The sequence below is a fragment of the Choloepus didactylus genome, chromosome 7 (assembly GCF_015220235.1).
Source record: "Choloepus didactylus isolate mChoDid1 chromosome 7, mChoDid1.pri, whole genome shotgun sequence".
NCBI classification, from domain to species: Eukaryota; Metazoa; Chordata; class Mammalia; order Pilosa; family Megalonychidae; genus Choloepus; species Choloepus didactylus.
In genome coordinates this window covers 154,791,561-155,079,918 of record NC_051313.1, presented here as the reverse complement: position 1 = coordinate 155,079,918, position 288,358 = coordinate 154,791,561, and the positions used below count along the sequence as shown (strand labels likewise).

General features: G+C 38.3%; 1 protein-coding gene, 1 non-coding gene and 2 pseudogenes across 3 annotated transcripts; 1 reads left to right on the top strand and 3 right to left on the bottom strand.

The window, feature by feature from the left end:
• Positions 1-85,884: 85,884 nt before the first annotated feature.
• Positions 85,885-179,659, bottom strand: LOC119539557 (zinc finger protein OZF-like). 2 transcript variants are annotated; one of them, XM_037843253.1, is made up of 6 exons: positions 179,549-179,659; positions 91,685-91,770; positions 90,457-90,583; positions 89,588-89,683; positions 88,991-89,082; positions 85,885-88,669 (listed from the first exon to the last, which is right to left on the bottom strand). In XM_037843253.1, the coding sequence occupies exons 2-6, from the start codon at positions 91,694-91,696 to the stop codon at positions 87,401-87,403; spliced, it is 1,596 nt and encodes a 531-aa protein (XP_037699181.1). In that variant the 5' UTR covers positions 91,697-91,770; positions 179,549-179,659; the 3' UTR covers positions 85,885-87,400. The 2 variants fall into 2 exon arrangements, with proteins under 2 accessions (XP_037699181.1, XP_037699182.1); XM_037843254.1 differs by lacking the exon at positions 179,549-179,659 and adding an exon at positions 177,257-177,414.
• Positions 179,660-185,694: 6,035 nt separating this feature from the next.
• Positions 185,695-211,019, top strand: LOC119540863 (annotated as a pseudogene).
• Positions 201,551-201,683, bottom strand: LOC119541017. Its single transcript, XR_005218154.1, has one exon. It is a non-coding gene; the product is annotated as a small nucleolar RNA SNORA70 (small nucleolar RNA).
• A 20,997-nt stretch (positions 211,020-232,016) lies between the features above and the next one.
• LOC119541078 lies at positions 232,017-232,116 on the bottom strand (annotated as a pseudogene).
• Between the last annotated feature and the right edge of the window lie 56,242 nt (positions 232,117-288,358).

Below are 288,358 nucleotides of genomic sequence, written 5' to 3'. Positions count from 1 at the left end.
GACTGTTTAATGGTTCAGCCACTCTGGAAGTCAGTGTGGTAGTTCCTTAGAAAACTAGATATAGAGATACCCTTCGATACAGCAATTGCACTTCTTGGTATATATACGGAAGATCGGAAAGCAGTGACACGAACAGATATATGCACACCAATGTTCATAGCAGCATTATTCACAATTGCCAAGAGATGGAAACAACCCTAATGTCCTTCAACAGATGAATGGATAAATAAAATGTGGTATATACACATGATGGAATACTACATGGCAGCAAGAAGGAACAATGTTGTGAAACATATGACAACATGGATGAACCTTGAAGACATTATGCTGAGCGAAATAAGCCAGGCACAAAAAGAGAAATATTATATGCTACCACTATTGTGAACTTTGAAAAATGTAAAACAAATGGTTTATAATGTAGAATGTAGGGAAACTAGCAATAGAGAGCAATTAAGGAAGGGGGAACAATAATCCAAGAAGAACAGATTAGCTATCGTGGGTAAATTTAACACTCTGGGAATGCCCAGGAATGACTATGGTCTGTTAATTTCTGATGGGTATAGTATGAACAAGTTCACAGAAATGTTGCTATATTAGGTTACTTTCTTGGGGTCGAGTAGGAACATGTTGGAAGTAAAGTAGTTATCTTAGATTAGTTGTCTTTTTCTTACTCCCTTGTTATGGTCTCTTTGAAATGTTCTTTTATTGTATGGTTTTTTTTTTAATTTTTTTTTTAATTTTTTTATTTTTCATACAGTTGATTTAGGAAAAAAAAAAGTTTAAATAAATAAAAAATAAACAAGGAAAAAAATATGCAGAGCCCCCTTGAGGAGTAGTGGAGAATGCAGGGGTATTGGCCTGCCCTACCTCGATGGTTGCTAACAGGCCCACAGACATAAGGGACTGGTGGTTTGATGTATTGAGCCCTCTACCACGGGATTTTCCCTTGGGAAGACTGTTGCTGCAAAGGAGAGACTAGGCCTCCCTATGGTTGTGCCTAAGAGCCTCCTCCCGAATGCCTCTTTGTTGCTCAGATGTGGCCCTCTCTCTCTAGCTAAGCCAACTTGGCAGGTGAAATCACTGCCCTCCCCCCTACATGGGATCAGACACCCAGGGGAGTAAATCTCTCTGGCAATGTGGAATATGACTCGCGGGGAGGAATGTAGACCTGGCATCGTGGGATGGAGAACATCTTCTTGACCAAAAGGGGGATGTGAAAGGAAATGAAATAAGCTTCAGTGGCAGAGAGATTCCAAAAGGACCTGAGAGGTCACTCTGGTGGGCACTCTTACGCACAATATAGACAAGCCTTTTTAGGTTCTAATGAATTGGGGTAGCTGGTGGTGGATACCTGAAACTATCAAACTACAACCCAGAACTCATGAATCTGGAAGACAATTGTATAAAAATGTGGCTTATGAGGGGGGACAGTAGGATGGGGGGGCCATGGGGATCACACTCCCCTTTGTCTAGTTTGTGGACGGATGAGTGGAAAGATGGGGGAAGGAAACAAACAAACAGACAGACAGACAAGGGCGCCCAGTGTTCTTTTTTACTTTAGTTGTTCTTTTTCACTTTAATTATTATTCTGGTTATTTTTGTGTGTGTGGTAATGAAGGTGTCAGGGATTGATTTAGGTGATGAATGTACAACTATGTAATGGTACTGTGAACAATCGAATGTACGATTTGTTTTGTATGGCTGTGTGGTATGTGAATATATCTCAATAAAATGAATATTAAAAAAAAGAAAGCAGGGGTAGCAACACTAATAGCAGACAAAATAGACTTTAAAAACAAAGATGTTACAAGATACAAAGAAGGACACTATATATTAATAAAAGGGACAATTCACCAAGGAGAAATAACAATCACAAATATTTATGTACCCAATCAGTGTGCTTCAAAGTACATGAGACAAACATTGGCAAAGTTGAAGGAGGCAATAGACAGTTCTACAATAATAGTGAGACATTTCAATACACCACTCTCTCCTATAGATAGAACAGTCAGGCAGAGGACCAATAAAGAAATTGAGAACCTAAACAATATGATAAATGAATTAGAGTTAAAAGACGTATATAGAGCATCACATCCCAGATTACCAGGATATACATTCTTCTCTAGTGCTCATGGAACATTCTCCAGGATAGATCATATTCTGGAGCATAAAAAAGCCTCAATAAATTTTAAAGTTTGAAATTATTCAATGCACAGACTCTGAACATAGCAGAATGCAACTACAAATCAATAACCATCAAAGAACCAGAACATTCACAAATATGTGGAGATTAATCTACACACAGCTAATCAATCAGTTGGTCAAAGAAGAACTTCCAAGAGAAATTGCTAAATATCTAGAGATGAAGGGAAATGAGAGCACAACATACCAAAACCTATGAGATGCAATGAAGGTGGTGCTGGGGGAAATTTATAGCTCTAAATGCATACATTGAAAAGAAAGAAAAAGCTAAAATCAAAGAAGTAATGAAACAACTGAGGAAGCCAGAGAATGATAAGCAAACTAACCCTAAAGCAAGTATAAGAAAAGAAAGAACCAGGATTAAAGCAGAAATAAATAACATGGAGAACAAAAAAAAAAAAAAAAAAAAAAAAAGAGAGAGAGAGAGGACAAATAAAACCAAAAGTTGGTTCTTTGAGAAGATCAACAAGATTGGCAAACCAATAACTAAACAAGGCAAAAAAAAAAAAAAAAAAAAATAGAAGTCCCAAAAAACAATATCTGAAATGAGAGGGGGTACATTACTGTGGATTCCAAAGAAATTTAAAAGCAAATAAGTGGGCACTGTTAAACAACTGCATGCCAACCAATTAAACAATTTAGAGGAAATGGATAATTTTCAGGAAATGCATGAACAGCCTAGACTGACCCAAAATGAAACAGAAGACCTCAACAAACCAATCAAAGTAAAGAGATCCAATAAGACATCAAAACTTCCTACAAATAAAAGTCCAGGACCAGATGGCTTCACAAGGGAATTTTACCAAACTTTCCAAAAAGAACTGACACCATTCCTGGTCAAACCCTTTCACAAAATTAAAGAAAAAGGAAGAAGGAACGCCTAAATCATTTTATGAAGTTAACATACCTTTAATAACAAAACCAGATAAAGATTCTACAAGAAAGGAAAACTAAAGGCCAATCTCCCTAATGAATATAGATGCAAAAATTCTCAACCAAATACTTGGAAACCAAATCCAAAGACACATTAAAAGGATCATACAACATGACCAAGTGGTGTTCATTCTGAGTATGTAAGGGTTGCTTCAGCATAAGAAAATCAATCGATGTAATACAACACATTAACAAATTGAAAGGGAAAAATCAAATGATCATATCAATAGATGCAGGAAAAGCATTCAACAAAATTCAGAATCCTTTTTTGAAAAAAATCACTTCAAAAGGTAAGAATTGAAGGAAACTTCCTCAATATGATAAAGGACATATATGAAAAACCCACAGCCAGTATAGTACTTAAAGGTGAGGGAGTGAAGCCTTCACCCAAAGATTGGGAATGAGACATGGATGCCAGCTGTCACCACTATTATTCAACATTGTGCTAGAATTTGTAGCTGGAGCAATCTGGCAAGACAAAGAAATAAAAGGCATCCAAATTGAAAAGGAAGACATAAAACTGCCATTATTTGCAGGTGATATGATTATATATTTGGAAAATCCTGAGAAATCAGTGGCACAACTACTTGAGCAAAAATATTCATCAAAGTGGTGGGATAAAAGATTCATGAACATAAATCAGTAATGTCCCTATAAACCAGAACCCCAACTGAAGAGACACTCAAGAAGAAATTCCATTCACAATAGCAAGTAAAAAAATCACACACCTAGTAATAAAATTAGCCAAGGATGTAAAAGACCTCTACACAGAAAATTACATAACTTTACTAAAAGAAATCAAAAGGGGGACCTATATAGGTGAGAAGATACTATGTGTTCATGAATAAGAAGGCTAAACATCATTAAGATGTCAATTCTACCCAAAGTAATCTACAGATTCAATGTAATTCCCATAAAAATTCCAACAACTTTCTTTACAGACTTGAAAAATGGAAAGGGGTCTCAAGTTGTCAAAGACATTCTAAAAAAGAAGAACAAGGTTGGAGGATTTACACTTCCTGAATTTAAAGCCTATTATAAAGCCACAGTAATCAAAACAGCATGCTATTCGCACAAAGATAGATATGTTGATCAATGAAACTGAATCAAGAGTTCAGAAATAGATCCCAGATCTATGGTCAACTGATTTTTTATAAGGCCCCCAAATCCACTGGTCTTGATCAGAACAAGTCACTTCAAAAAATAGGGCTGGAAGAACTGGATATCCACAGAAAGAGGACCCCTATCTCACACTCTATAGAAAAATTAACTCAGAGTGGATCAAAGACCTCAATATAAGTGGCAGTACCATAAAACTCCTAGAAGATAATGTAGGGGATCGTATTCAAGATCTAGTATCAAGAGGTAGCTTCTTAGACCTTAAACCCAAAACCCAGTAATGAAAGAAAAAATAGGTAAATGGAAACTTCTTGAAATCAAAAGCTTCTGTGACTCAAAGGACTTAGTCAAATAGGTGAAGAGGTGATCAATGCAATGGGAGTAAATATTTGGAAATCCCATTTATCTTGTAAGAGAATAATATCCTGCATATATAAAGAAATCCTACAACTCAATGACAATAGTACAAACAGCCCAATTATAAAATGGGCAAAAGATATGAAAAGACATTTTTCCAAAGAGGAACTACCAATGACATAAAAAAAAAAAAAAACATGGAAACAATATTCATCCTTACTAGCTATGAGGGAAATGTAAATCAAAACCAAAATGAGGTAACATCTCACACCAATAAGCATGGCTACTATTAAACAAACAGGAAACTACAAATGCTGGGGATGATGTGGAGAAATTGGAACTCTATTCGTTGTCAGTGGGAATGTATAATGGTACAGCTGCTGTGGAAGACAGTTTAGTGGTTCCTCAGAAAACTAGATATCAAGTTATTCTATGATCTGCCAATTTCACTTCTTGGTATATACCCAGAAGATCTGAAAGAAGTGACACAAACAGACATTTGCACATTGGTGTTCATAGTAGCATTGTTCACAGTTGCCAACAGATGGAAACAATCCAACTGTTCTTCAACAGACAAGTGGATAAACAAAATGTGATATATACATCCTGTGGAATATTATGCAGCAGTAAGAAGCAATGATGTCCTGAAACATATGACAACATGGATGAACTCTAAAGAAATAATGTTGAGTGAAAGAAGCCAGACACAAAAGGAGATATGTTGTATGTTGCCACTAATGTGAACTCCCTGAACAATGTAACTGTTCTAGTTTGATAATGCTGCCAGAATGCAAAACACAAGAAATGGATTGGCTTTTATAAAAGAGGGTTTATTTGGTTACACAGGTACAGTCTTAAGGGCATACTGTAGGATGGCCAATGGTGTCTGGAAAACCTCTGTTAGCTGGGAAGGCATGTGGCTGGCATTCGCTCCAAAGTTCTGGTTTCAAAATGGCTTTTTCCCAGGATGTTCCTCCCTAGGCTTCAGCTCCTCAAAAATGTCACTCTTAGTTGCTCTTGGGGCATTTGTCCTCTCTTAGCTTCTCTGGAGCAAAAGTCTGCTTTTAAAGTCCATCTCCAAAATGTCTCGTAAGCTGAAGCTCCTGTGCTTTCTTCAAAGTGTCCCTCTTGACTGTAGCTCCTCTTCAAAATGTCACTCTCAGCGGCACTGAGTTCCTTCTGTTTGTCAGCTCATTTATATGGCTCCAATGATTTAATTTAGACCCACCCTAAATGGGTGGGGTAACACCTCCATGGAAATTATCCAATTAGAGTCATCACCCACAGTTGGGTGGAGCACATTTCCATGCAAACAACCTAATCCAAACATTCCAACTTAATCCCCACTAATATGTCTGCACCACAAGATTGCATCAAAGAATATGGCTTTTTCTGGGGGACATAATACATTCAAATCGGCACAGAGACCTAGAGATAGACAGAAGCTAGTGAAGTGGGAATGACAATTGAATTTGTAAAGACATGATAATGTGAGTGAACTTAAAGGTATGGGAATGGACAAGGGTCATGATGGTTCATTAACAGGATTATAATATCAGTATGCTTTGAAGGTTAACTTGATCAAAAGTGGTTGTAACACACAGAGTTGTACTACAAGTATAAATGTTTGCATGATATACTTCTAAGGTAGGAGGACATTGGTACAAAAAGTTAACAACAAAGTGGTTTATGGAAAAACTTCCCATTACATATTATAGAGTATATTTAATAGGAATACCATACCAGCATGACACTATTACCAATGATGAATAATTAGTGGCTGAAAAGAGCTCAGGGATGTTTTGTGTTATGATAATTGTTTAAAATTGGGAATGATGATGATTGTACAACTAAGTGTAGATAATGTGAGGCCCTGATTTTTTATCTTGGACAGAGTATATTCTATGTGAAATTAGGAACCCCTACTTAATAAGTCAAGCTCTCAATATTGAGGCTTGCTCTTGTGAAACTTAGGGCCTTATATGGGAGGCTAAGTCTTTCTATAATTATGCCTAAGAGACCCCTCCAGAGAACTTCCTTTGTTGCTCAGTTGTGACCTTTCTCTCTATAAGCCCAACTCGGCAAATAAATTCATTAATTTCTCCCCTCCTTGGGACATGAGTGCCAGGGGATTGAATCTCCCTGTCGACATGGGACATGACTCCAAGGAATAAGCCTGGCCCTGGCATTGAGAGATTGAAAATGCCTTCCTGACAAAAATGGGGAAAAGAAAAGTAACAAAATAAGGTTACAGTGGCTAAGAGATTTCGAATAGTCTAGAGGCTACCCTGGAGGTTTCTCTTATGCAGGCTCAAATTAGATATCACAAATGGCCACTCAATGCCAAGCCCTAACCAACAGTAGTCCTGAAATACCTAGGTCCCTATCTGAGATTCTATAAAAGTTTCACTCACTAAGTTTATCTCTCAGAAACTTAAATCCACCAGAGTGCCTCTATGCCAGACAAACCCTAAAACCCAGAGGTAACAGCCTCTTTAAGAACAACAGCCAGATGCAGCCCCCTTCCCCACAATGTTGCGATATGAAAAATTTAAGGTGGCCACTGCCTAGGCACTCTGAAGATAGAGAAAGTGATTAAAAGAGTGGTAGTGTTAGCAACAGACAAACAGGATTTAACAAAGGATTACAATTACTGAATCTTTATGTAAGTTTTTTAGATGCTAGGGTATTAGAATAACTAGAAGGAAATAACTGAAATGGTGGAACTGTAACCCATGACATTCTTTGAAATTTACTTTATAGCTACTTGTTAAATTGTACTTTGAAAGTTATCACATTTCTGTATATATCTTATATTTCACAATCAGGAAATAACTGAAATTGTGGAACTGTAACCCATAACATTCTTTGAAATTTGCTCACTAACTACTTATTAAATTGTACTCTGCAAATTATCACTGTTATGAATATATGTTACATTTCACAATAAAAATGTATTAAAAAATGAACTGCATTCGTATAACAAATATTAGCCTTACAATATATTGTGGAGTAAACCCCATTTACAATAGGAACAAAGAATGATAAAATGAACTTACCAAGAACTGACCAAAACTCATATGAACAGAAATATAAAACATCTTGAGAGAAATTATATTAACACAAATGGGGACAGAATGATGCTGACCCACTTCTCCCTGCTCCTCTCTTCTATGTACAACTGTGAACCCTGGAAATAATATGAGACAACCAAAGAACTGAAAGTTGGTACAAAGGAAAACTTGTTTGGGACTCCAGGACTGGAGAAATAATGCTGGCACCAAATATCAACACCCCTCCATTCAACTGAAGAAGGAAACCCAAACCCAGACTCAGTATTTTCTGAGCCCTAACCTAGAAACAGAATGAAGCCTAAGTAGGCTAATCCTCCCAGAATCTAATGAGAATCTTAAAAACCAGACAAGTTTATTGCAGCTCCATTGACTTTGGGGATATATTGAAAGTATCACCAAAAATAAATAGCCAAGGGAGGCATTCTCCTTTCCTGTCATAATTAAGACTCCCATCCATCCCCTATCTAGAAAGTACTAAGGTTGCTGGGAAGCATTAGCAAGTGGGACCTCACAACAGAAACAACTTTTTAGGAAAAGTCTCTTTCCCCTCATCGACTCAAAAACACCAGACTGGCCAGGAGCCACCATCAAATGGGACACAACAAGCCACAAGATCAGGGAAGCCTCTTCATGCTTGTAGGTTTGAGACTTCTCTTCCTGACAAGAGGGTATATCACAACTTTAAAAAACAATAATATGAAGAATTTTATTGTGCATATTTGGCAACTTAGGAAAAAAGCGGAACAATTATTAAAAACTACAAACTACAGAAACTCAATCAAAATGAAATAGAAATATGAATAGTCCCATAACCATTGATAAAATTCAATTCACTATTAAAAGCTTCCTGATACTTATCCATCCATACACTGGATAAAAGGAGTGTGATCCACAAGGTTTTCACAATCACACTGTCACCCATTCTAAGCTACATTGTTATACAATTGTCTTCAACAGTCAAGGCTACTGAACTAAGATGGCGGCATAGAGAGGAGTGGAAGACTGTTAGTCCCCCCGGAACAATCCATAAATGACCAAAACACTAGGAAATAACCTGGAATAACTGTGGGGAGACAAACATGACTGTCCACTTATCATTCACCCACCTGAATTGGGAGGAATGCCCGAGATCGCAGCATAAAATCTGTAAGTAAAACTGCAGTCCCACACTGAGAGCTGAGAGCCCCTCCCTCACAGAAGCCTCGTGGTACTAGAAAGCAGCACTCTCTCAGCCCAGCTCCCACTGGGGCTTTAATGTTAACTGCTCAGTACAGACAGTGAATCCTCAACAAGCAGACAGAGGCTTTTGGTGACAACTGACCTTGGGAGAGTTGGACATATCTGTCTCAGGACAGGGAGCCCAGAGGATTGGGTGCTATCTCTGGCTAATAGATGAACCTGGGAGCTTTTCTGTCCCTTTCTCTCTCTGTGGAGAAAACCTCAGCCATTTTCAGCCCACAGCACTTTGCAGTAAAGACAGCCTCAGCCATTTTAAAATCAAAACACTTTGATCAGCAGAGTCAGAGAAACAAAGAACTTATTGATATTCAGATGACATCTCTGGAGGGGGCATAGCTTCCCAAGAGGAAAGGGAGGGGCCCAGCTCTACTGCCTGCCTTTCTGGAACCAGACCGGAGGAGAGCCACAGGCCACACCCCCTTACACCAGCCACTGACAGGCTGACAGGCGCACCTGCTGGGCAGAAAAGCACAGGTGTATCAATCCTCTAAGAAAAACCATCAGGGAAACCAGATACTGAATATTTCCTCCTTCTGTGACCTGAGCCTATTCTGGTCTGGGAAACCTGATTGAGGGGGCCTAGGAGGTCAGATGCCTAGACAACAGAAAACTACAACCTACAGTAAGAAAAACAAAGCTATGGCCCAGTCAAAGGAACAAATGTACACTTCAACTGAGATACAGAAATTTAAACAACTAATGCTAAGTTAGTTCAAAAAGTTTAGAGAATATTTCACAAAAGAGGTAGAGGCTGTAAAGAAAACACTGGGCATATATATGGCAGAAATCAAAAGTTCAAAAAAACAACTAGTAGAATCTATGGAAATGAAAGGCACAACACAAGAGATGAAAGACACAATGGAAACATACAACAGCAGATCTCAAGAGGCAGAAGAAAACACTCAGGAACTGGAGAACAAAGCACCTGAAAGCCTACACACAAAGGAGCAGATGGAGAAAAGAATGAAAAAATATGAGCAACATCTCTGAGAACTTAAGGATGAAACAAAGTACAAGAATGTATGTATTATTGGTGTCCCAGAAGGAGAAGAGAAGGGAAAAGGGGCAGAAGCAATAATAGAAGAAATAATCAATGAAAATTTCCCATCTCTTATGAAAGACAAAATTACAGATCCAAGAAGTGCAGCATACTATAAACAGAATAGATCTGAATAGGCCTACACCAAGATACTTAATATCAGATTATCAAATGTCAAAGATAAAGAGAGAATCCTGAAAGCAGCAAGAGAAAAGCAATCCGTCACATACCAAGGAAGCTTAATAAGACTATGTGCAGATCTCTCAGCAGAAACCATGGAGGCAAGAAGGAAGTGGTGTGATATGTTTAAGATACTGAAAGAGAAAAACTGCCAACCAAGAATCCTATATCCAGCAAAGGTGTTCTTCAGATATGAGGGAGACCACAGACATAGGGGATTGGTGGTTTGATGGACTGAGCCCTTGTGCCTAAGAGCCTCCTCCCGAATGCCTCTTTGTTGCTCAGACGTGGCCCTCTCTCTCTAGCTAAGCTAACTTGGCAGGTGAAATCACTGCCCTCCCCCCTATGTGGGATCAGACACCCAGGGGAGTGAATCTCCCTGGCAACGTGGAATATGACTCCTGGGGAGGAATGTAGACCCAGCATCATGGGATGGAGAACATCTTCTTGACCAAAAGGGGGATGTGAAAGGAAATGAAATAAGCTTCAGTGGCAGAGAGATTCCAAAAGGAGCCGAGAGGTCACTCTGGTGGGCACTCTTACGCACACTTTAGACAACCCTTTTTAGGTTCTAAAGAATTGAGGTAGCTGGTGGTGGGTACCTGAAACTATCAAACTACAACCCAGAACCCATGAATCTCGAAGATAATTGTATAAAAATGTGGCTTATGAGGGGGGACAGTGAGATTGGGGTGGGGCATAGGGATCACACTCCCATTTGTCTAGTTTGTGGATGGATGAGTGGAAACATTGGGGAAGGAAACAAACAAACAGACAAGGGCACTCAGTGTTCTTTCTTACTTTAGTTTCTCCTTTTCACTTTAATTATTATTCTGTTTATTTTTGTGTGTGTGGTAATGAGTGTGTCGGGGATTGATTTTGGTAATGAATGTACAACTATGTAATGGTACTGTGAACAATCAAATGTACAATTTGTTTTGCATGACTGCGTGGTATGTGAATATATCTCAATAAAATGAATAATAAAAAAAAATACGAGGGAGACCTCAAAATATTTTCTGACAAACAGACAATGAGAGACTTTGTGAACAAGACACCTGCCCTACAGGAAATACTAAAGGGAGCACTACAGGGTGATAGAAGACAGGAGTGCGTGGTTTGGAACACAATTTTGGGAGGGGGTAGCACATCAATGTAAGTAAGCTGAACAAAGGTAACTATGAATACGGTTGAGAGAGGAAGATTGGGAGCATGTGAGACACCAGAAGAAAGGAGAAAAGATAAAGAATGGGACTGTGTACCTTGGTGAAATCTAGAGTCTTCAACAATTGTGATGAAATGCACAAATATATTCTTTTGTGAGGGAGGACAAGCAAATGTCAACCTTGCAAGGTGTTAAAAATGGGGAGGCATTGGGGGAGGGATGCAATCAATGTAAACTAGAGACTGTAACTAACAGAATCATTGTATTATGCTTCCTTTAATGTAACAAAGGTGATATACCATGGTAAATGCAGATAACAGAGGGGGATGGGGAGGCATATTAGACACTTGACATTGGTGTGTTGTCTGACTCTCTACTCTACTTTAAGATTATTTTTCCTTTTGCTACTTCCTAGCTGTCATTTTTTTCCTCTTTCTTTTGCCTCTCTACCTTCTTTTGACTCTCCCTCCTGCCTTGTGGAAGAAATGTAGATGCCCTTATATAGATAGCGGTGAACGTGGTGAACACATAAATATGTAACCATACAGAGAACCCTCAATTGTTTACTTAGGATGGAATATATGGTGTGTGAACAAAACCATCGTAAAAAAAAAAAAATGGGTTGATGACAAAACCTTGCGGGCAATATACTGAGTGAAATAAGCCAGACACATAAGGACAAATATTGCAGGGTCTCACTGATAAGAACTAATTATAATATGTAAACTCATAGACATGAAATATAAGGTACCAAAATACAGGACGAGGCTTAAGAATGGGGAGCAGTTGCTTAGTACGAGCAGAATGTTCAAATAGAATGAACTTAAATGTTTGGAAATGAACAGAGGTGTGGGTAGCAAGATATGAGAATAACTAACAGTGCTGAATAGTGTGTGAATGAGGTGGAAAGGGGAAGCTCAGAGTCATATATGTCACCAGAAGGAAAGTTGGAGGTCAAAAGATGGGAATGTATAAAACTGAATCCTATGGTGGGCAAGGTCCATGATTAACTGTACAAATATTAGAAAACTCTTCCATGAACCAGAACAAATGTATGACACTACAACTAGAAGTTAATAATAGAGGGGCATATAGGGAATAAATTAATACCTATTGCAAACTATATACTACAGTTAGTAGTATTTCAACTTTCTTTCATAAACAGTAACAAATGTACTATACCAACACTACAAGTCAACAATTGAGGGGGGTTGGTTAGGTTTATGGGAGGATTTGAGTTTCCTTTTCTTTTTTTTTTTTTTCACTTTTCACTTTATTTCTTGTCTGGAGTAATGAGAAGTTTCTAAAAATTGAACAAAAATTAAGTGTGGTGATGGATGCACAACTGTATGAGGGTACCAGGGGCAACTGATTGTACACTTTGGATCTTTGGATAATTGTATGGTATCTGAACAATCCCAATAAAAATTAAAAAGAAAAAAAAAGAGTCAAGGCTACTGGGTTGGAGTTTGACAGTTTCATGTATTTACTTCTAGCTATTCCAATACATTAAAACCTAAAAACTGTTGTCTATATAGTGCATAAGAATGTAGAAAAATGGGAACACAAACTAAATGAAAAATAGGTTGGGATGGGGGGATGATTTCAGTGTTCTTTTTTACTTTTATTTTTTATTCTTTTTATCATTCTTTCTGATGTAAGGAAAATGTTCAAAAATAGATTGGGGTGATGAGTACAAAACTATATGATGGCACTATGAACAGCTGATTGTACACCATGGATGATGTATGGCATGTGAATATATCTCAATAAAACTGAATTTAATTCATCAAAAGCTTCCTGATAAAGAAATTTCCAGGAGCTGATGGTTTGCAGAATTTTACCAAACTTTCAAATAAGAACTAATACAGACTTTACACAATATCTTACAAAAAATAGAAACATTTTATTAGGTCAGTACTAAACTTGCTACCAAAACCTGAAAAAGCAAAAAAAAAAAAAAAAAAAAAAAAAAAGCAAAAAAAAAAAAATTTAAAAGAAAGTACAATATTTCCTATGACCCAAAACTCTCTTATCTAACCAATAGTCTAATAATGTATAAAACACATAATTTCCAAGAGGATTTGCTGCAGGTATGCAAAGCTGATTCAAAATATGGAAAACAATCAATGTAGTCTATATTCTTAACAAGCTAAATAAGAAAAAATCATATTATCATATCAATTGATACAAAAAGCATTTGGCAAAATACAATACCTGTTTACGTTAAAGTTTTTTATCGAATTAGGAAGGGGGAAATTAAGCAGCTGAATGTTCACCAAAAAAAAAAAAAATTACAGGTGAGATCATACTTAGTGAAAATCTGAATGCTTTTCCCCACAGTATAGAATAAGGCAAGAAAGCCCACTTTCACCATTCTTATTCAACATAATATTGGAAATACTAGCTACTGAAATAAAGGAAGAAAAATAAATAAAAGGCATTCATATTGGAAAGGAAGCTATAAAACTGCCCCTACTTGCTGATGACATGATGGCTTTTATGTAAAACTCCATAGACGTCTACATTAAAATCTTAGAATAAACAACTGGAGGAACATCCAAAATGAGGAAACCATTTTCAGATAACTTAAATGTGAATCTGAAAATTGATCAAGCATATTTACAGGAATGTAATAGATCCAATATGAAAAAGGTAAAATCCAAAATGTCTGGCATCCAATCAAGGATTATCAAGTACAAGTACAAACAAACAAACAAACAAAAAACAAAAAGCAGGAAAATCCAGCACATGCTGAGGGTAACAACCAATTAGGAAAAATCAACCAGACCTGAGGCATATGTTAGAATAGGCATAGAAGTAAATTTAAAAGTTATTATAACTTTTTACCATAGGTTAAAAAGTTTAGTGACATAAAAGATAAAAAGAGATGCAAATTAAACTTCTGGAGATAAAAAGTGCAACATATGAGATGAAAATTACATGGGATAGGATTAATTAAATTAGTCATTTAAGAAGAAAAAAAAAATGAACTTAAAAAAATTGCATTTGAAAGTATCCAAAATGAAACTCAGAAATTAAAAGGATATAAAAAAATGTTGAGAACATGAGTGTTTTAAGGCATCTTCAAATAGATTTTAATATATGCATTTGGTGTATCTGGAAGAAAAAAAAGACTGTGGAATGAAAATTATTGAAGAAAACATGGCTGAAAATTTTCCAACTGTAATAGAAATATATAAAGCCACAGATAAAAAATGCTAAGGGAAGCCCAAGAACAAGAAAAATGAAGGTAGCTACAGCAAAGCACATCAAACTTGGTTCCTTAAAATCAGTGATAAAGAGAAAGTAACACAGATTGCCAGGAAGGGGAAATCATTATGGACAGAGTAACAAAAATAATGATGACAATAGATTTCTCAATGGGAACAATGAAAAAGAAAAGACAATGGAGCAACATCTTTGATTAACTGAAAGAAAACAGTCAACAAAAATGACATACTATTGGAAGGTTCTAATATTATACCTGAAGTTGCATAATATCAAGTGAAGTTAAACTGTGATGTGTTATGCATGTATATGATAAACCATTAAACAAAAATAAACATTTGATAGCAAAGAACTTTAGCTAACAAACCAAAAATGGAGGTATACTTAATCAATAAAAATGAAGACCTAAAAGGGGAGATGGGGAACAAGGAATAGATGGAACAAAACCAATAGCAATATGATATAATTATACCTAAACATATCAATATATATATTTAAATAGTCAAACACCATAATTAAAAAGCAGAGATTCTCTCATAAGACCTAACTCTATGATGCCTTCAAAAAATGCAATTTAAACATTAAGATACATATATGTTCAAAATAAAAAGATAAATAAAAATGTAAGTGCTGACAGTAATATAAAATACATTTCAAGCAAAGATTATTTTCAGGGATAAAGAAGGTCATTCCATAGCAATTAATGGGTCAGTCAAACCAAATAACATAAAAATCTTAAATGTTTATATAACCAAAAACATAGCTTCCAAATACATGAAGGAAACTGATAAGAACTGCAAGGAGAAATCGATGTATGAACAATTATAGTAAGAGATTTTGATTCCTCTTTTCTCTCTGTTAATTCCTGAGGTCAAAGGTCAAAGATCATATTCTGAATGGGTTCAGAATATAATCTTTTGAATACTGAGGAAACTTTACTTTTATCTCACTCTATGGTCTATTTGATAAATGTTCAATGTACATTTGAAAACAATGTTTAGTCAAAAAATTTGTGGTATAGTGTTCTACAATATCAATTACATCAACATTGATAAAGTGTGTCATTCTAACATGATATGTACCCTTAATTTTTATCTTATTGTTGTATCTGTTTTTGTGAGCCATCTCTTAAACTGTTTAAATATGGTACCATTTTTCCATTTCTCCATTCATTCTCTTAATTTTTGCTTCACATATTGTCATGCTATGTTTTTATGTGTATAAAATTGTCATACCATCTTGTTCAATGAATATTTTAAATGGCATATTAAATTTTAAAGATAAAGATGTTTGTGTCAGGACATTGGCCTTCAAATTAGATTATGTATAACCAGGGACATACATTGTTTAGGATGCAAATTTTTTTTTTTTTAAATATATGAGAACTTGTATTTAAATTTATTTTGTTGTTGTTATTTTAAATTATATTAATGTTTACACACTACTAGAAACACAATGCATTTCTACAGTTACAAACATAGATACTGGATAAATGTATACTCATATATGTGGGGACATAAAATCATTTTACTGCAAATGTTCTACAATTAAAAAAACACAGAACATCATAGTTTGCAAAGCATATATTTTCTCAATTAACAGTCACATCAATACACTGTAATGATAGCAATCTTAGAATTAAGAAGAGTGGAATTGCTGTTTTTAATTAGTGTAACAATGTTCCCAATTTACAGGTCAAGAAGCTTAATGTTGCAATATAAAATATTGTATAAGTTTAGGATATATTTATGATATATGGCTAATTATTTTTTCACTCACTAGAGATTGCTGTGCTTATATCAAGCATTAATGTGGGATTTGGGGTCCTCATATATGATAAACCTATATGAAGCTCTTCTTAAATTCATATTTGCATCATATTATTTTCTTAATATATTGAGACAATGGATCAGAAGCTTTATAACTGAAATGTAAATAAATTTACCCTATTTTTTGTATTCTTGTCATGATGATTTGAATACTTAATGACATCATTTTAATCCTAAATTTTCTAAATATACAAATGAAAAATGGTTTGTAAATATTATTTTTTGCTTTGAGCAAAATGTTTTCTTGAAAATCTATTCTTTCCTATTATTAAAAACAGGATGAAATATTATTGATCTATTCTTACCAACCACACTTTCAACAGATGCTTCTGTTTAATTAAGATAAAAGATATAATTGTTTACATTTTAGGTATAACTTTAAATCATGAATGAGTAAATGGTTCGGTTTTATAATTGCATAAATAGAACAGGCAAGGTTAATATAACTGTCATATAACTGTTCTATTATAAGATTCTCTAGATGTACAGGAAAATATTTGGAAAGAAAGCAATTTAGCATATACTCTCTTGCAAATAGCCTTAAGCAGTGATGCTTCAGGCATCAGCATACATGCAAGTTTTGGAGAGGAACCCTCAAAATGAAATATGTTTATGTTATTTCTATGTGGACACATAATATAATGCGTATCCTTTAGAACTCATGTTAGGGTCCCCAAAATTGGGAATAGGCAATAAAATTGATTTTGAAGCATTTTGCAACTCATCACATCAAAAAGAGAGTCTCAAAATAATTCTCCTATAGCTTTTCTGAATAAACCTTTTTTGTTTATAATTCTCTTTACAGCCTCCTTTACCTGCTTGTTTCTAAAACTATTGCTAATAGGATTCAAGAATGGAGGGCCTACAGAGTAGAACACAGAGGTGATCATGTTCCAAATTGTGAGAGGGTTAGAGGTTGCCTTCATATTATACAGCGGCGATTGAGCTGACAAATACAGTCACCACAGTGGTGTGAAGGGCACAGGTCAAAAAGGCTTTTCCCTGCTCTCCCCTGGTTGGAAACTTGAGCACAGTAGAAAATATGTGAATATAAGACCTAGTGACTAAGGTAAAGCAGCCACCAGCAATCAACACTGCACAGATAAAACTTGTTTAAAGTGTCAGAACAGGAGAGTTTCAGTAGAGGGTGGATGTCACAGAAGAACTGCTGTACCACATTTGACCAACAGAAGGGCAGCCGGAATGTGTTTCCAGTGTGAAATCCAGAGTAGACCACACAACTGAATACAGATGACAGTGTCATCTGGCACAGACATGAGGGTTCATGATCACAGGGTAGTGCAGGGCCTTGCAGATGGCCACATAGTGGTCATGGGCCATGATGCTGAGGAACAACAGCTCTAGTGTAGCAAATAAAATCATGAGGAAGACCTGAGCTGCACATCCAACCTTGGAGATCACCCTATTTTCAAGCAGGAAGATGACACAGGCCTTGGGTACAGTGACAGAAAAGTACCACACATCCAAGATAGACAGATTCCTAAGGAAAAAGTACATGGGGTATGAAGTTTCCTATCAAAGGTGATTACGGTGACGATGAGAAATTTCCCCATCAGGGTTGCCAAGTAAAGCAGTAGGAACATCATGGAGTGTAAGACTCTGAGCTCCCACACATTGGAAAATCTCATGAGCAGGAATTCAACACCATAGTGGAGTTGGGTATCTTTGAGGAATGTGCTTTGGACATGGAGAGACAAAGTCAGATAATCCCTAAACAACATGGAGAATCAACATGAGGGAAAAAATAGCGTGAGTATATTTATCAACCAACATCTATCCAATTTTATTCTTTGTAGTTCATATTGATTAATAGCAAGTAACAGTACTGTCTTAAGCTCCTTTAGTCTTGCTGCTTCTATATCATACTTCCAAGGTAGGGGTGGCAATAAAGCAAATTTCATAGAGATTCATAGTAGATTACAGATTGCCAGCGCCTAGGGGGGCAGGAAGGGTGGGACAAAGGGGACAATTTATTGCTTAATGAATGCAGAGTTTCTGTTTCAGATGATGAAATAGTTGGGGTAATGGATATTTGTAATGGTAGTACAATATTTTGAATGTAACTAATGTCAGTGAATTGTACATTTGGAAGAGGTTAATATGGGAATTTTTTACTTGTATCTATGTTACTACAATGAAAAGGAAAATAATGGAATCATTTAGAGCCAGTACTCATGTTTCATTAATTTTCATCACATATTAGTAGTACAATGTGAGTCATATTCTATATTTCCTATCCTTTCCCTTCAGTTCATGATGGTTTCAACTCAAGATAATTTATTATCTGTTTTCAATCCATCTAGTATGGGATAATATCTGTTTCCCAGGATTTTCCAAATAACAACATAGTTTTATATCCATTTAAAATTCCTAAGATATCTTCTCCTATTAAATATTTTAATAAAAACAATTGCTATATATTTTCATTCACTTTTCTCCCTTGTCTGCTGTTTTAGAATGAATGGAATCATCCATTTCTAAGATTAATTCATCACTTGGGTCTTCATTGTTTAGATGCTATGATAGTAGGTACACGCTAGTTTGGAATTATTATGTCTTCCTATTATATACATTTCACAACTTCCTGAACCCACATATTTATCCCCTAAGTACTCTTCATTCCTTCTTGCGTCTAGTGTGTCCTTCTGGTATGTTATTTCCACAGCATGAAAAACTTCTATTAACATTTCTTGTACCATCAGAATGATGGCATTGAATTTTCCCTCCTTCTGTTTGTCATATCTTTATTTTTGTCATGATTCAATACTTTCAGAACTACCTATTATTTTGACTTCTGACATTGATTAGTATGACTACTCAAACTCCATAAAAATAGAATATTAGGATATGTGTTCTTTTGTGGCTGGGTTTTTTGCTCATCATAAATTCTATCAGGTTGTTCCATGTACAGTAGTTTTCTTTGTCATTTCAGGGACTATTTCATCTTATTTACAGTCCACATTTTACCCATTCATTCACATAATAATGGATATTTTGGTTGCCAGAATATAATGATTATAACAAATATGTAAATAAATAGGCTTTGAAATACATGAAGCAAAAATTGACATAATTGCAATGAGAAATAGACAGTTCTACAACAATAGTTGGAGACTTTCACACCATTCTTTCAACAGTCGTCAAGTTCAATAAGGAAATAGAAGACTCAAACTAAACTATGTATCTCACAGGCATATACAGAACACTTTACCTGGAACTGCAGAATACACATTTCTTTTAAGTGCACATAGTATATTTTCAAGTAGACCAATGATAAGTCCCAAAACAAGTCTCACTAAGTTTGAAAAGGTTAAACATATACAAATTGTCTTCTCTGACCACAATAGAATCAAATTAGAAATCAACAACAAAAGTAAAACTAGAAAATGCAAAACTATATTGGAATTAAGCAACACTGTTAAAAACCAGTGGGTCAAAGAAATGATAATAAGGGGAACTGGAAAAATTTTGAGATGCATAAGATAATGCAACAAAGTTTCCTTTCCTTTCAACATGAAGGACTCCCTTTAACATTTCCTGTATGCTAGGTTTATTGCTGATGAAATCCCTCTTTCACTCATTTTTAAAGGAAAGCTTTGTTAGGAATATTATCTTCAGTAAAAAGTTTATTTTTTTTCTTTCAGCACTTTCAGCACCACCTTCGGACCTCCATGCCTACTATTGAGAAAATGGATGCTAATCTTAATAAGGATCCCTTATATGTTATGTGTTGCTTTCCTTATTGTTTTTAAGATTCTGTCTTTGTCTTTGGCATCCAGAAGTTTTATTATAATGTGCCTCAGTATAGATGTATTTGGGTTCATCCTGCTTTACATGTGTTGGGCAATTTGGATTTGTATATAAATATCTTTCACCAGATTTGAAAATTTTCAAATATTATTTATACAAATATTTTTTCTGGCCCTTTATATCTCTCTTCTTCTGTGGCTCATATGATGCAGATATTGGTACACTTGATGGTGTCCCAAAGGTTTCTCAGGCTCTGTTTTTTTTCCATTCTTTGTTCTTTGTTTTCCTCCTTCTGGACAATTTCAATACTGGCAATCAGACAAAATAACCTCAAAAACAAAACAAATCAAACAAGAAAAATAAATGGAGAAGGCTTTCTCTCCAATCTCTTGTTACATGCTGGTAGAAAGATGTAGCTAGTGCTGTCAAGGCTGAAACATATGCCAGCATCCCCACTTGTCCCAAAGGGATCCACCAGACCCAAAACAATGGAACAGGGAAGGTAAATGCAACAACAAAAAAAAAAAAAAAAGAAAAGAAAAGAAAAGAGAAAGAAAAAGAAAAAACACAGAGGCATTTGGAGTTGGCTGAGTGCAGAGTACTAGAAAAGGGCTGAACCCCAAGAAAGGGGCAAATAGATCTGGGTACCAACTCCAGCCCTTGATTGGAAAACTAAGGGACTTCAGACTGGCTATGAAAACAAATTTCTTTTTATTCTTTTTAGTGTAAAGAAAGAAGCTGGATTTTTCAGTTGTCAGCACTGCTTCAGGCAAGGAAAGAGTTAAGGACTATCTGAGAGATGAAGAAACTAGTTGGGTGAGGGAGATAATTCCCTGAAGGCTGTATCTTCCCCAAGAAATGGAGGGTAAGCAGGGCCCAGCACAAGGGGCAGCTCTCATTCAGAGCATGAGGACCACAGGGGCTGAGAAACAGAAACAGTTAAGCCTGCCCTCTGCCACAGCCTCAGTCTCAACCACGCCCCTGGCAGGAACAGGGCCTGCTAAGAGTTAAGGCACTGTAACACAGTACACCAGTGGGAAGCTGTGGGCTAAGTGGAAACTGCTGGGCAGGATAGAGAAAGCACAGAATCATGAGGCATTACAGGAACTACTGGTACCCTGCTGAGTCTCATTCCAGTGAACCTTGATACTGATTACACCTGCTTCCTAAGTCCTGGGCCTATCTCGACTGGGAAAATCTAATTGAGTTGGAACCTATCTGGATAGAACCTTATAAAAACATTCCATATAGGCGCAACAAGAACCAGGAAAACAAGAGCTAAAAAATTCTGACCAGTTAAACAGGAGCTGTGCTAGAGATCTAGATTAAGTTGAATTGAATCTCAAGGAAGAGATAGAGAACAAAGCAAGCCAACCAGAAAACCCAAGGTAAAAGAGAGAAAATGACCCCTAGTATAAACAAATCAAGGAAATCAAATGCCAAAATCATGATTCATACCAAGAAGCTGAAAGTAAAAACACTCCAAATAAGATACAGGCATTGAAATATCTAATTAAAGATGTGCAAAGAAATTTTCTCAACCAAATCTGAGTTTATGAAAAATGTGGTAAAAGAGAAGGATATAAAGAACACATTGAGACATCAGATAGAAGAAATCAAAAGTTTGAAAAAACAAATAGCAGAACTTATGGAAATGAAAGGCACAACAAAAGAGCTGAAAAACACAATGGAGACATACAGCAGCAGAATTGAGGAGGAAGAAGAAAGTATTAGTGAACTAAAGGACAAGACATCTGAAACCCTGCACACAAAAGAGCCCCTATAGCTTTATAATATGCTTAAACAAACGTCAGATATTATGACATCTCCCACTTCATTCCTCTTTCTCAAGATATTTTTGTCTATTCAGGGCACCCTACCCTTCCAAATAAATTTGGTTATTGGTTTTTCTATTTCTGCCAAATAAGTTGTTAGGATTTTAATTGGTGTTGCATTGAATCTATAAATCAGTTTAGGTAGAACTGACATCTTAACTATATTTAGTCTTCCAGTTCATGAACATGATACATTCTTCCACATTTTTAGGCCCTTTTTGATTTCTTTTAGCAGTTTCTAAGTCCTGTGGATAGGACTTTTGTGATCTTGGTTAAGTTTATTTCTAAATACTTGATTCTCTTGGTTGCTATTGTAAATGGAACTTTTTCTTGCTATTCCCCTCCTGGCTTATTATTTGGGTGTAGGAACCCTACTGGTCTTTGCATGTTGATCTTGTAGCCTGCCACTTTACTGTATTCACTGGTGAGCTCTGAAAAATTTGCTGTAGATTTTTCTAGGTTTTCTATATAGGAACATGTCATCTGCAAAATATTATTCTTCCTCTCCAATTTGGATGCCTTTTATTTCTTTTTTTTGCCTAATTTCTCTAGCTAGAACTTCATGCACAATGTTGGATAATAATGGTGACAGTAGGCATCCCTGTATTGTTCCTGATCATAGAGGGAAAGCTTTCAGTCTTTTCTCATGGAGTATGATGTTACCTGTGGGTTTTTCATACACTTCTTTTATTATATTGAGAAAATTCACTCCTATTCTGATCCTCTGACATGTTTTCATAAAAAAAAAAAGACGACTTTAGTCAAATGACTTTTATTCATTGATTGAGATGATCATGTGTTTCTTCACTTTGATTTATTGATGTGGTGTATTTTATTCATTGATTTTGCTGTGTTGAACCAGACTTGCACGCCTGGAATAATATTCACCTGGTCATTTTTTGTGTATACTTCCTTTAATGTGCTGCTGGATTCAATTTGCAAGCATTTCGTTGAGGATTTAAGCATCTATATTCATTAATGAGAATGGTCTGTAATTTTCTTGTTTTGTAATATCTTTGCCTGACTTTGGTATTAGGGTGATGTTGGCTTCATAGAATGAGTAAGGCAGCTTTCCCTCCTTTTCAATTTTTTGAAGATTTTGAGCAGGATTGTTACTAACACTTTCTTGAATGCTTACTAAAATTCATATGTGAGGAGCTGGTGGAGAATGCAGGGGTATTGGCCTGCCCCACCTTGATGGTTGCTAATGTGCTCACAGACATAGGGGACTGGTGGTTTCATGGGCTGAGCCCTCTACCACAGGACTTGCCCTTGGGAAGACTGTTGCTGTAAAGGAGAAGCTAGGCCTCCCTATAATTGTGCCTAATAGCCTCCTCCCGAATGCCTCTTTGTTGCTCATATGTGGCCCTCTCTCTCTAGCTAAGCCAACCTGAAAGGTGAAATCACTGACATCCCCCCTACATGGGATCAGACACCCAGGGGAGTGAATCTCCCTGGCAACGTGGAATATGACTCCCAGGGAGGAATCTAGACCCGGCATCATGGAATGGAGAACATCTTCTTGACCAAAAGGGGGAAATGAAAGGAAATGAAATAAGCTTCAGTGGCAGAGAGGTTCCAAAATGAGCCGAGAGGTCACTCTGGTAGGCACTCTTATGCACAATATAGACAACCCTTTTTAGGTTCTAATGAATTGGGGTAGCTGGCGGTAGATATCAGAAACTATCAAACTACAACCCAGAACCCATGAATCTTGAAGATGATTGTATAAAAGTGTAGCTTATAAGGGGTGACAATTGGATTGGGAAAGCCATAGGACCACACTCCCCTTTGTCTAATTGCTCTTTTTCACTTTAATTATTATTCTCGTTATTTTTGTGTGTGTGGTAATGAAGGTGTCAGGGATTGATTTTGGTGATGAATGCACAACTATGTAATGGTACTGTGAACAATCAAATGTACAATTTGTTTTGTATGACTGCGTGGTATGTGAATATACCTCAATAAAATGAATATTCAGAATAAGATGAATAGATACCTGACAAAGAATACAATATATGATATGAATCTAGACTGGTTATAGGTGTTTAAAAAAAACAAATTTGTGAAGCCATTTGGTCCTGAGTTTTTCTTTCTTGGGAACTTTTTGATGTCTACCTCAGTCTCCTTATTTGTGATTTGTTTGTTGAGGTGGTCTATTTCTTCTTGAGTCAATGTTAGTTGTTTGTGCTTTTCTAGAAGTTGTCTATTTCATCTAAGTTGTCTAGTTTATTAACATGTACTGGATCATAATATCCTGTCATTATTTCCTTAATTTATGCAGGGTCAGTAGTTGTGTCCCCTTTCCCAATTCTGATTGTATGTATTTGCATCCCCTGTCTTGTTTTTTCTCAGGTTCTATCGATTGTATTGATTTCCTCAAAAAAACAATTTCTGGTTTCATTGATTATCTCTATTGTTTTCCTGTTCCCTATTTCATTTGTTTTTGCTCTAATCTTTGTTATTTCTTTCCTTCTGTTTGCTTTGTGGTTATATTGCTTTTATGCCTCTAGTTTCTCCAGGTGAACAGTTAATTCTTCAATTTTGGCTCTTTCTTCTTTTTTAATATAGGTTTTTAGGGCAGTAAAATTCCCTCCCAACACTGCCATTGCTGCATCCCATAATTTTTGATATTTTGTGTTTTCATTGTTATTTGCCTCAAGGTATTATCTAATTTCTTTTGTAATTTCTTCCTCTACCCATTGGTTGTTTAAGAGTGTGCTGTTTAGCCTCCATACATTTATGAATTTTCTGATCTGCCTGTTATTGGTTTCCAATTTCATTCCATTATGATCCAATAAGTTGTTCCTTATAATATCAACATTTTTAAATTTGTTGAGACTTTCTTTGTGACCCAGCATGTAGTCTATCCTAGAGAATGATCCATGAGCACTTGAGAAAAATCTGTATCCTGCTGTTGTGGGATGTAGTGTTCTATAAATATCTATCTAGTCTAGTTCATTTGTTGTACAGTTCAACATCTGTTTCTTTATTGATTCTCTGTCTAGATGTTCTAGTGATTGAGGAGAGTGGAGTATTGAAGTCTCCAACTATTATTGTAGTGGTATCTACTTCTCCTTTCAGGGTTGTCAGTGTTTGTCTCACGTATTTTGGGGCACTCTGGCTTCATGCATTAATATTTATGATTGTTATGTTTTCTTGAAGAATTGTCCCCTATATTAATATACAGTGTCCTTCTTTGTCTATTTTAACTGTTTTACATTTAAAGTCTAATTTGTCTAACATTAATATAGCTACTCCCTCTTTTCCTCATTGCTGTTTGTGTGAAATATCTTTTTCCACACATTCACTTATAGCCTGTTTTTGTCCTTGTGTTTAAAGTGAGTTTCTTGTAAACACCATATAGATGGTCCTATTTTTTTAATCCATTCTGCCAGTCTATGTCTTTTTCTTGGAGCATTTAATCCATTAACCTTTAAGGTTATTACCGAAAGGGCAGTACTTTCTTCTACCATTCTATCTTTGGATTTTATATGTCATATCTTATTTTCTTCACTCTCTCCTTTAACCCTTCCTGATAGTCTTCATTTCTACACTCTTCTCTAAATCTCTCGCCTGTCTTTTCCTATCAGCCTGTAGTGCTCCCTTTAGATTTCTTGTAGTCCAGGTCTCTTATTCACAAACTCTTTCAGTGACTGTTTGCCTGAAAATATTTTAATCTCTTCCTCATTTTTGAAGGACAGTTTTGTCAGACAAAGAATTCTTGGTTGGAAGTTTTTCTCTTTCAGTATCTTAAGTATATCATACCACTGCATTCTCACTTCCATGGTTTCTGCAGAGAAATCTGTCCATAGGCTTATTGAGCTTCCCTTGTATTTGATGGATCACTTGTCTCTTGCTGCTTTCAGAATTCTCTTTGTCTTTGTCATTGGACAATCTGATCAGTAAGTGTCTTGGAGTAGTTCTATTAGGATCAAGTCTGTTTGGGGTACACTGCACTTCTTGGATCTATAATTTTCTGTCTTTCTTAAGAATTGGAGAGATTTCAGTGATTATTTCTTTACTTATTCTTTCTACCCCTTGTACTTTCTCTCTCCTTCTGGGACACTCATAACATGTATATTTGTGTGCTTCATGTCATTCACTTCTTTAAGAACCTTTTCATATTTTTCAGTACTTTTCCCTCTCTGTTCTTTTGTGTTATTTCACTTGCCCTGTCTTCCAGTTCACTGATCCTTCCTTCTGTCTTTTCAAATCTAATGTATGTTTCCATTGTGTTTTTCATCTCTTCTATTGTGCCTTTCATTCCCATAAATTCTGCCATTTCTTTATATATATATATGTGTGTATATATATATATATATATATATATATATATATATATATAGAGAGAGAGAGAGAGAGAGAGAGAGAGAGAGAGATTGCTCACATACCATACAACTATCCAAAGATCCAAAGTGTACAGTCAATTGCCCATGGTACCATCATACAGCCATGCATCCATCAACATAATTAATTTCTTTTTCAATTTTTAGAACATTTTCATTACTCCAGAAAAGAAATAAAGACAAAATAAAAGGAAACTCAGATCCTCCCATACCCTTAACCACACGCCCTCCATTATTGATTCATAGTTTTGGTATAGTACATTTGTTGCTGTTGAAGAAAGAATGTTAAAATACTACTAACTGTAGTATATAGTATGCAATAGGCATATATATTTTTTCCCTATATGACTCTCTATTATTAACTTTTAGTTATAGTGTCATACATTAGTTCTAGTGGATGAGAAAGATTCTAATATTTGCATAGTTAATCATGGACATTGTCCACCACAAGATCCACTGTTTTATATATCCCCATCTTTTAACCTCCAAATTTCCTTCTGATGACATGCATGACTCTGAGCTTACCCTTTCCACCACCTTCACACACCTTTCAGCACTGTTACTTATTCTCATATCATGCTACTATCACCCCTGTCCATTTCCAAACATTTAAGTTCACCCTAATTGAACATTCTGCTCATAATAAACAACCACTCCCCATTCTTTAGCCTCATTCTACATCTTGGTAACTTATATTTCATGTCTATGAGTTTACATGTTATAATTAGTTCATATCAGTGAGACCCTGCAATAGTTGCCTTTATGTGTCTGTTTCATTTCATTCAGTATGGTGCCCTCAAGTTTTCTTTATCAACCCATTTCTTTTAAGATGGTTTTGTTCACACATCATATATTCCATCCTAAATAAACAATCATTGGTTCCATGTATAGTCATGTATTTATGTATTCAGCACCATTGGCACTATCTATATAAGGACAGCTCTATTTCTTCCACAAAGATGGAGGAAGAGTCAGAGAAGGCAGAGAGGCAAAAGAAAAAGAAAAGAGAAAGAGAGAAAATAAACAAAAAACAAAACAAAACTTTATAGCTAGAAAGCAACAAAAGGAAAGATAGTATTAACCTAAAGTAGAATAAAGAGGCAGACAACATCAACAATGCCAGGAGTCCCATACTCACCCCCTATTCCCCACCCCCCATATGCATTTAGCTTTGGTATATTGGCTTTGTTATATTAAAGGAAGCATAATACAATGTTTCTGTTAATTATAGTCTCCAGTTTGCATTGACTGTAATTTCCCCCCAATCCCACCCTATTTTTAACACCTTGCAATGTTGACATTCATTTGTTCTACCTCATGTAAAAACATATTTGTACCTTTTATTACAATCATTGAGCACTCTAGGGGTCCCTGCACAGCCCCAGTCTTTATCAATCATCTTTTGTTCTGGTGTCCCACATGGTCCCAGCCTTCCTCTTTCAACCATATTCAGTCATCTTTGTTCAGTGTACTTACATTGCTGTGCTACTATCTCCCAAAATTGTTTTCCAAACTTCTCACTCTTGTCTTTTCCTTTCTGTCTGCAGTGCTTCCTTTAGTGTTTCCTGTAAAGCAGGTAACTTGTTCACAAACTCTGTCATTGTCTGTTTGTGAGCAAATACTTTAAGCTCTCCTTCACATTTGAAGGATAGTTTTACTGGATATAGGATTCTTGGTTGGTGGTTTTTCTCTTTCAGTATCTTAAATATATCACCCCACTTCCTTCTTGCCTCCATGGTGTCTATTGAGAAATCTGCACATACTCTTATCAAGCTTCCTTTGTATGTGATGGATCACTTTTCTCTTGCTGTTTTCAGGATCCTCTCTTTATCTTTCATGTCTGATAATCTGATTATTGTCTTGGCATAGGTCTATTCAGATCTATTCTGTTTGGGGTACACTGCATTTCTTGGATCCATACTTTTATGTCTTTCATAAGAGAGGGGAAATTTTCATTGATTATTTCCTCTATTATTGCGTCTGCCCCCTTTTCCTTCTCTTCTCCTTCTGGGACACCAATGACATGTACATTCTTGCCTTTCATTTTGTCCTTAAGTTCCCAGAGACATTGCACATATTTTTCCATTCTTTTCTGTATCTGTTCTTTTGTGTGTAGGCTTTCAGGTGGCTTGTTCTCCAGTTCCTGAGTGTTTTCTTCTGCCTTTTGAGATCTGCTGTTGTATGTTTCCAGCGTGTCTTTCATCTCTTTTGTTGCGCCTTTCATTTCCATAGATTCTGCCAGTTGGTTTTTCAAACTTTCAATTTCTACCTAATGTACACCCAGTGTTTTCATTATATGGTTCAGCTCTTTCACCATATCTTCTCTAAACTTTTTGAATTGACTTATTAGCTGTTTAAATTCCTGTATCTCAGTTGAAGTGTAAGTTTGTTCCTTTAACTGGGTCATAACTTCATTTTTCTTAGTGTAGGTTGTAGTTTTCTGTTGTTTATTCATGGTTTCCTTGGTTACCCCAATCAGGTTTTCCCAGACCAGAATGGGCTCAGGTCCCAGAAGGAAGAAATGTTCAATATCCTATTTCCCTGAGAGTGTGCCTTAGAAAGTTGGTGCACGCTGTGAGCCTCGGATCACTGTGTTTTTCTACCCAGCAGGTGGCACCTGTCAGCCTGTAATTCCAGACTGGTGTAAGGAGGTGGGGCCCATGGCTGTTTTTCCCTAGGCTCTGGGGTCTGGTTCTGAATGGAAAGCAGGTAGTAGAGCTGGGCCCCACCCCTTTCCTCTTAGAGAAGATAGACCCCCTAGGGAGAGGTCATTAGCATTTCAATGGTCTCTCTGCCTGTGCTAACTCCACCTTTGCCTGGGTCAGAGAACTGGGAACTGAAAACAGCTAAGGCTTTCTCCAGTGAACCAAAACAGGGACAGAAACTCCCCTTCAGGGCTAGTCCATGGTGACCCTCTAACTCTCCAAGGTCAGTCATCACCCAAAGCCTCTGTCTGCTTGTTGGGGATTCATAGCTCATAGTCAGCAATTCACAATCTCTAATTAAAACCCCAGTTGGAGCTCAGATGAGCTGTATTCACTTGCTGGGAGAGAGTTTCTCTCTAGCATCATGAGGCTTTGCAGCTTGGGCTGTGGGGGGAGGGGGCTCCTGGCTTGAATCTGCAGTTTTTACTTACAAATTTTATGCTGTGATCTTGAGCATTCTTCCCAATTCAGGTTGGTGTATGATGAGTGGATGGTCATGTTTGTCCCCCCACAGTTATTCCGGATTATTTACTAGTTTTTCCTGGTGTTTCCTGGGGACTAACTAGCTTCCACTCCTCTCTATGCCACAATCTTAGATCCTCCACATTTGATTTTTCCAGCTTATGAATTCTTCTTTATGGTCAACCAGTGTCTTCTTTATGTCCTCCATCTGTTTTGCCACATTTTCCTTCAGCTTGTTGATTTGATTTAGGAGATTTGTTTGAACATATTTAATTAGTTGATTCAATTCCTATATCTCAATTTTAGTGCTGTTTTTTTTTTTCTTTGGCTGATCCATATTTTCATGTTTCCTGGTATGGCTCATTATTTTTAGCTGTCTATGCATCTGATTTTCTTGATTATTTTATTCTGGAGCTCTCTTTCACTCTTTTACTTGGGGTTTTCTTGTGGTTTGGCTTTGTTCTCTATCTTTTCTTTGACACTGAGTTCAACTTATTCTAGATCTCTAACATACCTTCTGTTTAGTTCAGAATTTTTCTCCTCATTTTTTCTGGTTCTTGCCCTACCTCTATGTAAACTTTTTGTGAGAAGATCTCCCCAGATATGATCAACCCCAATCAGATTATCCCTGTCCGGATATGCCCTGTTGTCTTGAGGAAGCTGTACTCTCCATCATGTTTCCCTGAGAATGAGATCCCTTAGGTTTTTGGAACCTCCTGTGAAGACTCTAAACTCCATGCTACAGTCTATGAACTCTAGTTCATATCATTTCATTAATAACATTCCATTCCATTCAATAATATTCCATTTCGTTCCATAACATTCCATTTCATTCCATAACATTCCATCCCAAAATATTCTATTCCATTTCATAGCATCCCATTCCATAGCATTCTATCTCATTCCATAATATTCTATCCCATCCCATTGCATAACATTTCATCAAATGCATTCCATTCCATAATGTTCCATTCCATTCCATAGCTTTCCATTCAACTCCATAACATTCCATTCCATAACATTCCATTCCATTCCATATCATTCCTTTCCAGTCCATTCCATTCCATTCCATAACATTTCATTCAAAAACATTATATTCCATTCAATATTATTCCATTCAGTTCCATGACATTCCATTCCATTCTGTAACATTCCATTCCATTCCATAACATTCCATTCCATTCCATATCATTGTATTCATAACATTCTTTCCCTGGCATAGAGTTAATTTCATTTTCTCCACTACACTCTTCATAGTCTTCAATACTGGTAAATAAATACTAACATCAGAGTCTTGGATTGTAGATTCTTGTAAATTTTTCCACAGTTTTCTCAGAATAAACTTTATGGGGATATCATGTGTCACAATGCAACTAGTGCTTGATACAGATATCAATTCTACAGAGACTGTGAGGCAGGGAAAGTGTTTGTTGGTCAGCTTGATTGTCATAAGAGTTGGGAAAATTTTTGCCATTATTTCCTTGAAGATTCTTTCTGCCTCTTTCCCCTTCTCTTTTCCTTTAGGGACATCCATGACATATATGTTTGTGAGCTCCATGTTATCATTCAACTCTCTGAGATCCTGCTCAAATTTTTCCATTCTTTTCTCTATCTGTTCTTTGGTCAGTTTGAATGTCCTGTCTTCTAGGTTGCTAATCCTTTCTTCTTCCTGTTCAAATCTGCTGTTTATGCCTCTAGCATATTTTTAATCTCATTTATTGTGTTTTTGTTACTTTTCTTTGCATACTTTCAAATTCTTCATTATCACCCGCCGTCTTATTAATATCACTATATAATACTTTCCTTATCTTCTTGAATTGGTTTAGGATATTTTTGTGAATATCTTTGAGTAGTTGTTCCAACTTCTGTATTTCTCCAACCTTTTAATTTGCTCATTTGGCCAGTTCATATGTTCTCATTTCTTAATACGGCTTGCACTTTTTTGCTTGTTTGCTGGGTCTCTGGTTATGCTGATACAATTATTTTGAAGTCTAATTTCCCTATCTTCTGTGAGATTTTTGTTGTTTATAGGGTTCCCATGAATACCCTTCTTTGGCACTGGGTTTGTAAGTATTTGTAAGCCAAAATTGGGCCAGGGCCCCATGCAGGTGGTGCAGAATATTTCTGAAGGGCCCTGGGGAGAGGATCAGGAAAGCAGTTCCCCAAGATGGAATATTCCCAGCCTGACCAACAGATAGTGCTCTTTGGCAACATATTCCTCAGAGGCCCTACAAGGGCAAGTTATTTTTATCCCTATGTGCTGTGCTTCTGAGACATGTGGTAACAATGGCATCTCAGGCATCTGTCCAGAAAGAGCCAAGGCTGAGGGACTCAGAAATCCCATTTTGCCAGCCAACAGCTGGACTAGGACTGTGCTGCATCCCCCCTGTGTTCATGGGGGTAGGGATTCCCCAAATCTTCCAGTCTGCAGTAGCCCAATGGGCAGGAACTGGGTCTGTCAGAAGCTGCTGGCCTCAAGGGTAAGGGATGGTGCCATGAGCCAAGGATGACTGAGCCATTCATTGCAGTTTCTCCATTGGTGGAAACAATGGTACCATAGGTGCCATGGATGCCTTTCTGGAAAGAACCAAGTCTGTGGGACCCAGATGTCCAATTTTTGTTGGGCAACAGTTGAATGAGAACTGTGACTCATCCCCCTGTTCCCAGGAAAGAGGGCTTTCCTGAGTCTCTCAGTCCACAGCAGTCTTCTGGGTAGGAACTGGGCTGACCAGAAGCTGCTAGACTCTAGGGTGGGCGGTAGGTACTAGGAGGCACAGCCAAATGAGTCAATAATTATAGTTTCTCCATCTCTTCATCCAGCATGGTACTCCCTTGGTCTCCTGAGCCCTGGAATGGCTGCTTTGGACAGTTTCTGCCTGTCATCTAGGTGTTTTTGGTGAAGGAGGGAGCTCTGCCACTCCTTATTCCACCATCTTCCACTTTAGAGATTATTAGTGCAAGTTTATGGGACCATCACCAGTTGATGTACTTTCAGCTTACATGATTATTTAGTTTTGTCTCTGCCTGAAAAATTCCTAATATGCCTGTAGCTATACAGACTTCCCCATATCAGCAGGATCTGACCCTGTGCTCCCCATGACAAGACTTGAGACCTGACTCCTAGTTTCATGACTAAGTACTGATTTCTCTGAAGAAGCTCTTGATATTGTGTATTACTGATGTACCAAGTAGAGTCCAGGACAAATCACAACACAGATTTAGATAAATTACCCCCTGCCAAAGATCTGATTCTCAGCACTCCATTCTGAGCACTATGTCCGCCAATCTCCTTTTTGCTCTATTTGCAACTATATCTTTTTCTATGACTTAACTTTTCCTTTTTCTTTCTGTAAAAGGACATCCTTTAATGAATTGTCATATAATGTAAATTCAATCAAGGAATATCTTAGGACTGGTATGAGGAGAATACAGCAAATGGAAAAGCAACCCCTAGAACATCAATCCAAGGTAATCTGAAATATATTTAGCATGATCTCACAGTGTCCTTAAGATACAAAACAATTTTCTGTTAATTATAATAATTGCATAAGCTAAGCTGTAAAAAAATCTGTGCATGTATGAGCATTCTCTTCCATTGTACTTTGTAATTCCTCAGTGGAGAGGGAGAGATTTGTGAATGATTAAGGAGAAAAATGGCAAATTAGAAAATAAGGAGAGATTTTATATTTGATGACTAATTGGATGGACTAATCATTTCATATACCTTCTAATTGAAATTTATTAATCTTCAAGTTTCCTAAAGGCATGGTGGGTGTTTTCAGAGAGGGTAGCAGAATAATATTGATCAGGATTTTTTAGTGTTCTATAAAGTTGGATGTGGACAATGATATAGACAATCTTAGGATACATTCCCATAAATTCCCATTTCATTACAATGGGAAAACAATTTTTGCTTGTGTTGAGACACCAGGGGAAAGTTCTCCCAGTTTTGAAGTTGGCATCACCAGGGTGGGAGAGGGTGGATTTCAGGTCCCTCCTGATGGGATGTACTCAGGAAAGGACAGCATCAGACTGGGAGTTTCCTGTTGGAATGCAGGCCTGAGTCTGTTCAGGAGGAGGCAGTGGGTAGATTCATGTTGGAGTCATCTGTTCCTGCCAAATCTGTCAAGGACATGGAGGAATGCTCAGGAACAGTTCCAATTTGATGGAGCATGGACTGAAGTGGACAAGGAAACATTCTTCCACTGTAGGGAAAATTGGTAAAATTTGAAAATGACCTGTGGATTGGATCATAATATGGAAACTATGTCATTTCCTGATTTGGGTTTGTATGGTTAGCTAGAAGAGTGTTCCTGTTTTGAGGAAACATACACTGGAATATTTTGTGTTAAGGGGTAAATGTGGTGAAGCTATAACAATTGGGAATCTGAGGGGATCAAGAGTTCTTTACATTGTTATTGCAATTTTTATATATAAGACCTATACATTCTATACTTATTTCAAACTAAAATATTTTTCCAATTCCCATATCCTTACCATGTATTAAGGGGGAACAAAATTAAACCCCATTATAGAGATTAAACTGCACATAAATCCATGTCAGCCAAAGTTGTGAAACTACCCCTCTCTTAAGAGTTTGAATTTAATTAGGGAGGCAATGTGTGAATATTATATGAATGGCCACAATGCCTTTGATTTTACAAATGATTTGGGGATGCTGTGGAAAAAGCTGCATGTTTGGATTCCATTTTTGCCTATGAGCTCCTTCTTCACCAGGGCACTCTGAAGACTGACTGCCCTTTACTCAAGGCTGAATGTTACAGAGAAAGACATTTACTTGTGTAGCTTCTTTCTCAAACCTAGCTGCATGACTCTCTATATTCTGTGCTTCATTTCTCTCTCCCTGATTTCCAAAGGCTGATCAGGTCTCACTTTTGATTTTCTGTTTTTGTTTGTTTGTTTGTTTCTACACTGCTTTGAATCTGTTCCACACATGTGTGATTCAGGGTTCAGACAAGAAGATGCTTGGGCAGAGTCTGGTGACCCCCTCCCTGACTCTTCCCACATCAGTTTCCTACTGGAGGTCTTAGTGTTTATGAGGGCAGAAAGCATTGATTTATGATAGTCATGTACCAGCTGACAATGTGCTTGAGGTTTGTCAGATGCTGGCATTTCCCCCATTTGTGTCAAGTAAACAGAACCTGTGTGGCCTGTACGGGCAGCTCATTTGGAGCATCCTTCAGGACTGGCTTAGAAAAGGGTGTGGGGTACTCACAGGTGAACTTGTGCCTTCCTGTGGCCTATCTCAGAAGGAGAAATGTGGAGAATTGGCATGGTGTCCCTGAGACTGTCTCCATGACTGGGTGTAAAGTCCTTGGGGAGAGGTCAGGGAAGGCAGATGGAAGGGATTGATAAGGTCAGGATAACTGGGCCAGGCCAGGCACGCCAGGGCAACTACAGAGGGATACCGATCCAAGGTGATGGAGAAAGGAGAGGGGAGCAGCACCAAACAGAGGGAAGGCCCCAGAGTCCTTGGGAACCAGAAGGAGCCAGAAGGAGAAGCCAGGGGAGGCAGTGAGAAGAGAGTTTGGTACTGCCTACCCTGGTGACTGGTAACGATTGGAAGGTACAAAGGTGAGGGAGCACTAGGGCCAGGATGGAGAACTGAAGGGTGGAAGAGTACGATAAAATCTCCTGAGAGATGAGGCATTATGAAATGTAATGAGGCCCATGCAGACCATGATGTAAACTGACATGGTCCTATGGGTTCCTAAGGTGAGGGCTGGGCGGAGCAAACGTGACCTGGAGGAAAGAATAAAGAATTGGGGGTAAAATAAGGGGTGCATCAGTGTGGGGTGCATTGAGGCATGCAGCAGGGAGACAAGTCACAGCATTCCAGAAAGATGAGAGGCCTAATAGCCTTCCTATATGAGGTGAGCCTGTTGGAGGGAGAGCTGGGGTGAACTGAGGCATGGGGACCTGGATTAATTGGGGAAGGGGAAACAGGCAGAAGGAGAAATGAGCCCAAGTGAGGATAGGGGATTCTTTGACTCTTGTGGCAAGGGAAGTGGGTTCATAGACCCATGCTGGAGCTGGGAAAGGTCAGTGGCTGAAGGGTGGATGAGCTAAATGAGGCAGGAGCAGAAAGGTTTGAAAGCCTGGGAAGAAAAGGCAATTTAATGGGGGGTTGGGGAACTGACTGAGGTGAAGTGAATGGGGGTCTAGAGGTGTGGTCAAGGCCATAGAGGAGGGAACATTCAACAGGTGACCTGAGGTAAGGGAGGAACAGGGTCCTGGAGCAGGAGCAGGGATGAGGGTGCTGAGTGAAGGCAGAAACTAAGGGAGGCAGGCCAGGCCTAGGGAACCTTGTGGGATGGATCTGAGTTGAGGGTTCCCTGAAAGGCAGAGGGACAGGGGATAGTCAGATTGGGAAGGAGGGGACAATGAAACTGGTGGATGAGGGGACAAACCAAGGTACCGAAGGTGAACTGAGGCAAGTGTTGGGGGAGGGAGAAAGGAGAGAGTGAGCAGGGGCCAGTAGAATTGGTACAAGGTGAGGCCACGATTGACTGGAGCAATTTCGGCACACCAAAACTGAGGCCAGGTTCATGGATGTGAAGAGGCCAAGAGAGAAGAGGAGAGCAGAGCCTAGACCAGAGAAAAGAAACAAACAAAGTAAAATTATAACATTCCAAAATTGTGGAAAACATTTTATTTCCATTTGAATTTATGAAGAGATATTTGTGGCATATTGCATATAAATAACCAAGTGATTTTCCATTAATATTCCTTAGTAAATATCAGACTGAAGAAATTAATAGTTTTAATTTACATTTTTAAGAGATTTGTCTCTCAAATTCTCACTGTCTATATCTAATCCAAATAAAAAATATCAATCAACAGAGAAATAGAATGAGTATATTACAAATTCAGATAGTATGGAAAGTAAAACATAATGTGGAAAGGGACAGTCTGACTGGTCTACCCCTCTTCCAAGTAATGCACAAATACACCCTGTGCTTAGTAGTAGTTATGTTAGTCTGACTTCTGGCATGGGGTGATAATTATGGTTTCACTTCTCAGGAGTGCCTGGGGATAAAAGACATTCCCAGCAGATGGAAGCCTTCTAGAACATTCTTTTCCTTTTTGTTCAAAGAATTGTATGAACATTCACTGGAGACTCCCTGGTCATGTATGTGCATAAATTTTTAGCTCCTGGCCCAACCCTGTGGTTACCTGTGTTTATGATGGGAACAGAGCCAGATCCCTCACCTACAGTACATGAGTGTGGTGTATGTGGACCGTCTCCCTGCATCAGCTATGGAGTAGGACCCACTGGTCATGGGGAACCAAATCCCACCAGTGAAATTGACCTTGCTTTTTCTTTTCTCTTTGTGAGTAAATGTTCTGTCCGGTACCTGTGTAAGTTGAGTGTTTTCTTGCTGACAACAACACCTGCATGGACTCTTTGCTATCCTCCATGTGGTGAGACTCCTTCCTTATATAAGTATCCTGTCCTAAGTGTCTGTGTGCCAACAAGGCACTCTACGGCTTGGTGGATGCATAAGGTTTCATCAGTTCAGTCATCCGAGGGTGGTGCCACTTTTCTGGGGGTTATAGAGCTGACTGAGGTGCTGCCCTCTCTCAAGCCACATGAGCACAAGTGAGATGCAAGCAATCTCCATATGAACAGTGACACCATGGTGTGGTGGAATGGGGCAGAGAGAGGCAGGAAGTGGATCTTAAGAAAAGTAGATAAATTATACCCTGTCTGCTGGCCACCTGCATACTCCAATGCCACCTGCCGACTCCCAAGATTTCAAGGGACCCTGTTCAGGGAGCTCCACTGAGTCAGAGCTGTTTTCAGATCCAAAATTAGACTTACTCAAGACTTACTCAACACAGAACCACCCCAACATTGCTTAATTTGGAATTTTTGAAATTAAATATTTTCTTGAAAGTGAAATGCATTCATTAAAAAAACAGATATGGGAAAAGACAAGGGAGTTTCATATGGCTTGGTTAGTACATTTCTTTGTGGAATTGCAGGCTCATTTGTCTCCTGGGGAATCTAACCACTGACTCCCTGCTGCAATGTATTTTTGCCTGAATGGAATAGGACAACCAACAGGACAGGGACAGAGACAAATCCATGCCAGTTTAGTCTAGGAGGTTAGGAGCATGAGATCAATATTCCCAAAAGTGGGGGACTTCCCAGAAAGTAAAATCACCTAGAAAACTGTTCAGGAGGCCATAACTGCCTTTCAGGTAAAGGAAAGACACTGGCTGCATCATCCCACACCTGGTCAGGATGTGAATGAGTCAGTCCTGCTTTGGATGTCATTAGAGGCATTAATTAAATGGGAAGACCTCCATATCTTTCCTATTGTCCTTAATTACCATACTGTGTGATGTGGTAGGAAAGATCCCCCACAATGTCCTACTTTGAGGTGGAATCAGCAGCATAGCATTAGCTATTTTCACTGAAGTATCCTAGAATGATAGAATCCCATCAATGGGAAGCCATGTCAGAAGGGCCATAAAGGGAACATTCTTTGTTTTCTACCAAGAAAAGACAAAGGAAGGGCAGCAACTACCCACAAAGCAATGTGGCTTTGGTTACTAAGCCAGCAGACAGACAAAGCAGAAATTGATGGGATCCTTTCAGAAAAACTGCCAATGTTATGGGACAGAAGCTGGTCCCTATAAGTAAGAGATTAAGGCCCTGTTACAAGCCATAAAAGAGCAGGATGAAGAAGGCTTACAGAACTGGAAACATTTAGAATTCTACAGATTAGACCAATGAGCCACAGATGCAACCCAGAAAAGGGGAGCAGAGGGTTGCTAAGGCTTCCTTCTGTATGCACCAGGATGGCAAGGAGGATAATTCTTACTGTGAGTGTGATGAGTCAGTTAGGAAGGATGCCTCTATTGCTTGTACCCTGAACTTATGCCCTTTAAAAAGAATATTTAGGGATGGAGTCAAGGACTCTGGGTCCCTACTGGGGATTATGAATTCTATGTCCCCATAAAGGTGAATGGGGAAAAGGGGAATAAAAACCTTGATGGGTCTCTTAGATACAGTAGCATAAATCTCAAGCCTTTGCAGAGAAATCAATACAGTGGATAATAAAAGACATTTCTATCAATAGTTTGGATTAGTTCATGGAGAAAACTGGAAAATCCAACAGAGATGAGTTTTGTCATACACATACTATGGATATGGGGCAGAAATTTTTGTGTATAAGTGGGAGCTGGAACCACTGTTGTGTAGACAACTTAAGTTCTGTCTACAAAAAAGGCCATCAGGAAGAAGTACTTCCTGGGTGGAGACTCCATCTAAAGGTATTTGGGAACTGAACACTGCAATGTAAGGAAAACAAGGTGCTGTAATATATATTGGGAAATATTGAACCTTGAGGGAGTGGACAACCAGGAAGTTCCCTATTTAGCCCACAACTGTGAAATCCCAATTTCAATACACCCAACCATTCTAGTTTCTCACTGGAATGCATTCACCATGGGTGGATTGAAGTGGTATTACCAGAAAGGCCCCTTGATTCCAAATTGGAAGTGATGGTGATGCAGACGCTTTCCTCTTGAAATTGGACACTCTGAACATTGGCATTCTGAAAATTGCTTATAACAGCAATACAATTTTTTGTCCTTGATTGGTGAGATTAGAGTATGTTCTTGCTGGCGAAAGCATTTTTGCAATAAAATACTAACGTGTGGAATGAAACACTGACAGATTGGCAGATTCTGGGGAATTTTCTGGCCAATAAAACCACAAGTTTTCATGTTTTTTGTGTTAAATTGTTATATTTTTAATTCCTTTCTAAATTTTTATGGTAATATTAAATGGTATTTTAAAAGTATTTATGAATCATAATACCCTACTTCTAAAGTGTTTTTATTTATCCACATTTGTGTTCATCCTTGCCATGAATGTGTACATTATAATACTAAGATAATAGTCAAGAATCATAATTTTGGGTTTTAGATGTTTGAGTTGATTCAAAATTATTTTCTGATAGTATCAAGTCTTTGTGTTTAGAACTGCATAAAAAGAAAACTAGAATGTGGCCAACATATTATATATTTTTTTTATTATTAAATTCAGTTTTATTGAAATACATTCACACACCATACAATCATCCATGGTACACAATCCACTGTCCACAGTATGATAACATAGTTATGCGTTCATCACCACAGTCTATCTCTGAACATTTTCCTTACATCAGAAAGAACAAGAACAAGAATAAAAAATGAAAGTGAAAAAAAGAACACCCAAATCATCCCCCCATCCCACCCCACCTGTCCTTTAGTTTTTATCCCCATTTCTCCACTCATCCATACACTAGATAAAGGGGGTGTGATCCACAAGGTCTTCACAATCACACTGTCACCCCTTGTAATCTACATTATTATACAATTGTCTTCAGGAGTCCAGACTGCTGGGTTGGAGTTTGGTAGTTTCAGGTTTTTACTTCTAGCTATTCCAATACATTAAAACCTAAGAGGTGTTATCTATATAATGTATAAGAGTGTCCATCAGAGTGACCTCTCAACTCCATTTGAAATCTCTCAGCCACTGAAACTATTTTGTCTCATTTTGCATCCCCCTTTTGGTCAAGAAGATACTCTCCGTCCCACGATGCTGGGTCCACATTCATCCCCAGGAGTCATATTCTGCATTGCCAGGGAGATTTACAACCCTGGGAGTCGGATCCCACGTGGGGGGGGGGGGCAGCGAGTTCACCTGTCGAGATGGCTCAGTTTGAGAGAGAGAGGGCCACATCTGAGCAACAAAGAGGTACTCAGGGGGAGACTCTTAGGCACAATTACAGACAAGTTTAGACTGCAGGGTCAGTAGTTATATTTCCTTTCCCATTTCTGATTGCATTTATTTGCATCCACTCTGTCTTTTTTTTTTTTGTTAGCCTAGCCAGTTGTCCATCGATTTTATTGATTTTCTCAAGGAACCAACTTCTGCTTTTGTTGATTCCCTCTATTGTTTTCCTGTTCTCAATTTCATTTATTTCTGTTCTAATCTTTGTTATTTCTTCCCTTCTGCTTGCTTTGGGGTTGGTTTGCTGTTCTTTCTCTAATTCCTCCAGATGAGCCATTAACTCTTCAATTTTTGCTCTCTCTTCTCTTTTAATATAGGCATTTAGGGCAATAAATTTCCCTCTCAGCACCGCCTTTGCTGCATCCCATAAGTTTTGATAAATTGTGTTTTCATTGTCATTTGCCTCAAGGTTTTTACTAATTTCTCTTGTAATTTCTTCCTTTACCCACTGGTTTTCTAAGAGGGTGTTGTTTAGCCTCCAAATGTTTGTGAATTTTATAACCTTCTGCCTTTTATTTATTTCCAACTTCATTCCATTGTGGTCTGAGAAAGTGTTTTGTATAATAACAATATTTTTATATTTGTTGAGACTTGCTTTGTGACCCAACATGTGGTCTATCCTAGAGAATGTTCGATGAGCAATTGAGAAAAAAGTGTATCCTGCTGTTGTTGGATGTAGTGTTCTATAAATATCTGTCAAGTCCAGTTCATTTATCATACAATTCAACATCTGTTTCTTTAGTGATCCTAAATGGATAGATGTTCTATCCATTAATGAGAGTGGTGTATTGAAGTCTCCAACTATTATTGTAGAGGTATCTATTTCTCCTTTCAGTGATTGCAGTGTTTGACTCATGAATTTTGGGGCATTCTGGCTTGGTGCATAAATATTTATGATTGTTATGTTTTCTTGATGAATTGACCCTTTTATTAATATATAGTGTCCTTCTTTGTCTTTTTTAATTGTTTTGCTTTTGAAGTCTAACTTGTCTGATATTAATATAGCTACTCCCACTTTTTTCTGGTTGTTGTTTGCATGAAATATCTTTTTCCAACCTTTCACTTTCAGTCTATGTTTGCCCTTGTGTCTAAAGTGAGTTTCTCGTAGACAGTATATAGGTGGGTCCTGTTTTTTAATCCATTCTGCCAGTCTGTGTCTTTTTATTGGGGAGTTTAATCCATTTACATTTAGTGTTATTACTGTAAGGGCAGTACTTTCTACTACTATTTTGTTTTTTTTTGGAATTTATATGTCATATCTTATTTTTTCCTCTCCTTTTACCTTTCCTGATAATCTTCATTTCTGCACTCTTCTCCAACTCTCTCTCTCCTGTCTTTTCCTGTCAGCCTGTAGCACTCCCTTTAGTGTTTCTTGTAGTGCCAGTCTCTTATTCACAAACTCTCTCAGTGTCTGTTTGTCTGAAAATGTTTTAATCTCTCCCTCATTTTTGAAGGAAAGTTTTGCTGGATATAGAATTCTTGGTTGGCAGTTTTTCTCTTTCAGTATCTTAAATATATCATGCCACTCTCTTCTTGCCTCCATGGTTTCTGCAGAGAAATCTGTACATAGTCTTTTTGACCTTCCCTTGTATGTGATGGATTGCTTTTCTCTTGCTGCTTTCAGAATCCTCTCTTTGTCTTTGACATTGGACAATCTGACCAGTAAGTGTCTTGGAGTAGGTCTATTGGGATCTATTCTATTTGGGGTACGTTGTACTTCTTGAATCTCTAATTTTCTGTCTTTTATAAGAGTTGGGAAATTTTCAGTGATTATGTCTTCTATTACTCTTTCTGCCCCCTTTTCCCTCTCTTCTCCTTCAGGGATACCCATAACATGTATATTTGTGCGTTTCATGTTGTCACTCAGCTCCCTAAGACCCTGCTCATATTTTTCCATTTTTTCACCATCTGTTCTTTTGTGTGTATGAATTCGAATGACCTGTCTTCCAGTTCACTGATCCTTTCTTCTGCCTGTTCAAATCTACTGTTGTGTCCCTCCATTGTGTTTTTCATCTCCTCCATTGTGGCCTTCATTCCCATGAGTTCTGCCATTTGTTTTTTTAAGTTTATGATTCTTCTTTATGGTCATCCAGTGTCTTCTTTATATCCTTCAGCTCTTTTCATATATCTTCCTTCATTTCATCAAATTTATTTAGCATTAGTTGCCTCCCCTCCTGTGTCTCAGCTGAGCTATTAGTTTGTTCCTTTGGCTGGTCCATGTTTTCGTGTTTCCTGGTATGGCTTGTTATCTTAAGTTGTCTAGGCATCTGATTTTCTTGATTAGTTTATTTTGGAGCTTGTTTTCTGTCTTTTACCTAGTGGTTTTCTTGTTGGTTAGCTTTGTTCTCTGGCCTCTGTTATTCAGTTCAACTTATTCTAGACCTCTAACTTAGGTTCTATTTAGTTGATCAGAAATTTTCCCCACTTGTTTTTTCTGTTTCTTGCTCTGCCTCTATGTAACCTTTTTGTAAGTGCGTCTCCTCAGATATGGTCGACCCTAGTCAGATTTTCCCAGTCTAGAGAGGCCCACGTCTCACTGGGAGGGTATGGAATTTTCCTGGGAATGAGACCCTCCTATGGGGCCTTTAGAATTGGTGCTTTTCCTCTCCTGTCCAGCAGGTGGCGCTTGCCAGCCCACAGCTCCCCCACCAGTGTAAGGAGGTATGTAGACTTTAGTTCTCCTGGAGACTCTGATCCTGTTGGGGGCATGGCTGACTGAAGCCGGAATCTGATTTCCAGCCCCTGGGGTCTGAGTTCCCAAAAGGACTGCCAGTTGAACTGGACCTCCCTCCACTCTCCCAATCCTTGGAACTCCAGTTGTCTCTCAGGTGCACTATTCCCGTCTCCCCTCTCCTCTTTGGGGCCTCTCCAGGTAGATTCCTTGGTCAGCAATGTTCGCTGCAATCTCTGCTTTTCCTCCAATTCCAAACTTGTGTCCAATATGTGACTGGTTACTGGAGACCCCGAAAACACTGTTTCATGTAGTTCTTGGGTAACTGCCAGCTGCTCTAGGGGAGAGACGAAATTCTGCTCCTCACCACTCCACCATCTTGCCCCACCAATATATTATATTTTTAACAGTATTGCTTATGTCTATACAAGTATTGATCTATTGAATTAATCTTGCTTATTATTTCTTACAAAATTCATCATTCAGTATACCCATGTCACATCACACTTCTACATTATCCTACATAATTTCAATAGTAAGTCTTATTCAAAATCTTGAGTCTGCTGAATTTTGTCCTAAAGGGTCCATGTAAAGTATTTCATTTTCCACTATGAATTTTCTGATGTGAAATCAAGCTGCAGATGATTCTAAATTGACTTTAGGATTGCTGTTTCTTTAGCATAAGAATATTAACTCTAAAGGAATGAGTGATTACTGAAGACATACCTTCATTCATGACTCTGATAAGAGTTCTATGTGGTGTGATTTCTCACTTGCCCTACAAGTGTTACTGTATGAATAAATGTTTTGTGTGATTTTTCATGAATAAAACCTCCAAACCTCCAGCATGAATTATCTGGCACATTCTTAAGGGGCTTCATCTTTGGTAAAGACACGTCTCTCTATTGGTTGGAGCAGTGGATGAAGACTCTCACCTTCATTAAATGTACACCATGAGTTCCTTCACATTGTATATGAAAAGATCGTCTTACTAAAGGCTTTGCTACACAGGTGACACTGACATTGATTTTCTCTAGCATGAATTGCCTTACATTGGTAAAGTAGTTAGGATGACTAAAAACTCTACCAGATTGATTACAAATGGTGGTTCTTCAGTGTGTGAGTTCTGTAGTATGTTAAAAGGATAGCTCAAGGACTGAAATCTCTTCCATATTCAAAACATTTATAGCATGAGTTCTCTAAAGTAACCTAATGTCTGAACACTGAAGCCATTCACAAATATAGCATTCAGTTTCACTTCAGTTTAAGTTCTCATGTTGTCTAAGGTTACAAAAATAAACTAACTTTTCCCCACATAGATGATATTCTCATGTTATCTCTCCCCTGTGAGTTTTCTTATGTTTTCTCAAGAAATAACACTGTGTGAAAGCTTTCCAAAATAGAAGACATTTATAGGGTTTCTCTCCAGTGTAAATTCTCTCTTGTTTACTGAGGGCAGAACAGTGAGTGAACACTTCCTCACAGAAATGGCATTCATAAGGTTTCTCTCCAATGTGAGTTCCATTGTAATGTGTAAGGCCAGAGTTTGAATAAAGGATTTACCAGTTAGTTGACATTCATATGATTTACTTCTAGTATGAAAATACTTTTGTTGATTAAAAGATGGCTGGCAATGAGGGTTTTTCTAGATAGAATGCTGAAGTAGGGTTTGTTTCCCATGTGAGTTAACACATGTTGAGTCATTCTAGAACTGTGAATAAAGTCTTCTGGCAATTCACTACATATAATGCCATTCTTCTGAGGGTGAGAATTCTGCTTCTGGGAAGTAGATGAGAGACTATAAAAGGTTTGTCCATAAAAGTTCATTCATATACATATGAATTCTAGACTAATAATTCAGTGAATGTCTCCAAATAAAATCTCTCCCATGTTATTTACATACCATCTTATTTTGCATACACAGAGATCTTCTTGTTTGTAGTATCTCAATTGCAAAACTATCTCATTAATTTTGCATATTAATAATATTTCAAATATTTGGTATATGAGCCATGTTTATACAATTATCTTTTATAAAAACCCAGGTTACAATTTTATAAAAAATGTTTCCGTAAATTAAAACTATCACAAACTTTTTCTGGATTAACACAAACCAACTTACAGTTAAGTTATTTTATGGAATTCCTAATTTGTTACACTCCCAGGTATCTATTTGGAAGAACAGGGTTCACACCCATGATGCTTACCAATGACACGATGGTAGATGCGTCTTTCCTGCAAATATGTTGCATGGGTACCATTTCTATTTTTAAGACCAGTTTCTATGCCTGAAACAATTGAAAAAGCAATTAATTGCTAGAGTAACATTACAGAAATGAAAATGTTGAAAAGCCCCACATGGCCCTATAATTGTTTCAAATATGACACTTACCTGGGAAAGAATATCAAATTAGGGAATATTTTAGGCAGTAGAAAACTTCATATGATATAGGCAATTAGAAAAGCTTTTCAATATTGAAGTATAGGAAAAATTATTTTAAAAATAGTATGTTGGGGAGGTAAAGAGAAGGAAAACCATTGAAGAGAAGGACCAGGAAAAGGGCCATTAAGTGAAAATTTAAATCCTATAGTACATAAATATTCATTTCCCCATACCCACACACTTGAATACAAGTTAATAGAGTAAACAAAATAATGACCACACATGAGGAAATTTTCTCCAATATTTACACCTACATTTCAGAAAATGTAACTTACTTAAGGAAATCTGAGGCAATATTTTGTGGAACCTACTCACTCACTGTGATGGCTCCTCCTTGCCATGAAGCACAGTTCCCCAGAGCTAACCTGAATTCTGACTTTGGAAAAATCCAATTCCTTCTTTCTGCAGTTGCTTTCCTCGATACAAATTGGAAGCTATATCTGATTTGCATACCTGATGTCTGGTTGTGGGGAAAAAAATAATGGAATTTTGAGTTCTGTGCACTTAACAGTGTATTATCATCAAGTCCAGGGAAGGTGACTGCTATAGTTTCCTGGGCTGCTTAAGCATATGCCATGAAAGGGGTTGGCTTAAAAAATGGAAACTTATTAGCTCATGATTTTGAGACAGAAAAATATCCAAGTCAAGGAATCGTCTATGCAATGCTGTTTCCCCAAGGCTGTGGCATTCTGGGGTTAGCAGCTGGTGATCCTTGGTCCTTAGCCTGTCACATGGCACGGCACATGGCAGTGATTCCTGGTCTCTTCCTTCCTTTCTGGGTTTCACTGATTTCAGCTTCTTCAGATGGCTTTCTCTGTGTCTGGATTTTATGCTCTTATAAAAGAACCCAGTAATAGGATTAAGACCCATCCTGATAGAGGTAGGACACACCATAACTGAAGGAACCTCATCAAAACATACTTATGGTGGGTAAACACAGGAATGGATTAGATTTAAAAAAACATTTTTCTCAGGTATATACAGCTTCAAACCACCACATCCAACCTTCTGGACCCCATAAATACATGTTCTTTCCATAGGCAAAATACATTTATTCCACCATAATATCCCAAAAGCCTTAAGTCATTTCAGAAGCAATTCTTAGTACAAAGTCTAGTCAAAATCAGTTATGGGTGTGGTCTGTTCTGGGGCACAGTTCCCCTCTGTGGACCTATGAAATCTGGAGAACAAGTTATCTGCTTCCAATGTACAATGGAGGGACAGGCATAGAATAAACATTTCCATTGGTTCATGGTTCCAAAACCCTGCAAGTCATACTCCATTACATTTCAGGTTTTGAGAGTCATGCATGGAATGATATTTTGTCCTCCAATACTGATGAAGTGGTAGCCCCACCCCTTCCAAGTGTTTGTGCAGAAAGCATGGCCTCTGTAAACATTGGAGTGAAGCTTCCACCATCTGAGAAACAGTGGGGTGGCAGCCAGATTCCAATCTCTGAAAACAGTGGGGTGGCAGCACTCTTCCTTAACCAGAGGGAAGGAAGCCAATCTGTTCCAAGCCCCAGAGCAGTCACAACCTTTCCACACACGTGGGTAGACAAACTCTCTTGGTCTGAGAAGGTGTCTTCAGTCAATACCTCGCCTTCTATGGCTCTTCCCTTGAAGTGATTTTTCCTTCAAACTGTCCATTTTCTGTCCCTTTTAGTCCAAGCTGTCAGTGGTTCCATTCATGCAGATCTTGCACAAAAATTATCAGCTGTGCATGCAGTACACAGAGGTCAAAACCATCAAACAGATATTCCACAGATCCTTCCTGGATAACTGCACCTCCAATCCTGAACAGAAATTGCTGATTGGTTCCAAGTTCAATTAAACCCTCATATGGAACACTATTCTCTGGAGACTCAATTTCCAGAAGCTCAGAATTTTCCAAACTCTCAATTTCTGGTTTCTTGATGCCCAGAACTTCAGTTCTCAGCTTATTCCATTCCTCTAGCATTTTACTATAAGCTACAAGGAGACACTAGACTACACTTTCCACACTTACCTTGGAAATTTCCTCAACTAAATATCTAAGTGCATTACTCAATTTCTGCCTTCCATGCAACATCAGAACTCAATTTTGCCAAGTTCTCTGCCATTTAGAAAACAAGGATCACCTTTCCTCCTGTTTTCAATAACATATCATCATTTTCTTCTAAGTCCTCACTGATAGTGCCTTTAACATCCATATTTCTACCAACAGTCTCTTCAAAGTAATGTGGACCTTTTCTATAAAGCAACTCACAATTCTTCCAGCCTTAACCAATTACCCCATTCCAAAGCTGTTTCCACATTTTTGGTATATGCAGCAGAAGCACCCCACTTGCCTGGTACCAAAATTTATTTTTAAGCAAACAGCATGAAATGGATTGGCTGAAATAATGGAAATTTATTAACTTTTGGTTTTGAGTCTGGGAAAAGGTCCAAATCCAGCATCAAGGCAAAACTATCTCCCTAAGACTGTGGCATTCTGGGGCTCACAGATGGAAACCCTTGGTCCTTAGCTTGACACATGACAAAGTACATTGTGGTCCCCTGGTCTCTTTCTTCTTTTCCAGTTTTCATTGATTTCAGCTTCTTACTTCTTATGGCTTTCTTTCACTATTTCTGAATTATATTCTCTTATAAAGGACTCCAGTAAGAGAATAAAGACCCATGCTGATTGAGGTGGGACACATCTGAACTGAAGCAACCTCATTAATAGACCCTATGTACAATGGGCTTTCATGTGCAGGGATGGATTAGATTTAAGAACATGTTTTTTTCTGTGGTATATACAGCCTCAAATCACTATAGTGACCAAGGAAGAATAAGGTACACATTGAGGGTCAGCCAAGGGAACACCAAATATTGACAATTTTTCACCATCAAAGGATTAAGTTTTGACCTTGTGCCCAAATACAGTGAGAAACTTTGGTTGCTGTTGCCCAAGTTCAAAGACAGACTGCAGATACCCTCCATATTTTCAGACAAGGAGAAATTCTAGTTTTCACAATAGTTGATTATTATTTTCAGAAAGAATCCAATAACATAAGTTCCCACAGAATGGTCTATGTGGATAAGGATATGACTATTGTTTTTATTACTAGAGTCTGAATCCACACCAAATCCCTAGAGCAAAATAATTATTTAGGACATATTTAATCCACTTATTTATCCTCTCAGAAAATATTTATTGAATTCCTAGCACTGCTTTGAGTGTCGGACATTGAATAGAAGAAAAAACATGAAATTTGTGTCCCTAAAGATTACATTCTGGTGGGGAAAGGGGCTAGATGTAATAAGTACAGAAACAAATTTCTTTTAGGTAGTTTTTCATATTATAAAGTAATATAAAATATGTATATAAAGTATAAAAATAAAATATGTAACAATATAGACAATTTGTTCTACGCATTTCTTGAAAGGATTAGAAAGATAGGTAAGTTTGAGAGACTCACCCACTGAGAGCAGATGACTGATATTCTCCAGCATCACATCTCTGAATTGCTTTCTCTGGGATGTGTCCAGAAGGGCCCTTTCTTCCTGGGTGAAGTCTGTAACTACATCTTTCAAGTTCACAAAACCCTTAAAACATCAGAGACATTGGGGCTCAGAAAGGGCCATCTGCTAATGTCCAAATTAGGATGTCACCTTTTCTAAAAGTTTTTAAAAGATAAAAGAGAGGGGATCCAAGATGGTGGATTAGGAGAGACAGAGAAAAAATTTCCATGAAAAACACTAGATAAAGACAGAAAGTACTCCAGAACAGTGGCTCCAGTGTTCCACTGGCTGGGTAGGGAATTCTACACCAGTAGTGACTGTGTACTTGGAGAAAATGAGAGGCAGCATTCAGAGATGGGTGGTTGGCACAGAAAGCCACTGGACAATGGGCAGCTGGAGCTGCAGATGAGCATGGTGGGGAGTACCCTTCCACACCCTAGGCACCCTTCTCAGTACCTGGCATGGGTGGTAACCATTTTCAGACTTGCAGTCAAGAGCCCCATGCCAGGAATTGATCTTTGGCACAGCCAGACATTTGCAGAAGGGGGTCATTTCCATGCCCTGAATAGCCATCTTTGCAGCTGGCTGGGAGACATCCCTTCATAGCACCAAAGCAAAGTGCTTACTTGAGGGAAAATGGAATTCAGCAGGCTTGTGACAGCACCCTCTCTGCCTCCATGGAAGCTCACAGTATGCACAGCCCAGAGGCAGGGATTCCACATGGAAGTGCAGTGAGCCCTTCCTCAATCCCAGGGACTCATAGGCCCATGGCAGAGGGGGACTATGGGGGATCTGAGCTGGAGGGTGAGACACACAGTTCTGCAGCCCCAATGTGCTCCACCCACAGCCCTGGGAATGGTCAGGACCACTGTGTTCTAGAGTGGACTCCCTGCAAAACTGCACAGGGTATGCCCCCCCAACCACAGAGCTGGTATTCCCCATTACACATGGAAAATTGGTGCACAGATTGGACCTCCACATGGTCTGGGCCCCACTCAATGCACAGATGAAGTTGGGGAGAACTGGTTTGAGGGTAAGAAGTGGTTTAGGAGCATCACCTGCCAGTAGGTCAGGGAAAGTGCACTCTAACAAGCCGTAGCTCTGTCAAATTATAGATAAACATTCAAAATAGCCTGAATATACTAAAAGAACTCTATCAAGATAAGCAAATGCCAAGAGGCCAAAACAACAGAAAATTATAAAGCATATGAAGAAACCAGAAGATATGGCTAACACAAATGCCCAAATTAAAATTTAGAGGAGATACAGAACTTGGAGCAATTAATCAAAGCAGTACTCATAAACATCAATAGCACGGCTCAGGATGCAAAGGACATGAAGAAGACCCTAGAAGAGCATAAAGAATTTTCAAGAGTAAATTAAAAAATAGTGGATCCTTCTTAGGTTTTAATGTATTGGAATAGCTAGAAGTAAATACCTGAAACTACCAAACTCCAACCCAGCAGTCTGGACTCCTGAAGACAATTATCTAATAATGTAGATTACAAGGGGTGACAGTGTGATTGTGAAGACCTTGTGGATCACACCCCTTTTATCTAGTGTATGGATGAGTGGAGGAATGGGGATAAAAACTAAAGGACAAATGGGGTGGGATGGGGGGATGATTTGGGTGTTCTTTTTCCACTTTTATTTTTTATTGTTGTTCTGGTTCTTTCTGATGTAAGGAAAATGTTCAGAGATAGATTGTGGTGATGAACTCATAACTATGTTGTCATACTGTGGACAGTGGATTGTATACCATGGATGATTGTATGCTGTGGGAATGTATTTCAATAAAACTGAATTTAATAAAAAGCAATAATGGATCTTTATGGAAATAAAAGAAACTGTTGATCAAATTAAAAGGATTCTTGAGACATATAACACCAGATTTGAAGAAGTAGAGGAGCAAATTAGTGAACTTGAAGATAGTGTGATGGAAAGTAAATCACAGAAGAATGAATGGTGAAAAAAATTGAAAATTTTGAAATGGATCTCAGGAAAGTGATGAACAGCATGAAGCACAAAAATATAAGAAACATTGGTGTTCCAGAAGGGGAAGAGAAGGGTAAAGGACTAGGAAGGATATTCAAAGAAATTATTGGGGAAAATTTCCAAACACTACTAAATGACATACATATGCAAATCAAAAGCGTCCAACAAAGTTCAAACAGAATAAATCCAAATAAACACACTCTGAGATATATTCTGATCAGATTGTCAAATGCTGAAGAGAAGGAGAAAGTTCTGAAAGCAATGAGAAGCAATTCACCACATACAAAGGAAAAAACATAAGACTAAGTAGTGACTACTCAGCTGGCACCATGGAGGTGAGAAGGCAGTGGTATGACATATTTAAAATTCTGAAAGAGAAAAATTGCCAGCCAAGAATTCTTTATCCAGCAAAGCTCTCCTTCAAACTTGATGGAGAGCTTAAAATTTCCATAAAGAAGTGCTGAGAGAATTTGCTAACAAGAGACATGCCCTATAAGAAATACTAAAGGGAACTCTACCAGCTGAAAAAAAAAAAAAAAAGAAATGAGAGAGAGTTCTGGGGAAGGGCACAGAACTGAAAAGATTTAGTAAGGGTATATTAAAGGAAATAGAGAGAGAGGGGAAAATCCATCTGACAAATAAAAACCAAAGGATCAGATGACTGATTCAAGAACTGCCATCACAGTAATAACATTGAATGTAAATGGATTAAACTCCCCAATTAAAAGATATAGATTGGCAGAATGAACTAAAAAATATGAACCATCAGTATGTTGCTTACAAGAGGCTCATCTTAGAACCAGCAATGAAATAAACTGAAAGTGAAAGGATGGAAAAATATTCCATTCAAGCTACAGCCAAAAGAAAGCAGGGGTAGCAATATTAATTTCAGATGAAATGACTTTAAATGCCAGAATGTCATAAGAGACAAAGAAGGTCATTTTATACTAACAAAAGAGACAATTTACCAAGAAGAAATAACAATCATAAATATTTATGCACCAAATAAAGGTGCATAGATGTTTCCACAATAATTGTGGGAGACTTCAATACATCACTCTCTCCTGTAGATAGATCAATCAGACAGAAGACCAATAAGGAAACTGAGAACTTAAACAATGTAATAAATGAATTAGACTTAAAAGACATATATAGAGCACTACATCTCAAATCATCAGGATATACATTCTTCTCTAGTGCTCATGGAATCTTCTCCAGGATAGATCATATTCTGGGGCATAAAACAAGCCTCAATAAATTTAAAAAGTTTGAAATTATTCAAAGCACATTCTCTGATCATAGTGGAATACAACTAAAAGTCAATAACCATCAAAGAACTAGAACATTCACAAATATCTAGAGATTAAACAACAAACTTCTAAACAATCAATGGGTCAAAGAAGAAATTGCCAGAGAAGTTTCTAAATATCTAGAGATGAATGAAAATGAGAACACAATATATCAAAACTTATGGGATGCAGCAAAGGCAGTATTGAGGGGACAATTTATAGCTCTAACTACAAACATTAAAAGGGAAGAAAGTGCTAAAGTCAAAGAACTAATGGAACATCTGAAGGAGCTAGAAAATGAACAGCAAACTAATCTTAAATCAAGTAGAAAAAAGAAATAACAAGGATTAAAGCAGAAATAAATGATATAGAGAACAACAACAACAAAAAAATACAGAGAATGAATAAACCCAAAAGTTGGTTCTTTGAAAAGATCAACAAGATTGACAAGCCCTTTGCTAGAATGACAAAGTCAAAAAAGAGAAGAACCAAATTAAAAAAATAATAAATGAGAGAGGGGACATTACTGTGGATCACAAGGAAATTTTAAAAAAAGTCATAAGTGGATACTATGAACAACTGTATGCCAACTAACTAGATAATTTAGAGGAAATGGATAATTTCCTGGAAACACATGAACAACCTAGACTGACCAGAGAAGAAATAGAAGACCTCAACAAACCAATCGCAAGCAAATAGCTCCAATCAGTCACCAAAAAGCTTCTCACAAATAAAATCCCAGGGTCAGATGGCTTCAGAGGTGAATTCTGTCAAACTTCCCAAAAAGAACTGACACCAATCTTACTTAAACTCCTTCAAAAAATTGAGGAAAATGGAACAGTACCTAACTCATTTTATGAAGCCAACTTCACTCTAATAAAACCAGATAAAGATGCTACAAGAAAGGAAAACTACAGGCCAATCTCCCTGATGAATATAGATGCAAAAATTCTCAACAAAATGTTTGCAAATCAAATCCAAAGACACATTAAAACATCATAAACCATGACCAGTTGGGGTTCATTCTACTTATGCAAGGATGGTTCAACATAAAATCAATGTAATACAACACATTAACAAATCAAAAGGGAAAAATCAAATGATCATCTCAGTAGGTACTGAAAAAGCATTTAACAAAATTAAGCAACTTTTTTTGATAAAAACACTTCAAAATTTAGGAATTGAAGGAAACTTCCTTAATATAATAAAGGGCATGTATGAAAAACCCACAGCCAGCATAGTACTCAATGGCAAGAGACTGAAAGCCTTCACTCTAAGATCAGGACTGAGACAAGGATGCCCGCTGTCACCACTATTATTCAACACATGCTAGAAGTGCTAGCCAGAGCAATCCAGCAAGACAAAGAAATAAAAGTCATCTAAATTGGAAACGAAGAAGTAAAACTGTCGCTATTTACAGTTTATATGATATATTTGGAAAACCCTGAGAAATTGGTGACACAGCTACTTGAGCTAATAAAGAAATTTAGCAAAGTGGTGTCAAACAAGGTTAATGCACAAAAGTCAGTAATGTTCCTGTACACTAGAAATGACCAAACTGAAGGGTCACTCAAGAAAAAGATTCCATTCTCAATAGCAACTAAAATAATCACATACATAGGAATAAACTTGACCAAGGATGTAAAAGACCTTTACATAAAAAATTACATAAAATTACTAAAAGAAATAGATGGGGACTTAAAGAGATGGAAAAATATTCCATGATCACGGATAGGAAGGCTAAACATTGTTAAGATGTCAATCCTACCCAAACTGATCTACAGATTCAATGCAATTCCAATCAAAATTCCAACAATGGACTTTGCAGAATTGGAAAAGCTAGTTATCAAATTCACTTGGAAGGGAAAGATGCCTTGAATTGCTAAATGCATTATAAAAAGGATAAATGAAGCAGGAGGACTTACACATCCTGACTTTGAAGCTTACTATAAAGCCACAGTAGTGAAACCAGTATGGTATTGTCACAAATATAGACATATTGATCAATGGAATTGAATTGAGAATTTGGAAATAGACCCCCAGATCTATGGTTGATGGATTTTTGATAAGGCCCCCAAATCCACTGAACTGGGACATAACTCTTCAACAAGTGGGGCTGGAAGAACTGGATATCCATATCCAGAAGAATGAACAAGGACCCTACTCACATCCTACACAAAAATTAACTCAAAGAGGATCAAAGATGTAAATGTAAAACACAATACCATAAAAATCCTAGAAGATAATATAGGGAAACATCTTCAAGCTCAAACTTAAAACTTCTGTACCTCAAAAGAATTTGTCAAAAAAGGTAAAGAGGCAGCCAACTCAATGGGAAAAGGTATTTGGGAACCATGTGTCTAATAAGAGACTGATATCTTGCATATATAAAGATATCCTACAACTCAGTGACAATAGTACAAACAGCCCAATTATAAAATGGGCAGAATATGTGAAAAGTTGTTTCTCTGAAGAGGAAATACAAATGACTAAAAAACACATGAATATAACTGTTTGGCTTCACTAGCTATTAGGGAGATGCAAATCAAGGCCACAATGGGATATCATGTCACACGAATTAGATGGCTGCCATTAAACACACAGGAAGCTACAAATGCTGGAGAGGATGTGGAGAAATTGGAACTCTTATTCATTGCTGGTGGGACTGTATAATGGCACAACTACTGTGGAGGACACTTTGGCAGTTCCTTAGAAAACTACATATTGACTTACCCTATGATCCAGCAATTTCATTTCTCAGTATATAACCAGAAGATCTGAAAACGGTGACACAGATATTTGCACACCAATGTTCATAGCAGCATTGTTCACAATTGCCAAGAGATGGAAACAATCCAAATGTCCTTCAACAGATGAGTGGATAAACAGAATGTGGTATATACACCAGTGGAATATTATGTGGCAGTAAGAAGGAACAAAGATGTGAATCATATGACAACATGGATGAACCTTGAAGACGTAATGCTGACTGAAATAAGCCAGACACCAAAGGAGAGATATTGTATGTTACCACTAATGAGAACGCTGTGAAAAATGTAAAATAAGTGTCTTAAAATGTAGAATATAGGGACATAGAGATAGAACCTAGTGAAGGGAGAACAATAACCTAATATATACAGATGTGATAATGAGAGTGATCTTAATGGTATGGGAGTGGTCAGGAGTAACTAGTGTTCCTTAATGGAATTATAAGTATCAGTGACACATTGAAGGTGAACATACTCATAAATGGTTGTTTAAAGGTGAGTAACCCACAGAATAGGACTACAAATCTAAATAAGGGTTAGGATGATATACTTATAAAGTATGACATTGCTGTAGAGGGTTAACAACAGAGTGATATGGAAAAACTTCTGATTACATATTAATGACTACATTTAACAGGAATATCTTATCAATTCCACACTAATACTAAGGATGAATAACTAGCAGCTGATAAGAGCTCTGGGATGTATTATGTTATGATAATTGTTTAAAGTTGAGTGTGATGATGATTGTACAACTAAGTGAATAAATGTAAGAAACTGACCATTTATCTTGAGGTAGATTACATATTAAGTCAATTTAGGAGCCCACTACTTAACAAATCAAGCCCTTGTCTTGAGACTTGCTCTTGTGAAAATTAGGGTTGTAAATAAAAGGCTGAGCCCCCCTATAATTATGCTTAAGAGGTGCCTCCATGCAACCTCTTTGTTGTTCAGATGTGGCCTTTCTCTCTGTAAGCCCAACTAGGCAAATAAATTCATTAACACCCCCAACAAGGGACATGACTCCCAGGGAATGAATCTCCCTGGTGACATGGGACATAATTCCCAGGAATGAGCTTGGCCCTGGCAGTGAGAGATTGAAAATGGCTACTTGACCAAACGGGGGAAAGAAAGTTTACAAGCTGAGGTCACAGTGGCTGACAGATCCCAAATAAAGTTGAGAGGCTATCCTGGAGGTTTCTCTTATGCAAGCTCCAGCTAGACATCCCAAATGGCCACAATATGCCATGCCCTTACCAACAGTAGTCCCCAAATACCTAGGTCCTTACATAATATTGCATAAAAGATGCACTTACTAAGTTTTATCTTTCAGAAATTTAAATCCACTAGACTGTTCCTATACCAGACAAGTCCTAAAACACAGAGGCAGCAGCCTCTTTATGATCAACTATCAGGTGCAGCCCACTTCCCCACACTGTTGATACCCTCTTTGAATATGATCAAGTTAGTGTGCTCACTACCTAGACACCCCTGAAGATGGAGAAAGAGATTGAGAGGAAGGAGTAGCAACAAACAAGATAAGATTGAAGAAAGTTCTATCAATACTGAAACTTTATATAATTATATGTGTATTTTTGGATGCTGGGGTGTTGGTATGACTGGAGGGAAGTAAATGACATGGTGGAACTCTAGCCTATAGCCTCCCTTGGGATTTGCTCTGTAGCTGCTTGTTGAATTGTTCTTTGAAGTTCTTCACCTTTCTGTATACACCTTGTATTGCAAAAGGAAAGAAATGTTCATATTTTCAGGATCACATAACCACAGAATATATTCTTTTATGTTAAATTATGATCTTCATATTAATCTTGAAAATTTGTGATGTGCCTTTTTCCTTTTTTTCCCCACAGTTTTAATAATTATTCTTCAAAGACATTTTTGGAACTACACTTTTTTGGTTATTTTATTTTTAAAAAATGAAAAATTAATTTAGAAATGCAAAAAAATTGTTGGGTTATTTATTTTAGAAATTCCCCCCTTTGTGTTGGACTGCAAGTTGAATTTCTTTTTCTTTAGGCCTTTCACAGCTAGGACTGAGGATGTATCTAAAAGTTCTGTGACAGTGTAGAAGGAGAACAACTTCTTTTTATGCATATTTTCTAAAAGGGAAAAAAAAAGAGACAACTTTTGATTTCCATGGGCTCATCTCAAGACATTCCAATCACAGTTTGATGTTCTGGATTCCAGATTTGGAGTTTTCCAATGTTAAAGTAAACAGAACTGGCACACACACACACATCTGAAAATGAATGCAATTATTTTTCCTCTTGCTGTTCACTACCATTGCTTTCTATTTCTTTTTTCTTTGTGTGAATTTATTTAAAAGAAAAAAAAACTTTTTGTAATGACTATTTGCAGTTTAAAAATCAATAAACTCCCAGTCTTTTCAAGAAAAAAAAATGAATTCCATCTGTCATAGTCAATGCTGCTCTCAAGCTGCTCTTATTTAAAAGTTATAAAAATAGGTTTTCTTAACCATTTTAGTACTATCTCGAATACAAAATTTGTATATCATGTCAATATAATATCCTCATTAATGTTTATGTTAAACTTATCTTCCTTTATTTCAGAAGAAAATTCTTCTCACTTTTAAGGGAAAACTGTTACAAAGGATTTGTTCTTTTACGTTGTAAAAGTGAATGGTAAAAATAGTTTAACGTATTATGTAAAAAGTGTTTAGGATTCTTCTGTTAAACTAAAATTAGTGAGGTTTTAAAATTGTATTAAATTTCTAAAAAATTAACAATGTTCTCACTGTCTATCTTATATCCTAATACTGATCTGTGTGATGTGAGTTGTTGTTAGTCATGATTTTAGTTCTTAAAAAAAGTCACAGATAATAAAAACAACCTAATTCATCTTTATTTAACATGGAACTTAGGCTAAAGAATAAAATATTAATCAGAAAATAAAAAGTATTTGCAAAGTCCCTTAAAGGACCAGAGAAAAATGTGAAACCATTAAACTTCCCCACCTGGGTAATTCCTATTATTCTCTTAAGCAATAAGGGATCACAATTTAATAAGCCATGCCCTTAATCTTAAAGCTTGCCCTTATGAAACTTATTTCTTTTATAGCAAAACTAAGCCTACCTGTAATTAATGCCTAACAGTCACCCCCAGAAAACTTCCTCTGTTGCTCAAATGTGCTTTCTATTTCTAAGTGAAACTCTACAAATAAACTAATTACTTTTCTCCCTATGTGGTATTTGACTTACACGGATGTAAGCCTCCCTAGCAATATGAAGCATAACTCTCAAGGTTGAGCCTGATCCTTGCATTGTAGGATGCCAAGCCCAATCCAGTAGCGTTCCTGAAAACTCAAAGGAATACCTTGAGTTCCACCTTGCTCCTGCTTCTGTTCAGACGGTATACAATTTCTCACCCAGTTTGTTTCTTCCAGATTAAAGCCTTTTACAACAAACTTCTCCTCACCAGAGGCTACACTCCTGTCTCCCACACTTAACTAGCCACCCTCAATAGCATAGCCAGAGATTTCAATGCTACCCCAGATGGGGCCTGTTACTCCACTGACAGCTTGAAGCAATTAAAGTAGATGGACCATCAGCCCAAATTCCTTTAAGGTTAAGGGGAGTTAGAAGTCTCTGAAAGGGAAATGAGATAAGGTTAAAATTAGGGTACTGGCTTGGCTGAGCAAAGGGCAAATTCCCAAAAGCAGTCAAGGTCTCATGGAGCAATATATCACCTGGACACAAATGACTCCCACCTGGCTTAGTCATCTATGGAGAAGGGTGGAGCCAACCAACCCACCCACCCAAATGCACTAGCTACTACCAGGCACCATCCTGGTGAGATGGGAGTGTAGGAGAAAACCTTGAACAAGGAAAGGGGAGGGGCAGTAAGTAAAGCTAACCTGTAAAACAAATGACCCCATATTGCTGGGGCCTCTCACCTTTCTTGCCTCTCTTTGTGAAAGTGCCCACAAGTTCCTTCCACATGCATACCTAATAAATTTTCTACCTGCTTACTCTAAAAACAAACAAACAAAATTTATGAGGAAGTGTTTTGTGCCATAATATATGGTCCATCCACGTAAATTTAAGAAGTTAGAGTATGCTGTTGTTGGATAGTGGTCTATATATGCCTGTTAAGTTTAGTTGTCTTATAGTGTTGTTCAAGTCCTCTATTTCTATTTTACCTATTGACTGTCTGTCTAGATGTTCTATCCATTATTGCAAGTAATGTGTTGAAATATAGCTATAACTATTACTGTAGAAATATCTATTTCTCCATTCAGTTCTGCCAATATTTTGTTCATATATTTTGGGGCCTGTTGTTAGGTGTTAAGTGCTTTAAATTGTTATATCTTCTTGATGAATTGGCCCTTTAATCAATATATAATGTTCTTTGTCATGGTAACAGTTTTTGACATAAAGTTTTTTTTTTTCTGATATTAGTCCAGCCACCCAATCTCTCTTTTAGTAATTTTTATACATATTTTTTACAATCACTCCCTCTACCCCTCTTCCTTCATCCCCTGCTATTCTCTAATCTATTTTCTATCTCTGCAACTTTGCTACTTCTAGTCATCTCTTTTAAGTGATATAATATATTTATGCTTATGTGTCTTGCTTGTTTCACAGAGCATAATGTTTTCAAGTTTCCTCCATGTTGCAGTATGTCTCATAACTTCATTCTTTCTTATGGCCAATTAATTTTCCTTTGTGTGTATGTACTATATACTTGTTTTTGCATGGAGCAAATGTACAGAATATTTTTTTTCCATCCTTTCACTTTGAAACTATTTATCTTTGAATCTACATTGAGCCTCTTATAGACAACGTACAATTGGGTCATGCTCTTTTATCATTCTGTCAGTCTCTTTTTAACAGTGATTTTTCACTTATTTACATTTAAGGTAATTATATGATTTACTTCTGTCATTTTGTTATTTTTGAACACCTTGTACCATTTTTGCCTTATTCCTTCCATTACTGCTTTTTATGTTTTAGCTTTTATCTTTTTTAATCAACAATTTTGAATAATTTCTCATTTCCTTTTGTATACATTTTTTTTTGATATTTTATTTGTGATTTCCACAGAGATTGCTTTTAACATACTAAATCTATGACCATCTAGTGCATTTTGATACCAACTTAAATTCAGTAGCACCCACAAACTCTACTCTTATATCCATTAGCCCTGCCTTATGTTATTATTGTCACAAATTACATCTTTATACATTGTATGTCACAGATTTATACTTGTTTTTATGCATTTATATTTTAAACCACATAAAGAGTGTAGTTGCACACCAAAAATATAATAGCATTGGCATTTATATTTATTCATGTATTTATCATTACCAGAGATCATTATTTCTTCATGTGGTTTCAAGTTACTGTCCATTGTCCTTTCCTTTCAGCTTATAGGACTCTTTTAGCATTTCCCATAAGCCCAGGTATAGAGGGAGTGAACTCCTTAAGCTTACATTTTTCTTCAAATATCTTGATTTTGCCTACATTTTTTCAAACACAGTTTTGATGAATATAGTATTTTTGAGATTTTTAAAAATGTTTATTGTGGTGTAATTTACATGTCTAATATTCACCCACTTTAAGTATACATGTAATTGATTTTTATACATGTACAGAGTTGTGCAATCATAATGACTCAATTTTAAAAACATACCTATCACTCCAAAATTATGCTTTGCAGCCCTCTAACTTTACTAGCTACATTTGACACAAACAGCCCCTCCTTTTAGAAATGCTTCCATCACTTAATTTCCAGTTCACCATATTCTTGTTTGGTTTTAAATGTGACCTCATGTCATTTCATTCTTTGTTAGTTTCTGTTTTTCTCCAAAACTTCTACACCTTAGATTTGACACAGGAATCAATCCTAGGACAAATTTCCTTCCTTGTCAACACATTCCCTTGTTGATCTCATCTAGTCTTTTGACTTAAAAAATCCTCTATACTGCCATGCATTCTAAATTTATATTTCCATCCCAAAACTTTTCATTCAGTCCAGAGGACTACATGACATCTCCATGTGGGACCTAACATGTCATAACCAACACTAGATTTCTGTCCAAAGCTCACTCTCCCTCAATATGCCCTATTCCATGTATAAATGCTGCATCCTGACAAGTTTCCAGGTCATACCTTTGCAGTCTTTCTTTACTTCCCAACCCTGGCTTCAGAATATGTTCACAACTGACTACATCTCTGCCCCCCCCCCAATCTACACTAGTCAGAACCACCATTATCTCTTGACAGGATAATTGAGATTGCCTCATAAACTATGCTCCTTCTCCCACACTCACACTTGCAGTCTGATTTTTATCAAACATCAGAGATGTCATGTCAGATCACTCCTTGACTCAAACCTGATATATTTCCAGCTCATCAAAGTAGAAGCAGAAATGCACAGATTATCCAAGAATGATCTGATGCTCCTTGACCTCTCTGACCTCTTTCCACTCCTCACACTAACTCATTCTATTTCAGGCTCATGGCCTTTGTGCTGTTCGTTAAATCTTTCAACTTGTCTCCTGCCTCTTTTTTATTCCCTTTGCATTTTCTGCTCCCTTTGTCTTAAATCCCTGCCCCCTGATCTCCATGTATGCTCTCACTCTCTTCTGTTCTCTCTCAAAATTTCCAACACCGGCAAGAAAAATTTAGAAGGGGTCTAAGGGTAGTTTCTCTCTGTGGTTTCAGACAGTGCCATGCAGAGCCCCATGAGAACTAGCAAGGGAGGGGCAGTGTATTAGGGAGATAGGTTGTTACCTGACTGTCACAGCCCACAAAGCCCTTCACTCCCTGAGGTTTGAAAGGGTGAAGAATGCTGTGGACTTCTGGGGGCCTAGAACTTGGCATGACTTCCTCACTGGGGATACCAGCCTGAAACAGGGAGCCTGACTGAGCAGTCTCATTACATGTTGCTGATGAAGAAAATACTGTGCTGTTGAATGTACCCTAAAGTAAACATAACCTGGTATGTCAGGGATGCATATTTTTATCTTAAAAATAGACAGATCAGACCTATTTTTAAAAACAATACTTTTCCTCAAAAGTTCCAGATTCAAGTGTCTGAACCAGGTAGAGGTATACAAAGCTTGGACATAAGTAGGGATGTTGATAAATGAGAACCTCAGGAGCCAGGGATTGCATTTACTTTCTATAAATATATGTCAGGAAAGTTTGGGGAGCACAGGTCACACAGGAAGTTCCTGGAAGCTACTGCTATTGTTGGAGGAAAAGAGAAGAAAAAGGATGAAATGAAAATAGGAGGATTGTTGGGGGCTGGAACAATCCAATGAAAATTAACCAAAGCAGTTAATTTACTGAAACAATCCGATGAAAATTAACTGAAGAAAATTAACTGCTAATGAAAATTAACTGAAGCAGAAAATCTAATATTATTCCCTGCAAAATCACAGCCCATAATTTGCAGTTCATTTTTTTTTTAACATAGTGGAAATAAGAATTACAGTGGGTTTTTAGAGAGTACAGGTGTCATGATTTTATTAAAAACATGCTACATTGTTATACTGGTTAGGAAAAGACATTAGATGTCAAGTAATATTCAGCAAATACACATAGAAAATAGAATATGCTCCAGTGTACAGAACCTTGAATTAACCATGCACTACACATTTAGAAACTATGTTTTTTTTTTCAGTTTTACCAGCAAAATTTATTTATTTTGGTACATAGGGAAGATGACAGGGATTTAACTTGATTTTTCCTGATTAGCCCTTTGTCCTATAATCTAGTGTTATTTGTAATCCAGCTATATTATTTAGGGTTCTCTAGGGAAACAGAATCAATGAGAGATATCTATAAATATAAGATTTATAAAAGTGTCTCATGCAACTGTGGGTACGCAGGAGTCCAAATGCCATAGGGAAGGCAGGAAACTGGCAACTCCAATGAAGATATTGATGAACTCCTCAGGAAACAAACTGGCAACTTTGATGAACTCCTCAGGAAATGCTTCACTGTTCAGCAGAAGAAGTGAAGGTCCTCTATCTGTCTCACTTAAAAGTCTTCAACTGGGAGAACCTAAGATGGCAGCTAGGAGAGACAGGGCAAAAAAACACCTCCATGGAAAATATTAGATAAAAGCCAGAAAGTGACCCAGAATACCAATTCCAGTGATGCACCAGCTGGACAAGTTTTGCTAAATCCATAGGGACCATGCACTTGGTGAAACTGGGAGTCTGTGATCTGAAATGAGGAGTAAGCCAGCTGAATATCTGGCAGCCATGCTGTGGTGTGGGGAAACTGTGGCTTGGCATTTGGAGATGTACTAGTTCTTTCTTAAAAAAACCCAAAAGTGTCTGCAGATATGGCAGCGAGAACCAGACCATGAAGTGAGGCAGGAACAGGCTGTGTGAATGCCTCAATATCTGGTGTGGAAGATAGCCTTTCACACACTTGCTGTTAATTGTCTCAGAGTGAGGAAGGCAGAGGTGAGCCAAAAGGGGAAAAAACCATGCCCCTTGCAGCCATATTCCCAGTGGGATGGGACTGCCCCTGCCTGGCACAGGCAGCACAGCCCAGACCTGTGCCAAAAACCCAGTGTGACAGGAAGTGTTTCCAGCAACACATACTCACACCACAATATTGGACATAGAAAATAGCCTTTTGTGTACCCACAGTTAATTGTTCCAGAGCTGGGAAGGTGGAGCTGTGTGAAAAGGGGGAAATTAACATGCCCCATTCAGCCATCCTTACAGCAGGCTGGGAATGCCCCTACATGACTTGGTGGCCCATAACTTACATTGAGGGACAGGGTGCACTTGTGATGCAGCACAACTTTCCCTCAGCAGAAGCCCTAGAAGGGCACAGCTTGGAAGAGGGACCCACGTGGAAATCCCAGGGACCATATGCCAATACTGAGGACTTGTGTGTCAGCAGCAGAGACAATCTGTGGTGAGACTGAACTGAAGATTTAGACTCTTGCAACAGCCTTAAATCTCCAGAAACACATGGGAGGTTTGATTATTAAAGCTGCCCTCCCTCCCTAAATGCTCAGTCACATGCCACACATTCAGGGCAGACAGCACCAACAACACACACAAATTTGGTACACCAACTGGACCCCACAAGAATCAGACCCCCACATGCCACAAAGACAAAGTTGGGGAGAACTGACTTGAGGGGAATAGGTGACTTGCAGATGCCATCTGCTGTTTAGTTAGAGACAGTGTACACCACCAAGCTGTAGATCTGACAAATAAGAGATTAGTATTTGAATAATTCTACACATCCTAAAAGAACCCTATCAAGTAAAGCAAATGCCAAGAGCCCAAAAACAACAGAAAACTTTAAAGCATATAAAAAAACAGATGATATGGATAACCCAAACCCAAACAACCAAATCAAAAGATCAGAGGAGACACAGTACTTGGAGCAATTAATCAAAGAATTAAAGACAAACAATGAGACCATGGCACAGGATATAAAGGACATGAAGAAGAGCATGGCACAGGATATAAATGACATGAAGAAGAACTTATAAGAGCATGAAGAAGAAATTGCAAGAGTAAATAAAAAAAAAGATGATCTTATGGAAATAAAAGAAACTGTTGACCAAATTAAAAAGATTCCGGATACTCATAGTACAAGACTAGAGGAAGCTGAACAACAAATCAGTGACTTCGAGGACCATAGAATGGAAAATGAAAGAACAAAAGAAAGAATGGGGAAAAAAATAAAAAAAAAATTGAAACGGATCTCAGGGATATACTAGATAAAATAAAACATTCAAATATAAGACTCATGGGTGCCCCAGAAAGAGAAGAGAAGGGTAAAGGTCTAGAAAGAGTATTCAAAGAAATTGTTGGGGAAATCTTCCCAAACATCCTATACAATATAAATACACAAAGCATAAATGCCCAAAGAACTCCAAATAGAATAAATCCAAATAAAACCACTCCAAGATATATTCTGCTTAGACTGTCAAACACTGAAGAAAAGGAGCAAGTCCTGAAAGCAGCAATAGAAAAGCAACTCACCACATACAAAGAAAACAACATAAGACTAAGCAGTGACTACTCAGTGGCCACCATGGAGGTAAGAAGGCAGTGGCATGACATATTTAAAATTCTGAGGAGAAAAATTTCCAACCAAGAATACTTTATCTAGCAAAGCTCACCTTAAAATTTGAGGGAAAGTATAAATTTTTCACAGACAAACAAATGCTGAGAGATTTTGCTAATAAAAGACCTGTCCTACTTCAGATACTAAAGGGAGCCCTAACAACAGAGAAAGAAAGGAGAAAGAGATATAGAGAAATGTTCAGTACTAAAGAGATTCAATATCGGTTCATTAAAGGACAACAAGAGAGAGAGGGGAAAAATATATCTGACAAACATAAACCAAAGGAAAGGATAGCTGATTCAAGAAATGCCTTCACAGTAGTAACACTGAATGTAAATGGATTAAGCTCCCCAATTAAAAGACACAGATTGGCAGAATGTATCAAAAAAATATGAACTATCAATGTGTTGCATGCAAGAGACTCAGACACAGATACACAAAGAAATTGAAAGTGAAAGGATGGAAAAAATATTTCATGCAAGTTACAGCCAAAACAAAGCAGAAGTAGAAATATTAATCTCAGATAAAATAGATTTAAATGCAAGAAAGTTACAAGAGTCAAAGAAGGCCACTACATACTCATAAAAGGGGCAATTCAACAAGAAGAAATAACAATCATAAATGTTTATGCACCCAAGCATGGTGCCACAAAATACATGAGACAAACACTGGCAAAACTAAAGGAAGCAATTGATGTTTCCACAATAATTGTGGGAGACTTCAACACATCACTCTCTCCTATATATAGATCAACGAGACAGAAGACCAATTAGGAAATTGATAACCTAAACAATCTGATAAATGAATTGGATTTAACAGACATATATAGAACATTACATCCCAAATCACCAGGATACACATACTTTTCTAGTGCTCAGGGAACTTTCTCCAGAATAGATCATATGCTGGGACATAAAACAAGCCTCAATAAATTTTTTAAAAATTGAAATTATTCAAAGCACATTATCTGACCACAATGGAATACAAGTAGAAGTCGACAACCATCAGAGACAGAAAATTTACAAACATATGGAGGTTAAAAATGAGGGGGAGATGAAAACATTCCTGGATAATCAAAAGCTGAGGGACTTCGTCACCAGTAAATCAGTCCTATAAGAAATGCTAAAGGGAATTGTGCAAGCTGAAAGGAAGGGACACTAAATGACTGACTAAAACCACATGAAGAAGTAAAGGTTTACAGTAAGGATTACATGATAAATATAAATACCAATACTATGGTATTTTTGATTTGTAACTCCACTTTTTACTTCCTACAGGATCTAAAATACATAAAGTGTAATTATAAATCAGTGGTTTTGGACTCAATGTAAAATATGTAATTTTTGACAAGAACTACATAAAGGTGGGGGAATGGAGGAGTATAGGAACATAGTTTATGTCTCCTGTTGAAGTTAAGTTGGTATCAAAGAAAACAAGATTGTGATAGATTTAGGATGTTAAATTTATGCCCCATGGTAAACACAAAGAAAGCATCAGAGAATATGATCATAGAGATGAAAAGTAGAGTATGGGTTATGAGAAGTGGGGGAAGGGGCAATGGGGAGTTAATAAGAAATGAGTGTAGGGTTTCTGTTTGGGGTGAAGGGAAATTTCTAGTAATGGATGGTGGGAAGGTGATGGCATTGCAACATTCTAAATGTGATTAATCCCACTAAGTGGAATGCTTGGGTGGGGTTGGTATGGGAAGATTTAGGCTGTATATATGTTTCCACAATTGAAAAAAAAGTCTAGATAATGACAATTAAATGCCATAAATGATCCTGGATGACATCTAAGAATAGAGGAGAAACGGCGCAAAAGGACACAATTGGAACATAAGAAAAAAATGAGATATAGAATGTAAGCTTTATAACAATGTTAAATTTCTTGAATTTCTTAACTACACTTAATGTGATTACATAAATGAATATTCTTGTCCATAGGAAATGTATGTGAATTATATTATTTGTTCAAGGATGTGTGCAACTTGCTCTTATATGTTCAGAAGACAGCAATACATGATGGATGATAGGGAGGGAGGGAGGGAGAGAAAGAAAAATGGTAAAGTGACAAAATATTAAAGTTGGTATATCTGGGTATCACTGGAAGTTGGTTGGGGTAGGCTGGACTTCTGTGTATGGGGTTTGTATTATTTTTGCAACTGTCCTATAAGTTTGAATTTATTTCAAAATAAAAAGTAAAAAAAAAAAAGTCTTCAACTGATTGGATTAAATCCAGCTGGCTGCATTCTTTCATTGTTGAAAACACACCCTTCATTGGTGTCATTAGTCACAGCTGAGCCAATTAAGTGATGACTTAATAAACCAGCCTTCTGGTTTACCAAGCAGCCACAAATGTCCTTGCAGCAATGGTTAGGCCAGTGCTTGCTTGACCAGACACCTGGATACCATCACCTGGCCAAATTGACACATGAACCTAACCATCACAGTCTACCCCTTGTCAACTTGGCAGTTATACACATCACCTAAAACCATACTTTATCTCTAAGTAGAGAACAATAACAGACATATATTTCACCTAACAATACTCCACTTTGCAGCATACAACCAGAAATGAACTAAATCTCTCCAGAATAGGGTGCAAGTCCTTGGGTGACATTAACTCTTAAAATTGATTTCCTTTAGCTTAAATACAGCAAAATGAACAATACAGATTATGTCATATGATGTTTGCTTTACAGACAAATACAAACATACTCATAACAAAACAAGGAGGAAATATTATTCATGTCATCATAGTCCTTGTTTCTGTAACTGGTCACATGGCCATAGTTAATATTTATCACTGCCTTCTTCCACTACACATTCCATGTTCCCCTAACCCTCAGCAAGCACTTCAGCTGGCTGTGGTTCTTTGCCTGGTGGGGTGACACAAACCTTCATTCCTGAAGTTTCTTGGCCTTTGATATTACTCCCTGGGTTGGGTTGTTGCAGTTTTCCATTGACTTCAATCACAGGGGATGGTAGTACTAAGAGACGCCCTAGGGGATCTCCTGTATTCCAGGGAAACTCTTCTTTATTTCCATTGTGTAGTTGCAGTGCTATTTCCCCTTGATAGTCAGGATCAATCATCCCAGCCAGTACAGTAATCCCCTTCCTTGCCTGTTGATTAAGAGGCATAAGAAGCCCAAAATAGCCACATGACAGTCTTAACTTCTAATTCAATGGGATTATTGTTGTGCTTCCTGGTGAAAGCACTCCTCCTTTTGGAACAAAGACTTATAGAACAGCAGAGCTTAAGCTTGCAGGGACAGGAAGCAAAAAATTACATAGCGGATCACTAAGAGTGATAGTGAGTGGTGCCACTCCAATTTCCACCCCTTGATTCCTAGACCCATGAATCCTGGCTATGGGAGAAACAGCACCATAGAGTGGATGCTGATTCAGAGCAACCACAGCCACCTAGAAAACACTGCCCCAGTCCTGCAAGGTATTGCCACCTAGTTGGTGCCATAATTGAGTCTTCAATAGGCCATTCCACCATCCTATCATCCTCACTGCCTCTGGATGATGGGGAACATGGTAATACCAGAGAATTCCATGAGCATGTGCCCATTCCCTCACTTATTTGCTGTGAAGGCATTTTGTAAGTCCACGGATGGTAGTTTTCGCAGAAGCATTTCATGCAGGGAAGGCAAACCCATATCTGGAGTATGTGTCTATTCCAGTAAGAACAAATCACTGCCCCTTACATGATGGAAGTGGTCCAATTAATCAACCTGCCATGAGGTAGCAAGCTGATCACCTCAGGAAATGGTGCCATATGGGGGACTGAGTGTGGGTCTCTACTGCTGGCAGATTGAGCAATCTACAGTGGCTGTGGCAAGGTCAGTCTTGGTGAGTGGAAGTCCATGTTGCTGAGCCCATGCATAACCTCCATCCCTACCACCATGACCAATTTGTTCATGATGCCATTGGGCAATGACAGGAGTTGCTGGGGAAAGAGGCTGATTTGTGTCCACCAAACAGGTCATTTTATCCACTTGGTTATTAAAATATTCTGCTGAAGTCATCCTCTGGTGAGCATTCACATAGGAGACAAATATCTTCATGTTTTTTGCCCACTCAGAAAGGCCTACCCACATACCCCTTCCCCAGACTTCTTTGTCACCAATCTTCCAATCATGTTCCTTCCAAGTCCCTGACCATCCAGCCAAGCCATTAGCAACAGCTCTTGAAGACTATACAAACACACCTCTAGCCAGTTCTCTTCCAAGTGAAGTGAACAACCAGGAGCACTGCTTGAAGTTCTGCCCACTGGGAGGATTTCCCCTACCACTGTCCTTCAGAGACATCCCAGAAAGGGGCAGCAATGCTGCAGCTTTCCACTTTCATGTGGTGCCTCCATTTCATGCAGAACCATCTGTAAACCAGGCCCAATTTTTCTCTTCCTCAGTCAATTGATTCTAAGGAACTCCACAAGATGCCATAGCTATGGGCTGGGAAGGAGAAGGTAATGTGGCAGGAGTGGGGGCCATGGGCATTTGGACCACTTCCTCATGTAATGTACTTATTCCTTCAGGACCCACTCAAGCTTTATCTTGTACACAGCATTTACATTTTATGATGGAGTGCTGCTGTGTATGCCCAACTTTATGGCTTGGTGAGTCAGACAATACCCAGCTCATTATAGGTAACTCAGGTCTCATGGTAACTTGGTCGCCCATGGTTAAGCATTCTGTCTCTCCTGAGGCCCAGTAGCAGGCCAACAACTGTTTCCAAAATGGAGAGTAGTTATCTGCAGAGGATGGTAAAGCTTTCCTCCAAAATCCTATGGGCCTGCATCGTGATTCTCCTATAGAAGCCTACTGAAGGCTCTAAACAGCATCTCCTTTTGCCACTGACACTTCAAGCACCACTGGTCAGCTGGATCATATGGTCCAAGTGGCAGAGCAGCTTGCACACCAGCCTGGACCTGTCACAGAGCCTCATCTTCTTCTGGTTCCCAATCAAAACTAGAAAATTTCTGGTCACTCAGTAAATGGCCTGGAATAGTACACCCAAATGAGGAATATGTTGTCTCCAAAATCCAAAGAGGCCAACTAAGGGTTGTGCCTCTTTTTTGGTCATAGGAGTGGCCAGATGCAACAGCTTATCCTTCACCTTAGAAGGGATATCTCAACAGTCCCCACACCACTGGTCCCCTAGAAAGTTTACTGAGGTGGAAGGCCCCTGTATTTTTGTTGGATTTATCTCCCATCCTCTGAAATGCAAATATCTTACCAACAAATCTAGTGTAGTTGCTACTCCTTGCTCACTAGGTCCAATCAACATGATATCATCAATACAATGAACCAGTGTGATGTCTTGTGGGAGGGAGAAACGATCAAGATCCTTGCAGACAATATTATGAGATAGGGCTGGAGAGTTGATGTAACTCTGAGGTAGCACAGTGAATGTAAACTGCTGTCCTTGCCAGCTGAATGCAAACTGTTTCTGGTGGTCCTTACTAACAGCTATTGATGAAAAAGCATTTGCCAGATCAATAGCTGCATACCAGGTATCAGGGGATGTGTTGATTTGCTCAAGCAATGATACCACATCTGGAACAGCAGCTGCAATTGGGGTCACCACCTGGTTAAGCTTACAATAATCCACAGTCATCCTCCAAGACCCATCTGTTTTCTGCACAGGCCAAATAGGAGAGTTGAATGGGGATGTGGTGGGAATCACCACCCCTGCATCCTTTAAGTCCTTATGAGTGGCATTAATCTTTGCAATCCCTCCAGGAATTCAGTATTGCTTCTGGTTCACTATTTTGCTAGGCAGGGGCAGTTCTAGTGGCTTCCACTTGGCCTTTCCCACCATAATAGCCCTCACTGCAGGAGTCAGGGAACTAATGTGAGGATTCTGTCAGTTGCTGAGTATGTCTATTCCAATTATGCATCCTGGCACTGGGGAAATAACCACATAGTGGGTCTGGGGACCCACTGGACCCACTGTGAGATTGACCTGAGCTAAAACTCCATCAATCACCTGATCTCCATAAGGCCCAACTCTGACTGGTGGACCAGAGTGACGTTTTGGGTCTCTGGGAATTAATGTCACTTCTGAACCAGTGTCTAATAATCCATGAAATATCTGATCATTTCCTTTTCCTCAATGCACAGTTACCCTGGTAAAAGGCTGTAGGTCCCCCTGGGGAAGGCTGGGAGGAAGATTAACAGAATAAATTTTTGGCAGTTTAACAGGGTCCTTCCCCAAGGGTACCTGGCCTTCCCTTCATTCAAGGGGCTCTGGATCTGTAAACTGTCTCAAGTCTGGGAATTGATTAAGGGGTGTGACTCTCTGATTTTGTATTTCAGGGGAGACTTTTGTTCATGTGACCTAGAATTCTTCTGCCTATATAGTTCAAACAAGAATTTAGTCAATTGCCCATCTATTTTACTATTTGGTACTCCATGATCCACTAGCCAATGCCATAAGTCTCTGCAAGTCATATTATTTTGATTGCTGCTTTGAGCCTGTTTCAATTATTGTAGCCATGCCCACCTTGTCTGTGGCGATTAACTACCGACTCGGGACCCGATTATCCCCATTGTGTTTAAGGATTCCAGCTCAGTGACAGCAGTTCCCACAGTAATATCTGACCTACAGAGAAGGGCGACTAAAGAGCTCTTCAGGGATGATGGAGCTAGTCTCACAAATTTATTCCTTACAGTCCTGGTAAAAGGTGTGTCCTCTGGACATTCCAGGGCTGTGTAAGCAGGTCTTCCATGATAAATCCACTCTTAACATTCCAATCTCTCTAAGCCTTTGAATCCCCTTCTCCACATTGTACCAGGGCAGTTCTGGCATTTCAACCTCTGGTAATGCTGGGCACCTTTTGATCCATGTTTCAGCCAGCCACCCAAACTGTTAACACCATTTCTAACCCCTTGAGCTACAACACTGAATGCAGAATCTCTGCTTAGTGGACTCATATCAGTAAATTGAGCCTGATTCAACCTTATATACCTTCCACCATTATCCCACACTCTTAATATCCATTCCCAACATATTCCCCTGGTTTCTGTCTGTATAAGTTGGAAAACTCATACAGTTCCTTTGGAATATAGTGTACCTCTTCATGGGTCACACTTTGTATCTCACCCTTTGGGGCTTGTTGGGACTTGAGCCTAGTTATAGGTCTTGAAGCAAAAACTGGTAGTGGGGGTGAGTCATGAAAAGAGTTAGAATTATCCCTCAAGCCATTCACCTCAGGACATTCTGTTGCATTTTCATCTCTTAAAACAGGATTAATCTCTCCAAAGGAGTGAGGGCTGCTTCCTAAGGGGAGGTGATTGCAGGATTGTCAGGTACTGAAGGGTTAATCTCCTTAGGTGGGGGTTGGATGGCAGTCTCCTTAGGGCAGACTGGAGGTGGGGAAGCTGTTTCCCCAGGACAGCCCTCTACAGGTAAATCTAACAATGACCCAGCAGAATCCAGGGTCCCAATGTCCTCACTGCCATTATTATCAATCCATATGTCCCCATCCCAAGTTTCCAGATCCCATTCTTTTCCAATCAATGCCTTTACTTTAACAGCAGACACCTTGAGAGGTTGAGATTTTAGTTTATGTTGTAAATCTGCTACTCACACAATCAGAGACTGCATCTGGTTTTCAGAAACTTCCAGTCTGCGGGCACAGGAAATAAGATTTTCTTTCAGGGCACACATAGAAACCTTTACATCTGTCATACGGTGTTTAAGTTTTGAATTTGAAGCCTTTAGCTCATCCCTTTCTCTTACAACTTTATCCAAAGTATCTAAGAGCAGCCAGCCAACATCACTATACCTCTTAATACAGCAAAACTCTGTGAAGGTGTCAAAAACACTGTCACCTAGAGCCTTGCTTCATACTAGAGTATGATTAGGAGAATCTAATGGTGTTATTTTGGGTATTTCCTTTGCCAACTCATGCCATGGACTGTCAGTGCCCTCTTGATTATTGGAAATAGAGTCATTAGTACCTCTGAATCTAATCAGAGTAGAAAACAAATTGCAAAAGCCCATTTTAAGATTCTGTTTCTCAAGAACCACTCCCGGTACCAAGTTGTATTAGTTAGGGTTCTCTAGGGAAACAGAATCAATGAGAGGTGTCTCTGACAATCAAATTGTAAAAGCGACTCACACAATTGTGGGTATGCATGAGTCCAAATTCTGTAGAGCAGTCAACAAACTGTCAACTCCAAGGAAGATGTCCAATGAACGTCTCAGGAAACGAACCAGCAACTTCGACGAACTCCTCAGGAAATGAACTGGGATCTTCGATGAACGTATTCGATGAACTCCTCAGGAAATGCTTCACTGGGCAGCCAAAGAAGAAGTGAAGGTCCTCTATCTGTCTTGCTTATAAGTCTTCAACTGATTAACTGGATTAAATCCAGCCAATTGCATTCTCTCATTGTGGAAGGTATGACCTTTGGTAAGTCATCAGTTACAGCTGCAGTCAATTGACTGATGATTTAATAAACCAGCCTGTTGGTTTATTAGCCAGCCTCAAACATCCTCACAGCAATTATTAGGCCAGTGTTTGCTTGACCAGAAAGCTGGGTACTATCACCTGGCCAAGTTGACACATGAACCTAACCATCACAATATGCCTCAGTTTATGAAAATTGATATGATTACCACAAAGATGTAAGGAACTTCTATGATAGAACAGTAAAAACAAACCACTACTTACAATATATCTAATAAGTGCATACCATAACAGAAACACTGCTTTAGTACTTATCATATTTTTTAATCTTTTTACAGAACATTTGCCAATCCAGGTTCATAGACTGCTATAATTCAAACAGCAAACAGGCAAATATTTAAAATGGCTTTCTCCAAAATGTCTCTGGACTCCTGTCTTTCTTATCTTCGTTCAGCTCTCTGCTTGGTTTTCCCTGGGTATTTTTCTCTAAGCATATATGAGTCCTCTCTTAGCTTCTCTAGGGCAAACTCTGGGCTTCATCTCTTAGCTGAGCATTTCCAAATGTCCTTCTGCCACGATCTCCAAGCATCTCCAAGCATTTGGTCTGTGTTGTCTCCTAGCTTATCCCAGGGACAGACTCTGGATTACATATCTTACCTTCTCTCCAAAATGTCTCTCTCAACTTCTGTGAGGTCCTTGTTTCTGTGAGCTCTCATAAGGACTCCATTATCTAAATAAGACCAACTCAGAATGAGTGGGGTTACATCTCCATGAAAATAATCTAATCAAAAGGTCTAACCTACAATAGGGTGGGCCATGTTTCCATGCAAACATCCAATCAAAAGATTCTACCCTAATCAAAAGACTAATAAGTCTGCCCCAACAAGATTTCATTAAAAAGCATGGCTTTTTTTGGGTTGATATAATAGACACAAACCAGCAAATTATACCCCCCCCGGACCTCAAAAAAGACATGTTCTTTCCAAATGCAAAAAAATATATTCATTCCATTACAATTTCATAAAAGCTTAAATCATTTCAGTAACAACAGATAGTAGTCTTATCAGATCAGTTACAGGCATGGTTTGTCCTAAGGGAAAGTTCTCCTCTGGCTGTGAAATTTAGAACAAGTTATCTGCTTCCAATATACAAAGAAGGGAAAATCATAGGATAAACATTCTCATTGCTCTCAGGAGAGAATGAAAGGAAAACAGGTGTCACTGGACCAAACAGTTCCCAAAACCTGCAGGGCAAACTCCATTAAATTTCAAAGTCTGAGAGTCATTTATACTTTGGTGTTTTATCCTTGGAGCTTGAGAGAGTGGCAGTCCCACACTTTCCAAAGGAGTATGCAGAGGTCTTGCTCTCTCCAAATGCTGGGGTTATTGCTCCTACATACCCAAGCATTGGGAAGCCACCTTCTCAGCCCCACCCTCCTCAACCATTGGGGGACCACCCAGAATCTGCATCTCTGAGGCAAAGGCTGTCTCCTCTCTGGACAATGGTGTGGTGGCCAGGCTCTCCCCTATCTCTGGGGAATGTGCTCCACCCTCTCTGAGGCCTGGAGTGGCAGCAGTCTTCCTGACATCTAGGCAGAAGTCCTGTCCTCTGCCTCCAGGGCAAACTCACCTTTTCATGTGCGTGGGTAGGTCTCCTCTCCTGGCCTAGGATTTCTTGGCTCCAGAATTTAGCTTCCATGTTTCTGCCTTAGAAGTCATTTTTCACTCAATTTGTTCCTTTTCTGTCCCTTTTAGTCCAGACTAGAAGTAGTTATACAGATCTTGCAAAAAATTTATTGGCTTCACATGCAGCATACAGGGGTCAAAACTGCCAGAAAATAGGACTATCCATAAATACTTTCTAGATAAATCCATCCCCAATCCTGGCTTGTACTGAAATCACTTCCTAGTTCCAGGATTTGTAAAGTCCTCACATGGTGCACTCTCCTTTAGAGTCTTACTTTCTTAAGGCCCAGATTTTTCTAGACCTTAAATTTCTGGTTTCTTTGTACCCAACAGTTCATTTCTCATCTTATCTCTTTCCTCTTGCATTTTACTATAAGCTGCAAGGAGAAGCCAAGCTGCATTTTCCATATTTAGTTTGGAGATCTCATCAGCTAAGTATCCCAACATTTTGCTTTCAAATTCTGGCTTCCATCCAACACCAGTACTCAGTTTTGCCAAATTCTCCACAATTTTAAAACAAGGATCACCCTTTTTCCAACTTTCAATGACACATTCATCATTTCTGTCTAAGGCCTCACTGGAATTATCTTTAGAGTCTATATTTCTATCAACAGTCTCTTAAAAGCAATCTAGGCCTTTTCTATCAAGCTCCTCACAAAACTTTCAGAATCTTCCCCTTATCCATTTAAAAACCCACTCCATGTATGGTATTTGCAATCTCAGAAGTTCCCCACTCAGTACCAAAATCTCTCTGATTTGCTAAAGCTGCCATTATTCAAAATACCTGAAATGGATTGGCTTTTATAAAGGGGATTTATTTGTTAAGACATTTACAGTTCTAAGGCCATAAAGTGTCCAAAAATTGTCATCAACATGAGGATACCTTCACTGAGGAAAGGCTGATGGCATCTGGAAGACCTCTGTCAGCTGGGAAGTCACATAGCTGGCACCTGCTGGTACTTTACTCCTGGGTTGCATTTTTAAATGACTTTCTCTGAAATGTCTCTGGACTCCTGTCTTTCTTAGCTTGTCTCAGGTCTCTGCTTGGTCTTCCTGGGGTATTTCTTCCTAAGCATATGGGAGTCCTCTCTTAGCTTCTCTGGGACAAACTCTGGGTTTCATCTTTTCGCTTAGCATCACCAAACTTCTATCTGTATCTCCAAGTGTCTCCAAGCATCTTAGTCTGTGTAAATCTTAGCTTCTCTTGGGGGCAAACTCTGGATTACATGTCTTATCTTCTCTCCAAAATGTCTCTTTCAGCTTCTGTGAGCTTCTTGCTTCTGTGATCTAATTAAGATGCACTCAGATTTGGCAGGGTCACACCTTCATGGAAATGATCTAATTGAAAGGTCTCACCTATAGTTGGGTAAGTCACATCTCCATGCAAATATTCAATCAAAAGTTTGCACCATAATCAAAAGACTAAAAAATCTGCCCCCACAAGATTGCATTAAAGAACATGGCTTTTGTTGGAGACCTAATAGATTCAAAGAAGCAAAACATTCATGTGCTATAGTAATATTATACACAAACTGATGGTTTCAAACACCATTTTTAAACAAGAACATCCAAGTTTCCAAATCTTAATTTGATTTTGTCAATAAATTAAAATGTGTTTAATATGAATATGTGTGTAAATTATTATAAGAATATATATTCTTATCTATCTATCTATCTATCTATCTATCTATCTATCTATCTATACACTTACCTACACACACATACATACACACATCCCTGAAAAGGATTCAAAATTCTCTCTCAAATTTAGTGGTCATTTCTGGCTTCAAAATTACATTCAACACCACTATGATTTCCCTTCTTGTTATCAGGAACTTTTGCTACACTTACATTGAGTGCTATGAGAATCATAAATTAATAAATTACACAGTAGTCCCTAACCCCAAATATGCTAAATAGTCCAATTTAGTATGTCCTGGATACTTATAATAGCACTGTGTGAAATTTAAAAATGAAGTCAATTTTAGGAGATTTCTCAAAGAAAAATCCTCCCTCCTTACCCAATCTATTAAAAAATTTATTTCATAAGTGAAAATAAAAATCTAGATAAATGATTACACCATGTCTGTTCAGCCAATACTCAATGAACCCATTGCAAAAGTCTCAATTTAGTGTCCTCCTTCCTATTCTTCCAACTAACTTGTGTGAATCCTGCTTTGAAGAATGTACATCTTTTTCAGCCTCCAAATTGTTATAACATTTCTTTTGTAAGAATCTCATGTGTTCAAATTAATGGCCAAAATATAGCAGAGACTGAGATGTTGTTTTAAAAGTTGAGATGAGACACTTTGAAAAATCTCAAAGGGGGTGAACAAAAATGATTCTTTGACAAATTCTGATGCTAAAAAATATAATCAAGCATTGGAGAAATAATTTTTAAAAGGAAAAGTTTCTTTTTTAAAAGAATCAGATTTCCATTAAAAAATTACCAAGACAACATTAAAATGTAACCTAACATTTAACCCCCAAATATGTGTGTGCAGTCAGTAATGAAGTCATATTAACAAAAAAGAGCAAAGTTTCAGGTATTTCAGTTTCAGGTATTTCCCTCTAGCAATTCTAGTACACTAAAAACTAAAAAGGGATATCTATATAATGCATAAGAATAACCTCCAGAATGACCTCTTGACTCCATTTGTGATCTCTCAGCCAATGAAACTTTATTTTGTTTAATTTCTCTTCCCCATTTTGGTCAGGAAGACTTTGTCAATACATGATGCTGGATCCAGGCTCATCTGCAGGAGTCATGTCCCATGTTGCCAGGGAGATTTAAACCACTGGGAGTCTTGTCCAAGATAGGGGAGAAGGCAGTGAGTTTACCTGCCAAGTGGGCTTAGAGAGAGATGGGTCACATCTGAGCAATAAAAGAGGTTCCCTGGGGGTGACCATTTGGCCCCATTAAAAGTAGGTTTAGCCACTTCTTTGCACTAACAAGCTTCATAAGGGTAAACCCCAAGGTCAAGGACTTGGCTTACTATAATGGTAGTTCCCAATGCTTAGAAGAATATCAAGAATGGTCCAGGTGGGGAAGTTTAATGTTTCCACAGTTTTCCTGAGGCCCTCAAGTGGGCAAAGCAAATACTCCTTATTCTGTCCAAATTACTCTGGGATATAATGGGGTTTCACACTAACTTGTACATACCAACCAGCTCTCTCCCCATATTTGAAGTACCATGTAATTATGGTGTTTAAATAAACTGAATATACAAGTTAAATTATATAGCATCCTAGAGAAAGTATAGATTTTGCACCAAATGAACATCTCTTCCTTTGGTTTCACACAGAAACTGATGTTTTAAAACAGTCAATACCATCCTTTACCCTTCAGTTTGGTTTACCTTAGTTCTAATCAAGTCCATTTCATTCATATCTCTAATTGAAGTCTGATCTCTTTTTCAGCTTTTGTTAACATTTTCTGTATGGGGTAATGCAGACATTCATAGTTTCTGAACTCTGGCTCTGAGTCTCAGATGTCACACAGATACATGAAGTTACAGGGACTGATAAGGTTATACACAAACAGCTCAGTATCTCAGAATTTAGAGAGGACTAAAACTCATGAATGGGATGTGACTGCTGTAAGAGCTTACAATCTCAAAATCTTTACCATAAGCCTTCTGCTGATAACTTACATTCTCAGATTCAATTCTCAGAATTGTCACATTATAGTTAGTCCATATTAGTGAGGTATTATAATGTTTGTCTTTTGCATGCTGGTTTATTTCACTTAACAAACTGTTCTGAGGATCCATTCACCTGGGTGCATCCCTCACAATTTCATTTCTTCTTGTCACCACTTGGTATTCCATTGTATTATACACCAGAGTTCACCATACTGATTATCACTTACCCTTAGGCCACCTTCATCCATTGTGAATCATGAATTTAGCTGTCATAAACACCAGTGTGCAATGTCCAATCATGTCCCTGCTCTAAGTTCTTCCAAGTATATACCCAATAATGGGGTTGCAGGACCATATGGCAACCCCATAGTTAGCTTCTTGTGGAACAACCACACTGCCCTCCAGGAGAGCAGCACCTATTTCCCTACCAAAAGGGAATAGGTATATGTCTCTCTCCACATTTTCTCCAGCACTTGTATCCCTCTGTTTATTCTTAACAGTTTTATTCATACACCATACAATCCACCCTAAGTAAACAGTCAATGATTCCCAGTGTAATCAAATTATGCATTCACCACCACAATCTATATGAGGACATTTCCATCTCCTCCACTACAAAAGAGGATAAGGAGAAAGAAATGAAGAATAAAACTACAAAAGATAGAAGAAAAGTGAAATACAATTAAAAGGTCAGACAGCATCATCACCACCAAGAATCTCAAATCACTCCCTTATATCCCCCTCTTATATAGCTTTGGTATATTGCCTTTGTTAAAATTAACGGAAGTTTCTTACAATGTTACCATTAACTATAGACTCTAGATTACATTGATTGTATTTTTCCACTATATCATCCAATTTTCAATACCTTGCAATGTTGCCATTCATTTGTTCTCCCTCATTTAAAAACATTCTTATATTTGTACATTTAATCAACATCATTGACCACTCTAGGTTTCATTAAGTTATACAATCCCAGTCTTTATCTTCTCTTTACTTCTGGTGTCATACATGCCCTTAGCCTTCCTCTTTAATCTGTACTCACACTCATCTTTGTTCCAAGAAGTTACAATATTGTGCTACTACTACACACTATTATGCTATCCATTCCATTTCTGGATCCATACAATCAAACCTGTTGAAACTTCTGTACTCCTTCAGCATCAAATGCCTGATCTCTACCCTCTTTCTCTTGATAGCCTGTGTTCTCAACTCTCAATTTTCACTCATCCATGTTAGTTCATATTAGTGAGACCACACAGTGTACATCCTTATCCTTCTGGCTAATTTCACTAAATGTAATGTCTACTGTCTACCACTTTTTTGGGATTTTACATCTTTTTTTTAATTTTTTGCTCTCTCCTTTTTTACCCTTACTGATAGTCTTCATTTGTACACTCTTCTCCAAACCTCTCTCTCCTGTCTTTTCCTATCTGCCAGTAGTGCTCCCCTTACTATTTCTTGTAGAGTAGGTTTCTTGTTCACAAACCCTCTCAGTGTCTGACTGAAAATATTTTAACTACCTCATTTTTGAAGGACAGTTTTGCTGGATATAGAATTCTTGGTTGGCAGTTTTTCTCTTTCAGTATCTTTTATATATCATAACATTGCCTTCTTTTCTCCATGGTTTCTACTGAGAAATCCACACATAGTCTTACCAAGCTTTCTTTGTATGTGATGGATCACTTTTGCTGCTTTCAGAATTCTTTTTTTCTTTGACATTTGATAATCTGATTAATGTCTTGGAGTTGGTCTACTTGGATCTATTCTATTTGGGGTATGCTGCATTTCTTGGATCTGTAATTTTATGTCTTTCATAACAGATTGTTTCCTCCATTATTGTTTCTGCCCCTTTCCCTTCTCTTCTCCTTCTGGGACACCCATGATATATGTATTCATGTTCATACTGTCATTCAGTTCCTTGAGACCCTGCTCATATTTTTCCATTTTTCCCTATTTTTTCGTGTGTATAGGATTTCAGACATCCTCTCTCCACATCATGAGTCCTTTCTTCTGCCTCTTCAGATTTGCTGTTGTTTGTCCTATTGTTTTTCATCACTTCTATTCATTCCCTTAAGTTCTGCCAATTGATTTTTCAAACTTCTGAGTTCTTCCTTATGTGTGCCCAATGTCTCATTGATAGCTTCCCTCAAATGTTAGATTTGATCTTTGGATTTAGATTTGTTTGATTAAAATTTTGTTGTTTCAATTTCTGCATCCCAGTTGAAAAAGTTTGTTCCTTCGACTGTGCCATATCTTTGCTTTTCCTACTGTAATTTGTAGATTTTTGTTGTCTAGGCATCTGGTTTCCTTGATTACCCAGACTTTCCCAGAGCAGACAGGCCCAGGTCTCAGGAGGAGGCTTTATTCAGTATTAGGTTTCCCTGAGGGTGAGACCCAGCAGTTTGTCAGACTTTCCTGTGAAGCTTGTAGACTCTGTGCTTTTCCTATCCTGCCCAAGAGATGGCACTTAGCTAGGATCTCCCCACCAGTGTAATGAGGTGCAGCATATTTAATTCTCAGTGAACTCTGTCCTGCCCAGGGACCAAAGGTGTCAGAAACTAAGGTTAAGCTGTTTCTTTTTTGTCTCCTAGGCCTGTGGCCTGAATTCTCTGAGGTAGGGCCATCACTTAAGCTGGGCCCTGGCCCCTTTTCTTACGCAAGGTAAGCCTCTTGGGGAATTGTTTCCTACACTTGAGTTTTTCTTTGAATATCGTAACTTCACCCTTCCCTGTATCAATGCTAACAACTGAAAATGCCTGAGGCTTTCTCTAATGAGCTACTTAGAATATGACAAAAAAAGGAAAAAGCAAGAAGACCCCTTTTCAGAGCCAGTACCAGCCCACCAGGTGAGAAAGAGTTGGCACCTGGTTCTGTGTGCCCCTTTACTTGGGACACAGCCCTTTTCCAGTATTCTGAGCTCAGCTGGCTCCAAAAGCTTCTGTTTTTATTTATGTTTTTTTTTAAATCGGCCCTGCCTCCTCTCTGCCAGGGTAAACCCCTTGGCTCCTTTCCTGCTTGCTCTGGGTTTATCTGTGCTTGTAGCATGTATTCAGTAGTCCAAATTTCTTAATTAGAACTGCAATTGGAGATTGGCTGGGACTGCTTTTTCCCACAGCAAAGCTTTGCAACTCAGCCTACTGTGCCAGTGGGGGAGGGGCATGAACTCTGCTGTTTGGGGTGCTTTACTTGCAATTGTATGCTGCAACCTCAGCCACTCCACTCATTCCTGACTGGTGTATGATGTCATTATGGTTGACCCCCATCAGTTTTTCCAGAGTATTTTCTAGTTGTTCCTGGCTATTTACTAGTTGCTGTAGGGGACAAACTAAATTCCACTTCTCCCTATGCCACCATCTTACCTGGCCTCATGTCCTTTTACTTTTTAAAATATTTATTCTACATTTATAATGAAATTCTTATAGGCAGCATAAAGCTGGGGTCTGCTTTTTTATCCAATCATAAAATCTCAATCTCCTAACTGGGACATTTCCACCATTTAAATATAATGTTATCATTCAAGTAGTTGGGTTTTTGTATACTATTTTGTCATCTGTTTTCTACTAGTTCTATCTGCATTCTCTCCCTTTTCTTCTTTTCCTGCCTTCCTTTGGGTTGCATATTTCTATTACCCCATTATATTATTTTTGTTGACTTCATAAATGCAGTTCTTTCCATTTAAGTGATTGCTTTAGGATTTAAAATATATTCCTTTAGCTCATTGAACTATCTTTGTAGACTAAACAAATAGGAAAATTGCAAAAGCATTCTCTTATTCCCCTTTCCAAGTCTTCATACAAAGGTCATTCTATATTTTAGTTCTATATTTTAGTCAGATTTCCATAAAACATTATTAATTTTATTTTAAGCAACAAACTTTTGTTTTGATTTCTACATGTCACTTCAAATATTGTTACTTTTGCTTCAGTCAGTTATTGTTTTGTTTTTGTTTGTTTTGAAATTAGGGTGCAACTCCTGGGGAGCTTTCATTTTTCCTTCATTATGGAAAAATAATTACATATATAAACATAAAATTTTCTATTTTAATGACTTTTCAGTATACAATTCAGTGGTATCAATTATATTCACGTTGTTCTACCACCACCAGATTACCAAAAAGTTTCCATCACCCAAGCAGACTCTAACCATTAGGAATTAACTCCCTATTACCCTTCTCCCTCATCCCTGATAACCTGTAATCTAATTTCTTCCACTATGAACTTGTATATACTAGTTATTTCATGTAAGTGAAATCATACAATATGGTCCTTTTGTCTGTCTTATTACACCCAACATGTCCACAAGGATAACCTATGATTTAACATATAATAGAACTTTATTACTTTTTATGACTGAATACTTCATTGTATGAATATACCACAATTTGTTTATTGACTCACTAGTTGATGGACACTTGGATTGTTTCCAAATTCTGGCTTTCAACATTAGTGTACAGATATCTGAGTCCAGATTTTAATCCCATTTGGGTAAATACCTAGAAGTGAGAATGCTGGGTCATATGGTAGCTCTCTGTAAAACTTTTTGAGGAAATGCAAACTGTTTTCTACAGTGGCTGTACTATTTCACATTGCTATAAATTTTCTTATTTCTCCACTTATTGCCCAAAATGTTATTTTCTGTTTTATTTTCCTTTGTAATAGCCATTCTAGTGGGTGTGAATTGGTATCTCATTTTTGATTTGCATTTCCCTAATGGGTAAAGATGTTCATATCCATATTGGCCCTTCTTTGGAAAAGTATCTACTAAGAGTGTTATGCTTTTAGCTCATATATTTAGTCCCTTGATCCATTTGAGTTAATTTTTGTTTATACTGTGAGATGTGTGTCCACTTTCATTCATTTGAATATATATATATATCAAAATTTCCCAGCATCATCTGTTGAAGAGACTGTTCTTTACCATTGAGTGGACTTGTAACCCTTGTCAAAAATCAATTTGTCACAGTCCCTGCCCCAATCAAGATGACATAATGAGAAACTTCAGGGCTGAGTCATCTAGTAAAAGCTTTGAACAACCAGCAAGAATTGGCAGAAACACCTTTTTCAAAGCTCCAGAATACAGTTAAAGGATTGCAGTAACAGGGTGAGTGCTAACTTAGGAAAAGGCATATTGAAAATGGTAGGATCTCATGGCACCCTGGATGGTTCCACCCCATCCCCTCACCAGTTTAGCATGAAGCAGGCCCATACTCCCAGCATGAGTCTCTGGTCCTGGTAAGAGAGGAAGCAGTGTAACACTCATGCACCTACTGGGAGCATTTATGTCTAGCCTAATCACTTTGATGGTGGCCTAAGGGATGCAATCAGGATGCACACAGTGGACAAGCCATCCAAACTCAGTTATAGATTCAGAATGTTAAATTTAAGCCTATGGTAATTACAAAGAAAATATCAGAGAACACACAATCTCATCCAGAGAGATAAAAAGAGTATATGTTGCCAGGGTAGAGAATGGGGAGTTTCTATAAAATGTGTATGGTGTTTTTCTTTCAGAAGATGAGAAAGTTTAATGGATGTTGATGAGGGTACCACAACATTATGAATGTGATTCATCCCACCCAATGTTATGCCTGGAAGTGGTTGATGTGGGAAAGTTTATGTTGTGTATATATTCCCACAAGTAAAACAAAAGCAGGAACTAAAGAGATGGTGAAAAATGTGATTTTTGATGTGATCTAACAAGGGAGGAGAAAAGGTAACAAAGGAAATTATTTGGACAAATGAAAAAATTGGAATATAGACTTAAACATTATCATCATTGTTAAATTTCTTGAGTTTGATAACTGTCCTTAAGAAGGTTACATAAGTGAATAACCTATTTCCTAGGAAATTTACATGACAGTATTAAGACATGAAGGCTCATGATTTATACAATCTATTCTCAATTTTGTAGGAAGTGTATTGATAATCAAATATTCAGATACATATATGTATATATATATACACATAGAGAGAGATGGATGGATTGATACACAGATAGATGAATAGATATAGAATGATATCGTAAATGTGGAACACTTAAATTGGCAGATGTGTGGATCTGAGGAGGAAAAGAGTTTGTTGGAGTTTTCTCTATCAGGCTTGCATTATTTGCAAGTCACACAGACACCCAAAGTTCCAGGGACTGACCAGGTTATATGCAAAGAGTTCAGTATCTTAGAATTTAGAAATAGCCTTTACAACTCAGGAATAGATGTAGCTGCTGTAAATAGCTTACAATCTAGGAACTTTTACCATAAGCCTTCCCTGATAACATATGCTCTCAGATTCAATTCTCAGAGTTTGCACATTATAGTTGGTCCATATTAGGCATAATGTTTTTCTTTTCATTTCTGGTTTACTTCACTGAATGTATTGTCCTCAATGTCTGTTCACCTAGTTGCATATCTCACAACTTCATTTCTTCTTGTAGCAGCTCAAATTTCCATTGTATGTATATACCACAGTTTGCCATTACATTGCTCAGTCAGTGTACCCTTAGGCCACCTCCATCCACTGTGAATCATGAACACTGTCACCATAAACCCCACTGTGCAAATGTCCATTCATGTCCCTGTTTTCAGTTATTCCAAGTATATACCCAATAACAGGGATGCATGACCATATGGAGCTTCCTGTGGAATCTCCACACTGCCCTTTGGATGGGTTGCACCTTTCTACTATCCCACCAACAGTGATTAGGTACACCCCTCTGTCTACATTTTCTTAAGCAACACTTGTATCCCTGTTTATTTTTTAAACAGTTTTATTCACACACCATATATTCCCTCCTAAGTAAACAATCAAAGTTTCCCTGTATAATCACATAGTTATTTATGCATTCACTACCACTATCCATATGAGGACATTTTGAAACCCTCCACAAAGTAAGAGGAAGAAGTGAAAAAGAGAATAAGAAAAAAAATCATGACTAAAAAATGCAAAAGAAAAAATAAAATAAAATACAATAAAAAGGTCAGACAACCCTGATACCAAGAATTCCATATACCTCCCTTATATCCCCCTCTTATAGACTTTTAGTTTGGTATATTGCCTTTGTTACAATCAATGGAAATGTATTACAACATTACTTTTAACTATAGACTCTAGTTTGTATTGATTGAATTTTCCCCCAGTGCCATCCCATTCTCAACACCTTACAAAGTTGACATTCATTTGTTCTCCCTCATGTAAAAACATTCTTATATATTGTCCACTTATCACAATCATTGCCCACTCTAGGTTTCACTAAGCCATACTGTCCCAGTCTTTATATCTTTCCTTCTCATGTCTTACATGCCTGTTACAGTTTGCTAATTCTGCCATTATGCAAAATACCAGAAATGGGTTTGCTTTTATAAAGGGGGTTTAATAGATTACAAATTTACAGTTCTACAGCCATGAGAGTATCCAAACAAAGGTATCAACGAGAGGAAACCTTCACTGAAGGATGGCTGGTGGCATCCAGAAAACCTCTGTTAGCTAGGAAGTCACATGGCTGGTGTCTGCTGATCCCAGGTTGTGTTTCAGTTCCTCTCTCAACTTCTATGCATTTTTGGTTCTTTCTCCCAGGATGATTCTAAGTGCCTGGGGATCCTGTCTTAGCATATCCCAGGGTAAAATTTGGGCTTCATCTTCCAGCCCAACATCTCCAAAATCCTTCTGTCAGCATCTCCAAGCATCTCCAGTTCTCAGCCAGCAGCTCTCCAAAAGCCTCCTTCGGCTGCTCTTCCAAATGTCCTGCTCAGCTGCTCCGAGCTTCTTCTATTTGTGAGCTTTTTATAGACCCCAGTACTTAAATCAAGACCCCCCATGAATGGGCAGGGTCCATATCTCCATGGAAATAATTTAATCAAATGTCTCACCCACAGTTGATTGAGTCACAGCTCCATGGATACACTCAATCAAAAAATTCCAACCTAATTAACACTAATACATGTGCCCCCACAAGATTACATTAAAGAATATGGCTTTTGTGGGGACGTAATATATCCAACTGGCACAATGCCCCTAAACTTTCTTTCTCAACCATACTCAGTCATCTTTCAGTGTCCTCTAGCTCACTAATCCTTTCTTTGGCCTCTCCAACTCTGGTGTTGCATGCCTCCATGTTGTTTTACATCTCTTCTATTGTGCCTTTCATTTGCATAAATTCAGCCGTTTGTTTTTTGAAGCTTACTACCTCTTCCTTATGGTCACCCAGTGACTTCTTTATAACCTTCATCTGTTTTGTCAAATTTTCTTTCAACTTGATTTGATTTAGAAGATTTGTTTGAATATTTTTAATTAGTTGTTTGAACTCTAGAGTCTCAGTTGAGGTGTTAGCGTCTTCCTTTGGCCCAAATCTTCACATTTCCTGTTGTGGCTTGTGATTTTTTGCTGTCTAGGCATCTGATTTTCTTGATTAGTTTATTCTGGAGGTTGTTTTCTCTCTTTTGCCTAGGGTTTTCTTGTTGGTTTTCTTTGATCTCTATCTTTTCTGTTTCCCTCACTGGCCAGTGGTCAGATTGGCTCTGTCCCCCACTCTTACACCAAAATCAGATACCCATAATGGCCTGCCACAGGGATGGGAGGTAGGCACAGGGCACCCCAACAAGTTTACTGTTTGTGGTAATACAGATCTGCTGGCTCCCAGTGGTGCTCCGTTTTCTGCCAACTAGCAAGACCTGTGTTTGTTTCAGAGCTCTCTTGAACTGCTGGGTTGTCCATATATCTCAGCCAAAACAGGGCTGGGTTTCTGTGCAGGGCATGCCGACCAGCTCCTGTGTGTGTTCTTTCATGTCGTCTAAGAGAAGAATTTTGACTGAAGGCTTTCCCACATACATGACATTTATGGGGTTTCTCTCCAGTGTGAGCTTTCTCATGTTCTCTTAGATGAGAACCACGTATGAAGGCTTTCCCACAGGTATGGCATTCATAGGGTTTCTCCCCAGAGTGTGTTCTCTTATGTAGTCTAAGATAACAATATTGACTGAAGGTTTTCCCACAGGTATGGCATTCATAGGGTTTCTCATTAGTGTGGGTTCTCTCATGTCGTATGAGATGAAAATGTTGACGGAAGGCTTTCTCACATATATGACATTTATGGGGTTTTTCTCCAGTGTGAGTTCTCTCATGTTGTCTGAGATAAGAATTTTGACTGAAGGTTTTCCCACAGGTATGGCATTCATAGGGTTTCTCTCCAGTGTGGGTTCTCTCATGTCGTCTAAGAGAAGAATTTTGACTGAAGGTTTTCCCACAGGTATGACATTCATAGGGTTTCTCTTCAGTGTGGGTTCTCTCATGTCGTATGAGATGATAATATTGACGAAAGGCTTTCTGACATAAAAGGCATTTATGGGGTTTCTCTCCAGTGTGAGTTCTCTCATGTTGTCTGAGATAAGAATATTGATTGAAGGCTTTTGCACATAGGTGACATGTATAGGGTTTCTCTCCAGTGTGAGTTCTCTCATGTTGCCTGAGATAAGAATTTTGACTGAAGGTTTTCCCACAGGTATGGCATTCATAGGGTTTCTCTTCAGTGTGTATTCTTTCATGTCTTCTAAGTTTATAAAAACTAATGAAAGTTTTCCCACATAGAAGGCATTCATATGGTTGATTTCCTGTTTGACTTCCTTTGTACCGTCTGTGGCCAGAGCTTTTAGTAAAGGTTTTAACACTTTGATGGCCTTCATATGATTTACTACTAGTGTGAATCTGCTTATGTTGATTAAAAGGTGAATCATCACTGAGGTCTTCTCCAAGTGGTTTGCTTAAATATGGCTTCTTTCTCATGGGAATTAATGCATGTAGAGTCACTGTGGGTCTGAGAGTGGAATCCTCTTGCAAGTAATTACATTGAAAGGAATTCTTTTGAGTATGAGGTATCTGTTGTGGGGATTAGATAAGAGATTGTAAAACATTTGTCCATATACATACAATTCTTCATTTCCCAACATATTTCTCAACTAATCCCTCAGTGATTAAAATTGTTTCCATGTTAGTTTCATATACACATCATTCAATCAGGTTTTCATAAGAATTCAGTCTAGATATTTGTGTTCAGTTTAATTTGTCTCTAAATTCCAACTATAACAGATTTTTGTTGGATTAGCATTTAACCCTAACATTAATTAAAGCTAAATTCCTAATTTATTCAATCCCCAGGTATCTATTGGGAAAACTAGGGTTCACACCAATGAAGCTTACCAATGACATGATGTTAGAATTGTCTTTCCCACTGGTAGGTTGCATGAATATTATTTCTTGCTTTTTACAGTCACTTTTCCTGCCTATAGTTACTGGGGAAAAAAGCAAAGTAAGTTTAGAGTAGCATTATGGGAATGAAAATGTTGGAATGTCCCAAATATCCCTGTCAGTATGTTCAAACACTGACATTTGGCTTGGAAAGAATATCAAATTAAGGAATACTCTAGGCAGAAGAAAACATTATATGACATTATAAATCAGAGAAGATTTTCAGGATGGAAATGAGAGAAAAATAAAAAGAAGTTGGGATTTCAGAGAAGTAAAAAGGGAGCATATCTTACAAGAGTAAGACCAGGACAAGGCTCATTGTGTACTATTAATTCTAATAGTACATGAATATCTCTTTCCCAAAGTCAGACATGTGAATAGAGCTTGATAAAGTGTATAGAATGACCACATATGAAGAAAATCCCCCCTTATGCCTGACTATGCTTCAGAAATCACATCTTGCTTAAAGAAACCTTAAGTTGATATTTCCAAGGACATACTAACTGATGAGACCTCTCCACTATTGATGCACACATTCCTAGAGCTCACCTGGACTCTGGTTTTGGAGAAATCTCATTCCTTCTCTCAACACTTCCTCTTCTTGTGCCAACCGGGAAACCACATGTGATGTGCAGACCTGATATCCTGTTTGTAGGGAAAAAGATAACTGGATTTTGAGTTAAGTCTTAATAGTGCATTATCAAGTCCATGGCAAGCTACCAAAGAAAAAGGTACACACTGAAAGTCAGCAAGGCAAAAGTACTTTGAACACACAAAACACTGATAATATTTCACCATCAAAAGGGTAACTCTTGACCTGTTCCCATTAAAGTGGGGACCTCTGTTGCTGTCGATGTACAAGTTCAGAGCGAGACTGCAGAATCTGCCATATTATAAATGGGGAGAAATTGTTTCCACAGTTGGTTATTTTAAAAAATAATCCAATAAGCATAGACTCTACCAAAACAATCTAAATTCTACATGGAAAATTATATTTATGGTCTTTTTAGAATTGTGTTCTGAAGCCTCAGCATAGCCCTTAGAGCAGAAAATGTTTTTCAAAATGTCTAGTCACCTATTTATCCATTCAAAAATTATTCATTGACTTATCAGCACTGCACTGAGTGCTAGAGATTGAGATTTAAGAATCACACTAAGTTTTGGTCAAGAAGATTAAATGCTATGGAGGTGAAGATGTAAGTAAACAATTAGAAAACATTTCATTTGAGTGGTTGTATGTGTTTAAATGTATATATAATATAAAACATAAAAGTAAAAACATATAAAATCATACAATATTGAGAAGCTGATCTAGATACTGTAAATAAATGACATATGGGATATGATAGATATATAGGTAGATAGATTAGATAGATGATAGATACATATCAAGGAAAGATAAATTTTCAGAGACTCACCTACTGAGACAAGATGATTGATATTCTCCAGCATCACTTCTTTGAACAGGTTTCTTTGAGATGTGTCTAGCAATGCCCATTCTTCCTGGTTGAAGTCTATGGCTACATCTTTGAAGGTCAGTAACTCCTTAAAACATCATAGAAATTTGGGTTCACACAAAAACATTCTTTACCAAAGTCCTGATGCTAAAAGTGATGAAGCAAAGACTTGTGTTTCTAAAGCTGAAAATCTGTTTGGAATTCAAGTAAGATCACTCTCAATGCTGAACTACCATATGCTTTTCAGATACACTCACAGTCACACAGATATTCTGAATAGTTACAACTCCAGTGTAAAGAATACCATCTGATATGTGGTGTGATATACACCTGGAAATTTCCCAATAGACTTCGAAGTATGACATCTTGATGCTGATTTTAATACTTGTTCTAGAGCATCCATAATTAAAATATTCTTCTACTAATTTCAAGTAATCTACAGACTCATCATAAGGTAAGAAATATCCATGATACATCACTTTAAAAATATGACTATGGTTAGATTATTCTTGAGTATGGATGACCTCATTTTCCTCTCATTTCCAGAATTGTTCGATTGTCATGCATTTATACAGATCCAGTGTGCTAATGAATGAAGCACTTCAAACTAAATTCAATTCACTGGTCTATTATTCATTAAAATGGCAGGGGACTTTGAAGCAATATCTAGAATTCTGGAGAAATGAACAGGTTTCATACCGAACTCTGGGTTAGTAAGCACTGCCTCCCTCAATTCTATATAACTCAGGTGCTTGTGATACAGCTGGTTCAGGATCACAAGTCAGAGACCCTTGAGATGGTTGTGCTGAAAAATGGCCCTGGTCTGACCATTCCTGTGGTAGAACACCCATTCTCAAGATTTTCTGGAGCCTATAACACCAGCTCACTTTTCCTCTTATATTTTCATTTCCTCTGCCTGTTCAAGGCTTGTGGTCTCTTGAAATCTTCAAAAATTTTCAGAGCCATAAATTTTATTCTACCTAAGGGAACAATACTGCTACACATTCCATCTGTTGATAAAATTTGAATACAATTGATTTAAAAAAATTGAAGTTGGGAAATTGGGAACAACAAATTAAGGAAAACTGCAGGTTTTTTTTTTTTTTTTTGACTATTGCAAAATGTACAAACCTCCCCATCTGCTGGTAAAAATGGTGTAACTTCAGTTAAAGAATAATTCCCTACTCACCTGTGGTTGCATTGTCAATAGCTCAGCTGACAACTGTCTTTCTCTGGAATTTCACTCAAAATGAGACAAGCAGTAGGTGAGCAAAGCTGAAAAAGGAGAGAGAAGCCTTCAAACTCAAGTTTTGACCACAATTTCCAGACTTGCATGTCATGAATTCCAAACCCTTCATCTAGGAGTAAATCCAATCTTACTATCAGGAACATTAAGTGTGCTTCAGGAGAAATAGAGGAAGGTCTGCCCCAGGGTCAAGACATAGGAGTTCCTGACTTCTCTAGAACATAATGAAGATACGAATACCTTAATTTTATAGATAAGAACATGAAAATCACTGAATTGTATGTGTGAATTATACCAGAGTGTTCACAGACTTTTAATTTCCTTCCTGATTTCAAAACACGGGAACTCCTGACCTACGTCTCATATGGAATTAGGTCTCCACCATCAGAGAAGGCAGTCTGGAATTTCTCATAGTTATGATTGGCTGATGAATTAGCACTGGTTCTCCAACATCCATCCCTGTCCTGTGAACTCTCCCTCCCTGCTCTAAACTTCACGTACCATTCTGGGTACACTTGTCCTAAATCATCTTAGTTCTTTCACATGTGATGTAAAACAATGTAACACCCTCAATATTCAATTCTAGATCTCAGCCCAATGGATTCAGACATTGTTCATTTGTTAATGTTGCTGTTATACAAAATACCAGAAATAGATTGGCTTTTATAAAGGGAGTTTCTTTGGTTACAAATTTACAGTTCTAAGGCCATAAAGGTGTCCATACTAAGGCATGAACACCAGGATACCTTCACTGAAGAATGGCCGATGGCATCCAGAACATGTCTGTCATCTGGGAAGGCACATGGCTCACATCTGCTGTTCCTTTAGCTACTGTAGGGAAAACTCTGGTTTTCATCACTTAGCATTTCCAAGTGTCCTTCTGCCTGCATCTCTGAGCATGCCCCAGCATTATCAAGCATCTAGGTCTGCTCCTACCATCTCTGTCAGCCCCCAAGTGTCTCTTAAAGGACTCCAGTCATCCAAGATGCACACTGAATGTGTGGGGCCATACCTTCATGGAAATATCTAATCAAAATGTTTTGCATACAGTTGGGTGAGTCATATCTCCATGGAAACAACCTAATTCAAATACCCCACAATATTGGATTAAAATTGGCTTCTGGGGGACATAATGTATCCAAGCCAGCCCAGATATGAATCAAGAAACTGAATATGGGATTGAACTACTCAATGTTCTGATCAATTTGGATCCCATCAGGCAAATATAATCATGAAAATCTTCTGCATCAGAAAAAGCAGAATTATACATCATTGTCAAGTCCCACAGTCCTCATAGGATAAAGAGGCACAGAATATATAGAATGAAGAGATTTGGGAGAAAATCTATCTGCTTTGTTTGACATTTTTGGGAAGTGGTAGCTGAAATGTTTTCCTATATTAATCATCAGCTGTAACATCCCACAGTTCATGATATATGTGAATGAAGGTGTATAAGGTAAATTCTCCTCTAAAATATTAACAATTACATATATTTCAGGCAAAGTGATAATGTGTCATAAACAAAAGTAGGATTAACTTACCCATTCATACCTGAAGTCCAGAGAAAATATGGTTGTATTAAATATACTTGGAGAATTACATATTTTTTAAGTTTAATCCTCATACTAACTCTGATGATAAAGGTTAATTTACTTTATATACTTCCTGAGAACAATATTTCTGATGTCTCTGTATTTACCCAATCAATAAATATCTGAACACTTACAGATCTGCTGCCATGGAAGGTGACTCTAATTATTGGTCTTGTCCATTACTGCATCTGACACAGCACAACAGTAAGCTATTGCTTTAGGTTGAAATGTAGTCACAATTCCTAGAGCTTTCAGATATACTTTGATAATTGAATCAATCTTCCACATTCTATAATCACTTCAAGTCCTATAGTTTTTGAATCTCACATATTCTCATATTTCACATTTCCTTCAGTGGATATATTAAACTCTTAATAATCAAATTAATGATGTAATTTGACAAATCATCCCAGTTTAGCACCAAAATCTCTACAATTATTCCTGCAATTATATCCACTTTCTCTCATTGAAGGGGCAAGTTATTCCTGATTGATTGTCCCCAATTGAATTCCTGCCTTCCCTATTTCAGAAACCATATTAATGATTAAAATTGAAATCTTTACCAGCAACCTCTACTATAATCGTACTCAATCCTCTAAAGATTTCAATTCATTTTGTCTTCTATTTTAGAACAAAATGTTCCTGTATGAATTTCCTCTTGTATGCCTGATATACTGTTCCTCCTTTCACTAACAAACCCCATGAGCACTTTTAACCTTTCCTGTCACTGCTTGAAATGGTGACTTACTAGTATCACTGAAGATTCCTCTTAAATACATCATGCTACCAGCTCTAATGAGCTCCCCATAAATAAATCCAGTCTGTGGGTCTAAATATATACCTAGGTAACAAAGAGTTGGAACATAACCTCCTTTTGGTAACTTGCTTTTGCCTAGACTTCCCTGACATCTCAGTTCCCTGAGTGTATTCAACCTATTCTAGTCATGCCTAACTCTTGTATTCTGCAAGGTACTCCTCAAGCAATATTAACATATCTCAAGACACAATGTTATCCTCTCCTTTCTCCCATTTCTAAAGTTTCAGAACCCAAGGAAGTAAAAACTCACGTACAATAAAATTTAAATATTTAATGGTACTAATTTGATAGAACAATATATGGAATTAACAGTATTTATAAAATGGAAATGGGTAAGGCCAGCTCACATCTCATTGTTTGGAAAATTCCCAGAATTCAAAAATTAAGAGGGGATATTGAAGTCAACTCAATTCTGAGGCAAGTTCCACAGAATAGTACTTTTCTCTCCTCCCAAAGTTCTGAACTATTCAGATTATTTGTCTATGGAAGAATTCAACCTGTATTTGTATTCCCTTTATATAGGGAAAAACACTTAATAAATCCGAGTGATGCATTCCAGGGAAAAAACCCTGATTGCATAGATACCGAACCTAATCAGGGATTCATATCATGGGGAACATACTGTTCACCTTGATTGGATTTACAAGATAAATGTGATGGCTTGGTTCATGTGTCAACTTGGCCAGGTGATGGTGTCCAGGTGTCTGGTCAAGCAAGCATTGGTCTAGCTGTTACTGCAAGGACACTTGTGGCTGGTTAATAAACCAAAAGGTTGGTTTATTAAATCATCAGTCAGTTGGCTGCAGCTGTGACTGATTAAATCAACAAAGAGCATGTCTTCTGCAATGAGAGTGCTCAATTGGCTCAATTTAATCCAATCAGTTGAAGACTTTTAAGTGAGAAAAGTAGAGTACCTTCACTTCTTTGGCCAGCCAGTGAAGCGTCTCTTGAGTAGTTCATCAAACACCTTCACTGGAGTAGCCAGTTTGCTGCCAGAGGAGTTCATAGAACACCTTCATCAGAGTTGCCATTCACTGCCTGCCCTATAGAATTTGGACTGGTGTATCCCCACAGTTGTGCGAGACACTTTTACAAAATCTTTTATTTATATATATATATATCTCTTGTTGATTCTGTTTCCCAAGAGAACCCTAACTAATACAACTTGGTACCAAGAGTGGTTCTTGATTTTGGTACAAGAGAAGTGGGATACTGCTGAGTTGCAAATATGAAACATGTTGGAACAACTTTTTAAATGGATGAGGGGAAGATTCGGGAAGAATTGTAAGGAAGTTGATAGAAAAGGCCTAGATTGCTTTGAAGAGACTCTTCATAAAGATACTTCTGATGAGGTCTTGAACAGAAATGTTGAATGTGTCATTGCAAACTGGAAGGAAGGTGACCCTTGTTTTCAAGTGGCAGAGAATTTGGCAAAATTGAGTCCTGGTGTCAGATGGAAGAAGAATTTGAGAGTGATGAGCTGGGATACTTAGCTGATGAGATTATGAAACTAAAAGTTGAACATGTAGCCTGGCGTCTTCTTGAAGCTTATAGGAAAATCCAAGTGGAGAAAGAGAAACTGAGAAATGAACTCTTGGGTAAAAAGAAACCAAAAACTGATGGTATCAAAGATTCTGGGTTTGCAGAAAGTAAAACCCAAGAGGCTACAGCCCCACATGAGGATTTAACAAAACATGGAACCTGACTGCCATTTTAGTACAAGCCAGGATTGGAGATGGAGTTATCCAGAAAGGATTGGTGGAAAGTCCTATTGTCTGACAGTCTTTTTTTAAATTAAATTTTATTGAGCTATATTCACATACCATGCAGTCATACAAAGTATACAGTCAGTTGCTCACAGTACCATTATATAGTTGCGCGTTCATCATCAAAATTAATTTTTGAACATTTTCATTACCACACACACAAAAGCAATAAGAATAAAAATTGAAGGGAAAAAGAAAAATTAAAGTAAAAAAGAACACTGGGTGCCTTTTTTTTTTTGCCCCCGTTTTTCTACTCATCCATCCATACACTGGACAAAGGTGAGTGTGGTCCATATGGCAATCCCAATCACATCATCACCCCACATAAGCTACATTGTAACACAAATGTCTTCAAGATTCAAGGGTTCTCGACTGTACTTTGTTAGTTTCAGGTATTTAATTCTAGCTATTCCAATTCATTAGAACCTTAAAAGGGTTATCTATATTGTGCACAGGAGTGCCCACCTGAGTGACCTCTCAGCTCCTTTTGGAAACTCTCAGCCACTGAAACTTACTTCATTTCATTTCACATCCCCCTTTTGGTTAAGATGCTCTCCATTCCATGATGCCAGGTCCAGATTCCTCCCAGGGAGTCATATTCCATATTGCTGGGGGTATTTACACCCCTGGGTGTCAGATCTCATGTGGGGGGAGGGCAGTGACTTCATCTGCCAAGTTCGCTTAGCTAGAGAGAGAGGGCCACTTCTGAGCAACAAAGAGGCATTCAGGAGAAGACAGGCACAATTATAAGCAGGCATAGCCTCTCCTTTGCAGTAACAGTTTTCTCAAGGGCAAGTCCTGTGATTGAGGGTTCAGCCCATCAAACCACTAGACCCAATGTCTGTGAGCACACAAGCAACCATCAAGGTGGGAAAGCCCAACAGCCCTGCATTCTCCCCCAACAACTCAGGGGGGCACTGCATATTTTTTCAATGTTTTTTTTTTTTAATTAACTATTAACTATATCAAAAAATTTTTTAAACATACAATAAAAAAAATTTCAAACAAACCAAAACAAGGGAATAAGAAAAAGACAACTAACCTAAAATAACTACTTTACTTCCAACATGTTCCTACTCTACCCTAACAAAGTAACCTACTACAGCAACATTTCTGTGAACTTGTACCTATCATACCCAGCAGAAACTAACAAACCATAGCCATTACTCAGCATTCCCAGAACATTAAATTAACCCATGATAGCTTATCTGTTCTTATTGGGTTATCAATCCCCCTTCACTAACTGCTCTCTGTCACTGGGTTCCCTACTTTCTACATTATAAACCATTTACTTTACAGTTTTCAATGTTGACATTAGTGGTAGCATATAATACTTCTCTTTTAGTGCCTGGCATATTTTGCTCAGCATTACATCTTCAAAGTTCATCCAAGTTGTCATATGTTTCATGACATCATTCCTTTTGACTGCTGCATAGTATTCCATTGTGGGTATATACCATATTTTATTTATCCACTCATCTGTTGAAGGACATTTGGATTGTTTCTGTCTCTTGGCAATTGTGAATAATGCTGCTATTGAACATTGGTGTGGAGATATCTGTTCATGTCACTGCTTTCAAATCTTCCGGGTATATACTGAGAAGTGCAATTGTTGGATCAAAGGGTAACTCTATATCTAGTTTTCTAAGGAACTGCCAGACTGTTTTCCAGAGTGGCTGACCCATTATACAGTCCCAGCAGCAATGAATAAGAGTTCCAATTTCTCCACATCCTCTCCAACATTTGTAGTTCCCTGTTTGTTTAATGGCAGCAATTCTATTGGTGTGAGAGGGTATCTCTTTGTGGTCTTAATTTGCATCTCTCTAATAGCTAGTGATGTTGAACATTTTTTCATGTGTTTCTTGGCCATTTGTATTTCCCCTTCAGAGAACTGTCTCTACATATCTTTTGCCGATTTTATAATTGGGTTGTCTGTACTACTGTAATTGAGTTGTAGGATTTCTTTATATATGCAAGATATCAGTCTTTGGTCAGATACATGGTTTCCAAAAATTTTTTCCCATTGATTTTGCTGCCTCTTCAGCCTTTTTGAGGCACAGAAACTTCTGAGTTTGAGGAGTTCCCATTTATATATTTTTTCTTTTGTTGCTTGTGCTTTGGGTGTAAGGTCTAGGAAGGGACCCCCTAATACAAGGTCTGGAAGATGTCTACCTATATTATCTTCTAGGAGTTTTATGGTAGTATCTTTTATATAGAGATCTTTGATCCACTTTGAGTTAATTTTTTGTAGGGTGTGAGGTAGGGGCCCTCTTTCATTCTTTTGGATATGGATATCCAAATCTCTCAGCCCCATTTGTTGAAAGGACTGTTATGTCCCAGTTCAGTGGTTTTGGGGGCCTTATCAAATATCAGTCAGCTCTAGATCTGGGGGTCTATCTCCAAATTCTCAATTCAATTCCATTGATCAATATATCTATCTCTGTGCCAGTACCATGCTGTTTTGACAACTGTGGCTTTAAAATAAGCTTCAAAGTCGTTTTTCTTTTTTAGAGTGTCTTTAGCAATTCAAGGCATCTTCCCTTTCCAAATAAATTTGATAACTAGCTTTCCAAGTCTACAAAGTAGGTTGTTGGAATTTTGATTGGGATTGCATTGAATCTGTAGATGAGTTTGGGTAGAAATGACATCTTAATGACATTTAGCATTCCAACCCATGAACATGGAATATTTTTCCATCTTTTAAGTTCCCTTTCTTTTAGTAGAGTTATGTAGTTTTCTTTGTATAGGTCTTTTACATCTTTGGTTAAGTTTATTCCTAGGTACTTGATTTTTTAATTGCTACTGAAAATGGTATTTTTTTTGAGTGTGCTGGTTTCAATGAATTATGTCCCCCAAAATGCCATTATCTTTGATGTAATCTTGTGTGGGTGGACATATTAGTGTTGATTAGATTGCAATTCTTTGGGTGTTTCCATGGAGATGTGACTCACTCAACTGTGGGTGATGACTCTAATTGGATAGTTTCCATGGAAGCATGGGCCTGCCCATTAAGCATTGGCCTTGATTAGTTTACTAGAGCACTATATCATCTCAGACAGAAAGAGCAAGCTTGCTGCAGCTAAGAGGGGCACGCTGAAGAACACACAAGAACTGAGAGAGGAGCTGCAGATGAAAGACAGTTTGAAGATGGCTGTTGAAAACAGACTTTTGCTCTGGAGAAGCTAAGAGAGGACAAATGTCCCAAGAGCAACTGAGAGTGACATTTTGGAGAGAAGCTAAAGCATAGAGAGGAACATCCTGGGAGAAAGCCATTTTGAAACCAGAACTTGGAGCAGATGCCAGCCATGTGCCTTCCCAGATAACAGGTTTTCTGGACACCATTGGCCATCCTCCAGTGAAGGTATCCAATTGTTGATGAATTACCTTGGACACTTTATGGCCTTAAGACTGTAACTTTGTAACCAAATAAACCACTTTATAAAAGCCAATCCATTTCTGGTGTTTTGCATCCTGGCAGCATTAGCAAACTAGAATATATTTTGGTACCAGAGAAGTGGGGTGCTGCTGAATTTCCAAATACCACACATGCTGGAATGGCTTTTTAAATGGGTAAGGGGATGATTCTGGAAGAATTCTGAGGATCTTGATAGAAAAGATGTAAACTGCTTTGAAGAGACTGTTGGTAGAAACGTGGACTCTAAAGATACTTCTAAAGAGGCCTTGAACATAAATGATGAATGTGTCATTGCCCACTGGAAGAAAGGTGATCCTTGTTTTAAAGTGGCAGAGAATGTGGCAAAATTGAGTCCTGGTGTTGATGGAGTGGAGAAGTTGAAAACAATGAGCTGGGATACTTAGTTGATGAAATTTCAAAACTAAAAGTTGTGGATCTAGCATGGCTTCTCCTTGAAGCTTACAATAAAATGAGAGCAGAGAGAGATAAACTTAGAACTGAACCCTTGGGTTCAAAGAAACAAGAAACTGATGGTTTGGAAAATTCCAGGCTTCCAGAAGGTAGAAGCCCAGAAGTTACAGCCCAATGTGAGAATTTAACCAAACATGGAACCCAACCACCATTCCACTACAAGCCAAAAATTGGAGATGGAGTTATCCAGAAAGGATTTGTGGAATGTCCTATTGTCTGATGGCTTTGACCCCCGTGTGCTTCATGTGAAGCCAATGGAATTTTTGTGAGATCTTTATAGACAGAGCCACTGCTGGTCTGGAGTGGAGGAAACAGAGAAGGAATATATTGAAGGAAAAATTTCTTCAAAGAAAGAGCCATGGAGGTTGAGGTCTGGAGTCAAGAGGTCTCAGGTTGGGAGAGCAGAGTGGTCCACATGCATGGAAAGGATGAGTTTGCCCTGGAGGTTGGGGGTGTGCCTTCCAACTTGATGTTCAGGAAATGTGTTGCCACCTCAGGCCTCAAAGAGGGTGAAGAACATTCCCAGGATTCTGGGGAGAGCTGGGCCACCACCCCACTCTTCTGAAGGGGTTGACATGTGCCCAAGAGTTGGAAGAGAATCCAGATGCTGCCCCAATATTTGAGGAGGATGGGGCCAAAAAGGTGGTCTCCCCAATGTGTGGATATGTTGGAGCACCCACCCCAGCTTTTGGAGATGAAAGGGCTGCCAAAAATACCCTTATGAAGGATTAGACTCCCACTCTCAAGCCCCAAGGATGAAATGTCATTCTGTAAATATCTAATACTTTGAAACCTAATGGAATTTGCCCTGTGGGTTTGAGGAACTGTTTTGGTCCTGTTAATCCTGTTTTCCTTTCAGTTTCTCCTTATGGCAATGGGAATGTTTACCCAATAATTGCCCCTCCTTTGTATATTGGTGGTAAAAAAGTTGTTCTAAGTTCACAGATCCACAGCTAGAAGGGGCATTATGCCTTAGGACTAACCACACCTGTTGATTTTTATGGGATCTTGTACTTACCTATTGTTACTGAAACGATTTAAGTTTTTATGATATTGCAATGGGATGAATTATTTGTATATTGAAAGATCATATCATTTTGGGGTCCAGAGGATGGCATGTGCTGGTTTGAATGTATTATGTCCCCCAAAATGCCAATATCTTTGATGTAATCTTGTGTGGGCAGACATATTAGTGTTGACTAGATTGTAATTCTTTGAGTGTTTCCATGGAGATGCGACCCACCCAACTGTGGGTGATGACTCTAACTGGATAGTTTCCATGGAGATGTGTCCCCACCCATTCCTCATGGGACTTTATTAGTTCACTAGAACACTTGATAAGCTCAGACAGAAGTGAGCTTGCTACAGCTAAGAGGGACACTTTGAAGAATTCATGGGAGCTGAAAGAGGAACTACAGTTTACAGAGACATTCTGGAGATGGCTTTTGAAAGCAGATTTTTTCTCTGATGAAGCTAACAGAGGACAAATGCCCCAAGAGCAACTGAGAGTGACATTTTGGAGAGAAGCTAAAGCATAGAGAGGAACACCCTGGGAGAAAGCCGTTTTGAAACCAGAACTTGGAGCAGATGCCAGCCATGTGCCTTCCCAGCTAACAGAAGTTTTCTGGACACCATTGGTCATCCTCCAGGGAAGGTACCGATTGTTGATGCATTACCTTGGATACTTTATGGCCTTAAGACTGTAACTTTGTAACCAAATAAACCCCCTTTGTAAAAGCCAATCCATTTCTGGTGTTTTGCATCCCAGCAGCATTAGCAAACTACAACATTGAGTTTCTCTTCACTTTGTTCATTTCTAGCATATAGAAACATTACTGACTTGTACCCTGCTACTTTGTTAAATTAGTTTATTAGCTGTAGTAGCTCTATCATCAATTTCTGAGGGTTTTCCAGATATAAGATCATATCATCATCAGTTTTACATCTTCATTTCTAATTAGGATGCCTTTTATTTCTTTGCCTTGCTGGATTATCCAGGCTAGCATTTCTAGCACAATGTTGAATAACAGTGGTGACAACGGGCATCCTTGTCTTTTTCCTGATCTTAGAGGGAAGGCTTTGGGTCTCTCACCATTGAGTACTATGCTGGCTGTGGGTTTTTTCATATATGCTTTTATCATATTGAGGAAGTTTCCTTCAATTTCTCCCTTTTGAAGTGTTTTTATCAAAAAGGGATGTTGGATTTTGTCAATTGCTTTTTCAATGTCTACTGAGACGATCATTTGATTTTTCTCTTTTGACTTGTTAATGTGTTGTAATACATTGATTGATTTTGTTATGTTGAACCATCCTTGCATCCCTGGAATGAACCCCACTTAGTCATGGTGTATGATTTTTTAAATGTGTCTTTGGATTCGATTTGCAAGTATTTGGTTGAGAATTTTTCCATCTATATTCATTAGGGAGACTGGACTGTAGTTTTCCTTTTCTGTGGCATCTTTGCCTGGTTTTTGGTATTAGAGTGATGTTAGCTTCATAAAATATGTTAGGTAGTGTAACATTTTCTTCAATGTTTTGAAAGAGTTTAAGTAAGATTGGTGTCAGTTCTTTTTGGAAAGATTGTTAGAATTCTCTGTGAAGCCATCTGGCCCTGGGCATTTATCTGTGGGAAGTTTTTTGATGACTGCTTGGATCTCTTTGCTTGTGATGGGTTGGTTGAGGTCTTCTATTTCTTCTCTGGTCAGTCTAGGTTGTTCATATGTTTCCAGGAAATTGTCCATTTCTTCTACATTATCCAGTTTGTTGGCATACATTTGTCCATAGTATACTCATAATATTTTTAATTTCTTTGGAGTCCACAGTAATGTCAACTTTCTCATTCATTATTTTGTTTATATGGGTCTTCTCTCCTTTTGATTTTGTCATTCTAGCTAGGGGCTTGTCAATCTTATTGATCTTCTCAAAGAATCAACTTTTGGTGTCACTTATTCTATTGTTTTTTTCCTTCTCTATATCATTTCTTTCTGTTTGAATCCTTGTCATTTCTTCTCTTCTGCTTCATTTATGATTAGTTTGCTGTTCATTTTCTAGCTTCTTCAGTTGCTCCATTAGTTCTTTGATTTTAGCTATTTCTTCCTTTTTGATGTATGCATTTAGTGCTATAAATCTCCCCATCAGTACTGCTTTTGCTGCATCCCACAGGTTTTGGTATGTTGTGTTATCATTTTCATTCTTCTCTATATATTTAGCAATTTCTCTTGCTATTTCTTCTTTAGCCCACTGATTGTTTAGGAGTGTGTTGTTTAACCTCCAGGTATTCGTGAATTTTCTAGGTCTCTGATAGTTATTGACTACTGATTGCATTCCATTGTGGTCAGAGAATGTACTTTGAATAATTTCATTCTTTTTAATTTATTCAGGCTTGTTTTATGTCCCAACATATGATCTATTTTGGAGAAAGTTCCATGAGCACTAGAGAAGAATGTGTGTCCTGGTGATTTGGGATGTAGTGTTCTATATATGTCTGTTTAATCAAATTCATTTATCAGATTGTTTAGGTTTTCAATTTCCTTATTGGTTTTCTGTCTGGTTGATCTATCTATAGGAGAGAGTGATGGGTTGAAGACTCCCACAATTATTGTGGAACCATCCATTGCTTCCTTTAGCTTTGCCAGCGTTTGTCTCATGTATTTTGTGGCACCATGATTGGGTGCATAAACATATATGATTGTTATTTCTTCTTGTTGAATTGCCCCTTTTATGAGCATGTAGTGGCATTCTTTGTTTCTCATAACTTCCTTGCATTTAAAGTCTATTTTACCTGCGATTAATATTGTTACTCCTGCTTTCTTTCAGCAGTAGCTTGCATGAAATATTTTTTCCATCCTTTCACTTTCAATTTCTTTGTGTCCCTGTGTCTAAGATGAGTCTCTTGTATGCAACATATTGATGGTTCATATTTTTTGATCCATTCTGCCAATCTATTTCTTTTAATTGGAGAGTTTAATCCATTTACATTCAACGTCATTACTGTGAAGGCATTTCTTGAATCAGCCATCCTATCCTTTGGTTTATGTTTGTCAAATCAGATATATTTTTTCCCTCTGTCTCTTATTGTCCTTTAATGAACCAATACTTAATCTCTTTAGTACTGAACCTTTCTCCATTATCTCTCTCTTGTTTCTCTGTTGGTAGGACTCCCTTTAGTATCTCAAGTAGGGCAGGTCTCTTGTTAGCAAAATCTTTCAGCATTTCTTTGTCCATGAAAAATTTAAGCTTTCCCTCAAATTTGAAGGACAGCTTTGCTGGATAAAGAATTCTTGGTTGGCAATTTTTCTCTCTCAGAATCTTAAATGTCATGCCACTGCCTTCTTGACTCCATGGTGGCAGCTGAGTAGTCACTACTTAGTCTTATGTTGTTTCCTTTGTGAGTGGTGAGTTGCTTTTCTCTTGCTGCTTTCAGAATTTGCTCCCTCTCTTCACTATTTGACAGTCTGATCAGAATATGTCTCAGAGTGGGTTTATTTGGATTTATTCTATTTGGAGTTTGCTGGGCATTTATGATTTGTGTATTTATGTTGTGTAAAAGGTTTGGGAAGTTTTCCCCAACAATTTCTTTGAATACTCTTTCTAGACCTTTACCTTTCTCTTCCCCTTCTGGAACACCAATGAGTCTTATATTTAGATGTTTTATATTATCTATCATATCCCTGAAGTCCATTTCAATTTGTTTTTTTCCCCATCCTTTCTTTGTTCTTTCATTTTCCATTCTGTCATCCTATAGGTCACTGATTTGTTGTTCAGCTTCCTTTAGTCTTGTACTATGAGTATCCAGAATCTTTTTAATTTGGTTGACAGTTTATTTCCATAAGATCATTTATTTTTTTATTTACTCTTGCAATTTCTTCTTTATGTTCTTCTAGGGTCTTCTTCACGCCCTTTATATCCTGTGCCATGCTCTCATTGTCTTCAGTTCTTTGACTAACTGCTCCAGTACTGTGTTTCCTCTCATCTTTTGATTTTGGTGTTTGTGTTCGGGTTATCCATATTGTCTGGTTTTTTCATGTGCTTTAAAAGTTTCTGTTGTTTTTGTCCTCTTGGCATTTGCTTAACTTGATAGGGTTCTCTTAGGATACGTAGGCTAATTCCAAGACTTATCTCTAATTTGTCAGTTAATTTGTTAACTAACCAGCATGTGGCATCTGCAATCCACCTATTCCCCTCAAGCCACTTTTCCCCAACTTTGTCTTTGTGGAGTGTGGAGTGTGATTCTTGTGGGGTCCAATTGGTTTACCAAGTTTGTATGCGTAGTTGTGCTGTCTGCCCTGAATGTGGGGTGTGTGTCTGAGTGGTTACAGAGGGAAGGTGGCTTTAATAATCAAACCTGCCAGGTGTTCCTTGAGATTTAAAACTGTTTCAAGAGTTTAAGCCTTCAGCTCAGTCTCACCACAGTTTCTCTCTGCCACTGACCCACACATACTTGTTATTGGTGTGTGGTCCCTGGGACTTCTAAGTGGGTCCTTCTTTCAAGCCATGCCCTCCTTGGGCCTCTGCTGAGGGAAGACTGTGCTACATCACAAGTGCACACCATCCCTCAAGGGAAGTTCTGGTCCACAGGACCATGTAGGGGAATTTCAAGCCTGCTGAAATGATGGTCATATGGGGTGTGTTAATTTCCCCCTTTTTGCACAGCACCACCTTCTTAGCTCTGGGACAATTAGCTGTGGGGTGTGCAAAAGGCTATTGTCCATGCCTGATATTGTGGTGTGTGCATGCATCGCTGGAAACACTTCCCATCACACTGGGTTTTTTGGCATGGCTCTGGGCTGTGGCACCGGCACCAGGCAGGAGCGTTCCCAGCATGCAGGGAAAATGGCTGTAAGGGACGTGGTTTTTTTCCCCTTTAGGCTAACCGCTGTCTTCTTTGCTCTGACACAATTAGTAGCGGTGGCACGAAAGGCTATTGTCCGCACCAGATATTGAGGTGTGCACACAGGTTGTGGAGATGCCATTCCCACCATGCTTCACCATTTGGCTCTCACTGCTGTATCCACAGCTGCTTTTGGGTTTAAAAAAAAAAAACTAGTCCAACTCCAAATGCAACCCATGGTTTCCCACACCACAGTGTGGCTGCCAGGTATTCAGCAGGCTTACTCGTTTCAGAATGCAGACTCCCAGTTTCACCATGTGCACAGTCCCTGTGGATTTAGCAGAACTGGTCCAGCTGGTGCATTGCTGGAATTGGTGTTCTGGGTCACTTCCTGTGTTTTACCTAGTATTTTTCATGGCAGTTTTTTTTTGCCCTGTCTCTCTTAACTGTCATCTTCTAATATCAATGTCTGACAGTTTTGACCTCTGTGTGCTTCATGCCCAGCCAACAAGATTTTTGTGAGTTCTTTTTAGATGGAGCCACTGCTGGTCTGGACTGGAGGGGACAGACAAGGAACAAATAGAAGGAAAAATTTCTTCAAGGACAGAATCATGGAGTTTGAGGTCTGGAGTCAAGAGTTCCTGGGATGGGAGAGTGGAGCAGCCCATGCACATGAAAAGGGTGAGTTTGCCCTGGAGCCAGAGCATGGGCCTTCCTACTCAATGCTCAGGAAGAGTGCTGCCACCCCAGGCCTCTGAGAGGGTGGAGCACATTCCCAGGGGATTGGGTATAGCCTGGCCACCACCACACTGTTTGAAGAGGGGAGAGCCTTTGCTCAGGAGAGGCAGAGTCTGGGTGAAACCATGATGCTTGAGGAGGGTGGGGCCAAGAAGGTGTTCTCCCCAGTGTGCAGATATGTTGGAGCACTCACCCCAGCATTTAGAAAGACAAGGGCTGCAGTGTAAGCCTTTGGGAAGTGCTGGATGGCTGCTCTCTCAAGCCTTGAGGATAAATGACTCTCAGACTTTGAAATCTAATGGAGTTTGCCTTACAGGTTTTAGGAAATATTTTGGTCTTGTGAACCCTGTTTTCCTTTCAGTTTCTCTCTATGGCAATGGAATGTTAATCCTATGAGTGTCCTCCCTTTCTATACTGGCAGCAGATTACTTGCTCTAAGTTTCACAGGTCTACAGTCAGAGGGAAATTTTGCTTTAAGACAAGACAGACCATGCCTGTAACTGATCTTGATGGGATCATGTACTTACCTATTGTCACTGAAATGATTTTTGTTTTTATGGTATTGTGATGGGATGAATGTATTTTGAATATAGAAAGATCATGCAATTTTGGGGTCCAAGGGGTGGAATGTGATGGTTTGGATATATTATGTCACCCAAAACTCCATGTTCTTCAATGCAATCCTGTGGGCGTATACATATTAGTATTAGGTTGGAACCTTCTGATTGAGTGTTTCCATGGAGATGTGACCCACCCATGAGTGACCCTTTGGATTAGGGTGTGACCTCTTGATTGAAGGTTTCCATGGAAATGTGGCCCCACTCATTCAGGGTGGGTCTTGATTACTTCACTGGAGCTCTACACAAAGAGCTCACAAACAGAAGGACTTCAGAGCAGCTGTGGCTGAGAGACACATTTTAAAGATGGTCATTGGAAGCTGACACTGATATTTTGGAGAATGCCATTTTGAAATGCAACCTGGGGGCAAGCAGACACCAACCACATGCCTTCCCAGCTAACAGAGGTTTTCCAGATGCCACTGGCCATCTTTCAGCAAAGGTACCCTATTGTTGATGACTTAGCTTGGACATTATTATGGCAAGATTGTAACTTTGTAACCAAATAACCCCCCTTTATAAAAGCCAATCCATTTCTGGTGTTTTGCAAAATGGCAGCATTATGAAAGATTTCAAATGGAGTCGAGAGGTCACTCTGGTGGACATTCTTATGCACTATATAGATAACGCCCCTTAGGTTTTAATGTATTGGAATAGCTAGATGTAAATACCTGAAACTACCAAACTCCAACCCAGCAGTCTGGACTCCTGAAGACAATTATATAAGAATGTAGATTACAAGGGGTGACAGTGTGATTGTGAAGACCTTGTGGATCACACCCCCTTTATCTAGTGTATGGATGAGTAGAAAAATGGGGATAAAAACTAAAGGACAAATGGGGTGGGATGGAGGGATGATTTGGGTATTCTTTTTTCACTTTTATTTTTTATTCTTGTTCTGGTGCTTTCTGATGTAAGGAAAATGTTCAGAGATAGATTGTGGTGATGAATGCATAACTATGTTATCATACTGTGGACAGTGGATTGTATACCATGGATGATTGTATGGTGTGTGAATGTATTTCAATAAAACTGAATTTAATAAAATAAATAAATAAATAAATAAATAAATAATGGCAGCATTAGCAAACTGGAACAATAAATAAAAATTGAATCCTTATACAATGTTGGAACACAAACTATGATTTTAAAAGCTAATTAAATAAATTGCAGCTCATTTTTTATAACAGGAAATATACAAGTCCTGGAGATGCAACAGGGAACTAGATATACTAGGTCTATATGGACAAAGAACTAGAATTCCCTGAAGGAAGGTTGGGATTAAAATTAAAGGGAAGATGAAGATACATGAAAATTTGTAGTGGACATAAATGTGACAAATGTGAAGCAGGTTACTGAGATGGAAGATGGGGAGGAAAGTGGTGGGGCAAAGGCCATAAAGTACCTGCTAGGACTTGTTAAAGATGTTTACTAACTCCCTCAAGATACAGTGGGAGGTCCACTTCATAAATTTTTTCGCAGAGGGAAAAATTAAAATTTAAGTACCTACCACAGTGTACTACTACATACTTCGTTTTCTTACTAAGGACTTGAATTTATATTTGAGTGGAATTCAAGGGCTCAATTTTATTCCCTATTATAAGCAGATTTTAAAATCTGAACATGGTAGAAAATATCACTAGAAAAACACTGAAATACATAAGCCTATGCTGATGTACATATGAAAGTAATTTTCCTTTTATCAAAAAAGGCAATTGTTTTCTTATGACTATTTGCATATTTAATATAGAATTTTCCCATATTACATTGCATATTCTAAGGAAATGGACTTCAAAACCCACCTGCACAATGAAAACTTCTGGGAGCTTTAACAAATTCTAATGCCTGGATCCTTTAATCAGGAATTCTGATTTAATTGTTCCTGGGTGTGGCCTGAGTGTTCAGAAGGTGAAAATTCCAGTTATGTATCCAATAAGAATCAAAGTTTGAGAACAATTTCTCTAAGGAACCTGAGACCCCAAACAGTGCTTTGGTACTCATAGTGTATGGTAAGTGGATCAATAGCGTTAGCATGTCAGTGAGCTTGGTAGAAAAGCAGAATCAAAGTCCTGATCCTAGACCAAGGTTATCAGGATCTGCATTTTTACAAGAGTCCAGGAGATTCATAAATACAATGAAGAACGGCTAGCAGTGGTTCACAATTCGTTTCTGTCCCAGAAGTGTACGGGAATCCTGTATTTTATGAACGATTTTTCTTTAAACCCATAAAACAAAATAAAATACATTTAAAAACTAATATAGACAAAAAATGAAGGGCAATTGAGAAATCCCTACATTAATAAAAGCTCAGAGAGTTTGTCAGCAGCATAGCCACCCTACAAGAAATGCCAAAGGAAGTTCTTCAGGTTGAAAAGGATGGACTGTAGACAACAGACTGAACTTGCATGGAGAAATAAAGATCCCTAGTAAATGAAATATCATGGGAAATATAATGCCAAGGCTATGGCTTTTTGGGGGGTGACAATCCCACTTTTAACATATTACAGGATCTAAAATACAAATGCATGAAAACTAATGATTAATCAATGGTTTTGGAATATATAAATAGGTAATTTGTGAAAATAACTCCATAATCATGAGAGGATGGGGGTGCATAGGAATATATTGTATGTAAGATATGGAAGTAAAGTTGATATAAAAACAAATGAAATTGTTATGAAATGTATTAAAGTCCATGGTAATGCAAAAGAAAATAGGTCAAACATATGCACAGAAGAAATAAGAAGTGTTTATAAAGTGGTCAATATATAAACGGGCAAAGAATTTGAACAGATATTTATCCAAGGAGGAGGTATAGATGGCCAATGAGAATATAAAATGACATTCAATATCATTGGCCACTAGGGAGATGCAAAACAAAGCCACAGTGAGATACTAACTCACACTCAGTAGGAACACAATTATTTAAAAAATGGAAAGTTACAGAGGTGCTGGTGAGGATACAGATAAACGGGAATCTTAATACATTCATGGTGGGACTCAGATGACACAGCTGTGTGTGAGAAAATTTTCATGGTTCCTATGGAAATTGGGTATAGAAATACTATTTGTGCTAGTTTGGATATATTATGTCCCGCCAAAAGCCATATTCTTTGATGCAATCTTGTGGGGGCAGATGTATCAGTGATTAGGTTGAAACTTTTGGATTAGATTGTTTCCATGGAGATGTGACCCACCCAACTGTGAGTGACACCTTTGGTTAGGGTGTGACCTATGATTGAATGTATACATGGAAGTGTGGCCATGCCCATTCAGTCTGGGCCTTGATTAGTTCACTGGAGTCTTACGAAAGCTCATAAATAGAAGGACCACAGAACTGCAGCTGAGAGACACATTTTGAAGATGGCCCTTTGAAGCTGACACATTTTGGAGACAGCCATTTTGAAACCAGAATTCTGGAGCAGACACCAGCCACATGCCTTCCCAGCTAACAGGTTTTCCGGACTCTATCAGCCATCTTTCAGTGAGGGAACCCAATTGTTGAAGCCTTATCTTGGACACTTTATGGCCTTAAGACTGTAACTTTGTAACAAGACAAACCCCCTTTATAAAAGCCAATCCATTTCTGGTGTTTTGCGAAATGCAGCATTATCAAACTGGAACACTATTTGACCCAGCATTCCCAATTCAAGGTACATACCAAAAGAATTGAAAAGTAGGGACTCACACAGATATTTATACTTCAAAATTAGTAGTATTGTTTAAGTAGCCAGGGGGTGGAAGCAACCCAAATGTCCAAAGCATATGAATGCATAAACAGAAAGTTGTGTATACATTCATTGGAATACTGTTCAGCCTAGAGAGGAGAGAGGTTATGATGCATTCTGCCACAAGGATGAATATTGAAGACCAGAGGGACAGATATTGCATTATTCCACAATTGTGTATGACACAGCTACAATAAGCAAATTCATAGACACAGAAGGTAGAATACAGGTTGCAGGGGTTAGGAAGAAGGGAGAGAGGAATAAATTCATGATGGGTGTAGAGTTTTTGAGGTAATGTGAAATTTGGGGTAATACATGGTGATATGGGGAGCAAGTCATTTTGATTTTGGTACCCAGAGTGTGGTGCTGCTATTGTAAATACCAAAATGGCAAAAATAGTTTTGGAGTTGAGTAATGTGCAGAGGCTACAATTGATTCTGTTTGATAAATCAGATAAATTAGATTGCTTTGAAGAGAATGCTCATAGAAATATGGCACCACAGGTGTGACTATGGCTCATTAATGGATTATAAGTATCAGTGATACACTGAAGGTGAACATGTTTGTAAATGGTTGTTTAAAGGTATGTAACCCACAGAGTAGCACCATAAACCTAAATAAGCATTAGCACAATATATTTATAAAGTATGACACTGGTGGAGAGGGTTAACAACAGAGCGGTATGGGAAAACTACCCATTAACTATTAACAACTATATTTAATAGGAATATCTTACCAACTCTACACTAATACTAGGGATGAATAATTAGCAGCTGATAAGACCTCTGGGATGTATTATGTTATGATAATTTTTTTAAGTTGAGAGTGATGATGATGGTACAACTAAGTGAAGATAAAGTAAGAAACCGACTTTATCTTGGGATAGAATATATATTAAGTGAGATTGGCAACACAACAATTAAGAAATCAAGCCCTCGACTTGAGGTTTGCTCTTGTGAAATCTAGATTTGTAAATAGGAGGCTGAGCCCTCTTATAATTATGCCTAAGAGGCACCTCCAGGGAACTTCTTTTGTTGCTTAGATGTGGCCTTTCTCTCTCTAAGCCCAACTTGGCAAATTAATTCATTAACTATACCCCCCCCCATGAGGGAATTGATTCCCAGGGGAATGAATCTCCCTGGTGACATGAGAAATGATTCTCAAGAATGAGCCTGGTCCTGGCAGTGAGGGATTGATAATGTCTACTTGACCAAAAGGGGGAAAAAAAGAAAGGTAACAAGTTGAGGTCACAGTGGCTGAGAGATCCCAAATACAGTCAATAAGCTACCCTAGATGTTTCTCTTATGCAAGCTCCAGCTAGACATTGCAAATGGCCGCAGTATGCCATACCCATACCAAAACTAGTCCCCAAATACATAGGTCCCTACCTGAGACTCTAGAAAAGATGCCCTCAATAAGTTTTATCTTTCAGAAACTTAAATCCACCAGTTTTCCTATACCAGAAAAGACCTAAAACCCAGAGGAAACAGCCTCTTTAAGATCAACTATCAGATGCAGCCCCTTCCGCATGCTGTTGATACCCCCTTTCAGTATGAACAGGTTAGGGTGCTCACTGCCAAGTCACCTCTGAAGATGGAGAAAGAGATTGAGAGGAAGGGGTAGCAACAAACAAGATAAGATTTAGCAAAGGTCTATGAACACTGAAACTTTACATAATTATATATATTTTTTGGATGTTGGGGTGTTGGAATGGCTGGAGGGATGTAAATGAGATGGTGGAACTGTAGCCTATAGCACTCTTTGGGATTTGCTCTATAGCTGCTTGTTGAATTGTGCCTTGAATGTCTTCACCTTTCTGTAAATATACTGTATTGCATAATTAGGAATGAACTGAAACTGTGGAACTGTAAGCCATAACAATTTTTGAAACTACCTATATGACTGCTTGTTGAACTGTATATTGAGAGATGACATCTTTCTGTATGTATGTTATATTTTACAATAATGGAAATGGCTGAAGTTGTGGAACTGTGACCCATGATATTCTTTGAAATTTGCTAACTACTTGTGAAATCGTACTTTGTAAGGTATATATGTTAAAGTTCACAATTTAAAAAATGCTAATAATAAAAGGGATTTAGAGCCTACCCCACACAACAGCCCCTCAGAAATCTGAGGATGGTGCTCATGTTCTACGTTCCCTGAAACTTGAATCTCTCTTTTCCAGACTTGAATGTGTGACAACCTGAAGAATAATATTGGGCAATGCCAAGATGCAGGGCAGACCAGAAGCTCTGGAAGGATTTTTAAAAGTGAGATTGTCATGAGATGGAATTGTCATAAGTGGTCATCTCCCAGATGGAGAAACCATGCCAGCTGGGCTTTCAAGAGAGAGTTTTCCTGAGGGAGAGGAAATGGCATCCTAGGACAGAGGCACAGCTCAGACAAAGACATTTCTTTTAGAGACCTTGATTTTTCTTAATACAAACAACCCTCAGGAGCAGGGCTCTTTGATCCACCTGCATCCAGAGTCCAGGCTTCTTCAACTTCTCTCAGGTCAAGTGAGAACCGCTAGCTCCAAACACCCATTCTGGTGACTTCATGTTAACCTTTCTAGATGAAGTGCTACACAGCAGATTGAAGGTTTGACTGAGCAATTAAAATCTTCATGGTACCACCCCCACCCCTACAAAAAGAAATATGGATGCTCAAGTTACTTCTGATGAGGCTTTAGATGGGAATGATGCATGCATTATTGAAAACTGGAGGAAAGGTGATCCTTAGTTTAAAATGGCTGAGAATTTATCAAAATTGAGTTCTGATATCAGAAGAAGGCAGAACTTAAAAGTGATAAGCTTGTACATTTAGCTGATATTTCCAAGCTAAGTATGGGAAGTACAGCCTGATTTCTCATTCCAACTTATAGTAAAATGCAAGAGCAAAGGGATGAGCTGAGAACTGAACTACTGGGAACAAAGAAATGAGAAATGGATTGAAAAATCAATGTCAGCAAGGCAAGACCCCAGAGAATAGTGCTCAGTATGAGGGTTTCATTGAACATTGATCCAGTCAGCCACTACAGTGTAAATCAGGAATGGAGGTGCAGTTATCCAGAAAGTACTTGTGGAAAATCCTACTGACTGATGGATTGGACCATGTGTACAACACACAAAACCAACAAGTTTTAAGTGAGTTCTTCATGAATGGAACCACTGACAACCTGGGCTGCCAGCCTGTACTAAAAGGGACAGAAAAGGACAGATTGAAGGAAAAATCACTTCAATGGCAAAAGCATGGAAGCTGAGGTCTGCGCCGAAGACATCTTTTCAAGCCAAGATTAAAAGATGTTAATCCTGTTACTGGAATCCTTTATAAATGGAATGAATACAGAGAGAAACGTAAAACCCTAGAAGAAGCCAAAAGCAATGACTCCTGGAAAATAAGGGACAGACCAACAGACATTGCTATCTGCCTTGTCATGTGGCAGAGGAGAAAAGGATTGCAGGCAGGTGGTCTTAGGAAGAAAGCACTGCCTTGATGATGCCTTGATTTTGACATTTACATAACCTCAATACTGCAAGCACATAAAATATTAAATTCCCACTGTTTAAGCTGAAGTGTTTTATGATATCCGCTTTGAGAAGCTTAAGAAACAAACATAGACACCAAATATACCAATATATGCATTCTGGAAGTCACAGAAGGAGAAGAAACAGCAGAGAGAATATTCAGAAAAATAATGGCTGAAAACTTCCCAAATTTAATGAAAAACTTGTATATACACAGAGATACTCAATGAATGCCAAATGAGATGATACCAAATAGAATCACATTGTGACATGTTATAGTCAAACTATTGGATGCAAAGATAAAAAGAAAGTTACCAGAAAAAAAGTTAAAAAGAAAAAAACACATAAAACTTTACAACACAGTGAGCCATAATGTAAACTACTGACTACAGATAATATAATTATCTATCTATCTCTATATATTTTATTGTAGCATCTCTCCTATCGTACTATAAGTTTGGGAAGGAGGGACTGGAAAACACTTTAAAAAGCCAGGTACAAATGCCCACAGGGAGGTGTTAAAAAAAAGTGGTCTACCCATCTAAGTCCCTTAGAAGATGTTATGGTATATTGGTTATAGGGAGAGAAGTAAAAAATAGCAGGTGGTAATCAAGCATTCCTTGCTGCCTCTTTTGGTGGTTGGGGAATGGAGAGGGACTGAGAAATGATAAAATGCCAAATAAAAGCAAATGATTTTACACTTCCAAACAGAAGTGAACAGAGGCAGAACTGATGTAAATCTGTAAAAACTGTGGGAACTGGAAGCAAATTAAAACTCTTAATCATATAGGCTGAAACAGCTTGAGCTGTCATTTGTTCAGCTGTCATTAACAATGAAGAAATACACAAATTGACTTATAGTCTCCAGTTAAAGGTGTCATCTAATGATCTCCCCAATCCCAAAATAAAAAATGTTGATACGGCTGCAATGTTTTCAGATGTCCTAACAGTACATGCAGAATTGGTAATTTAAAATGGAAAAACCACTAGAAAGTGATGTAACAATATCACTTCATCAATTTTAATAGAAAAACAATACCTGTATTAATAGGGCAATCTGCATGTGTAGGGAGGTGGTACAGTATGCAAACTACTTTCTGCATGATTTTTCTCTAAACCTATGACTTCTATATTTAAAAATGCCAACTAAATATCCTATATCTGGCAAAACTGTCTTACATGCACAGATAAACACATGCTGAGGGAGTCTGCAACCCAAAACTGGCCCTATAAGTGATGCTAAAGAATAGATAATAGATAGCATCCACATGAAGAAATAAAGATCTGCAGTCAGGAAAACAATATGGATAAATGTAAATGACAGTATATTGTACTTTGGTTTGTAGACTCACTTATTCCTACCTGACCTAAAAGACAAATGCAAAAAATGTAATGAAAAATCAGTGGTGGTGTTCACATAATGTATAAACCTTTAAATTGTGACAATAACTACATAAAAGTAGAGGGATTCAGGGGTATAGGGAAAAGTTTGCACACAATATTGAAGTTAATTTAGCATAACAGAAAATCGAGATTTAGGATGTTAAATTTCAGCCCCATGGTAACTACAGAGAAAATATGAGAATGCACAAGCTCATAAAAAAAGAAGACTATATGTAGTCAGGTGTGGGAAGACTGAGAATATGAGAAAGTTTTAGTAATGGAAGGTAATGAGGGCACTGCAACATTGTGAATGTGATTCACCCCATCCAATGTTATGGTTGGGAAAGGCTGACATAGGAAATTTATGTTGTATATATGTTCCTACAATTAAAAAATAAATAAAAGAGTACACAGATGATAACAATTAAATGCACTTGGATGTGATCTAACAAGGGATGAGAAAAAGCTAAAAAGGAAATTATTAGGCCATAAAAATGGACTACAGACTGTAACCTTTACTATCAATGTTAAATTACTTGAATTTGACAACTACACTTAAGGTTATTTAAGTGAATATCCTGTTTCTTAGGAAATGTACATGGCAGAATTAAGTCTTCAAGGAGCATGATGTATACAACCTATAGTTGATTGTTCAGAAATGTATTGATAAATAGATATATAGACAAATGGAAGGTAGATGGATTGATAGATCGATATAGAATATGGCAAAGTTGACAAAGTCTTAAATTAGTGGATCTGGAGACCTAGGGTGAAAAGGGTGTGTTGGAGTTCTAGTAGATTTGTATTATTTTTGCATCTGTGCTGTAAGTTTGAAAGTATTTCAAAAGAAAAAGGTTTTAAAAAATACATCAGAGGACCTAAGATGGCGGCTATGATAGGGCAAAAAAACACCTCCATGAAGAATACTAGATAAAAGCCAAAAAGTGACCCAGAACACCAATTCCAGCAATGCACCAGCTGGACAAGGTCTGCTAAATACAGAGGGACCATGCACTTGGTGAAACCGGGAGTCTGCACACCAAAAGGAGTGAGTAAGCTTGCTAAATATCCGGCAGCCACACTATGGTGTAGGGAAACTGTGGGTTGGCATTTGGAGGTGGACTAGTTCTTTTTTAAAAAACCCAAAAGCGGCTGCAGATACGGCAGCGAGAACTGCACAGTGAAGCACAGCAGGAACAGGTTGTGTGAATGCCTCAATATCTGGTGTGGAAGAAACACTTTTGCACACCCGCTGCTAATTGTCTTGGAGCGAGGAAGGCAGAGGTGAGCCAAAAGAGGAAAAAACCCACGCCCCTTGCAGCCATCTCCTGGTGGCCTGGGAACGCTCTTGCCGGCACAGGTGCCACAGCCCAGGGCCGAGCCAAAATACTCAGTGTGACAGGAAGTGTTTCCAGCAACATACACACATGTCACAATATCGGGCATGGAAAATAGGCCTTCTCACACCAACAACTAACTGTCCTGGAGCTGGGAAGCTGGAGCTGTGCAAAAAGGGGGAAATTAACACTCCTCATTTAGCCATCTTAACAGCATGCAGGGAATGCCCCTACACGGCCCAGCAGCGCAGAACTTCCCTTGATGGATGGTTTACACTGGTGATGTAGCACAACCTTCCCTCAGTAGAGGCCCTAGAAGGGCATGGCTTGGAAGAGGGACTCACTTGGAAATCCCAGGGTCCATACACAATACCAAGGACTGTGGGTCACCAGCAGAGTCAATCTGTGGTGTGACTGAAATGAAGATTTACACTCTCACAACAGCCTTAAATCTCCAGGAACACATGGGAGGTCTGATTATTAAAGCCACCCTCACTCCCTAACCATTCAGACACATGCCCCACATTCAGGGCAGACAGCACCAACAACACACCAAAACTTGGTGCACCAATTGGACCCTACAAGAATCAGTCCCCCAAACACAACAAAGACAAAGTTGGGGCAAACTGACTTGAGGGGAATAGATGAATCACAGACGCCATCTGCTGGTTACAGAAAGTGTATGCCATCAAGCTGTAGACCTGACAAATAACAGATTAGCCTTTGAATAATTCTACATATCCTAAAAGTACCCTATAAAGTAAAGCAAATGCCAAGAGGACAAAAACAACAGAAAATTTTAAAGCATATGAAAAAAAAATTTTAAAGCAGATGATATGGATAACCAAAACCCAAACATTCAAATCAAAAGATCAGAGGAGACAAAGTACTTGGAGTAATTAATCAAAGAACTAAAGACAAACAATGAGAGCATGGCACAGGATATAAAGTACATGAGGACCTTGGAAGACCATAAAGAAGAAATTGCAAGAGTAAATTAAAAAAATAGATGATCTTTTGGAAATAAAAGAAACTGTTGACCAAATTAAAAAGATTCTGGATACTCATAGTACAAGACTAGAGGAAGCCGTACAGCGACCTAGAGGACTACAGAATGGAAACTGAAAGAACAAAAGAAAGAATGGGGAAAAAATCAAAAAAATCAAAATGGACCTCAGGGATATCATAGATAAAATAAAATGTCCAAATATAAGACTCATTGATGTCCCAGAAGGGGAAGAGAAGGGTAAACATCTAGAAAGAGTATTCAAAGAAATTGTTGGGGAAAAATTCCCAAACCTACACAATATAAATACACAAAGCATAAATGCCCAGTGAACTCCAAATAGAATAAATCCAAATAAACCCACTCCAAGACATATTTTGATCAGACTCTCAAATACTGAAGAGAAGGAGCAAGTTCTGAAAGCAGCAAGAGAAAAGCAACTCACCACATACAAAGGAAACAACATAAGACTAAGTAGTAACTTCTCAGCAGCCACCACAGAGGCAAGAAAGCAGCGGCATGACATATTTAAAATTCTGATAGAGAAAAATTTCCAACCAAGAATACTTTACCCAGCAAAGCTCTCCTTCAAATTTAAGGGAGAGCTTAAATTTTTCACAAATGCTGAGAGATTTTGCTAATAAAAGACCTGCCCTACTTCAGATACTAAAGGGAGCCCTACTGACAGAGAAACAAAGAAAAGAGAGAGAGATATAGAGAAAGGTTCAGTGCTCAAGAGTTTCACTATTGGTTCATCAAAGGGCAATAAGAGAGAGAGGGAAAAGATATATCTCACAAACATAAACCAAAGGATTGGATGGCTGATTCAAGAAATGCCTTCACAGTAATAACATTGAATGTAAATGGATTAAACTCCCCAATTAAAAGATATAGATTGGCAGAATGTATCAAAAAACATGAAACATCAATATGCTGCATACAAGAGACTCATTGTAGACACAGGGACATAAAGAAATTGAAAGTGAAGGGATGGAAAAAATATTTCATGCAAGCTACAGCCAAAAGAAAGCAGAGTAGCAATATTACTCTCAGATAAAACAGACTTTAAATGCAAGGATGTAATGAGAGACAAAGAAGGCCACTACATATTATTAAAATGGGCAAGTCAACAAGAGGAAATAACAATCATAAATGTTCATGCACCCAATCATGGTGCCACCAAATACATGAGACAAACACTGGCAAAACTAAAGGAAGCAATGGATGGTTCCACAATTGTGGGAGACTTCAACATATCACTCTCTCCTATAGATAGATCAACCAGACAGAAGACCAATCAGGAAACTGATAATCTAAACAATCTGATAAATGAATTGGATTTAACAGATATATATAGAACATCACATCCCAAATCACCAGGACACACATTCTTCTCTAGTGATCATGGAACTTTCTCCAGAACAGACCATATGCTGGGACATAAAAGAAGCCTCAATAAATTTAAAAAAAAATTGAAATTTTTCAAAGCACATTCTCTGACCACAATGGAATACAATTATAAGTCAATAACCATCAGAGAGTTAGAAAATTCACAAACACCTGGAGGTTAAAAATGAGGGGAGATGAAAATATTCTCAGATAATCAAAAGCTGAGGGACTTCATTACCAGTAGATCAGTCCTATAAGAAATTTTAAAGGGAATTGTGCAGGCTGAAAGGAAGGGACACTAAACAATTGACTGAAACCACATGAAGAAATAAAGATTTCCAGTAAAGATCACCTGGTAAATATAAATACCAATACTATTGTATTTTTGATTTGTAACTCCACTATTTACTTCCTACAGGATCTAAAATACATAAAGTCTAATGATAAATCAGTGGCTTTGGACTCAATGTAAAATATGTAATTTTTGACAAGAACTACATAAAAGTGGTGGAATGGAGGAGTATAGGAACATAGATTATGTGTCCTATTGAAGTTAAGTTGGTATCAAAGAAAACAAGATTGTTATAGACTTAGGATGTTAAATTTAAGCCCCACAGTAAACACAAAGTATCAGAGAACATGATCATAGAGATGAAAAGTAGAGTATGGGTTATGAGAAGGGAAGGGACAATGGGGAATTAATAAGAAATGAGTGTAGGGTTTCTGTTCGGGGTGAAGGGAAATTTCTAGTAATGGATGGTGGGAAGTTGATGGCATTGCAACATTGTGAATGTGATTAATCCCACTAAATGGAATGCTTGGGAGGGGTTGGAATGGGAAGATTTATGCTGTATATATGTTTCTACAATTGAAAAAAAAGTCTCAAATAGATAATGACAATTAAATGCCATAGATGATCCTGGATGAGATCTAAGAATAGAGGAGAAAAGGCTCAAAAGGACACAACTGGGATATAAGAAAAAATGAAATATAGAATGTGAGCTTTATATCAATGTTAAATTTCTTAAATCTCTTAACTACACTTAACGTGATTACATAAATGAATATTCTTGCTCATAGGAAATGTATATGTGAATTGTATTATTTGCTCAAGGATGTGTGCAGCTAGCTCTCATATGTTCAGAAGACAGAGCAATAGATGACGGATGATAGGGAGGGAGGGAGGGAAAGAGGGAAGGAAAGAAAGAAATGGTAAAGTGACAAAATTAAAGTTGGTAGATCTGGGTATCTGTGGAGGGGGGTTGGGGTAGGCTTGAGTTCTGCATATGGGGTTTTCATTATTTTTGCAACTGTCTTTTAAGTTTGAATTTATTCCAAAATAAAATGTAAAAAAGAAAAAAAATATCACTTGGTCACAGATGTGAGGGTTCATTTCTGAACTCTCAATTCCATTCCAGTTAGTCTATATTTCTCTACTTGTGCCAGTACCAAATTGTTTTAATTGCTGAAGCATTGAGATAGAATTTGAAATCCAGAAATGTGAGTCCCTCAACTTGGTTCTTCTTTTACAAGAGAGTTCTCCAGTTTCAATAGCAATATACTAACTGCATATAATGATGAGGGACTTCAAATACATAATTAAAATATTAAATGGATATATAAATATGCTAACCGTGCTACCTATTCTAGACTAATGGGGATGCCAGACATTTTAGAGAATTATTTTTCTTTCAGTTTTTAATATACTTTTACTGTGAAATTTAACATATATACATAACAGTGACCACTTTCAAAGTAAGATTTAACAAGCAGAGAACAAATTTCAAAGAATACCATGGGCCACAGTTCCACAATTTCAGCCATCTTCCTATTGTGAAATATAACATATACAGAGAGAGTATAACTTTCAAAGTATGATTTAACAAGCAATTATATAGGTAATTTCAAAGTATGTTTTGGTTTTCAGTTCCAGTTTCAGTTCTTTCCTTACTGTGAAATATGAGATATATACAGAAAGGTTTATAACCCTCAAAGTACATTTTAACAGACAGCTACAGAGCACACTCCAAAGAATGCTTTGGGCTACAGCTCCACCATCTCAGCCACTTCCTTCTAGCTATTCTAACACCCAAACATCCAAAAAAAAAATACTTTGTATAGAGATTCAGTATTAATAATCCTTTGTTAAATCCTATCTTGTCTGTTCCCAGCCCTTCCTCTTGCTTAATCACTTTCTCAATATTCACAGGTGTCTAGGCAGTGACCACACTAACTTGTTCATACTGAAAAGGAGTGTCGACATGGGGAAGGGGGCTGCATCTGGTTGTTCTCAAAGATGCTTTGCCTCTGGGCTTCAGGACTTGTCTGGCAGAGGAACACTGGTGGATTTAAGTTGCTGAGATAAACTTATTGAGTGAAACCTTTTTACAGAGTCTCAGATAGGGACCTAGGTATTTCAGGACTACTGTTGGTTAGGGCTTGGCATACCATGGCCATTTGGGATATCTATCTGGAGCTTGTATAAGAATAACATCCAGGATAGCCTCTTAATTCTATTTGAAATCTCTGCCACTGTAAACTCATTTTGTTACCTTTGTTTCCCCCATTTTGGTCAAGAAGGCATTTCAATCCTTCCATGCCAGGGCCAGACTCATTCCTGGGAGTTGTGTCCCATGTTGCCAGGGAGATTCACTCCCCTGGGAGTCATGTACCATGCAGGGGAGGAGTTTAATGAATTTATTTGCTGAATTGAGCTAAGAGACAGAAAGGCCACATCTGGGCAACAAAAGAGGATCTCTGGGGGTTCCTAGGAATAATAATAGGAAGGCTTAGGCTCCCATTTACAACTCTAAGTTTCCAAAAGTTTGTTTTTCTTGAGATGTCTTCTACTGACTTTAGTATTATAATGATGCTGGCCTCATAGATTTAGAAAAAGTTATTTATTCCTCAAATTTTCAAGGTTTTCAGAATGATGTCAGTTTTTCTTAGAATATTTAGTAAAATTCCTCATTGAATCCATATGATGCCAGATTGTTCTTTCATAACAGGTTTTATTTCTCTATTAGGAACCTGTGTTTTCAGAACAATCATACATTACAGGATTCCCATATATTGCCTTATTATTAACACCTTGCACTGGTGTGGTACCCTTGTTACAACTGATTGTAACATATTTTTATAACTGGACTATTAACTATAGACCATGGGGTGAGTTTGAGCTCATTGTGTAGTGTAGTGTAGTTCCATGGCCCTTTTATTTTTTTTTAATTTTTTATTAGAGAAGTTGTGGGTTTACAGAACAATCAAGCAAAAAATACAGGATTCCCATACACCATCCCACCACCAACACTTGCATTGCTATGGAAAATTTCTTACAATCAATAACTGTACAAGTTTGGATATATTATGGTCCCCAGAAAAAGCCATGATCTTTTAATCCAATCTCGTAGGGGCAGACATATTAGTGTTGATTAGGTTGGAACATTTGGATTAGGTTTTTTTTCATGGAGATGTGATCCACACAATTGTAGGTGATAACTTTACTTAGATAATTTCCACAGAAGTGTGGCCCCACCCATTCAGCCTGGGCCTTGATTAGTTTACTAGAGCCCTATATAAGAGATCAGACAGGAGCCTGCTGCTGCAGCCATGAGGGACACTTTAAAGAGGACACAGAAGCTGAGAGAGGAGCTGAAACACAACCTAGGAGCAAGCAGACACCAGCCACATGCCTTACCAGCTAACAGAGGTTTTCCAGATGGCAATAGCCTTTCTCCAGTGAAGGTACCTGATTGTTGATGCCTTACCTTGGACACGTTATGGCCTTAAGACTGTAGCTGTGTAACCAAATAACCCCCCTTTATAAAAGCCAATCCATTTCTGGTGTTCTGCAAAATGGTAGCATTAGCAAACCAGAACAAATTTTCATGTCAAAGAAGCGGGGTGTTGGTGCTGCTGAGCTTGCAAATACCAAACATGTTGGAAGGGCTTTTTAAATGGATAAGGGGAAGATTCTGGAAGAACTGTGATGAGCTTGATAGAAAAGGCCTAAATTGCTTTGAAGAGACTGTTGAAGTACAGACTGTAAAGATACTTCCAATGACGAAATGTTGAACATGTCATTGCAAACTGGAAGAAAGTTGATCCATGTTTTAAAGTGGCAAAGATATCTGGCAAAATTCAGTCCTGGTGTTGGATGGAAGGCAGAATTTGAAAGCAATGAGCTGGGATACTTAGCTGAGGAGAGCTCCAGACTACATGTAGAAGATATAGTCTGGCTTCTTGCAGCTTACAGTAAAATGCAACAAGACAGATGAACTCTTGAGTTCAAAGAATTGAGAAAATGATAGTTTGGAAAATTCTGGGCTTCCAAAAAGTGAGACCCCAGATACTACAGCCCCACATGAGAATTTAACCAAACATGGAAACTGCCATTTCAGTACAAGCCAAGACTGGAGATGGAGTTATCCGGGAAGGATTTGTGGAAAGTCCTATTGTCTGATGGTTGTGACCCTTGTAAACTGCATGCCAAGCCTACAGAATTTTTGTGCAATCTACATAAACAGAACCACTGCTGGTCTGGACTGGAGGAGATGAAGGAACAAACTGAAGGAAAAACTTCAAAGACAGAGCCATGGAGGTTGAGGTCTGGAGTCATGAAATCTTGGGCAGGGAAACTGGATTGGCCCATGCACATGGAAAGGATGAGTTTACCCTGGAGACAGAGCACAGGCCTTCTGCCTGGATGCTCAGGAAAGAGTGCTGTCACCCGAGGCCTCAGGGTGAAGCACATTCCCTGGGGATTGGGGAGAGTCTGGCCACCACCCCACTGTTCAGAGAGGGGTAAGCCTTTGCCCCAGAGAGACAGAGTCCAGGTGGCACCCCCATGTTTTAGGATGGTGGGGCCAAGAAGGTGGTCTCCCCAGTGTGTGAATATGTTGGCACACTCACTCCAGCATTTGGGTTAGAATCCTGCTCTCTCAAGCCCTATGGATGCAACCTCACTCTATAAATGACTCTCAGACTTTGAAATCTAATAAAGTTTGCCCTACAGGTTTTAGGAATTGTTTTGGTCCCTTGAACCATTTTCTTTTCAGTTTCACCCTGTGGCAATGGGAACGCTTATCCAATGACTGTCCCTCCTTTGAATATTGACAGCAGATAACTTTTTCTGAGTTTCACAGATCCACAGTTAAAGAATTTTGCCTTTGGACAGACCACACTTGTAACTGATTTTGATGGGATCTTGTACTTACCTACTGTTACTGAAAGGATTTAGGATTCTGTGATATTGTGATGGGATGAATGTATTTTGTATATGGAAAGATCATGGTTTTCTGCAGTCCAAGGGGTAGAATGTACCAGTTTGCATATATTATTTCCCCTAGAAAAAGCCATGATCTTTTAATCCAATCTTGTGGGGGCAGACATATTAGTGTTGATTAGGTTGGAACATTTGGATTAGGTTTTTTCCATGGAGATGTGACCCACACAACTGTAGGTGATAACTCTAGTTAGATAATTTCCATGGAAGTGTGGCCCTGCCCATTCAGCATGGGCCCTGATTAGATTACTAGAGCCCTATATAAGAGCTCAGACAGGAGCTTGCTGCTGCAGCCATGAGGGACACTTTGAAGAATGCACATGAGCTGAGAGGAGTTGAAACAAAACCTAGGAGCAAGCAGATGCCAGCCACATGCCTTCCCAGCTAACAAAGGTTTTCCAGATGCCAACAGCCTTTCTCCAGTGAAGGTACCTGACTGTCAATGACTTACCTAGGATACTTCATGGCCTGTAACTGTGTAACCAAATAAACCCCCTTTATAAAAGCCAATCCATTTCTGGTGTTTGCAAAATGGCAGGATAGCAAACCAGAAAAATAACACTTTTTCTTCGTAGTTTTACTAATTTTTTTAGACAGTAATTAATTTGGTACAATTTATGGAATATTATTTTAGTACTACTACTATTTTCCATAGTGTACATGTAGGGGTATTTTTCCCTACATTACCTACCTATTATTATTTTTTATGTATGTTTTCATTTTATTACTCATATACTCATACACTGGATAAATGGAGTGTCAGTCGGAAGGTTTTTACAATCACATGGTCACATGAAAAATCTATATAGTCATGAAATCATTATCAATGATCAAGTCTACTGAATTACAGTTTAATAATTTCAGGTATTTCCTTTTGACTATTATGATACACTAGAAACTAAAAAGAAATATGTATATAATGAGTCAGTATTCAGTCATTTGTCAAGTCCTAATTTCTCAGTTACACCTCTTGCCTCATATTTGATCATTTAATCTTCAGGGACATCTGTACAATGGCCATTTTAGGTTCTTTGAGCTGGAGAGGGGTGTTGAACTTATGTGGTAGAGGAATGGAACTGATTCATGTTCTTGGAGAGACTGGTACCTCTAGTTGTCAGTGCTCATTGGACACTGGAAAAATCTAGAGGCCTTAAGTTTCTGAAAAAATAAACTTACAAGGTAATACATATAGAGTCTTAGAGTTCAGGATATTCTTTTGGGTTTTTAGGAATACTGTTGGTTGGGGCTTGGCATACTGTGGCAACTTGCATTATATGGTTGAAACTTCATAAGAGTAACATCCAGAAGGACCTCCAGACCTATTTGAAATTTCTTAGCCACTGAAACTTTGTTTCATTTTTTTTCCCCCATTTGGTCAAGAAGGCATTCTCAATTCCATAATGCCAGGGCCAGGTTCATCCCTGGTAGTTCTCTGGGGTGACTCTTAGGCATAATTATAAGTTGACTTGGGGTGATTTAGCCATAATTATAAGTAGGCTTAGCATTGACATTGAAGAAATAAGTTTCATATGGGCAAGCCTCAAGACAGAGGGCTTGGCTTATTAGATTGGGAATCCCTAGTGCTTGAGAAAATATCAAGAAGTTTATTAGTTCCACAATTTTTTTCCAGTTCCTCAAGGGGACTTTGCAAATACATTTTTGTTATCTTCCCAAAATACCTACGAATGTATCAGGGTGTTATATTAACCTGTATAAAGCAACAAGACCTCATTCCCTACTCTAGTTAGTTTTATAATAGACCATACAATATTTGTCCTTTTGCTTCTCGCTTATTTCACTCAACATAATCTCAACGTTCATTCACCTAGTTTCATGCCACAAGATTTCATTCCTTTCTGCACTTTCACAATATTCCATCATATGTATAAACTATAATTTGTCCTTCAGTTCATCAGTGTACCCTTAGGCCACCTCCATCCACTGGCAATCAAGAATAATGCCACCATAAACAGCAGTGTGCAAATGAGTCCCTGCTTTCAGTCCTCCCAAGTATACACCTAATAATGGGCTTGTAGGATCATATGACAAAACTACACTTAGCCTCCTGTGGAACCATCACACTGCCTTCTAGAGGACGGTACCTCCTTCCAGAGGAGCTGCACCATTCTACTTTGTTACTCACAGTGAATAGGTGTATCTCTCCATATTTTCTCCAGCACTTGTATCTTTCTGTTTGTTTTTTTAAACAGTTTTATTCACACACCACACAATCCATCCTAAGTGTACAATCAATGGCTCCTGGTGTAATCACATAGCTATACATCAACTACAATTTATACATGAATATTTCCATTTTGTCTGCAAAGAAAAAGGAAAAAAAAAGGAGAAACAACAAAAATTCCATACCCTTCCCTTATATACCACTCTTACAGATATTTAGTTTTGGTACACTGCCTTTGTTACATGTAATCAAATAACATTAAAATGCTTTTGCTGACTATAGACTCTAGTTTTATAACTGAACTATTGACTATAGTCCATGGTTTAACTTTGGGTCCACTGTTCGTGTAGTGTAGTTCATGGAATTTTTAAGCATTTTTATTCTGCTACCATATATACAATCTAACATTTTCCCCTTTTAATTTTCATATATGTATTTTCATATATGTATGTATGTACATATATACATATATATTTCAGTGATGTTAATTGCATTCATAGTGTGCTACCATCACCACCATTCATTATGAAAATATTTGCATCATTCCTAACAGGAACCCTGTAAATTTTAAGCCTTAATTTTCCATTCCCTTTCACTACTGCTTCCTGTGGTAACCTTATTCTAGATTGTGACACCATGAGTATCCTTATACTAATTGTTTCAATTCAGAGAGAAAATAAAATATTTGTCCTTTTTTTGTCTGGCTTATTTACTCAATCAATCTTCAAGGTTCATCTATGTCATCACAGGTAATAGCATAGAGATCTGAATATTTAATCTTCCAACCCATAAACATGGAATGTCCTTCCATTTATTTTGGTCTTTGATTTCTTTTAGCAATATATTGTAGTTTCCTGTGTACAAATCCTTTACATCTTTGGTAAGATTTATTCCTAGGTATTTGGTTATTTTAGTTGCTATTCTGAATGGATTTTTTTCTTTTGATTTCTTTGTCCAATTGTTCACTGCTTGTATACAAAAACAGTATTAATGTTTGGGTGTTGATCTTGTACCCCACCAATTTGTTGAATCCATTTATTACCTTCAGGAGCAATGTTAAGGATGTTTCAGGAATTTCTGTATATAGAATAACATAAAATGCAAATAGGGAAAGTCTTGCTTCCTCCTTTCCAATTTGGATGTTATTTCCTTTTCTTGCCTAACTGCCCTCCTATTATCATGATTTCCTTCCTTCTGCTCCCTTTCTGCTTAGTTTGCACTTCTTTTTCTAGTTCTTCCACTTTTGAGGTTACGTCTCTGACTTGAAGTCTTTCTTCCATTTTATTGTTAAGCATTTATAGATATAAACTTGCACTTCAGCAGTGCCTTTGCTACATAAGTTTTGTATGTTCTATTTTCATTTTCATCAGCTTCAAGGTATTTCTTAATTTCCCTTACGACTTCCTCTTTAACAAATTCCCACATATTTATGAGTTTTCCCTTTTTCTGTTATTGATTTCTAGCTTCTGCTGTGGTCAGAGAATATAGATTGTAATATTTTTGAAATACTTGAGACTTGTTTATAAAAATAACATAAGGTCTAACCTGGAGAATGATCTGTGAGCACTACAGAAAAATGTATATTCTGTTGTTGGGTGTAGTGTTCTATGTATCTGTTAAGTCTAGTTGGTTTAGAGTATCATTCTGGTCTCATACTTCCTTATTGATGTGTCTGGATGTTCAATGCATTGTTGAAAGTGGTGTATTAAAGTCTCCTACCCAAATTCTACAGATTCAATACAATATCAATCAAAATTCCAGCAGCATACTCTGCAGAAATGGAAAAGCTAATTAACAAATTTACTTGGAAGGATAAGGGGCCTTGAAAAGGTAAAAAAAAAAAAAAACATATTGAAAAGGAAGTGGAAGGACTCATGCTTCCCAACTTTAAAGAATATTATAAAGCAACAGTAGTCAAAATAGCTTGGTACTAGCATAAAGATAGATGCAGTGATAAATGAAATTGAGTTGAGAGTTCAGAAATAGACCCTCATGTCTATGGTCAATTGATTTTTGACAAGGCTCCAAAGTCCACTCAACTGGGACAGAACAGTCTCTTCAATAAATGATGCTGGGAGAACTGGAAACCCATATCCACAAGAATGAAAGAGGACTCCTATCTCACTCCCTATACAAAAACTAATTCAAAATGGATAAAGAGATAAATATAAGAGGAAGTCCAGTAAAACTCCTAGTAGAAAATAGAGGGAAACATCTACAAGAATTAGTGACAAGAGGTAGCTTATTAGAACTTATACCCAAAGCACAAACAACAAAATTTAAAAAAAAGCTAAATGAGACCTCCTCAAAATTGAATATTTCTGTGCTTCAAAGGTTTCTGTCAAAAGGGTGAAAAGAAAGCCAACTCAATGTGATAAAATATTTGGCAACTACATATCTGATAAGGGTTTGATATCCAGAAAATATAAAGAAATCCTACAGCTTGACAAAAAAGAGAAATGACTCAATTAAAAACTGGGCAAAAGACATGAATGGACACTTTTTCAAAAGGAAACTGAAATGTTTTAAAAGCGTGTCCACAAACTAGTAGGGAAAGGCAAAACAAAACCACAATGAAGTATCATGTCACACCCACTAGAATCCCCACTACCAAACAGGAAACTAAAAGTATTGGAGAGGATAGTTTGGCAGTTGCTCAGAAAAGCTAAGAATAGAGTTCCCTATAATCTAGTAATCCTGCTACTCAGTATACACAGATCTTAAAGAAGGGTCACAAACAAATCACTTGCACACTGATGCTCATAGAGGCATTATGCACAACTGCCAAAAGAATGGAAACAACCCACGGGTCCATCAACAAATGAACGGATAAACAAAATGTGGTATATAACTATGATGGAATACTATTCAGCAGCAAGAAGGAATCAAGTCCTGAAGCATGCTACAACATGAACTTTGAGGACATTATCCTGATTGAAATAAGTCAGACAGAAAAGGACATATATCTTTGAACTCACTAATATGAACTAATTATATGTAAACTCATAGTCATAAAACCCAGAACATATGTTACCAGGAGATAGAATGAGGGTAGAGAATGGGGAGCAGTTGCTTAATATGTGTGGTATTTTTGACTATGTTGAACTTAAACATCTGGAAATGATTAGAGGTGACAGCAGCATGCTATTATGAGTATAATAAATAGTGCTGAATTTTACATGAATGTGGTTGAAAGGAGTTATTTATAGTCATATATGTCACCAGAAAGATAAGAGGTTAAAATATGGGAATATACAACACACTGAACCTTGTGGTAGATGATGATTATGATTAAAAGTACAAATGTAAATAAGTTCTTTCATAAACCAGAACAAATGTATGACGTGTTTAGATGGAGTTAACAGAGTGGTACATGAGAAAAAAAAACCACCCATAGAAAACTATGGACAATGGTTAACAGTAATATCTTAATATTCTTTCATAATAATTAACAAATGTAACATCAATATTTGGGATAAATAACATGGGGGAGTTAGGGGGTATGGCACGTGTTCCAGTTTGCTAATACTGCCGGAATGCAAAATACCAGAAATGGATTAGCTTTTATAAAAGAGGTTTATTTGGTTACAAACACAATCTTAAGGCCATAAAAATGTCCAAAGTAAGGCATCAACAAGTGTACCTTTACTGAAGGATGATCACTGGTGTCCAGAAAACCTCTGTTAGCTCAGAAGGCATGTGGCCAGCATCTGCTTGCTCCCAGGTTGCATTTCAAAATGGCATTCTCCAAAATGTTGCTCTTGGGATGTTTTGTCCTCTCTTATCTGCAGCAACTCTTCAAAATGTCACTCACAGCTGCTCTGTGTCTGGGTCTGTGTGGCTCTTTTGAAAGTACTCCAGTGATCAAATAAAGACCCACCCTGAATGGGTGGGGCAACAATTCCATAGAAATAATCCAATGAAAGTTCTCCCTCAGAGTTGAAGTCACATCTCCATGGAAACACTGAACCAAAAGGTTCTAACCTAATCAACACTAATGTGTCTGTCCCCACAAGATTGCATCAAAGAAGATGATGTTTTGGGGGAAACAATACATCCAAAATGGCACAGCATGTTTGAGGTTTTCTTTTATAATTTTATTTTTTATTTTTCTCTTTGGAGTAATGCAAACACTCTAAAATTGATTGTGGTGATGAATGTACAACTATGTGATGATACTGTGAGCCACAGATTGTATACTTTGGATGGATTATATGGTGTCTGAATATATCTCAATAAAATTGCATTAAAAATGATTAAAAAAATCAAAGAAAAAAGGGCACATACTTTAAATAAAAGGACAAAGAGGTTGAAATAGAAGGATGGCACATTCAAATCATGAATACACTAACCTAAAGAAAGCTTTTTTTAAAATACAGTCAATATCATCCTTTACCCTGTATTCAAATTTATCTTAGTCCTAACCAAGTGTGTTTCACTCACATCTCTAGTTGTAGTTTGATCTTTTTTGGCTTCTTACACAGTTGCTGTATGGAGAAATGCTGACTTTCAGAGCTGCAGAACTCTAACTCTGAGTATCAGGTGGCACACAGATATGCATATTTTCTCAGAACTACTAGGTTATACACAGAGATCAGCATCTCAGAATTTAGAAATAACAAAACTCAGGAATAAATGGGGCTTCTATAAGAGCTTACAATCTAGGAATCCTTACAGTGACCCTTATTGAACATTCTGCACTCCTTAATCATTGCCCAATCTCTGCTACTTTCCATCTCCTGTTAACCTATGCCTAGAAGTAACACACAGAGAACCTCTTTGTTGTTCACATGTGGTCAATCTCTCAGCCAACAGCCACACTGTAATGTGCTTCCATTAAATGTAACAAAGGCAATACATAAAAGCTAAATGTATATAAGAGGGGGATATAAGGGAGGGATATGGGATTTTTGGTAGCAATGTTGTCTGTCCTTACTATTATATTGTATTGTATTAAATTTCTTAAATTCAATGTTGCCTTTTTGCCCACATTTTTGTATTACATTTTATTTTTCTTTGTATTATCTTTTTTATTATTTGCCAAAAAAAACTTTTTCATAGTTAATATGTTCAAGTGCTGACTGTGGTGATAAATGTACAACTATATGATGATACTGTGAACTGACTGTACATTGTGGATAATCATATGATATGTGAATATATTATTGTAATGGTCTCTGGATTGTAAGCTCTTACAGTAGTCAGATCTACTCCTGAATTGTAATGGCTATCTCCAAACTCTGAGACGCTGATCCCTTCGTGTATAACCTGATCAGTCTCTGGAATGCTGGGGGAAAATGCGGAAGTGTTGGGCTTCCTCACCTGGATTGCTGCTGATGTTCCCACAAACACTGACGACTGATAGTTTGGTATGCAGAGCCCTCTATCTTGGGTCTTGCCCTTTGGAAATTGTTACTGCAAAGGAGAGGCTAAACCTGCTTGTAAGTGTGCCTAAGAGTCTCCCTCTGAGGACCTCTTTGTTGCTCAGATGTGGCCCCTCTCTCTCTCTCTAGCTAAGCCAACTTGGCAGGTGAACTCACTGTCCTCCCCCTACATGGGAACTGACTCCCAGGGTTGTAAACCTTTCAAGCAATGCAGGATATGACTCCTGGGGATGAATCTGGATCCAGCATCATGGGATTGAGAACATCTTGATCAAAGGGGGATGTGAAATGAAACAAAAGTTTCTCTGGCTGAGAGATTGCAAATGGAGCTGAGAGGTCACTCTGGTGGACATTCTGATGCAGTATATAGATAACCCTTTTTAGGATTTAATGTACTGGAATAGCTAGAAGTAAATACCTGAAACTGTCAAACTCCAACCCAGTAGACTTGACTCTGAGTTTAGAGACTCTGGTAACCTCCACCTGTAAACATGTGTGACCTTGACCTCATTATTGCATATTGTTGTATTGTCATTTTGTAATTAAGCAAGGAAATAAATTGTATTGACTATCCAGACTATAGTAATACTAAATCTGCTGTCAATTTGTGATCAATGCTCAGGTCATTTTATGACAATTTTATGACACACTAATTGTGAAGTCTAGAAAACAAGTTATCTGCTTCCAATATACAATGGTAGGACAGGTATGGGATGAATATATCCATTTCAGAGGGGAGAAACTGGGAGGAAGACAGGGACCATGTGTCCCAAACAAGTCTGAAACCAGCAATTGATGATAGGAAAATTCTTAGCTTACCGAGATAATGGACTCTGAGAAGTGGCTCTATCAGGAACATTCCTCAGCTTTCAGGAAGTAAGACCCCAAAGGACAGGGCTCCATGTGAGGATTTAACTGAACACTTTGCTAAATAGTATATGGCTGAACATGGATCCACTCAGCCATATCAATGAAAGTCAAGATTGTAAATAAAACTGCTCAGAAAGGATCTGTGGAAAGTTATTTTGTCTGATTTTTTCTGTTTGTTTTTTATTTTTTTTTTCTGACAGCATTTTGTATGTCCTGAAACTGCATTCAAAGCATAGAAGGAGTGGGGTTGCTGCTCCATCAGGCCTGGAGAATGATTATCAAGCAGCCACAGATGGCTCTCAGGCCTTGTGATCTATTTGGAGCTTGTCCTGCTGGGTTTAGGACTTGTTTGTGAACTTTGACCCAAGTGTTCCTTCCAGTTTCTCCCTTCTGAAATGGGAATGCTTGTCTTATGCCTGCCCCACCACTGTAAGTTGGAAACAGATTTTTTTTTTTATTTCACAGGTCATCAGAGGAATTTTGCCCCAAGATGAACCACACTCATAAACAATGTAGTTACCATTGTTCTAAAATGGTTTAAGGACTTCGGGATATTGTAATGGAATGAATTAATTTTGTACCCTGGTCCAGTGGATGTGAACACATTCATTAATAGAACCTTGAAGATGTTATTAGTTAAGATGTGCCCAAACTGAATGAGGGTGGGCTTTAATCCAATACGGCTGAAGTCCTTATGAGTAAAGGAAATTGGGAACAGAAGTCATGGAGAGCAGCCTGAAGCTGGAAGTCAATGGAACCTGGAAGAAGGAAAATATGCCACCAATATGCATTGCTACGTTAAGGAAAAACCTAAGAACTCCAAATATCAGTGACCATCAGAAGATACAGACTCTGGGATGATGTAAGACTTCTAGCTTCTGAAACTGTGAGCCAATACATTCCTGGTGTTAAGTCATCTCCATGTATGATATTTATTTTAGCAGCTGAAGAATTTTCCATTTATTCCTGAAGCAGGTGAACTTTGCACACACTCTGAACTATAAAGCTCTAGATTATGTTTGTACCTTCTGCTTATTAATGGAGTCACCTTTTAAAGACATTTCCTGGGAAGTAACCCTCCAAGCAGAAGCTATGAGAACCAGGAAACTCAAATCTTCATAAATAGTCAATGAATGCTCCCTATATTTTCAATTGCAAAACAAGAATAAAATATTCTCTGCAAATAAAAAAAAAATTCAATCCCCTCCCTCATATGTGGGACATGACTCCCAGGGGTATACATCTCCCTGGCAATAAGGGACATGATTCCAAGGGATGAGCCTGGCCCTGGCATTGTGGGATGGAGAATACCTTCTTGGCCAAAAACAGAAAAGAAATGTAACAAAATAAAATTTCAGTGGCTAAGACATTTCAAATAGAGTTGAGATGTCATTCTGGAGGTTATTCTTATGCATCATACAAGTATTTCTTTTTAGTTTCTAGGGTATTTGAACAGCTAAAAGGAAATATCTGAAAGTGCTGAACTGTAGTGCAGTAGCCTTGATTCTCAAACACTATAACTATATAGCTTGAATCATATGACTGTGTGATTGTGAAACTATTGTGACTGACTCCCCAGATCCAGTGTATGGGCAGATGCGTAATAAAATAAAGACAAAAAGTATATATATGAAAATGGGGGGAAGGGTGTGGGGTGTTTGGGGTGTTCTTTTTTAGTTTTATTTATTTTTTATGTTTACTTTTATTATTTTGGGGGAGAGTAATGAAAATATTCTAAAATTGACTGTGGTAATGAATGCACAACAATATGATGATACTCTGAGCCACTGATTTTATACTTTGGAGGGATGATATGGTGAATGAATATATCTCAATAAAATTTCAGTTAAAAAAGAGCAAACATCTGTCTTGAGGGTGGCAAGGAATTTGAACAGAATCATAAAACACAGTTTGTACAAGAAGGAACATACAGGCTGATAATCACAATTAAAAGTATAAATCCAAAACAAAGAAAGCTTGTGCTGCAATATTAATTTCAACATAGACTTTACATTAAGAAGTTTTATTAGAATAAATCATGAAATAACAATAAAAGAGTAATTTCAACAGGAAGATACAACAGTCCTAATTTTATCTACACCTACTAACAGAGCTTCAAATATGAAAAGTAAAAGATGACAGAAGTAAAAAGAGAAATAGGCCTATTTCACTAGGAGATTTTAACACAATTGTCTCAACTTATTAGTAAAAATTTTGAAGATTTAATTACATGGTTAATCAACTTGATCTAAGTGAGTTATGTAGAGCTCTATATTGAATGACTGTAGAAAAAAATTCTTTTTAAGGGTACATAAAACATTTACCCCAAAAAAGTCATATGCCAGGCTATAAAGCAAGTACCAAAATTCTAAAAGATTGAAATCATACTGAGTATGTTATCTGACCTCATGAAATTCAACTAGAATTCCAAAGAAAAAGATAATCAGATTCCCAAATATTTGGCAAGCAACAAGCTTCTAAATAACCTATAGGTAAAAGATGAAATAATGGAAATTAGAAAACATTGTTAAAATAATTATCAAAGCAAGATATGTCAAAATTCATGCGAAGCAGCTAAAGCAAGGTCCAGAGGGAAAGCCTGTACCTCCAAGTGCATATTTTAGGAAAGAAGAAATGTTGGAAAGTCAGTGATAGTCATCTAAGTTTCAATGTCAAGAATCTGGAAAAAGAACACCAAATTAAATTCCAAGAAAGTAGAAAGAAAGAAATAGTAAAGAGCACAAATTGATAACTAGAAAATAAACATGCAAATAGAGAAAATAATTCCCTAAACAATATTTTTGAAAACTGTAATAAAATCATTATACCCCTCATAAGACTGAAAGAAAGAGAGTGAAAAGGAGTCAGAGAAAGAAGAAGGGAGAGAAAAAAAATTACCAAGGACAGGAATGAAAATAAGAGGATATATGAACAAATTTATGCCAATAAATTTGATGTGGCTGCAATGGACAAATCTCGAAAAGGATTAATTACCAGAATTACCAGAAGTGTCACACAAAAAAGTAAAATCAGAATTATCCTATGCCTATTAAAGGAATTAAATCTGTAACTAAAAACCTTTACAAAACACATATCTAAGCACAGATAGCTCCGCAGTTGAATTCTCCTAATCATTAAAGGAAAAATAATACCATTCTATACAAATTATCCTAACGAAGAGAGAGGGTACAGTTGCCAACATGTTTTATGAGGATAACATAAGCAATCTATTAACAGATTCTTCCAAGAATGAAGGGAGTTTAACACATGAAAATCAATCAGTGAAATTCAGTACATGAACAGAATAAGAGGGAAAAACATAGAATTATCTCAATAAAGGGAGAGAAAATTGACAAAAATCAACACTCTTCAAACAAGCATACCAGGGAGCTCCCTTAATCTGATAAGAGGGATTTTAAAACACCTTAAGAGTTAAAACTGTGAATACATTCTTTCTGAGATCAGGAACAAGTCAAAGGATATCCACTAACATCACATCACTACTTCTAGTCTACATTATACTAGATGTCCTAGAAAGTGAAATAAGGCAAGAAAAAGAAATAAAAGGTATAAAGGTATGAAGGGAAGACATAAAACTGTCAATTAGTTTAGGCTGTAGGATCATACATGAAGAAAATTGAAAGAATCTACAAACTACTAAAATCAATAAATTTAGCATTGATACAAAGGTCAATATGACCTGGATACAAGGTCAATATGTGAAAATCAATGTGCTTCTACATAATAGCAACAAATGGTTAGAAAATTAAATTTTTTAAAATACCACTCAAAATAGAAAAAAAGAATCACCAAATAACTAGGAATAAATCTTAACAAAGATTTCAATACCTCTACACAGAACACTATAAAACATTACTGAGAAGAATTAAAGAATACCTAAAGAATTGGAAAGACATTCTGTGTTCATGGATTGGAAGTCAATATTGTAAAGATGTCTATTCTTTCCAGATTTATCTATAGATTCAATTCAACCTCAATCAGAATCTCAGTAAATTTTTTTATGGAAATTTTTTAACTGATTCTAAAATTTACATGGAAATGCAAAGGATACATAAGAGCCAAAGTGATTATGAAAAAGAAAATAGGAAGTTTTACACTTTCTGATTTCAAGGCTGCCTATCAAAGTACAGTAATCAAGACAGTATGCTATTGGGGTAAGGACAGACATTGATCTCAATGGAACAGAACAGAGGGTCCAGAATTGATCACAGTTATGAGGTCAACTGATTTTATTTCAGTGTTCATACAACATGTTTATGAAACTTTATCTCCTAATATTCAAAACAGTTAAATCAGTGATTGTAGTTTTCATATATTTTTTAAAAAAGAAAAAACAGTTGATTTATCTTAATAAAAATTATATAAAAACAAAAAATACAAAAAACTATTTCTGAAATAAATTAGTTTTACCTTAAACACTTAAATTTTGTTTTGTTTTCTACATTGTCATTTCATACTCCATTGTTATTTTTGCTTTAAACAGTTAATTAACATTTGGCTTTGTTTTATATTTTATTTTTATTTTTTACCCAAATACAATATTATTGATATATTCATACACCATATAATCCATCCAAAGTATACAATCAATGGCTCACAGTGTCATCATATAGTTATGTTATTAATCACCAAAATCAATTTTAGAACATTTTCATTAGTAACACAAAAATAATAATGTATATATAAAAAATTAAGACAGAACACACAAAACATCCCATACCTCTTGTGCTGGTTTGAATCTATTTTGTCCCCCCACAAAAGTCAGGTTCTTTAACGCAATCTTGTGGGGGCAGACTTACTCTTTTCATTAGGGGGGAATATTTTGATTTTTTCCATGGAGATATGACTATCCCAAATGTGGATGAGAGCTTTGATGAAATTATTTCAATGGAGGTGTGGACCCTGCCCATTCAGGGTGGGTCTTGATTAGTTCATCGCAGTACTTAAGAGAGCCCAAGAGTCAACACAGAGGCTGATGCTTGAAGATGTTTGGAGATGCTGGGAGATGCTGACAGAAGGATGTTTGGAGATGCTAAGCTAAGAGATGAAACACAGAGTTGGCCCCAGAGAAGCTAAAAGAGGACTCCTGCAGGCTTAGAGGGAGAAATGCCCCAGGAGAACCAAGCAGAGCTCAGAAGCTAAGAGGGACAGAAGCCAGAGACATTTTGGAGAAAGCCAAGGACAAGCAGATGCCAGGCATGAGCTTTCCCAGCTGACAGAGGTGTTCCGGATACCATTGGATGTCCTTCAGTAAAGGTATCCTCTTGTTGATACCTTAGTTTGGACATTTTTTATGGCTTTAGAATTGTAAACTTATAAACTAATAATCCCTCTTATCCAATCCAATTCTTATGTTTTGCATAATGGTAGATTAGCAAACTGGAACACGTCTTATCCCCACTGTACTTTATATGTATATATACACACACACATATATATACATATACACATATATATATATATTCATTTTTTTATTACTCATCTGCCCATACACTGGATCCAGGGAATGTCAGTCACAAGGTTTTCACAATCACATGATCACATGATAAAAACTGTATAGTTGTAGTCATCAAGAATGAAAGCTACTGCATTATTATTCAACAGTTTCAACTATTTACTTATTGATATTCTAATACCCAAGAAACTAAAAAGGAATATCTATACAATGCATAAGAATAATCTCCAGAATGCCCTCTGATTCTATTTGAAATCTCTTAGCCACTGAAACTTTATTTTGTTACATTTCTATTTCCCCTTTGGTCAAGAAGGCATTCTTAATTCCACAATGCCAGGGCCTGATTCATCCCTGGGAGTCATGTCCCATATCCAGGGTAGGGTAGTGAGTTAATCTGCAGAGTTGGCTTAGAGATACAGGCCACACCAGAGCAACAAAAGAGGTTTTCTGCATATGGAAAAATTTTTATTTTTAATCTGTTTTTTTAAAACATTTTAGTCTGATATATTCACATACCAGATAGTCATCCAAAGTGTACAATCAGTGGTTCATGGTATCATCATATAGTTGTTCATTCATCACCACGATCAATTTTTGAACATTTTCATTACTCCAAAAAAGTAAATAAAAATAAGAATAAAAATTAAATGAAAAAAGAAAACCCAAAACATCCCATAAACCTTGTCCCCCGTATTATTTATTTTTAGTCTGTTTTCTTACTCATCTGTCTACACATTGGATAAAGGGAATATCAGTCACAAGAACTTTTCAATTACAGTCAAACTGTAAAAGTTTTATAGTTATACAATCATCTTCCAAAATCAAGGCTATTGGATCACAGTTCAACAGATTAGGGTTGAACATATCTGGGTAGACTGTCCTCAAAAAAAAAACAAAATTCCATTTATGCAGGGCAAGACCCAGAATAATAATAGCTGAATAATTATGATCAATTATACAGAAACTATGCTAGGGGTCCAGAAAAAAATGAATTCAATACCAAAGAACAGATAGAAGACAAAGCCAACCAACAAGAAAACCCTAGGTTTCTTGTAGGGAATAAGAATAAACATATGAACAAAAAGTTCACCTTCACTAGCTCTTAGGGAAATGCAAATCAAAACCACAATGAGATACCACCTCACACCAGTAAGAATGGCTGCCATTAAACAGGAAACAGTAAATGCTGCAGAGGATGTGGACAAATTGGAACTCTTATTCATTGCTCATGGGAATGTATAATGGTACAGCTGCTGTGGAAGACAGTTTCTCAGAAAACTAGATAGCAAATTACCCTATGAAGCAACAATTCCACTTCTCAGTATATACCCAGATGTGAAAGCAGTGACAGAGACATTTGCACACTGATGTTCATAGCAGCATTGTTCACAATTGCCAAGAGACGGAAACAATCCAAGTGTCCTTCAACAGATGAGTGGATAAACAAAATATGGTATACACATATGATGAAATACTACGCAACACTAAGAAGAAACAAGGTGCTGAAACATGGCAACATGGATGAACCTTGAAGATATAATGCTGAGTGAAATAAGTCAGACACAAAAGGAGAGAGATTGTGTGTTACCACTTCTATGAACTCCCTGAACAATTAAAATCAATGTCTTATAATGTGGAATATTGGGGACATAGTGATAGAAACCAGTGGAGGGGTAATGACTATTATAATCAGATATGTTAATGATGTTGAATTCAAAGGTATGGGATTGGATAGGGATGATGATTGCTGGTGGGATTATAAGTATCAGCACTGTATTGAAGGTGATATGATTGAAAGGAATTGTATAAAAGTATATATCCCACAGATCAGCACTATTAGGTATGACACTAGTACAGAGTGTTGACAACAGAATGGTATATGGGAAAGAAAGAAAACCCTAGGTAAAAGAGTGAAAACAACCTCTAGAATTATGAGTTACAGTGGGAAAAACAAAGATATAACTCAGTCAGAGGAACAAACTAACACTTCAAATGAGATACAGGAGTTGAAACAACTAAGTAAAGATGTTCAAACAAAAATGCTAGATCAATTCAAAAATCAAATAAACGAGTTGAGGGAAGAAATGGCAAAAGAAATGAAATATATAAGGAAGACATTCGGTGAACATAAGGAAGAACTGAAAAGTTTAAAAACTAAACGGCATAACTTATAGAAATGAAAGGCAAAATGGAAAAGAGGAAAAACAATGGAAATATACAAAGTAGATTTGAAGAGGCAGAAGAAAGGATCAGTGAAATAGATGACAGGATATCTGAAATTCTACACACAAAAGAACAGATAGGGAAAAGAATGGGAAAATATAAGCAGGTTCTCAGTGAATTAAATAACATGAAGTACATTAATATATATGTCATGGGTGCACCAGTTTGTATATATTATGTCCCCCAGAAAATGCCATGTTCTTTGATGCAATCTTTTGGGGGCAGACCTATTAATGTTATTAGATCATAATTCTCTGAGTGTTTCCATGGAGATGCGATCCACCCAACTGAAGGCGATAACTCTGATGCGATGATTTCCATGGAGGTGTGGCCCTGTCCATCCAGCATGGGCCTTGATTAGTTTACTGGAGCACTATATAAACTCAGACAGGAGCGAGCTTGCTACATCCAATGAGGGACACTTGAAGAACACACAGAGAGCTGAGAGCAACTGAGAGTAACATTTTGAAGAGCAGCTCAGCTAAGAGAGGACAAAACACCCCAAGATCAACATTTTGGAGAATGCCATTCTGAAATGCCACTTGGGAGCAAGCAGATGCCAGCCATGTGCCTTCTGAGCTAATAGAGGTTTTCCAGACACCAATGCCATTCTTCAGTGAAAGTACTTGATTGTTGAGACTGTAAATTTGTTGAGACTGTAAATTTGTAACCAAATAAACCCCCTTTATAAAAGCCAATCCATTTATGGTTTTTTGCATTCTGGCAGCATTAGTAACTAGAACAGATTTTGGTACCAGAGAAGTGGGGTGATGCTGAGATTGCAAATACCAAACATGTTGGAATGGCTTTTGAAATGGATAAAGGGAAGATTCTGGAAGAACTGTGAGGAGCTTGAAATAATAGGCCTAAACTGTTTTGAAGAGGCTGCTGTGGAAATATGGACTCTAAAGACAACTTTGATGAGGCCTCGAGCAGAAATGACGAATGTGTTGTGGCGAACTGGAAGAAAGGCAATCCTTGTTTTAAAATGGCAGAGAATTTGCCAAAAATTGAGTCCTGGTGTTGGATGGAAGGAAGAATTTGAGAGTGATGAGCTAAGATACTTGGCTGATAACATTTCAAAACTAAAGGTTGTGGCTATAGTATGGCTTCTCCTTGCAGCTTATAATAAAAATGCAAGCAGAGAGAGATAAACTTAGAACTGAACTCGGGTTCAAAGAAACCAGAAACTAATGGTTTGAAAAACTCTGGGCTTCCAGGGGATGGAACCACAGAAGCTGTAGCCCCATGTGAGGATTTAACCAAACACGGAACCCAACTGTCAATTCAGTCCAAGCCAAGATTGGACATGGAGTTATCTGGAAAGGATTTGTGGAAAGTACTACTGTCTGAAGGCTTTGACCCCTGTGTGCTTCATGCGAAGCCAATAGAATTTTTGTGAGATCTTCACACACAGAGCTGTTGCTGGTCTGGACTGGAGGAGACAGACAAGGAAAAAAAATTGAAGGAAAAATTTCTTCAAAGACAGAGCCATGGAGGTTGAAGTCTGGACTCAACAAGTCTTGGGCAGGGAGAACAGAGCAGCCCACACACATGGAAAGGGTGAGTTTGCCCCAGAGGTTGAAGGCAGGCATTCTGCCTCAATGCTCAGGAACAGTGCTGCCACCCCAGGCCTCAGAGAGGGTAGAGCACATTCCCAGGTGATTGGGGAGAGCCTGGCCACCACCCCACTGTTCTGAAAGTTTTGAGCATGTGTCCCAGAGATGGAAAAGAATCCAGGTGCTGCCCCAATGTTTGAGGAAGGTGGGGCCGAGAAGGTGGTCTCCCCAATGTGCGGATATGTTGGAGTACTCACCCCAGGATTTGGAGAGAAAAGGGCTGCTGCAAAGGCTTTTAGGAAGGGTTAGACTACCGCTCTCTCAAGCCCCAAGGGTAAAACATCATTCTGTAAATGACTTTCAGACTTTGAAATCTAATGGAGTTTGCCCTGTGGGTTTTAGGAACTGTTTTGTTCCCTTAAATCGTTTTTCCTTTCAGTTTCTCCTTATGGCAATGGGAATGTTTACCCTATGACTGTCCCTCCTTTGAATATTGGAAGTACATAACTTGTTCTAAGTTTCACAGGTCCACAGCTAGAGTGGAATTATGCCTTAGGACAAACCATGCCTGTAATTGATTTAATGGTATCTTGTACTTAACTACTGTTACTGAAAGGATTCAAGTTTTTGTGATATTGTGATGGGATGAACGTATTTTGTATACAGAAAGATCATGTCATTTTGGGGTTCAAGGGGTGGAATGTGTTGGTTTGTACATATTATGTCTCCCAAAATGCCATTATCTTTGATGCAGTCTTGTGTGGGCAGGAAACATATTGGAGTTGATTGGGTTGGAGACTTTTGATTGGATGCTTCCATGGAGATGTGATCACTCAACTGTGGGCAAGATCTTTCACTGGATAATTTCCATGGAGGTGTGGCCCTGTCCATTCAGCATGGGCCTTGATTAGTTTACTAGAGCACTGTATAAGCTCAGACAGGAGCGAGCTTGCTACTGCCCAAGGGACACTTGGAAAACCATGCTGAGAGTTGAGAGCAACTGAGAGTAACATTTTGAAGAGAAGCTGCAGCTAAGAGAGAACAAAACACCCCAAGAGCAACATTTTGGAGAATGCTGTTTTGAAATGCCACTTGGGAGCAAGCAGATGCCAGCCATGTGCCTTCCAAGCAAACAGAGGTTTTCCAGACACTAATGGCTATCCTTCAGTGAAGGTACCTGATTGTTGATGCATTACCTTGGACACTCTGTGGCCTTGAGACTGTAACTTTGTAACCAAATAAACTCCCCTTATAAAAGCCAACCCATTCCTGGTATTTTGCATGCTGGAAGCATTAGCAAACTAGAACAGTGGGTATCCCAGAAGGAGAAGGGAAAAGGGGCAGAAGCAATAATGGAGGAAATAATCACTGAAAATTTACCATCTCTTATGAAAGACATAACTACAGATCCAAGAAGCACAGCATACTCCAAAAAGAATAGACCCAAATAGACCTACTCCCAAACACTTAATAATCAGATTGTGAAATGTCAAAGACAAAGAGGGAATTCTGAAAACAGCATGAGGAAAGTAATCCATCACATACTAGGGAAGCTCTAGAAGACCATGTGCAGACTTCTCAGCAGGAACCATGGAGGTGAGAAGTCAGTGGTACAATAACTTTAATAGAAAACCTCCCAACCAAGGTATCTATATCCTGCAAAACTATCCTTCAAAAGCGTGGGAGAGTTTAAAATATTTTAACAAAAACAGACACACAGAGAGTTTGTGAACAAGAGATGTGCTTTACAAGAAATACTAAAGGAAGTACTACAGGTAGATAGGAAAAGACAAAAGAGAGGTCTGGAGAAAAGTGTGGAAATGAAGACTAACCATAAGGGTAAAGAGAGAGAGAGAAGGTGTAAGACAACAGAAAGTCATGAAGCATGGATGAACCTTGAGGACATTATGTTGAGCAAAATTTGCCAGAAACAAATACAGAATACTGTATGGGCTCACTAATATGAACTAACATTAAGAGGTCAATTGAGTTTTGCACAAGGTATGTGCCAAAGCAAGATAATAGTGAAAAATAAAGGTCCTGTCACTAAATAATGCTGAAATAACTGGCTATTTATGTGGGAAAAATGAATCTCAACCCATAACTTACTGAGAATATGAAAAAAATTGAAAATATACTATAAAGTTAAATGTAAAAGATAGCACTATGAAGGTTCTAGAAGAAAAAAAATTGAATACATTCATGACCTTGATGCAGGCAAAGGTTACTTCAACAGAAAACAAAAGACTCAGCCATAAAATAAAAGACTGATGTATTTATTGGACTTTTAAAAGGATGAACCATTAGGAGAGTTTCCATTGGATATGTACAAATTAATTGAGTTTTACATCTAAGATTTGTGTACTTTACTGTTTACAAGTTAAACTTCAATTTTAAAAAAGTGTAAGAGGTGAAGAAAGTAAGTCTCCTACTATTAATATACTATTAATATAGAACCATCAATTTCTCCTTTCAAATCTGACATTGTTGATTTAATATATTTGGCCAATCTGCTGTTAGGGGCATATATGTTAGTAATTATGTCTTCAGAGTGAATAGCCTCCTTTATCAGTTTGGTATGAACATCTTTGACTTTTTTAACTGTTTCTACCCTAAAGTTTATTATATCTTGTGATTAGTATACCTACCCAGATTTTCTTTTCATTACTAGTTGTGTGGTATATTTTTTATCCACCTTTTCACATTAAACCTACTTGTATCTTTCAACTTAGATACAAGTTGCAGACAGCATATAGTTTTAACATGTTTTCTGATACAGTGTGTCAATTTCTACCTTCTGACTGGATAATTTAATCCATTCATATTTAAAGTCACTACTGATAATGAAGGACTTTCTTCTATTTTGCTACTTAGCCTCTGAAAGTCTTAAGACTTTTTTTTTTTTGACATAATATTATTAAGTGCTCATTCTATCTGGGTCTATTTTTCATATATTTTGCTTATGGTTATCATGGTGTTAATATCCAACATTGTAAGACTCACAATTAAGGACCATGCTGGCTGTGGGTTTTTCATATATGCACTTTATAATATTGAGGACGTTTCCTTCAATTCTTACCTTTTGAAGTGATTATATCAAAAAAAAGGATGCTGAATTTTGTCAAATGTTTTTACAGCATCTATTGAGATGATCATTTGATTTTTCCCTTTTTATTTGATAATGTGTTTTATTACATTGATTGATTTTCTTAGGTTGAACAACCCTCACCTTAGATGAACCCTATTCAGTCATGGTGTATGATTCTTTTAATGTGTATTTGAATTTGATTTGCAAGTATTTTGTTGAGAATTTTTGCATCAATATTTATCAGGGAGATTGGCCTGTAACTTTCCTTTCCATAGGATCTTTATCTAGTTGTGGTATTAGAGTGATGTCAGCTTCATAAAATGAGTTAGGTAGTGTTTCATTTTTTTCCCATTTATTAAACAAGATTTAGCAGAAATGGTGGCAGTTCTTTTCGGAAAGTTTGGTCAAATTTCCCTGTGAAGTCATCAGACCTTAGGCTTTTATTTGTAGGAAGCTTTTTGATGACTGATTGGATCTCTTTGCTTGTGATTGGTTTCTTGAGGTCTTCTATTCTTGTGTTTACAGGAAATTATACATTTGCTCTAAATTGTCTAGTTGGTTAGCATGCAGTTCTTCATATTATCCTCTTATGACACTTTTTAAATTTGTCATGATCCACAGTAATGTACCCCCTCTCATTTATGATTTTATTTGGGTCTTCTCTCTTTTTGACTTGGTCAATCTAGTTAATGGTTTGTCAATCTTGCTGATCACAAAGAACCAACTTTTGGTTTTATTCTCTATTTTGTTTTTCTGTTCTTCATATCATTTATTTCCACTTTAATCCTTGTTATTTTATTCTACTTGCTTTCGGGTTTTCTCTACCTTCTTCAGTTGTTCCATTAGGTCTTTGATTTTAGCTCTTTTTTTTTCCCTTTTTAATTTAGAGCTATAAATTTCCCCTTCAACCCTGCTGTATTAGTTAGGATTCTCTAGGGAAACAGAATCAACAAGAGATATCCATAAATATGATTTTATAAAAATGTCTCCTGCAACTGTTGATATGCATGAGTCCAAATTCCATAGGGCAGGCAGAAAACAGGCAACTCCAATGAAGACATTCAATGAACTCCTCAGGCAGTGAACTGGCAACTTCGATGAGCATGTTCAATGAACTCCTCAGGAACAAACTGGCGACTTCGATGAATTCCTCAGGAAATGCTTCACTCATTAGCCAAAGAAGTGAAGGTGCTCTGTCTCCCTTAAAAGTCTTCAACTGATTGGATTAAATCCAGCTAATTGCATTCTCTCATTGTGGAAGACACACTCTTCACTGATTTAATCAGTCACAGCTGCAGCCAATTGACTGATGACTTAACCATCCTTCTGGTTTATTAACAAGCTACAAATATCCTTGCAGTAATGGTTAGGCCAGTGCTTGCTTGACCTAGGTACCATCACCTGGCCAAGTTGACACATGAACCTAACCATCACAACTACCTTCATTGCATCCCATAGGTTTTGATGTATTGTGTTCCTGTTTTCATTTATCTCTAGATATTTAGCTATTTCTCTTGCAATTTCTTTTTTTACACACTGTTTGGGAATGTGTTTAACCTCCACACATTTGTGAATGTTCTGGTTGTTTGATGGTTATTGAATTTTAATTGTGTTCCATTATGATTTAATTATGGTCAGAGAATATCCTTTGAATAATTTCAATCTTTTTAAATTTATTGAGGGTTGTTTTATGCTCTCACATATGATCTATCCTGGAGAATGTTCCATGTGTGCTAGAGAATAATTTATATCCTGGTAATTTGTGATGTAACACTCTACACATGTCTCTTAAGTATAATCCATTTGCCACACTGTTTAGGTTCTTCATTTCCTTATCATTCCTTTGGTTGTTCTACCTATATAATAGAGTGGTGTGTTGAAGTCTCCCACAATTATTGTGGAAACATCTATTGCTTCCTTCAGTTTTGCCAATGTTTTCCCTCATGTACTTTGGTGCAACCTGATTGGGTGCATAAACATTTATGATTGTTATTTCTTCCTGGTGAATTTTCCCTTTTATTAGTATATGTCCTTTGTCTCATGACTTCTTTGCATTTAAAGTCTTTTTGTCTGATATTAATATTGCTACCTCTGCTTTGTTTGGCTGTGGCTTTCATTTTCAGACCATGTGTCACAGGGTCTAAGATGAGTCTCTTGTAAACAACATATTGATGATTCATACTTTTTAATCCATTCTGCCAATATATTGGGGAGAGTTAATCAACTCACATTCAATGTTATTACTATGAAGGCAGTACTTGAAACAACCTTCTTATCATTTGGTTTTTGTCATATCTGTTTTGCCCCCCTTCTTTTTTCCCTTTAAGTTTCCCAAACTAATACTCTTCAGTTCTGTGCACTTCTCCAGACCTCTCTCTCATTTCTTTTTTTCTCAGCCAGTAGAACTCCCTTTAATATTTCTTGCAAGGGAAGTCTCTAGTTAATAAATTCTCAGCATTTTTTTTTTTTTTTGGCTGTGAAATTTTAAAACTCTCCCTCAGTTTTGAAGGAGAGCTTTGCTGGATAGAGAATTCATTGTGGGCAATTTTTCTCTTTCAAAATCTTGACCATGTCATACCACTGCCTTCTCACATCCATGGTGCCCACTTAATAGTCAGTAGTTAGTTTCATGTGGTTTCCCTTGTATGTGGCGAATTGCTTCTCTTGTTGCCTTCAGGAATATGGAGTTCATTGGGCATATTTGATTTGCATATTTATGTCATTTAGAAGGGCTGGGAAGTTTCCCTCAACTATATTGTCAAATAGTCCTCTGAGTCTTTTATTCTTCATCTTCTGGGATACCAATGATTCTTATATTTGTATTCTTCCTATTGCCCATAATTTCCCTGAGATCTATTTCACATTTTTTAATTTTTTCACCATTTGCTCATTTGTGTGTTCAAATTCAATTTTCTGTCCTCTAGTTCACTTATTCTTTCTTCTGCCTCTTCAAATCTGTTGTTTGTCTTAAGTATATTTTAATTTGATCAACAGTATCTTTTTATTTTAATAAATCTACTATTTTTTGTTTAGGCTTTCAAATTCTTTCAGCTCTTCTAGTCTTCTTGATGTGCTTTATGCCTTAGCCAACTCACTGAATTTGTTTTGGAGATTTATGGGTACTTCTTTGATTAATTGCACCAAGTTCTGTGTCTCCTCCAGCTTTTTAATTTGGTCGTTGGGTGGTCTAGTTTCTTCATGTGCTTTATGATTTTCTGTTGTTGGCTTTGTGGCATTTGGTTATCTTGTTAAATTTATTTGGGGATATGCAGGATTATTTGAATGTTTATCTATATTTGGCAGAGCTATAGTTTGGTGAAGTACACTTTCCCTCTCTTACCAGTAGATGTTGCTCTTGAGCCCCCTCTTACCTTCAAGCCAGCTCTCCCCCAACTTTGTGCACTGGGAGGTGGGGCAGGTCCTGTGCACTCTGGCTGAGACAGGGCACAATGTACCTGGCAATTCATGGGACTGCAATGAACCACTCTTGGGCTGTGGAGCTGAGTGTCTCACTGTCCAGCTCAAACACACCATAGTGCTTGACAGCCATCCACCTGTGAATCCCTGGGCTTGAGGAGGGGCTCCTGGCACTTCCCTGCAGTGCCCTTGCCTCTTGTTGACTGTGGGCTTCAGTGGAGGAAGAATGAATGTGGTTACCACAAGTCCACCAAATCCTGAATTCCCTTACAGGAGCTCTCAACCATGGGCTGTGAATGGTTATCTCCTGAACCAACTGCTGAGAAGGGTAAGTGGAGCATGGAAAACTGATCCCTTCCATACTTATCTGAGGGCTCCAGCTGCCCATCCCTGGTGGTGGTCTGGGCCAAACACACTCACCTGTTCTTCCAAACACAGTCGCTCTGCCTCTCTAGCTAAGTCCCTACTATATGGTGCAAAACTCTTTCTGAGCCTGGGGTGTGCCCATTCATGCTCATACTCTCCCTATGAGAACTATGAAATCTGAGCCCTAAGATATTTTATCATTTGAGAAAAACTTACATTCAAGTTGAACAGAATTTTATAGAAATATTTGATTAGTGATTAAAATATAACAGTCATAGACAATAGGCCAATCCTTAAAAAGTGAGGAGACACTGTTAAAATTTTTCAAATTTTCTAAATATTATCAAATGTCTCCAAGACAAGTATTTATTCCTGGAAGGAATAATTTTAACAAGATAAAAAATCTGACAGAATGAATTCAGAAAAGAGCCAATTTTATGGAAAAATTTCCATCTTCAAAATTAGAAAATCTGAATTTTTTATTAAAATAGATAAAAGGGATATTCACAATAGATGCTATAATTTAAACTAAGTCACCCAACAAATATCCTTAATAAATCAGACATGAAGCATGAACATAATTTTGATAAAACAGAAAAGGGAAACCTTCGAAATCATCTAATGGGTCCCTAAGGAACATGGGACAAAAATGTACTTTTTATACTTGTCTACAAAAAATGACTTCCTGATGAATATTCACTGTCATTGCGCTTATCAAATTATGTTTTGTTTTAAATGCTTTTGAACCTGAAATCAAAGTGTCTAAGTATTCATAAATTTAAAGTTTGAAATACATGTTCTCTTTTTTTTGTCCCTCTGTCAGCCATCTCAGTTCAGGTTTCACTGAAAGAGTTTGTGTCAGTAAAAATCAAAGGCATTTGCTTAATCATCCTTGAAACAGACTCAGGTAGCCCCCATATACATCCACATAAATCGCCAGCATTCCTTGGTTGGACACTGACTACTTCAAGCTCTTCAAATATTTCCCACATGAATGGGTTCCTTAAACACTGATCCCAAAACTTGTGCTTTAATATATAACAAATGCCAAAATCAGCGTCTGGTCATTCAATAAAGTTCCTGAGCCTCTTTATATGCCAATCTCTGGTGTTCAAAGGTGAGATAGATAAATGTGGCATCTGACCTTTTGGGGTTCACTGTCTGAGAGAGGACACAGGCAAGAAAAGTGTATTATAAGTAGTAAATACTTTGGTAAAAACACAGAAGTACTGGTGATCTTTGGAGAAGCACCAATACTGGACTTGAATACTCCATGAAGGCTTCCCAATTACTGATACCTAGGCCAGTATCTGAAAGAAGGCCATGCTGGATGTTGCTGCAAGGTACTCCAAGAATAAGAGTCTGCGTGAGCAAGTCACTAATGCAATCTTAGAGGTAGGAATCTCATTTGCATCACACATCCTAAGGCAATGGGATTGAAAAAATATGATAAACCATTTAGACCCAGCAGACATATATAGGGCAAGCCACACAACAGCATGAGAATATACATTCTTCTCATGTGCACATGGAATATTCTCCAGGGTAGGCCATTTGGTCATTAAAAAAGTCCAGAATTTTTTAAAAGATTAAAGAAGTCACACAAAATATCTTCTCCAACCATAATGCAATGAAAGAAAAATCGGTAATAGAAGGAAAGCTGGAAAATTCACAAATATGTGGAAAATAATACATTTTAAGCAACTAGTGTATCAAAAAGTAAATCATAAGGGAAATTAGAAAATACTTTGAGATGAATAAAAACCATAACATAATATACCAAAACTTATGGGATGCAGTGAGGCTTAAGAGAGAAATTTAAAGGTGGAAACACCTACTTCAGTAAAAAAGAAAAATCTTAAACCAATAATGTAAAACCTAACTCTAGTATTAAGGAACTATAAAAAGAAGTGCAAACTAACCCCAAAATAATGAGAAGGAAAAAATAAAGATTAGAGTGGACACAGATGAAATAGGGAATAGAGAAAATCATAATGCCAAAGTTGGTACTTTGAAAAGATCAATACAATTTCCAATTTTAGCTAAGCTTACAAGAGAGAAAACATGAATAACTAAGTAAAAAAAAAAATGAAATTTTGGACATTACTACTGATTAGAAATTAAAATATTGTAAGATGATACTATGAACAACTGAATGCCAATAAATTGGATACCTGAGATGAAAAGGAAACATTCCTAGAAACACCCAAAATACAAAAACTGACTCAAGAAGAAACAGAAAATCTTAACAGAACTATACACCAAGCAAAAACAGTGAATCAGAAATTGAAAACCTCCAAGAAAAGAAAAGTTCAGGACAAGATAGTTTCACAGTTGAAGTCTATGAAACACTTAAAGAAGAACTAGCACCAATCTTTCTCAAACTCTTCCAAAAACAGAAGATAAGGGAATACTTCCTAATTTTATGAATCCAGCATTGTGCTTTTATGAACAAAGGCATCAAAACTACAGAAAATTATCTCTTATGAATATAGATTCCAAAATCCTCAACTAAATATTATTAGACAAATTCAGCAGAATGCTAATAGGACTACAAATCATGACCAAGTGGGACTTAATTTAAGAATGCAAGGGGCATGTCAACATAGAAAAATCAACCAATGTAATATTCCATATTAATAGACTGAAAAAAATGAGAACAAAATTAGCCTGTTGCAGGAAGAAAACACTGGCTAAAACCCAACACTTTTCATAATTAAAAACAATCAACACACTAGGACGGGAAAGGAATTTTCTTAATGAGATAAAGGGGACTCATGTATAATCTACAGCTAGCAACATAAAGAATGGAGGAAGTCTGAAAGCTTTCCTCCTAAGATCAGGAATAAGACAAGGAAGCTTGTTTTCATCTTCTGCTATTAAACATTGTACTTGATATTCCTGTCAGAGCAATTTGTGTAAAAAAATGAAATAAAGGGCATGCAATTGGAAAGGAAGAAGTAAAACTATCTCTATTGTTAGACGACATGATCTTATAGAAAGAGAATTCTATAAAATACATTCACACTTACACTCATGCACACATACTCTATTAGAGCTAATATGTGAAAGCAGTAAAGTTGCAGGGAAAAGATTAACATGCATAAACCAGTTGTAATTATGCACACAAATTATGAGGAATCCAAAAAAGGAAATTGAAGAAAAAAATTAATTTACAGTGGCATCAAGAAGATTAAAATTCCTAGGAATAAATATAACCAAGGTATACAATTGTATAACGATATATATAAATATGGCTGGAAAAAATTAAAGAGGACTTAAATAAATGGAAAGACACCTCCTTTCATGGTCTGAGAGATTTAATACGGTTCAGGTGGCAATACTCCTCCAAATGATTTACAGATACATTGCAATACCTTAAAAATCCCAAAGGCCAGTAAAAACAATATAAAAGATGACCCATATCCCTTATCTCCCCCCTATTATTGACCTCCAGCATTGGTGTGGTACACCAGTTACCATTGATGAAAGAATTTTAAGTATTACTATCAACTATAGTCTGTAGCTTGCAATAAGTATTTTTGGGTGTTTTGGGTTTTCTTTTTTTGTGTGTGTCTATCTGATAATTTTCCTTCTGGAGTAATGAAAACAATGTAAAAGTGAGTGTGATGACAGTACTGTGAGATATGGGTTTTATAATTTGGATAGAATATATGATAAATGAACATATCTTAAAATCTGAAAAGAAACTGACCCTTAAAATCACGGAATTATAAGAGACCTGGAATTGTTACAGTGACATTATAAAAGAAAAACAAAATTGGAGGATACCCAATTCTCCATTTCAAAGCATACTATAAATTTATCATAATCAAAATAGTGTGATATTGGCATAAAGGTAAACATATAGACTAGTGGAATACAATTGATAACCCAGAAATAAACCCATGCATCTATGGTCCATTAATTTTAAAAATGGTACCAAGATCCTTCACTCTGGAAAGAAATGTCTTCACTAAATACTGGTGAGAGAACTGGAAATTCACACAAAAGCATGAAGTTTAATCCCTATCCTACAGTATTTACAAAAAAAATAAGTCATTTAGAAGGCTAAACATAGAGAAAAAATAAAACACTCAAGGAAAATATAGGGGTAAAGCTTCATGACTTTGGATTTGGCTATTAATGCTTAGATACGTATTTTCCAATATTCGTTTTTCAGGCAAAAATGACCCAACATTCAGAGAAAAATAAAAATAGCAAATTAAAAAAGAAACACTAGAATTCCTCTCATATGTTCAATTGTGAATGAAATGGCAACAAAATTATGCCCTGCAGTTATGCACTGTAATTTTTAAATAATTTCTTCTAATCACAAAAGTATAAAATTGGCATCCAATTTTCCTTAAGATAATTAATAATACTTTTAACCTGTTCAAGAAAGAGGCATGTGGCCTCTACCTTACCACTCCCAACCTCCATTCCTTATCTGAGTAACCTGTTTATTTTTGTCATATTATTAGGCATGCGGAAAAATTCATATTTATTCATCCTCCATTTATTTTTATTTCCAGATTTATTTCCTTTTTAATAGGGAATTCAAAGTTTTGAGGTTTTCCTCCATCTTATTTTATGAACCTTGTTTGCCAGGTCCATGAGCTCTTTAAAGATGGATTTTCTTATTTGTGGTGTGTGTGTATATATATATATATATATATATATATATACACACACACACACGCACGCACACACACACACATACACACACATTTGTTGAGTAATTGTGGAATTCATTCTATTACTTTTTTGAGAAAGTGGTAATGATTTTTATTGTCAAAACAAGCAACGGACAAAAGCATAACAGATGATAAGTTAAGTAAGCACAGAAGAACAGAGGGGAAAAGAGGCAGAAAGAATATTTGAGGAAATAGCCCAAAATTTCCCAAATCTTATGAAAGACATGAATTTACAGGTCCAAAAAGTGCAATGTACACTAAGCAGAATAAATCCAAATAGACCTACTGAGAGACACTTACTAATCAAGACTGTCAAATGCCACAAAGAATTCTAAAAGCAGCAAAAAAATAATTGATCACACATGAGAGAGTTCAATAAGACTAAGTATGGATTTCTCATCAGAAACCATGGAGGCAGATGGCAGTGGTATGATCTATTTAAGACAGTGAAGGAGAAAAATTTCCAGCCAAGAATTCTATATTGAGCAAAACTATCCTTCAAAAAAGAGGGAGAGTTTAAAATATTCACAGAGAAACAGAAACTGAGACTTTGTTAACAAAAGACTTAAGTACAAGAAATACTCAAAGGAATGATATTGAATGATAGGAAAACACAGGAGAGAGAGGTTTGGAGGAGAGTGTAGAAATGAAGAATATCAGTAAAGGAAAAAGGAGAGAAAAAATAAGATATGACATATAAAATGCAAAGGATAACATGGTTGAAGGAAGTACTGCCTTTACATTAATAACATTGAATATTAATGGGCTAAATATCCCAATCAAAAGAACAATACTGGCAGAATGGATTAAAAAAAACAAGATCCATCTATATGCTGTCTACAACAGATGCAAGGACACAAACAAGTTGAAGGTGAAAGGTTGGAAAAAGATATTCCAAACAAGCATTAACCTAAAAAAGCTGGGGTAGCTAAACTAATGTCAGATAAAATCGACTTCAAACGCAAAAATTTTAAAAGAGACAAAGGGCACCAAATGTTAATAAAAGGGACAATACACCAAGAGGAAAGAACAATCATAAATATTTCTATACCTAGCCAGGTACAACAAAAAGGACATAAGGTAAACAATGGTAACACTGAAGGGAGAAAAAGACATTTCTACAATGATAGTTGGAGTATTCAATACATCACTCTCATCAATGGATAGAATATCTAGACAGAGGATTAAAAGGACATAAGAGATTTTGAGTAATATTATAAATGAACTAGACCTAATAGACATTTACAGAACATTGCATTTCACAACAGCAGGATATACATTCTTCTAAAGTGCTAATGGGTCATTCTCCAGGATAGACCACAAATTGGGTCACGAATAAGGTCTCAATAATTTGAAAAGGTTGAAATCATATAAAGAACACTTTCTGATCATAATGGAATGAAGCTGGAAATCAACTACAGGCAGAAGACTGGAAAACTCACAAATTTATGTAGGCTAAACAAGGCACTCACACAATCATGGGTAAAAGAAGAAATTACAAGAGAAAACAGCAAATATCTTGAGGAAAAAAATGAAACACAACATTTAAAACTGACGGGATGCAGCAAAAGCAGTACTGAGAGGGAAATATATTGCCCTAAAAGCTTATATTAAAAAAGAAGAGCTAAAACAGAGGCTTAACTGTACACCTGTAGGAACTAGAAAAAAAAACAGCAAACACATCCCAAAGCAAACAGAAGGAAAGAAAGAACAAAGATTAGAGAAGAAATTCATGAAACTGAAACAAATGCAATAGAAAGCAAAACCAGAAGTTGGTTCTTGGAGAAAATCAGTAACACTGATGGAACCTGAGGAAGACAAAGAAAAAAGAGACATGCAAATAATTAAAATCAGAAATTGGAGGGGGACATTACTATGGACCCCACAGAAATAAAAGAGATCAAAAGAGAATACTATGAGCACCTGTATGTCAATAAGTTAGACAACTTAGATGATGAAATAGACAACTACCTCGAAACACATGAACAACATATGCTGACTCGAGAAGAAATAGAAGACCACAACAAACCAGTCACAGGTAAACAGATTGAATCAGTCATCAAAAATCTCCCCCAAAAAAGAAGTCCAAGACCAGATGGCTTCACAGGTAAATTCTAAGAAGCATTCCAGCAAGAATTAATAGCACTCCTGCTCAAACTCTTCCAAAAAACCAAAGAGGAGGGAATGCTACCTCACCCATTCTATGAAGCCAAGATCACCCTAATACCAAAGCCAGACAAAGATACAAGAAAAGAAAACTACAAACCGATGTCTCTAATGAATATACATGCAAAAATCCTCAATGAAATACTAAAAGAATCCAATAGCACATTAAAAGAATTACACACCAAGATCAAGTGGTTTTTAACCCAAGTATGCAAAGGTGTTTCAACACAAGAAAATCAATTAATGTAATATAGCATATTAACAAATTGGAGGGGAAAAAATACATGATCATCTCAATTGATGTAGAAAAGGCATTTGACAAAATCCCACATCCTTTCTTGTTAACAACACCTAGAAAGACAGGAATCAAAGGAAACACCCTCAATTTGATAAAAGGGCATATATGAAAAACCCACAGGTAACCTCATACTCACTGGGGAAAGACTGAAAGCCTTCCCTCTAAGATCTGGAAAAAGAAAAGGATGCCCATGGTCACTGTTTTTCAACATTGTGCTGAAAATTCTAGGTAGAACAATTAGGCAACTAAAAGTAATAAAAAGCATCCAAACTGGAAAGGAAGAAATCAGAGTTTTGCTCTTTGCATATGACATGATCCTACATTTAGAAAATCCTGAAAAACAAACAAACAAAAAAAAAAAAAACATGGCAAATCAACTTGAGCTACTAAATGAGCTTCAGCAGTGGTGGGATACAAGATCACTTGCAAAAATCAGTGGTGTTTCTATACAGTAATAATGAGCTATTTGTGGAGGCAATCAAGAAAAAATTCCATTTATAATAGCAACTAAAAGAATCAGATATCTAGGAATAAACTTAATCAAGGATGTAAAGGACTTGTATATACAGAAACTACAAAAAATTGCTAAAAAAAAAAATCAAAGAAGATATAAATAAATGGTAAGACCTTCTGTGTTCATGGATTTGAAGATTAAATGTCATGAAAGTGTCAGTTCTACCCAATGTGATTTACAGATTCAACATAATACCAATCAAAATCCCAACAGCTAACTTTGCAGAAGTAGAAAAAACAATTTATTTGAAAAGGCAAATTCACACCTGTTTGTTCAGTTTGGCCAAGAAGTAAGACACATCCTTTCTGCTCAATCCCCATTGTCCAGAATTGGTCTTACAATGCACCTAACTACAAGGGGGCTGAAAATTCAAGGGAACAAATGGATAACTGATGAATAAATGTCTCTTCTACAGTCCATGGAGGTCTTGTATTCAGTCAGTAGAGCTTAAAGATCAAAGTCTCTCACACAGTGGAGTCGGTGCAGGAATAACACCTGTGCTAGAGTTGCCGCCCTGCACTGGAATATGCATGCATGAAAAATAATGTTTTATTTGAACAAACCTACCACTTCTAAGATGCCATTTTTATAATTCAGCACTCATTCCATTACTGCAATCCCTTAACTGATTTTGGGGGGCTTTGGGAACTATGTTTCTGCCAGTTCTTGCTGGTTGTTCAAAACTTCTGTATGGGGATGGAGCCTTTGAGCTTCTCACTCTGCCATCTTGATGGGGTGGGACTCTGCATTTTAAATTTTAACCTATCTGTGCATGTGTAGCACTGTGCTTTTATTTTGCATTTCTCTGGTGTCTAATGATATAGCACCTTTTCATATGCCTATTGGACATCTTCTGTCTTGTGAAAAACTTTTTTAAGTCTTTGGCCCATTTTCCTCTTGTATTTTCTCTTTTCATGAATTTCTAGGAATTATTTACATCTTTCAGATATTATTACTTTGTTGGATGTGTCCCTGCATGCATTTTTTCTCCTCCATGCCCATCCCTGTTAACCTTCTGGTGCCGCCTCCTACTATTTCCCCCAAATCTCATTTCTTTCTAACCATTGGACTCTATGCTTCCTGGTCATAGTAGAAATATTCCCATATCTTGGATCCTTAATACCTGCTACTTCTAACTAGAATGTTCTTTCCCCCAGAGATTCACATAGCTCCCTCCTCTACTTTGTTCATGTCTTCATGCCATTGTTACCTTGTTTCTGAGCCTTCCTTGATCTCCCTATTTGATCTTGCAATATCCCTCACATATCCTACTGAACACCTGTGCTCGAGTTGCCGCCCTGCACTGGGCTTTTTTAAAAATAAAATTTGTATTAGGGAAAACTTCAAATATACACAAAATTAAAAAAAAAAAAAAACTAGTATAATGATGCTTTCCAAAGATGTATCAATCACGATCAATAATTATCAATTTTTCCAATTTGAATTTGTTTTACCAATACTTCAGTCTGCATCTTTAAATGATGAGTAACATGTTTTAATATCACAGATGCATGACATCATGAAATCTAACAAAATTAAGTCTCATATGTAGTATAGTCAATATTCAATTTTGCTCATTATCTCAAATATGTTATGTTTGAATAAAGATCCAAAGTACACATATTGCTTTATCATTCAAATACGTTTTATTTTACTTATCTATTTGCATGTTTTCTGTTTCTCCCATTTGAACAGCAACACCATTTTAGCAGGGATTTCATGTTATTTTGTCCTTGGCTGCATCCCAGCATGAGGGAGATCAGGGACACACACATATAGAACTTAGGTCAACTTTCCCCAAGTGGCTCAATGAGAGCCCAATGTCCCCATTGCACCCAGATCCCCACTAACCCCAGCAGTCTTTAGCTCAGGAGAGGGACAGAGACACTAGAGTGGGAGAGTAACATAATTTCTATTGGGGGTGGCTTCCCAGAGCCCAGCATGAACTCTGAGACAAATCATGACTTTGAGTAAAAGTTAAAGCAATGGGCAGCTTTAGGAAATCACACAGGTTTTTAGTGGTAGAAGTCATTCTCCCTCGCTATTAGTGGTATTTTGGGAAAACACGAGATACCCTGAACCACTAAACACTGAATGAGCAGGTGAGAGAGAATGATCACAGACACTGAAAACAAATGTTTACAAATGGAAATTGCCTTTTAAAGGAATTGTCAGTGTGTAACTACCTGATTCAACTGCAAGAGGAGTATGTGTGCAACTAACTGCTATAGCACACAAAAACCCAAATCTCGGTGGCTGACTATCATAGATGTTTAAGTCTCAAGAAGATAAAATCCAACTGGAGGTCAGGGGTGTACCACATATCATTCAGGAATGAAGCTGACAGCATCTGCCATGTTCAACAGCTGAAGGCCAAGGTTATTTGAGGAGTCAACATACAGCCAGCAGATGCGGGGTAAAATAAGGCTCTTATGTGGGATGTTTTCAAGGGGCTGTCCCGGAAATGAGCCACATTAATTCCATTCATATTCTATTGGCCAGAATTAAATCATGTAGCCTTACCTAACTACAAGATGCTTGGCAATATAGTCTAGCTATGTATCCAGGACAAAAAACTGCTTATGAAGTCATTGTGCATGTAACCCAGCAATATTCCCAAATTCCAACTGGCATTAATTAACCAGGCCTGTAAAATTAAGTAATTACTCAGATTTGAGCTATTAACAGAAAACATTGCTTTATGTTTCCCCATTTGTGACAATTTGGATGAATTATGTCCCCCAAAATGCCATGGTCTTTAAAGCAATCTTGTGGGGGTAGACATATTAGTGTTGATTAGGTGGGAATCTTTGGATTAGGTTGTTTCCATGGAGATTTGACCCACCCAACTGTGGGTAATACCTGTGATTAGATTATTTCCATGGAGGTGTGGTCCTGCCCAGTCAACAAGGGTCTTGATTAGTTTACTTAGCCCTATAAGAACTCAGACAGAAGGAGCTCTCTTGCTGCAGCCAAGAGAGACATTCTGAAGAACACACAGGAGCTGAGAGACAAGCTGGAACACAACCTGGGATCAGCAAATGCCAGTAACGTGCCTTCCCAAATAACAGAGGTTTTCTGGACACCATTGGCCTTCCTTCAGTAAAGGTATATTTGTGTTGATGCCTTCATCTGGACATTTTCATGGCCCTCAGACTGTAACTTTGTAACCAAATAAGCCCTTTATGAAAGCCAATCCATTTCTGGTATTTTGCACAACGGCAGCATTCACAAACTGGAACAGATTTTGGTATCCAGAGTGGGGTGCTGCCGCTGCTGAGCTTGCAAACACCAAACACACTGAAATGGCTTAAGTGGATAAGGAATTGTGAAGAGCTTGATGGAAAAGGCCTAGACTGCCTTGAAGAGACTGTTGGTAGAAATATAGATTCTAAAGATACTTCTGATGAGGCCTTAAGCAGAAATGATGAATGTTTCATTGCAAACTGGAAGAAAGGTGATCCTTGTTTTAAAGTGGCAGGGAATTTGGCAAAATTGAGTCCTGGTGTCTGATGGAAGGTAGACTTTGAAATTGACGAGCTGGGATACTTAGCTGAGGAGATCTTTAGACGATGTGTGGAGGATGTAGCCTGACTTCTGCTTGCAGTTCATAGTAAAATGCAACAGGACAGAGATAAGATGAGAAATGAACTCCTGGGTTCATAGTAACCAGAAACTGATAGCTTGGAAAATTCTGGGCTTCTGTTCTGGTTTGCTAAATGCTGCTAGTATGCAAAATACCAGAAATGGATTGGCTTCTATAAAGGGGGGTTATTTGGTTACAGAGTTAAAGTCTGAAGGCCATAAGTGTCCAAGTGAAGGTGTCAGCAATAGAGTACCTTCACAGAAGAATGGCCAATGGCATCTGGAATGCCTCTGCTGTCTGGGAAGGCATGTGGCTGGCAACTTCTTCCTTTGCTCCCAGGTTGTGTTTCAAAATGGCTTTCTCCCAGGACATTTCTCTCTAGATGTCTGGGGGTATTCTCTTAGTTTCTCCCAGGCAAACTTTGGAGTAGAAAAAGTCTACTTTCAATGGCCATGTTCAAAATGTCTTCCTTGACTGCAGCACCAAGCTCCTTCTTTCTGAGCACTTATAGGGCTCCAGTGATTTAATTGAGACACATGCTGGCCGAATGGATAGGCCAACACCTCCACAGAAATAATCCAGAGTTATAGCCTACAGTTCAGTGGGTCACATCTCCACGGAAACAACTTCATCAAATGATTCCAACCTAATCAATACTAATACATCTGCCCCCACAAGACTGCATTAAAGAACTTGGTGTTTTGGGGGACATCCAAACCAGCACAGCTTCCAAAAAGTGAGATCCCAGAAGCCATAGCCCCACATGAGGATTTAACCAAACATGGAACTTGAATGCCATTTCAGTATAAGCCAGGATTGGAGATGGAGTTATCCAGAAAGGATCTGTGGAAAGTCCTATTGCCTGATGGTTTTGACCCCTGTAAACTGCATGCCAAGCCTACAGAATTTGTGTGAGATCTATACAAATGGAACACTTCTGGTCTGGGACTGGAGGGGATGGAAAAGGAACAAACTGAAGGAAAATTTTCTTCAAAGACAGAGCCATGGAGGTTGAGGTCTGGAGTCAAAAGGTCTCGGGCAGGGAGAGCAGAGTGGCCCAAACATGTGGAAAGAGTGAGTTTGCCCTGGAGGCAGAGGGTGGGCCTTCTGCCTTGATGCTCAGGAAGAGTGCTGCCACCCAAGGCCTCAGAGAGAGTGGAGCACATTCCCCAGGGATTGGGGTGAGCCTGGCCACCACCCCACTGTTCAGAGAGGGGATAGCCTTTGCCCCAGAGAGGCAGAATACAGGTGGTGCCCTGATGCTTGAGTGGGGGATCCAAGAAGAAGGTGATCTCCCCAATGTGTGGATATGTTGGAGCACTCACCCCAGCATTTGGAGAGAAAAGGGTTGCCATGAAGGCCCTTGGAAAGGGTGGCACAACTGCTCTCTCAAGCCCCAAGGATAAAACATCATTGTATAGGTGACTCTCAGACTTTGAAATCTAATGGAGTTTGCCCTGCAGGTTTTAGGAACTGTTTTGGTCCCTTAAATCCTGTTTTCCTTACTGTTTCTCCTCATGGCAATGGGAACGTTGATCCTATGACTGTCCCTCCTTTGTATTTTGGCAGCCTATAACTGGTTCTAAGTTTCACAGGTACACAGCTAGAGGGGAATTTTGAATTAGGACAGACCATGCCTTTAACTGATTTTGATAAGATCTTGAACTTACCTATTGTTAAGGAAAGGATTCAAGTTTTTCTGATATTGTGATGGGATGAATATATTCTGTGTACGGAAAGATCATGTCATTTTGTGGTCAAGGGGGTAGAATGTGCTGGTTTGGATGAATAATGTCTCCCAAAATGCCATGGTCTTTAATGTAATCTTGTGGGGGCAGATGCACCAGTGTTGATTAGGTGGGAATCTTTGGATTAGGTTGTTTCCATGGAGATCTGACCCACCTAACTATGGGTAATACCTGTGACTAGATTATTTCCATGGAGGTGTGGCCCTGCCCAGTCAGCATGGGCCTTGACTAGTTTACTGAGCCCTATAAGAGCTCAGACAGGAGGAGCTCAGAATTGCTGCAGCCAAGAGAAACATTTTGAAGAATGCATAGGAGCTGAGAGAGGAGCTGGAACACAACCTGGGATCAGCAGATGCCAGCCACACGCCTTCCCAGCTAACAGACATTTGCTGGATGCCACTGGCCTTCCTTCAATGAAGGTATACTTGTGTTGATGCCTTCATTTGGACATTTTCATGGCCTTCAGACTGTAACTTTGTAACCAAATAAACCCCCTTTATAAAAACCAATCCATTTCTGGTATTTTGCATAATGGAAGCTTTAGCAAACCGGAACACCATTGTTTTCAACTTCAAGAGAAGTCTTGAACTCATAAATGAAGTATAATCACGAAAATATTAACTAGTAAATGTTTTCAGCAATTAGGGTATTATTAATGGGACTTAATAGATGTTTACTACTGTACAATGGGGACTCAAGGTATATTGCATCAATATAAAGAGAAAGAAAATTAAAACAAATGAAGCAGCAATCAGAGCACTAAACTCTTACTGCCATGCAGGTTCCTGGGATGGAACAGGTAAATAGTAAATATGTCCTGAATAAATCAAATGAAAATGGAATTTTGTAAGAATAGTGGTTTACATTTTAACAAAGTGCCTCTATACACACAGTGGCATTTAATCTCCCCAACCTCCTAGCACTTCCTTTTTATACATGGAAAACTTTGGTTTCCTTTCCCTCCACTAGGAATTTTTAAAATGTAGCTGCATTAATCCTGATCCTATTTCATTATTTCAGTCCTAATCTTTTTTAGCTTTACTGCTCTTCTCCTTTCTTTGTAAACTGAAACTCAGCTCACTGATTTTGTAATGTGCATTTAAAGTTCAACTTTTCCCTCTACATGTTGCTTAAGTTACATCCCCTTATTTTTGCTAGGTTGTATTTTCATCACTATTAAGGTCAAAATATTTAAAATTCCACATTATATTTTCTTTAACCTATGAGATATATAATTGCAATATTTGAAATTTTAAAAAATACACAAAAATTCAAGGGATAGAAAGAATGTTCAAAGGAATATTGGCAGAAAACTTTGAAAATGTAATGAAAGACATGAATATGCACATTCAGGAACGCCAAACACCTGACTCAAGGGGAGAAAATATTTGGAAACCATGTATCTGATAAGGGTTTGATTTCCAGAATATATAAAAAAAATCCTACAACTTTACAATAAAAAGACAAACAAACCAACTAAAAAATGAGCAAAAGACATGAATAGACATTTTTCCAATGGGGGAATATAGATGACTAAAGAGCACATGAAAAGACGTTCATCTTCATTAGCAACTATGGAAATGCAAATCAAAACCACAATGACATATGATCAGACACCTACTAGAATGTCCACTATTAAACAGGAAACTACAAGTGTTGCAGAGGATGTGGAGAGACTGGAATATGTATTCACTTTCTTGGGAATATAAAATGGTACATTCACTTTGGAGGATTTTTGGTGGTTTCTCACAAATCTAAGTATAGAGTTGCCATAAAACCTGGCAATCCCACGACCCAGGATATACCCAGAAGATCTGAGAGCAGGAACATGAACAGACATTTGCACACCAATGTTCCGAGCGGTATTGTTCACAATCGCCAAAAGATGGAAAAAACCAAGTGTCCATCCACAGATGAATGGATAAACAAAATGTGGTATATACATATCATGGAATATTATCAAGCAGTAAGAAGGAATGAAGTCCTGAAGCATGTGACAACATGAATGAACTTTGAAGATATTATGTTAAGTGAAATAAATCAGGCATAAAAGGACAAATATTAGATGAGCACATTGATATGAACTAATTACGGTATGTAAACTCATAGATGCAAAATGGAAAATATAGGTTACCAGGATATAGAATGACTCTACAGACTGGGGAGTGATTGTTTAATACGTACAGAATGTTTAACTAGATTGAACTTAAGCATTTGGAAATGGACAGAGGGGACAGTAGCACATTGCTGTGAGAATAATTAACACTGCTAAATGGCATGTGTGTGTGATGGAAAGGGGATGTTTAGAGTCATGTATGTCATGACAAGGAAAGTTGGAAGTTAAAACATGGGAATATATAACAGCAAACCTTGTGGACAATGTCTGTGATTAACTGTACAAATATTAAAAAGTTCTTTAATGAACTATAGCAGACGTCCAACACCATTATAAGGGAATTAATAATAAAGGGGTATATGGGAAAAAAACACACCTATTGCAAACTATGGTCTACAGTTAACAGTAATATTTAAATACTCTTTCATCAACAGTAACAAATGTAGTGCACCAATATGGTATAGTATTGGTATACTCATAAAGGGTATGAAAAGATTTGGATATTCTTTTTTATTTCTTTTCTGGAATAATGAAAATGTTCTAAAACTGATCATGGGGTTGTATGCAAAACTATGTGATGATACTGTGAGCCAGTGATTGTACACTTGGGTTTGTCTGCATGGTGTATGAATATATTTCTTTAAAAAAGACTTTTGCAACATTCTTGCATCCAAAAGCTTTTGAAAATATGCAAAATTCAAGGGGCAGAAAGAATGCTGAACAGAATATTGGAAGAGAAAACTTCAAAAATTTAATGAAAGCCAAGAATATGCACATTCAAGAAGGCGAAACAAAACAAAACAAAAAACCAAACAGGATAAACTCCCACAGACAGACACCAATACACATGGTCATCAAACTATCCAATGCCAAGGAAAAAGAGAGTTCTAAAAGCACGAGAGGAAAGCAATGAGTTATGTATAAAGGAATCCTAATAAGATTAAATCGTGGTTTCCCATCTGAAACCTTGGAGGCAAGAAGGCAGTGGGACAAAATACTTAAAGTACTGAAAGAAAACAAATGCAAACCAAGAATTTTATACCTGAGAGACTGTCTTTCAAAAATAACAGATAGATTCAGACATTTCAAGATTTAAAAAAAAAAGCTGAGGGAATTCATCACCACAAGACACGCTCTACAAGCATTGTTAAATGGAGCTCTTCAGGCAGAAAGGAAGGGACACTAAAAAATGGATCACAACAGCACGAGGAAATAAAAACCTCTGGTAAAAGAAATCATACAGGTCATTAAAAATGTCAATACTATTGCTTCTTTCAGGTCATATAACTCAAATGCATAAAAAACAATGGTAAATTTTTGGTTTTGGACATACAATATATAAAAATATAATTTGTACAAATAAAACAAAAAGGTGGGGGGAAAAGAACTATAAAAACAGTATATGTTTGTGCTATTAAAATTAAGTTCATAGCAAAGAAAACATTAATCTTATAGATTTATTATATTAAACTTAGCCCACTGGTAATCACAAAGAAAATTCACGATAATTATATACAGAAAGAAATGAGAAGGAACTCCAGATGATGCAAAACAAAAAAATTAAATAAATGTGAAAGAATACATTAAGGAAAGAACTAAGGGGGGGAATTATATGACTTGCAAATAGCAAGAAGCAAAATGACAGTTTAAACTTCTGCATTATCAGTAGTTACTTTCAATGTAAATGGATTAAACTCTCCAGAAAAAAGGCAGAGATTGGCCAAATGGATGAGAAAGCATGATCTAACTGAATTCTGTTTAGAAAACACTCACCTAAACTTGAAAGACACAAGTAGGTTGAAGGTGAAAGGATGGAGAAAAATATATCATGCCAACAGGAACCAAGAGAGAGAGAGAGTAGCTACAGATAAAAACTTACAAGAAAAACTGTTAAAACCCCTATATAACTGATAAAGGGGTTATTTCAACAGTAAGTCTTAATGATTATACATATATATGAACTTAAACACAGAGACCCAAAGTAAGTGAAGCAAATATCAAAAGATTTGCAGAGAGAAATTCCACATTAATAGATTTCAATAAACCACTTTCAAAAATGATAGAACCATATATATATATATATATATATATATATATATATATAGAGAGAGAGAGAGAGAGAGAGAGAGAGAGGGAGAGAGAGAGAGAGAGAGAGAGAGAGAGATAACACTTTATCCAAAAGCAGCATAATACACATTCTTCTGCAGTGCACATGGGTCATCCTCCAGCACAGTCCATGTTTGATTGTTCCAGTTTACTAAAGCTGCTGGTTTGCAAAATACCAGAAATGGCTTGGCTTTTGTAAAGAGGATTTATTAGGTTACAAATGTATAGTTCTAAGGCCATAAAAAGGTTCAAACTAAGGCATAAGCAAGAGGATACCTTCACTGAAGAAAGGCTGACAGTGTCTGGAACACCTCTCTCAGTTGAAAAGGCACATGGCTGGCACCTACTGGTCCTTTCCTCCTGGGCTGCATTGATTTCAGCTTCTTATTCTAGTGGCTTCCTCTCAAATGTCTCTCTCAGCTTCTGTGCATGCTGGCTTCATTTTCCCAGGTCATTTCTCTCTAAGCAACTGGGGGTCCTCTCTTAGCTTTTCCAGGGCAACTCTGGGCTTCATCTCTTAGCTTGGCATCTCCAAATGTCTTTCTGTCTGCATCTCCAAGCCTCTCAGTCTGTGGTGGCTGTGCTCTCTTAAGGACTCCAGTAGAGTAATCAAGATCCATCCAAAATGGACAGAGCCACATCTCCATGAAAATAATCTACTAAAAAGGTCTCACCCACAACTGGGTGGTTCACATCTTCATGGAAACAACCCAATCAAAAGATTCCATCCACAATAGGTCTGCCTCTACAAGATGACCAAAAGAACATGGCCTTTCCTGGGGTACACAACAGCTCCAAACCAGCATATTGATTTAAAAAAAAAAAAAATGAAGTGTCAATAAATTAAAAAATATAGAAATCATACAATGTACCTTCTCCAACCACAATGAAATGGAGCTAGAAATCAATCACAGAGGTAGTCTTGGAAAATTCACAAATATGCGGAAGTAAAACAACAAACTTAAAAAAGGGATCAAAGAAAAAATCACCAAGAAATTAGGATATACCTGTAGGTGGATGACACTGAAATCATAACATACCAAAACTTCTGGGTTGCAACAAAGGAACTGCTGAGAGGAAGTTTTTAGCTCTAAATGTTTACATTTAAACAGAAAGATCTCTTAGGAATACATTTCCATTAGCACCCTTTAGACAAGACCAAATTAGCAATCAAAGGGTGGAGAAACAGTTACTTGAGACACTCTGCATAGCGAGCAAATGAATGATGCACACATACATCTATCACTCATGTGGTAATCATTTGAGAACCAGTTCTATTCCAGGAGCAGTGTTGGGCACCATGGATAAACCAAGACAGAGACTCAGTTCTTATCTTCAGGTTACAGTGGATGATGTGTAATTAAAGAAGACAGTTTTAGTTTTAATTTTCCTTTTTCTCTCTCACTGTCTACAAACACACTAACATACACACACACACACACACACACACACACACTCCACAGAATATTCCCTTAGTTGATACCTAAAAATCATTGGCTAAAGGGTTTCAATTAAAAGAACAAACAGTTATGTCTCCAATAAAGGAGGAGTAAGGAACTCCAAATACTTAACCTTACACTACGCTGGCATAATCTACCCAAGTCAACTTCGCAGGAACTGTAGAAATATATAAAAAAGTACAATCAGGGAACTGCTTAATGAAGAAGATGCTACTACATTTTATTAAGAGAGTTTGCAGCATTTTTGGTTGCTGTTCTATGATTCCCCATTCCCCAGAATAGAGGAGGCCTTGGGGTCAGTGGTTCATGTTCCTGATGTGGCTTCCTGGTGCCAGGGAAGGAAATATGGACCACATTCTCATAATAACATGACTGTGCATTATGCTCTACCTGGAGGCTCCAGCTGTGACTGGTTCTGGGGTTCATCTTGTTTCACCCCTTGGAACCTTCCCAGGATTGACGGGGTCTTCCAGATAGTGATTGTGGAAAACAATGAAAAGTATATACTAACCAGAGCCACCTGGGTTAAAGGATAACAGGAAAAGCAGAAGAGGGAGGAGCCTGGTGAAAAAGATAGATTGTGGGATAAGGGCTTTGCAAAACTTCTCTATAAATCAGTGAAAGAAGGTGGTCAAACATGTGCAGGGTCATATATTTGCTCAGAAAATATCAATAAATAGAAATAAAGCATATTAAAAAAATAGAAATTCTGGTGCTGTGGGATAAAAGGAAATAAGATTTCACCAAGGAGTTAAAAAAACAGATTAGAGCAGATGTTCTAGTTTGCTAATGCTGCTGGAATGCAAAACACCAGAGATGGATTGGCTTTTATAAAAGGGGGTTTATTTGGTTACACAGTTACAGTCTTAAGGCCATAAAGTGTCCAAGGTAGCACATCAGCAATAGGGTACCTTCACTGGAGGATGGCCAATGGTATCCAGAAAACCTCTGTTAGCTGGGAAGGCACATGGCTGGCGTCTGCTCCAAAGTTCTGGTTTCAAAATGGCTTTTTCCCAGGACGTTCCTCTCTTGGCTGCAGTTCCTCAAAAATGTCACTCTTAGTTGCACTTGGGGTACTTGTCCTCTCTCAGCTTCTCCAGAGCAAGGGTCTGCTTTCAATGGCCGTCTTCAAACTGCAGTTCCTCTCTCAGTTCCAGTGCATTCTTCAAAGTGTCCCTCTTGGCTGTAACAAGCTCACTCCTTCTGTCTGAGCTTCTATACTGCTCCAGTAATTTAACCCAGACCCACCCTGAAGGGGCAGGCCAACACCTCCACGGAAATTATCCAATCAGAGTCATCACCCACAGTTGGGTGGGGCACATCTCCATGGAAACGCTCAAAGGATTCCAATCTAATCAGCACTAAAATGTCTGCCCCACAAGATTGCATCAAAGAATATGGCTTTTTCTGGGGGACACAGTTCATTTAAACCAGCAACAGCAGACAAAAAGTAAGCAAACAAAAGATAATCAGGAAACCTGGAGACATGAAATTGACACTGTCCAATCTAATGAGCAAAAGAAAAAAGAATGAAGAAAAGGAAACAGACACTAAGGGGCCTAAATGAAAAGCATTAAACTTAACCAAATTTAAATAAAGATGTCCCAGAAAAACAGGAAAGAGAGAAAGAGATAGAGACTATGTGAAGAAATAATGGACAAAACTTCCCAAATATAATGAAAGATATGTATCTAAACATTGAAGAAATTCAATGAAATTCCAGCAAGATTAACTTAAAGAGATCGACATTAAGACACATTATAATCGAACTCTCAAAAGACACAGACAATTTTGAAGTAAACAATAGAGAAGTAACTCATAAGATACACAGATCTTTGATTATTTTATTTAACTGTTGATTTCACAACAACAACATACAAAGTGGGCTCACATACAAAATGATGACAGCCAAAAAAAAAAAAACAACTCAATCAAGATTACTATATCTGGCAAAAATTCCTATGAAATACAGAAGAAATTAAGACATTCATTGTTAAACAAAATAGGAGTATGTTGCCAGTAGTCCTGCCCTACAAGAATGTTGCTAGTAGTCCTGCCCTACATGTTGACAAGAAAGGACAACAGACAGTAACTCAATGTATATGAATAAATACAGAGTGGTGGTAATGGTAAATACATAGATATGATAAATGTCAGTATTGTTATTTTTTCATATGTAAGTTCACTTTTATTCCTATTGATTTAAAGCACAAATGCATAAAACTATATTTATAAATCCATGTTAAAAGAACATTAAGTGTGAAGACATAATCTGTGGCAATAACAAAAGGAGAGTGGAGGAGATGTATAAAAGCAGGATATCTGTATACTACTAAAGCTAAGTTGATTTTAATTCAACCTTATTTCTTTTAAGTGTTTAAGATAACACTTATAATCCACAGGGTAACAACTAAGAAAATAGGGAAAAAAATAAAAGAAACAGGAAATGAGAAGAAAATAAAAAGGGAACATTAAGGTAAAGTGAATTAAACACAAAGGAAGGAAAAATGGAGAAAGAGGATGAACAATATATGACATGTAGAAACCAAATAACAAAATGACAGAAGTCCTCTCTTAGTAATTATTTTAAATGTAAAAGGGGTAACTCTCCGAATAAAAAACAGAGGTTGGCAGAAGTGATAAAAAAAGAGAACATGATCCATCTCTATCCTGTCTAAAAGAGACTTAACTGTAGAGACAAAAACACTAATAGGTTGAAAGTAAAAAAAATAGAAAATGATTATCCCAGAAAACAGGAACCAAAGGAGAGCTCAGTGATTATATGAAATTCAGATACTATGGACTTTAAGACCAATATATTTACAAGAGGAAAAAGATATTATATGTAAATTATTAGAGAAGTTTTAGGTTTACAGAACAATCATGCATAAAATTCAGGATTCCCGTATACCTCCCCATCACTAACATTTGCACTGGTGTGGAAAATCTGTCAAAACTGATGATACCACTTTTTGTAATTCTAGTATTTTTGACAGTAGTTACATTTGTTGCAATTGATGAAAGATTAAAGTAGTACTATTAACTACTGTCTATCATTAATATTCAATTGTTGCAAATTGAATCCAACAAAATATTTTAAAAATTATATACCACAACCAAGTGGGTTTTATATCAGGTATGCAAGAGTGGTTCAACATAAGAAAATCAAAAAATCAAAGGGGAAAAAACACATAATCACCTAAATTGATGCAGAAAAGGCATTTGACAAGATTCAGCAATCTTCTCGATAAAAACACTTGATAAAAACAATTCAAATGATAGAAATATATGGAAACTTCCAGATGTTTCCACAGTAATTGTGGGAGACTTCAATACATCACTCTCTCCTTCAGATAGATCAACCAGACAGGGAACCAATGAGAACCTACACAATGTGATAAATGAATTAGACTTAACAGACATATTCAGAGCATTTACATTCCAAAGCACCAGGATATACATTCTTCTCTAGTGCTCATGGAACCTTCTCCAGGATAAGTCAAATGCTGGAGCATAAAACAAGCCTCAATAAATTTAAAGATTGCAATTATTCAAGAAGCACATTTTCTGATGACAATGGAATGCAACAAGAAAACAATAACCAACAAAGATCTAGAATCTTCACAAATATCTGGAGGTTAAACAACACACTACTAAACAATCAGTGAGTCAAAGAAGACATTTCAGTAGAATATCTAGAGATGAATGAAAATGAGAACACAACATATCAAAACTTATGGGATGCAGCAAAGGCAGTATTGAGGGGGAAATTTATAGCTCTAAATGCATACATTAAAAAGGAAGAAAGAGCTAAAATCAAAGAACAAATGGAACAGCTGAAGAAGCTAGAAAATGATCAGCAAACTAATCCTAAAGCACACAGAAGAAGATAACGAGATTAAAGCAGAAATAAATCACAGGGAGAAAAAAATATATATAGAAAAAATAAAACCAAAAGTTGGTTCTTTGAGAAGATCAAGACTGACAAATCCTTAGCTAGGCTGAAAACTGAAAAAGAGAGAAGACCCAAATAAAAAAATAATAATAAATGAGAGGGGGGACATTACTGTGGATCCTGAAGAAATTCTTAAAAAATCATAAGAGGATACTATGAACAATTGTATGCTAACTAGATAATTTAGAGGAAATGGATACACATGAACAATCTAGACTGACCAGAGATGAAACAGAAGACCTCAACAAACCAATCACAAGCAAAGAGACCCAATCAGTCACCAAAAAGCTTCCCACAAATAAATGCCCAGGGCCAGATGGCTTCACAGGGGAATTCTACCAAACTTTCCAAAAAGAACTGACACCAAGCTTACTTAAATCTTTCAAAAAATTGAGGAAAATGAAACACTCCCTAACTTATTTTATGAAGCCAACATTACTCTAATACCAAAACCAGATAAAGATGCTACAAGAAAGGAAAACAACAGGCCAATCTCCCTAATGAATATAGATGCAAAAATTCTCAACAAAATACTTGCAAATTGAATTCAAAGACACATTAAAAAAATCATACACCATGACCAGGCATGCAAGGGTGGTTCAATATAAGAAAATCAATCAATATAATACAATATATTAACAAATCAATAAGGAAAAATAAAATGATTTCAATAGATGCTGAAAAAACATTTAACAAAATTCAGTATCCTGTTTTGATAAAAGCACTTCAAAAGGTAGGAATTGAAGGAAACTTCCTCAGTATGATAAAGGGCATATATGAAAAACCCATAGCCAGCATAGTACTAAATGATGAGAGACTGAAAGCCTTCCCTTTAAGATCAGGAACGAGACAAGGATGCCCACTGTCACCACTAGTATTTAACATTCTGCTAGAAATTCTAGACAGAGCAATCTGGCACGGCAAAGAAATAGAAGGCACCCAAACTGGAAAGGAAGAACTAAAACTGTCATTATCGACAGAAGATATATTATATTTGGAAAGCCCTGAGAAATCAATGACATGGCTACTTGACCTAATAAACAAATCTGGCAAAGTGACGGAAAACAAGATTAATGCACATAAGTCAGTATGTTCCTATACACTAGAAATGACCTAACTGAAGAGACGCTCGGGAAAAGATTCCATTCTCAACAGCAACTAAAAGAAATCAAGTACCTATGAATAAACTTAATCAAGGATGTTAAAGACATCTACACAGAAAATTACATAACTTTACTAAAAGAAAGGGGGGGAGGGTCCTAAAGAGGTGGAAAGATATTTTGAGATCATGGATAGGAAGGCTAAATGTCATTAAGATGTCAATCCTACCCAAACTGATCTACAGATTCAATACAATTCCAATCAAAATTCCAACAACATATTTGCAGACTTGGAAAACCTAGTTATCAAATCTATTTGGACGGGAAAGATGCCTGAAATTGCTAAAAACATTCTAAAAAAGAAAAATGTAGTGGGAGGACTTACTCTTACTGACTTTGAAGCCTACTGTGAAACCACAATAGCCCAAATAGTATGGTATTGGCACAAAAATAGACATGTTGATCAATGGAATCAAATTGAGAATTCAGAAATAGACACCCAGATCTACAGTCGACTGATATTTGATAACCCCCAAATCCACTGAACTGGGACAGAACAGTCTCTTCAACAAATGGGGCTGGGAGAACTGGATATCCACATCCAAAAGAATGAAAGAGGACCCATATCACACATTATACAGAAATTAACTCATAGTGCATCAAAGAATATACGAGACAGTACCATAAATACTCCTAAAAGATACTGTAGGGAAACATCATCAAGACCTAGTATTAGGAGGTCACTTCTTAGACCTTATACCCAAAACACAAGCAACTAAAGAAAAAAGTAGATAAATGGGAATTTCTCAAAATTAAAACCTTCCAACCTCAAAGGAATTTGTCGAAAACATAGAAAAGCAGCCAACTGAATGGGAGAAAATACTTGGAAACCATGTATCTGATAAGAAACTGATATCTTGCATATATAAAGAAATTGTACAACTCAATGACAATAGTACAAACAGCCCAATTATAAAATGGGGAAAAGATATGAAAAGACATTTCTCTGAGGAGGAAATACAAATGGCTAAAAAAAGTATGAAAAATTGTTTATCTTCACTAGCTATTAGGGAGATGTAAATCAAGACCACATTGAGATATTATCTCACACCAATAAGAATGGCTGCCATTTAAAAAAAAAAAAACAGAAAACAGGAAACTATAAATGATGGAGAGGATGTGGAGAAATTGGAACTCTTATTCATTGTTGATGAGACCGTATAATGGTACAACCACTATGGAAGACAATTTGGCAGTTCCTCATAAAACTAGATACCAAGTTACCCTATGATCCAGCAATTTCACTTCATGGCCCATACCCAGAAGATCTGAAAGCAGTGACACAAAAATCTGAAAGCAATTTTCATGGTGCCATTGTTCACAATTGCCAAGAGATGGAAACAATCCAAATGTCCTTCAACAGAAGAGTGGATAAACAAAATGTGATATATACACACAATGGAATACTAAGCAGCAGTAAGAAGGAATGAGGTCATGAAACATATGAAAACATGGATCAACTCTGAGGACATAATGCTGAGAGAAATAAGCCAGATACAAAAGGAGAGATATTGTATGTTACAACTAATGTGAACCCTGTGAAAAATGTAAAATAAGTATCTTACAGTGTAGAATATAAGGGACCTAGAGACAGAAGCTATTGAAGGGGGAATGATAATAAGGGTGATCTTAATTGTATCAGAATGGTCAGGTATGACTATGGTTCATTAATGGGATTATAAGTATCAGTGATACATTGAAGGCAAATATGTTCATAAATGGTTGTTTAAGGGCATGTAACCCACAGAGTAGCACCACAAACCTAAGTTAAGTGTTAGCATGATATACTTATAAGGTATGATACTGGTGGAGAGGGTTAACAACAGAGAGGTATGGAAAAACTAACCATTACATATCAATGACTATATTTAATAGGAATATCTTATCAACTCTACATTAATACTAGGGATGAATAACTAGCACCTGATAAGAGCTCGGGGATGTACTATGTTGATAATTGTTTAAAGTTGAGAGTAATGATGATTATACAATTAAGTGAAGATAATGTAAGAAACTAAACATTTACCTTTGGATAGAAGATATTTTAAGTGAAGTTAGGAACCCACTACTTAATAAATTAAGCCTTCAACTTGAGGCTTGCTCTGGTGAAATTCAGGGTTGTAACCAGCAAGTTGAGCCCTCCTACAATTATGCCTAAGAGGCACCTCCAGGGAACCTCTTTTGTTGCTCAGATGTTGTCTTTCTCTCTCTTAGCCCAATTCAGCAAATGAATTCATTATGCTCCCCACAATGAGGGACATGACTCCCAGGGGAATGAATCTCCCTGGCTACATGGGACATGATTTCCAGGAATTATCCTGGCCCTGACAGCAAGGGATTGCAAATGCCTACTTGACAAAAAGGGGAAAAAAGAAATGTAACAAGCTGAGGTCACAGTGGCTGAAAGATCCCAAATACAGCTGAGAGGCTATCCTGGATTTCTCTTATGCAAGCTCTAACCAGACATCCCAAATGACTACAGTATGCCATGCCCTTACCAAAAGTAATCCCCAAATACCTAGGACCCTACCTAAGATTCTATAAAAGATGCACTCACTAAATTTATCTTTCAGAAAGTTAAAGTATTCCTATACCAGACAAATCCTAACAGAGGCAACAGCCTTTTTATGATTAAGTATCAGATGCATCCCCTTTCCCCATACTATTGACACCCCCTTCAATATGAACAAGTTAGGGTGCTCATTGCCTAGATACCCCTGAAGATGGAGAAAGAGATTAAGTTAGAGGATGGGGTAACAATAAACAAGATAACATTTAGCAAAGGTCTACGAACACTTAAATTTTATATACTTATACATATATTTTTTGGATGCTGGGTTGTTCGAATAGCTGGAGGGAGGTAAATGACATGTTGGAACTGTGGCCTATAGCATCCTTTGGGATGTGCTTTATAGCTGCTTGTTGAATTGTGCCCTGAAGGTCTTCACCTTTCTGTATATACACTGTATTGCATAATAAGGAAAGAACTGAAACTGTAGAACTGTGTGTTAAGAGATTGTAGGAAGGTGTAAATGTATGGCTAAAACCAACATGAACCATAAGCAGACAGCTGCCCTGCACGACAGCAGGTGCCGGCCTCTCTGAAAGGGAATGAGAACCAAAGATATGTATAACAAAGGAAGTCACTGGAGCCTAACAGAGTTTACCCGGGAGTTTTGATAATAGTTAATAGATCACCTGTGTCTCCACCAAGGGGTAGGCTCCCCTTCTGCAGACGTGCTGGTGAAATGAAGATAAGGAAGTCTTTGTGATCGTCCCAAGGAATTAGCCCTTCCTTGAGACGTGCAACAAAGCACTTTTACTCCTGGACAAATTGCCATAAATACAGGCCCGAGTCCCAGGAAAAGCTGGAGGTCTCACCCAGGAGATGTCACTTTGCCTGGGACCATATACCAGCTGGGACTCTGATAGGTTGAAGAACTGGGACTTCCCCAGCCAGTAGAATCAGATGTGGGGGCTTTCCCAAGCTTGGTGAGTTTTTCTTTTTCTTTCCTTTATCTCCTGGACAGACTGCTTTGTCTGCTGGGCAAACCACTTCACTTTCAACTATCGTGTCATTAATGATAAATGTTTGTAACCCTGATTTAATGAGTTTTTCTTTTCCTTTCCTTTGTCTGCTGGACAGACTGCTTTACTTTCAACTATTGTATTAGTCATAATAAATGTTTGTAGTCTTGTAGTTCAATAAATCTCTTCTGTAAAGTTACACTATATTAGTTTGTCTCTTCCCTCCTCCCACTATTTACCTCGCACAACAAACTGTAACCCATAACAATTTTTTAGATTGTCTATATGACTGCTTGTTGAACTGTACATCAAAAGATGACATCTGTCTGTATGTTATATTTTACAATAATGGAAATGGCTGGAGTTGTGGAACTGTGATCCATAACATTCTTTGAAATTTGTTCTGTAACTGCCTGTTAAATCATACTTTGAAAGTTATCATTTTTCTGGATGTATATTTCACAATAAAAATTGTTAAAAAAATTCAAAGGGAAGATATTCTTAAATAAAGAGAAAATTAAAAGAATCATAAGTGAGCATTTGACAAAGTCTGTACAGATACGTTTGTAAAGTGAGATGAAACTAATGATCTTCCAGGAAAATATCAATTACCTAAACTTACTGCAGAAGAAATAAAAATCTTTAAATAGTATCCATGGAAAAATATGAGAGTGTTACCCAAGGAACAATTCCCTCTGGTTCCCTACACTTACCCCTAAATTATGGACACAGGTGAATGTTTCAAACATTCAAGGAATAAATAATTCCATCTGTATGCAAACTTTTCCAGGGCAGGTGACATCAGCTTAATATCAATACTGAAACCTGACCAAGATAACACACATGAAAAACAAAATAAATTCCAATCTCATTTATAAATATTGACACAAAAAAATCTTAAATATTAGAAGACAGAATTTGTAAGGACATCAAAAGAATAATATAACATGACCAGCAACATAAGGGTGATTATATAGGAACTATTTTAATATAATTAACCATTTTAATAGTTCAGAGGAGAAAAGTTATCCTCTCCATGGAAAAATAAAAGGCATCTGACAATATTAAATATATATTAATGACTTAAAATAACCCTTAATAAAATAGAAATGTTTCAAAAATTGCATTTCTTAAAAAAACAAAAATAAATAAAAATTTAAAAAAAAAGAAAGTAAAAAGTTTACTCAATGGGAGAAAACATTCAGAAACCACGTATCTGATAAAAGTTTAAATCCAGAATATGCAAAGAAAACCTACAACTCAACAACAAAAGGACAATCAACCCAATTATAAAATGGCTTGATTATTCACTTTTCTAAGAAGGAACTACAAATAGCTAAAAAGCATAGAAAAAGATGCTGAACTTCATTAGCTGTCAGGAAAATGGAAATTAAAACCACAATGAAATAACATTTCACACCTACTATAATGGTCTTGTCAAAAATAAATAAATAAATAAATAAAAACTACAAGTGCCAGCAAGGATATTGACAAACAGACACACTTATTCACTGTTGTTGGGAACACAGAATGGTGCAGCTGCCCTGGATGGCCCCATTCCCAGCAACATCATACCTGATCTCAAACAAATAAATGATGAGGACCATGTCTCATAGAACCAGGATGCTAGTATCTTCCAAAATGGGAATTAGCTGAGGTAAATGAAATGCAAGTCCCAGATGTGAAGCGGGAACAGTAAGGTGACCTACTTATTACTTAAGCTTATAACCACCGATCCTCTGAGACTCCCTGAGTCTCTTTTTTGCAGAATTTTTTTGCAGACTGTCATGTTGTTTATCCTCTCTTTGCCTAAGATTTCTCATATCATCGTCAACAATAATTATGACTACCTCCTATGTAATATTTTGTGAGAAATAATGAGCTAGTACATTCAAAGTTCACAGAATTTTGTCTGATGTTGATACCATCAGAAAACACAGTTCTAAATAGTCAGGCCCACCTGATCCCCATCAAACAGAGAAACAAGTCTCTACTTTGGTGAGAAGTAAGTTTATTGAGGATGCATTAACAAGGAACTGGAGGAAGAAAACTTTCCAAGGCCAGTTCAGAGAGTGGTTTGGGCTTTTATAACCCCCCCAAAAAAACAGACAAAGAAATGGCCAGAATCCAGAAGAAAACAGAAGGGGAAAAAAAAAAAATGCAACAGAGAAAGCTGTTATCTTGAAGTCCTCCCCTCATTCAGGCTTGTTTTTCAAGAAGGTACTGATTATGAGATCATATGGTTACATCCCTCATATCCTACTGCAGGCAATGCTGGGAAAATTCCTGGGAACAGAGAATAAGTTTTTTTTGTTGTTGAGATTAGAGCAACAGCAAGTTATTTTAACAAGGGCTTTTTATGCTCAGAATAACTCAAGGCTGCTTGAGTGATCTTAATAAACAGTTTTCTTTCTTTTTCTCTATTGGCTATTGAAGACTACGCTAAGCATTTTTCATTTAAAGAATTATACTGAATATTTTCTACTTATCCATTTATCAATGTACATTAAGGTTTCAAGTAAGATTTATTATGACCTAATAATCTTCCCATGCTTTCAAAATAAAGGTTAACTCCCCTTTGGGAAATGTTTACCAAATTAGAAAAATGTATGTAAATCGGTAAGAACGATAAGGAAGAATTGAACAAGCAATCCAATGGAACAATACAAGTACCTTCAATCACCTGGAATATGTGAGAGATTGCTTACAATTTTCTTAATACATACTATTTCTTTGAAATCTTAACGCATTATTAAGAAAGGCAACATCGCTACTGATTGAAAATAAAATAATGCAGTCAAAAACTTTACCTGGGATCCGCCGGCGGGTGCTGCAAGAGCATTCCCGACCCCCACCCGCTCCTGCCCCCGCGACAAAGGGCCACAGAGCTAACGCCGGACCGCTTAGCGGCCGCCGCGCCTCCGGGGGACTGTCTGCGCCGCCGGTCGCGCCAGTGACCCGCTCCCGTCAGCTGAGAGGAGGCCCGCGGGGAGCGGCAGACTCACGTTTGGGAGCTTGGGGTCGCCTTCGCCATCTTGCGTCCACCGCGGCCGCCTTTCGCACCCCAAGCCGCTACTCCCTCTGCAGTCTCAACGCCATCCAGACACCGGCAGAAGCTCCCGGTAGTACCGAACTCTCGCGATAGTAAGATTTTCGTTCAGCTACGTCAGAGGAGGAAGGAACCCGCTTCTGGTGCCGTTGCTTGCTCTCACCATTGAGAAGGAATGGAGAACGGCCCACCTATTCTGGGGCTGAAGGAGCCTATTCAGCCGCAGAAACTCATTTCTCTAAATTATCAAGGTTAGAAAAATGACGAAAGAACCGCCATATTTCATCGGTTTTAATATGCATATCTTTGCATGTTAACGTCTCTAAGAAATCAGTCTGAGTCCCACAATCAGTTATGTGTTTTTGTTGAACTGGCAGCATTTTCTCTTTTCTAGTGACTCAGGAAAAGGAAATAGTAGTGCATTTTAGAACTGATGGCACCGTAGATTTGATGAAACACATTAGGTAGAACTTCAACCTAATTGTAGGGGGTGTGAAACCAGTCCGTCTTGAGGGACACTGCAGGCGGAGTCTGTTTAGTCCTTGAACTATTTTTAAATGGTTCAGCGTGGTCATATGTGGTTTTGGAAAATCTGTTCTGGGTGTTTGCCATGTGGTGACCCAGTCCCAAGAATGGAATTCAGTTTTCCGACCCGGGAGATACCAAATCTGTAAGCTCAGGCATCCAAGATTGTTGGCCTGGTAAACCGCAACAAAATGGCTTCCCCAGTTTAGCAAGTCTGTTCTCAACCCTGGCAAAGCTTAGAATTCAATATAGGCAGTCTTTTGTTAAATATGGCAGATTTACCTCCTCTTCCTCCTGAGACCCTTCTAATATGATAGGAAAGGTTTTTTATAAAGGCAAAAACCCATGAGGGCAAAAAGATGGGAATCTTGTGGAGCTGGAGCCAAGCAGACAGTCGTCGCTGCCTTAGAAGACCAGCGTGGAGGCCAGTGCCTGAGGCATCGTGCATGAGAATGCGGGTGGAAAAGGAGTTGACCCCAGATCTCTCTTCCTACCAGAGCTGGCTGGAAGGCATGGACTCCTGCTCCCGCAGTGAATAGGAAATGAGCTCCAGGAGAGGAGCTCAGAAGTCCAGCGACGGGGGGTGGGGGTGGAGGGGTGGTGCAGAGCCCTGTTCTGAGGCTCCTTGGAAAGGAGGTCTCCTCTATGCAGCAGTTCCCAGTTCAAAATAAAAGACTGGTAGTTTGGGGTCCCCCAGCAGAATGGCCCAGCCAAATTCTGGCCTCAAAGGTCAGCAGAGCCAGGTGCTAGCAGTGTCTCACTTGTCATGTCACTGAAAATCCCAGGGTTCAGAGACGCCAGAGTAGAGGGAGAAATAACAAAGGAAGAAGGACTCAGAAGGAACAGATGATTCTTGCACATCTCTTTTGGGCTTATACATTAACGGTTTTTCTGGAGTTTTTCCCTGCTGGGTAATGAATTCTGCATTGTTCAGCATCGTAATTTAATACCAAATTGTTTTTACAAAATGATAGAACCACTTCAAACAGCAATGTATAATACTTCATTCTATTATATATCCTTTTTCATTTTTTCAAATGGTATCTGGTGACCTTAATTTGCATTTCTCTTGTTCTCTATAAATCTGTGCACATTTTGGAATGTTCATGGGCTGTTCATGTTTCCTTTTTTGTGACAGATTTTTCATGTCTTTTTCCTATTTTTCATCTGACTTGTCTTTTTCAAAAATGAGTTGTACATCATTCTAAATGTGATTAATCCCACTAATGGAAGGCTAGGGAGGGGGTGGAATGGGAATATTTAGGCTGTATATATGTTTCCACAACTGAAAAAAGAAAAAAAAAAAAAAGACAGTCTAACTAGTCGACAATTGAATGCTAAGGATGAACTTGGATGGGATTGGAGGGTGGAGGACAGGTGGCTCAAAGGGACACAGTTGAGACATAAGGAAAAGAAAATATAGAATGTAAGCTTTGTATCATTGTTCAATCTCTTATACTTCTTAGCTGTGCTTAATGGAATTACATAAAAGAATGTTCTTGTTCATGGGAAGTACATACGTGAATTATAGTGTATGTTCAAGGATGTGAGCAGCTAACTCTCATATGTTCAGAAGACACAGCAATAGATGATGAATGATAGATAGGGAGGGAAAGAAATAGCTATGTGACAGTATGTTAAAGTTGGTGGATTGAGCTATCGGGGGAGGGGGGTCAGGGTATGATGGAATTCTGTGTATGGGGCTAGTATTGTTTTTGCAACTATTCATGTAACTGAATTTTTTTCAAAATAAAAATAAAATAAAATAAAATAAATGAGTTGTAATTCTTCATATAGTCTAGATACTGATACTTTGTCAGTTAATATCATAAATATCTTATCCCAGTTTGACTTGGTGTTCACTTTCTTTACCGTATCTTCATGAAAAGATATTACTAATGTTAATATTCTAAACTTTATGAAACTTCTGTTTGTATACTTGTCTAATTTCAAAAAAATTAAATTAAATAATAATAAAATAATAAAATAACAAGCTTGCTTATTCTAAAAATTTATCTGTAGGTTCTCTGGGGTTTTTAGATATTAATTTAATCTCTGAATAATGGTAATCTCTGATCAACTTAATGTCTTGGCTAGTACCTCTAGAAAGGATTGTTTATAAATAGTGAAAATGAGCATTGCAGTTTTAAAGGGAATCCTTCTAGTATTGCTATGGATATTTTTTGCACGTCTTTGTTAAAGAAGATTCCCTTTAATTCCTAGGTTTGTAATTTTTTTTATTTTTCTTTTTTTTCTTTTGAAAAAGTATCTTACATTTGTAACAAATTTGCAAGTATAGTACAAAGGGTTTTTTTTCCCTGAAGCATTTTAGAGTAAGTTGCTTACCTGTTGTCTCCTCACTCCTAAATAGTTTATATTTCCTATAAACAAGGATATTCTCCTACAATAACTGCAATACAACCATCAAAATCAGGAAATTAACATCAATATAATACTACCATCTAGTCCTCAAAACTTCAGATTTCACTTATTAGCTCAAAAATGCCCTTTATAGCAAAAGGAACCAGTTCAGAATCAGATTTTGTTGCTTTTCGTAATTCTTTTGTCTCCTTTAATCTAGAAGAACTTAGTCTTTCCTTGACTTTCAAAACCTTGGCATTTTTGAAGATCACAAGCCATTTATTTTGTAGATGTCGCTCAGCTTGTGTTTGACACTTTTACCTGATCAAATTCAAGTTACACATCTTTGACAGAAATATCACTGCCCTCTTTTGATTGTGTGACTTCGATACATTTAGTCACAGAAATTAACAGCATATGGTGATACTATGTTTTCAACCAGAAAATAATAATAATTAGCTGAATTATGTGCTTTGCAGTTAATAAGTACAGTTCTTTAAATCAGTGAACTCTGTCCTCAACTGGGAAATATGACAGTGTACTTGGTCTGTATTTTATATGTCTGCATGGGGAAGCACTGCTGTTACCCCAGGAGAAGGTATGTGGCTTTTAGTAGCTGTATATGGGGAAGCCATTTAACTGAATGTTTCATATGAATAAAATCTCTATGTATATTTTGTAGGAAATTTGTCTTCAGTTCAATTGAGCATTCATAGTGTGTCTGGTCACTGCTACTCCTAGACTCTAGCTTGCCACCTAGGTGTGTCTTAAATATGAATTAAGAATGTTTATGTATATTTCATTTATTTTGGTGTATAAAAATAAAGGATGCCAATGGTTTCAGAATATACAATGTTTATGCATATTTAAGTATAAGGACACATTTGCGCATATTTATTTATAGTTACCACTTTGAAACCTGATTCCTATCATCTTGTGTTCTCAGATGTTCAGAAACATCTGAAAATATTTAATTTGGATTCAAGTATTTATCTTTTGATCACTTAACATATTTTTGACAAGTTTGAAGTAGCTTTTGATCCATCTAGTTAATATACTTTGGGGGTATATGTACCTGGAAGGACTTAAGATTTGACAGAGAAACATTTTGTTGCTCTATTAAAATCTCCTGTAGTTTTATTGTAAGAGTTAATAATTATTAGCCTAAGGTAAATCTTATGCCTAGATGATGGCTAAAACTCTGAAATTATATAATTCCTGGTTCTTAGGTAAATCAGATGTGTTTAATTAGTCATAGAAATGTATGTATGGTGATTCTGTTTTCAACATTTCAAAAATCACTAACTAACCTAATCTACTTTCGATATAATACAGCTATTTCTCAAAATCAGTGAACATGGAAATTATCACATGGTGATGCCACATGCATAAGTTTTTCTTTAAAATATACTAGTGATTTTATGCTTTACTTTTAAAGAAATGATCTATGTAATGCAGTGGGTTGAACAGCTTTCTAACATATTAAGGCTCAATTTTAATGTGCCAAATTGCCCTTTGCATGAAGCCAGGGAAGATTAATATTGGGTAGATAGTTAAAGAATTCAGGTTTGTTTATTTTTATCCATGTTTTGGGGGCTGTGCATACGTGGGTAAGAAACTATCAGTGAAAGGGGAATTTAGCTACAATGGCTGTATAAATCTCCTATAAAATCTGTTAATTTGACATTAATATCAGATGTGTATATTTTTATTTTTAGTTACTGCCTCAATTTTGGAGCAGTACTCTTTGTATTAATTTAAGTTGCATTTTTACATTTTCTCTGGTTATAAAAGTTTTTTCTTTAAAGCGTTTATTTTTTTCTTTCTAGGCTATGTCTATGGAATGGTTATAGGAAATGTCAAGTTATTTTTGTTTTTTTTCATTTTTTTTTTTTTTTTGTAGGTTATCCAGGGATGTTTTGGTTATTTGGAACTGTTGTACTCAATATTTACTTCTAAAATCTTTGGCATTGCAGATGATGTTAGTGCATTTCTTGCTAATACTTCCATGACTTGATAAAAAAAATCAAACAAGCTAATAATGAACTATTTCAGTTAATAAAATGCAAATGTTTAAACCAAATTCTAGGTTGAAGTCTGCCAACTTATTATTTTATGTATTTACTATAAAATAAAGTAAACATGACTGTAAGTATGTATTCTCCAAATTGAATTTCTTGACAGAATTCTCATACTTTATTGATTTTTCTATATGATAAAGATTTTAAAATTTTAAAGCAAGAAAACATTTGACATTTGAACACATTTTAAGTCTATACAGCCATTTTTCTCTGGCTTCTTTATAACCTCTTATAATCAATAAAGACATCATATTCAGAGTGAGTTAAACTGCAAATCATAGAATAGTCCTGCTCTCTCATTTTTCTTTTTTTCAGATTTCTGGTCAGTTCTTGTAAAAGTTTTATTTATAAGGCTTTGTGAACAATATAATTTCAAAATGACTTCAGTATTTTCCAATTTAATCCAAGTTGATCTCATTCAGAGAAGATTTTTTTCCCTCTTTGGAAGGTGAGTAGAAGAGGAAATAAAGTGAGAAGAATTCTGGTTTGTGCTTTTAAGGATTCTTCCTGCCCGTGATGGTTTGCCTATTTTATTTTAGCTTTTTAATCAACATGTCCTAAGTCAGGAGGCTTTCAAAGACTTAATTAAAAGAAAAAGCAACACAACACCTAATATGGAAAGTGTAAAATACACAACATATCTTTCCTGCATTCATTTTTATTGGTTATCTTTCTTCTGTAATAGATGAAAGCTATGGCTTTGAAACTGGGTTCTGTGAAGTCCTAGGATTTCCAAAGGCTTTTCCTGGGCTCCATCTGCTCTCCTCAAGCCCCCCTACCCCACAAGCCTCTCTTCCACCAGAGCAGCTTCCCATCAGTCTCTTACATATTGGACGTTTGCATAGGTTTTCTTATGAACAAAGGAATTGATTTACTTAATAAAGATTGGAAACACCTGGACTATTATATGGATCATCTAAACCCTGTAGAGACATTTTTAAGAGTATATAATGATAGTCCAAAGTGCATTCATTTATTCATGCATTCACTGTGTACTAACTGCTCTGTGCTTGGCAGTGGAATGCATGCTGGAGATACAAAGTTGAACCAGGTGTAGTCTAGAGAGGGATGGGAACAATTCCTAGCAATTACAGTACAATATAATGAATTCTATGATAAAACTAAAGTACAAGCGATGAGGGAATCCACAGGGAAGGCTTCTGGAGGTAAGTATTAAGATGAGAACTTAAAGGGAGATTAAGCAAGCTAGGATATAAGTGAGCAGGAAAAAAGTGAAAGAGCCCAAGTCCCAGGTTTATGGAATCTGCCTCCTCAGTGGAGGAAGACAAGCCACTTAAAGACTGGATTCAGATTAAAGTGACCATTGTCATTTCTGTCATAGCCTTGTGTCATACTAGGGCCATAAACAGTACTGCAGACACAGGTACTTCCAAATTAGAAATAATTTAGTTATAAGTTTCATACTTCTGGATTCTATAATATTGTTCAAGGACATATGTTAATGCTGCCCAGTTCTTGAGAACTATTTTCCATGTACACTTTTTTCTGTTAGGATAATTTCGGGTTTAATTCGGTATTTTTTTTCTAGTTCTTAAGGTGAAATCTTAAATAACTTTCATGAGACTTATCTAATACAGGTGTTTAAAGCTATACATTTCCCTCTCAACACTGCTTTAGCTGCATTTCATCAGTTTTTGTTATGTTTTCTTTTGTTCTCAGCTCAAAATAATTTCTAATTTCCCCTGAGATTTCTTTTTTGATTGGTATGTTATAGAGATGTAAGATGTTTAATGTCCAAATATTTGGGGATTTCCTTTCTGTTTTTGATCTCTAATTTGATTCCATTGCATTTGGAGAAAATACCCAAGTATTTTAAAATTTATTGAGAACATGTCATGGCTTAGCATATTGTCTGTCTTGAATGCTGTTCCATATATGTTAAAAAAAAGTGCCTTCCACTGAGTGGAGTGTTCTGTAAATGTCAATTAATCAAGATGGTTGATAGTGTTTTTTGTGTCTTCTATATCCTTGTTGAATTTCAGTCTAGTTACACTGATTAAGAGTGAGGTATTAAAACCTCTGCAATTGTTGAATTGTTTATTTCTCTTTTCGGTTCTTTCAGTTGTTCCGTGATTTAGGGGCTCCATGGTTAGGTGCATACATTTATAGTTGTTACATCTTCCTGATGAATCACACATTTTATCATTATGAGTTTTCCTCTTTGTCTCTAGTAATATTTCTTGCCTTAAAGTCAACTTTGTCCAATATTGATTACAGTTACACCAGCTCTAATAGTTAATGTTTGCATGGCATATTTTTTTCTATCTTTTTACTTTCAACTTATTTCTGTTATTGAATGTAAGGAGTCTCTTGTATACAATATATAGTTAGAACATATTTATCTATTCTGACAATATCTGCCTTTTGAGTGGAGTGGTGGTCTATTCATATTTAATGTGATTATAGTAAATGCTATTTTTTCCCCTGTCTCATGATTGTGTCTGTGTGCGTGTGTGTGTGTGTTTGTTCCTCTGTTCCTCCTTTCTGCCCTCTGTGCTAAACAAATATTTTGTTTCGGTTTACCATTTTAATTTGTTGATTAAAATGTTGATTTTTTTAACTATATAATTTTTAGTTTCTTATTGGTTGCTCTGGGGTGACAATATTAATTTTAATTTATCACAGTCAACTTCAGGCTATCCTGCAGTATTATGTGTTTTAAAGAAATCAAAAGAAAAAGTTTTTGTCGTCTTTCATATTTACTCACATAATTGCCATTTTTATTGCTCTTTTTTTTTTCCAGTGGATTTAAGATACTGTGTTGTATCATTTCCTTTGAAGTTCAAGGATTTCCTTTAGTAATTCTTGTAAGACAAATCTGCTAACAATGGATTCTTTTAGGCTTTGTATCTCAGATTATTAGTCTCAGGAATGTATTTGATAGCAAGCCTGGAACAGCTAGTATCTTCAAAATTTATATTCAGCAAGATTTTATTCAGCAATCAGTTGGCTGCTATTTAAATGACATATTCTCTAAAATATATGAAATATATTCATGCCAATACAGGTCTTGAGCAATTATTAACACAAAATCCAGATCTGCTTGTGCATTGTTTTTGAAACTTTTACATGAGGTTGAACCTGTGACTTACTTAGTAACTGCCTTCTTTGCTTTGTGTCATTGGCCCTAGAATTTGATCAGGCCATTTCACATACCATCCCATCTTTCCCACAAGTAACCCAATGATTTGATTGATTCATGTAATGAGGATGAATTTTGGAATGAATTGTTTATGCCAATAAATCCCAGGTGGCAAATAAATTAAAGGATGATGTGCATAACATGTTTACTTAGGGCATAAACCCTAATCAGGAAGTGACTTGAAACACAAATGTAAATATCTCAAAGTCTGAAATGCTTTGACTCAGTTAAATGGGGTTAGTTTAGATATTCTTCAAATTTTGATTGCTGAAATACCAAAGTAGGATATTATTTGCTGCAAAGAATTGGCAAAATGTAGGAAAGTACCCATCGGTTTGAATTGTTTTGATATATATCTATTTAAAATGAAAATATTTGGAATTAATTTTTACAGCAGGCTTAACAAAAATAGTATAGAGGCTTGAAGCTGATCTGCTTTTTTGTTTACAATTAGGGCAAGCATACAATTTAAAATCCTTCTTGATAATTCCAACACCTATGTCACCTCAATGTTGTCATCTATTGACTGTCTTTTCTTATTCATGTTGAAATTTTCTGACCTCTTGGTATAACAGATAATTTCCCATTGTACCCTGGATACTTGGTATTATGTTATGTGACTGTAGATTCTGTTGATTCTTCTCTTTGCCTGCAGTCACCCTGTTGAAGTGTAGTATGCAGGTCCAGTTGGAGGGATATGTTCAGCTCTCTGCTGGGCTTACATGACACCCCCCAGCACAAAATAGAGGTTTGGCCACTCTTCCTCAACCCCACCTGGTAGCTGACAGGTGGGATGGAATGTTCAGCTCCCTGCTTGGTCTTCCTGATACTGTTAACAGACTAAGGCAGTAGATTCTTTGCCCAACACACTCAAATGACCAATTCCTGAGACACCGGGGTTTCAAAGAGAGAAAGAGTTTTATTGCTAGGTGCAAAGCAGGAGAGCAGATGGCCTATCAGCCCAAAATCCGTCTTCCCCAAATTGCAATACTTTTGATAGTTTTACAGTATTAAAAGATGGGCAGGTTTTAGGATAATGAGCACAATGGCCCCAGATGATGTAATTGGAAGTGATCTAATTATTGAGCATGCACAGATTGATTACATGCGTAATCACAGAATGTGTGTAAGAAAATAGCAGACTTAATATGATGATGGGCATGATCTTTAGTATTATCATGAGGTATAGGTGACTTGTAGGTTAAAGTTTAAGCTACTATACATGTTAGGCAGTCCCATTTTGGTTAGATCCAGCTTCGATTATCAAGATAACTTTGGACTTGTGGTCGGTTAGTTCTGAGCTGACCCAAGACCCTTTATTAATAAACATTAGGGGTTGTCTTTAGTGGTCATAAGACTCTAGAGTAAAAAAAAAAAAAAAAAAAAACTGGGTAAAATGGGTACAAGTGAAGTTTAGTCACAAGGTTTTTAGAATCATAAGGGGACAAGAGAAAGGCTATACAGTCATTAGAGATCAAGGCAGTTGAATTATAGTTCAGAGATTTCAGGTATTTCCCTCTATCTACTCTACTATATCAAGAAGTAAAATGGAATCTCTATTCAATAATTCAGTAATCATTATCTTCCCTTTAATCCTAACTTCTCAGTTACAATACCAGGGAGCTAGTGGGCAGAGGCAGGCAATGCAAAGGCCTGACTAGCACTGCCTTGCCCTGAGTCATTCTACCTCACTGTTGCTGTTTGAGGGTGGAAGTTCAGGTCCCAAATGGACCTTGCTGACACCACCCCTTCAATAGCGGACAACAAATTCTGCCACATTCTGGCTTTTTGCTGCCAGTTGGGGTAGACATTCAGCTCCCTGTTTAGCCCAGCTAACAACTTGGGCAGATTTTCCTTTATTGTTTGGGTGTGTGGGTATTATCAAAATGTTTTTGTTGTTCCTTTTCTTGGTCATTTGGCAAGAGGGGCAGGCTTCTTTTTCTGCACCTGTTGGTTCTTAGTTGTAGGCTTCTCTAGCACCCCACCTGGGATATATGGGAGACACAGGGAACTCACTGCCACATGTTCCCTCAAGTCCTGAGGTCCCTAACCAAGTCATCTTTTTCTTTCTGACATTCAGAGTCTTTCCTATATTTGATTGTTGTATGATAATCAAGGTTTTTTGTTGTAAGAGGGAGGACTAGCAAGGAATGAGGCTACTCTATCTTGACTGGAGCCAGAAGTCTGACAGTTGGATTTATTGGACAAACTTGATCCCTTTTGAGAGTAAAAGAGTGTGAAGTCTGGATGTCTGAGCAGCAGGCACAAAACAGAACATAAAGTCTCCACATCCATCGTCCTTATTCCTGGCTAATCTGAAACAGTAATTACTTTGTCACTGTCACTCAAGTTCTACCTAACTTTTCAAGGGCCCAACACTACCAGATAGTGTTGACAGTCTTGCTTTGTTTTCTTGGGAATAATCGTGGCATTTCCATTCAGCATTTGAACTTTACCGCTGTGGTTAAAGCACCAAAGACAGGCCAGCGGTTAGCACAGTGGATGTAGGGAGAGAGGCTGCCACCAGCCTAAGCCTTTTCCATTACTAATAAGAGTTTGTGCATCAGTGTCTCCAAGATTCTTTGCCCTTGATGCTCACTTTTTGAGGCAAGGCATGGTTCTAGCCACAGGTCTCTTGTCTTCCAGGGCTCTGAAATTTCTCGTAATTTTTTTTAAGCCTTATCCCCCGTTCCCTCTTCCAACTCTGCCCCCTGTTAATCTATATTCTATATTCTTATTTTGTGCCTGGCTTATTTAACTCAACATGATGTCTTCAGGGTTCATCCATGTTGTCACAATCATCAGCATGTCATTCCTGTTTATGGCTGCATAATATTCCATTGGGTATATTACCACATTTTTAATTAATTGAGATTTAATTTACATAAAATTCACTTTTTGGTGTATGATCTGAGTTTAACAAAAGCCAATAGTCATGAAACCATTACTACAATGAAGATATAAAAATTTTCATCATCTCCAAAATTTCCCTTGTTCCTCAATATCATTGCCTGGTTTTGATTATTAGAGTAGGAAGCCCCATAAAATTAGTTCTGAAGTATTCCTCCTCTTTTATTTCTCTGAAATGCTTGGGGATGATTTTCATTATTTTTCCCTTAAATGTTTCATGGATTTCAGCACAGAAATCATTTGGGGCTGGTGTTTTCCATATGAAATTTTTGTATTTACAAATTTAATTTCTTCATTGGGCAATTCCGATTATTGGTTTCTTCTGTCAGTTTTGATGATTTGTGGATTTTAAGGAAATTTTCCTTTTTGTCTAAATGGTTTCATTTAGTTGCATGAAATTGTTGATGATAATCCTTTACTTTCCTTTTAATGACTTTAGGTCTAGTTATGTTCCCTTCTTTCATCACCAGTATTGTTATTGTGTTTCCTGTCTTCTTAATCTGTCCAGCTAGACATTTATTAATTTTATTCATTTTTCAAAGAATCAACTTTTAATTTTGATTTTTTATACTTTTATTTCAATGATTTCCACAGTTGTCTGTATTATTTCCTTTCTTTTATTTATTTAGATTAAATATGCTTTGCTTTTCTAGTTTCTTAATAGAAGTTTTAAGCACACCCACTCTCCCCACACCATCCCTCCAGGTCTCTGCTTTGGGGTTTTCTGGTCAGCTGGGGCCTCCTCGCCGGATGGAGGTGCCCAGGGACCGCGGGAGGGGGCGTCTCTTCTCCGGCTCGGTGTCCGGCTCTCTGGAGCCTTCGGCCCCAGCGTCTGTGGGATCCCCTACCAGCCCAGTACACTGCAGCGCACACTGCACCAGCCTGGCTGCCCCTGGCAAAGTCAGTGCCCTCCGGGGCGGAGGCTGTTCACAATTCCTGCCTGTTGAGGGCAGAAGGAGGGTCTGGGTGGGTTCTGCCTCCTGCTTCTACCTGAAGAGATGAGCCTTTCTTTTTTTAAAGTTAGCATTTAGAGCTGTAAAATTTCCTGTCTGCACTGCCTTTGATGTAACCCAGAAGTTTTGGTACATTGTGTTTTCATTTTCATTGCCCGAGGATGCTTCCTAATTTCCTGTGACTTCTTCTTTGACCCATTGTTTATTTCCACGTGTTTGTGATTTTTCCATTTCTACCTCCATGATTGATTTCTAGCTTCATTTCATTGTAGTTAGAAAAGGTACATTGTATGGTTTCTATATTTTTGAATTTATTGATACTTGATTTTCAGTCAAACATATGGACTATCCTAGGGGATGACCCACATGCACTGGAGAAGAATGTGTATTATTCTGATGTAGGGTAAATAGTTCTCTGTCTATATATATATATCTCTGTTAGGGTTAGTTGGTTTATAGTATCTTTTCAGTCCTCTGTTTCCTTATTGCTCTTTTGTCTCAATGTTCTATCCCTTCTGAAAATGGTGTATTCAGATCTCCTCCTTTTAATGTTTAATTATTTCTCTCTTTGAATTTCTCAATATTTGTGTCATATAGTTTGCCCTTAATGCATATATGTGTATAATTAAGTCTTCTTGTTGAATTAATGCCTTTATCATATATAGTAACATTCTTTATCGTAACAGTTTTAACTTGATAATAGTATAGCTACTCCCTCCCTCTTTTGTTTCATGTTTGTGTGTTATATTTTTCTTGCATCCTATCACTTTCAGCCTACTTGTGTCTTTCAATTTAAGGTGATTGTCTTGTAAGCGGCATTTAGTTAGGTCATGCTTTCTCATCCATTCTGCCAATCTCTGCCTTTAGACTGGCGAGTTTAATCCATTAACACTGAAAGTAACTATGATACTGCAGAACTTTAAACTGCCGTTTTGCTATTTGCTGCTGTAAGTCATATATTTTTCCCCTTAAATCTTTCCTTAATGTCTTCTTTCATATCTATTTGATTTTTTTGTTTTGTGTCATTTGGAGTCCCTTCTCACTTCTTTCTGTAAATGTTTATAAATCAGTGTGCTAAATTTAATATCATAAATCTATAACAATAATGTTTGGAATGATATGAACTTAATTTTAATAGCCTATGCATAAACTGTGCCTATATTCTCTCTCCCCCAACCTTTTTGTTTTACTTTTTACAAATTACATCCTTACACATTGTATGTCCAAAACCAAAAATTTACCTTTGCTTTTTACACATTTGAATTCTAGGACCTGTAAAAACTAAGAAGTGGAGTTGTATTACAAAAAGAACTATTCAGTAGTATCAGCATTTTAGTTACCCACATGGTTAGAGGTTTTTATTTCCTGTGTGCTGTTTTGACCCACTGTTTATTGTCCTTTCCTTTCAGTCTGAAGAATGCCCTTTAAAGCACTGCTTGTAGGGCAGGTCTTATGATGATGAATGCCCCTGCCTCTTAGCTATTTTTTATTTTTGATCTAGGAATGTCTTAATCTGTCCCTCATTTTTTTTTTTTACAAAAGCCATTTTATTGAGATATATTCACATATCATACAGTCCATCCAAGGTGTGTAATCAGTAGCTTTTAGTATAATCATGGAGTTGTGCATTCATCACTACCATCGTTGGGTCTATGGTAATTCTATATGTAACTTCCTGAGGAACTGCCAAACTGTCTTCCACAGAGGCTGCACCATTTTACAATCCAACCAGCAATGAAAGAGTTATCCTATTTCTCCACATCTTTTCCAACACTTGTAATTTTTTGTTTTTTAATCATATGGTTTTGATTTGCATTTCCCTAATAGCTAGTGATGTTGAGCATCTTTTCATGTGCTTTTTGGCTGTTTATATTTCTTCTCTGGAGAAATATCTGTTGAAGTCTGTGCCCATTTTTAAATTAGGTTGTTTGTCTTTTTACTGTTGAGTTGTAAGATTTCTTTATATATTCTTGATATTAAACCTTTATTGGATATGTGGTTTCCAAATATTTTCTTACATTGATTAGTTTGTCTCTTCACTTTTGTGTCAGAGTCCTTTGATGCACAAAAGTTTTTAATTTTGAGGAGGTGCAATTTGTGTATCTTTTCTTTTGTTCCTTGTGCTTTGGGTATTTACCATCTTTGTCAGTGACTTAAGTGTTTGTTCTTTTAATGGAAATATTTTGGCCAATAATTGTTTGTTTATATCAACTCAGGAAATATCCTGTGGAGTGAGTGTGTGTGTGTGTGTGTGTGTGTGTGTGTGTGTGTGTGTATGTGTGTGTGTATAGAGACAGAGATAGAGATAGATATAGAGATAGAGAGAAAGAGAGAGAGGGCATCAAAATTGTCTTTAATAACCCTTTATCTACTCTGGATGGTCAACTCCCTGAAGGTTAAAGAACCAGGTCTCTGGTGTGAAGTATCCATGGAGCCAAGCACAGTGCCATGCACAGAGATGGTTCCCAAACATTTGTCAACTGAATGAAGAGATGTGAATTTTCATCATTCAACTGTCCACCATACAGAGTGACTCATGCCACTGATGCTCCACCCTTTGATTGCTAGTTTGGTCTCATCTCAAAGGGTGTTTATGGGAGAATATCCTAAATGCATGAGTGCTGTTGTCCACAAGATGCATATTAACATTAACAAACACCTAGACAGGTGAATTAGCAATGAACTGAAGGAAATTGCTCACTCTTTGGGTATCTGTGTATCTCTATATTGAGGATATCAGACACTTTTTTTGAAGTATGGAGGTGGAAGCAATGACCTGCTCCTTTTGGGCCCCTCTCCGGCTCTGTTGTTAGCCTTAGCCTTGGCTTTGTGTATGTCTGGTGGCAGCAGGGGGACCTGTTCTACATCCAGCTCAGGCCTCTTCACTTTCTGAAAGGCAGCACTGGCCTTTAGCCTATGGGCACCTCTTTCTGTTTCCCAGGCCACTCTCTTGACAGGTCTGTACCCAAGTCGCATGTGAGAAACTGATCCAGGAAGACTCTGGTGTTAGTTGGCTGGCATGTGGAATAGAATGGATGTGGGGATATTAGGATATTATGGAGGGATGGTATGGTTCAAAGGGGCTAGGTTTCCTGTAGTCATATTGGGCTATTAGTGTTAGATAAGGAACTCAGTTCAGGTGGAGATTGTGGCTGGAAGCTAATGAAGGAACAGCAACTACAGAGTATAAGAGATGCTTCTGCAAAGTGCAGGAATCAGACAGCAAGTAAGGGTGCCAAGGGGGTAGCTGGATGCTATAGAGGCATGATGCCTGGCCACGCTCTTGTCTCCAGTTTGGACGTGTCCTATGGTGCACTCTTTGCTGTTATTCTCTCCTCCAAACTAAGTAAAGGGACCCTTGAAAAGGCAGCTACAACTGAGAAATGGGCATCCTGTATTGACAAGGCCTGGTTTGGGGATGGTCTGCAACTTGGAGGGCACCCAAAGCCTCCAGAGAGACAGGTTGCTCACCTCTTGTTCCTTTGCATGCTTTGTCTTTATTGATGCTGCCCCCCTCTGCTTGGACTGCCCTCTCCTGTCCTCTTCCCCTTTCCAAACCCCATCCTTCTTCAATCCAGCCCTATGTCCCAGGTGTACCGCTGAAGTGCAGCCCACCCTGAAGTTCCTTACCCACACTTGGGTTGGTAAATTTCAACATGGATGGTAAATTTCATGAGTGTAGTCTGTTTCCATTGTTGATATTCTTACTCACATGTAGTAAGATATAAATTTTCAAGGACAATTTCCATCCTTGTGCTTGCCTGTGACTCCACATCACCCCAGACCTAGAACTGGGAGGTATTTGGGGACTTATGGGTACTTTGCCCACTACCTAAGAGTAGACACAGTGCTTGAGGAGGCCTTGAGGGAGGCATTTGGCCTACTCCTGTGACTGGACCAATTTAACAACTCTTAGAGATGAGCTACATCATGACCTAGTCTCTATGGGCTGCAGTCTGCTTCATAACAGAGTCCAGAAGATCTCTGATTACCCTACAGCTTCTTGGAGCCCATTATGTTGGGTATTCATTTACTGATAATAGTTTGTTCATGAATTCTTTAACACTTTAACAGTGTCAAGCTCTGGGCTGCTTCCTGAGAGTAAAACAGTAATTGAGACACATCCGTGCTCTGCCCTAAGAGAGGGCCAGGTCTTTAACTGTGTTAAAGAAGCAAATGCAGCACCTGGGGGTTGCTATGATGGGGCAGGCTCAGAGGAGGGGCATTCACCTGCCCTTGGGTGAGGACTGGGTTGACGCCTTGGAGTCAAGAAGTTGTCAGCCACATGCTGACAGGAAGTGGGTAGAGCACTTGCAAGTCCCAGGGGCAAGAACAAGCATGACCTCCTTAGAGAATGAGTGAGGTACACTGTGCCTCCTGAGGAAAATGTGAGTGGGGGGAGTTCTGAAGGGTGAGGCAGCTAACGTGAGCAGGGGTGATGACAGATTGCAGCGTAGGACACATGTATGCGCAACATGGCTACTCAGTGCATGACTGTGGAATTAGAAATCAGGTGAATATGGCCAAGCAGAAGCTATTTTTTTTCCCAGACTGGCATGACAGGGTATCTCAATTTCCTTCTTTATGCACCCTAGAGTTCTCATCTTTCCTTCAGTTTCTAAGATAGCTTTTTATAGGTCTTTTAGGCTATAACATGAAAATTTTCTAAATACATTCATTTTTAGTTACCTTCATATCCCTATGCATAATTTATTTGATCAAGATTACAGGATTTCATAGATCATGCCTAAAAAGAATAGTTCCCAATGCATTTTGACATTTTTATTATTTTATTATTCCTTTTATCCTGACTTGTTTTTTGTTGTTTGGATTATTTTTTCCTTTTTCCAAACAGCTTATCTTTAGGTATCTCCAAGTCCCTTACTAATTACTGCATCTATAATAAGAAGAGAAATGTGAAAATAAGACACAGGTAGTTTATTATCCTGCTGGTTTCCTCATGGTAGGAAAACCCTTGGCAAGACACTGTGTGGATTTTGGTTTAAGTAACAGGCTTGTCCACAGGAACACAGGTGACTGTCACATTAAGTTCACACGCTATAAATTCCACAAACTATGCTCTCAAACAGGATCTCAGCCTTGCTCAGACTTTTGAAATAAAAAATGAAAAGTTTATTTTCCTACATTCAATCCAGTCTATCAGGATGCAACTTACCCTTATGATAAAGTCATTCTTTACTCTTCAGTATGAATCCCAGCCCATTTATGTTGTGATCTCTTCATCTTTGCAAGGTCATCATCCTAATGTCTGATCACTTTTGGTGATATCAAACCTTTTGGACAGGAAGGAGTAGTTAATTTTTTTAAAATGAAAGGTTTTAAGTGGTACCTTACCCTCAGCTTTGTCTCTCTGTCATTTCCAGTTCTTCTCATTTCAGAAAAGGCTCCAATGATATTTATTCTGTTCCAAATCATGCCTTCTCCTGATATAGGAATCTACTTTAAACTCCACAGCACATGCAGCCAAAAGGGGCTGGCAAGACAGGATGGACTGTAACTTTTCTCCAACCACCCAACTTCTGACCTTGTGCCACTATTCAGTCTTTCAGCCCTTATTTCCTGAGCCATCTCATCTACCCTTCCATAATGGATTTGCTCATTGCTAACTGAAAGGCCTACCACCCAGAACTTAAGGCTATAGTCAAATAAGAAGATCAGGAAATCTCTCCAAAATATGACCATGAACTGGACAGAATTGACCAAAGCAACCAATTCAGCACTCCCAGAAGAGATCAAAGGCCTATAACAGTCTTTTGCAGCATTTATGCTTCTAAGAAGAGTGGGAGTCTGAAGTCTGTGATCTAGGGTTGCTCCCATTCCCCTCCCCACCCCAGCTTCATCAGTGTGGAGGTTCTGCCGGGACAGGGCAGGCCATGGTAACCAGGAGCACCTGTCCCACAGTGAAAGAGGGTTCATAAAATGTGAGGTGGTTTGCACATCCATTCCTGGCAACATAATCAACGGAAGTGACAATCTCAGAGACAGGAAGTTGGGGAGGGCCAAGGAAGCCTGGGGATGTACTGTAGGACAAGCACAACTGAGGCTGCATGCAGGAGCAGTGGGGACCGCAGAGGGCCCAAGTCAGCCACAGGCCCCTAGAGGATTCTGAGACTGCAGACATACATGCAGGAGACCTGAAAGGGCCCAGCGGAAAGCAAAAGCCATCTCCTGTTGTTTCCACCACAGCTGCCCTCTCTAGCTAGGGTTATCCTGCTCCTCTTCTCTACTCCCACCCCATCACAGTGCTAGTCCCCTGCCCTCTTTCCATAAAGAGACTCTGCAAATAAAATCCAAACTTATCATGTCCTTCCAAGGCCTCATATGCCTAACTCTCCAATTGCATCTCCAGCCTCTTCCCTACTCTCTTCTGTTCCTTGAACTGGCAAACTGTTTTCTCTCTCCTGGATATTTGTCCTTCCTGTGACTGCTGCCAAGAATGCTCTTTCCTTAGCACTTTCCGTGGCTACCTCTGCGTTCTTCAGGTCTCAGTCTGAAGGTCACTTTGTCTCCTCACTTGAAAGGTGATCTATGTAAGCACACCGTCCCTTATTAGAAATTATAGAACTCTTTTTAATTCTTTCAAATCCCTGAGTGAAACCATGGCTATGTTTTCTTGCTTTATATTAGGCCTACTGGGGATAGAGTACCTTCAATGTGGCCATGATTTACCATAATCACAGTGTTTCAATGTTGCTAAGTGTACAATATTCCAGATTTTGAAGCAAGTAAGAGGAAATAAGACAAGATTTATTGTCATGCTCTTTCAGGGCTAGTTTTGGACAGGGTGCAGACATAGTCACACAAGGTTAAATTCAGATACTGATTTCATGTCCAAGTGAGACTATATATCCCTAAATTGTATGTGTGAAAAGATCATTTAAAAAGTGTAGTAGACAGTTTAAATATGTCATAATGTTGTCCTGCTTTTGTCGGTTTTTGTTTGTTGAGTAAACAGGTCCATACCCCTCCCCAGTGGAATTCCACCCCAAGCAAGAGGCAGAAAGCCAAAGTGTTACTTCGAGGGAAGGGGCTTGTGAAGCAGGAATTTCAGAGCCTACTCGAGCTCTTGGCAATTCACGTCATGTTCTCTGCACTCTGGGAGAGACCCCACTGGGGTCTGAGTTCAGCAGTCACTGCACAGACCTTCGGATCTGGACAGAACCACAGGCGGGATAGGGTACAGCCTGGGAGGGGTGCAGGTTCCAGGAAGGAAAATCTGAGAAACAAGGGCTGTCTTATGAGGGGTGCAGTATTGGACCTAGAAGGACTTGGAGCTGGAAAGGTGGCCATGGGCACCCACATCTGTGCAGGGCAGTATGGGCTGGGGGCTTCCAGGCTGCCTGCCTCAGACTTCTAGCTCATGGAGTGCTCTGCGGGAAGGGCTGTGTGTGCACCCAGTTTTCATTTCCTTTTTCCTCCTTTTGTATGTCTTATTTTAAAAAACAGAAGATGCAGGGGCAGAGCATCCTGAAGAGACACTCACCCACTGCCACTAAGTGTAGGGCACCCATGTACCACAGACCTCCCATTAAAGTAATCACAGGGTATACACATATGGACATATCTCCCATTAGTGTTTACTGTTTCAGTGTTTGTACTTCTAGAGAAAAAGAAATACTCCACTGGGGTATAGGAAATTGCAGTGGGAGAGTCAAAATGCTTATTTTAGGATCTTCCCTTTTCCTCAATTTCTTGGTCTGGAATTTGACAGGGCATTTGACTCTTGGATGCCTGCATGGAACAGCCTCATGGTCCGGCTTCTTTCCCCCAAGCTAAATGTCTTCTATCCTGATTTTTTAGTCTCACTTCCACATCCCTTACAGTGATGCTGGGTCTTTCAGGGTTAGCTGCCAGGCACAGGCCAGCCATCCGATGCAGTCTAGATCCAGCCAGCTGGAAGAAAGGGACCCCTTCCCTCTCCTGGGGTTTAGGTCCTGTGTTTCTAGTCTTTGCATACCCTACCTCAGAGATCTGGGTTTGAAGGAGTCATGGCAGATGCCAGGTAGTGGATGGCTGTGCTGCCTCTGCACCTACCTCTCCCCACAAGGCTGCAGAACTCTGGGACTTTGAAAATACCCAGCCTTGACCCTCCAGTGAATGAATTTCTAGGCAGATTAAAAACAGTCTAAATCATCATGGTATATTTTGGAAAATAGAGACTTGTAGAAGTACCCTTTGTAAAGGTAGTCTCAGCAGCAAGCCCTGCTCCCTGGCTGTTCAACCCATTCTTAAGGGAAAGTAAAGAACAAAATGAATTATAAAATATGTTTGCAAGGATATAAAGGGATCTTTCTTAAACTGAAGTCTAAGTTGTGTATTGCTGCAAATACATTTGAATACAGTTTAATCTTATCTTGGAAAGCTGTATGTGGGCATGCCCTAAGGGCCCAGAAATTCCACTCCTAGGTGTGCACCCTCTTGTACATATTGCACATACTCAAGAGTATATTGACTAGTCTAAGAAGCATTGTTTTAGTAATTGTTGTCTTATAAAAAATGGGAAACAACAAAAATATTTATAAAAGAAGAATGGAGAGAGAAATTTTGGTAGTTGTTACCTGAAATACTATATCACAATGAACATAAAATTACAACTACACAAACATGAAAGAATAACACAAAGCTAATCTTAATAAAAACAAGGTCCAAAAGAAGATACAAATCATGAAACCATTTTTGAGTAAGGTTGAAGATACACAATATATTCAGTGTAATATTTGGGGACTTAAATATATGTCAAACCCCTAAAGAATAGCAAATACTTAATCACAAAATTAAAGAAAATAACTGTGTCTGGGGGTGAAGGATAGGGACATAATGAGCAGGGTGCACACAGAAAGCATCAAAGATAATCTTATGGTTTTATTTCTTATGAGTTGGTGAATGAACGAGACTTTGCTTTACAATTATTCTGTATTCCTTAGATATATTTTGATACATAACCTTGAAAGGTTGGCTAAGCAACTGAGAAACTGAATTTTTAATTTAATTCAAAATATAGTAGTTAGTGGGTATCACATTGGATAGCACGCTTCTAATATGTCTGGTATTTCCTTTTTTTCTAATAGGAAAAGAAATGATTCTTTGCAAAGGAATTTTTTCAAGAGAACTTATGTAATACAAAAGAAAAATCATTAAGAAGGAAATAGCGTAAAGTCATGGAAATAAATAGAAAAATAAGGAAACGAACAGTAAAAAATACAATTGAAGGTTTATCTAAGAACACTGAGAATCAAAATTTGGCACCAAATTACTAAACTAATGAAGTCACCATCTCTAGAAATAGGAGACAAACTTAGAGCTTCCAGGGCTTAGGCAAGAGAGGGCAAGACAATAAACGGGGCTGAAATGGAGATGATAGTGCCTAGGGAAAAGAAGTGTCAATGTCTGAAAATGGTTTTCCATGGGAGAAGGGCATGGGATAAAGAGGATAGGAGTGCTTTTCTTAGCGAAGAATTCTTTTCTTAGCAAATAATTCTAAAATTGTTTAGACCCCTAAACTATGAGATTGCTTTTTTTAGATGGCCATGAAGTAGTTTATTGTTGGGAACAAGTTGGGTGAGGGCTGTAACAACAATGCCTTTATGAATGCGAGGCCTTGCCACTTGTCCAAGGGATCATGATTGGGGACATATTTAACCCTACAACCATCTGGGATGGGGTGCTTCTCAGCTACCATGGCTTTGGATTCATCAGCATTAAATGTGGTAAAGCCCAACTTCTTGGAGATACAGATTTTCTGGTGGAAAGGGAAATTTAACTTGGCCCGTGTAGAGTGTCAATCATATGCTCCTCTTTTGAAGCTTGGTGCAGATAGACATGATGACTTGGCCAATGTGGACCCTGGCTACCATACCCTGTAGCTATCAAAGGCATCTCAACTTACCTGTCTGGAGCCTAGATTGGGGACAGCATGAGGTCAGACATGATCATCAGCAGTGAAGATGTGTCTCTAAAGTCTCTTAGGCAACCCATACAAGGAGTAGGCTACATATATTATCAAACAGGCTGCTGTCTTCATTCATTGCACACCAGACTCCCGTGGAGAAAGGGGGCAGTCAGCTTAATTGGCTGCAGATAAACTATGTGGATTTGATTTAAAAATAAACAGTAGTTAAAAATTAAAACTGTCTCCTTCTGGCCTAGCAGAACACTTGGGTTCCCTTGATCTCATTCCTCCTAGGAGTACGTAGCTCTATTCGTACTCCTCATTAGGGAGAGCCCATACAATTGAGGATGTCTCTTTTAGCAAAAGTCTGCAACAAGGCCTTGTTTGGAATAAGCCCATTTTGCTCCTGGCCCTTTCTAAGGAAAGGGTTCAAGTGCTTATTTGGAATGAGTCCATCTTTCTCCTGATATCTTCCCACAGTTCTGCTTTTGTTCTCCCCTTTCCAATCCATATTCCTGTTTCTCCCAGTTGCTGCTGCCTGTTTCTGACATCTGCAGTCCTAACACCCAACTCCCACATCAATATGTCCTGGATCTCCAAGCCTCCCATCTCAGGGCCCGGCCCTAACTTGACTTCTGTCTGTCACTGATCTGGTTTATTATTTCTAGCCATCTGTGATGTCATTCTTAATCATCTAATTAGGAGGGAGACTGGGTTGCTCTAGCCAAAGCTGCTTTTAGGCTTATTTACCATCACCATGGAATCCTCAGACTGCAAACCTTAGGTGAGCTTTGGAAGGGGTGGAGTCAGAGTGAGGTGTGGAGTTCAGAGTTCTCCCGCTCCACACAGTGATTCCTAGCAGCCCTTCTGCTAGACTTTGGGATAGAGTCATCCCTGAACCCTGGGTCTCTAGGAAGCAGCAGCCCTGGGAAGTAGCACAGCCCTGGAATGGGGATTTCCCCTTTTCCAATTGGCTTTTGGTAATGGACAAGTCATTTCCTCTGAGCCCCAAGTATTTCTCTGTGAAGTGTGGGATATCTCCTGATTCTACAGAGAGCTGAAAACAGAATGGATGGAAGGGGATGGAAGTAGGAGCTGAAAGAGAGCAGGGCTGTCATCGGAATAGTGGTTCTGGGGCAGCATATAGAACAGGGAAGTACTACAGCACCTTCAAAGGAGGTGGCAAGGAGCAGGATATCACAGATCTTCCACTGTGATGCCCACAGAGTCTCAGACTGACAAGACAGGGGGGCCAAGATAAAAGCTCTGGGCCCAGGGCCTGATAATGGACTGGGTCAGGTAAGTAGACTTCCCCACAAACGCTCTTTCTGTTGATCCCTACCTTCATGAGTGCTGATGGAGTCACTTCACTTGGGCTCTATCTCATGGTCTCCAGCACAGATTCAGGTCTTCCTACATGCTCTGGCTTTTATCATCCATCTCAGGCCAGGATTCAGGTTGCTGCATTCCATAATCCTCTAACCCACCTACTTCTTTCCTCATGTCCAGGTCCCTCTGCAATACTGTGCCTGCAATACTGTTATGGCCAAGTAACTGGTAAGGATGGAAGCCTTAAGGAGCTGAGCCCCAGTAAGGATGTATATTGCAGCACGTTGGGATCTTAATGCAGTGTCACATGTCAGGAACGAACACCCCTGAATGGAGGGTAGTGTCCCAGTGGCCACTCCTCAGGTTATGGAAGAAATTTCCTAGGCATCTGTGATCATCAGGAAAGAAAGACCAAGGTTTTAACTGAAGACAGGGAATAAAATGAATATGGGTCATTGCCTTGCAGAGATCAAACTGAACACCATTGAACGAAGTTTTCCCAGTCTGCAAGTCTTCCTCCATTCTGATAGAAAGACCTGGACTTTTGCCTCATCATGGGCCTCCACTTTGTTAACGGGAGTCAACTAAAATGCTCAGTAAAATATCTTCCACAGAACTCTCTCTGAAATGGTTACACCTGTTATGGAAGAAGCTCATTGTCTCCTAGAATGTGAAGAAGCCTTCTCGTTCACACTGTTACTGCACACCCCAGCCTTTCCCACAGAAATACAGAATAAGCTCAACAAGCAGACCTTACCAACTGACACCCCTTCTTATGTTGCTGTTTCCTGATAGACCATACTTTTTCACATCAGATGAAGGACACTTTTCCAAGACTAGATTGTTTGTACTTCAAAATATTGTCAAAGACAGACCTCTAAAAGAAATGGTTAAAAAGAAAAATTGAATTCACAAATGAAAGTTACCTCAAGTCCTCAGATTGAACTGCAAATTTATTTTATGTTATTCAAATAAACCATTACTAATAAAGAGTATCTTGGTATATGTAATACTTTTCAATAAATGGTTTCATGTTAAATACACCCAAATTTTCCAGAGAGGAAGCAAAACCATGGTTTCCAATCCATCAGAGAACTTAGGATACAAAACAACCAAAAATTAACTAAATCCTGGAAAGAGAGGAGCCAGCCATTCCTAGGAGAGAATCACAGCATTGCCAAAAATCACTTATTCTTCACCTCTTCATTGCTCCCTCCACCAACTCCTTCAACCACCGATCTTTCCCTTTCCAGAATGTCATATTATTGTAATCATCCTTTATGTAGCCTTTTAAGACTGGCTTCTTTCACTTAGCAATATGCATTTAAGATTCATCCATGTCTTTTCATGGCTTGATAGGTCATTCCTTTTTGTTGCTTGGTATTATTCCATTGCACTGATGCACTACCATTTGAAGAACTTCTTGATTCCTTCACGTTTGTGGCCATTATAGATAAAGCCTCTCTAGATACTTTTGTACTGGTTTTTGTGTGGACATAAGTTTTCAGATCAGTTAAGTAAATAGGTAGGAATGTGATTGCTGGATTGTACTGGTGAGGCTATGTTTAGCTTTGTAAGAAATGCCAAATTGCCTGGCACAGTTGCTGTTGAGTTATGCATTCCCAGTATCATTGAACGAGAATTCCTGTTTTTCTGCATCCTTGCCTGCAGTTGGTATTGTCTGTTTCGGGGATTTTAACCATTTTAATAGGTTTGTAGTGGTCTCTTAAAAATGTTTTAATTTTATTTTCCACAAAGATAATTAATCTTTAGCATCTTTTTGCATGCTTATTTGCAATCTGTATATGTTCCTTGGTGAGGTATTCTTGTTGAGATGTTTACTTATATTTTACTTGGGATATTTACTTTCAGTTGAATTTTTAAAAGTTCTTTGTATATTTTGGATACAATCTCTTTTTCCAGGTATATGTTTTGCAAATATTTTATCTCAGGATGTGGTTTGTATTTTTATTTTCTCTTTTTATTCTTAACAGAATATGAAATATTAATGTTAATGAAGTCTATCTTACCCATTTTTTCCTTGAATCATGCTTTTGAGGTTGTATATAAAAGCCATCACAAAATCCAGAGTCACACAGATTTTCTCTTTTCTTTCAGAAATTTTATAACTTGTGTTTTACTTTTAGAGCTGTGAACTCTTGTGTGTGAATTTTTATGTACGCTTTAAAGTTTGAGTCTATGTTTTTTCTACATAGTTGTGCAATTGCTCATTGAAATTGCCTTTGCTTTTATGATAAGGACAAGTTTACTGCATTTGAATGCTCCATTTTTGGGCAATTTATTTTATTCCATTTATCAATTTGTCTACACTTTCCTAAATATAATGCTATCTTGAGAACTGTAGTTTTATAACAAGTCTTGGAATTACGAAGTTTGTGTTCTTCCACTTTGTTCTTCAATAATGTGTACATGTATTCTAGGTTTAGAAACAGCTTGTCTATATCTAAAAACTGCCTGCTACGATTTACATTGGAATTGCATTCAATCATAGATAAAGTTGACAAAAATTGACTGACATCTTAATATTGAGTCTTCCAATCATAAACAAGGAATATTTTTGCCATTTATTTATAATTTCTATGGGTAATTTCAACATTGTTTCATAGTCTCTTCTGCATACATATTTGCACATATTTTATTAGGTTTTCCCTGAGGAATTCATAGTTGGGTTATATTGTAAATGATTTTTTTAAATAATTCAAACACAATGTTTCTTTTTCGGCCTATGGGAAAGCAATTGACTTCTGCACATTGACTTTGTACTTTGCCTCTTATTTTGTCTAGTCCATCCAATCAAGTCATGGGATAGTGGGCTCCGTTTGCTTTAAACTTTTAAGATTATGGTATCTGAATCCTGAATTCATTGATTTTGGGGGAAGTTCATGAGGGTGAATGTCCACCAGTAGAGGTCGAAGTTTCCTGGGCTGTGCAAGGACTGCCGGCAGGTGGCGAGCAAACCCTCTTTTTCTCCACATCGGGGGCCTCAGAGGTAAGGAACTGCCTGCGTGTCCACCCTTGGGCGTAATAACACCGCCCCCACAGGGAGGACAAGAGCTTCCTCTCCGGGACCCACCGGGAGGAGCCCATGTCCACAGTGGGTAAGATGCTTCCTATTTATGGCTTGCTGCTGAGGAGGGAGTTTTGCAGCGGCTTCTCACAGATGTTTTTCTTAAATAAGGAACAGAGAACCTTTCATTTTCTGGACTGTTGTCGTGTCTTTTATTCTTTACTTTCTTGTGCAATATTTTACAGATATATTGCATTCGTTCATTGAGGGGTTGGGCGTCTCGAAATTGTAGCAGGTTGCTACAATTCGGCCTATGGGAAAGCAGTTGACTACTGCACATTGACTGTACTTTGTCTCTTATTTTGTCTAGTCCATCCAATCAAGGCATGGGATAGAGGGCTCCATTTGCTTTAAACTTTTAAGACTATGGCATCTGAATCCTGAATCCCAGGGCTTACCTAACCTAGGCTTTTATGAGGTTCTGTGGAAAAGAAATCAATTCATTTTCTATAGATTCATGATTTTTTTTTTGAGGTGGTGGGGGCTGTGGGGACGAAATCTCCAAAAAGATTGAGGAAAAGGAGGGAAATGCATTAACAATCATGAAACCAATGTACAAAATATTGGGATAGGCCAGTGGTTGGCTGAACCATCAGAGTCTGAGGGGAAATGGAAAATTAGTGTCCTTACAGTGTGCTTTTATGATTTTTTAATGGTTAATTTTTCCTACCACACTAAAGTAGTTGAAAAATGTTGTAACAGAGAGTATATGTATTAAACTCACATTATCTTAACTATAAATATGTTATTTACTCAAAAAACAAAATATTATAATTTTACCTTCCTGGTTTAATGGAAGGAAGTACATCAAAAACATTTTTCAAAATATACTTCTGAGCTTATCTGGTTTTCAATAAACGGGGGTTTATTTCACTACACAGTTATAGTTATAAATTGTTTTTAATTAAGTACTACTTACTGAAATATTCACAGGCACTCACTGTGATAAATATTGTTAGAAAAAAATTTATAGTAGGGATCATTTCACAATTTTGTGAAAGTAGTATGTTTTGGATGTTATGTGGAAGTTCTTCAGGTGATGTGACCCAAATACAGATAGCCAGCCAGCAAATAATGCACAAAACTCTATCATTATTAGATCAAAGGGCTTGGAGGAGGAGATGGGAGGATGAAGGTGTTGGAGGGGCCCAGGGCTTACCTAACCTAGGCTTTTATGAGATTCTTTGGAAGAGAGGGGGAAGAAAGAGAGTATGGGCCCCTGGCTTTACCTTTTTTTTTTGACCCAGAGGGGAGGAATAGGGCTTTCTGCAAATGCCAGAGAATGGCAGCTGTAAACCACATGGCATGAAAAGAAGTGGCAAGGGCCATTTGGATAAGCTCCATGAAAGTACAGCCAAGCTATGTGAAAGTACAGGCCTTGCTAGTTGCAGTTACACTCAGGGAAGGACTAACTGAAAGGATTGCTCAAAAGCGGAACTTAGACTAAGCTGGGCAGGATGGTGAGGCACCAAATATAATTTCTTTTATGGCATTAGCCCATTTCCTCACCCAGCAGAGTTTTGTGCTGCTCTGACCTTACCACTGTTGGCACCTGTTCTAGTTTGCTAATGCTGCAGAATGCAAAACACCAGAGATGGATAGGCTTTTATAAAACGGGGGTTTATTTCACTACACAGTTACAGTCTTAAGGCCACAAAGCGTCCAAGGTAACACCTCAGCAATCGGGTACCTTCACTGGAGGATGGCCAATGGCATCCGGAAAACCTCTGTTAGCTGGGAAGGCAGCTGGCATCTGCTCCAAAGTTCTGGCCTCAAAACGGCTTTCTCCCAGGACGTTCCTCTCTAGCAAGCTTGCTCCTCTTCAAAACGTCACTCACAGCTGCACTCTTTCCTCGCCCCGAGTCAGCTCATTTATATAGCTCCACCGATCAAGGCCCACCCCGAATGGGCGGGGCCACGCCTCCATGGGAACATCTCATCAGAATCATCTCCCACAGCTGGGTGGGGCACATTCCAAGCAAATCCAACCATCACCAAAACGCCTGCCCCACAAAACTACAAAGATAATGGCATTTGGGGGACACAATACATTCAAACCGGCACAGCACCCATATCAGAGGCCTATACTTTTGGTGATGACTCCTGATTTTAGAGCAAAAGGTGGCAATGATTCTGACAAGGCAATGGCTGATAGACCACTGCAGAACTGAAAATATTTTTCTTTACCCTCCCCTCCAATAGTGCCAGAAGTGCCCTTTGTTCCAAGCTGCAGCCAAGGACCTCTCCGACTACACACAAACATGCACACGTACATACATATGCAAACACACATATACACACACCAGTTCAAAGCAGCCTTCACTTCTCCCAGTAATTTTTCATGAGTGTGAGTCTGCTGGTTCCTGGTTACCACGTTTCCCTCAATAGTTTTTTCAGGGACAGATTTCACAGGACAGAGGCAATAGTCTCTGTTAATTCAGAATTTCAGTAAGAACTGGATCTTTTTTTTGTTTTCGATTCAATTTAATATAACAAATATTTGCCACAGTTTTGAAAAGTGTTGGATCCTGGAATGTGTGACTACTGAGTCCTGCCCTCACAGAATACCTTGCTGACTCTGTAGCCTTTTGTTTACCCCAAATATCACCTCAGTTCCCCCAGACTACACATGCCTTCCTGCAGAAACCACTTTCTAAGGCCCAGCTATGTGACTGCCCTCAGGCTCAAGGAGCTTCCAAGGCTCCATAAACTTCAGTCTAACTCTGAAACACATTCAAACATTTGATCCTTAATTTAGGTTTCAAGGTCACTGTTATGTATCCCCTGCCCTCTCCAGCTTTACCTCCGCTGCTCCCAATCACATTCCCTGTGCACCTGTCATATTGTTCTCCATGCAAGTACACTAAACTCCTTTTCATCCTGGACCTCTTATATGAACTGAAGTCCCCACCTTCCTAGAGCATTTGAATTCCAACCTTTCTTCACTCAAGCCCATATGTGGGAGCTTTTCCTGAATAGAACACATGGAGCCAGGGATTATACTTAGAAATCTCAAGTACCTCCACAAACTAAGTGCTAAAATGATGGGGAATTGTAGAGCTGTCCTCGTGCACCATCATTAGTTGCTCATTTTATAACTAGCTCAAGCTCAGGACTGCAGAAGTACACTGTTCACTGTGAAGAGAGATGTTCACTGTGAAGGCAGACAGAATTATGGTGCTTGTGATGGTTAGGTTCATGTGTCAGTTGGCTAGGTGATAGTACCCAGCTCTCTGGTCAAGCAAGCACTGGCATAACCATTGCTGCAAGGACTTTTGTGGCCGGTTAATAAACCAAAATCATCAGTCAATTGGCTGCAGCTGTGACTGATGACTCAGCGAAGGGCATGTCTTCCACAAGGAGAGAATGCAGTTGGCTGGATTTAATCCAATCAATCAGTTGAAGACTTTTAAGCCAGACAGATAAAGGACCTTCACTTCTTCTTCCGCTGACCAGTGAAGTGTTTCCTGAGGAGTTCATCAAACATGTTTGTTGAAGATATCATTTCATTTCCTGAGGAGTTCATAGAACATCTTCATTGGAGTTGACAGTTTGCTGACTGCCCTACGGAATTTGGGCTTGTGCATACCCACAGTTGCGTGAGTCACTTTTATACACCTTATATTCATATATATCTCTCATTGATTCTGTTTCCCTAGAGAACCCTAATTAATACAGTGCTTACTTGGAAGTAAAGTCCTGAAAGGGAGAGAGATGAAGGAGCAGCTATATTAAGCCCTGCCAAGGATTTCATAGGTTAGCTGGCTCTGCCACCCAACACTCTACCCCCCAACCTGTGGGCACAGTTAATGCAGAAAATTTTCCTGGTGTCCCAGCAATGTGACATTCCTGAACTGGTTCTTCTGTGCTTCCATTACCCTGGATGCTTCTCTGCAGCTTCTCCATGCAGGTAAGGAACAAGGCAGAGGCAACCAGGATGGAAGTGACCACTGGGTCTAATCAGACATGTAATTCATCTGAGTTGGACTAGACCTTACAGCATTGGGGGGGTGCCAGAATGTGACTCTGCAGTGTCTGACGTACAACTATCTGCTCTCCCATGAGCACACTCAGTCCTGTGGGCAGCAGGGATTCTGCATCACATGCACCATGCAAGTGTACATTGCTCTGGCTCTCCATCATCCCAGGGGTGTGATCAAGCTCTCAAAAACACTGGCTAGGGGCTTCCATATACAATGATAGGAAGAAGCTCATGAAATTTTCATGCTTACTCTGGATGTCATGCTAAAGGCATGGTTGTGTGGGCACAAACAGACCACCATTCCATAGACACCTGTTTCATCTGTCAAATCTTTGAAGGGTACTGGAGATCTCAAATCAAGTGTCTCCATTGCCATGCAGTTTCAGACACCTTTGAACCTTACCTGGACATTTCCCTAGATATTCAGGAGGCTCAGACTGTGAAGCAAGCTCTGGAAGAGTTGCTGAAGTCTGAAGAGCTAGAAGGTGAAGATTCCTATCTTTGTAACACGTGTGAAAGGAAGGTGCAGGTGTCCAAGTCACTGACTTTGCACACCCCACCAAAGTTCCTGATCCTGGTTCTGAAATGCTTCTCAGATTTCACGAGCAACAAAATTGGGAAGGATGTGCAATACCTGGAGTCTCTTGAAATAGGAGCATATACGTAGGAGCCAAATGGTGCACAGCTGGTTTATGGTCTCTATGCTATGTTGGTCCATGCCAGGTTGAGTTGTCACACTGAACATTATCTCTGTTATGTAAAAGCCAGGAGTGGTAAGTGGCATAAAACTTATGATGCTGTCTCAGCCTCTGACATCACTTCTGTCCTGAGGCAGCAAGCCTATGTACTCTTTTACATCCAGAAGAGCAGATTGCACAGAGACAGTAAGAGTGTGCTGCTATATGTGGAGCCAAGAACCGTTATGGCAGAGGACACAGAGGAGGGAGTGCCACAAGTAGTGCTCAGAAGTGACACCTCAGTGAAGGTGGTGAGTTGGAGGAGCACTGGCAAGAGACAACCACCCAAGGAATCACCTTGTACTAGCGGAAATTCCTCTAAGAGCAAAAGTGGTCAAAGCCTGGAATCAACCTCAGGAAGATCAAATCCACACTACCAATGCTGTGATTATTCAGAAGCCAAAACACAGAAGTGAGATGGAAAAGAATCACCATCAGTGGGAAACCCACACTCTGAATAACCTCTGGTATTCCACACCAGGTGGCAAAGGACCATGGCAAAACTCCCTTGCTTGAGGAGGTGTGTCAGTGGCATCAAGAAGAAGGAGAGCAAGAGGGCACACCATGTTTTGCAGTGGTCTCAGTAAAAATATTGCCACACACACAGACTCACACATGGACACGTGTGAAAATGCACACTCAGACCCAGTCACACACACACACACACAAGCACACTCATACACACTGAGACCTGCATGATTAAATGAAGAGGTCAGGTTTCAGCTGTGGGTACTGCTGCTCTCAGCCCCTAAGCCCCTTTATCCTGTCAAGGACTTCAAGTTGATTGGCACATCCCACTCCCTGAAGGGGACAGGGTGAGCTACAAAGAGGGTTGATGGGATTAGCAGTAGCCAACAGTCTTCGTGAACATGCAGGAGCCTCTCCTGGGTTGGATTTAGAAGGTACAGTGTGCAAAGAGATGTGCCTGATCCAAGCAGGGCCCAGTGCACCCAGCCAGGAAGAAGTGGGGATCTAAATGTGACAAGACTCAGATCTGTGACAAGACTGAGTTGTGGCGGCATCTGTGGGTCTGGTGCACTGAGATTCCTTCAGAAATCTCTAGAGAATTCCTTTTTGTCAGACCACCAAAGGGGGTCTGTGATCAGGAGGATCCGCTCTTTGCTATAGGCAAATGCCCACCTCTCCTATCAATCACCCAAAGCTCTAAAAAAGAAAGGACACAAACATGCCCTCAGGTGGTCCCGGACTACCAGCAACGAGGGCAATGGGATGGACCTGGATCATTCCACGGCAAAGGCGCACCTCCCTTCTCAAGCTGATCCAGTTTCATCCCAGTTCCTCAGATACTGCACAGATTAGGGTGAAGGGAATGAGGCCAAAGTTTCTCGTAGGTGCCCTCCTTGTGGCTCCGTGGAAATTCAGGTCAGCTCACCTGCCCCACAGGGGAACTGGGAAAAGTTCCCTGGGACACCTTCCAATGACCTGGCCCTGCAAGGCCTGTAGCCAGGCAAGTGTCGCTCTCCCCAAATGCTCCCAGCCTAAATGGTCCCTACCCCTGGAGTGGGATGTGGAAAGATTTGGTGTCTGAAGGTCCCAGGACTGGCACCTCAGGTGGGAATGCCACCTGGCACAGAATGACCTTCCCCACCCACCCGCAAGGATCCAGGTTGGTGCTAGTGAGTTGAGGAGTAATGGCATGGGATGGTCCACCAACCCTTGTGAACTCACTCTAGTGAATGTCCTGGAGAGAGTCTTGGGGTGCAATTGTTTATCTGCTGCATCACTCTCCATGGAATGACTTCAGTGGCTGATACCTTGCGGATGCCCACACAAACCTGCCCTCGCTGCTGACCTCCTGGACAGCACCCACGCCCAGCAGCAGGACCCCATACCAGGTCCCTGAGGCTGGAGATCCTGAGAAATGATAGAAAAGCGACTGCCAGTTGATGACAGAGACCTTCGCGCATGTCCTTGCAGTTATCTGGAGCTGAGGGCGGCGAGGGTGCGTTGCAAGCTGCCAGGACGTTGGGTCTGATCTCCATTGACCTGGGTCTGCATTTCTGGGCTCGTAACTGTTGGAGCGTGGCCAGTGAGGTTCTAGACTGTCTTTGGGGATGCTTTTCAGCTGGCAGGCCGATCCCAGCTGATGAAATGGGAGTAGCTTGGAAGTTTTCTCCAGAAATTCCTGGGAAGACCTCTGTCAAAGCATGTGTCACTGACAGGGGACAGTCATCTCTTGGGCATCCCTGGCTAGTGTGGTCCTTTTAGGAGTCAGGAGGCAATAGAATATTTCTCAGGTGCTTTATCCAGATCATGGGAGGGCACAGAACAGAGTCACTCCCTGGGGTGGCCTCCTCTGGCCTCCTTTGTTTGGTGAATTGGGGTATGATTCCTGGAAGAGGGCAGTTTGTCATTTTCTGGAGGTTTGGGTGGGCAGGGGCAGGTAAGTTTGCTTAGGTATATAGAGGAAGCTCTGTTACCACTTTCAGTAAATTGATAAAGTTCTTTCAATGTTTTATGCTAAATAAGTCCTTGTAATTTTTTAAAAGAGATTCTTTATAGGTTGGAATAATGCTAAGAGAAATAAAAATATTGGCACAGTGCTAGCACTTTACAGTTTTGTAAAGTATTTTCCTGTCTTTTATTTCCCTCTGCAGGACACAGGCCAGGCATTGTCACTCCTGCACAGCAGGTGTAGGAGGGAGGTGTGAGCCTGAACATGAATGCAGCCTTCTCAGTTCAGATTCCTTCTCCTCTCTGTGACTGCTTAGCCACCCTTTACCTACATCAGTGCAGTCTGTTCTGCACCACGGATCTCCGAAGTTGTAGTCAAATGCCTCCCTGAAAATCTCTAGGCCAAGTGTAGGCTAGTTGGGGAAGGAGAGGATATATCTCCACCTCAGGGAAGGATAGGGTAACAGCAAGTTCCAAACCACACACAGAGTCCAGAGAGAAAAGAGGGACGACAGGAGGTGAGGCAAGGCTAGCATGGAGTGCTGGGTCTTGATTTGGATGTCATCTGCAAGAGACCTACTGCTTTGGAGGGCGTAAAGGCAAGAGGCTAAGGAGGGGTAGATGATTGAGGCTGAGCTTCCTGCGAGTGAGTATGTGAGTGTGTGTGATGAGAAAGAAAGAGGGAGAAGCAGCATGTGTAGGGTGACCACACTGTCTCATTACTGTTCTTGAAGCAAACATTCCTTGTCCATTTGAACCCCTACCTGTGATGTTCCTAGACTCACATTCATCTACTGGGAGCCCATTATGATTTTCCATGGTTCCTGCACCCTTGGAGAGCAGGGCAGGTCTTTTTACCCAGTAGATGGGCCATGTATATACATGATATATCAACGTCTCCTGGCCGGAAAGTCTTTGTCTGCTATTTGCTTGAACATGTTATCAAATTTTGTTGAACAGTCACTGCTTTCTCAATTTTAAAACTGGAGCTGAAACTTCTTACTTGACAGGGATTTATGGAAAAAATAAAATGAAGATTCTAAGCATAATGTCTAATTCAAAGTAGGAACTCAATTTAATATTTTCATTTTTTGTTGTCTTTTTCCCTACAAATGGATGTTTTTTGTTCCTGGAACTTACCTTACTTCCAGGACCCATATTGGACACTGCCATTATTGCTCAGGAATTCACAGTAAAGAGTGGGCAGGTGCTTTCCTGGATGAAGACATACAAATGACTTCCAGAGTCCACTTACCTGTAACTAGTCAAAATGTGGAATAGAGAGCTCACACATGAGGGAGGCAGCAAAATGGTCACCACCCAAACTACTAAAAAAAGTCACATGAAAGAACTCAGGAAATAAACCAGAAATTTCATTTCCAAAACACAGAAACCCACAAAAGAAAGGTCTGCACCGAATATAACACATTATTTAACACATTTCTTTGGTGAATAATATGTTTGCTTATTTTTCTGTTGCATTTTAGGCACATACAGTTGATATGTTATTTCCTGCACAATCCTCTCCATTGATGCTAATATTTTCATTCTACATTAAGAAATGGGAAGAGAAAATTGTGGAGTATACACATCATAGGTGGTCAGCATCTTTAGAAAATAGTAATATTTGAACAATAAATACCACTTGCTTAGAGATAATGACCAGCCACCAATAACACAGCAACCAGGTTCAAAGTTTCTTAAATTTAACACCAAAAACCCATAAATTGGACTTTACCAACAGTTACAAAGTTAGGGCTACAAATTTGGAGCGCTATAAATAAAGTGTAAAGAAAACCAACATAATGAAAGAAAATATATTAAAATTCTAAATACAAGATATTTGATTATAGAATATATGGAGAATTCTTGTAACTCAATAAGTAAACAAAAAATAACTCAAAAATATGGAAAAGGATCCAAATTGTTTTTTCTCTAGAGTAAATATACAATTGGCTATTAAAAATGAAAAAATCTTCACATCATGAGCAAAAGGGAAATGCAAATTAAAACCACATTTAAGATTTCAATTCACACCTGGAGTTGGTTGATTTTATTTGCCAACTTGTTTAGGTTATGGTGTTCAGTTTTTTTGTTCAAACACTGGCCTAGTTGTTAATGCAGTAGTAATTCATAGATGGGATTAGCATCTATAATCTGTTGATCTTAAATGTAGGAGGTTACTCTCCAAGGTGTGGGTGAACCTCATCCAGTCAGTTGGAGCTCTTAACTGAGGAGTTCATAGATCAAAGGATTTTCTGCCTCAGGACTTCAACATCAATGCAACTGAATTTCTAGTATCCCGTGTTCCCTAAGGAATTTATACTCAAAACTTTAACATCACCTATACTAGAATTTCCAGGGTGCAGCAGGCAATACAGAATTCAGAGATGCCAACCATGTAAGCCAATTCTTTATAATAAATCCCATACATATATTTCCTATTGCTTCTGATTCTCTGGAGAACCCTGACAGAAACACACCCACTAGGACAACTATAATCAAAACAACAGAAAAAACAGTCTTGGCAATAACGTAGAGTAATTGAAACCTTCATACACGTCTAGTGGGGAAGTAAAATGGTATAATTACCATATGACCCAGCAATCCTACCTCGGTATATGGCCAAATGGGATGAAATGAAAACATATTTTCATGCAAAACTTGTTTACAAATGTGCATAACAGCATTATTCATAATAGCCTCAGAAAGGAAATAACAAAAATGTTCATAAAGCAATAAAAGGATAAAGAAAATGTGGTATAGCCATACAAAAGAATATTATTTGACTATAAAAATAAATGAAATATTGGCAAATAAATGAAATATTGACAAATGCTACAAAATGTTAACTAAAAAGCGTTAATACCAAGTAGAAGAAGCCAATCACAAAGGACATATATTGTATGATTCCCTTTAATTGACTGCCCAGAACAGGCAAATCCATAGAGACAGAAAGTAGATTAGTAATTGTCTAGGACTGGAGTTTCCAGAGAGAGGAAAAGTGGACAATGACTGATATTGGGTATGGAGTTTCTTTCTGGGGTGATAAGAATGTTCCAAAATTGATTCTGGTGAAGGTTGCACAATCCTGTGAATATAATAAAAATTATTGAATCGGATACATAAATGAGTTAATTGTACAGTGTGTAAATTCTATCTTGAAAAAAATCTTTTTTTGAAAAATAGAGAAAAAGCTTATTTATTTTCCTTTCAAGTTCTAAATGTGTTTTCGTCCCAGGATAACCCAACTAGGCACTTGCTATAACCCCAGTCTCAACCAAGTGAAAGAGTATGGGTAAACACCCATAATCCCACTTCACTGGAAAAGGGGAGAAGCAAAAGATGGGAGTAGGCTGACTACTAGAAGAGTACAGACTCAGTCTACCCATCAGCATGAACACAGCTTCCCACCTTTAATTTTATGCTTTTATCTTTCCGGACAAAGGGGAATTACGTTCAACTTAGAGTCTCTCTTGGCAAGTGGGTAAGTAAGAGGATTGGGATGGGGGGAATTTTTAATTTTTGGTTCTCATAGAGGTCATACTTGTGAGAAATGCTTAAAAGAGAAGACAAAACATGACTAAATCCTGTGATATAGTTACAACAATTCACTCAGAGCAGTGACTCTAAGTCCACTTTTGGGGCAAGGTTTGGTTTCTCAGATCTGCGTGTCCTTGGGCACTGGTTTCTGTTGTTCATTTACAAAATGGGTTTAAGTCTTTATTACAATCATAACCACTCCCCAACACTTGCTCATCCCCGGTGATGGAGGCTGCCTCCTCCCTGGAATTCCATTTGCTCCCCTTTAGACCAGCCGGGGCTGTGGTCAGCAACAGGCTAGACTTCAGGCTTGCAGATCCTTCTAGAGATGACTAGAGATGGGGGAGGAGGCAGGGAAAGGGAACAGTAGGATAGAAATGGGGCAGCTTGGTCTCCTTCCTTGCCTGATCTCACTGGCCATTGCCGGTCTCCTGGCCCAACCAGACCCCCAGTATCCCCTGAGCTGGTGCCTGGGGATAACACAGGGAGACCACGTCAGCCAGGAGAGGGAGTGTGGGAGGTAGCGAGGGGCAAAATATTCAGTGACTTCTAGTTCTCCAGATTCTGCACCCTCCTCCTGCCCTTTGCCTGGAAGCCTGCCTGGCTGAATTGTGGATGGCCCAGGGATGCCACATATTTGGATGAGGGCACAGAAACAGTGTGTGTGTATGCTCTGTAAGCTCTTTCATGTCCACTCGCTGTCTGTGGGAAGTGCAGGCTCCTATGTCTGACTCTATGGGGCCTACAAATATACCCCACCTGGGGTTCAGGTCTGATACCGCAGACCCATCCAACATGCCCTTACATAGTTCCACCTCCAGCCCCTCACTGTACAGTTGGGAAACTGAGGCCAGAGAGAGGTAGGAATTGGACCAGGGCACAAAAGGTGGGCAGAGTCAAGAGAATTAGGAAGGTTCTGGCCTCACAGGCTAGGACTTAACCACTCCATTGGCATTGCTTTGAGAATGAGAGTCCCTAAACCCTGGGGGATTTTGACATGCCACTGCCCATGTCACTGTCCATGTGGGGCTGTTTTCCTCTCAGTAGCCCCATAATCTCACAGGCACTCACTGAATTCCCAGGTGAAGACCTTAGGGGTGGGGTTAAAGGAGGAGCAAATACCTGGAAGGTTACCAGGGGCAAAAGGAATGAGGTTAGAGGCAGCTCTTCCATGGAGCAGTGGCATCCATTCTCCTAATAAAGTGCCCAAGAGCTATAGCTTGAGGAGGCGGATGACCAAGGCTCCCAGGGATCTGACTGGGTTGGGGCCATCCCCAGGACAGCCTGGAGAGGACAGGAGAAGGGAATCTGAAGACCACCACTCTGGGTACCTGGCAATAGGATGAGTCCCACCACAATCCCAGTGTGAAGGGAGATACATGAGAGAAGGAGTCTCCTCCTCTTTTAATTTGGGTGCTTGAAGTGGGTGATCCCAAGTGTTCCCCTAAGCTCAGAGAAGTATGTTTCACCTTGGTTCCCCATAGATGACATACTGTGCTCTGCTGCCTTTGGAAAACATTTTATAATCCCCAGAGGTCCTTCCAGATTGAGAGACACTTGGTGGATATGGGGGCTGAGGACTTGGGGTAGGGTGGAACATGGGAGAACAATGGCTGTGAGTCTGGGGTCCAAGGACAAGTGTGTCCCTGGGGGTCACCATTTGGAACTGCAGCTGGAATCACTGTTCTGTCTCTGGAGAAGATTTTTTAGAGTGAACTGGATAACTTAGTGTCAGTTCAGGCAACGAGAGAGGTAAGAGAGCCTTCCCAGCATCTCTAATTGTGCATCAGCCTTCAGATCACCCTGGGGCCCCAGAGAGATATTGCTGATGAAACCAAATAAATGTCTGAATTTTGTTTTGTGGCTTTGGTTTCTGGGGTTTCACTGCTATCTTGGTCAACCAGGGGATCAGCATTCTCTTCTGTCAGCTGTGTCAATGTGCTTTCCTGGAGCAACTGGAGCCAGGAAAGAGTCATTAATAGGCCATTCTGGCTGTTCTCCTGCCTCATAATTGCAGATCCTATCACTAGCTGTGCCAGTTTGGATATGTTATGTCCTCCCAAAAGTCATGCTCTTTTTTTTTTTAATTTTATTTTGAAATAAATTCAAACTTACAAGAACAGTTGCAAAAACAATACAAACCCCATATACAGAACTCCAGCATACCCCGACCCCCCTCCCCCGATACCCTGATCCACCAACTTTAACATCCTGTCACACCACCATTTCTTTCTTTCCCTCCCTCCCTCCCCATCTATCATCCATCGTCTATTGCTCTGTCTTCTGAACATATGAGAGCAAGCTGCACACATCCTTGAACAAACAATATAATTCACATATACATTTCCCATGGACAAGAACATTCTTCTATGCAATCCCGTTAAGCGTAGCTAAGAAGTTCAAGAAATTCAACATTGATACAAAGCTTACATTCTATATTTCATTTTTTTTTTTCTTATGTCCCATCTGTGTCCCTTTGAGCCTCCTCTCCTCCATCCTCAGATCCCATCCAGGATCATCTTTGGCATTTAATTGTCATCTATTTAGGCTGTCTTTTTTTTTTTTTCAATTGTGGAAACATATATACAGCTTAAATCTTCCCATTCCAACCCTTCCCTAGCATTCAATTAGTGGGATTAATCACATTTAGAATGTTGCAATGCCATCACCTTCCCACCACCCATTACTAGAAATTTCCCTTCACCCCAAACAGAAACCCTACACTTATTTTTTAACACCCCATTGCCACTTCCCCCATTTCTCATAACCCATACTCTACTTTTCATCTCTATGTTTGTAGTCTCTGATACTTTCTTTGTGTTTACCATGAGGCTTAAATTTAACCTCTTAAATCTCTAACAATCTTGTTTTTCTTTGATACCAACTTAACTTCAATAGGACACATAAACTATGTTCCTGTACTCTTCCATTCCCCCAACTTTATGTAGTTCTTGTCAAAAATTACATATTTTACATTGAGTCCCAAACCATTGATTTATCATTACAGTTTATGTATTTTAGATCCTGTAGGACATAAATAGTGGAGGTACAAATCAAAAATACGGTAGTATTGGTATTTATATTTACTGTGTGCTCTTTACTAGGAATCTTTATTTCTTCATGTGTTTTCAGTCAATTGTTTAGTGTCCCTTCCTTTCAGCCTGCTCACTCCCTTTAGCATTTTTTACAGGACTGCTCTACTGGTAATGAAGTCCCTCAGCTTTTGATTATCTGGGAATATTTTCATCTCCCCCTCATTTTTAACTTCCAGGTGTTTGTGAATTCTACAAGTCTCTGATGGTTATTGACTTCTATTTGTATTCCATTGTGGTCAGAGAGCATGCTTTGAACAAATACATTTTTTTTTTTAATTTATTGAGGCTTGTTTTATGTCCCAGCATACAGTCCATTCTTGAGAAAGATCCATGATCACTAGAGAAGAATGTGTGTCCTGGTGATTTGGGATGTCATGTTCTATATATGTCTGTTAAATTTCTCTATATCTCTCTCTTCTTTCTTTGTTTCTCTGGTGGTAGGGCTCTCTTTAGTATCTGAAGTAGGGCAGGTCTTTTATTAGCAAAATCTCTCAGCATTTGTTTGTCCGTGAAAAATTTAAGCTCTCCCTCAAATTTGAAGGAGAGCTTTGCTGGATAATGTATTCTTGGTTGGAAATTTTTCTCTCTCAGAATTTTAAATATGTCATGCCACTGCCTTCTTGCCTCCATGGTGGCGGCTGAGTAGTCACTACTTAGTCTTATGCTGTTTCCTTTGTATGTGGTGAATTGCTTTTCTCTTGCTGCTTTCAGAACTTGCTCCTTCTCTTCAGTATTTGACAGTCTGATCAGAATATGTCTTGGAGTGGGTTTATTTGGATTTATTCTATTTGGAGTTCACTGGGCATTTATGCTTTGTGTATTTATATTGTGTAGAAGATTTGGGAAGTTTTCCCCCACAATTTCTTTGAATACTCTTTCTAGACCTTTACCTTTCTCTTCCCCTTCCGGGACACCAATGGGACTTAAATTTGGACATTTTATTTTATCTATCATATCCCTGAGATCCATTTCGATTTTTTTTATTTCTTTCCCCATTCTTCCTTTTGTTCTTTCATTTTCCATTCTGTGTCTGTGGTCCTCAAGAACACTGAGTTGTTCAACTTCCATTCAACTTCCTCTAATCTTGTATTATGAGTATCCAGAGTCTTTTTAATTTGGCCAACAGTTTCTTTTATTTCCATAAGATCTTCTATTTTTTTATTTCCTCTTGCAATTTCTTCTTTAGGCTCCTCTAGGGTCTTCTTTATGTCCTTTATATCATGTGCCGTGCTCTTATTCATGTCCTTTATATCCTAAGCCATGATCTCGTTGTTTGTCTTTAGTTCTTTGATTAATTGTGCCAGGTGCTGTGTCTCTTCTGATCTTTTGATCTGGGTGTTTGGGTTTGTGTTCTCCATATCATCTGTTTTTATCATATGCTTTAAGATTTTCTGTTATTTTTGGCCTCTTGACATTTGCTTTACTTGATAGGGTTCTTTCAGGTTATAAGAAATACCGGTCTCTAATTTGTCAGATCTACAGCTTGGTGGCGCACACTTTCTCTAACTAACCAGCAGATGGTGTCCGCAAGTCACCTATTCCCCTCAAGTCAGTTCTCCCTAACTTTGTCTTTGTGGTGTGTGGGGATCTGATTCTTGTGGGGTCCAATTGGTGCACTAAGTTTAGGTGTGTTGTTGGTGCTGTCTGCCCTGAATGTGGGGCATGTGTCTGGGTCATTAGGGAGGCAGGGCAGCTTTAATAATCAAACCTCTCAGGTGTTTCTGGAGATTTAAGGCTGTTGCAAGAGTCTAAGCCTTCATTTCAGTCTTGCTACAGATTGTCTCTGCTGCTGACCCACAAGTCCTTAGTATTGACGTAGGGTCCCTGGGATTTCTGAGCAGGTCCCCCTTCTCAGCTGTACTCTTCCAGAACCTCTGCTGAGGGAAGGTTGTGCCATATCACAAGTGCACGCCGACCCTCCAGGGAAGCCCTGGGCTGCCAGGCCATGCAGGGGCATTTCCAGCCTGATGTAAAGATGGTTGAATGGGGCCTGTTAATTTCCCCCTTTTTGCACAGTTCCGCCTTCCCAGCTCTGGGACAATTAGCTGTGGGTGCACTAAAGGCTACTGTCCATAGCCAATATTGTGGCATGTGTGCAGTGCTGTGGGAAACACTCCCGGTCACACTGGGTTTCTTGGCATGGCTCTGGGCTGTGGGTCCAGCCCCAGGCAGGAGTGTCCCCAGCCCGCCAGGGAGATGGTTGCAGAGGGTCGGTTTCTTTCTCCATTTGGCTCCCCTCTGCCCCTCTGGTCCCAAGACAATCAGCAGCAGGTGTGGGAAGGGCTGTCCTCCATGCCAGACAGTGAGGCATTGGTACGGCCCGCTCCTGCCATGCTTCACTGTGCGGTTCTCCCCATCTTATCTGCAGCCGCTCCTGGTTTTTTTTTAAAAAAAGAACTAGTCCATCTTCAAGTGCCAACCCATGGTTTCCCCACACTGAAGCATGGCCACTGGACTTTCCACTGGCTCACTCACTTGTTTCAGGATGCAGACTCCCGGTTTCACCAAATGCACAGTCCCTGTGGATTTAGCAGACCTTGTCTGGCTGGTGCATCATTGGAACTGGTGTTCTGGGTCACTTTCTGGTTTTTATCTAGTATTTTTCATGGAGGTGTTTTTTTGCACTCTCTCACCTAGCCACCATCTTAGGTTCCCAAGTCATGATCTTTTAATCCAATCTTGTGTGATAGTTGGATTAGGTTGTTTCCATGAAGATTTGACTCACCCAACTATAGGTGATAACTCTGATTGAATTACTTCCATAGAGGTGTGGCCACTCACATGGGTTTTGATTAGGTCACTGGAATCCTTTAAAAAGAGCCATCATAGGCCCAGGCTGCTGCTGACACTTTGGAGATGCCAGCTCAGAGTTTGCTCCGAGAAGCAAAGAGATACAGAAGACCAGAGACATTTTGGAGAAAGCCATTTTGAAACACAACCTGGGAGCAAGCAGACACCAGCCATGTGACTTCTGAGCTGACAGAGGTGTTCCAGACGCCAAAGGTTGTTCTTCAGTGAAGGTTATCTTCTTGTTGATGCCTTAGTTTGGACACTTTTATGGCCTTAGACCTGTAAATTTAAAACCAAATAAACCACCTGTGCTGATTTGGATATATTATGTTCCCCAAAACTCCATGGTCTTTGATGCAGTCTTGTGGGGGCAGACGTATTAGTGTTGGTTGGGTTGGAACCTATTGATTGTTTCCATGGAGATATGACTCAAACAACTGTAGACAAGAACTTTGATTGTTAATTTCCATGGAGGTGATACCCTACCCATTCAGGGTGGATATGAGTTAAATCACTGGAGCCACATAAAAAGCTCAGACAGAAGGAGCTCATAGCTTGCTGCAGCTGAGAGACACATTTTGAAGCTGGCCGTTGAAAACAGACATTTTGGAGAATGCCATTTTGAAACACAACCTAGGAGCAAGCAGATGCAAGCCATGTGCTTTAGAGCTAACAGAGGTCTTCAGGATGCCATTGGCCATCCTTCAACAAAGGTACCTGTTCTAGTTTGCTAATGCTGCCAGAATGCAAAACAGCAGAAATGGATTGGCTTTTATAAAAGGGGGTTTATTTGGTTACACAGTTACAGTCTTAAGACCATAAAGTGTCCATCAACAAAGAGTACCTTCACTGGAGAAAGGCCATTGGCATGCAGAAAACCTCTGTTAAGCTGGGAAGGCACGTGGCTGGCATCTGCTTGCTCCTAGATTGTGTTTCAAAATGGCATTCTCCAAAATGTCTGCATCAACTTGCAACAGCCGTCTTCAAATTGTCTGTCTCAGTTCCAGCTCCCTATGAGCTCCTTCTGTCTGAGATTATATAGTGCTCCAGTAAACTAAACAAGGCCTATGCTGAATGGGTGGGGCCACACCTCCATGGAAATTATCCAGTCAGAGTTATCACCTACAGTTGGGTGGGTCACATCTTCATGGACACTGAACCAATAGGTTCCAACTCAATCCACACTAATCCATCTACCCCCACAAGAATGCATTAAAGAATATGGCTTTTTCTGGGGGATATAAATATACAACCAGCACAGTACCCTATTGTCAATGCCTTACCTTGGACACTTTATGGCTTTAAGACTGTAACTCTGTAACCAAATAAACCCCCTTTATAAAAGCCAATCCATTTCTGTTATTTTGCATAATGGCAGAATTAGCAAACTGGATCAGATTTGGATAGCAGGAGTGGGGTACTGCAGAGTTTACAAATACCAAACATGTTAGAATGGCTTTTTAAATGGATAAAGGGAAGATTCTGGAAGAATTGTTTACTGACCAGGCCTGTAACTGTCAGAGCACCAAGAGTGGGGTTGGGGTATGGATATGGCTGGCCTCTGTAATGAAAAGGTCAGGTATAGGATCCCAGCCCCTGAAGGAATTCTGGGGGATGGTAGGGTGGGAGGAAAGAGGACTTTGACTCTACTTCCAGCCTTCCTGACCCCAGGTCCATTTCCTCCATCCTGGACAGCTGGGTGTACCACTATGCAGAGGATTTCTGCCATTTTCTGGACTTTTTCTGCCTTAATGTGCTTGTTATCTACACACAGCTCAACCTGCCTAGCTCAGAGATGGAGTATGGTGCCCAGCTTCTCCTTACCCAGCATGAACATTTAAAGCTCATTCAGGCAGAACCAGAGGGTGAGGATGTCTAGGGTCTGGTGTCTGTGAGCATGTGCTAAGGAAATCATGGATACACTAAGAAACCATCTCCCAGCCCTCACCTAGCCCCCTTCTTTTCCCCTCTTGCTTGTGTTCAGGTGTTTGGTATGTTTCCACTTCCCAAGAGACTGCAAGTAGCCCTGGGGTAAGGCATTAAACCACAACCAGTCCCAGCTGTTTGGCAGGGCACAAAGGTTGCTTGTTGCATGGTTTTTGATCATTGGCAGGGCCTCCTCCTCCTCCTGCAATATGTAAAATCCCAACACTCAGGCAGCACAAGTGTCCCTCATTTCTGATGTGAAGCAGGGTATTTGGAGCTGCTATCCACCATTCTTGACTGGAGCAGATGGCCCCCTGAGGGACTAACCATGATGGGATCTCTTCCTCTGCTTCTTTTAGAGCCTTTTGCTGTATAATAAATAATAATAAAGCAGTCATTTGCTGAAAGTCATTGATATGTCTGAGCTTGTGTTCCCATGACACACCATGTAGACACAGACACAGTGTGTGGATGGGGGGGCTTGGCAGGACACAGGGAGGGGACTGTAATATTTGTCGTTGGGCCAGGAGCAAAGAGTAACCTCAGACCACACATCTGGTGGACTGCATTTTGGGAAGACTTCTGGAGGTGGGGTGGGGGGTGGGGTAGATTTTGTCTTTGGCTTCTCAAAGACAGTGGGATATTTTATGTATTTGGAAAGTCGTGTGGAATGGCTGTCAGGTGATTGAACTTTTCTTTCTGCAGCTCCAATGTCAGCTCCAATATTAGCTTTCAGAACTAAAACTAAAACCAGTTCTTGAACCAGTCCCAGGGTCAGAGCCAGCAACAGAGTTCTGCTCCAGGATTAGCTCTAGTGCTAGCTCCAGCAGCTGCTCAAGAGCCAGATAATGAGGTGGTCTTGTACTCTGCCAGACCAAATCCTCCCCTATGAGAGGAGACCCTCTTCCTCTACCTCCAGTGAGTGAGGAGGAGCTCCACCCGGGCACCCCAGTTGTTGAATCTCAGGTCCCTGCAAGTGTCAAGTGTCATTGCTCCCTGGGATTTAAGGGACAAAAGACAGGGCAAGGAGGATTTAGGAGGGTGACTGATTGAATTTTTGTATAGAAGGGAAAAAGAAAAGTTTACTTATTGGGGTGGGTAATATTCATTTCTTGGTAATAGCAAAAGCTATATGTCAATATTATTTTAAATTCTTTTTATTATAGCCTGGTGGTTGTGTGGTTTTCTTTTACTTTTTCTTTCATTTCCTGCATCAATTTAAATGAGGTACAGACATCCCAGTCCTCACTGAAATAAGAAATCTTACAGGGTCATTAGTTTATCTTATGTGGAAGAAGTTTTAAGGGTCACCCCCCGTCTCTGGCTTACTGAAAGAAACATGCAAGTCTTCCTTTCACAAAGCAGACATGCATTTCAGTATCTCTAAACTGTGTGAAGAGCTGAGACATCCCATCAGAATACCTGGGACTGAGGGTTGAAGGTACTTTCACAGGGCATTGCAACAACCTCTAAAATGTCTTTGTCTTTAACAATAACATTTACAAGGCCCTTTCCTGACCACTACAGTTGCTTCCTTTTTACGGCTTTAGAGGATGAGGGAACATTTTCTGCTTCTCATTCTGCGAGGTGTTTTTTAAAAACATTTTTTTCATTGTGAACTATCACGTATCTGCAGAAAAGTGATAAATTTCAAAGTACAGTTTAACAACTAGTTATAAAGCAAATTTCACAGTATAGTTTAACAAATATTTGCAGAGCACTCACAGTATCCTCACTTAGTTATGCAGTCATCATCACTCTCAATTTTAGACAATTTATATTGCTCCAAAGAGATAAATAACAGCTAGACACTCACACCATATGCCTTATACACCCCATGGATTATTTACCCCTAGTATTGGTGTGACACTAGTAAAGTATCATTATTAAATATAGTCCATAGCATGCAATAGGTAATTTTCTTCATATAGCACTCTATTATTAACTCTTTGTGCAAGTTTCATACATTTGTAGTAGTTCATGCAAGAACTTATTTATATTTGTAGTGTTAATCAGTCAGATACATGACTTAAACAACCCCTTTCAATCAAATACACTCTCAATTCAGCACTATTACTTGTAATAACAATAACAAACTACCATCACCTCTATCCATTTCCATACATTTAAAATCAACCTTGTTTACAATTCTGTACATAATAGACAATGGTCCCCCTTCTCTAGCTTCTGTTTATCTCAAAGTGCCCTATATTCTACATTAAGCTCTGAATTTACATTTTCTAGGTGAATCATATTAGTTGAAATCATACAATGTCTGTCCTTTTTTGTCTGGCTTATTTCACTCAGCATTATGTCCTCAAGGTTCATCATGTTGTCACATGCTTTAGGACCTCATTCCTTCATATTGCTGCATAATATTCCATAATAACATTTTGTTTATCCACTCATCTGTTGAAGGACTCTTGGATTGTTTCCATCTTTTGGCATTGTGAATAATGCTGCTATTAACATTGGTGTACAGATGTCTGTTTATGTAACTGCTGTTAGATATTCTGGGTATATACTGAATAGCAGAATTGCTGGGTCATAGGCAACTTGATATTTAGTTTTCTGAGGAACTGCCAAACTGTCTCCCACAGTGTCTGTACCATTTACATTCCCACTGGAAGGGAGTAAGTGTTCCAATTTCTCCACATCCACTCCAACATTTGTAGTTTCCTGTTTGTTTAAGAGCAGCCATTCTTATAGGTGTGAGATCTGAAGTTTGTTTTGACCACCAATTTTGGACTTGTGGTTTTCCAGCTGACACTCTGGAATTGCATCAGTGTTAAGGTGGGGAAAATTTAAAAAAAACAAAACCATCCAAGGTGGAGTCTGACACTGTACAGTTCTGAGGTGCAATGCCTTGAATGATCACCAATTTACAGATTCAGTCATGTTGCTACCAATTTATACTGAAAGAGTAGCTGGGCCTCATGCCCACAGAGCTTACAGCCCCTGGGCTGGAGGTATTCTTTGTCCAATGTCTTGTGCTTTGTTTATGTCAAGGGGATGGAAACATTTCCTTTGGGAAGCATTAAAATAGTTGCTTCCTATCTGGGTAGTAAAAAGTTCCTGCACTAAGCTCACCCAAGGGCTCTCTCAGATTTTCTACGGTTGGAACCTAAATGATTAAACCCTGGCACGTCCCTGAGCCTCCAGGACCCTTCCCCAGGCTCCAGTGCTTTGAACACCATCCCTCTGATACGCCTATAAGAGTGAGAGCCAGATCAATTGTGGGGTGATTCTGCGCTGTCAATTGCAGGTGTTTCTCAGTTATTCCCCTCCTTTCTGATGGCTCCAAGTGCACACAGACACCCATCATAGCTCACTTCTTCCAGGGTGGCCTTTTCAGGGCAACCGAGGGGCTGAGCATAAACCCTGACCCCAACAGCCCTTGCTGATGTGTACATCTGAAGAGGAACTTGTTTGGTTAAATGAATCACAGGTACAGCTGTGCTTTCCACTAAAAGGGAGAAGTACCAGGTCCCAGGATTAGTCCAGGGTTGGAAGAAGGTACTAGTGTCTGAGGAGTTTCACCTGCAATGCACGGGCGGCTCCTGAGAGCAGACGCAGTGTGGAGAAACAGTTAATAAGTCTTGTTTATGCCACTATGGCAGAGGGTGGACATATTATTGTATCTTTGGGTTACCATTTCCCAAAAGTGCAGTGAGAGTCACCCAGCAGAGATCCACATTTATGGGGAGAGTCCATCTCACTCATTGACAGGAAATCCTCCCTTTACACCTGGGACTCCCTGAAAAAACCAGAAAGCCCAGATGCCTAAGGCAGTCACACACTGGCCCTGGGTTCTGCATACTCCTGGAAAGGTGAGAGTCTCCCCCCTGCCTAGGATCTGCTGGGTGGGGCATGAGCCCAGTTGGACTTGATTCACAGTGGGACAGGGTTACATTGCTTCCTGGCAAAAAGCAGGTGTCTGGGAAGTGACTGTTAGGCTGGAGGAAGTGAGTGAGGGGGACTGAAGTCTCCTAGGGCTTCAACAGATATAGTTCTCAGGTCTCTACCTGTTGGCAATGGGCATTTCAGCCTAGCTTCTACAAAAGGGTTAGTGATTTTTTTAAAAGCAGCATTATTTACATACCGTCTGTGCCAGTTTGGATATATTATGTCCCCCAAGAAAAAGCCATGATCTTTTAATCCAATCTCATGGAATATTGGGATTAGGTTGTTTCTATGGAGATGTGACACCCCCCCCCCCAACTGTGAGTGACACCTTTGATTAGGGTGTGACCTCTGATTGAATGTTGCCATGAGGTATGGCCCCGCCCATTCAGCATGGGTCTTAATTAAATCACTGGAGCCCTATAAGTGCTCAGACAGAAGGAGCTCGGTGCTGCAGCTTAGAGAAACATTTTGAAGATGGCCATTGAAAGCTGATGCTGACATTTTGGAGAACACCACTTTGAAACACAACCTGTGAGCAAGCAGATGCCAGCCACATGCCTTCCCAGCTAACAGAGGTTTTCCAGATGCCAATGGCCTTTCTTCAGTAAAGGTACCCTATTGTTGAAGCCTTACCTTGGACACTTTGTGGCCTTAAGACTATAACTTTGTAATCAAATAAGCCACCTTTATGAAAGCCAATCCATTTCTGGTGTTTTGCAAAATGGCAGCATTAGCAAACCTGAACACCATCCAATCCATCCTAAGGGTACAATCTATGGCTCTTGGTATACTCACAGAGGAATGCGTTCACGACCACAGTCAATATAAGAACATTTTCATTTCTTCAAAAACCAATCCCATACCCCATATATCTACCCCATTATTGACATTTAGATTTGATATAATGCATTTGTTACAATTAATGAAAGAATATTACAATGTTACTGAGAACTATAGACCTATAGTGTGCATTAATTGCACATTTTCCCCATGTACCACCCTATTATTAAAACTTAGTAATAGTGACACACATTTTTCTAGTTCATGTAAAATCTTTCTTATATTTGTTTAATTAACCATACAGTGTCTCATAATGTCCTCTAATGATCTTTTTACTTCTCTGGGGTCAGTAGTAATATTCCCCTGACCATTTCTGATTTTATTTTTTCTCATCCTCTCTCTTTTTTTTCTCTGTCAGCCTAAATAAAGGTCCATAATTTTTATTTATTTTATTAAATTACCAACTTCTGGTTTTTTTATTCTCTATATTGTTTTCTTGTTTTCAATTTCATTTATTTCTGCTGTAATCTTTCTATTTCTTTCCTTCTGGTTGCTTTGGGGTTAGTTGGCTGTTATTTTTCTAATTCCTCCAGGTAAGCAGTTAAGTCTTTGATTTTACCTCTTTCTTCTTTTTAATATAGGCATTTAGGAAAATAAATTTCCCTCTCCACAGTGCCTTCAATGCATCATATATGCTTTGATATGCAGTGTTATCATTTTTATTTGCCTCAAGATATTTATTGATTTCTGTTGTAATTTCTTCCTTGACCCACTAGCTGTTTGAGTGTGCTGTTTATTCGCTATAAATTTGTGAATGTTACAGTCCTCCAACTTTTATTGATTTCCATTATGATCAGAGAAATTCATTCCATTATGATGAGAAAAAGTGCTTTGCATAATTCCAATATTTTAAAATTTATTGAAACCTAATTTGTGACCCAACATGAGATTTATCCTGGAGAATAAACCTTGATCACCTGAGAAAAATGTATATCCTGCTATTATGGGGTGCAATGTTCTGTAAATATCTATGTCTAGTTTATTTATCATATTATTCAAGAACTCTGTTTCCTTAATGATCCTTTGTTTAGGTAGTCTTTCCACTGATGAGAGTGGCATATTGAAATTTCCCACTCTTATTGTAGAGATATCTATTTCTCCCTTCAGTGTTGCCAGTGTTTGCCACATTTATTTTGAGGCACCCTGGCTAGGTGATAAATATTTATGATTGTTATTTCTCCTTGGAGGATTGCCCCTTTTATTTATATACACTGTCCTTCTTTGTCTTTTTTAACAGTTTTACATTTAAAGTCGATTTTGTCCAATATTATAGTTGCTCCCTCTCTCTTTTTATTGCTGTTTGTGTAGAATATCTTTTTTCCAACCTTTCACTTTCAACCTATTCATGTCCTTGGGTATAAACTGAGTCTTTATAAATAGCATATAGATGAATCATGCTTTTTTATTCACTCTGTCAATCTATGCTTTTGACTGGGGAGTTTAATCTATTAACAGTCAATGTTGTTACTGGAAAGGCAGTAGTTTCTTGAAATACTTTATCCTTTGAATTTTATATGTCACATCTTATTTTTTCTCTTTTTTTACCTTTTAGTAACCCTTACTGATATTCTTCATTTCTACGCTCTCCTCCAAACCTCTCCCTCCTGTCTTTTCCTATCAGCCTGTAGTATTTATAATGAAGTACTCTCTTTTAATGAACTCTCTGTTTCTGTTTATCTGTAAGTTCTTTAAACTCTCCCTCATTTTTTGAAGTACAGTTTTGCTGGATATAGAATTCTTGGATGTCAGTTTTTCTCTCTCCATATCTTAAATATGTGATATCACTGCCTTCTGGCCTGCATGGTTTCTGCTGAGAAATCCGCATTTAAACTTGTCAAGCTTCCCTTGTCTGTGATGGATCACTTTTCTCTTGCTGCTTTCAGAATTCTCTCTTTTTCTTTGTCATTTGACAGTCTGATTAGTAAGTGTCTTGGAGTAGGTCTATTCAGATCTATTCAGTTTGGGGTACAATGCAATTCTTGGACCTGTAAAACAGTGTCTTTCATAATAGTTAAGAAATTTTCAGCTATTATTTCCTTAAATATCCTTTCTGCCCCTTTTCCTCATTCTTCTCTTTCTGGAACATCCATGGCATGTATATTTGATTGCTTTGTGCTGTTATTCAATTCCATGAGAACCTGCTTAAATGTTTCCATTCTTTACCCTATTGATTTCTATTTTTGTGTGTGAGATTTCAGATGTCTCATCCTCTAGTTCACTAATCTTTTCTTCTGCCTCTTCATATCAGCTGTTTATCTCCATTGTATTTTTATCTCTACTGTGCCTTTCATTCTCATAAGTTCTTTTATTTATTTTTGCATGCCTCTGAGTTCTTTATGCTCACCCAGTGTCTTTTTTTATATCCTACATCTCTTTTGCTACATTTTCCTTCATTTTGTTGAATTGATTGAGAAGATTTTTTGAATATCATTATTTATTTCAACTCCTGTATCTCGTCTGAAGTTTCAGTTTGTTCCTTTTCCTGAGCTATTTCTTTGGGTTTCTTAGTGTGACTTGTAGGTTTTGCTTGTGCCTAGACACCTGATTTTCTTGATTAGTTTATTCTTGAAGTTGTTTTCTCTCTCTTGCCTATGGTTTCTTATTGATTAGCTTTGTCCTATAACTTTTTGACACTTGGCTCAACTTATTGACCTCTAGGGTAGCTTATGTTAAACTGATCAGAATTTTTTCAGCTCTTATTTATCTGATTCTTGCTCTGCATCTATGGAATGATTTTTTAGATTGCCCTACTTGTGCAACTGATTTGCCAACTGGAAAAAGATTTATCTTCCCTCTGCCTCTTCAGGGAATGTTGATCTGTTCTGTTTGGTTTTGATTTCCCTCTCTCTATGTTTTTTTTTTTTTTTTTTTTAAATATAGAACACTTCATGAGTTTGTGTATCATGCTTGTACAGGGGCCTTGCTAACCTTCTCTGTATTGTTCCAACTATGTGCTGCTGAAGTGAGCACTCTATATGTTTTTAATACATTTTGTTGTGAAATTTAACATATATACATGTAACAGTAATAACTTTCAAACTATAATTTAATAAGTAGTTAAAGAGCAAATTTCAAAGAATGTTATGTTCTACAGTTCCACAATTTCAGTTATTTCCTTATTGTGAAATATAACATATATTCATAAGGTTGATACCTCCCAAAGTACAATTTTGCAAGTAGTTACATAGGGAATTTCAAACAATGTTATGGGGTAGAGTTCCACAGTTTCAGTTCTTTCCTTTTTTTGAAATGTAAGTTAAATACAGAAAGGTGATAATTTTCAAAGTAAAATTTAATGAGTAGTTATAGATCAGATTTCAGTGTTATAGGTTACAGTTCCACTATTTCAGTTATTTCTTTCTAGCCATTCTAGTACCACAGCCTCCAAAAATATTTATATAAAGATTCAGTATTTGTAGTCCTTTGTTAAATCCTATCTTGTCTGTTGCTATTCCTTCCTTTCATTTAATCATTTTCTTGATCTTCAGGGGTGTCTAGGCAGTGACTACATTAACTTGTTAATATTCAAATGGGGTGTAAACATTATGGGGAAAGGGGATACATCTGGTTGTTGTTCTTAAAGAGGCTATTGCCTCTGGGTTTTAGGACTTGTCTGGCATAGGAACACTCTGGTAGATTTAAATTTCTGAGAGATAAACTTAGTGAAACTTAATAGAATCTCAGATAGGAACCTATGTATTTTGGGAATACTATTGATTAGGGCTTGGCATTCTGTGGCCATTTGGGATATCTAACTGAAGCTTGAATAAGAGTAACCTCTAGGATAGCCTCTTGACTCTATTTGAAATCTCTTAGTCACTGTAACCTTATTTTGTTACCTTTATTTCCCCCCTTTTGGTTAAGAAGACATTCTAAATCCCTTGATGCCAGGACCAGGCTCATGCTCAGGAGTCATACCCCATATTGCCAGGGAGACTCACTCCCCTGGAGTCATGTCCCACATAGGGGAGAGGGTGATGAATTTATTTGCTGAGTTGGGCTCAGAGAGAGAAAGGCCACATCTGAGCGACAAAAGAGGTTCTCTGGAGTTGCCTCCCAGGCATAATTATAGGAAGGCTTAGCCTCCAATTTTCAGCCCTAAGATTCACAAAAGCAAGCCTCAAGGTTGAGTGTTTGACTTATTAAGTAGGGAGTTCCTAATTTCACATAGTATATATTCTGTCCAACATAAACAATCTGTCTCATATTATCTTCACTTAGTTATACAAGCATCATCACTCTCACTTTTAATTAATTATCATAAAACAAAACAACCCAGGACTATTATCAGCTGCTAATTACTCACCCCTCATATTAGTGTAGTGCTGGTAGGGTATTCCTATTTAATTTAGTCTATAATATGTAATGGGTACACATAGTCCATAAACCAATCAGTTGTTAACTGTTTGTACCAGTGTCATACCTTAGAAGTATATCATGCAAACATTTATATTTATAGTGCCACTCTATGGGTTACATAACTTTAATCAATGACCTTTGTCATGTTCACCTTCAATGCAGCACTGATACTTATAATCTCATTAATGAGCCATAATTAGCCCATCCATTCCCATACCTGTAAGGCCACCCTCATTATCATGTCTATACATATTAGGTTGGTTATTCCCCCTTCACTAGCTTCTATATATCTCTAAATTTCCTATATTCTACATTATAAGACACCAGTTTTACATTGTTCAGGGAGTTCATAGTAGTGGTAACATACAAAACTCCTTTTCTGTCTGGCTTATTTCACTCAGAATTATGACTTCAAGTTTCATCCATGTTGCCATATGTTTCAGGACCTCAGTCCTTCTTACTGCTGCATAGTATTCCATCTTATGTACATACCACATTCTGTTTATCCACTCATCTGTTGAAGGACACTTGGATTGTTTCCATCTCTTGGCAATTGTAAACAGTGCCACTATGAACATCAGTGTACAAATGTCTTTTCATGTCACTGCTTTCAGATCTTCTGGGTATGTACCAGGAAGTAAAACTGCCAGATTGTAGGATGCATTGATATCTAGTTTTCTGAGGAACCACCCAACTGTCTTCCACAGCGGCTGTACCTTTATACATTCCAGCCAGGAAGGAATAAGAGTTCCAATTTCTCCACATCCTATCCAGCATTTGTACTTTCCTGTTTGTTTAATGGCAGCCATTCTTATTGGTGAGAGATGATATCTCACTGTGGTTTTGATTTGCATTTCTCTAATAGTAAAGATGTATATTTTTTCATGTGTTTCTTAGCCATTTGTATTTCCTTTTCAGAAAAAGAATGTTTTTTCATATATTTTGTCCATTTTATAATTGGACTGTTTGTACTATTGTCATTGAGTTATAGGATTTTTATATATGCAGGATATCATTTTCTTATCAGATATATTGTTTCCAAATATTTTCTCCCATTGTGTTGGCTGCCTCCCCACCTTTTTGACAAATTTCTTTGAGGAAAGAAGCTTTTGATTTTGAGGAGTTCCCATTTATCTACTTTTTCTTTTGCTGCTTGTGCTTTGGGTGTAAGGTCTAAAAACCTACCTCCTAATACTATGTCTTGAAAATGTTTCCCTAAATTATCTTCTAGGAGTTTGTTGGTACTGTCTCTAATATTGAGGTCTTTGACCCATTTGGAGTTAGTTTGTTTTATAGGTTGTCATATAGGGGTCCTCTTTCAGTCTTTAGGATATGGATATCCAGTTCTCTCAGCCCATTTGGTAAAGAGACTGCTCCATCCCAGCTCTGTGGATTTGGGGCCTTATCAAAAATCAGTTGACCATTGATCTGGGGGTCTATTTCCAAACTCTCAATTTGATTCCATTGATCAATATGCCTGTCTTTGTGCCAGTACCATGCTGTTTTTTTTAATGCAATTTTGTTAGGATACGTTCACATATCCAAAGTGTACAATCAGTTCACAGTATCATCATATAGTTGTGAATTCATCAACACAATCAATTTTTTGAACACTTTCATTACTCCAAAAAATAAAACTAAAAAAGAATAAAAATAAAAGTAAAAAGAACATCCAAAATAGCTCATACTCCTTTTTCCCCCTATTATTCGTCTAGTTTTTGTCCCCATTTCTTCTACTCATCTGTCCATACACTGGATAAAGGGAGTGTGAGCCACAAGGTTTTCACATTGACACAGTTACACCATATAAGCTATACAGTTATATGATCATCTTCAAGAATCAAGGATACTGGATTGCAGTTCAACAGTTTCAGGTATTTCCTTCTAGCCATTCTAATACACTAAAAACTAAAAAGGGATATCTATATAATGCATAAGAATAACCTCCAGAATGACCCCTGGACTCCATTTGAGATCTCTCAGCCACTGAAACATTGTTTTGTTTAATTTCTTTTCCCCCTTTTGGTCAGGAAGGCTTTCTCAATCCTATGATGCCAGGTCCAGGCTCATCCCTGGGAGTCAAGTTCCACATTGTCAGAGAGATTTACACCCCTGGAAGCCATATCCCATGTAGAGGGTAGGGCAGTGAGTTTACCTCCTGAGTGGGCTTAGAGAGAGAAAGACATGTGAGCAATGAAAAAGGTTTTCTGAGGATGACTCAGAAAAAATTAAAAGTAGGCTTAGACCTTCCTTTGCAGTAACAAGCTTCATAAGGGCAAACTCCAAGATCGAGGACTTAGCCTACTACAATGCTAGTCCCCAAAGCTTGTGAAAATATCAGGATTTCCCCAGGTGGGGAAGTTTAATGTTTCCACATTTTTTCCCAGGCCCTCAAGGGGGCTTTGCAAATACTTTTATCCTCTGCCTAAATTACTCTGGGATATATCAGGTTTTCAAGCTAACCTGTAAAAACCCACCAGATCTCACTCCTTATTCAAGGTTCCATGTAATTATGGTGTTTGAAAACATGGACCATTCAAGTTAATTTATGAAACGTGCTACAGAAAATATAGATTTTTGCACCAAATGAACATCTCTTCCTTTCATCTTACAAGTAGCTGAGGTTTTAAAACACAGTCAACATCATCCTTTTCCCTTTAGTCTGGTTTACCTTAGCTCTAATCACTTCCCTTTCATTCATATCTCTAATTGAAGTCTGATCTCTCTTTCAGCTTCTTTAGCATTTGTTGTATTGCATAATGCTGACATTCATAGTTGCTGAACTCTGGCTCTGAGTCTCAGGTGTCACACAGATAGCCAAAGTTCCAGGGCCCAACCAAGTTATACAGAAACAGCTCAGCATGTCAGAATTTAGAGACAACCTTCACAACTCATGAAGAGACGTGACTGCTGTAAGAGCTTACTATCTAGGAGCCTCTACCATAAGCCTTTCCCTGATAACCTATGCTCTCAGATTCAATTCTCAGAGTTTGCACATTATAGTTAGTCCATATAAGGGAGGTGTTACAATGTTTGTCTTTTTATTCTGGCTTATTTCACCCAAAATACTGTTCTCAAAATCCATTCACCTAGTTGCATAACCCACAACTTCATTTCTTCTTTCCACTGCTCAGTATTCCATTGTATGTGTACACAACAGTTCACCATTCCATTTATCAGTTGATGTACCCTTATTCTACCTCCATTCATTGGGAATCATGAATTCTGCTGCTGTAAATATCATTGTGAAATGTCCACTCATGTCTCTGCTCTCAGTTCTCCCAAGTATATATGCAATAACGGGGTTGCAGGACCATATGGCAACCCCATATTTAGCTTCCTGTGGGACCACCAAACTGCCCTTCAACTGCACTGTGTCATTCTACCTCCCTACCAAGAGGGAATAGCTACATCCCTCTCAACACATTTTCTCCAGCACTTGTATCACTCTGTTTATTTTTTAAACAGTTTTATGCACACACCATACAATCCACCCTAAGTACACAATCAATTATTCCCAGTATTATCATATAAATATGCTTTCACTACCACAATCTATGTGAGGACATTTCCATTTCTTCTCCAAAGAAAGAGGAAAAGGAGAAAAAAAAATAATGAAGAATAAAAATACAAGAGACAGAAGAAAAATAAAAATAAAATACAATGAAAATTTAGACACCACCACCACCAAGATTCCCATATTACTCCCTTATATCCTTTTCTTATACATATTTTGCTTTGGTATATTGCCTTTGTTACAATTAGTGAAGACATCTTACAATATTACCATTAACTATAGACATTTGCATTGACTGTACTTTTCCTCTATACCATCCAATTTTCAACACTTTGAAATGTTGACATTCATTTGTTCTCTCTCATTTAAAAACATTCTTATATTTGTTCATTTAATTACCATCATTGACCACTCTAGGTCTTGCTAAGTTATACAATCCTGGTATTTATCTTTTGTCTTTCCTTCTGGTGTCATACATAGCCTTAGCCTTCCTCTTTCAACTGTACTCACACTCACTTTTGTTCAGAGTACTTACAATATTGTGTTACCATTACACACTATTATGCTATCCTTTCCATTTCTGGATCTATACAATCAATTTTGTTGAAACTTCTGTACTCCCTCAGCATCAAATGCCCAATCACTAACCTCTTTCTGTCTCCTGACAACCTGTGTTATCAACTCTTAAATTTTGCTCATCAATGTTAGTCTATATTGGTGAGACCATACAGTACCCTTACTGATAGTCTTCATTTCTACACTCTTCTCCAAACCTCTCTCCTGTCTTTTCCTATCCTATCTGACTGTAGTGCTCCCTTTAGTATTCCTTTTAGAGAAGGTATCTTGTTCACAAACTGTATGTCTTAAAATATTTTAAACTCTCCCTCATTTTTGAAGGACAGTTTTGCTTAATATAGAATTCTTGGTTGACAGTTTTTCTCTTTCAGTATCTTAAATATGTCATACCACTGCCTTCTGGCCTCCATGGTTTCCACTGAGAAATCTTCACATAGTCTTATCAAGCTTCCTTTGCATGTGATGGGTCACTTTTCTCTTGCTGCTTTCAGAATTCTCTCTTTATCTTTGACATTTTGTAATCAGATTATTAAGTGACTTGTAGTCGGTCTACTTGGATCTATTCTGTTGGGGTATGCTGAACTTTTTGGATGTGTAATTTTAAGAGATGGGAAAATTTTAGTGATTATTTCCTCCATTATTCTTTCTGAACCTTTCTTTTCCCTTCTCTTCTCCTTCTGGGACACCCATGACATGTATATTTTGTACTTCATGTTGTCATTCAATTCCCTGAGACTCTGCTCATATTTTTCCATTCTTCTCCTGATCTATTCTTTTTTATGTAGGATTTCAGATATTCTGTCTGCTAGTCCCTGAATCCTTTTGTCTGCCTCTTAAAATCTGCTGTTGTATGTCCCCATTGTGTTTATCATTTCTTCTATTGTGCCTTTCATTCCCATAAGTTCTGCCAATTGTTTCTTCAAACTTTTGATTTCTTCCTTATGTTTGCCCAATATCTTCTTTATATCCTTCATCTGTTTTGCCATATCTTCCCTCAACTCGTTAATTTGACTTTTGAATTCATTTAGCATATTTTTTGAAGATCTTTAATTAGTTGTTTCAACTCCTGTATCTCATTTGAAGTGTAAGTTTGTTCCTTTGTCTAGGCCGTATCTTCATTTTTCCTAGTGTGATTTATAATTTTTTGTTGTCTAGGCATCTGGTTTCCTTGATTACCCCAATCAGATTTTCCCAGACCAGATAGACCCAGGTGTCATGAAGAGGCTGTATTCAGTACAAAATTTCCCTGAGGGTGAGACCCAGAAGATTGTCAGACTTTCCTGTGAGGCCTCTGGTCTCTGTTCTTTTCCTATCCTGCCCAGCGTTTGGCACTTGTCAGCCGACAGCTCTTCACCAGTGTAAAGAGATGTGGTGCATTTAACTCTCAGTGGATGCTGTCTCAGCCAGAGACTGAGTTGTCAGAAGCCAAGCTTAAGCTGTTTCTGTTTTTTACCCCCCAGGTTGTGGTGTCTCAGTTCTCTGAGGCAGGCCTGCCACTTAAGCTGGCCCCCACCCACACCTTTTCTTAGGGAAGATAAGCCCTTTAGGGAATTATCTTCTACACTTGAGTTTTTCCTTTAACTCTCTGACTATCCTAACTCCACCTTTGCCTGAGTCAGCACCAACAACTGAAAATGCCTGAGGCTTTCTCCAATGAGCTACCCAGAATGAGAGAAAAAAAAGGAAAAAAGAAATCCCTTTTCAAAGCCAGTCCCCAGCCCTCCAGTTCACCAGGCAAGAACCAGAGTTGGTACTAGTTCTGTGTGCCCCTTGTCTTGGAACACAGCCCTTTTCCAGGATTCTTAGCTCAGCAGACTCCAAAAGCCTCTGTTTTTATTTATGTATTTTTTTCCATCAGCCCTGCCTCCTCTCTGCCAGGAGAACACTCTGGGTTCCTTTTCTGCTTGCTCCAGGTTTATCTGTGCTCATAGCATGTATTCAGTAGTCCAAATTTTTTAATTAAAACCACAGTTGGAGTTTGGTTGAGTACATTCCCTGGATCCCAGCAGGGACTGCTACATTCTTCCCACAGTGATGTTTTCCAACTCATCTTGCATGCTGGTGGGGGATGGGCACCAGTTCCACAGTTTGGGGAGTTTTACTTACAGTTATGTGCCATGATTTCAGCCACTCCACCCATTCCAGACTGGTATTTGGTGTGTGTTTGGTCATGGATATATGCCCTTCAGTTGTTCCAGACTATTTTCTAGTTATTCTTGGCTAGTGACTCTAACAGAATGACTAAATTCCACACCTCCCTATGCTGCCATCTTGCCCTGGCTAGTACTATGCTGTTTTGACTACTGTGGCTTTAGAATAGGCTTCAAAGTTAGAAAGTGTAACTCCTCCCACTTTGTTCTTGTTTTATAGAATTTTTTTTTGGCAATTTGTGGCCCCTTTACCTTCCTTATAAATTTGATAACTAGGTTTTCCAAGTTGGCAAAGTAGGTTATTGTAATTTTTATTGGAATTGTGTTGAATACGTAAATCAGCATTGTAGAATTTACCCCTTTACAGTGATTAGCCTTCCTATCCATGAACCCAGAATATCTATCCATGTGTATAAGTCCCTTTTGATTTCTTTTAGTAAAGATATGTTATTTTCTCTGTAGAGGTCTTTTGTGTCCTGGTTAAGTTTATTCCTAGGTACTTGATTTTTTTAGTTCCTATTGTGAATGGAATTTTTTTCTTGGGTGTCTCTTCAGTTAGGTCATTTCTAGTGTATAGGAACATTACTGACTTTTGTGCATTAATAATATATCCCAACACTTTGCTGAATTTGTTTATTAGCTAAAGTAGCTGTATCATTGATTTCTCTGGATTTTCCAAATATGCAATCTTATCATCTGCAAATAATGACAGTTTTACTTCTTCCTTTCCAATTTAGATGCCTTTTATTTCTTTGTTTTGCTGTATTGCTCTAGCTAGAACTTCAAGCCCAATGTTGAATAATAATGGTGACAGTGGGCATCTTTGTCGCATTCCCAATCTTAGGGGGAAGGCTTTCAGTGACTCACCATTGAGTGCTATGCTGGCTGTGGGTTTTACATTATGCCCTGTATCATATGGAGAAAGTTTGCTTCAATTCCTACCTTTCAATGTGATTTTATCAAAAAAGGATGCTGAATTTTTTTGAATGCTTTTTTCTGCATCTATTGTGATGATCATTTGATTTTTCCCTTTTTATTTGTTAATGTGTTATATTACCTTGATTGATTTTCTTATGTTGAGCCACCCTTGCATGCCTGGAATGAACCCCACTTTGTCATGGTGTATGATTCTTTTAAAGTGTCTTTGGATTTGATTTGCAAGTATTTTCTTGAGAATTTTTGCATATATGTTCATTAGGGTGATTGATCTGTAGTTTTTCTTTCTTGTAGCATCTTTATCTAGTTTGGTATTAGAGTGATGTTAACTTCATAAAATGAGTTAGGTAGTGTTCCTTTTTCTTAAATTTTTTGGAAGAGTTTGAGCAAGGGAATGGTGTCAATTCTTTTTGGAAATTTCAAAAAATTCCTCTGTGAAGCCATCTGGCCCTGGGCTTTTACTTATAGAAAGCTTTTTGATGACTGATTGAATCTCTTTACTTGTGACTGATTTCTTGAGGTCTTTCTACTTCTTCTCAGTCTATCTAGGCTGGTCATGTGTTTCCAGGAAATTATCCATTTCCTCTGAATTGTCTACTTTATTGACATACAGTTTTTCATAGTATCCTATTACGGTCTTTTAGCTTCTTCAGTATCCACAGTAATGTCCCCCTTCTCATTTGTGATTTCATTTATTTGGGTCTTCTCTCTTTTTTACTTTCTCAGTCTAGCTAATGGTTTGTCAATATTGATCTTCTCAAAGAACAAACTTTTGGTTTTATTTTTTATATATATTTTTTTGGTTCTCCAGATCATTTATTTCTGCTTTAATAATTATTTCTTTTCTTCTACTTGCTTTAGGGTTAGTTTGCTGATCATTCTCTAGCTTCTTAAGTTGTTCTGTTAGTTCTATGAATTTAGCTCTTTCTTGCTGTCCCAGTTTTCTAAAGGCACCATTATGCAAAATACCAGAAATAGATTGGCTTTTATAAAGGGGATTTATTAGGTTACAAATTTAAAGTTCTGAGGTCATAGAAAAGAATCCAAACTAAATCATCAACAAGTGGATACCTTCACTGAAAGAAGGTCAATGGCATCCGGAACACCTCCATCAGCTGGGAAGGCATGTGACTGGCATCTGCTGGTCCTTTGTTCCCAGGTTGCATTTCAAAATAGCTTTCTCTAAAATGTCTCTGGGCTTCTGTCTCTGTTAGCTTCTCTCTCTCAGATCCTGTGCATTTCTGTGTGTTCTCCCAGGCTGTTTCTCTCTAAGCAGTTGAGGGCACTCTTAGCTTATCTGAGGCACACTCTGGGATTCATATCTTAGCTTAGCATCTCTAAACATTTTTCTGTCTGCATCTCTAAGCATCTGGGTCTGGATCAGCTCTTAGATTCTCTCCAAAATGTCTCTTTCTGCTTCTCCATGAACTGTGGCTCTCCACATCTTACCCTCCAGGTCAAATGCACTGCAGTCTCGGTCCACCATGTGCCCACAAGTCCCTGCAGTTTGGGAGGGGCTCCAGGTGCTTCCATGCAGTGCCCTTGCTCTCAGCTTGCTCACTGTGGGCTTCCATGAAGGAAGAGTGTATGCAGTCACAAGTCCACCAAATCCCAATTTCCCTCACAGTAGCTCTCAGCCTCTGGGCTGCGAAGGGTTATCTCCCAGCCAACTGCTGCGATGCATGCATGGGGTGTGCAAAACTGCTTACTCCTGTGCTCAGCAGCTGGCTCCAGCTTCCAGTCCCCAGCATGGGAGTTCATGACTGTGGGGCTGTGAAGGGTTATCTCCACAGGCAACTACTGAGATGAGTGCATGGGGTACAGAAATCTGCTCCCTCTCATGCTTGTCAACCAGCTCCAGCCACCCATCCTCAGCAGTGGTCTGGGCTAAATGCATTCCCCCTGTCCTTTCAAATGCAGTCTCTCTCCCTCTCCAGCTAAGCCCCTATTTATGGAGTAGAAGTCCCTGCCCAGGCAGTGGCACCCTGGAACTACTGTTCTGAAGCACTTTCTTCCCTTTATCTAGTCTTTTCCAGGGAGCAAAATTTTGCTCTGCCTCTCATAAATGGCTGTCTTCCTGGAAGTCAACTCTATTTGTTTTTCACACTCCTTTTGTTATCTCTAGTTACTTTTTCCTGAAGGGCTGATTTGGGGAGGATGGACTGCTGGAGAGGACATACCCAAGTAAGGGGCTCATGAAGGGGCTGTGGATCAGTGCCAGGGTTCCCTGGGGAAGAGACCCAGCAGGATGCCAACCTTTTCTGTTAAAGTCTATTGATTCTGTGCTATTCCTGTCCTGCCCAGCAGATGATGCTCTTCAGCCCACCACTTCTCAGAGGTCTAAGGTGGTAGTGGGCCTAATTCTCAGCTAACTCCACTTCATCCAGGGGCATGGTTGAGACATAGGCTGAAAGAAAGCTAGTTGAAACTGTTGTTTTTTACCCAGCTCCTGGGGTCTGAATCCTCTAAATAGAAGCCGCCAACTGCATGGGGCCTTGTGCCCCTTCTCTCTGGGAAGAGCTTCCCTTCAACACTCTGATGTCTGCTGGCCAGAAAAGTTAGTGATTCTCAAGCAGCCCCACTTCCACCCCTGCTGGTGCATGGTTGAGACAAAGGCTGGGTGCCACATATTATGGGTTAAAACTATTGCTGGTCTTCCAGCCTCAAGGATCTAAATTCTCTAAATAACAGCAGTCACCAGTGATGGGCCTGCCCTGCCCCCACTTTTCTTGGGGAAGAGCCACCCTTCAGCAACCTGTCTCTGCTGCCAGAGGGTTACTGTGCCTCTCAGTCAACCCTGTTTTCCACCCTACCTGGGGGAGGACTGAATGGAGACTGCCAGATGTTTTCTTCAATGGGCTGCTTAAAAATGTAGCTGTTCTCAGAGCTGGAGTCCAGCACCCCAGGTTTGCCAATCAAGAGCCAGAGTCAGTGCCTGACCCTGTCTCCCCTATTCTTAGGGCAAACCCACCTTTCATAAAAGCCTCTCTGTTTCCCTGTTTGTCCTGCTTCCTCCCATGCTGGGGGCAGGGCTGAAAGAGAACCCACCCAGTTATTTCTTTCTTGGGTGCATTGTAAATTTCTCTGTGCTCATATCCAGTATCCAACAGTCTGAATTCATTAATCAAAAGCTGTAACTAGTGTCTGATCAAGACCCCTCCCCCTGATTCTAGGAGAATAGGCTTCTATTTCCTGCCTGGAAGTGACTCCCAAATCAGTCTGCCAACACAGAGTGAGATGGGCACTGGCCTCCATAGTGTGGAAAGATTTACTTACAGCTTTTCACTGTGCTTTATCTGTCTCATTATTCCATTCATTTCTAGCTGGTATATGATGTGCCTCTGGTCTCCATAACCTGCCCCCTACGAGAGCTGTTTCACACAGTTTTTCCTGGCTATGTACTACCTGCCCTGGAAGATGGACTATATATTATAGCTCCCTGTACCACACTTTTCTGAGTAATTTTTTAAGGATTTCAATTCTGAAAGAATCTCTTGCACCACTTGTTCTGGACTAAGTAGTCAGTCAAGGCATGGGTGAATCTAAAAGTCTTTGCAAATATCCCCTTCCATCTGCTGAAAGAGTGCACACACAGATATCTGTGAACACTCCTCAGGACTGCAGGCCTTCCTGCCTTTCCACCTTTGACAGTTAGTCACGGGGTCACCCTGTACATGTGCTTGCTCCCCACTCCTGAATAGGCTCACTTGGTCTCTAAGTGTTGCATGATCAGCACTTACATCAAATCAACCCGAACACTGAAAGCTGCCTAAGGGTGGACAAGCTCCTTGTCAGCTTTTGTGTCCAGTGAGGGTTTGACCAGCAGAGCTACTTCTCCAGTGCTGCTGAGTAATTCAGGAAGGAGTTGTAACATCACATCATGCTGAGTGAGTCCTAGGATTCCTTCTTTAATCGTATGTCCCTTTCCATGGGGACAAGAGCAAGGGAGGGAACAAATCTCTGACACTATCCAGAAAGTCACAGTACCATTTATATTTTTAATAGACACCCCTTGAAACTCTGTTTATATTTTTAAGAAAAACTAGTAGTCATTGGTTTTGTTTTACCTAAGTGCATGTACAATACAAAGGAAATATTTAACTTTCCCAAACTGAATATTAATCTAAATATTGTTACCCAGGCCTAAAGTTAGCAAGTGTGCCGGTTCGAATGTATTGTGTCCCCCAAATGCCATTATCTTTGTGGTCTTGTGGGACAGACGTTTTGGTGCTGGTTAGATTTGCTTGGAATGTGCCCCACCCAGCTGTGGGTGGTGACTTTGGTGGGATACTCCCATGGAGGTGTGACCCCACCCATTCAGGGTGGGCCTTGATCAGTGGAGCCATATAAAACATGCTGACTCAAAGAGACTGAACGGAGTGCAGCTGTGAGTGACGTTTTGAAGAGGAGCAAGCTTGCTAGAGAGGAACGTCCTGGGAGAAAGCTGTTTTGAGGCCAGAGCTTTGGAGCAGACGCCAGCTGCCTTCCTAGCTGGCAGAGGTTTTCCAGACGCCATTGGCCATCCTCCGGTGAGGGTACCTGATTGCTGAGGTGTTACCTTGGACGTTTTGTGGCCTTAAGACTGTAACTGTATAGCCAAATAAACCCCCTTTTATAAAAGCCTATCCATCTCTGGTGTTTTGCATTCTGCAGCATCAGCAAACTAGAACAGCAAGTAAAATGACCATTCAGAATAAGAGTGGGTTGGAGGCTGAAGATTTTCTTCACAGGATCTAACCACCACCTCGAAGTCCAGATAACTCACAGGACTCCTTTACTAAGAATGACATTGTACTGTTTGGTATATAATATGTCCCCCAGAAAAAGCCATGTTCTTTGAGGCAATCTTGTGGGGACAGACATATTAGTGGGGATTAAGTCGGAACATTTGGATTAGGTTGTTTCCATGGAGATGTGCCTCACCCAACTGTGGGTGATAACTCTGACTGGATAATTTCCATGCAGTTGTGGCCCCACCCATTCAGTGTGGGCCTTGATTAGTTTACTACAGCACTATATAAGCTCAGACAAAAGGAGCGGGCTTGCTACAGCCAAGAGGGACACTTTGAAGAATGCACAGGAGCTGAGAGAATGGCTGAAGCTGAGAGACACATTTTGAAAATGTCCTTTGGAAACTGACACCAACATTTTGGAGAACACCATTTTGAAACACAACCTTAGAGCAAGCAGATGTCATCCATCTGCCTTCCCAACTAACAGAGGTTTTTCCAGATGCCATTGGCCATCCTCCAGTGAAGGCACCTGATTGTTAATGTGTTACCTTGGACAATTTATGGCCTTAAGACTGTAATTGTATAACCAAATAAAATCCCTTTATAAAAGCCAATCTATTTCTGGTATTTTGCTTAATGGCAGCATTAGCAAACCGGAACAGATTTTGGTACCAGAGAAGTGGGGTGCTGCTGAGATTGCAGATACCAAACATGTTGGAACGGCATTTTAAATGGATAAGGGGAAGGTTCTGGAAGAATTATGAGGAATTTGGTAGAAAAGGCCTAGATTGCTTTGAAGAGACCGTTGGTAGAAATACGGACTCTAAAGATACTTCTGTTGAGGCCATGAGCAGATATTTTGAAAGTGTCATTGCAAACTGGAAGGAGGGCAAGCCTTGTTTAAAAGTGGCAGAGAGTTTGGCAAAATTGAGTCTTCATGTCAGATGGAAGGAAGAATTTGAGAACAATGAGCTGGGATACTTGGCTGATGAGATTTTGAGACTAAAATTTGTAAATATAGCATGGCTTCTCCTTGCAGCTCATAGTAAAATGAGAGCTGAGAAATATAAACTTTGAACTGAACTCTTGGGTTCAAAGAAACCAGGAACTGATCATTTGGAAAATTTCAGGTTTCCAGAGGGTGGAACCCCAGAAGCTACAGCAAAGAGGGACATTTGAAGAATGCACAGGAGCTGAGAGAGTAGCTGCAGATGAGAGACAGTTTGAAGATGGCCATTGAAAGCAGAATTTTGCTCTGGAGAAGCCAAGAGAGGAAAAATGCCCCACCAGCAACTAAGAGTGACATTTTTGAGGAACTGCAACCTAAAGAGGAATGTCCTGGGAGAAAGCTATTTTGAAACACAACCTTAGAGCAAGCAGATGCCAGCCACCTGTCTTCCCAGCTAACAGAGGTTTTCCAGACACCATTGGCCATCCTCCAATGAAGGTACCCGACTGTTGATGACTTACCTTGGACGCTTTATGGCCTTAAGACTGTAACTTTGTAACCAAATAAACCCCCTTTACAAAAGCTGATCCATTTCTGATATTTTGTATCCTGGCAACATTAGCAAACCAGAACAGACATCAACTAGGATAGTTTTATGAGGTAGAATAAAATCTCCTTACCTGCAGCTATGGGTCAAGAGACATTTTCTCTTCCAGCTAAGATTTCTTTTGCCAGCTCAAGGGCTGGAATCCCTTTGGGAGGAGAGAAGGCATGAGGCATCCGATTTATAATATAAAACATAAAAGCCGACAAAAGATTACTAACAAATGAAAAGGACGCATAGATTAATGCTTTCTTCTTGTGCATGCAAACCCCACTGGTCTCTCATGCATACATTATCTCTGATTGGGGTCATCAGGGATGGGAAAGAGTAGCCTGAGACCTGGAAGCCCCTGGGCTTCTGTCTTCCTTCTCCAGCCTGAAGAGGGTGGAACAGTGGCTGGCTGGTGCCCTGGGTGCTGTTGTCTCCACCCAAAAGCTGACTTAGCTCAAGTCTCTGAAACCATATCCTTCACCTCAGAGCCACCACCCCTGCCCTGTTTGTCAAGCAGTAACTGATAAGAGGGTTGCATAAGAAGAAATTGAACACTTTCCTTAGGAGCATTGACTTTGGAGTCACAGACCTGAGTTAAATCTTTGCTCTAATGGATGCTGGAACTGTATTATGCAATCCTCTGCCTTCTGAGATAATTCTTCACAATGATGCCAACTTTCTGTGCCCCAGGCACTGGCATGAGCACGTGTAAGACCTTAGATCCCAAGAAAGCAGGACCAGCTAGGGACCTATTATCCTAATTTCACAGATAGGGCACTGGGGCTCAGGGAATGTAAGTGACTTGCCCCAAATCCCCATTCTGGCAAGTAAGGGAACAGGAACTGGGACCAAATGTCAGGATTCTCTCTAAGGCCAAGACTTCTGCAACAGGATCCAGTCTGACCTAGTTGGTCCAGGAGGTCATCATGACCTTGGAAACAGTCCAGTTATGAGATCAGTACCTCAGGGGGTGGTAAGAATTTCCCAAAGGTGCATGGCAGGTTGTCCATGTGGTCTAACCACAGCACCCAGCTCTGGTAGGTTAGCATCTGGAAGATGTGGGGTAAAGGATAGTGTAGACTTTGGCACTCCTCAGGATGAAAACGAGGACCACCCAATTTGGCCAGGTGCTCAGAGATGGAACCAGGAAGGAGGCTGGGAGATAGGGATAGCATGGAAGGGCCTGCAGAAATTCCCAAAAACTCAGGAAGAAACTGGTATACATATACCTGGGGTGTGGAAATAATGTAGTTCAATTCATAGATTCATGGATTCTACTATTTTAGTTGTTTTTATAGTTCACCTCCACACAAAGTTTTGAGGCAACTTCCACTATAATTCAGCACCAAGAGAGATTTTTCTCTCTGCAAGTGAATTTTTATTCTTCATTTGATTGGACATGGTATATGCCCTCAACTGTTTCCCTTTGTGCTTTGAATTTCAAGAAGCTTAGAGCTAAATTTGTTGTCTACCTGCTGCAGAACTTTCATCCTAACTTTCTAGTGTGATTTCCTCTACCATTTAATATTACTAACATTTTTTATTTAATTGGAAGTCTTTAATGTGGTCACATGCTTCTGTTATTTTGAAAGCAGGCAAAATTGATGTTCTTGAGAATGATTAGACAGAGACCATAATTCAGTGTTTTCTGCATTCACACACATAAGGTGTGAAAGATAAGTTCAGAACCTTGCAGTGGTAACAGCTGTAGGATGTGGTAGACATGCATGGCTGAGTAGGACAGAAGTGTTTTGTAAACCCCAGAGAGACTGGTAAGTGAAGCATGGCCTTCTCAAGTGTTGTCAGTATTCATCACAACAAATTCAGTAGGAAAATGTGGGGACCTGTGGAAGTGAGTGTATGGATAATTTGGGATCATAATGCAATACTCAGTACTTCTATGTATGTTTGACATTTTCCACAGAGAAACAAAACAAAAAATTGGAATACGAATCTAGGTTTCTAACAATGGGATCATCTTGAAACAGACTTCTTTTTTTGCCAAATGGAGAGCTTGAGAAGCCCTTTGAAATATTTTGAAATATGTAGGCATATGGCAAAAACCCACTAATATTCCTGGAGACTGGCTGAGGTTCAGGCTCAGTAAGTCCAGGCTTCCCAGTTATCTGAAGCCTTCTTTCACACCAAGTGGCTTTTACAGGACCATGTTGAACATGGCATGACTTAGGTTGTTGCAGCACTTGGGCAGGCACCACACATTCCATTCCATGAATGATTCAAGGCTCAGATATGACAGAAATTTTGGAATTATGAGATGATTAATTTAAAATACAATGATTAATATGGTAAAGATTCTAATAGAAAAGTGGACAACATACAAAAATGAATAGGTAATGGAAAGAGAAAAATAGAATCTCTAAGAAAGAATCAAAAGGGAATGTTAGAAATAAAAATAGATGTGATGGTTAATTGGATTAGCAGGCCTGAAAACATTAATCTCATTTTACATCTGCATCAGAGCTCTTGGGTGATCATGTGCATTGTCAGTGAGCAGTAATACGGCATTGGGGATACCAGCAATGGACCTTCCTCATTTAACCTCCATTTATGAGGCCCCCCTCTCTCTGGAGGGCCAGAAAAATAGATCACTTGGCCAGACCTTGAACTTCAGCCTCACAGGCCTGTAACACTGCTTGGAGAGTGGTTGAGAGGAACAAAGAACACAGCCAATGAGCACCTTGTTTGCCCAGGAAGTGACACTGTGTTATGCAAATTAGCAAAGAGCCTGCTCACAGAACTGGGGCATTGTTGTCTCCATGGCAACATCCTCTATTGTCAGGTCTCTGTCTGATTAGTGAGGTCCCTGGACTTGACTTCTCAGAGCAAGGAATCCAAGCTGGTTGTGCCTGAAATGGGACAGGGTAAGTGGGATCCTAGAGCTCTGATCTAGAACTTCTCTGCCACATGGGCTAGAGTCCAGCTAATATCCATGAGGGTCTCATGCAGCAAGACTGTGTAGACAGAATTACTTGGCCTCCTCTGTCACTTTTCCTTGTGTGCTCTATCACCCCTCCCTTCTTACATGTTGTTCTAGTTTGCTAATGCTGCCGGAATGCAAAACACCAGAAATGGATTGGCTTTTATAAAAAGGGGGTTTATTTGGCTACACAGTTACAGTCTTAAGGCCATAAGGTGTCCAAGGCAACAACATCAGTAATCGGGTACCTTCACTGGAGGATGGCCAATGGCGTCCAGAAAACTTCTGTTAGCTGGGAAGGCACGTGGCTAGCGTCTGCTCCAAAGTTCTGGTTTCAAAATGGCTTTCTCCCAGGACGTTCCTCTCTAGCAAGCTTGCTCCTCTTCAGAACGTCACTCATAGCTGCACTGAGTTCCTTCTCTTTGAGTCAGCTCATTTATATGGCTCTACTGATCAAGGCCCACCCTCAATGGGTGGGGCCATGCCTCCATGGGAACATCCCATCAGAGTCGTCACCCACAGCTGGGTGGGGCATATTCCAAGCAAATCCAATCAGCACCAAAACGTCTGCCCCACAAGACTACATCAAAGATAATGGTATTTGGGGGACACAATACATTCAAACTGGCACACATGTTTTACCTTACTCTAACATTTCCCCAGCTAATAAAAATTGATTTGAGCTCATATTGACTAGTCCCCTTTCCAGCTTATATGGAAGAGCCTGAACCACAATAGGTCCTGGAGCATCTGTAGCCCCAGGACTGAGTTTTGCCAGGCAGCAGCTCCAGGGCTGCTGGGTTGGGAGTTGCCCAGAATGCCCAGTTTTCTCATCCAAGAGGAATGGCCAAGGGCCAGTGTTGAAGGATAGGGCTTGTCTTTTGACCAGTGGTAAATAATAGCATGGAACATTTACAGAGGATTACTGTGTGTCCACCTGCATTTAGACACTTTCCAGATATTCTGTCATTTAATCCTCATGACAAATCTATGAATTTGTTAATACCATTATCACCATTTATCAAAGAGAATGCAGGCTAAATCCTTTTAATACAGTCATACATTCAGTTCTTGGAGTGACAAAAATGCAATCCACACCTGGGACCCCAGATCTCATGATCTTCCCCAGCAGGCCCTGAGAGGGAGTTGAGGACAGCTTGTGATATGCCAAAGGAAGTATGGGGTATGAGGTCAGTAGATTCAGCTGGGGCAGGAAGAGAAGGGTTAAGGTGATCCATATTCTTTTACCTCTTAGGAGGTCTGCCTGGCATCCCCATAGTCCCTGGGCTTAACCAGTTGACTGGTAATGAAAGTTATGCAAGGCCACGATGGTCTAGAAGCAAAGGGCCATAATGCTCCACCTCACTGCATAAGCTGAAGGCAGGTTTCTCCTGGCACTTCTCCTGGCACTTTCCTGACACTGATGGTTCTTTCTTCCAGTTTACTGAATATATATATATACACACACACACATATATTCCATAATTAATAATGTATTGTTATACATTATTAAGATTTCTTTGAATAGATCAGGATATTTACTTTATGATTTTTTTAACTCTCAAGATTGCACACGAGAATCATGTTTTGACCAGTACCACAAACACAAAATTAATGTCTCTGGGTAAAGGCATATAGGTTGCTTTTGGTGTCCAAAGGAAGAATGACAGAATTACAGGACAGAATCTCTTTTTCTTAATTGCATCTACATGACTTACCTAACTAGAGGGGAAAGAATTGTGTTAAAGAGCCATACCTTGATTATACATATATTTTTGGTTTGTATTCAAATTAATCAGTGTGTTTTGGATTATATGACTGATGAGGCTATGGACTTTATAGAAACATAGAAATCCATCAAAATGGTGATTTGTCCAGAGAAAGAAAAAGTCCTGGCTTCCTGAGTGTGGTAACAGTACTCTCAGTAAAGAGGAGGCTGGATATATTAGCTTAAACATCTATTAGAGTAATGGTGAATAAAGGAAATAATCCTCACCAGAAGAAACAGACCTCCTTAATTGGTAAATTAATCTGAAAGTAATTGTTTAATCTAACTGTAGAGAGAAGGTCACATTATTGTGGATATGGAAATTCTCTGGGTTTATATTCCATAAGTAATATTCAAAGTAATGCCTGTTTCATCTTAGCATCATGGAGTTTTGTTTCTCTGAAATTAATTAGTGGAGTAGAAAGGCAACAAAGGACTACATAAAATTATATGTGTACACTGACAAATTAGATTATTTGCCCAAAGGAATAGTAGCATCATAATTAAGCCAATGAGGAGGGGAAAGGGAAGGCTAATTTAGGCTGAAGTTCAGAGAAAGGATCTCTAAGGAATTGTCATTTAATATGAGAGTGTAGGAAAATGAGTGTGGGGAAAAAAATGGATGTGTATTGATTGGAGTAGGAATGATAGCTGACAATCGTGCTCAATGTAGAGATAACATCAATGCCCCTTGTGTTTGTGTGGTTCTGAGAGGGTGCATCAAAGATTAATGTCTGGATTTTTGAGGAGCTATTCGCTGCTATTGAAGACCTTGAAGATTTACTTGTATGGGGAATGTTAATTGCTTCAATTTGAGATATATTTCAGTTTACAGGTCTGTAAAACACACAAGCAGAGTTGAATGGTTAGAAATAAAATCAAGACTAATTTTGAACACAACATAGGAAAAGCCTGGCAAAAATTGAGGCGATTAAAGAAAGGCATAAGATTTCCATGACGGTGTATAGGGAAAACAGAGAAGAGGGCCTAGCATTTAGTTTTGAAATGTTTCAATTGTATTGCTTCATAAATTCTTTGTGAAAACACTTGGAAGGAATAACTAATTTGAAGATAGTCAAGAGCCTCAGATATCAGAAAATCCAAAAAGAAGCAGTTTCCCCCAAAGAAGTCATGGTACAATTTTAGTTTGATTCTAAGTAAAAGGCAGACGTACTCATTGGATTTAATTTTGGGGTGATCATTGGTGATCTTAGTCATACTTATTTGTGGAGAAATAATAATTTATCTTAGAAATTTAGAGGGTAAAAGGATGAGAAAAAAATGGTAACTAAATGTTGATGGCCTATAAGTTTGATTTTGAAGAGGCAAAAAATGGGCCATGAGCTGAAAGAACATAGCTTAAGAGATGGTTTTAGTTACAAGATAGAAGACAGTATGCTTAAATTGTAAGAGATTGGATGGAAAATACACAGAGAGGTTGCTGATAAAGGCAACAAGGTATATATTCAATAATTTAAATTTGCCTACAAAGTAGAAAAGAATGGTATCCACTTGGAAAATTTGGACAGCCAGGGGTAGAGATGATTGTTAACTTTAATTTTAATTTTCACAGGAGAAGCAGAGTAACCAAAGGGTATGAATATGAGTATTTTTAGATTTCATAACAATGAGTTGAGGTAGTTTGCCAAATAAATTAATTCAACTGTGTAGTAGCTGATCATCTCATCTCTTAAAAGTGAAGGAATAGGGGAAAAAGAAATTCAAAAGCCCTTGAGGTGTGACATGTATATGGAACATGGAAGAATGGTTTAATTACAATGCATAGTAGAGTTTCTGGTGTATGCAAAAGCCATTGGTATTTGTGACTGTATTTAGACCAGGCTCAATATCTTAGTCATGTGCTGTGTCAAATGTAGCCATGGGTTAGGCAGGTATTTGGAGTCACTGGGCATTGGGGACTTGACCACCAGATGTGGTTAAAGGGTCCAAAGACATGATTTTGGTCTTAGAATACAATATGCTGAAATGAATAAGTGGAATCTAAACTGGGTAGTAAAAATGAGAAGTGCAGACTGATACATACAAGGTCAGTACACTAGAGATTCCTGTGTGGTAGGAGAACCTGGACATATGGAGTAAATTTTCCATATGCTGCAAGGAGAGGAAGTTGTCATAATGGGATAGCAGCCCTAATGATTGATCTCAAAGGTAACATATCCAGTCATAAGCTAGATGTAGTGTGTTCCCCTCACTATGAGCATGTTTAGGAATTTGAATTTGGAAGACAGGCAGAGAGCTAGGCTCAAATTCTAGCTATGACAATCTCTAGCTATGAAAATTTTTCATACTACTAAAGCTTTCCAAATCTCCTTTCACCTGACATATTTAAATGGGTAAATGAAGCATAAACAGCAAAATGATGGTGAAGAATAAATAAGTAAATATATGTTAATTACCAAGAACAGAGTATTATGTATACAATCTGTATTTTTTTTCCTTTAACTGGATGTCAAATTCAAAGATTTAACTTAATCCTGCTTATGTTTTAAACAAATCTTTGTCATTTGTTCATGCAACACATTTAATTAATAACAATGCTATATATGGAATTTATCTTTACAAATGCTTTCATGTATATAGATTATGAAAAGCATTAATGTTGCTGATGATAATTACTATAGAACAGGGTTCTAGCTACAACTTCATTAACATATCAGTGGGAAAATTTTCATTTCCCCCCAAATCCCTTCATTGTATATATTTTTTAATTTTTATTTTGAAATAAATTCAAACTTACAGTAACAGTTGCAAAAATAATACAAACCCCATACACAGAACTCCAGCATACCCCAAACCCCCTCCACCAATACCCAGATCTACCAACTTTAATATTTTGTTACTTTACCATTTCTTTCTTTCCGTCCCTATCATCCATTTTCTATTGCTCTGTCTTCTGAACATATGAGAGCAAGTTGCACACATCCTTGAACAAATAATATAATTCACATATACGTTTCCTATGAACAAGAATATTCATTTATGTAATCACATTAAGTGTAGTTGAGAAGTTCAAGAAATTTAACATTGATATAAAGCTTACATTCTATATTTCATTTTTTTCTTATGTCCCAATTGTGTCCTTTTGAGCCTTTTCTCCTCTATTCTTGGATCTCATCCAGGATCATCTATGGCATTTAATTGTCATTATCTATTTAGACTATCTTTTTTTTCAATTGTGGAAACATATATACAGCATAAATCTTCCCATTCCATCCCCTCCCAAGTATTCCATTTAGTGGGATTAATCACATTCACAATGTTGCAATGCCATCACCTTCCCACCATCCATTTCTAGAAATTTCCCTTCACCCCAAACAGAAACCCTACACTCATTTCTTATTAACTCCCCATTGCCCCTTCCCCCACTTCTCATAACCCATACTCTACTTTTCATCTCTATGATCATATTCTCTGATACTTTCTTTGTGTTTACCACGGGGCTTAAATTTAACATCTTAAGTCTATAACAATCCTGTTTTCTTTGATACCAACTTAACTTCAGTAGGACACATAAACTATGTTCCTATACTCCTCCATTCCCCCACCTTTATGTAGTTCTTGTCAAAAATTACATATTTTACATTGAGTCCAAAACCACTGATTTACCATTACACTTCATGTAGGAAGTAAATAGTGGAGTTACAAATCAGAAATACAGTAGTAGTGGTATTTATATTTACTATGTGATCTTTACTGGAAATCTTTATTTCTTCATGTGGTTTCAGTCAATTGTTTAGTGTCCCTTCCTTTCAGTCTGCACAATTCCCTTAGCACTTCTTATAGGACTGATCTACTGGTGATGAATTCCCTCAGCTTTTGAATATCTGGGAATGTTTTCATCTCCCCCTCATTTTTACCCTCCAGATGTTTGTGAATTCTCCAACTCTCTAACGATTATTGACTTCTATTTGTATTCCATTGTGGTCAGAGAACGTGCTTTGAATAATTTCAATTTTTTTTAATTTATTGAGGCTTGTTTTATGTCCCAGCCTATGGTCTATTCTAGAGAAAGTTCTGTGATCACTAGAGAAGAATGTATATCCTGGTGATTTTGGATGTAATGTTCTATATATGTCCGTTAAATTTCTCTATATCTCTCTCTCTCCTTTCTTTGTTTCTCTGTGAGTAGAGCTCCCTTTAGAATCTGAAGTAGGGCAGGTCTTTTATTAGCAAAATCTCTCAGCATTTGTTTGTCTGTGAAAAGTTTAAGCTCTCCCTCAAATTTGAAGGAGAGTTTTGCTGGATAAAGTATTCTTGGTTGGAAATTTTTCTCTATCAGAATTTTAAATATGTCATGCCACTGCCTTCTCACCTCCATGGTGGCCACTGAGTAGTCACTACTTAGTCTTATGTTGTTTCCTTTGTATGTGGTGAATTGCTTTTCTCTTGCTGCTTTCAGAACTTGCTCCTTCTCTTCAGTATTTGACAGTCTGATCAGAAAATGTCTTGGAGTGGGTTTATTTGGATTTATTCTATTTGGAGTTCACTGGGCATTTATGCTTTGTGTATTTTTTTTTTTAATCTTCATTTTATTGAGATATATTCACATACCACACAGTCATACAAAACAAATTATGCTTTGTGTATTTATATTGTGTAGAAGGTTTGGTAAGTTTTCCCCAACAATTTCTTTGAATACTCTTTCTATACCTTTGCCCTTCTCTTCCTCTTCTGGGACACCAATGAGTCTTATATTTGGATGTTTTATTTTATCTAGTATATCCTTGATATCCATTTCAATTTTTTTATTTTCTCCCCATTCTTTCTTTTGATCTTTCATTTTCCATTCTGTGGTTCTCAAGGTCACTGAGTCATTGTTCAGCTTCCTCTAGTCTTGCACTATGAGTATCTAGAATCTTTTTAATTTGGTCAACAGTTTCTTTTATTTCCATAAGGTCATCTAATTTTTTATTTACTCCTGCAATTTCTTCTTTATGCTCTTCTAGAGTCTTCGTCATGTCCTTGATATATCCTGTGCCATGGTCTCATCATTCATCTTTAGTTCTTTGATTAATTGCTCCAAGTACTATGTCTCCTTTGATCTTTTGATTTGGGTGTTTGGGTTTGTGTTATCTACATCATCTGGCTTTTTCACATGCTTTAAAATTTGTTTTTGTTTTTTTTTTTTTTTTTTTTTTGGCCTCTTGGCATTTGCTTTACTTGACAGGGTTCTTTTAGGATATGCAGGATTATTTAAAGCCTAATCTCTAATTTATCAGATCTACAGCTTGGTGGAGTACACTTTCTCTAAGTAACCAGCAGATGGCAACTGAGAGTCAGTTCTCCCCAACTTTGTCTTTGTGGTGTGTGAGGGTTTGATTCTTGGGGCTCCAACTGAGGCACCAGTTTGGGTGTGTTGTTGGTGCTATCCGCCCTGAATGTGGGGTGTGTGTCTGAGTGGTTAGGGAGGCAGGGCAGCTTTAATAATCAAACCTCCCAGGTGTTCCTGGAGATTTAAGGCTGTTGCAAGAGTCTAAACCTTCATTTCAGTCTCACCACAGATTGTCTCTGCTGCTGACCCACAAGTCCTTGGTATTGGCGTAGGGTCCCTGGGATTTCCAGGTGGGTTCCTCTTCCCGGCTGTGCCCTTCTAGGGCCTCTTCTGAGAGAAGGTTGTGCTATGTCACAAGTGTATGCCATCCCTCAAAGGAAGCCCTGGGCCACTGGGCCATGCAGGGGCATTCCCAGCCTGCTGTAAAGATGGCTAAACGGGGCATGTTAATTTCCCCCTTTTCGCACAGCTCCACCTTCCCAGCAATGGGACAATTAGCTGTGGGTGCACAAAAGGCAATTGTCCGTGCCTGGTATTGTGGCATGTGTATAGTGTTGCCAGAAACACTTCCCGCTCCACTGGGTCCCTTGGTGCGGCTCTGGGCTGTGTCTCCGGTAGCAGGCAGGAGCATTCCCAGCCCACCAGGAAGATGGCTGCAAAGGGCATGGTTTTTTTTTACCCCTTTTGGCTCCCCTCTGCCCTCCTCGCTCCAAGACAACTAGCAGTGGGTGCGTGAAAAGCTATCTTCCATGCCAGATATTGAGGCATTCACACAGCCCTTTCCTGTCATGCTTCACTGTGTGGTTCTTGCTGCTGTATCTGCAGCTGCTTTGGGGTTTGTTTAAAAAAGAACTAGTCCACCTCCAAACACCAACCCATAGTTTCCCCACACTGCAGCATGGCTGCTGGACATTCAGCAGGCTCACTCACTCATTTCAGAATGCAGACTCCCGGTTTCACCAAGTGCATAGTCCCTGTGGATTTAGCAGACCTTGTCCAGCTGGTGCATTGCTGGAACTGGTGTTCTGTGTCACTTTCTAGCTTCTATCTAGTATTTTTCATGGAGGTGTTCTTTTGCCTTGTCTCTCCTAGCTGCCATCTTAGGTTCTCCCCACTGTATATTTTATAAGCCGTCTAGTCCTATGGAGGTTTGGGGGCATAAGAAAAGCTGTTATATATCAGGGTTTGATGTAAAATTGGCTCATATGAAAATGGGGGTTGGCAAATTTGAAGTCTGTAGGGCAAGTCTCAGGCTACAAACTTCAATAAAGTTGATAGGGTATATCTTAGTACTAATTTCCCATGGACAGGTGACTGGCTGGAAATTCCAGCTAATTTCCCTTGGACAGGTGGCTGACTGTAAATTCCAGCAAAAGTCAGTGTTTAGAAAGATACTCTTCTGACTGCTGAAATCCTGAGTTCTTGCTTTTAAGACCTCCAAATGATTGGATGAGATTACCGACATTTCAGAGTGCAATTTCTTTGTTGATGATAGATAAAATCAACTGACTGTAGACACAAATGCCATTTTACAGAATACTATTACAGTGAGCTATTGTTTGACCAAACAACTGGGCACTATATTATAGCCAAGTTGAAACATAAAATTAACTGTCATAGTTCAACCCTTGTCAACTTGGCACTATACCCATCTCCTTACATCATACCTAATCTCCAAATAAAAATACATATGTCCTGCAGACAACCAGAAACTCAGAAGATGCATGTCCCTGGGTGATATTCATTCTTATCCTAGATATCCTGGAACTTATATTATGACAAAGTGAATACAACTTATGTTATATGAATAAGGGGATAAGAGAAGGAAGGAATCTAAGATGATAGAAACACACAGAAAAATATATTCATAATAAAACAAGGCAGAAATATTCATATCCATTACAGTCCTTATTTTTGAAACTGGTTACATGGTCGTAGCTTACATTTATAACTATCTTCTTCCACTACCCATTATATATTCCCCTTATTCTCAGAAAGCACCGTAACAGGTCATGGTCCTTTGCATGGTGGAGTGTCCTTCACCTTCACTCCTTAGTGATCTGGGCCATCAGTAGTCTACCTGGAATGGGTTGTTGTAGTTTTCAATTTACCTTAATCACAGATTATGGTAATAATAAGAGACACACTAAGGGACTTCCAAGCAAACTGTTCTTTACCTCCATTCAGTAGTAGCAGTCCAATTTCTCCTTGGATGTCAGGCTCAGTCACCCCAGGTGGTACATTAACTCCCTTCTTTGCCTGTTGATTCAGAAACATGAGGCACCCAAAGTGACCGGGTGGCAGTTTTAACTTTCAGTTAAACAGACTAATTGTCATGTATTCCAGTGGAAGCACCCCACCCTCTGGAACTAAATCCTCTAGACCAGCAGACCATAAGGTCATAGGGACAGGAAGCAAATTTTTTCTACTGGATTATTAGTGAGTGGTGCCACTACTGTTTGTACCCCTTGATTCCTGCACCTGTGAATCCTGGCTATGAGAGGAATATTTCACTGATGGGGAAGTGTTCTGGTTTGCTAATGCTGCCATTATGAAAATACCAGAAATTGATTAGCCTTTATAAGGGGGGGGGGGGGTTATTTGGTTACAGAGTTACAGTCTTAAGGCCATAAAAGTGTCCAAGCTAAGGCATCAACAATAGAGTACCTTCACAGAAGAATGGCCAATGGCATCAGGAACACCTGTGTTGTCTGGGAAGGCACATGGCTGGTGTCTTCTTCCTTTGCTCCCAGGTTGTGTTTCAAAATGGCTTTCTCCCAGAACATTTCTCTCTAGCCATCTAGGGGTATTCTCTTAGTTTCTCCCAAGCAAACTCTGGAGTAGCAAAAGTCTACTTTCAATGGCCATCTTCAAAATATCTCTCTTGGCTGAAGCACTGAGCTCCTTCTGTCTGAGCTCTTATAGGGCTCCAGTGATTTGAGACCCATGATGAATGGGTGGGCCCACACCTCCATGAAAATAATCCAATCAGAGTTGTCACCTACAGTTGGATGGCTCACATCTCCATGGAAACAACCCAATCCAAAGGTTCCAACCTAATGAAGACTAAATATATCTGCCCCTACAAGATTGCATCAAAGAACATGGTGTTTTGGGGGACATAATACATCTAAACATGTCCAGGGAGGCTCCTTATTATTTTTTTATTTATTATCCACCCAATGACATGCAAATGTTGTACACAATAAACTAGAGTAATTACTATTTCTTGCCCACTAGGTCACAATTATCACATTAATGCAATGAATGAGTGTGATGACTTGTGGAAGGGAATGACAACTGAGGTCCTTGAGGACTATATTATTATGCAGGGCTGGAGATTTGATAGTAAGTTATGATGGCAAAAGTGTATTGCTGAGTGATGTCATCAATATGGCAGCTGCCAAAAACTTCTTCCCAGATATTTAGCAAAAAAAAGAAGATAACTTTGACTTGTTCAGAACTCTGGAGGGTATGGATGGGAGAAGGACCCTACAGATGCCATTTTGAAGAAGGGAGATATCAGGTAGGAAAACTTCATTGCAGACTGCTGGGTCCTATCCCCTCTACCTCACTCAGTCTCCCACAGCACAAAAGGAACACAGAACCAGTGGTTAGATTTCCTCTCACCTCCCACCAGAGACACAGACTAAAAAATCACTCACAGCAGTGAGACATATCCCTATAATTTGGAGATCAGGGGGATTAGGGAGGACACTTCAAGGCCCAGGTCTGTGAGGGACAAAGAGTCTAAGAAAACATGGGCATTTCTAGCCCTGAGTATGAAAGCCCATCCCCCATCCTTGAGGAACAGAGCAGCTGGTGGCCCAATACTTGCCTGGGAGACTGCTGAAAACTGTGGCAGCTGGGGAGCCCTCTGCTGCAGAGGGAGTGGGGGACACAGCCCCACACTGAATCAGACTTTTCCCAGCAAAGTGAGAATGCAGGAAACCCACAGCTTCAGTCATGCCCAATCAGACTGGGGCACCAGGAGGCAATTAAGCACCACCCAACCAGACTCAGCTGGGCTCCAAGAGATAATTGAGGCCCACCCAGCCAGGCTCAGCTGGGCTTTAAGAAGTAATTTAACCCCACCCAGTCAGAATTACCTGGGCTCCAAGAGGTAATTCAGCCCAACCTAGCCCAACACACCTGGCCTCTAAGAGGTAATTCAGTTCCACCCAGCCAGACTCAGGCTACAAGTAATTTAGCCCCACCTAGCAAGACTCAGTTGATATCCAAGAGGTAACTGAGGCCCACCCAGCCAGTCTCAGCTGTGCTCCCAGAGGAAATTCAGCCTTGCCTGGTCAAATGCAGCCTCAGATTCAGAAGGTAAACACCTTCTGAGGACAATTAAGACACTGAACAGCACCATCTTCTCTGTAGACTGGAAAGTGCAAAGGAATTTTAGGACTTCTCAGAACCACTGTAGCCCTTATACCAGGCCCAGTGGAGCTGGTCTACACACCCTCCCTGGAAAACCAGCCCTGTTTAAGTTGAGAAATATGGATGACCCAACAGTGCTCTAAAAAAATCCCAGGGCTTGCTGGTTGGCAAAAAAATGGAACACCCCTGGGAGCCAGCAGACTTGTATTACTCTCACACAGAGAACTTGCTTTGGTGCCCACTGCCTAACCCCAGAGGCAGCTTGCTGTGGGCACCTGGTTTTAGGGAAATACTGGAGGACAGAGCTAATATGACAACTGGCTGGTGAGAGGACATAGGCAGGGCAATAACCAGAATAATAAGAGCTAAAAAAATTTCTGATCAGTTAAACAGAAGCTGTTAGAGGTCTAAAGTAATTTGAACTGAATGCCAAAGAACAAATAGAGAATGATGCCAACCAACAAGAAAACCCAAAGTACAAGAATGAAAATGACCTCTAGAATAAATGAATCAAGGAAACCAATGCCTAGACACATGCAAAAAATTACAAATCATACTAGGAAAAATGAAGGTAAGGCCCAGTCAAATGAACAAACTAATATTTAAAAAGAGATACATGAGTTGTAACAACTAATCAAAGATGTTCAAACAAGCATGCTAAATCAATCCCAAAATCAAATCAACAAGCTGAGGGAAGATATGGCGAAATAGATGAAGGATATAAAGAAGACATTCGGCAAACATAAGGAAGAACTTGAAAGTTTGACAAAACAAATGGCAGAACTTATGGGAATGAAAGGAACAATAGAAGAGATGAAAAACACAATGGAGACTTACAACATCAGATTTTAAGCGGCAGAAGAAATGATTAGTGAACTAGAGAACAGGATACAAGGGAACAGATAGGGAAAAGAATGGGAAAATATGAGGAAGGTCTCAGGAAATTTAATAATAGCATGATGCACATGAATATACATGTCTTGGGTGTCCCAGAAGGAAAAGAGAAGGAAAAATGGGCAGAAATAATAATGGAGGAAATAATCACTGAAAATTTCCCATCTCTTATGAGACATAAAGTTACAGATTCAAGAAGCACAATGTACCCCAAACAAAATAGGCCTGAATAGACCTATTCCAAGACACTTAATAATCACATTGTCCAATGTCAAAGACAAAGAGAGAATCCTGAAAGCAGCAAGAGAAAAGCAACTGTCACATACAAGGGAAGCTTGATAAGACTATGTGAAGATTTCTCAGCAGAAACCATGGAGGTGAGAAGGCAATGGTATGATATTTTTAAGATACTGAAAGAGAAAAACTGCCAACCAAGAATTATATATCCAGCACAACTTTCCTTCAAAAATCAGGGAAAATTTAAAATACTTTCAGTTATAAGGACATTGAGAGAGTTTGTGAGCAAGAGACTTGCTAAAACAAGAAATGCTAAAGGGAGTGCTACAGGATGATAGGAAAAGACAAGAGAGAGAGAAAGAGTTTTAAAGAAGGGGGCAGAAATTAAGACTATCAAGAAGGGTAAAAGGAAAGACAGAAAAAAAAATAAGTAGTGACATATAAAACCCAAAAGACAAAATGGTAGAAGAAAGTACTGTCTTTACAGTAATAACGTTAAATGTTAATGGATTAAACTTCCCAATATGGGTTTTAAAACAGGACTCAATTATATGCTGTCTGCAAGAGACACACCTTAGACACAAGGACAAAAATAGGCTGAAAGTGAAAGGCTGGAAAAAGATATTTCATATAAATAATAACCAGAAAAGAGTAGGGGTAGGCATACTAATATCAGAGAAATTAGACTTCAAATGTAAAACAATTAAAAGAGACAAGGAAGAGCACTATATATTAATAAAAGGGAAAATTCATCAAGAAGATGTAACAATCATAAATATTTATGCACCAGGCCAGGGCACCCAAATATGTGAGGCACACACTGACAACACTGAATGGAGAAGTATACTCCTCTACAATAATAGTTGGAGACTTCAATACACTGCCCTCCTCAATGAATAGAACATCTAGACAAAGGATCAATAAGGGAATAGAGATGTTGAATAGTACAGTAAATGAACTAGATTGAACAGACATTTATAGAATACTACATCCCACAAAAGCAGGATAAACATTTTCTCAAGTGCACATGAAACATTCTCCAGGATAAAACACATGTTGGGTCACAAAGAAAGTCTCATTTAATTTAAAATTATTGCTATTATACAAAACACTTTCTGATATCATAATGGAATGAAGTTGGAAATAAATAACAGTCAGAAGGCTGGAAAACTCATAAAAATATGGGGAATGAGCAACACGGTCTTGATACAAGTTATAAAGGAAGAAATTACAAGAGAAATTAGTAAATATCTCCAGGAAAATGACAATGAAAACACAGCATATCAAAACATATGGGTACTGTGGACAGTGGATTGTATATCATGGATGATTGTATGGTGTGTGAATGTATTTCAATAAAACTGAATTTAATAAAAAAAAAACATATGGGTACATCAAAGGTGGTGCCAAGAGGGAAATTTATTGTCCTAAATGCCTATATTAAAAAAGAAGAGCAAAAATCAAGGAGCTAATTGCTCACGTGGAGGAACTAGACAAAGAACAGAAAAATGACCACAAAGAAAACAGAAGGAAATAAATAACAAAAGATGAGACCAGAAATAAATGAAATTGAGAGCATGAAAAATATGGAGAGAATCAACAAAAGCAGAAACTTGTTCTTTGAGAAAATCAATTTCAATTGACCCCTATCTAGGCTGACAAAAAAAAATAGAGGTTTCAAATAAATAGTATCAGAAATGGGAAAGGGAACATACCCACTGGTCCCACAGAAATAAAGGAGATAATGAGAGGATACTATGAGCAACTATATGCCAACAAACTAGACAATTTAGATGAAATGTACAACTTTTTAGTAAAGCATGAACAGCCATCACTGACCTGAGAAGAAATAAATGACCTCAACAAAGCTATCACAAGTAAAGAGTTTGGATCAGTCATCAGAAAGCCCCCCAAAAGGTAAAGTCCAGGACCAGATGGTTTCACATGTGAATTCTACTAAGCATTCAATAATGAATTAGTACCAATCTTGCTCAAACTCTTCAAAAAAATTGAAAAGCACAGAAGCTACCTAACTCATTCTATGAAGCCAACATCACCCTAATACCAAAACCAGACAAAGATACTACAAGAAGAGAACATTATAGACCAATCTGTCTGATGAATATAGATGCAAAAATCCTTGACAAAATACTCACAAATCAAATCCAGCAGTACATTAAAAGAATTATACGCCATGAGCAAGTGGGGTTTATTCCATGTATGCAAGTCTGGTTCAACACAAGAAAATCAATGTAATACACCACATCAATAAATCAAAGTGGAAAAACGACATGATCATCTCAGTCAATGCAGAAAAGGCATTTGACAAAACTCAACATCCTTTCTTGATGAAGGATAGGCATAGAAGGGACCTTCCTAAATATGATAAAGTCAATATTTTAAAAACCCACAGCTAACATCATACTCAATGGGGAAAGAATGAAAGATTTTCTTGTAAGATCAGGAACAAGTCAAGGATTCCCACTGTCACCATTGTTATTGAACATGTGCTGGAAGCAATTAGGCAAAAAAAAAAAAAAAAGAAATAAAAAGAGAAGGAAAAAAGAAAGAAAATAAAATACATACAAATTAAGAGATAGGAGGAAGAAGTAAAACTTTCGCTCTTTGCAGATAACATGATCCAATATGTAGAAAATCCATAAAAAATTACTGCAAAATTATTAGAGGCAATAAATGAATACAGCAAAATGGCAGGGTATAAGATCAACCCATAAAAATTAATAGTGTTCGTATTCACCAGTAATGAGCAACAAGATGAGGAAATCAATTAAAAATTCCATTTAAAATAGCAACCAAAAGAAACAAGTATTTAGGAATAAACTTAATGAAGGCCACAAAGGACCTATACACAGAAAACTACAAGAAATTGCCAAAAGAAATCAAACAGGGCCCTTAAAATGGAAGAAAATACCATGTCCATGGATCAGAAGATTAAATATAGTTAAGATGTCAATTCTACCTAAACTTATTTATACATTCAATCCAATACCAATTAAAATACTAACAACTTACATTGCAGAAATAGAAAAACCGATAACCAAATTTATTTGGAAAGGCAAGGTGCCCAAATTAGCCAAAAATATCCTGAGAAAGAGGAATGAAGTGGGAGGTCTCACACTACCTGACTTTGAAGCATATTACAAAGTTGCATTGGTCAAAACATCATTATACTGGCATAAAGACAGATATACTTCATAGATGGAATGGAATTGAATGTTCAGAAAATAGAAGCTCTCATCTATGGGCAATGAATGTTTAACAAGGCAGTCAAGCCATCACAACTGGGACAGAGCAGCCTCTTCAATAAATGGTGTTTGGAGAACTGGATATCCATATCCAAAAGAATGAAAGAGGACTCCTATCTCAAACCTTACACAAAAATTAACTCAAAATGGATCAAGGACCTAAATATTAGAGCTAAGACCATAAAACTTTTAGAAGAAATGTAGGGAAATATCTTAAAGATCTTGTGTTAAGGTGGCTTCCTCGACCTTACACCCAAATTGCAACCAATGAAAGAATAGATATATGGGATCTCTTCAAAATTAAACACTTTTGTACATCAAAGGACTTTGTCAGAAAAGTAAAAAGGCAGCATATGCAATGGGAGACAATATTTGGAAACCACATAATAGATGATGGTTTAATATCCAGAAAATATAAAAAGATTCTACAACTCAACAACAGAAAGGTAAACTACCCAATTAAAATGTGGGCAAAAGATATGGACAGACACTTTTCTGTAGAGGAAATTCAGATGGCTCAAAAACATATGAAACAATGCTCAATTTCACTGGCTATTAGGGAAATGCAAATCAAAACCACAATGAGATGTCATTTCACACCTACAGGAATGGCCCATATGAAAAACAAAAACAGGAAATTACATGTGCTGGAGAGGACGAGGAGTCAAAGGGATACTTATTCACTGTTTGTGAGAATGTAGAATGGTGCAGTCGCTCTGGAAGGCAGTATAGAGGTTCCTCAGGAAGCTAAGTATAGAATTGCCATATGGTCCAGCAATTCCATTACTAGGTATATACTTAAAGGTACTGAAAGACATGAACAGACATTTGCAAGCCACTGTTTATAGCAACATTATTCATGATTTCCAGGAGATAGAAACAGCCCAAATGTCCATCAATGGATGATTAGTGGATAAACAAACTGTGGTATATACATATGATAGAGTATTACACAACCGTAAGACAGAATAAAGTCACAGAGCATGTAACAACATGGATGAATCTTGAAGATGTTATGTTGAGTGAAAGCCAAAAACCAAAGGACAAATACTGTTTGGTCTCACTAATATGAATTAACAATAATGAGCAAACTTTGAGAGTTAAAGCTGAGAATACAGGTTATAAGGAGATACAAAGAGGGTGGAGATCAAGCAATAGATGCTGAAGGAGTATAGAATGTTCAGCAGGATTGACTGTATAGATACAGAAATGGCTAGCAGAATACTGTGTGATGGTAGCACAATATTATAAGTATACTGAACAAAGATCACTGTGAGTAAAGTTGAAAGAGGAAGGTTAGGTACAGGTATGGCACCAGAAGGAAAGATAAAGAATATGACTTTGTAACTTAGTGAAATCTAGAGTGGCCAATGAAGGTAATTAAATGTATAAATATAAAAATATTATTACATGATGGAGAACAAATGAGTGTCAACTTTGCAAGGTGTTGAGAATGGGATGGTATTGGGGATAACATAATCAATGCAAGCTGAAGTCTATAGTTAATAGTAACATTGTAATACACTTCCATTAATTGTAACAAAGGCACAATACCAAAGCTAAATGTCTATAAGAGGAGGCTATAAGGAAAAGATGTGGGATTCTTGGTGGCAGTGCTGTTGTCTGGCCTTTTTATTGAATTTTATTTTATTTTTATTTTTTCTTTTTATCCTGTTTTATTATTATTATTTTAATTTTTTGGAGTAATGAATTGTTTAATGATTGTGGTGATGAATGCATAAGTATATGATGATATTGTGAATGATTGTACACCATGGATGATTATATGGTTTTGTGACATATGTCAATAAAATTGAAGGGCAAAATGATAAACAGAGGGATTTATGTGCTGGAGAAAACATGGATAGAGGGATGTACCTATTCACTCTTGATGGGGAAGTAGAATGGTACAGTCCATCTGGAAGGCAGTGTGGTGGTTCCACAACAAGCTAAGTATGGGCTTGCCATAAGATCCTGCAACCTCATTATTGTGTATCTACTTAAAAGAACTGAGAGCAGGAATATGAATGGACCTTTACACACTGGTGTTTATGGTGGCAGTATTCAAGACTTGCAATGGATGGAGGTGGCCTAAGGGTACATGGACTGATGAACCGAATGGTGAACTGTGGTGTATGCATACAATAGAATATTGAGCAGCTGCAAGATGGAATGAAGATGTGAGGCATGCAACTAGATGAATGGATCTTGAGGACAACTTTTGAGTGAAGAAGGCTAGAAATGGAAAGACAAACATAACCCCTCATAATACAAACTAACTATAATGTGCACATTCTCAGGATTAAATCTTAGATCATAGCTTATCAGGGGAAGGCTTATTGTAAATGTCCTTAGACTGTAAGCTCTTAGAGCAGTCACATCTATTCCTGAGTTGTAATGGTTATCTCTAAATTCTGAGATTCTGAGCTCTTTGTCTATAACCTGGTCTGTCCCTAGAACTTTGAGTATCTCTGTGACACCTGAGACTCAGCCCTAGATTTCCTATGTGTGAATCTCAGCATTATCCCATACAGCAACTTTTGAAAAGCTGAAAGAGTTCAGAATTCAATTAGAGATTCTGTTCCTACCTCTAACTGACAACAAGAGGATATGTTTAGGACTAAGACAAGTCAGACCAAGGGGTAAAGGATAATATTGACTTTTAAAAAAAAATTATCTGTAGCAACCAGATAATTTAACTTGTATGGTCAGTTTACTCAAATACCATAATTACATGGAACTTTGAATAGGGAGTGAGATCTTGTTGGTTTGTTCATGTTAGTGTGAAACACTGATACATCCCAAGGTAATTTGGGCAGAGAATAAAAATATATTTGCAAAGCCCCCCTGAGGGACTGGGGGAAAAATTGGAAATATTAAACTTCCCCACCTGGGGAATTAGTGTTATTCTCACAAGCATTGGGGACTATTGATTTGAAAGACTGAGCCCTTGATCTTGGTGCTTGCCCTTATGAACTGTTACTTTAAAGGGGAAGCTATGTCTTCTTATAATTGTGCCTAGGAGTCACCCCCAAGAGCCTCTTTTGTTGCTCAGATGTGGCCTCTCTTTCTATGCCAACTCAACAGATAAACTCACTGCCATACCCCCTACATGGGACATGACTCCCCGGGGTGTAAATCTCCCTAGCAACTTGGGACTTGACTCCTGGGGATGAACCTGGACCCAGCATCATGGGACTGAGAAAGTCTTCTTGCCCAAAATGGGGAAGAGAAATGAAAAAAATGTTTCAGTGGCTGAGAGATATTAAATGGAGTTGAGAGGTCATTCTGGAGGTCATTCTTATGTGTCATATAGATATCCATTTTTAGTTTTTAATGTATTGGAATGGATAGAAGAAAATACCTGAAACTGTTGAACTGCAACCCAGTAGCTTTGATTCTTGAAGATGATTGTATAATTATGTAGCTTACATGGTGTGACTATACGGTTGATTCTGAAAACCTGTGGCTCACACTCTCTTTATCCAGTGTATGGACAGACATGTCAACATTAGTCCTAAAAACTATAAAGAATACCAAGAATCCTATCTGAGACTATAAAAGTTTCACTCACTAAGTAAATTCTTCAAAAACTTAAATGCTTCAGAGAACTCCTATGCCAACTAAGTCCCAAAACCCAGAGGCAATAGCCAATTCAAGAACATCAACCGGATGTGTCCCCTTTTCTCATAAAGTTGACACCCCTTTTCAACATGAATGAGTGAGAGTGGTCACTACATAGACATCCCTGAAGATTGGGAAAGTGATTAAACTAGACGAAGAGGTAGCAACAGATAAGATGGAATTTAACAAAGGATTATGAATACTGAATTTCTACATAATTTTCTTTTTCTTATTTGGTACGGTATTAGACATGCTAGAAGGAAAGAATGGAAATAGTGGAATTGCAACCTTTGAAATTTGTTCTTTAGCTACTTGTTAAATTGTAATTTGAGAGCTGTCACCTTTTGGTATATATGTTATATTTCACAATAAAGAAATAACTGAAACTATGGTACTGTAACTCATAACAACTTTGGAAATTTCCTATATAACTACTTGTTTTATCATACTTTGGGATGTATTACCTTTTTGTATATGTGTTATGTTTCACAATGAGGCGGCTGAAACTGTGGAACTGTGATCTGTGACATTCTTCGAAATTAACTCTCTACTTGCTGGGTGGCACTTGGAAAGTTATCACTTCTATGTATGTATGTTGTATTCTACAATAAAAAATAATTTTAAAAATTAGATGGTTTGATTAAAGATTTGTATCTGCAAAATTTGTATCTGCAAAATTCCTGAGGGAAACTCCCCCTCCTTTCAAACACATTCATCCATAAAGGAGAACAGAAAAGAGTGTTCACTTCCCCCATCACATCCCCAGCTGTCTGGACAGGTGGAAGGTGGAAGGAAGGCTTCCTTACACAGATCAGAGGGAGCACAGAGCACAAGGAGCATGTGTATGGCCATGTGAAGGACACAATGCTCTCTGAGTGAAACTGGTTAGGGTAATTGTAGGTACCACAGAAGGAGACAGACTTTCTGCTGGTCATTCTCCTATGATGAACCAAAAATGTGGACCCATGTGTTCCTTCATCTTCTTTGGTGGAGAAGAAAATGCTATAACTGAGTGTGGAAGTGCCTTTTCCCTGTCCTCCTTTTGCAAATCCAGAATCAATGATGATGTCTTTTATTAAGGCTCTGAGTTTTGTTGCAAAACAAAACCCATTTCCTCTGACTTGTGCCAACTACAGAAAACATGTGTAATATTCCAGCTTCTCCAACTGTTCATTGGCTTCTTGCCATCTGACGCCTCCATTCTCTTTTGGGATTGAAGAGGTCTGCATCATTTTCAACATTGTTAAAGAATTAGCCTGAGAAATATCTGCCTTCTGCACCCTCCAAGATTTTCTCATCCTACTCTGGTATTCTGCATACAAATTACACTGCATGGTGCACTCTCTCACAACCTCAGTTCCATTCTTGTCAGCCCAAGGTCCCAGGATTTTCTGGGATTCCCATATTATTTATCAGGGTCACTGAGCTCCTGATGTTGCTTCTTCTGGTAATGTTCTCCCTAATGTCACTGCTGTAAGCATTTGGATTTTGACATTTCTCTCGTGATCCCAACATGGTTCATCTTTGCATTTCTCTTTCTTGAACTGTCCCAAGAGTAGAGAAGGTGTGCGTGCATTGGAAGTAGGAGACTCAAGTCTGTGCCTGAGACCCAGAAGAGGCATAGTAACAGCCACCTCCTCCACAGGGTCAACACTGAAGGCTAAGGGGAGAAGGGATCAGCAGAAAGAGCAGAAGTGGGGAATCCCCTCTCTGTGGCCAGACTCTTCTGTTCACATCAGACCCTGGGTCCCAAGTTATCTCTGCCCCCACCCTCCTTGCCAATCCCTGTCTGAGGTTCACTGTTCCTCACAATGGGGTCTCTGTAATCATGCTAGTCCTCAAACCATGTGACTACCCTGTCTGATTCTATGCCTAGAAGGCATTGCCCACCATGAATACTTCCCATTCCATCCCACTGATAGTCATCCCTGTACTGTCAAGAAATATCCACAGTTTGTAGGTGATTGAAAATGCCTTGTAATACCTATTGCCCATCATGTCTGAGATAAGCTGACTTAGGCCAAAAGCTAAGAAAGAAATCTATAAAAACAGGACATGAGGCGCTATCACTCAAAATGTTGTCTAATTTTCTGAACTGTTTGGGATCTTGTGTGTTTCAATATTATAAATTATTCCTGTGAACACCTTCTATGGTAAGTGAGAATTATGTCCAGAAACAAATTTGAGAATTGAAAATCACATTTCTTTTTCTCTGAGAGGCTGAACCTCAAAGAGATTTCCATCAAACGACATGAGTGTGGTAGGCAAGTGGTAGGATGTATTGAAAAGTGATAATAGATTAGTTTTCTTTCTGCAAGTGTCACTCACCAAAAAAAGACCCATTGAAGTCACAATGAGCTTATTCCCCTCCATGATCTAAAGTTTCCAGGAATAAAATCAGCTGGTGTGCATAATGCCCACACTATATAATATGAAAACAATTTTTTGGAACTGGACTGTGTAAATTTTGATTCCCACCTTTCACTGAAACTCATTGGTGTGTTTGGAATGTGTCTTATGCTTCCTCTACCTCTGTTTTACCCTCAACATGTAAAGACAAAGAAAACAGAATTTGACTCAGAAGATTACTATGAGGTTAGATGGCAGCATAGAGAGGTGTGAAATTTAGTTAGTCCCCTAGAGCAACTAATAAATAACCAGAAACGAGTAAATAATCTGGAACAACTACTAGGGGACAACTGTGACTGTCCACACATTGTATACCAACCTGGAAGGGGTGGAATGGCTGAGATTGCCACATAAAAGCTATAATTAAAAAACTGTGGAACTGCACTGGGAACTTCCCCCTCCCCCCATGGCAGGCTGAGCTGCAAGAGCTTCCCATGGGAGAAAACAGCATTCCTGGACCAAGTGAATATAGCTCAACTTAACTCCAACTATAGTTTTAATTAACAAATGTGGACTGCTGAATACAAGCTACAAACAGACAATCCCCTGGCAAGCAGCAAAGCACCCTGAGGTTGCTCCCTGTGGAGGGGGGAGGGAAGCTGATTTAAAAAAACAAAGAGAAAAAATTACAGAGGCTTTTATAGATGGCTGACCTGAGAGAGCCAGAAAGAGCCTGTGCCCTGGGAGAGGGAGCCCAGAAGACCGGGTGCTCTCTCTGACTGATGTGTGAAATAGAGGAGCCATGAACTGGCTCTGAAAAATGGGCTGTCTTTCCCTTTTTCTTTTTCTCAACCTGAGTAACTCAGTGGAGAAAGCCTCAGCCATTTTCAGTTCACAGTGCTCTGACTCAGACAGGTGGAGTTAACAGAAAAAGAGAGACAAAGGAGTAATTTAAGTACAGAAGATAACTCCCTAGGAGGTGCATCTTCCCTAAGAGGAGGGTGGTGGGGCCCAGCTCAAGGGCCTGCCCTCTCTTCAGAACTCAGACCCCAGGGCCTGGGAGAAAAGAGTTGTGCCAGTTGTATATATTATGTCCCCCCGAAAAAGCCATGTTCTTTGATGCAATCTTGTGAGGGCAGATTGATTAATCACTCTGATTAGGGTGTGATCCTTTGAGTGTTTCCATGGAGATGTGACTCAATCAACTATGAGTAAAATGTTTGGATAATTTCCATGGAGGTGTTACCCTGCCCATTTGGGCTGGGTGTTAATTGGATCACTGGAGTTGTATAAAGGAATTCACAGACAAAGGGGCCTCAGAGCAATTGAGAGTGACATTTTGAAGAGGAGCTACAGCTTAGAGAGGAACATCCTGGGAGAAAGCCATTTTGAAACCAGAACTCCAGAGCAGACACCAGCCATGTGCCTTCCCAGCTAACAGAGGTTTTCCAGACACCATTGGCCATCCTCCAGTGAAGGTACTCAATTGTTGATGACTTACTTTGGACACTTTATGGCCTTAAGACTGTAACTGTGTAACCAAATAAATACCCTTTATAAAAGCCAATCCATTTCTGGTATTTTTCATTCTGGCAGCATTAGCAAATAAGAACAACAGTCAAAACAGAAACAACTTAAACTGAGAATTAAAGGGGCCACACCTCCTTATACCAGTCAGGAGCTACTGGCTGACAGGCATCACTTGCTGGGCAGGTTAGAAAAAGCACAGTGGCTAGAGGCCTCACAGGAAAGTCTGTCAATCTTCTAAGACAAACTTCTATGACACTGAATATAGCCCCATTCTGAGATCACAGCACATTCTGGTCTGGGAAAATCTGAGTGGGGTGTAAACAAGGAAACCAGATGTCTAGACAACAGAAAACTGCAAATCACACTAGGAAAAATGAAGATATGGCAAATCACACTAGGAAAAATGAAGATATGGCCCAGGCACAGGAACAAACTTACACTTTGAGAATACAGCTGAGATATTGTCTCACATTAATGAAACAATCAATTAAAGATTTTCAAAGAAATATGCTAAATCAATTAAAAAACCTAGTCAAAAAGTTTAGAGAAGTTATGGCAAAAGATATGAAGGATATAAAGAAAACACTGGGCTATCATAAGGTAGAAACTGAAAGTTTGATAAAACAACAGACAGAATCTATGGAAATGAAAGGCACAACACAAGAGATGAAAAACACAATGAAGACATAAAACAGCAGATTTCAACAGGCAAAACAAAACACATAGGAACTAGAGAACAGGATACCTGTAATCCTAGACACAAAAGAACAGCTAGGGGAAAGAATGGAAAGATGTGAGCATTGTCTCAAGTAATTGAATGACAACATGAAGTGCATGATTGTATGTTTGGGTGTCCCAGAAGAAGAAGAGGAGGGAAAAGGGGCAGAAGCAATAATAGTTTAAAAAAAAAAAAACTGATAATTTCCCATCTCTTATGAAAAACATAAAATTACAGATCCAAGAAATGCAGCATACCCCAAACAGAATAGATCTAAATAGACCTACACCAAGACACTTAATAGTTACATTATCAAACCTCAAAGACAAAGAGAGAATTCTGAAGGCAGCAAGAGAAAAGTGATCCATCACATACAAGGGAAGCCTGATAAGACTATGTGCAGATTTCTCATTAGAAAGCAGTGGTGTGACATATTTAAGATACTGAAAGAGAAAAACCACCAACCAAGAATCCTCTCTTTGGAAAACTGTCCTTCAAATATGAGGGAGAGTTTAAAATATTCTCTGACAAACAGACAATGAGAAAGATTGTGAACAAGATATCTGCTCTACTGGAAATACTATAGGGAGCATTGCAAACAGATAGGAAAAGGCAGGAGTGAAAGGTTTGGGACACAATTTTTGGTGGTGGTAGCACAACAATGTAAGTACACTGAACAAAGATACCAGAGAATCATTGAAAGAGGAAGGTGAGAGGCATGTGGAACACCAGAAGGAAAGAGGGAAAATAAAGACTGGAACTGTATAACTCAGTGAAACCTGGAGTGCTCAACAATTGTGATAAAATGTACAAACATGTTTCTACATGAGGGAGAACAAATCAATGTTAATCTTGGAAGGTGTTAGAAATGGGGTGGTATTGGGGAAAAATACAAGAAATGCAAACTAGAAACTATAGTTAACAGAAACATTGTATTATGCTTCCTTTAATGTAACAAAGGCAATATACTAAAGCTAAATGCCTATAAGAGGGCAATATAAGGGAGGGGTATGGGAATCTTGGCATTGCTGATGTTGCCTGGCTCTTTTATTGTACTTTATTTTAATTCTATCTTTTCTTTTGTTGTTTTTCAGCTATCATCTTTTTCTTTCTTTTTCTTTTTATTGTGTCTCTCTACCTTCTTTGATTCCTTCTCTTTCTGTTGGAAGAAATGGTAAGATCCTTATATAGATAGTGACGATGGTGGTGAATGCATAAATAAGTGATTATACAGGGAACCATCAATTGTTTACTTAGGATGGAATGAATGGTGTGTGAACAAAACCATCAAAAAAAAAAAAGAAAAGAATGGGTGGGTTGATGAAGAAAACTTGAGGACATTATATTGAATGAAATAAGTCAGACACAAAAGGGCAAATATTGTATGTTCTCATTGATATGAACTAATTATAATATGTAAACTCATAGACATGAAATATAGGTTACCAGGATATAGAAGAGGCTAAAGAATCGGAAGTAGTTGCTTATTATGAGCAGAATGTTCAACTAGAGTGAGCTTAAATGTTTGGAAATGGATAGATGTAATGGTAGCGTGTTGTGAGAATAACTAAAAGTGCTGAATGCTCTGTGAATGTGGTGGAAAGGGTAAGCTCAGTGTCATGTATGTCACCAGAAGGAAAGTTTGAGGTTAAAAGATGGGAATGTATAAAACAGTGAATCTTATGGTGGACAATGTCTGTGATGAACTGTAAAAATATTAGAAATCTCTCTCATGAACTAGAACAAATGTATGACACTATAACTGGAAGTTAATAATAGAGGGGTATATAGGGAAAAATATACCTATTACAAACTATGTACCACAGTTAATAGTATTTTAACAGTCTTTCATCAACAGTAACAAATGTACCATACCAATACTATGAGTCGTTAATGGAGGAAGGGGAGTTAGGGGTATGGGAGGATTTGAGTTTTTTTTTTTTACTTTTGTTTCTTTCCTGGAGTAATAAAAATTCTCTAAAAATAGAAAAAAAATTAATTGTGGTGATGAATGCACAACTATATAATGGTACCATGAACAACTGATTGTACACTTTGGATGACTGTATGGTATGTGAACAATCTCAATAAAATTGAATTATAAAATAATGCCTGGTTCAACATTTGAAAATTAATCAATGTAGTCTACCATATTAACAAGCAAAAGAAGAAAGACCATAATATCACAACAATTGAAACAGTGAAAAGCACTGGACAAATACCCAACACTCATTTATGATGAAAAGAGGGAATAGAAGGAAAGTACATCAATTTGATACAGAGCATCTACAAAAATACCCTGCAACTAACATCATACTTAATGATGAAAGACTGAATTCTTTCCTCCTAAGATCAGGAACAAGGCAAGGATGTTGACATTCACTATTCTTACTCATTGTAGTACTGGAAGTTTTAAAGACTACAATAAAACAATAAAATGAAATCAAAGGCATACAGATTGAAATTTAAGAAGTAAAACTGTCTTTGTGGAAGATGTTGTTTACAAAGGAATTCCCAAAGAATTTACCAAAACAAATAAACTAACCTGCAACTAACAGGTGTGTTCAGCAAGGTTGTAAAATACAAGATCAAGACACAAAAATTGATCACATTTCAATATACTAAAAACACTATTTAAAATTGCTCCAAAGAAAATGAAGCAAAACATGTAATAGATTTGTATGCTAAAAATTACAAAGTATTGATGAAAGAAAACAAAGAAGACCTAAATAAATAGAGAGATGTACTGTGTTCATAGATCGGAAGACAACACAGTAGAGATGTTAATTCACCAGAATTTAGCTATAGGTTTAGTTAGTGAAAATCCTACCAAAATCTTAGCAAGACACCTATATAATATCATATTCAAAAATTAACTCAAAATGGACCAACAACCTAAATTTAAGAACTAAAACTCTAAAACTCTTAGAAGTTAACATAGGGATAAATCTTCAGGATCTTGGATTTGATGGTGGATTCTTAGATATGACACCACAAGCATGAGCAAAAAGAGAAAAAAAAATTGAAAAATTAGATTTCATTAAAATTAAAAACTCTAAACCTATAAAGCCTCTAGAAGAAAATAGGAGGATGTCTTCTTGAATTTGGCATAGGTAAAATATTTATTTGGTAAGACAGAAATAAATAAGAGAGATTTCATCACAATTAAAGCATTTTGCTCAACTAAAATCAATTAAAATTAATGGGAAAACAACAAACTTAGTCAAAATATTTTCAATACAAATAACTGACAAAAGACTGGTGTCCAGAATATAAAGAACACCTATACCACAATTTAAAGATAAAGAACTAAATTATAAAATGGACTGAAGATATATTCTCAAACAGAACAGAATATTCTCAAAGATATATGAATGACCAAAAAGCATGTAAAATATTGTTCAATATTATTAGTCATCAAGAAAATGCAAATTAAATCCATTTATATCTATACTGAGCAGAATGACTAAAATTAAAAAAAAAATTACTGACAACATCAAATGTGGGCAAAGACGTTGAGCAACCAGAATTATCAGTTATTGTTGGTGGGAGTGTAAAATAGTGCAATTACTTTGGATAAAGTTAGATAGTTTCTTATTAAACTGAAAATATGCCTGCTTTATGTCCCAGCAATTTTATTCTGAGGTGATTACCCAAGATAAATGAAAGCATTTTTCTGCAAAAAGACTTGTATAAGTATGTTTATTATAACCTCAAAATAGAAACAGTCTGTCAATTAACTGAAGAATGGATAAACAAAGTATGACATATTCATACAATAGAATAATTACTCAACAATAAAAGGAAACAAACCACTCATACATATAAAAATGTATATGAATATCAAAATCATTAAGCTTAGTGAAAGAAGTCCTACACAAAATTTATATACTATATGATTCTATTTATATGAAGTTCTAGAATAGGCCAAGTTGATCCTGGGTGAAAAAAAAAGATTGGATGCCTCTGTGGGTCATGACAGAGAATGACTGAGAAGGGGCCTTAGGGAACTTTCTGGGTTTGTGATAATGTTTCATAAGAGTTTGTGTTTCACAGGTCTATACATTAATCAAAAGTAAGGATTGAAAGTAAAGACATTGAAATGATATAAAATACCAAAATATGCATATATATATATATATAATCCTTAGTGTATCTAGCATATATTTAAGACACTGAGAATATCACAATTTTACATATTTTCAAAGCAATTATTTTTCAGTTCTTTGATCTTTCAAATGTAAAATTATCTGATAATGTCTACCTAGTTAACCATGGTTCATCATTTTATCAAATATTTCCTTCAAAATTATTTTCATCTGATTAAAGCCAAAAAAGTAAAAAAACAAAACAAACAAAACAACAACAACAGCAACAACAAAAACTTGACTGGGCATTCTGAGTTCCAGATCCATCTTCAGAATCCTGAATACCAACCTTATATACAAATATAAAATTTTTATTTCAAATTTAGTAGGTGGCCTAAAACTTTAGCATTCCTTCATGAACACATGATATAGTACATCTATATCATATATTATATTTTTCTTATGCATTATGCTAAAGTTGAAACAATTCTCATTTGGAAATATTTAGCAATTTGTATGAAGCCCCTCATTATTATGTGGTTAGTTTATATTTCTTAGTAACTCACAAACATAGCTCTCCTTTTTAATGTAGAACATTGATTGTCAGCTGTTTTTCCTGCCCCACAACAAACACATGACACTCCCATCTGTACCATTGGCTAATAGTTGCAGTGATCCATTTGGGGATTGAAGATGATTGTCCCCAGAAGGCAATGTCACAATTGCTGGGTATTCAGACTCATTGTCTTTAGAGAATATGCTATTTCCTCCCACCTACTGAGAATCACTAATGTAGAATACTAAAACATACCTGCAGAACAAAAGAGTATTCCCTTAATAAAAGTTTAACTTCAGATTTTTTTCTGATGGTGTGAGTGGATGCATTGTTGGCAGTGGAGGACTTGGAAGAAAATACAACATATTTAGGAAATCCTTGAGAAGTGTTAAGTTATAGCTCCTTTCAGAAGAATGGTAAAGTAAGTGTGGAGTGCATGATGTTGGAAAAAAAGCAATAAAGATAGGTGACACACTTTGTTCAACTATCCTGCAGCCTATTGATTGCTTCTATTCATCCCTTTTTAAAAGTTCTGCCTTTGGGAGAAGCACTGAACAATCAAGCTTTCCTTCTTTGTGTGACAACCCTCTGAATATTTGAACTGATTTGTTAGATCTTTTGGTTAAAACACCCCCTATTGATAGCTGCATAGATAAAAAAAAACACTCAATATAATCCTTTAGCTGGAAAATGCTTAGTAGTTGGGAAACTATTTATTATGATCACTTCACTCCAGCAGCCTTGAGTTATTTTAAGCATAACAGCCCTTGTTGAAATAGCTTGCTGTTGATCTAATCTCAACAAAAAAAATCCTGCTGTTTCCAGAAAACCTCCCAGTATCGCCTGCAAGATGATGCAAGGGAAAATAACAAAGGATAGGTTTGGGAATCCACTTTACTGACTGTTAGATGAACTTGAGATAAAACTCTATTGATCACCTGACCTCCATTAGCCCTTTCCCTGATGGGTGGACCAGGGTGATGATTTGGGTCTCCTGGAGTTGGAGTCACTTCAGAGTCATTGTTCTATAATCCCCAAAGCCTAATTATTCCCCTGTCCACAGTGCTCACTCACCCTGGTAAAGGCCTTTGGTGCCTTTATGAGAAAGATCAACAATACATATTTTGAGAGAATATTGGGGTGCTTCCTCATGGAATGCATCCCAACATCATTCAAGGGTTCTGACTCTGTAAATGGACTCAAATCTGGGAATTCATTGCAGGATTATATTTCTTGGTTTTGGTGATCTGAGTTAGATATATATTCATTTGACCTAGAGCCCTTCCTCTTAAATAGATCAACTAAGAATTAAGTAGATGCCTACCTATTTCTCTTCTAGGGACATCATGAAAAAACTAACCAATGTCATAGGACCCTGCAAGTCAGTCTAATCTGATTACTGCTTTGACTCAGTTACCCATTATGGTGAACATACCCAACTTGTGTTTGGTGATTAAGTACTGCCATTTGGTACTTGCCTTTCTGGGGTCCAATAATCCCCATTGCATTTGAAGATCCTAGTTCAATGGCTTCAGCTCCCACTTTAATTTCTGGTCTCCAGAGAAGATTAACCACAGAGTCCTTCTGGGATGTTGGGGCTTGCCACACAAACTTATTTCTCACAGTCGTAGTGTAAGGTAGGTCCATTGGACACTCCTTACATTGCTGAGCAGGTCTTACACAATGCATCCACTGGAACATTCCAATGTCCCAAAGCCTTTGGATGCCTTTTTCTGCTATATAGCAAGGCAGTTCTGGAATTTCAATGTCATTAAATGTAGGCCACAATTTGCTTCATGCTTCATCCATCCACACAAACTACCTGTTAGTACCATTTCTAACACCTTGAGCTACAACTTTGTATCCAGACCCTGCTTAGTAGGTCTGTATCAATAAATTCAGTGTAACCAATCTTGATGTTCATTCTGCCATTATCCCACACCTTAATATTCGTATCCAAACATACTGCCCAGATTTCTCCTTGCAAATTTTGATAAATTATGAAGTTCTTTGGCAGCACAGTGTATCACATCATGGATCACAATTTCTATCTTACATTTCAGGGCCTACTGGGACTTGAATCTAGTTATAGGTCTGGAAGCAAAAAGAGGTGTGGGAGTGGATCCTGATAAGACTCAGAAATTTCATGCAAAACAAGTACCTCAGGGGAAAACAATACATTTCTATCAGTCAAAGGTGAATTAATGCCTTCAGACAAGCATGGAAGGGCTGCTTCTACTGGCAAAGAAGACATAACAGAATTTAGGGGTTTAATGTCCCCACCTTCATCATGATTTGTGTTTATGACCCCTTTAGAGCTTAAAGATTCCTATTCCTTCCCAATCAAAGCCCTCACTTTAACAGATGACACTCTTCAAGGTTGGGAATTCCATCTGCATTGTAATTTAGCTACTTGCAGGATGAAACTCTGTATTTGGTTTTCATAACCTTCAACTTTGTGATTATGGGACAGGAGATAAGTGTTTCTTTCAAGACACATATATTAATTTTCATGCTATTTATGTAGCACTTGCACTGAGAATTTGCTAAGTCCTTTATATAACAACTGTGAGTCAAATTTCTCATGAAAATCAATTAGGGGTATTCTCCAACCTGGCCAAAATTCCTCTGTGTATGCTAGACCTGTTACACTTAGAAAATAAGTTACTTACTTCTATAGTAAAATGGTGGGACAGGTGTAGAATAAACTTTCCCATTTTCAAGGGAGAATATGGAAGTAAAACAGGGATGACAGAACCCAAAATAAGTCTGAAACACAGCAGGGCAAACTCTATTAGTTTCAAGGTCTGAGAGTCATCTGTGGATGAAAACTTTGTCCTCTGGGGCACATGGAGCAGCAACCCCCATGCCTTCCAAGCACTTTTGCACCAGATTTTAGACCACACACTATCAGAGCTTTGGTAAGGTTACCATACTCTACCTGAATACATGGGTATAGATCCCTTCATATCAGGACAGTGGGGTAGTGGCACTCTCCTTCAATATTGAGTTTCAAGGCCCACCCTTCCATGTGTGAGGCTAAATGGCCTGTCCCCTTCACACACAGGGGTGGACCTACCCTTTCCACAATCCCGGGTGGGTAAGTTCTTTTGGGACAATGAGATCTTTTTGGTTCAGACCTCTGTATCCATGTTTCTGTCTTTGAAGTTCTTTTGCCTTCATTTGACCCTTCTCTGTCCCTTTCAGTCCAGGTTTGTGTGCTTCTGTTCATACCAGTTTTTAAAAAACCTTTGGTATATTATGCAGTACAAGCTGGTTTATGCATCACATAAAAAGATTTCCACAACGTGACTCCCAGGAAAAAGAATCTCCCTGGCAACATGGGACATGACTCCCAGGATTAAGCCTGGCCCTGTCAATGCAGGATTGAATGGTCCTACTTAACCAAAAAGGGGAACAGAGGACGGTAACAAGCTGAGATCACAGAGGCTGAGAGATCCCAAATAGAGTTGAGAGGCTATGCTGGAGATACCTCTTATGAAAGCTCCAGCTAGATATCCCAGATGGCCACAGAATGTGATGCCCTTACCAAAAGCAGTCCCCAAATACCTAGGTCCCTACTTGAGATTCTGTACAAGATTCACTAAGTTTCATCTTCTGAGAGAAACTTAAATCCACCAGAGTATTTCTATGCCAGATAAGTCCTAAAACCCAGAGGCAACTGTCTTTTAAGAACAACCATCAGTTGCAGCCACCTTCCCCATACTGTCAGCACCCCCTTTCAATATGATCAAGTTAGGTGCTCACTGTCTAGACACCCCTGAAGATGGAGAAAGAGAGTAAGTGAGAGGAAGAGGTAGCAACAAACAAATTAAGATTTAACAAAGGTCTATGAATACTGAAACTATATATATATAGTAGGTGCTGGGGTGTTGGAATAGCTGGAAGGAGGTAGATGACATGGTGGAAATGTAGCCTATAACATCCTTTCAAATTTTCTCTATAACTACTCATTGAATTGTGCTTTGAAAGTCTTCACCTTTCTGTATAAGCCCTGTATTTCATAAAAAGGAAAGAACTGAAACTATGAAATTCTAACCCATTGCAATTTTTGAAATTACCTATATAACTGCTTGTTGAGTTGTACATTGAAAGTTAACACCTTTCTGTATGTATGTTATATTTTACAATAATGGAAATAGCTGAAGTTGTGGAACTGTGACCCATGATATTCTTTGAAATTTACTCTCTAATTATTGTTAAATCATATTTTGAAAGTTATCACTGTTATGTATGTATGTTAAAGTTCACAATAAAAAATGTATTTAAAAAAAGATGTTCACAGCCCTTTCCTGGATACCTGCATTTTAAATGTTGACTTCCAGTGAAATGACTGGTTGGGTCCAAGTTCAGCCACACCTTCTTTAATAAATGTTCAGATAAACCCTGTAATTGGACCTAGTACACTGGCTTCCTGAAAGCTCAGGGCATTCCCTGACAGAGCACCTTCTGTTCCTTGCCTCAGAGCACATTATCTGGATAGGCTAAGTGTATTCAAAATAAAATAATTCTGCTTTCTGTGATTAATAGTTTGACAGCTAATTCCTTTCCTCTAGCATTTTACTCTAAGCTGTGAGGAGAAACCAGGCTACACCATCAAAATTTAACTCTTCAGCTAAATGCCCAAGTTCGTTGCTTACAAGCTCCACTTTCACTCCAACATTTAGACATTATTTCACCAAGTTGTCAGCTCTATTACAACAAGATCACCTTTCCTCCAATTTTCAATAGCAAATTTTTCATTTCCTTCTAATTCCTCATTGGAAGTAATGTTAATGTGTATATTTCTACCAACTGTCTGTGCAAGCAATCTAAGCTTTTTCTATTAAGGGCCTCACAGTTCTTCCAATATTTATCAATTCCCCAATTCCAAAGCCATTTCCACATTTTTAGGTATTTGTAATAGTAACACCCTATTTTCCAATACCAAACAATATCTTAGTTCCATAGTATGAGAAATATCACACAATGGGTGGGCTAACTACAATAATGTATTGGCACACAATTTATGAGTCTAGAAAACTCGCTTCCTATTGAAGAAGTTATCATTTTGATTGTCCAAAAATTCTTGATTTCCTTAGCTTCCCTGTCATATGCTAATGACTTCTCCTTTCTCTTCCAAGTTCTGTTGACTTTAAACTTCTCTCTTCCATGTGACTTTCTCTTCATGAAGCCTCCAGTAATAGGAGTAAGGCCCAACTTCATTCAGTTGGGTCACAACTTAACTAAAAACAAAATTTTCCAAAGGTTCTATCTACAATGGCTTCACACACATAGGAATGGAATAAAATTATGAACATCTCTGACTCCCCATCCCCAAGGGGGTACATAATTTTTCTACTACAAGTGAGAAGTCGTGTTATCCTTTACTTTGGTGTTAGGTTGTTTTTTATTTGCTGCAAGTTATTAGAGGCTAAACTTTCTTCAGGTTTCCCCAATTTGGGATCACAGTTTTCTTTGGCATTTCATAGTAATTTCTTAAATAAGGTCTCAGTATTACAAATCTGTCTGTTCTAATCTATTTTTATATACAGGAGCTTTATAGATGCCTTATGAGGTATTGGGGCAGGAGATATATTAAATAATCCTGTGATTGGTTTCCATGTTTTAGTTTACTTATGTCCCTGATCTGTGACCTTCACAAGTGTTTCTCAGCTTTGTAACACCAGCACACCAGTGAGACAGGGAAGGTAGAGTGGGCTAGGGTTGGGTATTTCCCCTACCACACATCAAAAGCTAAAAGAGGACTGAGTTCAATATCTCCATTCCCCAACAGAGAAGGGTAGAGGTGGCTGTATTTTGGCATTTCCCTTCTCTCCTGTCTCTTAGAATCTGGTCAAACACAAGTTGGTTAGGCTCTGATAACCCAGCTTCTTTTGAGGGCAGTCCTTTTTAAAGAGAAAAGTTCACTCTAGGTGTATTTCAAAATGGTTGCTTTTTCTCTTGTCCACTGAAAGTACAAAGGGAAATTTTCCCCAGTCTTCACAGTGGGGACCTGCATTGGCTCTTGGAGAAGAAACTCAGGAGAGCATATCCCTACTCCATAAATATAGGTCTCCTGGAGTCTTTATCTCTAAAATTGTCTGCTGTGAGCATCCACAAATTCATCAAGAGTTCAAGCCTTTCTATTTGTACTGGCACCAGAAGAGATCTATTTCTGTCTTTCTCCTCCAAGTTATCATTCACATTAAATGCTTCTATTCTGTTTTCAGAACAATGGTTTACTCTGTGACATAAGTTCTCTGATAGATATAAGAATAGTAGTTTATCAGATTGTTCAGCCTTCTTGTTATCATTGGGATGGTGTGTTGGTTTGAATCTGTTATGGAATCCCAGGAAAGGCCAAGTTCTTTAAATCCATTCTTGTGGGGGCAGACCTATTGTGGGTGGGGCCTTTAGGTTAGGCTATTTTAATTGAGATGTGACCCAGCCCATTAAAAGCAGGTCTTAATCCTGTACTGGAGTACTTTGTGAATAGGATAAAAGGCAGTAAAAGTCAAGAGGACTTAGAGGGAAATGCCCAGAGACATTGGATATAAGAAATAAATTCAAAGCAATAGTTAACAGTCATTGAAATAATTCCTCTGTTTTAAAGTGACAGAAGAACCCCAGATGCCAGCAGCCTTTCCTCAGAGAAGGTATCTTCTGCTTGATGCCTAAATTTGGACATTTTCATGAACCTAGAACTACAAATTTGTAACCTAATAAAACCCCATTTAAAAAGCTAACCCATTTCTCATATATTGCATTCTGGCAGCTTTAGAAAACTAAAAGAGTTGGGAATGATGATTTGCAAGCTGCTATCATGCTGGACCAGAAAATAAGAAATGTATTTTATTTCTAATGTCTCAGAAATATTCACAAAATGGACTTTCATTTGTTCCAAAGATTCTTCAATAAATTATTATAACAGAGTATTTTATCATAAAGTTATAAACAGAATATATAGGCAAAATGATGACAGAAATTCTTTATGAATAACATTTTAACAAATAAAAAATGTCAACATCCTAAAAATTATTTTTAAATCTTTTTAAAAATTATATAGCTGGTTGATCTCAGATGGCAGCATAGAGAGGAGTGGAAGCTAGTTAGTCCCCCTGGAACAACTAATAACCAGGAACAGCTAGTAAATAATCCAAAATAACTGTGGGGAGACAAACATGACTGTCCACTCATCATACACCAACCTGAATTGAGAGGAACACCCAAGATCACAACATAAAATCTGTAAGTAAAAACTGCAGATCCAAGCTGGGAGTCCCCTACCCCCATGGCCCAAGCTGCAAAGCCTTGTGGAGCTAGAGAGCAGCTCTCTCTGAGCAAGCAAATGCAGCTCAGCTGAGCTCCAACTGGGGTTTTAATTAACAAGTGTGAACTGTATGCTACAAATCCCCAACAAGAAGAGAGCGGCTTTGGGTGAAGACTGACCTTGGAGAGCCAGAGGGTGGCCCTGGACTGGCCCTGAAGGGAGCTTTCTGCCCCTGTTTCAGCTCAGTGGAGAAAGCCTCAGCCATTTTCAGTTCCCAGCACTCAGACAAGGGTGGGGATAGCAAAGGCAGAGTCTATCCAAATGCTAATGACCTCTCCCTAGGGAGGTTATCTTCCCTAAGAGGTAAGAAGTGGGGCCCAGCTCTACTACCCACCTTCCATTCAGAACCAGACCCCAGAACCTGGGGGAAAACAGCTACCAGCCACACCTCCTTATACCAGTCTGAAATTACAGGCTGACAGGTGCCACCTGCTGGGCAGAAAAGCACAGTGACCTGAGGCCTCAGAAGGTGTACCAATTTTCTAAGACAGACCCTCAGGGAAATGGGATACTGAATATTTCTTCCTTTTGGTACCGGAGCCTGTTTTGGTCTGGGAAAACCTGATTGGTTTTTTAACCAAGGAAACCATGCCTAGACAACAGAAAACTACAACTACACTAAGAAAAATGAAGTTATGGACCAGTCAAAGGAACAAACTTACACTTCAACTGAGATACATGAATTTCAACAACTAATAATCAGTCAATTCAAAAATTTAGGGAAGATATGGCAAAAGAGATGAAGTGTATAATGAAAGCACTGGGCATACATGAGGTAGAAATTGAAAGTTTGAAAAACCAACTGTCAAAATCTACTGAAATGAAAGGCACAACACAAGAGATGAAAGATGCAATGGAAACATACAACAGCAGATCTCAAGAGGCAGAAGAAAACACTCAGGAATTGGAGAACAAGGCAACTTAAAGCCTACTCACAAGAGAACAGGTAGAGAAAAGAATGGAAAAATATGAGTATCATCTCTGGGAACTTAAGGACAAAATGAAAAGCAAGAATGTATGTGTCATTGGTGTCCCAGGAGGAGAAGAGAAGGGAAAAAGGGCAGAAGCAATAATAGAGAAAATAAAAAATTTCCCATCTCTTATGAAAAACATAAAATTATGGATCCAAGAAGTACAGTGTATCCCAAACAGAATATGTCTGAATAGTCCTATGCCAAGACACTTAATAATCAGATTATCAAATGTCAAAGATAAAGAGAGACTCCTGAAAGCAGCAAGATAAAAGTGATCCATCACATACAAGGGAAGCCTGATAAGACAGCTCCTGTCTATTTACCCACTGCCATGGAGTAGTAACTAAATTTTACACACACACACCCCTCACCACTCCAACATCTTGCCCTGCCCTTGATACCCTTTCATTTTTAACTAATGCTTTGAAGTTATTTCTTATGTCCAATGTAACTACACTATTAAAAATGAGTACTCTGTTTGGTATAATTTTTTTTAAAACAATTTCTTAATTTTAATATGACAAAAATATTACCTTTGGTCTTTGGAATATAGTTGTGTTCTTCTCCTTTCTTTTATATATATAAAAAGATGACTGGGAGTACAGTTGAAAAGGAAGACTAGGGAATTTAAGACACCAGAAGAAAAGAAAGAAGATGAAGACTGGGACTCTATAGCTTAGTGAAACCTAGAGGGGTTAGTGATGGTGATTAAAGGTACAAATATAAGTATGTTTTTACATGAAGGAGAACAAAGAATGTCAATTTTGCAAGGTATTGAAAATGGGATGATATTGGGAAAAAATATAATCAATGCAAACCAGCATCTACAGCTAACAGTAACATTGTAGTATGCTTCCATTAATTGTAAAAAGGCAGTATACCAGAAGAAAATTGCCTATAAAGGAGGTTATAAGGAATGGTATGCAGTTCTTGGTGGTAGTGTTGTTGTCTGATCATTTTATTGTAGTTTATTTTAATTTTTATTTTTTCTTATTATTTTAATTTTTTGGAATAATGAATGTGTTCAAGGGATGATTGTGGCTATGCATGTACAACTATATGATGATACTGTGAACAATTTTTTGTATAGTGTGGATGATTATATGGTATGTGAATTTATCTCTATAAAATTGCAGCAGAAAATAATAAACAGAAGGATACAAGTGCTGGAAAAAATGTGGAGACGGGGATGTACCTATTCACTGTTGGTGGGGAAGTAGAAGGGTGCAGCCCACCTGAGTGCAGTGTTGTATTTCCAAAATAAGCTACATATGGGGTTGCCATAAGGTCCTGCAACCCCATTATTGGGTATTTGCTTGGGAGAACTGAAAGCAGGGATATGAATGGACATTTGCACACAAGAGTATATGGTGGCAGTATTCATGATTTTAAATGGATGGAGGTGGCCTAAGGGTACATTGACAGATGAACAGAATGGTGAAC

Bases quoted from the DNA above. Each gene is read 5' to 3' on its own strand.
- LOC119539557 (XM_037843253.1), bottom strand. The intron at 89,684-90,456 runs GTGAGTCTCTGA...CCCTACAAACAG, and splicing joins CAATCATCTTGTCTCAGTAG to GATATCAGGTCTGCACATCA. The intron at 89,083-89,587 runs GTGAGCTCTAGG...TTTTTTCCCCAG, and splicing joins TCTCCAAAACCAGAGTCCAG to TAACTATAGGCAGGAAAAGT.